The following is a 237,232-nucleotide window of genomic DNA, read 5'->3' on the forward strand; positions in this document are numbered from 1 at the left end:
CTGCCGCCTTCACCAGGTTTCCAATACCATTACTAGCCCAGCCCCACCTGGAACCCTTCCTGGCCTCGGAACCTTAACCTCCCGAGATACCAGGGAGCGCAGTGCGCTTCCCACTCCCACAGTCCCCCCCAACAAGGTGCTGAGACTGGAGGAGCTGCTCAGGGTCTTTATTGCTGCTCTGACACATTGCTTGCTCCAAACCACGGGGACATTGGCAACTCCAGAGCCCGGCAGAGAGGAGGGGACAGGGATGGGGATGGGAACGGGCAGGCGTCTTCTCCCCAAAGTCAATAAATAAAGCCCTATCACTACAGCAGCATCTGGAAGGGGAGTGCCCAACCACTGCCCCTGTCCACCTGCTCAGAGCACCCAGGCCATGCTGGAGCATCTTGCCACCAGCTGAGGAGGGGTGAGGAGGGGACACAGGGCTCGGCAAGGCACTCAGGATCAGATGGGAGGGGTGAAGAGTCTGGGGATAGGTGGGCAGGCTGGCAGTGGGGCACAGGGCAAGGTCTGGAGCTGGGCAGGCAGAGCACGAGCAGCATGGGCCTGAGCAGACACAGGAGGTGTGCGTGGCACCTGGGTGCCCCCCTGTGAAGAGGGGGTGCCTGCCAGTCCCCCGCCCTGGCATGGGGCACAGCTGACAGCCCCGGGGAAGGCACCGGCATCGGTCCTGGGGCCACAAACCTACTTGCCAGGACCAGCTGTAAGGACTGGAGCTGTGCAGGCTGGCAGGGAGGCGTGAGCAGGCCCCTCTCTGCAGGAACCACAGGAGCAATCTCAGTCCTTGGGTGCTGGTGTGCAAACCAGGGGGAGCACAGGGACCCGCACACCGTGGCCGGGGGCAGCTGCAGGCTGCGGTGTAAGGCACACGGCTGATGGGACCCGCATGGCCAGGGCTGGCCGACATGCTGGCAGCTCTCCCCCTCCCACCTGGGGCTTCCCTTGCCCCACTGTCTGCATCCCATTCTTCTCCCGACCCTCTGCCACATTCTCTGTTCCTTGCAGCAAGGCTTCCAACCACCTCTCCACTGCCGGACCCCACTGCTGGTCTGGCTGGGGCAGCACCTCCTCTCCATCGGCACTGCCAAAATGATGCTGGTCACCACTGTCCCTGGCAGCAGCACATGAGGTCCATGGACTCATCCCAGCGTGTCCTGGCTCCTCCTCAGCCGCCCTGTACTGCGGCCCATGGAATGTTCCTCTGGCTCCTCGGCCCCTCATGGCCGTGGCCGAGGCACCAGCTACTGTGGCCCTGGTGGCTGTCCGCCCTGGTAGGAGCGGAGTAAGACCTTGTGCTTGGTGACAGCCTCACCACGGCGCCGCTGGTGATCCACCAGAAATTCCTTGAGGCGGTTGGTGGTGAAGGTCAGGGTCTGGCGACGCAGCTTCATCAGGTAGGCATCCTGAAGCCAGGCATTGGCAAAGCAGTCCTTCACCGTGGGGCGGCTCCTGGGGCAGAGCCAGCTCTGCATCAGGAACTTCAAGGTGCCCACTGATGCTCCACCCCCCAAACCCAGCCACCGCCCCTGCCCTGCAAGACTCAGGGATCCCAGCAGGGACAGACATCCACTGCCAAGAGCAGGAATGGACTCCAGAGCCCTGGGCTTAGGAGATCCCAGATCTCTCCAGAAGCAGGGCTGGACCCCAGGGTCCCACTGATGATGTCTGGAGGGATCCCATGTGGCAGGGAGCTGGCTTGGTCAGAGGCACAGTGTGGGGCCACATATCCTCCCTGGCTGGGCCAGGCACTCACCAGGGGTGGACAGTGAGGACCTTGCGGATAAAGAGGGCAGCAGTCTGTGAGACATTTGGGTACAGCCTGAAGGCATCAAAGCGCCCTGCCAGTATGCGGTTCTCCGTCTCGATGGGGTCCAGTTCGAAGAATGGTGACCGCCCACTGAGCCTGTGATGGTGGAGGGGGTGGCATGGGCTGGGGAACAGTAGTGGGAGGTCCCCTTGCACATAACCCTCTCTTCCCCTTCCCTGGTTTGGGACAGCCACAGCTGCCCGGAGTGTCTCCATCCCCACGTCTAGCTGAGAAGGGTCTGTTGGGCTACAGCATCCCTCAGCCCACAATCAGCTTGGTGTCCCCCATGACACCAAGCCCTGAATGAGGCTGACTTACACTTCAAGGTGCTCATCCCCCGGCCCCTTCTCTTACATGATGTAAGTGAGGACTCCAACACCCCAGACGTCTGCTGCGGAGCCCACCGGGTCCCCCTTCACCACCTCTGGCGCTGTGGGCAGAGAAGCAGGTCTGTCATACACACTGAGACACCAGCCCCGGCATCCATACCACTCCCAGCACCTCCAGAACCTGCAGTAGCCCCAGCACCCACAGCATCCCCAGTATCCTCAGCACCTACAGAAGTTGCCATATCCCCAGCATCCACAGCACCCACACGCAGTATGCCCAACACCCACAGCAGCCAAGCAGCCACAGCAGCCACAGCACCCCACTACTGCACCCTCCAGCACCCCTCCCTGACACCCTACTCTGACATCCCAATACTCTAACAGAACCCAGCACCTCCAAAGGGACCCCAACTGCCCCACAGCTCCCAAACTCTTCCACTGACCCCAGCAGCTCTCACAGAGCCCCCAGCTCCCCCAAGAACACAGTTCCTCCCAATTCCCAAGCTCCCCAGTCCATGGGCATACATGCACACCTTTGGGAACAAGCATGCTCCAGTTCCTTCCCTCTCCTCATCCCCACCCCCCTGCCACCACACCCCTGGTACCCCACTCACACATGTACTCCAGGGTGCCAGCACGTCGCCCCAGCTGCCGCAGCACAAGAGGATTGTAGGTCTGGGCACTGCCAAAATCAATGATCTTGAGGGCATTCGTGCCCGAGACGATGATGTTGTCCGGCTTGATGTCAAGGTGCACGATGCGGCGGCCATGCAGGTACTCGAGACCCTGTAGGAGCTGCAGTATGTAGCTCACCACGTCATCCTCTGAGTAGCGAAACCTGGGGGCAAGTGGCATCAGTGGGCAGTCCTGTACTAGCAACTGTCCCCAGCAGGCCCGCGCCCACCTGTACCTGTCCACGATGCTGTAGAGGATCTCCTTGCCGGCACAGTTCTCACAGATGAGCACCAGGTAGCGAGGGGTGATGTATGCCTCGTGCAGGGCCATGATGCGCTCATGGTGCAGTGCCTTGAGGACTTCGTACTCCTGCAGCACACTCTGTTTCCGCTCTGCCTCATAGGGCACGATCTTGGCCATGAAGTGCTTCCCTGTGGCATTCTCCTTGCACAGCCGAATCACCCCGAAACGGCCCCTGCAGCATAAGGTAGCACTCAGCATCTCTGGTGTGGAGTGCTGGGGGCAGAACACTCCTGACAGAGCATCCCATTCCACGGCTACTCACCTTGCCTTCTCATCCAAGAAGGTGTATGGCTTCTGGGGGACACCCTGCCGCAGCGCCGAGCCATCTTTTGCCCCTGGGACCCCACTCTCAGCTGGGGGCTCCTTGGAGGATGGGGTGATGGTGGTGGTGGGCTCTGGCATAGGGGGTGATGAGGGGGGCATGGAGACAAAGGAGGTGACCATGTAGGGAGGCATCTTCCGTGCAGGTGCAGTGTTGGGCGTGGAAGATGGTGTAGGGGCTGGACTGGGGGTGGTTGACACTGGGGAAGCAGGGGGGGACTTGGAAGGTGACAGAGCCTGGGACAGGGGGGAAGTGTCCGTGGGGGGTTCAGGGGACCCCTGGATGGGGGTGTCTGTGTGGGGAGAGGCAACAGTCTGAGGAGGGGTGAACATCAGTTCAGGGGGAACACAGACAGTGATGTTAGGTGGAAGCTCAGGGTCTGGCGGATGACCCTCCTCATGGGGAGCAGAGGATGGGGAGACCCCTGGGGGGACACCCTCCTGTGCAGCCCCAGCTGCCTTCTGTACCACTCCCTTGTGCTTGCGTGGTGGTGTGGTGGGGGGAGCCCCTGCTGTCAGTGGCTCCAGCTGCTCCACAGGTGTCTGGATTGACCGGCTGGAAGCCACCTTCTCAGGAACAGGGACGGGGACAGGGACAGCAACATCCTTGACTGGAGCAGCTCGGGCATCTGAGGGAGCAAAGGGAGGTATGAGCCAGGTGGGGGTAAGCCAGGAGTGGGGTGTAAGAGGCGCCTAATTTTCTAAAGCACTGAGGGGGAAGATGCCCTGGGAGTCAAGGTACCCCCAAAGCATCCCAGAGGCCCACAGCTGCCCTGTGCCCCATGAGACAGGGTTCACTCACCTGCCACCTCGAGATGCACCTTTGCTGAGGGGGTGCTGTAGGGTCCCTGCCCGGCCTTGTTGACACAGGCCACCCGAAACCTGGCAGTGCTCCCAGGGGGCAGGTCTGTCACATTGAAGTAGCAGTCCACAATGCTGGTGCTGACAATCTTCCACACGTGCTCCCCTGCCAGAGCAGGAATAAGATGAGGCCAGAACAGACCAGGGACAGAGGCAGCCCACAGTCCCCCATCCTTGATGCCATCAAGCCACAGCGGACAGCCAAGACATTGGGCACTTTTGTCCTGTCTAGGTGTCCCCCTGTGAGCCCATCTTCCTGGCTGTGGCTCCTAGGAGATGAGAGGCGGTGAGTGCTGCGTACCATCCAGCCTGCGCTCCAGCGTGTAGGTGCAGGGGGCTTTGCTCTCCGCGGGCTTCCACAGCACCAACACTGTGTTCTTGTACTTCTGGGGAATCTCTGGAGTGCCTGGCCGCCCAGGGAGCCCTGCAAGGGGACAGACAGGGTGGGCTGGGTTCCTGGCCAGGGTAGGGCAGAAGCTGCTGTGATGTGAGGACAAACGGCACATGGGTTCAGAGATGCCAGAAGTGCTCATGCAAAACCAGCCTGTCCCCTCTCAAAAAGCCCCAGTCTCGTGCAGATGTGGAGAACAGAACTTAAGAGACCTGCTTTGACCGGTCCCCAGCCCTGAGGTGTCTGCCTGGCTTGTGCTCTTTCCCCATGGGGCAGCACCTGTCTCCCGAGGTCCCCCCAGCCTCCTTACGTGCCACAGCCACTGTGCAGGAGCTGATGGCCGTGCCCAATATGTTGGCGGCTGCACACTCATACAGCCCTGCGTCCTTCCTGGAGACCTTGGTGACGGTGAGCATCTGCCGTCCGTCCTTGCAGGAGACAACGTTCAGCGCACTGTCTGGCTGCAGGGACTTCTTGTCTGTGGGGAAGCAGACAAGAGAGATGATACAGTGCCCCCCTAGAGTCCACCCACTGAGACAATGCAGGCAGCCCCCACCTTTCATCCACAGGATCCGGGGGGTTGGGCTGCCAGCAGGCAGGCAGCAGAGGGTCAGTGCCTCGCCCTCCAGCAGCACCTGGTCCTTCAGTTTGATGTGGAAAATGGGGGGGAAGTCTGGAAAGCAGAGTGGTGGATTAGGCTGGGACAGGGATAGGCACCCACCATCCCATCCTGGGGCTCCACCTACCTGATTCACTGGGTACATGTGGCCGGCCAGCGGCAAGTGCCTCCTCCTGCAGAAGGCTGGAGGGGATGCTGGGCTGCGAGGCCATCTTCTCCTTCTTGCCCCGGGAGAGCCCCCACCGCTCCCAGCGGGACCTCTTCTGGCTGTCACCCCCACCTGTGGGCACCCAGGGCAGCTGAGACAGGGGCCAAGCCATGGCAGACATGACTGCCATGCCCACAGTGACTGGGCCATGGGTCACCAGCAGGAGCCTCCCATAGGATCCCCCCTCATCACTCACCTTTGGCAGAGGCAGAGGAGCCCGTGCTGCCCTCGGAGCGCAGGGACTCAGAGGAGGGTGCGGGTGCTGGGGGAGGCCCTGGTCTCAAGCTCTCACCCTCAGAGCTGGTTCGACGGAGCTCCTGGGGCCCCTCGCCCTCTGGCCGCTCATCTGACACGCTGCGCAGCCGCGCAGAGACCCGCTCCACTGTGGCACTGATCTTCCTCCGCACAGCCACCACTGGTGACTCACTCTCCCCACCACCCCCCAGCTCTGACTTGAGGCTCTCTGAGTCCCTCCGCTCCTTGGAGCTGGCCATGGCCATGCTCCAAGAGAAACGGCGCCCACTGGATGGGGTCTCACTGCCTCCGTCCTCCCCCACGCTCTTCTTCCTCTCAGCAGGTGGGGTCCGCTTGAGGAGAACGGACATCCTCCGGAAGAAGCCCCTATCCTTCTCCACCTCATGCAGGTCCTGCACTGACTTGGACTTGGCTGCCAGCCCGATAGGCCGGTCCCTCCGCAGTTCCAGGGGCACACCAGCTGGTGTGGGACGGTAGATGCCCTCATCAGAGACTGGGGGGCTGGCCAGGTGCCGGTCCTCAGAGCGGGAACGGGTGAGGAGCTTTAGACCCCGGGTGAGGGATGATTCTCGGCCCCTCTTGAACTTGGCCTCAAAGACCTCCTCCGAGTCGATGTCCTGGATGATCAGGGAGCTGGAGGAGCTGGTGGGCTTCACCTCCCTCCTCAATACCGGTGCTGGTGTAGGCGGCTTTGCAGGGCTGGCTGGTGGGGTCTCCTTGATGGTTGATGGAGTCTCCTTGATGGTTGGTGGGGGCTCCTTGGTGGTTGGTGGGGGCTCCTCAGTGGCCGGTTCCCCAATTTGCGTGGCTCCCATGGCTTGCATCATCTTGGCGTAGGAAGACTTTATATGGGTTTGGGGGCCAGGGGCAGGGGTCTGTGGTGGGATGGGTGCTCCCGTCTTGGCAGCCCCCTCCCCACTGGGTCCAACAGCCTTTGTGGATGACTTCTCCTGCTCCCTGTCCATGGGCTTCTTCCCCGTGGTGGTAGCAGCCATGCTGGCCCCAGGCTGGCTGTGTTCCTCAGGGATGTGTCTCCTTCCAGAGCCGGCCTTGGCAGGGGGAGCCTGGGGGACAGTGGTCTCTGCCGCAGGGGGTGTTGGTGGGCTTGGAGTGTCTGACGTCACTGTGGGCCGAGCATCAGAGAGGGCCGAGAGTGAGGGGGACTCCTTGAGCTGCTGGGCCTCTAGACAGGCCACTGGGATCTCCAGGGGTGCACCAGAGCGTCGGTGCCGGACGACAGGCTCGGCATCCCCGTGGCTGAAAGAGCTGCTCTTCTGCAGCCGGAACTCAGAGGGGAGGAGGCGCGGTGAGGTGGCCTCGCTGGAGGCTGCCCGCACCAGCCTTGGCACTGCTGGTGCCTCCAACCGGCCTGGCCGCGGGACTTTTTTGTCAGGGCCAACCCCCAGGGTCTCCAGGAGGGGACCCCGCAGGCCACTGACCTTGCTGTCCCCAGAGCTGCCCCGCAGCAGTCGCTGGCGCATCAGCTCTAGGCGCTGGGCATGATCGTCCTCCCCCCAGGTCACCTTCCGGCGAGGCAGCTCCATGGAGGCTGCCTTGGCCAGGGCCCGGCGGGAATCCCGCACCACTCCAGCCCCTTCCTCAGTCCCAGAGGACTGTTGGAGCAGTAGGGCGCTATCAGCAGATCCGCCTCTCTTCAGCTCTCCCCGACGGGCACTCCCTGGGGACTCCAGACTGGAACCCTTCCTCATGGCTTTGCGAGGGTACTCGGGCCTCTTCTGGGCTTCAGGGGCTTCTTCATCAGAGGAGCCAGGCGCCTCCACCTCTGCACACGGTCGCCGTGGCCCAGCACCCCTCGGCCGCTTCCCCAGGAACACTCCGGGCTTCCCTGTGCCCTGGCTCTGCCACTCCATGGCGGAGACCTCTCCCTCCGGTTGCAGCCCCTCAGATGGCCCAATGGTCTCATCATCCGTGGGTATCTCATTGAGCGACATGCGGGAGCCAGAGAATTCCACCTGGTGTGGCATGGGAATGAAGGGCAGCTCATCCAGGTCATCTGAGTCTGAGGAGGATGACAGTGCTGGTGACTCCTTGAGGTGCCGGGGCACAGCGATGGAGAGGTGGTTGGACGTGTCCTCGAGCAGCTCTGGGATCGGCCGCAGCACCATGTTGCACTTGTAGCTGATCTGTGAGCGCTGCAGCCAGCAGAGAGGGCTGGATCAAGCCCAGGTGCATGGCATGGCATGGCATGATCCTGCCGGTGCACATCACCCCATCCTGCCCAGCACACAGCCCTGCCCACTCCCTTGCTCCCCAGCCCCTGCCTTCACCTGCCATTTCCGACGGGAGAGGAAGAGCTTGAGGTGGTCGGTGCTGATGACCTTCCCCTTGGCCAGCGTCTGTGGGGTGAGAGGACAGCGGTGTCCCATGGAGCCTGCAGCAGGCTCAGGGAACCCCACGGCTGCTTGGCGCTAGTCCCTGCCCAAACTCACCTTAAACCAGGGATGCTCCAGGGTCTGCTCTGCATTGGGTCTCCTGTGAACCAACACCACTGGGTGAGAACCATCCAGGCTTAGGGGCTTTGGCCAGAGGGGTAAGGGCAAGAGGGTCTGGTTGCCCGTACTGCACCCAGGCAGGGCTGTGCAGCCAGCTTGCCCTTGGGCATCCCGATGCACAGGGATCCCCACCTTCCCTCGAGCACAAGGCTCATGCTGGAGAGGCAGGGGATGGGGAAAGAGGACCCTGCAGCACTCACAGCCTGTCGTTGACCAGCACTTTGATGACGAAGCCCTTGGCTTCCCGGGTGAGCCCCTGGAACATCCTCTCCTCAAAGGCCACATTGTAGTTGCGGATGTTCATCAGCGTTGTCTTGTCGTTCTCTCCCACAAAAGGGGAGATCCCTGTCAGGCTGCCGAGGAGGAGATACTGTCATTGGGCCGTGGGGACATGGGAAACAGCATGAGAAGTACAGGAGACTGAGGACAGGACCTCACACCCCAGCCCTGGTGCCAAGGGGAGAGCAGAGGCAGGAGCAGCTGGGGAGGAGGCTGAGTCTGCAAGGACTCATGTGCATGATCACATCCTCAGCTCTGGAACTGGTGAGGGTATGGGAAGGGTGTCCCTCCCATGAGGGCACACCAGGGCACTTACCAGAGGTATGCGATGACCCCCACAGGCCTGTGGAGAGAACAGTTATTGCACATCATGAGCCCTCTGGGGTGCAGCCCCTGCTGACATAGCAGAGAGCCTACCAACCACCCCAGGGCCACCCTTACCAGATGTCAGTGACGCTGGAGACAGGGGTCTGGTTGACGATCTCAGGACCCACAAACTCGGGGGTGCCATACTTGCAGTACTGTGGCTCCTCAGGCGTCAGTTCCTGTGCATTGCCGAAGTCGCAGATCCGGACCTGCTCGCTGCTCAAATCTGCCATCAGGAGGTTTTCTGGCTACAGGACAGTGCAGAGCAGAGTGGAGCTTGGCAGGATGCAGGGGCTTTCCCTGGTGCTCTTGGCACTGGGGGCAATGCCTCCCAACTATATACAGGAATGTTCCCTGTCAGCAGGACCAAGCCCCTGACAGTGCACCAGGAGCCCTTCCCTCAGGGCACGGGGCAGGAGGGGTCTGTAAAGGCCTAGACTCACTTTGATATCCAGGTGCAGGACGCTGTGCTGGTGCAGGTAGCAGATCCCTTCCAGGACCTGCCGCATGTAAGACCGAACCTGCAAGAGAAGGACTGGGGAGGATGAGCACTCTGAGCATGGGTCAGTCCCACACTAGCCCTGCGCAGAGGAGGGTGTGGGCTGTAGCCCCCTCAGTAGCCTGATACAATGAACATTGCATATCTCTAGGCTAGAACAGATCCCAGTGTCCCCAGAATCCCTCCTTTCTCCGTCACTTTGCCCCCACAGCATTTACTCACCTCTGACTCACAGACCGAGGGCTTCCTCACCATCCTGTCCAGCAGCTCTTCCTCAGCACAACTGGGTCCCAGTCAAGGAGCACAGAAATTCCATGCTCAATTGTGCCCTGCATCCAGTTCCTCTGCACCCATTCTGCCCACCCATTCCCCCAAAAGCCACCTCTCATCCCCTGTGCAGCGCACTCCTGGGGCAGTGCCTGGAGGATACAGCTCCATGACTATTATGACTGCATTCTTCTTCTCAAAGGCATCATGGAAGAAGACGATGCGCTCGTGGTCCAGCTGCGAGAGAATGTGCAGCTCCCGCCGCGCTGACTGCTTGGCCTTGGTCCTCCCAGGGATGAACTTGGCGGCAAAGTCCAGCCGGCTGCTCTTCTCTGTCACCCTCCGCAGATAGGAGAAAGCCCCCCTGCAATGCAGCAGTAGGGGCAAGGGAGGATAAGAAGGTGGGCGAGGGAGGATAAGAAGGTGGGCAAGTAAGAGACACCCCCCCTTCCCTGAGCAGCTGGTGCGGGCACTCACTCTGCAGGGAGCTGCCCACAGCTCTCCATGACCATCCATGGAGAGACCCCAAGCCTGGCTTTTTTCTGGCTACCTCAGCTCCCCACCCTAAGCTAGCACTGGAGTATCCATTGACACCTGAGAGCAGCCCCAGCACACCAGGATGTGGGGTACTATGGAGCTCAGTTCCCCATGTTGGAGCCCCAGGGTGCAGCCTGGCTTCAGCAACCCTGTCCCTGTGGTTTCTGGGGTGCCCCCTCATGCCAGCAGACACGTACCTTCCAATCTCCTCGTGCACATCGTAGTAGTCAGTCAGTCGTTGTGCCTTGTGCAGTGCATCCTCCTCCATGGCAGCATCAGTACTGGGCTGGACTGGGGGAAGGAAAGGCGCTGGCATGGGGCAAGCCAGGCACCCAGGCTCCATCCCCAAGGGCTGCAGGGCCAGTCAATCGTACCTGCCTGCACCACCAGCTCTGCCTTGCAGGAGACCTCCCCAGCCAGGTTCTTGGCCGTGCAGGTGTAGACACCACTGTCAGGTTCGGCAGCACCCAGCACCACCAGCGAGCACTCGTTGTCCTCATATACGAAGCTCAAGTGGCTGCTTTCCTCCAGCAGCTCCCCATCCTGAGGGTGGCAGGGGTGTTGGGGACATCCTGTCCCATCCCTGACCAGCTCCCACCACCCTTTCCCCATAGCTAGGGATGGGGCACACCCTGCATCACCAGGGTTGAACACAACCCTGAAGTCCCAGTGCAGCATCCCAGGTGAGGCAGCATGCAGGTCCAGTGGGTCTGTGGGTCAGGAAGTGGTTGGGAGCTCCCGGCCCACCTTGTACCACATGATGTCCGGCAGCGGTTTTCCCTCCACCACCACAGCGAAGCGCGGTGTCTCCCCTTCTTGGACATCGATGTCCTCCATGATGGTCTCAAAGCGTGGTGCCTCTGCCAAGAGACAGGGCATGGGGCACCACGGGACAGTGTCACTCCCCTACCACTGGCAGGGGGTGTATGGCTGTGGGGCACTGCAAGGAAGTGTCAGCTCATGGTGTAGGTGCATGGAGTAACATGGGGCTGTGCCACCCCAATGCACATGGGAGCAGGACATTACGGGGCAGGCCACCAAAGGCATGTGCCTGCAGCACCATGGGGCAGTTCCCCATTGCTGTGGGGCACTGTGAGGCAGTGCCACTGCCAGCACACAGGCATGGGGCACTGTGGTACTGCATCTTCCATTACATGTGGATGTGGGGTACTGTGGGGCAGAGCCGCCAATCGCAACTCTGTGGAACATTCCGGAGGGGTCCTCTATGGCTTTTGGCACTGGGGGCAGTGCGTCCCAACTATATACAGGGATGGGACACCCTGCAGCAGTGTTATCCGTGGCATATGGCTGAGGGACACCATGGGGCACTGCCTCTCCATGCACATGGTCATGGGGTACATGGGACACTTCTGCCCAGGTCAGATGGGTATGGGACATTAAGCAGCAGTGCATAGTTCATGGTCTCTCAACCCCATGGGTCATCACCATGCTATAGAGCAGCATCCCCATATGAGTGTGGAGCACTGAGGACCAGTGTCATGCTATGGAGCAGTGCTCTGATGGCATATGGGCATGTGGCACCATAGACCAGTGCCACCCTGCAGGGCAATGTCCCCGCCCATGGTATATGGGCTTGGAGTACTGTGGGGTGATGCACTGTAGGGTGGAGGGACACAGCCCCTCAGTGTGGGGGCACCTACCTGCAAGGTGGAGGCGGAGGGTGCAGCGGGCAGTGCCGTGACGGTTGCTCACCTCGCAGGTCAGCAGCCCTGCAGCCCCTCGGCCCACATGCAGCAGCCGCAGGCAGTGCTGGTCGTCATCCGGCATTGTCACTTCGCATGTGCCTTCCAGCTCTCCCAGCACCTGCCCACCCCTGTGGGCACACCAGCTGCCACATCACAGCTCCACAGGCAGCCCCAGACCCACTACCCCACTGATCCCACTCCAGAGCCCCATGACCACCTCCTGACCCACAGACAGCCCCAGTTCCCACCCTGCACCCCCACAAACTGCTCACACCCCATTGTTAGTTCTACCTTCTGAATGGCTCTTCCCCTTAAAACCCCACAGACAGCATCTTATCCCCCCCCTCCTCCCCAGCTCTGCACAGCCCTGAACATCACCGTTGTGTGCACCCCCTGCCCAGCCCCAGGGAAGGAGCCACACACACACACACATACACTGTGGGCTGTATAAGAAGCTGGTGGGGAAGCCCCTCTTTATGCATCCCGTGGAGTGATGCTGGGCCATCTCCTACCTCTTCCAGGTGGCAGTGGCCTCCACATGGTTGATGGTGATGGTAACAGAGGCTGGCTGGCCCTCCACTACATACACAACGTCAGGCTTGTCCAGGATGACCGGTGCCTCCTCCAGGTAGGGACCTGTCACATGCATTGTCACCACCCCGCCAGATCCCATGCCGCCCAGCCCTGGGCAGCTTACCACCTGACAAGGGACAGAGACTTCCACCACAACTACCCAACGCCTCCCCACTGCCCTTCTCACCCCGGTCCAGGAGCTGCACAGGCCCCACAGGCGGGGATGGCTTGCTGCTGGTCTTGGGGGTGGCGGTGATGACACGGAAGAGGTACTGGGCACCCTTGGTCAGCCCATGCACTGTGTAGGTGGTCTCCTGCACGCCGGTCACCAGCACCACCCACTGCATTGTGCCCAGCACTTGCATTTGCACTATGTAGGTCACTGAGTTGGGGTCTGCAGGGGAAGAGAGTCAGTGCAGAGGCCCCAGTATTGGGCTAGCCCATAGGCCCCATCATGGCATTACCCACCCCCTGCCCCCTCACCTATGGCAGTGTCCAGCCACTTGGGTTTGTTCCAGGTCAGAGTGATGACTCTACCAGTCACTGAGGCCAAGGTGGGGGGCCCATCTGGGGGGGTTGGCACCACATCTGCATGGGGAAGTGGACAGGGATGTGAGTATGGCCGCTGCCCACACTCCTCAGGGCATCTACCTTACACCCTGGGAGATGCTGGCTGAGGGGATGGATGAGGCCAATAATTCTCCCTGGTTCCCTGGTTGAGGGTCAGCCCGGCAGCCCTTGTGGAATTGGTGCTGCCAGCAAGCCTCATGTGGGACCTGAGGGTCCAGGGATGGGTCCTGACCCCACAAGATGAGAACTGTACTGCTGGCCCCACAGTCCCCTCCAACCTGAACCGCCCTGTGATCATAAGCCCCTAAGATCTCACGACAGCACCAGGGCACAGCCTGGCAGGGTGGCATAAAGTTGCTGCACATCCCCAGTGGTGCCCGCTCCTGCTTACCAGTGACATAGAGGTGTGCATAGCACGTGGCCTTCCCCACTTTGTTGGCGATGACGCTTTTATAGACACCAGCATGTGCATGGCTGACAGCTGTGAACACCAGGCGATGGATGTCCTTATCTGGTGGGGAACAGGAGGACACAGGTAAGACCTTACCAGCTAAGCGACACAGAGCTCCCCTCCCTGCCTCATGGGCCATAAATGTCTGGGGGTTGATGCCTTCTCCCAGGGTGTTCCCCCTTCTTCCACCCCAGGTGGAGGAACCCCAGTGGGCGAAGAGGGCAGTGGGGAGTCCTACACTGCATCATCTTGCGGTCATCGGTGCTGTCAATGCGGGAGCCATTGTGGTACCAGGTGATGGAGGGGTAGGGCATCCCGGCCACCTGGCACTCTAGCACAGCCTCCTTCGACTCCACCACATCCAGGTTGTGCAGTGGCTTCAGGAAATCAGGCATGGTGAAGCACTCTGTCTCTGTCTCCACCTGTTCTGGCTCCTCCGGGATGGATGGCATCTTCTCCAGCTTGGAGCTGCAAAAGCCCTCACATGCTCATGACAGAAGCATGCTGCCCACAGCCCAGCCCCGACCCCAGGCTTTGCATAAGCCTGTTTATCCCAAGTCCCAAAGGAGAGCAAGCAGGGGGAAGCAGATTCTGGAGACTGCCCAACTCTTACATCTGGGAGGCAGCAGATGGCCGTGGCTCCTCCACATAGAGCTCGGCAGAGCACTCCACATGGCCATGGATGTTCCTGGCAGTCGCCCTGTACTGCCCCTCATCTTCGCTGCCCACATGCACAATGACCAGTGAGTGCAGCCCTCCATCCTGCTGTATCCGCACGTTCTCCCCCTCCTGCACTGGCAGGCCTGCACAGAGACACACACCAGAATCAGCATCAGCACCCTGTCCAGCCCCAGCCAGGTGCCAGCCTTTAGGAGCAGCCCCAAAAGAGATGTCTTCCTGCGGGGCCCTTGGCAAGCTCTCTGGGTTTGGGGGTTACCAAAGTGGGTCCAAGTGACCGTCGGGGGGGGAGTCCCACTGATCATGCAGTCAAAACGAGCTGTCCTCCCTTCCACCACGTCCACGTTCTCCAGCTTGCGGGTGAAGAGTGGCTGCACAGAGGGCTGCACTGTCAGCCGGGCGCTGCAGGTCAGCTCATCTGCGAGGAGAGCGGGCAGAGGTGAGCCCCTGCAGCACGTGGCTGTGCAGGGTAGGAGGCAGACTGCGACCACATGGCTGCAACCCAGCAGCCAGCATGGCCCCCCCCGCCCCGTGCCTGGTGGGGGCTGAGCCCAGGTGTGCGGAGTGCCAGGCTCTGTCCCAGTGCAGGGCAGAGGTGTACAACTGTGTGCAAGGTCCCCATGCCCAGGGCTGGGGCTCTGCTGGTGGCAGGGGCCTCTTTCCTCCCTGCACAGCACTACAGGTGCCAGCAACAAGGTGAGGGCAGGAGATCACAGCTGACCTCACCTCTGGGGGACAGGGAAGTGACACTTAAGCAGGAAGTGCCACCACATGAAGTACCCAGGGGCAGCATGGGGACGGGTTCAGGCTGGATGCTCCAGGTGAGGGAGTTTGCAACAAGGACCACTTTGCAGTGATGGTATCATCACCCACCCTGGGCAGGAATGGGCAACACCATGCTCAGGCCCAGCCTCACTTCCCTGAGCCCAAAACTGTTGCTGCTCTAAAAACCTCAGAAGTATACACAGCCTCCTTCATGGAGGGGTGCACAGGCCCAGCCAGAGAGTACAGGGAATGCTGCTGCCCCCTGCACTCCCCACAATCCAGCTGTCCAGGTGAGCTGGAGAGTGGGCTCTATGGGAGACAGAGGCTCTGGCAGCATACACAGGTGCAAGGGGTGTTGGAGCCATGCGACAGAGGACCACACTGCTCTTCCTGAGCTGCCACTGGTGATGGCTTAGTGGGAGAGGGTGGGCAGCCTTGACTCCCTGCCCATTTCCCCACTATCTCCCAACCTTGCAGAGACAGGTCAATACTGGAGCTTGGCACTGAAGCCAGAGACTCTGGAGCCAAGGGACAGGGACAGCTGGACTCCAAGCCTGCATCCACCTAGTGCAGCCATGGTGCAAATGCATCTTCCCACATTTCAGGGAGCTGTGTGCATGCCAGCAGAGGAGCTGAGTGGGGTGGGACAGGGCTGCAGGGCTCAGAGTACTGGAGCCTGAGGACTGATGCACACCAGGTTTCCTTATTCCCTTGTCCCCCACCTCCAGCACTCACACTACATCCCAGAGAACCAGAGCCCTGAGCTGGGGGCAAGGCGGTCTATCCACCCCCTAGGGCCAAGCCCTAAGTGAGACCCTCTCTGGGGAGCTGCATACCCACCACTTACCTTTGGCAGTGCTGAGCTTGCAGGTGTAGATTCCACTGTCGTCCTCGTGCACGGAGGTGAGAAGCAGCTTGCACTTGTGCCCGTCAAAATGCATCTTGCATTTGAGCAGGGCAGGCTGGAGCAGCCGGCCCCGGGACAGCCAGTCCACATCCATGTCTGGTGGGCCGGCCACCAAGCACTCAAAGACCGCCATCTCCCCCGCCCCGACCACCAAGTCCTGCAGGGGAACCACGATGGCCAGGGACTGGCACTCGGGGCGAGCTGCCCGGGGAGAGGGGAGAGAGAGAAAGAAAGAGAGAGAGATGCATCTCAGCAACTGAAAAGCAACCATGAGAAGTGGCAGGGATGGACTGGGGGTACGTGCAGGGCAGGGGCTCATGCAGGGAGAGGGTCTGGTGCAGCGGGCAGAAAGTGCAGCAGGGAAGGGTGGGAGGGGAGGCGAGATGTGGAAAGCAGAGCTGAGCTGGGGAGGGGATTGGGGGTGAGGGGAGGTGTCCGTGCCAGGAACACACCACACAGCGCTTTACCAAACAGATTTTATTAGAGCTACAAAAGAAAAGGGTCATGGCCTCGCAGCCCGCCCCCCTGTCAAGCCCACTCCCTGGGGAGAAGAGACCCGGAGCGATGGGATGCTCCAGGCAGACCCAAGCCCTGGGGCTACACGAGACATCTCTTGGTGGCCAAGCTGGCACCTGTGTGGCAGCTGTGAAGCCAAAGGGGCTGATGCTTTCCCTCCCCCCCTGCAGCTCAGGCAGGGTGCTCCCTTGTGGGGTCCCTGGGGTCTCCTGTCTCCCACGCTCCAAGGTGACTGTCACAGAGCTGCCACTGCACTGTAGCCCCTTCCCTACAGCCCTGGCCAGCACGGCGGCAACCACAGGCTCAGCTCCCCACTCCCCTTCGCTGGGCACCAAGAGAGAGGCAGCAGGACACGCAGACAGGGACAAACGGATGGAGCAAGAGACAAGACAGCATCATACGGGCACCCTGGCCCGGCTGAGGGGGTGCCTGCCGCTCCCCTGCTGCTCCCCCCGCTCCGCCTCAGTTACGCCTGCCCCGGCCATCCAGTGAGCCCCTGCCCACAGTCGAGGGCCCGCGTGTCCCCGCGGTGCGTCCAGGACGAGGCGGCGGATGGAGAAGGAGGTAATAACACAAGGTGAGGTCCACTGCCTAAGAGGTGTCCAACTAAGAGCCCCGCAGCTGCGGCTCTGAGAGATGCACCCCCTTATCGTACTCCCCCTGCGTACAGACAAAAACGGCAGTCAGCAAGCAGAAGGGTTAGTGCAGCAGCGACGGGACCGGCACGCACACACATGCCAGCACCGGCACAAGGGGTGCAGGTGGGCAACAAGTCACAGAGCCATCTGCTGACCCTCTGAGAGGGGCCAGGGCTTGGGCCATCTCCCCTGAAGCCCAGCTCCTGCCAGCCATGGGACATGGGGACAGTTTCTGCTCCCACCCCCGTGCCACCGCGCTTTGCTATAGGCTGGGAGCATAATCCTGGCAGAGTACAAGCAGTGCAGCCGAGGCCGGGGTGGAATGGGCACAGCCCAGGGGGGCTCAGGCAGCCATCAGCAGGGAGGGCTGGGGGTAGCAGGGCACACACAGCAAAGGGCAAGAGGAGGGAGGCAGCATCACTCATCCCCAGAGGCTCCTTCCCTGGTCTTGGGGACACCAGTCTGGCTATCAGTCCTGACCCCCATCTCCCTCTCAAAATTGCACACATACTTTGGGGTCCTAGGAGGGCTGGGGAGAGACAGCAAGAAAAGGGGGCTGGACAGCCAAGTCCCATGCATATGGGACATTGCCGGAAACAGGCAGGAAGGGACCCCTGCAAGCTGCCCTGTGCCTGGCACACAGCTTGCAGGCAGCCTGGGGCAGGGAGGGAGTGAGCTGCAGGGCAGGGGTACATGTCCCCTACGGAGCCACCAAAGGTAAAAGCACTCCCTGCACAGCCAGGGGCAGCACCCAGCCCCAGCAGTGGGGGGATGTGGGGTGAAGCTGGGATGTGGGGAGCAGCAGGGTCTGGGTCAGATCAGCGGGGGATCTGGTACAGTGGGGCAGTGGGACAGGGAGCCTTGCAGCTGCACATTTGGATGGGGCAGCAGGACAGCCTCCCTTCTGCTACAGGCACGCAGCTCCACTTTCCTGTTCCCGCCTGTGCTGCCACAGGGCAGACTGGCTACTTATGTAGCACCACCAACAGGACTTTGCAGTGGCCCCTTCCGCACACAGTTCATGCAGGGCACTGGAGTCAGCTGGTCCCTTGGGTCAGTGGGGGACACGCTTAGGGAATTTTACCTCTGACCTCCAGCTTGGCCTCGCACTGCTTGGTGCCATACTCGTTGACAGCCTTGCAGGTGTAGAAGCCGGTGTCAGTATGCTCTGCTGCCAGGATGTGCAGCGTGAAGAGCCCCCGCACTCCCTCTGCCTCCTCCGCATGGTGCCGGCGGCCATACTTCACTGGCTGCCGGTTCCTCAGCCTGCTCGGGAGAGCAGCATGGTCACGCCTGGCCGTGCACACCCAGCTGTCCCCAAAAGCCCCTCTCCATGCCCAACTCTGCTCAGGATGAGAGCTCCAAGCTCTGAGATAATCATCCCCAAAAGTCACTGTGCCTGTCCACTCCTTCCCTGCCCACCTGTGACCCCAGAGAGCAGCAGGACTCACCAGTAAATGATTGGCTTGGGCTCCCCATGGACACGGACACTCATGCTGACATCCTGTCCCTCTAGCACTGACTGGTCTGACAGGGATACCTGGGGAAACAGGGGTCAGACAGCCCTGCACACAGGGCCATGCACCCCCACCACTGCACCCAGGTTTGTGTGTCCCTCCTCATAACAGGAGTACCAGGGGAGCTGGTGGGGTGGAGCCTGCCCAGGTGCTGTGAGCATCCCAGATCAGATCAAGGGGTAGGAAGACCTGACCCAGCAGCTCCTGGCACCGAGGACCTCAGGACTGCAGTCACAGGGCACTGCTCCCCCTCTGCCAGGTCCTGGGGGAGTTGTTGTCTCACCTCAAAGGAGGGTGCAGCCTTGTAGGTGGTCTCTGGGGAGGTGTGGGCAGCCCCATGCTCAGCTCTTGGCTGCAGCTTCATGGCTGGTTGGTGCTGGGGGGTTCCGGACTCGGGGAACTCTTCCAGGGGGCTCAGGTACTCCTCATCCGATGTAATGGGGCTGGCCTGGCCGAGGGTGGGGGGCAAGTTTCCATGCCGCTCCACGACGGGGGCTAGCACAGGAGAGGCTGGATAAGGAGCTGGCAGCAGCCGGAGCTCGGCAGGCGTGTCAGGGCACCCCTCCCCACTACCCTGCACCACGAGAGCGGACACCCACTCCGCGGCACATCCCGGCTCGGCTGCGGCCGGCAGCGAAAGGGTGCGGGGCCGCGCCGGGGGAGGGGGTGAGCAGCACTCCGCGGGACGATAAGGGGACGCGATATTCCGCAAGGCGACAGCAGGGCTCAAGTGGCTCTTACGCAGCAGCCCGCGCTTCCATCCTTAAGCCGCCTGGATTCCCGGGATGGCTGTCCCTGCCCGGGCCGGCACGGCTGAAGGTGACATTGGCAGCTGCGCTCCCCCCGCAGCCCGCCCGCCGGTCCGCTCCATGGGGGCCGGGATGGGGGACTCGCGGAGTGCGAGATACGTGCAGGGGCCGGGGTGGAGGGTGGGGAGCGGCGAGGAGCGAGCGGCTCGAGGGGCTGTCAGAGCTCAGCCGCGGCCATGGGGGTGCCGGCCCCATTGGCCTGGCCGCTGGAGCGCCCTCAGCCCCCCATCTCCCCGCGCTGGGGGAGGCGGGCGACCTGCCCGGTGCTGGGAGAGAGCGGTGCCCCCCGCGCCTCAGCCACGCCCGCGAGCAGCCCCCGAGCGGAAATTTGGGAAGTCCGACTCCGGCTCCCCCCCGTCCGCATCCCCGCACCCCCTTGCGAAGCAGCCCGCACTCACTGGGGTCCCGCCAGACCCGCGAGCCGATCCGCGCCACACTGCCAACCCGCCGCCGGTGCCAGTGCCACTGCTGGGGCCGGATACCTCCAGCCCGCAGCGCCGCCGGCCCGCTGAGCCCTCCCCGCCCCAGCGCTGGCCGGCCCCCGGGGCTGGGCCAGCAGCGCGGGGGAGGGCCCGCGGCGGGCCGGGGTCTGCCGCGGCCCTTCGCGGCCCCCCACGGCTGTGTCAGCCCGGTCCTGCTCGGCCGCGGCTGCCCCTGGGTGTGCAGAGCCGCCGCACCACGGAGCAGGGCGGGTTTGGGTGCTTCCAGCCCTCGGGGCAGCTCTGAGCCTATACCTGCTGCCCAGAGACACTCTCAGGATGGGGAGGCTTTGGGGCTGCAGCGGGATGGATATCTCCACAGCCAGTGGCATGGGCGGCAGGTGGGGTACCCCCTGGCTAACAGCTTGGTGGGCAGGCAGGGTATCCCCATAGCTAATATCTTGTGGGGCAGCGGTCTCCTCACGGCTATCAGAGTGGAAGGCAGAGATATCCCCAAAATTTGTGGGCTGGGGAGCAGGCTGGGGCATCCCCATGGTTCACATGCTGGAGGTAGGAGCATCCACATAGTTTGCAGATTGTAGGGCAGGCTGGACTACCCCCTCGGCTAGCGGGACACAGGGCAGGTGAGGGGGAGGCCGGACACTGGGCTGCTTGCTGGGCGCTGGGGGATGCTCACAGCCTGATCCCGCTCCCCCCACGGCAGTATCCTTCCATGGCTGCCGGGAGCACGTCAGCTGCTTTGGTTCAGACAGAGCCTTGTAGGGTAAGGAAGCCAGTTTCTTCCCAGTGACAGCAGCGGCCGAGCTGGCAGCCAGCCTGCCGCGGCGCCAGACCTTGCTCCACGCTTGCCTGCCGCCCTCCTTCCCTTCCTCCCTCCCTCCATCCGCCGGCCGCGGCACTCACCGGGCCGCACGCTGAGGATGGCACTGCAGCAGGTGGCCCCCACCTCGTTGGTCGCGGTGACAGTGTACAGCCCGGCGTCGGCCACCCGGGCGCTCCGCACCAGCAGCGTGTGGCGCTCGCCCTCCGCCTTGATGGGGCGCGTGGTGCTGCTTCGCAGCGGAACCCCGTCCTTCCTCCAGGACACTGCCGGCAGAGGCGGGGGTCACGAGTGGGCAGGACAGCTCGAGCTCCCCCGGGGGTCTGCGCAGGGTCCCGGAGAGACCAGGCGCTCCCCTGACTGGCCTGAGGACCCATTTGCCATAGGTAGCAGCCCCAGGATCCCACAGCCCCTGACAGAGAGACTGGGGCTGGTCCCTTTCTGCTTCCTGGCATCCGCCTGCCCTCCAGCGGAGGCTGAAAGAGGGAATCAAGGCGGCTTCGCATCTGACCGGCTTTGGCGACTGCTACCGGCTTTGGATGCCCAGCTGCCCGCGTCCTAGCTACGGCGTGCCCGGAGTCCATCAGCCCTGAGCTTCTGCCCCCAGGAAGACACCTGAGCTGTCCCGACAGCAGCCCAGAGTATCATGGAATCATAGAATGGTTTGGGTTGGAAGGCATCCTGTTGATCATCTAGTTCCAACACCCCCTCCCCCACCATGGGCAGGGCTGCCACCCACTGGATCAGGTTGCGTCACCCGTCCCTGCCCGCGCAGGGCTCAGCAGCCCTTCTCCCACTTTCCCAACAGCCCAGCCCAGCACAGGCAGACAGCAGGCATCCTGCCCTCTGCATACTGGCAGGCAGCGCCCAAGCACTTCGCTCCTGTCTGGGGGGAGGTAGAGCAGAAGGGGTGCTCCCAGGGTGGGCACATCACCTCCCCTGAGACACCCAGCTCAGGTTTGGGTGTCCCACTCACACAGCGCGGGTGGGACAGGGACATGCAGAAAGCCCCTCTGCCACAGTCGCACTCCTTACCCCCAGCCCCGGGGTCACTCACCTTCTGGCTGGGGGTTGGCCGTGACAATGCACTTGAGCAGCACCTCTGCCCCCACGACCACTGCCATGTCCTGGATGGGGATCTCAAAGATGGGGGCTTCCAGGGGGTCTTCACCCGCTGAGACGTAGGAGTCGTCTGAGGACTCTGCACAGGGAGAGATGAGCCCCGTGGCTGTCAGTGGGGTGGAGCAAATGGGTCCTGTGCCACGCTGGGCTGCATGCAGGCAGAGCAGGGGTCTCACAACCCTCTGCCCATCCCTGCTACCATGTGCTCCACACCCTTGCTGGGGCATTAGCAAGAACCCAGGCCACGCAGTGGAGGAAAAGGCCACATCAGGGGCCACCTCAGCACAGAGCAAGAAGCAGGACAGGGCAAGAGACAATAGGGTAGGAAGTGTACAGCCTATTTTACATCCCCATAGGACATATGAAGTGACAGTGGGATGTGAAAGGAGGGGCAGCTGCTGCCCCCACTCTGAGCTTCCCCCAACCCTGCATGGGATGCTGGCTGCTGTAATCCATCATATCAGCACCCACCTCCCAGTTCCTTCCCTCTCATGGACCTAGCACATGAGCAAAGGTCTTGGGGCTATGCCAGGAGCATCAGGCATGTGGACCTGCACTGCTCTGGCCAGAGCAGAGCCTAGAAGCTCCCAGCCCAGGTACAGTCTGGTCTCAGTGTTGCATGCTAGGATGGGCAGGACATCTTTCCCCCAGCCATGCCACCACAGCATCCCCTGGGGATGCTTGGACTTCATGCCCTCCCTGGAGCACCAAGCACAGTCTAAATGGCACAAGCTGCAATGGGTGCCCTGTGCCCCAGGGTGCTGAACCAGTACAGGGCTAGAAGTCAGCACCCTGCATCTTTGCTGTGCCAGGCAAGAGGTATGGAGAAGACAGCAAGCATCATGACCTCAAAGCCCAGAAAAACTGGTAGCCAGGCTGGTCTATCTTATGGCATTGGTTCGTGCCAACTATCCCAGCCTCCAGTCACGTCCCTCCACTCCACCCTTGTGCTCTCTGGCACAGCCTGGACTTCCCATGCCTCCCAGGGGCAGGCTGGAGGTCCCCCATCCCACTCAGGGGCTGGTCAGGCCAGCTCTGTGCCTGCAGGAGGACAGAAAGCTGTGCCCCTACCTAGCTCTGGAGAGGTGGGCCTGGCTCGGCGTCCCTTCCCCTTGCTCCGTGTGCTCCTGCCTTCTTGAGCCATCCGGCCACTCTCTTTCTTCTCTGACACTTTCATCTGCCTTCTCTCCACGTCCCTGCCCACACCATGCTGTCCTGCCAAGCTTCTCTCCAGACGAGCCTCCTGCTCCATCCCTGGTTTCGCCCAGGGCAGGAATCGCACCTCCGTGGGTGTCTCCGGCCGCCGATACAGTCCATGGGGCACAGCCAGTCGGGCAGCCAGAGCTTCGCTCACTGCCCTGGGGCCACGGGCTCCACTGGTGGGGCCTCCATCTGGGCATGGGCTGCCTTCAGTGGGACCTGCCTGCGAAAGGGACATCCTTCCCTGCGGGGTGGCTTGTGCTAATGGCCACTGCTCCTTCTTCTTCACTTCCCCAGTGCCTTCTTGCTGCAGACCCTTCCTGGCAGCCGCATCCTCCGCTGAGCTGGGCTGTCCAGCCACCCCACCACCCATCGCTGGGGCTCTCCTCCCCCGCTGTCCCCCTGTCTCTGGCTCCCCGTCGGGTCCCACCAGCACCACGCTGGAAAGTGCCAGGTGCTGGATGACGTGCGTGCTCTCTGCTGGTGGGCAGGTCTTTGGTGGCAGTGTCTTGCGTCCGCCAGCGCCCTGAGTGGAGGGGGTGCGAGGGGTACGGGGGCCAGGGGGCTCGCTGGCTGCTGGGGGTGAGGGTGCCGGGGGCAATCCGGCTTTGCACAGCTCCTGGGAGCGCCGCAGCTGCTGCTTGGAGACCGTCCGTTTGATGCGGGTCAGCTCCTCTGCAAACTTGTGCTCGATGGCATAGACACGGTTGGCGAACTTGCCCCGCTCGTCAAAGGATGCAGCTTTCTGCCGGAAGGCCAAACGCCGGCACGCTGCCGTGCTGCCCGGCTCCCAGTGGCCGCCTTCCCGCAGGTCCTCCCGTGAGCCACCCGGCGTGCTGGCACGGCGCAAACCAGAGCCAGGCTGGTCAAATGAGCGCGTCTTGCGCAAGGGCAGGCTGGAGTGTGGGGGGAAGGGGCTGTCAGCCTGCTCCAGGCTCCTCTGCCGCTCCTCAAAGTACTGCAGCCTCTCAAAGATCCTGGAGCCAGCACGCACCAGCTTGGGGGATGCCCGGACAGAGATGCGGCCAGATGTGTCACTCATTGGTGTCTGGGGACGGGACTCTTGTGTGCTGCCCTGTGAGTACCCAGAGGACTTGGGCCTCTTGATCTTCTCCTCGTACTCCTCAGGGACAACGTCCTGGTACTCAACTGGCACTGAGGACTTCTTCCGAGGGGTCACGGGTGTGAAGGAGGGGACGCCAGGGCCACGGGCAGCAGGCTGGGATGCTGCACCAGTGGGCGGTGGCAGGCACGTGCCAGCACGGGGAGATGGTGAGCGGACAATGGGTGGCTTGGCAGTCAGTGGCAGGGCAGCGGGGGATCTCGGGGGCTCTGCCCCAGGCTTCGGAGAGACGGGGCCTCTGTGGAAGTCATCCCTCCGGTAGCCCCCCTGGGGGATGCTGCTGCAAGGGCAGAGACAGAGGAGCATGGTTCAGAGCCCACCCTCACACCTGGCTGCATCCCAGCTCCCAGCCTGCACCACAGTGCCCAATGGGACATGGCAAGGGGGGCAGACAGTCAGAGCAGCTATGGAACATGGGAGCCTCAAGGAGCCCTGGTGAGGGCATCCGGTCATCCCAAGGCCACTGGGAGCTGGCTGAGTTATGTGAGAGTCCTGGGCTGCTGGAACACAGCCATGTCCCCTTGCCCAGGAATACTCACGTGGGGCAGCAGGGTGATGCTGGAATACCCAGTGAATGCCCTCCTCAGGGCCACCATGCAGACAGGACCCAGGGCTGGGGAGGTGCCCCAGTTTGCTGGAGTGTCTTGGTGTGCCGAGGCAGGGCAGCACAGGCCAACTTTTCCACAAGCCAGAGAGGGTCCCCAAGGCTACAAGCCCTGCCTGTGCACATGCTGCTGTGGGCCCATCCTCCCACCCCAGTGCCCACAGAGGGCCTCAGGAAATGCAGAGCAGAAATCATAAGGTGGAGATGAGGTTCTGGTGGAACAAGCAGCCTTGAACAAAAAAAGGGCGGGATGGAAGTCGAAGGAGCAGGCCTGTGGGGATGGGAGCCAAAGGTGGCAGGGAGGGACAGGGGCTCTGAGCATGTCAGCAGGACCTGCGGAAGCAGCATGTCCCTGGCCCCTACTGCCACCCCTATGTGGTGGAGGCTCTTGGTGATAGAGACTTGCCAGTAGGTGTCCCAGACTGCCATGCACCTCCAGTTCCTGACACCCTAGGCTGCACAGAGTGCCATGTCTCGGTTGGATGGGAAACATCCATGGCACAGTCTGTGGGTGGGATACTGTGGCTCACGCAGTCGTGCAGAGGACACCCCCAGCCTCAACCTGGCCACAGCAGAAAGGGATCCCACCCTACATCACCCCTAGCCTCGGTTGCTCCCACCTCCTCACTAGAAACAGGCTGCCTATTGCTCAGAGTCCCCACTCCTCATCCAGGATGGCAAAGGCAAAGAAAGCCCAGGCAGAGGGGAGGAGATGGCTGCAGTGATTGGAAGGAGATGGCCCCAGCATGATGTCCCCTCCATGTGCTTCCCCGGCTACTTACACGTGGAGCGAGAGCGCCCGTCCTCGGTACAGGCTGAAGGCGCTGCCGTAGGGGTCGCTGGCCACTGAAAGGCTATCCTCCGACCCCCAGCTTGTGCCCACCAGATTAGCCCGTGATGCCCGCACTAGCGGCTCCACGCCCAGGTGCCGGACCTCGGCGCCACGTGGGGCCGGTGTGTTTGCTTGCCTTGGGGTTCCCTGTGGCTGCGGCCAGGCAGCGGGGCGGAGGTAGGGTCCCCGTGAGGGGAGGCTGGCATCTGTCTCCTTCTCCACCACGGTCTGCTGGCTGCCGGACCAGCTGGAGCGCTCCTCTGCCTGTGACAGGGCCAGCACTGAGGTTGGCGTCGTGTTCATGGAGGCGTCCACGAGGGTGTCAGACCCACCTGAAAGGAGAAGGATGAGCCGACACCAGGTGCATGTGGAGACAAGCCCAGTACCCTACTTGAAGAGGGCTGAGCCACCATGGGGTGTCCCAACATGTCCTGAGCAGCACCCTACTGCCTCAAGCCCTCTCCCCTTTGCATGGGTGGATCACAGCTCCCCCTCCATGGAGACCCTCGAAGCTGGGCCAGCAGAGGCTTTGCAAGGAGTCATGTCCAGCAGCCAGTGCTGGGTCTCTATGCCAGCCAGGCATCCCTGCTCACCCGTGGGGGTGCTGAAGGCCGTCTCATCCTGGAGATTGCTGCGCTGCGTCACCTGGGGGTCGCTGGATTCATCCTCGCCTGTCTCCGAGTCTGGGATGGAAAGGGAAAGCAGGTGGTGAGGGAACACAGAGACAGCAGACCACACTGGCACTGCCCCTTGCAGACCCACTGCCTCCAGAAGCAGGATAGCAGTGCCCAGGCAGCTCCAGGGCAGGGGCCATGACTGTGACCTGCAGGGACAAGCTGCCAGGGAAAGGCAGGACTGAGAGTGGGAAAGTGCAGCAAGGCAAAGCAGGCAGGAGCAGTGTTAGATGATGGGAGAAAGGGAGACAGTGACAATGATGGGAATGCAGCTGGCAGAGGTGGCATGGGGATGAAAAGGCAGAGCAGGGGGATAATGGTGGTGATGGGGCAGGGTGGCAGGCTGGGGCACAGGGCCCACTCTGGGTACAGAGCTGGCATCAGGAAGGGGTCTTCCTACCGTAGCTTTGTTTCCTGCAGGAGCGGAAAACTTCGCTTCCATAGGGGCAGCAAGAGAGAGAGAGACATCAACACCCGGTTATCGGCCCGGCCTGCAGAGACGCGGGGGGCAGCAGGGAGGGCTCTTGTCCCCAGCATTTCCCCACCATGTCTCCAGTCTGCACCATATTCACTGCACGCCGCTCCAGCACTGCACAGAGACCCTCTTCGCACACGCCCTCCCACCTGTTCAGTGCACAGCACCATCCCCTCCCCACGCCACAGCCACATGCTGCCCAGCAGGACAGCCACCTCCTCTCCCTGGAGCTGCTGGCCTCACCACTGCAGTATCCATACATCGCTATGCTTCACAGGACACCGCAGCCTGGGACTGGACCTCCCAGTATGTGCCCCAGATGGGTGCTCTGAGGGTGCTGGAGTACACGGAGACACGTGTCCATGTGCAAGAAGCCTCCCTCTGGCATGTACATGTGCATCCCCTGCCCCACCAGTGCAAGTGCTGCACAATACAGCTGTGCTGTGGGGCACAGCTGCGGTTAAAAGCCAAGATGCTCAGGGCAGAGCATCAGTAAGAACCTCCTCATGGGCAGGATGTGGCAAGGCCAGATCAGTGTTATCCTAATGTCCCATTCCAGGAAAGCCAGTGCGATACTGCCTGGGAGAGACTGAGTTTCCTCCTTGCCACTGCTCAAGCTCTCGCAAGCTGCCACAACAGACACCTGCAGTAAGGAACATGTCCCCCGCCCTACAACTGCTCCCCTCCCCTGCACTGTCAAGGCATAAGGGGGAGCCACACTGCTTCCTCCATTCCAAGCCACCCCTCTGCAGCCCGGCACACCGCCAGCTGCCCCATGCACTGCCACTGCCATTGCATCAGGCTCCCCATCCTGGCCACAACAGCCTGGCAGCCCCTAAGGAAGTAGAGCTGCAGGGCCAGGAGCAGCCCAGCCTTGTGGGGAACACTATGAGTCCCTGGCTGACCAGGACCCTATTTTGGGGTTGGCAAGATGCAGCCCAGCCCTGCCTAGCCTCTGCTCGCTGCCCCATGCAGCATGGTGGAGGACCCCATCCTGGCACACTTGGGGTGGCGGGGGGAGTCGGGTCCTGGTAACTCAACGCACCATGCGTGAAGCGCCCGAAGCGCCGCGAGTGGCCTGTCTTCTGCAAAGGAAAAGAGAAGAGAGTGTTACCCATGGCAGGGCGATACGCACCTGCTCACACACGCACACTGCTGGCATGGCGCACCCGCACGCACACACCCCACCCTGACACACGCAGCGCTGCTCACACCCACAGCTGCTCACACACAGTCCGGCACAGCGCACGTGGTGCTGCTCACACCCTCCCACTGGCAGGGCACACCCGGCACCACACACACGCACACTCGCTGCACACCCGCAGGGTACCCACAGGCACACACCCCCACACGCACGCAGAGATGGATGGGTGTAGGTGGGCACGTGTAGCGCATGCCCAGCCATGCACACACACTCACATACACCTGTGCGCGCACGCACACACAGACAGAGTCCCCCTGGTGATGGCACTGTGCACCCCATCCTTGCGCCTCAGCCCATGCCCAGGAGTGACAGCCCTGGGCAGCACAGGTGCCCCAGAACCGCTGTCTGTAGCCAGCACCACCTGCAGCAAGGTCTTTGCCTGGGCTGCTGCCAAATGCCCCTTCAGAGCCACCCAGCCAGTGTGGAGACTGGGCCAGCAAAATGTCTTTCAAGCACTGGCCCAGGCACTGCCATGGGCACTGTCCCAGCCACTGTCCCCCATCCCCAGAGGAAGCTGTGCCAGTTGCAAGAGAGGCTGCCTGGCACATGCAGCACGGAACTGGCCCATCAGTGCAGGGCTGGAAGTGTAGGGGTTGTGCTCGCCCACGCTGTCTGGGCAGGCAGGTGGGACCTGAGCATGGTTTGGAGATGCCAAGAGCTCCCTGCCAACTTGGCTGCCCTCTGCGCCGCAGCCCAGGGCTGGGCACCTACTTGCCAAGGGAGGGACGGGCTAAGGGCAGCCTGTCTGCCAGGCTGTGCACCAGCATCATCTCCCAGGAAAGCAGAGGGATGGGGTGATCTCCAAGGTAGGCAGGAGCGGGAATGTGGAGTGCAGACAGGCAGGGTTGGGCTGCCAGGACTAAGCATCCTTCCCAGCCAGTCTGGGTGACAGGGTCTCCCCAGGACACTGACATCCCATGCCCTATCTCCCCAGTGTGGAGCCTAGGGCTGGACACTCAGCTGTCTTAAAGCCCTTTGTTCTGCCAGCCCCTCCTGCCCCCCATAGCTCCCAAGCAGGTCATGGACAGCTAGACCCCAGGGACAGCCAGCCACCAGGAACAGACAGCCAAGCATGGCCAGCAGTTAGTTGCCCTTGGAAGGGCAGCAGGCTCATTTTACATGTCCCAAAGCTGCTGCCACTGTAGCAGCAGCCCCTGCACATGGGCAGAATTTGGGGGCTCCCACCAGCCCCCTGCCTTCATGCAGTGCTGGCCAGAGGGCAGCGGCTGCACGAGACACATTTGTATTCAGGCTGAGCCAGGCTTCACCTCCCCTCCTCGGCTGACTGTGCTGGTTCTGGCTGGCAGCCCGTCTTCCAGGCCAGGGAAAGATAGATGAGTGATTAACTGCACCATCGGCGGATAATTCCCCCATTAAAAAATGAAAATGCAATTGAGTGCCATTATCGGGTACTCTTGTGGCTTCCCCAGGGACTGGCGCCATCGGCTCCCCATCAAATATGGTGACTGCACCCAGCAGGCCTGGGCTGGGCTCCGTTGCCCAGAGCTACGAGACCCCTCCCCTCTGCCCCACAACCGGTCCCTGCTGGATCAGGGCTCCCCACAGACTGGACCCGCCTCGGGCACACAGCACCCACCCACAGCCCATCAGGGAGCTAGCACTGGGTGATGCAGTGTCACCCCCAACCAGGAGGTGAAAAGGGGGCAGGAGCAGCTCGGGGCTTGCTGTGGGGCCGGGGTCTGCACAAAGGTGACAGACGGAGAGCAGAGGTGATCCTCCTACCTGAGATTTCATTTGCATTTGGGGTGGAGGAGCCCCAGGAGCATGCTCTGTGCCTACCCAGCCCAGGGTGGAGAGAAGAGCTGGCTGAGACCAGCACCCAGTTTCAGCCCTGCCCCACAGGGCAGCTAGGTGAGATCTTCTTCCCGTGTGCTAGACATGGATCCACCTGCTCAGGTTGGGGTCCTGCCCTGGCCCAGGTATGGGACATCCCTCACCATGGCCATAGGGCCAAGAGGAGTCAGGGGAGTGAAGAGCTCCTGGGACCATGGAGCCTGCCACCACCTTACATGTGGAGCCCAGCACCACACGGCACTGGTGCCACTTGTGACAGGCAGACAAGGAGCAGGGATGCAGCGAGGAGGAGAGGGAATGTGTGGCTTGCCTGGTGCAGAGACACAGCCACTGTGGGTGTTCTGATACTCCCCCATGCTCGGCCAGCGGTGCAGGACCCTGCCCCACCACACGGGCAAGTCCCTGGGCTTGCTGCCCCCAAGGGCGTATGGGGCAGCCAGGCTGTGCAAACCTCCCTGCCCCAGAGGGACGCCCAACACCTGGCTCCCAGAGCCCCTGCAGACCTGTATCCCCCCAGTGCATCCTGCACCCCTGGGAAGGAGCTGCGGGTGACAGCCGCTCCCTGGTCCCTTCTGGGCCACCAGGCAGGGTGACAGCGGGGAGGCTATGTGCCCGCATTGGGTCTATATGCCTCGGGGAACTGGGGCTTGGGGGCTTCCTGGAAGTATGCTCTCCATCCTCCACCCCCCGCCGAGGCCAAGTGACGTCCTTGTTCCTTGCTCGGCAGCGGAGCGTGCGGCGGGCCCGCGGAGGAGCCTTGCCTGTGCCAGGCATGCTCCTGACGCGGAGGGGATGACGCATGCAAAGCCTCGTCTCCAGCTCCGTGACCACCGGCAGCGGGGCTGGGGGGAGCCATGAAGCAGCCTCCATTTCCCCCCGACTCCAGAGGGCAGCGAGGGGAGAGAGCGGCGTGGGGGAAAGCCCCCGACGGGTGTCCCATCCTGGCTGCTGGCACAGGCGGTGCTGAGCCCCTGCCCCCTGCCCCTCCTGCCCGGGCTGGCGAGGCCAGGCAAGCAGCTGGCGGCTCTGCAAGCGGGGCTGGAGCCGGCGATGGGCAAAGCCCTGGGGAGCTCCGGCGGTAACGGCAGGGCTGGAGGAACATCCCCATCCCCATCTTTATCCCCATCTCCATCCCCGTCCCCACTAGCATCCATTCGCATCCCGATACGCTCCCGGCACTGCCCCCTCCTCCCGGCACCCGCCGGCGCGGCAGCCCAGAGCCCTTACCTGGAAACGCTTCTTCACCCAGATCTTCTTCATGCTTCTGCAGAGCCCTGCTGGCGCGGTGACGCCGGCTCAGGCCCGTCAGGACGGCAGCCCGCTCCCGGCGGGGTCCCCTCTGTCAGCACGCCGGGGGGGCAAGCGGTGCTCCGTGCATCCTCCACCGCCGGTAGCCGAGGACGGTGGAGGGAGAGGAAGGGGCTAGCCAGGTTGGGCTCTCAGAAGGGCTGGAGCATGAAGCATCACTGGAGCGCTCCTCCCTCCATCCTTCCCCCGCCTGCCTCCGCCTCCGCCTCCCCGCCAGCCCTGGCACACAGTGACAGCGGCGGGGGACAGGCAGGGCACAGGTGGTGCCGTCGTTGGGGGGGGGGGAGAGGTGCAGCTGGGGCGGGCACATGGCCTCCCCTCCTCTGGCTTTGTCTGTACAGCACCCAGGACTCCGAGTCCCTTGCCAGGCAATGTGGCTGTACCACTGTTCTCCATCCTGCCCCACAGCTTGGGACAGGGGTTCTTCTCTCCTAGGACACAGACCACCACTGCAACTCCCACATGAAGGCCAACTGGAATAGCAACAGCACAACACACCACGCCAGCACTCCATGTGCTACCTCCAAAGTGTCCCCAAACAGGGCAGTTTCACTGCCACAGCTGCCACAACCCTGCACCTATCAGCACAGCCACAATGTGCTATGGCACTGCCCAGCCAAGATCCAGGTTTGCCATCACTCTGCCAGCCTCCACGCAGTCCCCCACATCTTCCAGTCACTGGCAATGCAGAAAGATCCCCTTACCAAGACAGGTGTGGGTCACAGCGCTGCTGACCTGCTTGTATGTGACAGGAGCTAATATGGGCACAGTCTTTCACAGCAATCCCCCTGGCAAACCACATGGTCTCCAGCCCCAAGCACCCAGTGCTCTAGGGCAGACCTGCCCCCCAGGTGCCTCAGGGCCCACACAGGATGGCAGGGCTGGGCTGCTCAGCCCTGGGGTAGCATCACTGCTTCGTGGCTGGGGACACAATCTTGACCAGGGAAGGTAGGTTGTTCTCCCTGTCCATGTGGCATGACACACCCAAGACATCCCCTTGTGCTGGGGTGAGGACCCACAGCACAGCTCAGAGCCAAGAGTGGGTGCCCAGGACTGAGCTGTGATGGGGCTCCTAGGATGTGGGCAGAAGCTGTGGGTGGGAGTCCCCAGTGAGGCTGGTCAGGGCCATTAAGACCTATTAGTGCTCCTGGGGTGCTGGCACACCTTCCCTAGCTGACTGTCCCCACCCCTGCTGGCCTATCCCTATTCTCTGGGTGATGCTGCAAATAGGACAGAGGGGCAGTTTCAGCCCCACAGGGTCTGCCCTGCCTGCCATGCCACCCACAGCTCTTGGTGCCCCACGGCTCAGTGCCCTGCCTCACCAACTCACCAAACCCCACCATGCTCATCAGCCCCCTTCCCAGGCTCCTGGATAGGCTGCCAAGGTCCCAGCCCCATCAGCTGTTTGTGCTGCCTCCTCCCACTGCAGAGGATCCATGGGGACACTGCTGGAGGCCTCCCCACCCAGTGCTTGTCCCCATGCTGTTCACCTGTCCCCTGGGGAGGCAGCCACCCCACAAATGGCTGCACATAGGCATCACGCTCCCCGTGATCCTTGGCAGCGCTGGCAGATTTTTTTCTGCTTCCCCTCCCAGCTCATGACTCCAAACGTGAGGCTTTTCATGACTCCATAATAACTTGCAAATTACCCAGTACAAAAGTAGCTGTTTATACAACATTTCTGTCAGTCCCACAATTCGAGTGATGCTGCGGGGTTTCCGTGGAGACCCTGCACGTCAGACGAGTCCTACAAATGCCAGAACTGGCATTAAGGGAATCTCTTGTCAGAGCCAGAGGTCTCTGCTGGGCTCCCCAGCATTGGGGACAGAGATGGGTACCCCTGAGCCAGGGCCAGGTAAAGAGGTGAATTATGGGGCTCATGTCTGTCAGAGTACCTGCACCCAGGGTTTTCCTGCCAGGTGCTGTCACCCTGGCTGTGCATGCCTGTGATCCTGATGCATACCCACAGAGCCTGTGCCTTTTTTTCACACTCCAGTGGGATTAAAAGCCTCATCAGGGATGCTGGGAAGAAGCACCAAGGCTTGTATTTGGCACATGGTGGTGCCAGGGCAAGGGTGCTGTCACCACAGCACCCTCAGGTCCAGCCCCAGTGCTGGCCCCAGGGAGCGACCACCTGTATCCAGCCAAAATATGGTCACTCTTGTATCCTCCGACTGACAGATCTGCTGCCTCATTGGCCACGGCTCCTGGCTGGCTGGGCACAAAGCCCTTCCCTGCAACTGTGGCTCTGTAGCCATCCCTCAGCAAAAGCCTCAGGAGTGACTGGTCTGCCCCAGAGATGCTGCACTCCTGGGAATAACTGGGTCACCTCCAAGGGGCTGTGCCAGCTGCAGGGACCAAAAGTCCTTTCCAGAGGCAACAGTACCTGCAAATCCCTGCTCCAGGGCAAAGCCAGAGTCCGCAGAAGGGGTCTTTTATGGGAGGTGATGGCTGCCTGCACCCAGGGCAGCCCCTCTGCCCTGCCCCAGCCCGCGGGCAGCCCTGACACTGCCCTGCTCCTGTGCAGGTCAGGGACATAGGGCAGGGGATGGGAGCCAATGCAACCATAACATGGACAAGAGGCAGAGCTGAAGCAGGTCACCCGTTGCCACCCAGCTCCAGCTTCACCCACTGGACACGCATTGGCCCTGAGCAAGGCAGACAGCAAACATTTGCTCAAAATGCAGAATCAATTCCACTGTTCCAAGAACCGAAGCTCTCTATGCCTTGCTGGGCCTCTTTGGAGCCCTGCATGTATCCTGATCCAGCACCACATCTCCAGCCTGGCACCAGCGCCCGGCCCCAGCCAGCAGCCCACTTTTCTCCGTGCTTGAATAATTGATGTTGGTGTGTGCATGCAGCATCTTGGGTAGGAGGAGATCAGGGCATGAATCTTTCATGCATTTGCACCTTCCGGAGCTGCTGGGGATGGTCTGCAGGAGGAGGTGATGGGAGCCTGGGAAGGTGGGGACCATCCCCAGTCCTGTCCCCAGGGGAAATAAGTACAGCAGCAGGATGTCCCTTGTCAATGGGCAGGGCAGCACCACAGCAGTTTTTGGCCCTGGGCAAGAGCAGTACTGTGCTGTGACCCCTCTCCCAAGGGCTGGGACACCCCAGTGCCCTCCCCAGCATCACTTCCCCTTGCTGCCATGAGAATGGTTCCTGAGCACACAGTGCTTACTGCAGGCAGAGAGCACAAGGATGCAGGACAGCAACGTGACCTTGGCTTTGGGTGCCTGAACATAGAGCAGGACAGCAGAAGGCATTTCATCTCTGCCCTGCCAGCCCCACTCCCGGCATCCCCCTTGCCAGGACTGAAGGGCTGCATGCAGAGGATGGGGGAAAGCAGGCAAGAGTGCAGGCAGCAGGGTGGAAGTAACCAGCCCTTTCCCAGTGCTACCATGCCAGGGCAGTAACCTTTTGGTGTCAGGAGGCGGGAGGGGCACTGGGAGTGCTGGGAGGAGGAAAAGGCTGTCATCCCATCATGCAGTCCTGAACGTCGGTGCTATATTTACCCAACTGCAGGCCTGGGTTTCGGCCTCACGCCTGTAACACAAGCCCTGCAGCCCGCCAGAATCCGAGGGGACGGCACATTCCTCAGCAAAAATAACCCCCCAGCAGCAGGCGAGAGGGCAGGGGTGGAGGTGACTGACTGGACAGCTGCACCCACCGCCCTGCTCACCGGGGAGCAGCACTCTCACTCCACCAGACCTGGGATGGGGACCCAGCACATGTGGCCACCACATCAGCCCCCTGCCCAGGTGGCTGGGGGCAGAGCTGGGAGCTGCTCTGGGGCAGCTGGCATTCGACATGGGCATGGCACCACAAAGTATGGGACTAAAATTAGGCACTGAGATAAATGGCCAGAGATGCCGAGCCATCGGGGATACTCTTATCACAGCCATCCCCAGTGGGGTTCATTGTCATCGCCATGGACCACCAGCTGAAAAATAATGCCTACACTGTCCCACTGTAACTCCCTGCACAGGAAAGGGCTTTGCAGGGCCACCACACACAAGCAGCTCCTGCCCCCAAATCCAGGCGGGTGCAAGCTGTTCCTTGGGCAGAGGAAAGGTTCCAAGGCAGTTTGATTGCTGAGTCCAGGTGGAGGCAAACAGAGCAAGACTCTGCACTGGGAGCCCAAGATGGACACATCCAACCTTGAAACAAGAGGCAGCTTGGATGGGGAGGATCAGGCAGTGCTGGCACAGTGAGGGAGGGCTGGGCTCTAAAAGGATATTAGCTCAGGTTCTTAAGAGGTGATTTAATCCAATTTACAGGGAAAAAATTCAGAAGATACAGCTGAGAGGTGATAGAGGCTTTAACAAGCCTTGTGGCAGTGGAGCCATGGTGGGGACCAGGGCTAGCTGGAAGGGTGTGGAAGGAGGATCTCTGAATGGACCTGGGAAGCCCCTGGATCAGCCTGGTGCTGGTGTGAGAAGGGTCAATGCACCCTACCTGCACCCATGGAGCCAGGGCATGAGGGAGAACCTGCAGCAGGAGAAGGACAGAGCAATGGGACAAGGGGAAGACGGCATGGTACAGTGGGGATGGTATGCCCCTGGTAGCCCCTGCCCCTGGCTGTCTGGACAGCCCCACACATGTGCTCCCCACTCCCCTTGCCGAGCACTGACGCACTCAGGGAACCTGGGAGAAGAGCGGGAGAAAATCATTAGTGGGGTGGAGCGACAGATTCAGGGCAAGAGATTAGAAGAGCTAAATCGGGCTTGTGTGAGCAAGGGGGACTGCTGAGCTGGTGCAGGAGGAGCTGCCAGGGCTGAGTGCAGAGATGGGCAGCATGGAGCCCCCCTTAAGCCACCTGAGCCACCCTGGGGAGAGCTGATGCTGGCCCCAGAGAGAGCTGCAGCCTGGCCTGTGCACCACGGAGAAAAGGGGGAGGACTGGACTCTGTGCCCACCAGAGACCACAACCCATCAGAGGCAAATGGAGCAAGGGCATCCCAATACCTCTAGACACAGGGGATTGAGACTGCAAGTCCAGAGAAAGACTTCATCCTGCCTGGGGACCTTGCACACATTTCCCTTGCCCCACAGCTGGCTGATGACCTGGCTCACAGAGTGCCCCAGGGAGCAAGGATGCAGTGTCCCTTCCCAGTATAAGGATAGCGGAGCCATGAGTGGAACTTCCACAATCCCTGGAGAGCTAGGTCTTGGTGGGAAGTGTGTGTAGGCCCTAAGCAACCAGGGCCTCTATGCTAGAGGCCAGTGAGCCATGGCACATGTCCCAGCAACGTGTCAGGGCAGATGGGTGTAGAGCGGTGACACAGCTCCTCTCTTTTCACACAATGACCTGTCTCACTGCTCAGCTGGTGGCAGGGAGAAAGTGGCCACAGGAGGTGAACACGTTGAGTGCCAGAACCCCTCAATGGGGCCAGGTGATAGGGCTGGACCCCCACTGCATCCCATCCATCACCTCCACATCAGCATCCAGCAGGACATGGTGCTCCCTGGGCACTGCCACGTCACACCACAGAGACTGTTCTGCCCTGGTGTGGGGACAAACCCACATTGGGGGCTGCCCTGCTCCTCACCCATCCCTGTGCCCCAGATTGCGCATAGCACCAGAGGCATCTCTGCCACAGGGCTGGTTTTTTGGGTGCCTGTTTGCTCAACGGTGGTGCGTCCACGGCCAAGAGCCTGCTGGGAGGAGTGCCCATGGCAGGGTGACATTCACACTGCACGTTAGGCAATCCTGGCTGCTCGGTCCCTCCCTCAGCTGTCCCAGAAAGGCGGTGGTGAGGGCCAGCAGCTGGGAATTGGGAGCAGGGATGAGTGCGTCAGCACAACGGGAACGGGCACCTGGGGAAATCAGACTGGGCCATGCTGCTGGGCAGAGGCAGTGAGGCCCAGGCTGGTGTGCCCATGGTAAGGTGCAGCTGCACACCAGAGTGTGAGAACAGGGTGATGCCCTGCTGCCCCACCCCTGGGACAGTACCTGTCTCCCATTCTGCACACATCACACCACACATCCGACTGCACGGTGACACGATTCCCAAAGGTGTGATGTACAGTCACTCTCTGCAGATCCACTGCAGGGCAGGACCCCTCTTGCATGCTTCTCCAATCCTCCTGTTATCCCACCAGGCTCGTGAGCAGCACATACATCTTCTTCCATCCTCCAAACACCACTTTTCCAGACTCCTGGCTCTCAGAGCACAATACCTCCTATTCCTCCAGTGCTCCTCTTCAGCACTGCCAGCATTCCTTCTGACCTGCCACTGCCATCCAGTCCCCCCTCAAGGGGCAACATCTCTGGTGTGCCTCCTGTGCTGCAGCTCCTTCCCTGGAATCTCAGGGCTCAGCGTTGCTTTCCTCAATCCATGCCCTCATTGTCCCCGTGCAGGCAGCTCAGCTCACATTTCAGAGCAGTGCCACCAGCCTCCACATTTCCCAACACTTCAGTGTCTCAAGCAGGTTGCATCCATCCTCCATGGGGAAATGGCCTCCATTTGTGCCAGGGAAGATTTAGTACTGGAACAGGATGCCCAGGGAAGTGGTGGAGTCACCATCCCCAGAGGTATTTAGAAGACATGCAGTTGTGTCACTTGGGGACATGGTTTGATGATGGACTTGACAGTGATGGGTTAACAGTTGGACTCAATGATCTTAGAGGTCTTTTCTGACACAAATGATTCTATGACGTGATTCCATGATGATGGGGCAGAGTGGGCTGAGCCCCAAACTTGCCTGGCCCCTGTACAGGATGAGGCCCACTCCCTGTCTGGCTGCTGCACTCAGGGGTCATGGTTGATGAGCAGAGGGGCTGCCACAGGGACCAGCAAATGCTGTTTAATTTTCCTTGGCTAATTAACAACTAGGTCCCGCCCACTGCAGGGCACAGGCTCCACCTACTTGTCAGCCCTGCCTCTTACCATGTTACCTCCACCCAGCTCCACCGGGGTCCCTGTTTTCCCAGTGCAGCTCCAGTGCCTGGTAAAGCTGTGATGGTGATACCACAGAAGTTCTGCCCACGGACAGCTGGTGCTCAGGGTGTATTGGGGACCGTGTTGGTAGCTGTGGTGGGTGGTACCACCAATGCCGTGCGCCCGACCCCCATACCTATCTCTCTCTGTCTCTATCTCTCTCTCTCCTCCTGCCCTGAGCAGGCTTGGCATCACATGCTCCCGACAGCTCTGTGCCCAGCCCTGGCACCCAGCCTTGCCTGGCAGTGAGTACTGCAGCCACATGCTCGCTCCAGGCTGGAGAGCCACCCCGGTGCTGCCGGCACTGGGCACCCCAGCCTGCAGCAGGGTGAAAACAGCAAAGCTCAGCAGCCCTGTCTGGCCCCAGGGCACACACTGAATCAAGAGCTTGCAAAGCACCTCTGCCACCCTCGGCAAACCTGTGCCCCCATCTGTGCCAGCACACCCGTGCTGGCAGCCACGCCACCCTTACCTTCCATGTCAATGATGGCCAGCACAGCACTGGTCATGGCTTCTCCCCGCTCATTTTCAGCGACACATGTGTACACGCCGGCATCCTCCTTCTTGCTGTCTCGGATCCAGAGGGTGCCATACTCCTCCCCACCCTGGGGCAGCTGCTCTTGGTTTCGGTACCAGCGGAGGCTGGGCCGGGGGTTGCCCACCACCACCACCCGCAGCCGGATGTCACAGCCAGTGCCGATTGCAGCGTTCTTCAGTTTCCGCACAAAACACGGTGCCGCCAGGCGAACCGGGCCCTCCTCGGGCACTCCCGGTTCCACTGTGACCTTGGCACGCTTTGGGGGGATGCCGGGGCTCGGCGGGGCTGCACGGGGCTCTCCACCATCCCTACTCGTGCCACCACGTCCCTGTGCTCGGTGCATGGTCTGCAGCTCCCTCCCTCCCACCCGTGACTCCTGTCACCCCAAACCAGCACGTTGTGCCCCTCTTCTCCCCCTGCCTGCAGTCTGGGGGTGTTGGGTGCCTGCCAGGGGCACCGGGGCAGTAGCAGCCCCCCGGTCCTGATGCTGTCTAGTTCAGCGTCTCCCCCCACAGCCTGCAGCCCAGAAGGTCGAAGTGCTGTGGGCAAGCAAGGGGCTATATTTAGGCCGGGGGTCGGGTTCCTGCTTGCCCAGCCGCTGCTCACCGAGCGCCCAATGCAGCGTGGCACTCACACCCCATGCTCTGCTGCGACCCCAAGCCCGCCCAGCACCTCGGCACCTGCTCCTTGCCAGCCTGGGTATGAGTCCCACGGTGCCGGCCGCTCGCTGAGCCGTCCCAGTGCTGGGGCCGTGGCGTCCCCCCCCTCACCCGTCCCGTCCCGCACGGCCCCCGGCGAGCTGTGCTCTCTCTGCCCCCTCTCCTGAAGTGGCAGCTGCCTCTGATATGTCACATTCCTTGGCTAGGCTCCCCTTCTCCGCGCCTGCCGCCCTGGGCCTGCAGCTCAGCTCCACTTGCAAAGATAGAAAAGGGCCAGCACCTTTCCATATTAGCAGAGAGGCTCATGGGGAACCTAGCCGACCTCCCCCTCTTCCCCTTCTCTGGCAGTGTCATTGGATCAGGGCAGAGAGAGACCCTGGTGGCATGTGGAGGGAAAGGACACCATCATACTTCCTGCAACGCGAGACCCCAGGCAGGAGCCAGCCTGAGGGGCCCCTTCGTCCCATTCCCAGCAGGCAGTAGAGGTGTCCCAGCATCCCTGATGACCCCAAATCCATCCTCCCAGGGGGCTGCAAACACAACAAGACTGTATTTCCCTCACCAAGCCCCTGCCTCACTGCCTAAGGGTAACCAGAGTCCTGGCCAGCCCTGCTTGGAGCAGGAGCACCCCACCATTTGGTTTTTGGGGCACCCAATTGGAGCTCCCACATGCTGTGCTCCAGGCAGCAAGCAGCCAGGACTATCTGTAACAGATGCTGCCTGGCCACCCCCGGGCAAGGCAGGGCTTCCCCATCTCTGGTGTGATGGCACCTGGCCCCAGCCGCCCTCGCCAGGGGCTGTAAATCTGGGTGAACAGGATGCCAGCGACATGGCACGGTGCTTCCCAGCTGCAGGCCAGCCCTGATGTCTTTGGCACAGCCCACTGCCACCAGCCCAAAGGTGCCAGCATCAGTGGAGCATCACCAGTGAGAAGACCCCAGGATGTCCCAACTTGGATAGCTGGGGCACAACAGAGTGGGATGCCTTGCTAGACCCACATCCTCACTGCAGAGTGGCTGAGCCAGCCCCAGGGTCTTTGGGACTGGAGAAGAAGCCCGGGAGAGGCCTGGAGGAAGGAAAAGGAATGCTCTGTCTCCTGCCTGTCCCCAGGGGCTGAGCTCTGTCACAGCTAGTCTGGGCCAGCGGGGAGGGAGGTGTCATCCCTCCCCATCCAGCCTGGGGACTGTCCTCGATGTCACAGGGCCACCTGCTGGAGACAGACCTTGAAATCCAACACCCCCTAACTGGGGTTTGACACACTGGCCTCTCCATCAGGGACCCCTCAGCCCTGCTGGTAGTGGCACATGCCTTGTCCTAAAACATCACTCCCTGCCAGGCCCACTGCCCTCCCTGGTATCTGCTTCCTAGCAGAGGAGTGTGAACCCTTCAGCACCTCCTGGGGCAGAACAACCCTGAATTGCTCTCTCCCATGGGATACTTGACCCTGGGTTCCCCTGCAGCATCCCCCATCACTGAGGTGAAGGATGCAAAGCCTAAACCCCCACATTCTGACCACAGGGAGCACGGCACATACATTGGGAGGAAGGTACTGGCAGGTTGAGGCTGCAGGCTGAGCCTGGAATGCAAGCATAGGGTGGTGGGTCTGATGCTCACAGGGTACCAGGAAGGAGTTCGATTTGGGATGAGGGGGGCTTTGCTTGCAGGTCAGTAACAGTGGGCAGGGCTGTGAAATGCCCCAGGCAGGTGTGGATTTGGGCAGGGCTGTCCCAGATGAGGGCAAAAAAGAGGTGGCTGTAGAGCTAAGGGCCACCAGGACATGGTGTGTGGCCCTGGGTGTGTGTGGGGGACATGGCACCATCACCGAGAGCCCCTCTAAACCTGATCAGGGCTTGACTGTTACTGCTCCCTGTCCCAGCAGGGCTCCCCCACCCAGCGCAACTGAGAAATGCACCACCACAGGCAACAAAATGCTCTGGGACACCTTCAGCGTGAGGGCCCACAGCTTTTGGGGGACCCAGCAGCCAGGGAAGAGCAGCCCAGGGAATTGCTGGCCCCTCCATCCACCTGGCCCTTGTGATGGCCCCCCCCACAGGCTACCTCCCCCCCACCCACCCTATCTCTGCCCCAGAGATGCACTGAGAGGACAGGGTGATGCTCCGCTGTTTATTTTGGCCGCCTGAAGAGTCACATAGATGTGGTGGGGTGGGGGTGCATTGGGGCGAGGGGTGGGGATGCCTGCCCTGGCCCCCCGGGCCTCTCTCTGGCTCCTCCCATTCTCTCCCCCCTCTCTCCCATTCACTCACTCCTCGTCTCTCCTATGTCCACCTACGGGTACCCTCTCGGCTCACGAGCCCAGACCCGTGCAGCCTCCGGCTGCTGGGGGTCCCCGCCATGGTGGGGGGTGGGCACTGCCCTCCTCTGCCCCACAGGCCTTTATCTTGGCCGGGGGGAGCAAAGGGCCCCAGCCCCCCTGGGCTGGGGGGGACATGCAAGTTGGGAGCCCCCTTGCTCTGAGCCAGGCAGAGAACAAGGGGCTCAGCCCGGACCACCCCTAGCTTGTCCCCATCCCTGGCATCGCCACTATGCACCTGGAGAAGCGCCAGCTCCAGGAGGACGGCAGTGCTGACAGAGGGGGATGGGTCCCCAGTCCTATGGAATGAACCCCAAGCCTGTGCCCGGTGTGGGAGGGGCCTGTGGGGGGATCCAGAACCCGCTGCTGGGACCGTCCAGCTCTCCATGGAGCTGGTCCAGGCCACCACCTGCTCCCCCCAGCCCCTCCTGCCTGTCCCCTCCCTCCTGCCACCCCCCTTCGGCCCTGGCCTGATCCTGACACTGGTGTGGCTGCTGTGAAGCTGCGAAAGCAGACCAAGCCTTTTGAAGCCAAAGGAGAGAGCCCAGGGGGTGTGGGGGGCCCAGAGGCGGCTGCATGGGGAAACCCCTCAGGCAGTGCCAGGGGATCACTGAGGGGCGAGGCAGGGGGGCAGGAGGGAGGCATGGCGGCAGGACGGAGGCAGGGACAGAAGGTGCCAGTGGGCTGCTGGAGCAACGTCCTCTACAGCACTTCATGCTGCTGCTGGGTCGCCTCACTCACCACCTGTGGGAGAGAGGCACTGTGAGTTGCCGTGCCACAGTAGAGCCCAGAGTGCAGGAACAGGGGTCGTGCTTGGCCCCCTGTCTCCCCACCACCGTTGGCACCCTCGGGTGCCACCCTGTGCTCACCTCCCCATCACGGGTTTCGATGGTTTTGATCATCACGGTCTTTTTGGTGTGCACTTCAGAGCCCCGCTGCTCTGGGCTGGTCTCTGCAGGGAGAGGACACAGGATAGGACCACAGGATATGTGGCATGGGAGCACAGCAGTGGGGCTGGGGCTGCTGGGGGGGCTTCAGCAGCCCTGGCTCAACCCCTCTCTCAGCTCATGGCAACACCCAAACAAGTGCCCCCACATCAGGAACTCCATGTGGCAGCTGTGGGTCCCCAACTTGCCAGCTTGGCTGCAGCCCCCCAAGAGGGAGCTTTGCCCCCAAACTGGGGACCCTGGGGGACTCATGGGGTGATGCTCACCTCGGAAATTCAGTGCAGAGGCGAAGGTCTGGTGCATGGGGATGCTGATCCTGTGGGGACACAGAGGGGAAGCTTAGTGCCAGCTAGCTCTAGCCCTCAGGTGGCTGCTCACGAGGTTGGAGCCCCAAAAAACAGCTGACCCTGCTGGTCTCCCCAGCCCGTCCTGCACCCCTGCCACTCACCGGTTCTCCTCGCCCTCCAGCAGCTTGCGGTATGTGGCGATCTCTACATCCAAGGCCATCTTGACATTGAGCAGGTCCTGGTACTCACGCAGATGCCGGGCCATCTCATCCTTCAGGTGCCGGATCTCCTCCTCCAGGCGGGCAATGGTGTCCTGGTACCCACCGGCCTCCCCCGCAAAGCGCTCCTCCATCTCCCTCATCTGGCGCATCAGCGAGTCGTTCTGGAGAGACACAGGTCTCAATAAGGGACAGAACCCAGAGGAGCCAGGAGTCACCTGGGGTGGGAGCTGGAGATGACAGGGGGTCCTGGGGAGAGCTGTGGTCAGCCCTGGGCTGGATCCAGCTGATGTGGGACCATGATGAGTGACTGTCATCCTCCATCAGCCCAGCGCTGACCAGCAGGATCTGGCAGGGCAAGCTGGGCATATCCTGGGCAACCCTAGCACCCTGGTGTCCAGGCTCCTCAGCAAAGCCATCCTACCCCAGCAGGAGGGCAAGGAGAGCTGTAGGAGCACTGGATAGCTGCCTGGGGTTGGCACTGACACACTGGTGGCTGCTGGCTGGCTTCTTTGAGTATGACTGTGTCGGAATGGAACTGTTGTGTACTGTTTGTTTGCAACCACCTTCCCAGCCTGCAACCAGACACCCTGAGCCCTGCGCCCGCCTGCCTGGAGCCTCCCAGTCTGGATCACCTTTTACAATCTGTGCCTTGATCCCAGGACTCTGTCAAAACACCTCGCAGGAGCCAGGCCACTGTTGGGGGAGGCACAGCCCACATGTGGGGTACAAGTTCCCTCATGGCAGCAACTCAGAGAGCTGGAAAGAGCCCTCCACCCCAGAGATGTCCCAGAGGTCCCCGAGCAGCCCTGGAGCAGCAGGTCCCTGCAGGAAAGCTGGGGGTCTCCCAGTGCTGCCCTCAGCTCACCGTGCCCTTGAGGGCATCAATCTCGCAGGTGTAGGACTGGATCTGGTGCCGGTACTCCAGCATCTCCTGTTTTGCTTGCCGCAGTGCATCATTGTTCTTGTTGGCTGCCTGCGTCAGGTCGTTCACCTGAGGAGAGACCAGGGTCAGTGGGCATGGCCACCAAGATGGCCAAGACCCACTGCACTGGAGCTAGCCTGGAGCCCACCACCCCCTGTACCTTGGACTTGTACCACTCCTCGGCCTCAGCGATGTTCTTGGCAGCAATGCTCTCATACTGAGCACGGATGTCCCGCAGCGCAGCCGTCAAGTCGGGCTTGGAGATGTCCATCTCCACCTGAATGTGCTGCTCCTGCAGCTGTGCCTGCAGCTCCCGGATTTCCTGGGTGGGCAAGGTGACATCTCAGGGCACCCACTCCACCCTCCCTGCCCCACAGGTGCCACTGGGAAAGGGGGCACCCCAACCAACCTCTTCGTGCACCTTCTTGAGGAAGGCGATCTCCTCCTGTAGGGACTCGATACGTCTTTCCAGGTCGATGCGTGCCAGTGTGGCCGCGTCCACATCCTGGGGAGAACACAGAGTGAGGGGTATTGGGGGTTTGCTGGGAGAGCACCAGGGCTGGAAGGTGCAAAGCTGTGTCCAGGACCATGCCATGGTGCTGGGGCCAGGCTACCGGGGGGAGATGGAAGTGGGAAGGGAGGCAGGGGTCTCACACCACATGAAGGGGACAGGTACTCACAGCTCTGAATGCAGCGAGGTTGTTCTCTGCCTCCTCCTTCAGCTGGATCTCTTCTTGGAGCCTGTGGACAGAGAGGGGAGGCTAGGGGGTTCTGGAGAAAGCCCTGTCCCTCCATGGTGATGTCCCCCCAAGCTGTCCCTTAGTCCAGCATGGCCTGGTGGGAAGACGGCAGATTGTCCTGTGTTCCTGGCAGGCAGCAGAGGGCTGGCAGGGGGCCAGGGGCTCTTCCTCTCATTCCCTATTATAGTCAACACCGGAGAGATCACAAAGGCATGAGGTCAGCTCGGTGCCATGCGTGCTGCCCCAGCCCTTATAGGGGAGAGTGACCAGCAGCTGGGGGGGATCTGGCACTAGGGGTCCAAGAGATAGCCATCAGCTGAGCCATCCCAGGGAGAGCAGGAGGACAGACAGGTCTCAGCGATGCTGTAGGATGGGGTATGGAAAAGGGACTGCTGCTGGGGGTCCCAGCTCAGGGCTGGAGATCCGGGCTTGTGCCAGGGGACGGGACATTACTGAAGGCTGCAGGCCCATGGAAAGGCAGTGGGGAGGAGATGGAGGTGCCCAGGCGGTACTGGCACATGAGGTGACAGGAACCTGACACCTGTTTGTTCTGGGCCTTGCTCCTCCCCTGTCATTGAAAGTTCCTCCATGCCACCACTCCCAACGCCCCAGCACTGGGGCTTTGCCCCATTAGGAGCATCTATGTTGTGGCTGGGGTTACAGAGGGATGCAGCAGGCTGTGTCACCCCCAGGGGATGGGTACTGGTGTCCCCAGGGCACAGGGTCCAGGAGGGAAGGTGCAGGCCAGCATCAGAACATGCAGCTCCCCCTGATCATTCGCCCCTACTGCCAGGTGTCCCATGCTGTTCAGTCCCTGGGGGTTCCTTCAGCCTGGCCACCCTTGTGGCTAATCCCCACTGGCCCCAGCTCTCTTCCCCAGCACCAGCCAGGTCCGCAGCATCCTTGGGATCTCCTGCCACTCACAGGGCATTATGGACACCCACAGCAGGCCTGGAGCATCTCTGGCCTGCGGAAGTGCTGCTTCCTCCCCTCCCTCCTTCATGTCCGGAGCTGATGGAGCACCCTCCCCAGGTTATCCTCCCCCTCACTTCCGCCTGTCTGGCTGCCTCTGTCTGCTCATCTATCCCACAGAGCTCAGCTCACTCATGGGCTCGCCAGCCCTCCCTGGTGTGAGCAGAGATGGGGACCCCATGGTGAGGTGCACTTCGATCTCCCTTCTCTGGGTGTCCTGTGGCATCACAGCCCAGCCTCAGCTCCACCGTAAGGGAGGGCATAGGGACACCCCTACTACCAGAGCCGTCCTGCCCACTGGGTGCTGCCTGGGCATCGGGACAGGGGTCAAGGGGAACAGAGTAGTGGGGACATGATAGTCTATGAGCATGAGGCACAAGGATGACAGTAACCACCAAAGGGGCTGTCAGGGCGATCTCTGCCACCACCCATCCCTGGGGATAGAGATGCACAGATGGATGCCCGCAGGGACACTCCAAGGGCCCCCACTCACTTCTGCTTGAGCTTCTGCAGGTCATCGAGCAGGTTGTCGCGCTCGACCTCCACACGAGCTCGCTGGTTGGTGAGCAGGTCCACCTGGCGCCGGAGCTCCCGCAGCTCCTCCTCATACATCTCAGCCACGCGAGTGGGCTCCTTGCCCCGCAGGCGGTTCACCTCAGCCACCATGAGGGCATTCTGCTGCTCCAAGAACCTCACCTTTTCAATGTAGTTGGCAAAACGGTCATTGAGCTCCTGCAGCTCCACCTTCTCATTGGTGCGGGTCTGAAGGAACTCCTGGTTCATGGCATCGGCCAGGCTGAAGTCCAGCAGCTCGCCGGCACCTTGGTAGGCACTTTGGTAGGAGCGCAGGGGCGTCACGCGGGTGGTGCGGAAGCTGGACAGGCTGGGGACGGCCGAGGTGCGGGACACCTGGTAGACGCGGGAGGTGACGGAGCTCCCGCTGCTGCCCTTGCTCCCGAAGGAGGCACGGGGAAAGACCGGGGAGCCGCCGAAGGTGCGGCGGTAAGAAGAGACCCGCTGGCTGGAGGAGTAGGACTGGCTCATGGTGGTAGCGTGGGTCGGCGAGGCCGGAGCAGGGAGCAGGCGGCGGGGCTGGCGAGCGGCCGGCAGCTCGGAGAGGCGTCAGGAGGGGAGCTGCGCGCCGCTATTTGTATCCTGCTGACATCACCCGCCCCTCCTGCTGCCGGGCAGCTGGGGGATGCTGCTGCGGGGGGGATGGCCACCAGCCTCCGCCCACTGCCCCTCACCTGCCCGCACCCCCTGGCAGACAAGAATGATACAACGACACCCATGGACCCCTGAGCACCGCCAGAGTCCCCTGGAGCCTTGACTCCGGCCCCCAGAGCCTTGACACTCTGCCCTGTCCCTGGGGGTGTGAGGAGAGTTAACTGGGGCAGGCTGATTGTGACCCCCCTATCAGGGTGCAGTGCCACCCACGAGGGGCCCAGACAGACAGACAGCTTAGGTGGGTGCCACGAGGGAGAGAAGGGGACTCGGACCCTCACAACAAACCCTCACTTGACACTCTTAAGCCATTCCTCATGACTGCTAGCCATGGTCCCAAAATTGGTCTTGAGCACCCCAAAAGGCCTCTGATGATGCCCTGACCCACCCCCTGTCAAGAGTACCAGGGGTGCCCCCAGCTCTCCATGTGGGGCCAGACTCCAGCCCCCCAGAGAGTGAACAAGGAAGAGCCCAGGAGAGGGGTTGATGTGGGGGGACTCCTGCCCTGAGTGTGCTTGTACAGACTCACCACCCCAACTCCCTTTCTGACATGGGGGGCTGAGCACTGGCCAGGGTCTGGGCACTTTTGAGTGCTGCTGAGTGACCCCAAGCAGGTGCTGGGTCTGAGCCCCAGTGACGGTGACGTCAGCCCCCTGTCCTTGCTCAGGCACATTCCCAAAGCAGCAGGCACCCAACCAAAATAGCCTTCCGAGCTCATACTCATGGGGCGTGGGACATACATACATGGTATTTATAGCTGGGTGCCTCCCTGTTAACCCTTCTTGCTCCAGGCATGTGGAGAGCACAGCTGGATGGGGACCCTGCCTGGAGCAGCTCCAGGCCCTCTCTGGCCCCCATCACTCTGAGAGCAGAACAAGGTCCCCAGGTTATCCCGAGGCACTGCAGGCTCTGTCCTGTCTCCTCAGTCTTCCTCTTGGCCAGAAAGTACACTGAGGATCAGAAAGCCCAGCCTATCTCTGCAAAAATTCACAGAATGGGGAATTACCCTAGTCCTGTTTAGGCACCCCCACAGCTTCCCACTTCCTGGATAGATGGTAGGCCAGATCAGGGAACCCCAGGGCCATGCACAAACCTGTGCCAGCTAAAGAGGTCATCCTGAGGGACGGGAGCTGTGCTGGGGGAGGGTGCCCCTTGCCTGGGAAACACCCCCTCCTCTCAAGCCCCCCTGCACACTTGGTGACCCCCAGCTCTGTCCAAGCTGCACTGTTTTGGCTGACGTCAGCTGGCTCAGCTCCAGTGACTCTGTCCCTGGAGGCCCTGGTGTAGGGGACCATGGTGCCACTGGGCACGGGGTGACTCAGCAGCAGGAGCAGCGCTCAGCCCTCACTGGCCCCGCACCTCCTGGCCTTCTGTCCTGTCTGTAGCATAGACACCAAGCAGTGCCATGGCTCACCCGTGGCAGCATCAGGATGGCAAAAGGTTGGGCTTAATCATGGAATCATTCTCAACTGCCCTGGCTTTGGAGGCACTCCTGCCTGCTGCCTGCCTGCTCCATGCCATCTGAGGGCCAGAGAGGGTCTTGGTCCCATATCCATGCAGGTGGGCAGGGGCTCGATGCCCCACATCCCTTTAGCCCCTCCAAGCCCCCCATCCCTGGAGCCCCTCCCAGCCACCCAGTTGCAGCATGATGTGGCATCTTCCCAAGGGTGCAAGCTGCCTGGCGGAGCCTGCCTTTAAAAGGGAAGGTATTTCCAGATGGGGTTGTTTCATACCATCACAGGGGGAGGATGGAAGAAAGGGGGGCTTGTGGGGGGAGAGTAGATGGAAAAACAGACAGCATCCTTCCTCCTTCTGGCCCTGCGCCGAGCATGCCCTTCACATCCCTGAGCTCCGCACGTGTGCCCTGCAGGGTGGCAAGCCAGTCCTTAGCTGGTGTGCAGAGGGGCAGGCGGGTGCCCACACCAGTGAGGGAGACCCCAGGGATCTGGGACAGCACACCTCCAGCTGTGGAATTCAGCCATCCCTTCCCATGACCCTATCCTGCTGCCGTGCCAGCTGGGGTGCGGGGAGGAGGGACTCCCTAGGGGTGCTGTGTCCAGCAGTGCCTGGCACCCTACCCTGGTAGGGCAATGCAAACCCCATCCCAGTCCCAGGGAGCCCTTGTTTCCATCATCATCCCGCATAGCAGGGGTATGCAGGGTTGGGGTGCTCCAGGGAGGGGAAATGCACTCTTGGGCATTGGTGCTTGGAGGGGAAGTAGCTCAGAGTGGTTAACAAGGAGCATCCTCCTGGCCCTGTTCTAGGACAGAGTGCTTGAAGTGGCCTTTCCTCAGCTGCTGTGACAACCTTCCGGACTGGCTCTGTGCAGGCAGGGGGCCCCACGGCTTGCAGAGGGTGGACAAAAGCCTTGGACTTTCCACAGCCTCTTAGGAAAGCCCCTTCTGCTTGCCGGACCCAGCATGACGGGAAGAAGGGACAAAGTGCAGGACCCAGAAACCCTGCCCAAATCCCACGCCAGGGACATGATGCCAAATTCCATGACAACCAAAGACCCAGAGGGTGCGGAAAGTGAGGAGGCTGCAGAGAGCAACAGTGCAAGGCTGATTCCTGTCCCGTCCAGCCCCATTCTGCCTCCCCACAACTACATCCCAGGCCAGGCTGACCCAGACCAGCAGAGCCTGGGAAGTGGCTCCTGAACCCCCGCACTGGCCTGGTCCCAACTTCCACTGAGCTGTGGATGAGGCTGCTGTTGGAAAGGCATTTGGAGCTGGAATGTCAAACAACTCCCTCTGGTCATGACATCCCTGTGAGCAAAGCCAGCTGCATCCTGCAGCCACCCCTCCTCCCCAGCCCTCCCTCCCTCCCTCCCGCTCCCCCAGGATTTAAGCCCTTCACAGTCTCCCCAGGCTGTGGGCATCTCGGGGCTCAAAGGATGCAGGGACAGGGTGCTGACCCCTCCTTGGCCCTGGACCCTGCCACCAGACCCCAGTGCCCCACTCACGCCTGGCCCTGGCTCAGGGATGAGTGGAGGGATGGGAATGAAGCAGCGAGGGCATCCATCCCCTCACTCCTGACCCCTAGCTGTCTCCCTTCATCCCGCTCCTTTTACAGCCATGAGCCTCCCAGGCATCTTTACCCTAAGAGGGAAGGACTGTGTGGCCCATTCCTCGGTGCTGACGGACCCAGGGCACGATCTATTGTCTAAATAAGAGATGTTCTCCTTCCTTGCCTGGACCATGGCCCAGCCTGGCACGACAGGGTCCCAGAAGCTGGTGGGTGCCCTAAAGTCTTCAGCCCCCCACCCACTGTTCACCTCAGCTGTCCCCATGCCTTCGCCCACTCCAGAGCTCAGGACAGCACCAGTGGGCACACAGCCTGTCTGGCTGTTTCTGGTCCCCATCCCTGTGTCCCCAAGTGATGGGGATGCTGAGGACAATGTCCTGTCTCTGAGTGGCACGAGGATGCTGGGGGCGCCTGGATGCCCCATGGCATGAATGGATGCTGCCAGTGTCCAGCTGCAACCTGTGTGGATGCCGGGAGGTGTTCACTTGCCCCCCTTGGTCTTTGTATATCCTTGGGATGAGTTGTTGCCTCCATGTTTCACAAAGTTGCTGGGGGTGACCTGTTGCTCCCAGGGCCATGTAGCTGCTGGGGATGATCAGCTACCTCCATGTCCACGCAGATGCCTGAAGCATGCGTCTGCCCCTCCATCTAGAGCTAGCCCTGTCATCCGTGGGGATGCTGGGAGTGTTCACCCATCCCTGCAGCCCAGGGGCAGGCTTGGTGCCCTCATGGTCCATGGGGGTGTTCACCTGCCCCAGTGGTGTGGAGATACTAGGGATGCTCAGCTGCCCTCGTAGTCCACATGGATGTAGGGATGACTGGGTGGCCCACGAGGACGCTGGGGTGTCTGCCTGCCCTCCCACAGGCCTCGATGGTGTCACCCATGCCAGTGAGATGAGGTAGCATTAGCCACTGCATCGCTGGCAGCTCACGTAAGGCATGGTGGCCATTCACTCAGCCTCCAGCAATGCCTGGGCAGTGATTTCACTTTCCCATGCTCAGACACGTGGGCTGGGATGCGGGGGACCGCCTTGATGGATGCCATCCTTTTGCTCATCCTGGCAGGGCTGGCTAGGGGGGATCCAGGCAGCCTGGCAGGCAGTGGGAGAAGGGGGTGGCACTTCCTGGAGCTCTGGCTGTTTACAGGCTCTGTCCTGGGCCGTCTTTCCATTAACCCCTTCCAGCAGGGCTAAGCACTGTCTGCCAATTCCCAAAGAGTCCTGCCATCAGGGAACACTTCCCAGAATAAACCCTGCCCAGAATCCCACTCTGGGCTGCCAGGGGACATGGAAAGGGCCACAGTGCCCTGTCCCTACTGGTTCTGTCCCTGCCAGGCACCCCTGGGCACATGCATGAGCCCAGCACCAGGGTGCATGCACTCCAAGGATAAGCTGGTGCCTTTTTGGGAGGGCTGCCTCGGGCTCCCTGCTGCACTAGGTGGTCCATGCGGCAGTGTGGAATGCGGACAGGAGCAGTGTCTTCCCAGGAGCATGGTGATGGGGTGGGGGGCAGCCACGACAGGTGCTGCGCAGCCCTTGGCACCCAGCCAGGGGTGAGTCAGAGCCCACCCGGAAATAGCCATCGTGAGCTTTTTCTGGAAGCCTCTCTGTTCCGGGAATAGCTGCGGCATGCCAAGGCACTGCCCTTTGCCCGCTCCAGCAGGGCTGGACGAAGGCCACACCCGGCCCTGCCACTCACCCCTGTTCTGACACCCCAGATCCAGGCACCCCCTGCTCCTGCACACATCCCCACTGGGACCCATCTGCCCTGGGCACCTGGCTACTCACCCGCTCTGGGCATCTACCAGCTGGGGAGCCATGGGCTCCAAATGTCCCCAGGTGTCCTTCAGGCAGAGCCCGGAAACCACCCAACAGCATCTGACCCTGAGCTGGGTGCTGGCAGCAGCAGGGGGTGATGCTGGCAGGAGGAGCATGGGGACAGCCGCCTGGTACCCACTTCCCTTTGGCTGGGGTGTACTGGGCAGTGGCACGTGCATGCCAGCTCTGGGCAGGGGTGCTGGGTGCTCCCAGTCTGGTCCCGTTTCAGTGGGATGCTGGCCCTGTGTTTTGCTGTGGTTGACTTGGAGACCCTCCAGCTGTCTGTTTGCATGGTGCCAGGCAGTGGGAGTGCTTGTTCCCTTTTTCTGGGGAGGAGAGGCAGGTGCTGGGGGCTGGGAGCATAAATCCAGAGCTGTCAGGAGCTCTTGGCACGATAGGTCACAGGGTCAGGTGGAACAGGACCACCATTTTCCAGTCCCCAGGACACAGACAGCATTCTCCAACTAACAGAGTGTCCATGCTAGTGACTCAGGAGATGGGAATTCAACTGGCACCCAACACCTGGGCCCTGTGCAGCTCTCACAGGCTTCCACGTCCCTCTCCCAAGGCTGCACACCCATTGTCTAGAAGACAAAGGATCCTGCTGGGAAACGATACACATGGACTGATGGAAACCCAAAACCCCACTGCTGCACCCAGCCCATGCAGAGGACCCAGCCAAGAGTAAGAGGCACCCCAATCCATGCAAGTCCAAGGGCTCCTATCCCCTGGGAGTGCCCCAGCTGGGGTGCTGCCCTGCCACTGTGCCAACTCTCAGAACCCTGTGCATCACTGTCACTTGGAGACATTGGTCCTCAACATGGCACCAGGGGCTTGTGCCTTGTTTCCTGTGAGGGTTGAGCAGTACCAAGGCAGGGGAGCAGCAATGATGGGGGGCGACATCTTGCTTTACACCAGTGACCTACCCTAGAGATACTCAGCCTCTGGGAAGTGAGTGTGTTCCCCTGTGCACCTGTACCCCACTGTGCATGGGCCAAGCCCTGTTTTGGGGCAGCCCCTATTCACCCAGTGGCTGCAATTGGGGCACACCCCAGGGCAGGATGGGTGATCATCCCTGGAGAGCCTGTGTCAGCGCCTTCTGGCTGTGTCCCACTTCCACTCACCCAAAACCTAGCTCTGTCCTGGCTTTGGCAGGCACCGCGTTTGCCTGCCCTGGACCAGGGTGCAGGGTGAGTGGTGCATGGTGTGGATTGCAGGGTGCGAATTTTCAGGGGGCAGGGTGTGGGTTGTGGGATGCGGGGTGCAGGATGCAGGGTGAGGGGTGTGGGGTTAGGGTGTGCGGTGCAGGGTGCATAATGTAGATTGCATGACGTGGGGTGCAGGGTGAGGGTGCGACGTGCAAGGCATGGGGTGCATAGGGTGCAAGGTGCAGGGTGTGGGTTGCAGGGTTGCAGGTCGTGGAGTGCGGATTGCAGGGTGTGGATTGCAAGCTGTGGATTGCATGGTGCGGGGCGTACGGTGTGGATTGCGGGGTGCGGATTGCGGGGTGCGGATTGCGGGGTGCGGATTGCGGGGTGTGGATTGCGGGGTGCAGGGTTCGGGGTTCCGGGTGCGCGTTCCTCCGCGCCGGCAGGGGGCGCTGTGCGGGCGGGGCGCGGGGCGGTGGCGGCCATGCAGGTACCGGGCGGGCGGCGGGCGCGGGGCGGGAGGGGCACGCCCGGGCTGGGGGTCCCCGGTCCGGCGGGGATCCCCGGCCTGGGGCGGGGTGTTGCCGGTGCTGTGCGGTGACGGCGGTGCCAACAGGCGGCGGCGCAGGGCTCGAAGGCGGCGGCACAGGCGGCGGCGCAGGAGCTGGTGAAGTTCGTGAACCGCAGCCCCTCGCCGTACCACGGTGAGGAGCCGCCCGGGCCCCCGCCCTGCCCTCTTCCCCTCCCCGCAGGCGGCCCTGACGGCTCTTCCCCCCCGCAGTGGTGGCCGAGTGCCGCAGCCGGCTGCTGCAGGCCGGTTTCCAGGAGCTGAAGGAGACGGAGCACTGGGACGTGCGGCCGGCGCAGAAGGTGAGCCCGGCGGGGACGAGGCGGCGGGGGCTGGATGGGGCCGAGGGGCCCTCACCCCTCACCTCTGGCCCTCTTTCCCCAGTATTTCATCACTAGAAACTACTCCACCCTCATCGCCTTCGCCGTCGGCGGCCAGTTCCAGCCCGGGAATGGGTTCAGCCTTCTGGGGGCTCACACCGACAGCCCCTGCCTCAGGGTAAGGCCGCCCAGCCAAGTGCTGGGACCTTCTCTGGGGCCCTCCAGTTTCATGCCACAAGCAAAAACAACTCTTACTTCCCCTGTACAAAGGAGCACCATTGTTGGCTCCTTACACATCCCAGATCTTCCTCCCAGAGCAGCCCATGCTGACCCCCTGCATTGCTTTGCCTGCTGCTGTGTCCTCTGTGTCTCCTGTCCTGCAAAGCCCCTCGCAGCACCCTGTGCTGGCACCGTCAGCGATGAGGCTCTGGGCCTGCTGTGCCCAGTCCCCAGCATTTCGCAGTACCATTAGTGACACCTCTGCTGTCACTCAGGTGAAGCGTCGCTCTAAGCGGGGGCAGGTGGGCATAGTCCAAGTTGGTGTGGAGACCTATGGAGGTGGCATCTGGAACACCTGGTTTGACCGTGACCTCACCGTGGCTGGGAGGGTGATCATAAAGGTGAGTCTGATTTGGGGCAGGCACAGTGGGATAGCTGTGTGCCCCCAGCTCTGGGTCCTTGACTCCCACACAGAGTGGGACCTGCTGCAACCTCTCAGCCTTACAGGCGTGGCCCCAGCAGCCCTCCTTGTGTTTCAGGACCCGGCCACAGGGCGCCTGGAGCAGCGCCTGGTACGCGTGGAGCGGCCCATCCTCCGCATTCCTCACCTGGCCATCCATCTGCAGCGCAGCATCAATGAGAACTTTGGGCCCAACACCGAGCATCACCTGTAAGGCCTGGTTCGGCCCCAACCCCTGGCCAGCCCTTGGGAGGGATGGGACACAGCTCAGCAGTTGCCCACCCTCAGCTCGCCCTTTGCCAGCTGCTGATTGCAGTGAGGAGGTCTGCAGTGGCTTTTCTTAGCCCCACAGAGTCCTTTCAGGAGATGCTTCCAAACTTAGGACTTGGGAAGGACACTGGGGTGTCCTGAGGTGGCACAATAGATCTGTGCTTCAGGGGCTACCATGTTCAGCATGGTAGTTGCTCCCTGGAGGAGCAAGGCAGACACTTGGGAGGGATTTGTTGTGTGTGGCCCAAGCAGGTGAGGTGAGCAAAGCCCTGGGGGCTAACATCATTGTCTCCCACACAGGGTTCCCATTCTGGCCACTGCTGTGCAGGAGGAGCTGGAAAAGGAGGTGCTTATGGAGTCCACACCTTGCAGTGCTGTGGCCCAGGTGAGCTGGGTGCCAAGGATGAGTGGGGACTCTTGCTAGGACCTCACACTTGTCACCTTTGATCTCCATTCCTCAGGGACCTCCCACCAGGTTCCTCTTCCCCTTCTCCCCATGGACTGGTGGTAAGCTTCCACTCGGCCTCACAGCTGTGTACGTGGCACATCTGCTCAGCCATCTCTGTCTTCTCACCCTGCTCTGCAGCCACTGTGTAGAAGTGGGTGCACTTCCCCAAGGAGGCAGGGCGGGGGCCTTGCACAGGGGGCAGAGACCTGTCCTGGGTGAGGTGGGGGCTTGAGCACAGGACATGTTAGCAGGAGAGAGGACATAACAACATGAGTGGGGTGTGGGACAGCTCTGCAGGGTGAAACAGGGAGCTTCCCCTGCCATCCACAGCCTGCCCTGCCCACAGCTCTGCTTTCTTCCCAGGCAGAGCGCCACAGCCCTGTCCTGCTTTCCCTGATCTGCCCCCAGCTGGGGGTGAAACCGGAGCAGATTGTAGAGCTGGAACTATGCCTGGCAGATACACAGCCAGCGGTGAGTAAGGGCAGGAGCCTCCTTCTGCCGGCACACAGCCTGTGGGCTGGCACTACACAGGTGTTTCCTGGCACACGTCCTCGGCCTGGGGCATGCCAGGGCTGGAAGCTGAGTGGAACAAGAGGAGGCAGCTCCTTAGGGGCATAGATGAGGGGACTGGAATGGGGACCCAGTGCAGATACTTTTTGGTGTGCCAGAGGCTGTGCCCTACTCCTCCTGGCTCTCTAATTGCAGACACTGGGTGGTGCCTTCGATGAGTTCATCTTCTCCCCACGTCTGGACAACTTGCACAGCTGCTACTGCGCCCTGCAGGTGAGAGTGAAAAGAGCCTGGAGGCTGCAGCATGGTCCCAAGGCACCCTGGCTCAGCTTTGAGCTGGCCCAAGGCTTTGCAAGGATGTGTGTTCCCATGAGATGGCTCTGGCTTATAGGAGGATCTGGTTTTGGGAGCTGCCCACTTTGCTGAGTGTATGGGGTTCCCAGCAGCTCCCAGGGGTGTCTCCTGCTGTCACCGGGCCATGTGTGTGCCCACAGCTCCCTTCCTCCATGCTTTGGGCTCTCCTGGGAAAGTTCCTGATGGCTCGGTCCTGAGACTCCCAGGATGGCACTCAGGCTGATGTCCATTCCCCCCAATCCTGCAGGCCTTGATTGACTCGTGCGCGGCGCCCTCCTCACTCTCCCAGGAGCCCAATGTGCGTCTCATCGCACTCTATGACAACGAGGAGGTGAGCAAGGGCACAGTCTGGGATGGCTGGCACTGGGAGGGGCTCCATGTTCTTTGCTCTCCCCCAGCCATGCCTGGCAGGAGAGAGACATGCCATGCCCCAGTGGAGGAAGCTGGGATTTGCCTACACCTCCATGGAGTGTGGCCTGGTCAGGGGGTGGAAGGCACTCGTATGATAGGAAGCAACTCTGCTGGCTTTGGGGAGTCCCCTGTCACTCAGCTGGCCCCTGGAGTGTTGGAGGGTTGTGCTGATGGTGGTTCTTGGCAGGTAGGGTCAGAGAGTGCACAGGGCGCGGAGTCCTTGCTAACGGAGCTGGTGCTGCGTCGGATCTCAGCATCGCCACACAACCTGACAGCCTTTGAGGAGGCCGTGGCCAAGTCCTACATGATCAGCGCTGATATGGCCCACGCTGTGCACCCCAACTATGTGTGAGTAGCCTGAGCAGTGCCACAGGTCAGGACAGCTTCCCCTGCCACCTGAGGGGACATGTCCCCATCGTTCCCCAGGGAGTACAGACCATGCAGTCTTTGTTGTGGCAGGGAGGGAGGGCTGTAAATGAAACTCCTGCTTCTCTTTTGCAGGGACAAGCATGAGGAAAATCATCGTCCAGCCTTCCACAAGGTGAGGGCAGCCCTCTGCTTTGGGTTGGGACAGACACTTTGGGTCTGTCGTGCAGTGCTGTGGATTGTCCAGCTGCTCCCTGGAGCACAGTTTCAGGGTGCAACTCAGCAGCTCTCAAATGGGAAACATTTGTCCTGCAACAGGATTTGCCTGTGCCACATGTCTGATGTTGATCACTTGGGATCTCAGTCTTGTCCCTGGAGCCTTCCCTGCTCTGAGCTGGGCTGTCTCTGTCGCAGGGCTGTCTCCATCCCCATAGGCTCACCCAGGGAGGAGAGAATGGTCTGGTGTGATGTGTGATGGGGTGGGACAGCGTTGCCTGGGCATGAGTGTTTCCAGAGCCACTGACTATCCCTGGGTCCCATCATGGACCTGCGGCGCCTTTGCTTGTGCAGGGCCCTGTCATCAAAGTGAACAGCAACCAGCGCTACGCCTCCACAGCTGTCACCGAAGCCATAATCCGGGACATCGCCGCCCGCGTGGGTGTCCCTCTGCAGGTGAGCACGGCTGAGTGAGCCCTCCTGGAACACTGTGAGTTTGGGCTGCAGCCCTGCCCCTCAGTTCATGAGAGGGGGCCTGTGCCAGAGCCCCACTCCTGTTACCATATCTGTCCCCGCTGTGGTCTGTGCTGCCTGCTGCTCTGGGGCTCCAGCTCCACTGCTGCCTCAGGGAGCAGGCTGGGGAACAGGAAGGGAATCTGGCCTCAGTGTGTCCCATCTCTGGAGGATTTTGCACCCTGGCTTGGATCAGTGCTGCTTCCTTGTCCCAGGTTGTCTCCCTTCAGGGCTGAGGGCCCATGTGGGAGGCCGTGGGGCAGCATGGGGAGCTGCTGAGGCCTTGCCCCCCTGCAGGAGTTCATGGTGCGCAACGACACGCCCTGTGGCACCACCATTGGCCCCATCCTGGCCTCCCGCCTGGGGCTGCGTGTGCTGGACATCGGCTGCCCGCAGCTGGCCATGCATTCCATCCGGGAGATGTGCTGCACCTCAGGGGTGCTCCAGAGCATTACCCTCTTCAAGGTAAGCCCTATGGACCCCATCCTGTGCTGAATCCCCCTCCCTGCTCCTCTGCATTTCTTGCATCCCCATGTCCCTATCCAACCCCTGCCTTGGGACTGAGCTTTCCCACTCTCGAACCCTCTGGAGCAGCGCAGGTACCGGCTGCTTCCAGAGGTGCCCCCTTGCATACCAGCCTCCCCCAGTGACTGCCATCCCTAAATAGTTACTATGGCAACCAGTGCTAGCCTTGAGTCAGCGATGGGTTACTATGGCGACGTGGTCGTGCTCTCTGCGAGTAGCATGCCTGCTACAACGCTGCCTGCGTAACCCAACAGGGAGCTGCTGCCTGCCGCCGCTGCCTGTCCCCCCACCCCAAGTTGCCCTGCCCGGCCCACTCTGACAGCCTCTCTCCTTCCAGGGCTTCTTCGAACTCCTGCCGACAGTCAGCAGCAGCCTGGTGGTCGACTGAGCGCAGTGGGGAGGGAGCAGCAGTGGGTTCAGTGCTGGGGCCATTAAAGCATCTCTAGCTCACTGCCGAGTGTTCCATGACTGCGGCTGGGGTTGGGGGTAACATATGTAGCTACCGCTGGGGATTCCCATGGCTCCTAATCCATGCTCTCCTCCCCTGCGGCTGGGAGCGGAATCTATTCACCCACCCGCAGCGCTGGCGATCTCAGCTGAGGGGCAGAACACGGCTTTGCCTGCACCCAGGGAGAACTGGCTGGATGATGTCCCCTCTCTCTGCGGCGCTGGGGCCGCCCCTTTCCGCAGGGCTGAGCCTGCCGTGTGTGCAGCTGCTCTCCGGGGCCGGGCCGGGGGTCCCTGCGCGGGGGCTGCGCGCTCCCCTCGGCCGGTGCCGGGGCGCTGCCGCTGGGCGGGGCACGAGGGTGCGGCTCCGCGCTCGCCGCCCATTGGCCCCTTCTCAGGGGCGTGTCCCGCCCAGGAGCCAGTGGGATCGCAGAACTGGGCAGGGGCGGGCACTGATTGGCGGAGGCGCTCCTGGCGCGGTGACACACCCCCGGGGGCGTGGCTCACCCCAAGGAGGCCGCGATTGGCGCGCCGCTGGGCCGCCTCTTCCCCAGGCGTGACGTGATTGGCCGCGCTCGACAGCGAGGGGCGTGAGCGCGGCGCCGGGGGCAGCAGCACGGGTATCTGATTGGCTGCGGCGCGAGGGGGCGCGGCGCGGCGGCAGCGCGCCCGGTGCCATTGGCCGGGCGGTGGCGGTGGGCGGGGCGCGCGGCTCGGCGGGGCGCGGGTTGGCGGCGGCGGCGGGGGCGCGGCCGCGGGTGCGCCATGGTGCGACCGTGAGCGGAGCATGGGGCGGCGGCTCCTCCGGGCGCTCCTCTGCCTCCTCCTCCTGGCCGGCCGCGGGCAGCTGCGGGACGGCGCCTCCGCCGCCACCACCGCGCACGGTGAGACCGCGATCCCGCGCGGGGCGGCTTTGCGGGGGCCAGGGGGCACCTTCCGGGGAGCGGCGGGGCAGGGGGCTCCGCGGCCGGTGCGGTCGTCGCAGCCGTAGGTGCTGTCACGGCGCGCGGCGGTGGGCCCGACCGACCCCCGGCGGAGAACAGGGGACGGTGTCCCGGGACCGGCACCGCGGGTGCGTCACTGGCGCCGGGGGCGCCCCTCTCCCGGGGCTGCCGCGCCAGTGGGGGTGCTGGTCCCGGGGCCCCCCGTCGGCTGAGAGTTTCCGACCCGTCGGGGCCGGCGAGACAGGACGGGAGCAAAACGGTGCTTGCTCATGCCCGAGGCAAAGCCAGTGCCTGGGGCTGCCGCGAGAATGGGGAGCCCGGGGCAGCGGCCCTGAGCGCGGCTCCCTCCGGGACCCCGCCGCCCCTTGGCCACCTTCCTCTAGTGAGTGCGGCCCAGGCCGGGCCGGCGCACCCGCTCTTCTCCAGTTCGGCCCGTGTGGCCTCTGCCTGCGACTCTCGGAGACCCCAGTGTCGCTGCCGGTAGCAGGGCTAGAGCCCCTCGCACGGCACGGCACGGCCCCAGCCACCGCTGACTCACTACCGGGCGCCCGGGGCTGCTGCGCCCCTTGTCCTCCAGCGGCCCAGGAGCGCCGGGATGGGTCTGGCCAGCCCGCGGGGGCCCCGCTGTCCCCGGGAGCAGGCGGGGATGGCGCCGGGGCGGCTGTAGCCGAGCCCCGTCCTGGCCAGGGTAGCCCCCGTGGGCCGGGGCCACCGCCCCTCCCGGCGGAGCGGGGCGTCCCGGCGGGAGAGCGATACGTCGCTTCAGCACCGCGGACAGCGCCGGCCCGGCCCCGGCACCCCGGCCCGGTCTCCGCTCCCTCCGCCCCCGGGGTCTCCCCTGGCAGAGGGGTCCTGTGCCCCGCACCCGCGTGGCTCTCGCCCCGGGGGACGCTGGCCCGCGGGTGCCCGGGTTTCAGAGACCCCCATCCCCATTAGCCCCCTTCCCCCGCGGCGGGCTCGGCGGGCCCCTCCCTCCCCTCCCCCCGGTTGTTTTCTCGTTCCTTCCTTGCCATCCGGGGCTGAGTCATCGCCTGCTGCCGTCTCGCTGCTGACGGTCTTGGACCGAGAGGGGGGGGGGAGAGCAAGAGGGAAGCGGCCCCCTGCCCAAGTGCTGCCCCCCGAAGGGGATGGAGAGGCACACACCCCACCCCCCCACCTGCTACCGCTGCTGCATCCATGCTTTGGGGTCCCTCTTGCAGGGCGAGTGGGTCCCTGGTGTGACTGAGTTGCATCTCTGCCTCGTAGTACCACATGTAGGAGGGCAACAGATGTGGTTTTGCAGGTCTCTGCCCCCCCAGTCTTCCGTGCCTAACTGCCAGCACCCCAAAAAACTCCAGGCCTTCTCCACTCTCCCAAGCCAAGGGCATTCTGTGTACACATCCCCCTTCTTGGCTTTGAGGGGCAGAAAAGGCTGGCACTGAGGCTCTGCCCTTAGCTACAAAGCTCTGCCCCCTCCCACCATCACCACATTGCATCCCTGTGCCACTTTCCTGGAGAGTGGGGGTCCCCAAGCAGCTGGTGACAAGCAAACCCAATTGAAGCCCCCTTGGATGCTGTGCTGACTGGCCTGCCTGCCTGTCTTTCTGTCTGTCTGTCTGTCCGTCTCAGGCTGCCTGTTTGACCGGAGGTTGTGCTCCCCTCAGGAGGTGTGTGTGCAGGGTAAGTGTCTATCGGGGTGCAGGGATCCCCTCCCCCTTCCCAAGGAAGGGATGCAATACAGGGGAATATGGCAGAAGAAAGGTAGGGCTGTGCCTGAAGACCGTCACCCTCACCCCAGCGTGTTTGTTGTCTGGCCATGCTGCCTCCCCTCTCTTGCAGATGGGCTGTTTGGGCAGTGCCAGGTGGGCTCCGTGCAGGACAGACCCTACTTCCAGATCACCTCTCCTGTGCTCCAGCGCCTGCAGGATGTCTTACGGCATCTCATGGCACAAGGTGAAGGGGGGAGCGGGGGGGGAGTCTCTGAGGCCATGCAGGGCAAGGGTGTCAGGCAGCATTGCCTGGTGGCACTAGGGCTGTCTAAGGTCCTGCTGGCCCGGGGGCCAGAGTGCACTAAGGAGGGTGATCCTGGGAGGAGTGGGACCAAACCCAGGCCATAAGACCCAGGGTCAGGACATCAGGACAGCCTCCCGTGCACTCACACCATGGTTCTCAGGCTGCCCCCACATCTCACAGCCCTCTCCCATGGCAGGGCTCTCGTGGCAGGACAGCATCACGCAGTATGTGATTTCACAGGAGATGGAGCGCATCCCCCGCCTCCGCCTGCCGCCCTCGCTGGAGCCAGTGGCCAGGGACAGGTAGGGCAATGCCAGCTGCCAGCCTGTGAGGAGAACCCAGCAGAGCAGTGAGGGCTTTGCTCCCCTAATGGGGTTTAGGGGAGGGAATTCTCCCTTACCCAGGTGAGTCACCCCAGCACTGTTTGCCTTCAAGGTTCCTGCCCCTCCGTGTTGAGCCCCGGCGAGCCCCGCTTCCCCTAGACCGTGGCCTGCCAGCAGCTCAGCATCTGGGGCAGCCCCCACCACTATTACCTTCCCCACTGGTGCAAAGGTACCTGGAGCACCTCCTGCTGCCCTCCCCATCCCAGCTGGGCTATGAGGAGGCTCTACTCAACCCCTACTCCTACCACAAGGTAAGCTAGGGGTTGAGCCCTCTTCTCTCAAGCAGAAAGGTAGAGATTTGCAGGGGGCCTCTGCACTCCCAGCACCCTCCTGCTGGGGTACCCCCTGCTTCCACCATGGGGTGACAAGAGCCCTGTGGGTTTTGACCATGTGTTTTGGTTGCAGTTTGGCTACCAGGATGGTGCTCACCAGCATCCCAGCGGCTCAGCCAGGCAGAGCTCTGAGACCTCCTCGCTACTGGGCCGGGTCCCTGCCCAGGCCCTTTTTGGGGCTGGCCCTGTGCCCTCCTATGGTGCGCAGCCAGGAATGGATGGGGGGCATCTCTTCCAGGACTTGGGCATGCTTTCCCTGCCCAGAGAGAAAGCCAGCCGCCCAGACCCTGCCAGCACCAGGCTCCAGCACAGCTTGCGACTCCCCAGTGACTACAGAAGCACGGAGGAGAGGGAGCAGCCAGCACCGTTGGCTGCCCAGCCACCCTCTACACAGACAGGTACCTTGTTCTCCAGCCAGGCACCAACCCTTGTCTCTACCCTGTACTTACATCCATGTTCCTCATGTCTCACACTCTCCCTCCTCTTTGGCTTTATGCCCAGGGGCAGCATGTTCCCCCAACCCCACTTGCCTCATTTGCTACATCCTTAGCCCCTGGTCTCCATGCAGATGCAGAGCATTCAACCTTATGCTCCATCCTCTTGCAGATGCTGCCCTGAAGAGACTGGCCTCCCTCCTGGCCAGCTATGGCCTCGGGCTGCCAGAGCTGAGCCCCCAGCAATTGAGCAGCCTCTCCAGCCTCCTCCAACTGCTCCAGAGCTCTGGTGAGCTGGGTGAAGGGATGGGGTGGGCAGGTACTGGCCATGGTGGGTGCCAGCATGCCCTGTTTCAGAGTAGGGCATGTTGCCTTTTTGGGGTGGATGCTGCAAGATTTATCTCTCTCCTTTCCAGGTGTTGTTGGCCCTGAAGTGCCCACAGTCAAACGGGTGGGTTTGCAGCAGGGTGGTGCTGGAGGAGATGCCACACCACAGGTGGGATGGGGTGGAGGAGGCAGTCCCCCAGGGTTCTCCTCAGAGGTCCCAGTTTCTCCCTTTCCCTCCCTTCAGGTGACGGAGGGGGACATGCAGCACGGAGAGGAGCCAGTGCCCCCTTCCTCCACAATGCCGCCTCCTAAAATCCCAACCAGCAGCTCCCCAGGAGATGGGCCAAAGGGCAGAGTGGCATCCTCGTCAGCTCCCCAGGCCGAGCCACAGGGGGCACATGGTGGAGATGCAGTCAGCCCCAGGCAGCAGATTCTGGTGGAGAAGAAGAGCTACACGGAGACAAAGGATGGTGGGGCACAGCGGCACATGCATCCACCAGACGAGTATGGCTACATCATCACAGACCAGAAGTGAGAGCAGGGGGTCAGGCTGAGGGGGTCTGTGTGTGTGGAGGGTCTGTGTCTCCCCACCAACAGCTGTCACAGCTCCGCATGTTTGGCCAAGCCTGTTTGGGATGGGGTTGGTCAGCTTCTCCCTGTCCCCTCTCTATCCACACCCTTGTCCAACCCCAAAGCCTTCCTTTCTCAGCCCACACCAAGGCTAGAGCTTGCTGTTGCGGGATGGAAGGCTGGGAGTGTGTGTGCAAGGATGGGTGGGTCAGCTCACTCCCACCACCACACATCCCCACACTCTTACCTCCTGCCCATCCTGACACCTCTGCAGCTAGCACTGCTCTCACTGCATGCTTGGAACTCCCTGAGCCTGCCCATCCCTGTGCCCTGACTGTGGGGAGCGTGGACTGTCCCCTTGCCCTCGCTGCCTGCTCCTCACCCTGACCCTGTCCCCTCAGGCCCCTGGGGCTGGCTGCTGGTGTGCGGCTGCTGGAGCTCCTTGCCAAGCACCTCCACCTCTCCACCACCAGCTTCATCAACATCAGGTGAGAGGAGCAGGGCCATGGGTGCTGCTGTCTCAGCCTTGGCTGTGCTCAGCCCTCTCGGGCAGGAGTCCAGGAGGGACTGGTCTGTGGTGGGGATAGGAAGGGGGTCTGCACTTCCCAGTCTCACACTGTGTCCCCCTTCTCCCTGCAGCGTTGTGGGTCCTGCACTTACCTTCCGCATCCGACAGAACCCTCAAAACTTCTCCCTGACAGATGTGGCCAGCCAGACTGGTGAGTTGAGCACCTAGTCCTGTTCCTCTCTTCCCCCTGCACTGTGGGGTGCCCCTTCCCAGGGACTGGAAAGAGGGGAACTCCCACCATACATCCCAATATCTTTGGCTGAATGGGGGAGCTGATATGAGGTAAAGAGCTGCTGGGGCTATCCCTTGGCTCTATCTTTGTTGTGGGTGGATCTCTTGTGTGGAAAGCAAGCATCCCTCTGACCATCTCCTCTCCATCCACAGAGCAAGTGAAGACAGAGCTGGAGCATGAGCTGGGCCTGAAGATTGTGCAAACAGGAGTGGGAGAGGTAGGAGGGAGCAAGCATGCCTGTCCCTTGGGGCTAGGGTGGCCAGGGACAGGGCAGTGGGAGTGCTGCCACTGAGTATGAGCAGGAAGCATGCTGTTGCCCACCCCTGGGGCACAGGGGTCTTCATGACTGAGACATCCCTGTGGGTCTGTGGGGCAGTTTAGGAACAGAGGGCTCTGGGCAGTGTTTGGGATGCTGTGTTGGGGGCAGACTCAGGTTATCTGGGATGGCCCAGAGCAGAACTGCTCCAGTCCCATCCATCCATCATTTTTCCTGATGCCCAGCAGCACGATGTTGCTCTGTTGCTTGTACTCCCAGGGCTCTCGGCTCTTTGCAAAACAAAATCTCAATAAGGTTTCAAGATGATTTGCGAGGGACTCCCAGGGGCTTTTCTACCCCTCCAAGACTGGGGGGCTGTGGGCTGTACCCCACAGGGCTCATCCTCACCCTTCCCTCCCTCCAGCCTGCACACCCCATCTTAGCTGCGGTCTGGGCATTTGAGCACTGGGCTGTTTCCAAAGCACCCCAGAGATCACAGCTAGGCAGGCAAAATGCCATCATGTCCCCAGAGAATGGCAAAGCAGCTGACGACAAGGATGGAACAGGAACCATCTGTTTGGAGAGGGATACCCCCTCCCCTTGCTCCTCTAGGGATCCACAGGAAGAGTCTCCTGGGAGGGGAGCAGGGGTTGGAGATGGGGATGAAACCTGGCTCCTGTGTTTGCAGCCTGAGGAGGGGAAGTGGTGTAGCACATTCCCAGCCTGGGATCCCCATTTCCCACCCTCTTGCCCTGTGACCATATCTGTGGGCAAGGAGGAAGGAAGGGGGAACTTCGGAGGAGGAGGCCATGGAGAAGGGGTGGCCTGGCCACCTGTCTCCATCAGTAATGTGTAGAGTGTCGCTATGGCAATGCCTTTTGATGTGGCAAGTGGCAGGAACTGGGAGAGATGTCAGCGATGACAGAGATGGAGCTCAGAGGAGGCTGTGGCAGCTTTGCAAGCCCTCTTCTGCATCAACCTCTCCAGTCCTCACCAGCTTGTGCTTTTCCTTTATTCCCTGCTGGCTCTGAATTTGATGGGACTGGTGCATGATTTGGGGAAGGAGCGATGTAGAGAGTCAGGGAGACAGCAGGGCCTGGGCAGGCCTTGGGAGGGAAGTGCCTTCTGTCCCCCCTGGCTCTGCTGATACCTCCAGGGGCTACAGAGCTGTTCCTGCTCGGGTGCCTAGGAGAGCTGGGAGGTGCTGGCCCTGGTGGGTGCCCTGACTGCAGGACTGGCTGGACCCTGACGGGGGGCTGATGCAGCTGGGGGGCAAGTGGCAGCGGGAACACCTAGGCTGGGGACATCCCCAGGCGATGATGATGATGACGTAGATGATGATGGTGCAGTGTTCCCTCGGTAACCTCATCAGGCTCATAGCCAATGGGAGGCTGTGGCAATGAGGTAATGCTGGGCTCTGGCACCTCATTGGGCACAGGGTATTTGAAGTGCTGATGCCTCAACATCCCTGTGCTGCCCCATCAACATCCTGATCACAAGACACTCTGGGGCAAGGACCTGGGCATAGGCAGGAAGGTCTTGTCCAGCAAGGGCTGAGCAGCATCCTGTTCCAGCATGGCTTAGGGTGTCTTCCCCAGCCACACGAAAGGAGCCCTAGAGACACTACCTGCAAGATGGCAGGGGCTGCTCTGTGTCCTAGCTGAGGAGGGCAATGGGCAGGACCTGTCCCCCAGCCACTACAGCTGAGATGGCACCAGCCCTCTGGCAGTGCTGGCACATCTGGCCCCCCTGACTTCCCCCAATGTTCTGTTGTGGAGCAGTGACTGCAGAGGAGAGCAAGCCTCATTTGGGGAAGTCCCCTGAGAGCAGCACATCCAGCGCTGCAGTGGCCCATCCTTCACCATTAACCTCTTGGGCTGAATTCAGCCCTTTTTGACCTCCAGCTGGGCAGAAAGAGCGCATTGAACCAAAGTTCTGTGGGGCTACTGCCTGGTCTGAAAGGGAACAGCTCAGGCCAGGGCTGCCTTGGGCAGCAGCCGTGGGTGCTGGGAGCACGGAGGCAGGAAGTCACTGCTGCCTGGGCTTGGCCAGGCTCCTGCAGCCCCAGGGACACCACTGTGAGCAGTGCCCCATGTAACATGCAGGTGGGTGCACCCTGCCTCACCCCAATGACACCATCTTTGTCCCAGCTCAGGGTGCTGAGAGAATCAGCACCCTCAGGTAGAGGAAGAAAGAGCCCTTGTCCTGTTTGAACCCCCAGCAACCCCAAATGTAGAGCAGAATAGGGTCTCAGCCTGATGCAGATGTCCCCCACTAACCCTTGCTTGGCTCTGCCCCCAGCGAAACGAGGCTGCTGCCTATTCGCGCCCATCCCACTTCAGGGATGGCTTCCACTCGGTGCTGCTGACCTTCATAGCGCTGGCCTGCGTGGCGGGCATTGCCATCGCAGTTTCTGCAGCCTTCTGCCTCCGGCGCCATGCCAAGCAGCGGGAGAAGGAGCGCCTGGCCGCCCTGGGGCCAGAGGGTGCTGCTGACACCACCTTCGAGTACCAGGTAGGACCCTGTGGGATGCAGGATCCTGCAGGATGTGTCACTGCTGTGTCAGCATTGCTTGGGGTGCATGGGGCTGTCCTATGGCAGCCCTGTGGCCAGTGGATAGGGCTATTGCTGGTGTTCCCCAGGAGCTGTGCTGCCAGCACATGGCTGCCAAGTCTCTCTTTGGCCGCACTGAGACAGCGGCAGCACCAGCAGAGACCTCAAGGGTCAGCAGCATCTCATCCCAGTTCAGCGACGCCCCACAGCCCAGCCCCAGCTCTCACAGCAGCACACCCTCCTGGTGCGAGGAGCCCGTCCAGTCCAACATGGACATCTCCACTGGACACATGATCCTGGTGAGCCAGCCTGGCAGGGTGGCAGCACCCCTGCCCAGCACCCTTCCTCCCCCCTGCTGCTGGGCTGACCCCTGCCCCTCTACCCCAGGCCTATATGGAGGACCACCTCCGCAACCGGGACCGGCTGGCCAAGGAGTGGCAGGCACTCTGCGCCTACCAAGCTGAGCCCAGCATCTGCTCCATCGCCCAGAGCGAAGCCAACCTGAAGAAGAACCGCAACCCTGACTATGTGCCATGTGAGCATCCCAGTCACCCTGCCCCAGGGACCAGCTCCTGCCAAAGCCATGGCTGGAGCAGGGTGTGGGGCATGGGGATGCTTTGGGGCCACAGCTGGTTGCAGTATTGGTTTGCCCCCAGCTACCCTAGACACTCACAACTTTTCCTGGCCTGTGTTTCCCCAGATGATCACGTGAGGATCAAACTGAAAGCCGAGAGCAACCCCTCCCGCAGTGACTTCATCAACGCCAGTCCAATTGTGAGTGATCACCAGGGGCTCCTGCCCTGCCACCCTACTCTGTGATGTGCCCAGCTTGGGCAAGGCTCTCACTCTGGGATAGAGATAGACTGAGCTCACATTCCTGAAGGCTATGGATGTGAGCCTTGTGCCTGCCCCATTGCTCAGACATAGTTCAATCTCATTTTCCTCCTGGCTGTGGCACCTGAATCTCCCTCTCCAGCCCTCCCATCACCTCTGGAGTATCCCCCCACTCCTCTCAGTGTCACCAACCCCTGGCCAAAGAGCATGCAGTCTGACACCCCCTATTCTGCTCCAGATCGAGCATGACCCGCGGATGCCAGCGTACATTGCCACACAGGGGCCACTGTCCCACACTATTGCTGACTTCTGGCAGGTGAGTGTCACCTGCCTGTGCCAGCCCATTGGGGCCCCTTTGTGTGCTGCCCACAAGATGGGTCACAGTGGCTTGACTGCCCTCCTGTCTGTCCTGTTGCCCGGCGGCGACAACCCCCTTGCCTTGCCTGCAGATGGTGTGGGAACATGGCTGCACTGTCATTGTCATGCTGAGCCCTCTGGCTGAGGACAGTGTCAAGCAGTGTGACCGCTACTGGCCAGATGAAGGCTCCTCTCTCTACCACATCTATGAGGCAAGTGTGGCGAGTAGCCTTGGGCAAGGAGCATCCTCCAGCCCCTGCCCCCCTGAGTGCAGCGCCCTTGCCGGCACTGGCGCCCACGAGCTGCCTCTCTTGGGCAGGTGAACCTGGTGTCAGAGCACATCTGGTGCGAGGATTTCCTGGTGCGCAGCTTCTACCTGAAGAACGTGCAGTCGCAGGAGACCCGCACCCTGACGCAATTCCACTTCCTCAGCTGGCCAGCCGAGGGCATCCCCACCACCACCCGGCCCCTCCTCGACTTCCGCAGGTGAGTGCCCACCCAGCACCGTGCCAGCCCACGGGGAGCCAGCGGTGGTCCCAGATGCAGGTGACTGATGGGCGAGGAAATTGCTGCCAATGTGATGAGGGTTAGGGCCGTGGCATGGACTGGGTGCAGGGACACCGTGCATGGGAGAGAGCAGAAAATCCAGGTTCTGGCCAGCTTGGGATGAGGCTCAACAGAGCTTGGTGGGCAAGAAACCTCCAGCTGAGGTTGCCAGGGCTCTCCAGCCTTCACGGGGATGGTGGGAAAGTGCTCTTCCCTAGAGCTAGCATGGGAGACAGTGCTGCCTGGTACCCTCCCCACCCATGGGTGCACAAGGAGCCCCTAGACCCAGCCTTAAACAGCTGTGACCCATTGCTCCCAATGCATTGCAACCAGTGGTGGGTCCCCAGGTAGCCCAGGGCAAGGACTTCAAAGCTGGGACTGCTCCCAGGAGGTCAGCGCCTGCTCAGGTCTTTAGGTCCCTGGGTGGCAGTGGGCTCTTGCCAGGGGCAGGCTGCTTACTGTCCCTAGGCTGTGTGGGGCCAGGGACCCAGCTTAGGGCAGCAGGGGTTCTCTGAGCACTTTACCCTCCTCTCAGTCCCGCTCACGCTCTTTCTCTCTGTCTGTCTCTCTCTCGCAGCTGCCGGCGTCATTTTTGTGATTTGCAGCTAGTAATCTGGCTCCAGTTGCATAGTCACAAAAGTGATCGTTGGCAGCCGTGCCTGCTGCATGGAGCACACCGGGAGCCGAGCCGGCACCTGGCCCCAAGCTTCGTGCTCCACCGGACCAGAGTTACTCCCTTGGGGGTTTTGCCACTGCTCCCCTCTCCGGGCTGGGCACCCAAGGAACTGAGCTCCTCTCCCTGTCCCGGCCACTTTCCACACATGGTCCCCATCCCATGTCCAGCACCACTGTGGAGGCAGGAGGAGCCATGAGCTGGACCCCCAGGGCCACATCATGGTGTGCTGCTGCCCTGTCCTGCTCAGCACAGCAAGGGACACCTAGCACAGCCTTGTCGCTGGCACAGCAGGGCACTAACCTGTTCCCTCTTATCCTTGCAGGAAGGTGAATAAGTGCTACCGGGGTCGCTCCTGCCCTATTATTGTGCACTGCAGGTACTGCAGGGAATGGAGGAGCATAGGGGCTGGAGGGTGGCTGCAAAGCTGGGACTTGCTGCCCAGGACCAGTTCCTGGAGCCAGTCCCCCTGGGCCAAGCATCTGTGTCTTGCAGTGACGGTGCAGGCAGGACCGGGACGTATATCCTTGTCGACATGGTCCTGAACCGAATGGCCAAAGGTACGTGCAGAGAAGCACCATTTCTGCTCTGTCTGGGGGCTACGGGGCCATGAGCTTGGCCTGTGTCTCCCGTTCTAGCACCCCTCTCCCCCTCTTCCCCAGGGGTGAAGGAAATAGACATAGCTGCTACACTGGAGCACATCCGAGACCAGCGGCCTGGCATGGTGCAGACCAAGGTACTCCCCAAACTGGCGATCTCCTCCCTCCATAAGCCCCCTTGGGGCTGGGCTGGCAGGGACCCTCATGCCCCCTGCTGTGCTCCCACAGGACCAATTTGAGTTTGCGCTGACAGCCGTGGCCGAAGAAGTGAATGCCATTCTGAAGGCACTCCCGCAGTGATGGCGAGGAGTTCTCCTCTCATCTGTCTCCGTGCCCCCGCTTCATCCTCTCCTCATTCTGCCTTTGGGGCTGCTCTCCCTGTAAAATGCTGTCTGTGCTTCTGGCTCTGTTCCCCCTGCCCCCAGGCCCCCCTTTCCCTCTCCCCAAGAACACCAACCTCAGGCCCTCTGTGTGCAGGAACCCCATTGCACCTGCTGTCACCAGAGGGGACAGGGCTCGTGTCCCCTATGCCTGCAGAGGAGGGGAGCAGGTGGTGCTGCTGGGAACAGGCGGGAGGGGCCCCCCAGCTGGTCTCCTGCACCCCAACCTGTCAGTCCTGTGTTAGCTCTCTCCCTGTACCCACGTGAGGGGCAGAAGTGGGCAGGGGTCCCCTACAGCTGAGGGGAGCACAGGGTGCAGGGGGACCTGGCCCAGCCCCAGGTCCCCTTTGTGTGCTCCCTGCCCTGTCACTTGAGCAGAAGAGAAATTTCTAGAGAAATATAATTTTGTATCTTGATGTGAATAAAGTTCTCGTGTCACGTTCGTGCAGCTGCAGCCAGGCCTGGCCTCTGATTGTGTGTACTGGGAGATGTCATGTCTGTCCATCTCTATCCCTGCATTCCACAACTCCTGGACAAGAACAGCTCACCTGCAGGCAAAGATGGGAGGAACCCCAGCTCAGAGAGATCCCACAGGCAGAAGCTACTGCAAACAGGTTTATTGACAGCTGTCAGTAGAAGGGGGTTAGAGGGGGGGGGGCTACAGCAAGGAGGGGGGCAGAGCCCAGTCCTGCTGGCTGAGCCCAGCCATGCTGCCCCTCACTGCCTCCTCCCAGCACCCCCCAGCAGCCTAATCTACAGCAACCCCCATCACCACCCTCCCCACCACCTTGTGGTGCCCAGGGCATCTCCCCTCAGCTCCAGGTATTGCTCAGCCATAAGCCCTGTTGTGCCCCCCAAACTGCGTCCCACGGAGCCAGAGGGTGCTGGGGGAAGGGGGTGGCAGGGGATGGCCGTGCAGGGAAAAAGCGGAGTCCTGGCTGGGAGAGCCTCCATGGGCGAGTGGGTGTGTGCAGTCCCCGGGCGCAGCAGCCTCAGAACACACCTGGGGAGACAAGCGGAGGGGGGGACACAACAGCATCTGTGAAATCCTCCTCGGCCCAGGGCTGGGTAGGGGCAGGGATGGAGAAAGGTCCCAGGAAGAGGAGGAAGAAAGCCAAGGCAGAACCACAGACAACAGAGAGGTTGGAAACACTTGTGAGCATCACGGAGAGTCACTGCTGCTGCGGGAAGCAAGGATGAACAAAGCCCTGGAGGGTGTGCAAGGCACAGGGAAGGGGGTGACCAGGCTGGGTTTACAAAGAGACAGGAGGAGGGGATACAGGCAAGAGTGACAGCATCCAGAGGGGAGAGACAAACACGAGGCACCAAGCAGAGGCTGTGTGCGCACCCCTTCTTGCAAGGAGGAGGAGCCCAACCCAGTACTGCCCCCAGCCGGGGCAGGAGCAGGCAGCAGGCAGGGAGGCACCGGCTGGAGATCCTGCCCATCTGCAGGCAGGCAGGGAGAGAGCAGCAGGCAGAGCCAGGGCATGCCTGCCTGCGGGCACACCATGCTTCCAGGAGCCAGGGCAGGGAGTGCCCCTCTTCCTGGGACCCCACCAACAGAGCCCCTCTTTAAGCCACTATCTCCAAGTCTGGAAGCCCCCAACCTAGGGATGCCACCAGCTGCCCACTCACATGAACAATGATGCAGGGCAGGAGAGACCCCCTCCCTTGCTGGAGTAACCTGGAGCCGAGTTCCAGGCAGTGAGACTCCACCCCCCTTTTCTTCTCCCTACCCCATGGAGAGGGGCACGACCCCAACACCATGATCAGAGCAGGGGGCAGTGCCACAGCTTCACTTTGGGGGCAACTTCATGCCCTGCTGTAGCAGGGCTGCTGGCCCCCAGTGGCTCCTGCTCCGGCCTCCCCCGGGGGCCACGGGCTCTGCGGCTGGAGGATGGGGTGCTGTGGCTGCCCCCCGGTGCCGGCAGGGAGCTGTGCCCACCTGCTTGGTGGTGCCCTGCAGCTTCCATCTCAGAGAGGCTGTAGGCCATGGCCAGCTGCAAGTCCTCATCCTCATCCTCGCTGTCCGTGTAGAGGCAGACGGGTGAGGAGCTCGAGGGCTGGTGTGGGGCCGGTGGTGGGGGCGAGGAGGGCCGTGGCCTGGGGAAGGCTTGCTGCTCCCGCCGGCTCAGCTCCAGCCCCAGTGCCATGTCATCAGGAACGCCTGTGGGGACAGAGCTGGTATGGAGCCCCAGCAATTCCTACCCATCCCACTAATCCTTCACAGCAGAGCTCCAAATCAGGGCTGACCAGGGCTCAGTCCAAAACCAAGCCTGGATGTAGCACCTCCCAGATACCCCAAAGGAGGAGAGGGGTCCCCAAAGGGATAGGGTGTAGACCCCAACAAGTCAGTCTGCAGTGCTGCTTCTCACCATCGATGTGGATTGACTTTAGCTCCCCGTCCTCCTCCACTTCCACCCGCTCTCGCCCGTTCTCAATAATCCTGCAGACAAGACAGACAGATGGATGGACAGCCAAGGGCCACGCAGCCAGAGCACTGCAGCAGGAACCTGCAGGGTCTGGGGCCCACCAACAGAGACGGGTCAATGAGGGCAAGGTGGGCCAGCACCGCCCTCACCTCTTGGTGGTGATGCGCTTGCCATTAACGAAGGTGGTGGAGGTGGAGACAGAGCGGAAGCCCAGCCCTGCGTCCGCGCCAGAGCTGAAGGATGATGCGAAGAAATCTGGAGAAGGGAGCGACAAGGTCGGTGCCAGGGTGGGGGTCACAAGGAAAGTAGGGGACAGATCTTGGAGAGGGGGATATGATGTTCCAGGACTCCTCTGCTGGGAGGAATGGCAGCATCTCCTACCTGAGGATCCTGGGAAGGCAGAAAAGAAGTGGCCTCCCCCATGGTGCCGGGGGCCAGGTCCTCGCAGCTCAGAGAAGGGAAGCACATCATCTGAAAGGCAGGACCCCCTCAAAAGCATTACCCTTGCAGCATGGTAATCCAGGAGCAGGGCACGGATGTGGTGACCCCCTGCTGGGGCCAGCCTGAGCTCTGTCCCCAGGCCCAGTGGCTGCCCCAGGGCTAGAGAGATGCCCCAGAGCCAGCCCTCCTCGCCCTGCACATACCAAAGAATTCAGCAAAGGGGTCTCGCCCACCGAAGAACTCCCGGAAGACATCGTGAGCGCTGCGGAAGGTGAAGGTGAATTCGGGCGCCCCAGCATTGGCCCTGGAGCCCCCTGCTCCTGTAAGAGGGAAGAGGCTCAGAGTTAAGTGGAGCTGTGGGTGAGAACTCCCCTGAAGGATGGGGAGCCCTGGTGGCACCAACCCACACCAGGTCCTCAGACTTGGATGTATCCAGAGCTGCACTAACCTCCATGGCCCTGCTCACACACTCACCTGCTCCCATGAGTCCATCCTTGCCATAGCGGTCATAGACATCACGCTTCTGCTCTGGAAGAAGAAAGGAGGCTGCGGGGAAGCCAGCTGCCAGGCATTGGCAGGAGCACTGACAGTTCTCCCAACTAAGGGAAGTGCAAAACAGCAGGGAGCAAGAGGAAGCGCGTTGCACAAGCCCCTGCCACACCAGCATTGTACCCAAACCCAAGAAAGAGCAAGGGCACACAAGCCTCAGCTCTGTGGGGGAGATGACATCGTGGAGGCCAGCATCCCTCCCAAGAGCTCTTTCGGGGGATGTATGGGGAAGTAACCAAGCCCCACAAGCTGTGTGGTCCCCTTCAGGGACCCACTGCCTCCTGGGAACATCCAGGAATGCAACCTGGGTGAGCTCAGCAGCAGGACACCTATGGGCGAGCAGCCCCAAGGGCAGGGATGCACACACAAGACATCACCGTGGCCTCTTACTGTCCGACAGCACTTCATAGGCCTCAGCAATCTCCTTGAATCTCTGCTCAGCGTACTCCTTGTTGTCTGGGTTTTTATCTGGGTGCCATTTCAGCGCAGCCTTCCTGTACCTGCACAGAGGGACAGTGATGGGCATGCAGCAGCCCTCAGGCTCCTGGGACAGCAACCCCCATCTGAGCCAACACCCCCCACCCTGTGGGCAGGGGCACCCCAACCCATGTCACCCAGTGCCCTACAGCCTCAGGCACCAAACAGGACCTTCCTGGACTGGTTCTGCCTCCTGAGAAGAATATAAATTTTATATATCTCTCTATATATAATTTATATTTATACATACACACACCAATACACATAGAGTAAAAGAACAAACAAAACAGAAATGACCCCAGAATTGTGGTGTGAGCACAGCGGTGCAGCCTGTGCCCACCTCAGCTGCCCTTGGCGATGGCTCTGGACAATGCTCACAGGTTTGTTCTGGAGCCTTCCCAAGCTCCACCATGAGCATGAATGGACCAGGGGTTGCGGGGGGCCTCCTGGGGCCAGGAAAGCACCAGCAACCTTTTCCTCTCCCCTGCAGGTAACTAGGGTTATCCCAGGCTGCCCAGCTTCTTCCACCCACTCTTAGGAAGCCCCACAGCAGGCACTTCTGTCCCCTGATGGCAAGCTGACAATCTGCTGGCATTCCCCTCAGGTGATGCCTCACCCCAGTGAGAATAGGAGGATTTCAGCAGGGTGCTAAGGCAGGAGTTGCAGAGGCTCCCCAGCAATGCCTGGGGCACAATACCGACCTGCCCACAGGGCCCATGTCTCTATAAGGGGACAGGCTGCTCCTCACCCTGTGAGCTCCAGTCCCCTGATCCTGACAGCCAGCAGAGCCACTATGCCCCATCCCTCTGCCACCCCACACCCTCCAGCAGAGAGAGAGGGGAGCCTTGCCTCCAGCCCCAGCCCAGGGCTGACAGCAGGGACAAAGGGACCAAAACCCACCAAGAGATGTCTTTTGCAGCCCCACTCTGGTCTCTGTACAAAGGAAACAAAGGCTGAATTTTCACCTCTAGACCTGTGCCCTGTGCCCACCTGCCCCGCAAGGAGCCCCTGCCTAGCTGGCACCAAGTGAGGGGTGGCTTGTGGGCCTCTGCCCGGCGGGCCTGGACACCCTGCCATGCACTTACGCCTTCTTGATGTCATCGGCGGTGGCGTTGCGGCTCACCCCTAGGGCTTCGTAGTAGTCCACCATGACGTGAGCTGTCCCACGGGGTCACTGCAGGGGGGGGAAGGCAAAGTCAGGGGTCCACAAGCACAGCCTGGCAGTGCTGCGTGTGGGACAGTAAGGGCAGACTGTCTGCCCTCTCCAGCACCCCAGCCACCTCACAGCCATCCCAAGAGCAGCTCAGTGCAACCCCATGTCCAGCTGCCCAGCACCCTGCCTGCACCTCGGACACCTGGGAGCACCCACAGCCCCAGCCGGGGGCCCCCTTGCTGCTGCCGCACCGCCGTCCCACTGGCGTCACCCCAACTCGCCCAGGCAAGGGGTCAGGGTTTCCCGCTGCCAGCGCCCCTCCCCGCCCGCTTCCCGCGGGGGGTTCAGTCCCGGGGCGGTGGGGGGGGGCAGCGGAGGGCGCTGCCCGCTAAGGTGCTTAGCGGCTGGAGCGGATTAAGGGCTCAGGGGGGACCCTCCCCATCCCCGGGCACACCGGGACACTTCCAACGGCCGACCCGCTCCAGGTGGGGGACGGGAGCAGGATGCGGCCGCTCCAGCCCCCCTCCTCGACCCCGCGGTACCGTCCCGCCCCCGGTACTCGCTCCGGCCCGTGCGCCCCAGCTGCCGGGAGGGCGGCGCTGGCCCCGGTCCCGGCCCCAGCACGGCGGCGCTGGGACCGCCCCCCCGCCCGGCCGTAAACACGGCGCTCCCGGGGCCACCAGCTGCTGCTGGAAGTTTCCCCACCCCACCTCGCCGCCACCGGCGGGCGGCCCTGGGCTGCGGCCAGCGGATCTGGGGCACCGGGAGGGGCGGGGGCGGCAGCGCGGGAGGAACCGCACTGGCCCTGCTCCCCCCCGTGCGTCGCGTTCCGCCGGTGCCCCCGCTGCCCCCTTGCGCCCCGCTCCCCCCGTCACGGCACATCCTGCCCCGGTGCCCACCTGAGCGCCGCAGCCGAGCCCTCCCCGCCCGCCCCGGGCCGCCCGCGGCCGGTGTCGCGCGTCCCCGCGCCCGGGCCACCGCGGGCCTGGAGGCGGCTCCGCTGCGTGACGGGCGGTGGCGGCAGCCAACGACGGCCCCTGACGTCACGGCCCCGCCGTTGGGACGGGCGGCGTCACGGGGGGCGGGGGGGAGCGGGGGCCGCTCCGCCTGACGGGCACTGCTCGGCCCCGGCCCCTGCTCGGCCCCGGCCCCAGCACCGGGGGCTGCGGGTGCGCCCGGGGCAGGGTGCGGGGGGGTGGCACTGACCTGGGCCGCTGGTCCCTCTGTGCCCGCGATACCGGGGCACGGCCGCCGCCCCGGGACAGCCCCGGCGCCGCGTGCCCCTGGCGTCCCGCCAGGTCAGCTGCCCGGCCGGTCCCGCCGGGAAGGAAGAGCCGGCTGGGGGGACAGCTGGGGTGACTCAGCGCTTTGTCGGGGCGAGGGACGTGACGGGGCGCAGCCCTGCCAGACCGGCGGGCACAGGTCCCGGCCAGGAGCCTGAGCTGCCTGGCACCACTGTGGCACCGGCAGCCGGGACCGGCAGGCCACCCCGAGCACCAGGGTACCCAGGCATCCAGAGAACCGGAGACCTGCACTGGGAAGCTCGTTGTGGACTTCCCCTGCATGGCCCCTGCCCAGGCAGCTGCTGCAGAGGGGCTGTACTCACCCATCCTCAGCATCCTGGGTGGTCTCACCTAGGGACACTCACCTGCACCCGTGAATGTGTCCTGGCCACGGAGATCCATGATTCCCTCTTGCTGTCTGGATGGGAGGAGGGAGCTTGATCTTTCTGCAGGAAGGCCTCTTGGACCCTCTGCCACTCCAGCACCACAGTTAGGATATCTTCCTCACCTCCCATAAATCCCTAGCTGGGAAGCCTGGCTGGATGGAAAGGCCTGGATGTTGAGACAGGACATTCCCAGCACTCCTCAGAGACCAGTTTCAAGACAGTCATCCCTGAGAAGAGCCTTTCCCAGCCATAACCTGTGGGCCTGGGTGAGCACTAGGGTGTGTGAAATGCCAAGGGCATCATCTCCTTTGCCAAGGGCATTGCCCTCACCAAGGGATGGGAGATCTGTCTCCTGCCATCAGACAGCACTTGATAATTTCCTTGAGCAATGGCTTGGAGTATTCCCTTCCATTGGGGATTTTTTTCCTGGATGCCACTGCAGCACTGTCCCCCTGTACCTGCCTGCCCAGGAGCAGGAAGTGGGTTCCCTGGCAAGTTGCCTCTGACCAGAGTGTCCTCACCGGCTACCAGGGGCTCTGATTTGGCCCATCTGCCCAGCAATGAGTGCAGAGCTGGCATGGACACTAGATGGTGCCACAGGCTGTTTCACAGGGACCCCATCCTGCTGCTGGGAAGGTGTGGAGATGCCACCAGGACCCAGCCCTTGGCACCTTGTTTTCCTTTCCCTGGCTTTTGCAGCTGATGTGGGGACAAGGAAGCCCCAGAGTTTACAGGTCTCAGCCCACTCTGTGCCCACCAGCGGGGAGACCTTCATGCTGGGAAAGGAGAGGAATCCAGATGCTGGCTGGGACTTTGCAGCCAGGGGAACACATTGCTGATGCCTTCATGGCATCAACAAGTTTCCCCCACCCTTCAGATCAGGATATGGAGTGAGAAGGGCTAACAACTCCCTAATGTCCTTAGGAGATGTGGTGCAGAGTTGGGCAGTAGCTGGTGCTGGTAGGATAGAGGATGTGGTGCCAACCAAACCTCACCCCACAGCTGCCACAGTCACTCCCCTGCTCAAACCTGGCAGCAGCCACAGAGAAGCAGTCCATCACCCACCAGTGCCTCACACAGAGTGTACACCTTCAGCCACCTTGGCCTCTTTTCCCTTTCCTCCTAGGTCTGCCCGAAGTCCTGATGCACCAACCTGCCAGCCTGGCTCACACCAGCTTCAAACCCCGCACAGGCATCCTGAGTATGTCTCGAGAAGATCCTTATTTCTTTACAAATTCTGGAGGTCACTGTGTTGCAAGCTTGTTTTCACCTCTCCAGTCTCAAAAATGCTCATGAAATACTCTTGAGGTTTTCTGAGAAAAGAGGTTTCGGGTGAGCAAAGCAGGACCCCAAAGGACCAAATTTTTCTTATCCTGGTTTACCCAATCTCTCAGGAAGCCAGCAAAATTGCACCATAAACCTGTGCTATATTATTATGCAAACCACAAATTAAGAGATATATTTTTTTCAGCGCTGCACAACATTTCAGCTTTTGATTTCCACAGGAAAACATAAACCTTCTCACAGCCTCATCAAAACTGGCAGTTATGTACTGCAAAATTGTATTCTTGGCAATTTTTGAGCTATGGAGTGAAATGCTCAACAAGTAGTGTGGCCACTGCTCCCCTCATCACATGCAGCTGTTTTCCTTCCTCTTGTCCCTGGTCCCCAAGGGAAGGTGCCCATTCCTTGCAGTGGAGCTGCAGCAGAGAAGAAGCAGGAGCCAGAGCCAGTGGGATGGAGGGAGAAAGGGCTGAGTAGAGCAAGACAGACTCCTGTGTGCCATTTTTGTGTCACCTTCCTCTGTCTGCCCACTCCGAGGACAGTCAGCAGCATCCATGGCCATGGTCCCCATCGCTGGGCATGGCCACAGGGTCAGTGCAGCCCCCAGAAAGGGGGTCAGTGGGAGCTCCAGGGTTTGCTCACTCCAGAAAGGGCTGCGCCAGGGTGGGGATCCCCAAGTGCAGGGGACTGATGAGGACTTCACTTGAGCAGGGCACCCATTTTTAAAATCTACATTTTTTCTTTTGCCCTCAGTTCTGCTATCTCATCGAAAGAGCCCTGCTCAGCTTCCCTGACTTCCCTGCACAGTCAATTTCTTCACATCTTTGTGTTTTTGATGCTCCCAGTGTTTGTCTCAGTGGCCAAGCTCTCAGCCACCTGCCCATCTCTTTCTAATTCACTTCTTGTCCTAGCTGGCTGTTCTAGAATTTTACCTTCTAGACACCGGGGAGAATCCAGGGAGGCAAAGTCATGCAGCTGCTTTTAGTTTGCATAGCAGGACAGAGAAGTGAGAAACAGCAAAGTCAGGGTGACTTTCGTTCAAGCAGGGTGATGACATTGGGCCAGATTTAGCAATGTGACAGATCCAGGCTGTGCATCCCAGGCTCTGCCTTGCAGGAGTGCTCGCCTGTGCTTACAATGGGGCTGCTGCCCCAGCCAAAACCCAGGCAAAACCGAGGTGCTTGCAGATTTCAAATCAACAGAGGCTGGCAGAGGTGTCAGATGCCCGTGACTAAATAAGTTAGCCATGATAAGCAGGTTCACGGGCCCAGGAAGCAGCTGAGCCTCGTGGCAGCAGGGTTTCACCCCTATCCCTGGCACATGGTTGGTGACAGGGTGGGCTGGATAACCCTGTGGTTCACAGGAGCAGGACACCCCAAACCCACCCATGGTGGGGCTGGAGGCTGCATGGTGTGGATTGGATCTGAAGGTGATGAGAGAGGAAGGATAATGAAAAGACTGATACCACACTCCCCCTCCAAAGGCTGGAGAGCCCTTCAGCTGCAGAGGGGAGAAGAATCTGTGGCTGACACTGGACAGGAAGGGATTTTAGTGTGAACCAAAACCTGATTTCACTCATGCACACCAACATATCCATGCCCACACACTTCCAAGCACCAAGACCCTCCTGTCCATCTGGCTTGGCCATGATTTTCCACAGAGCCTGGTAGGACTGGGATCACAGGCTGTCTGGTCCTCACCATTCCCTCCAGCTACATGGCCAACCTTGGCTCATTGACTTCCTACTAGGCATGGCTCAAAGGCAAAAAACAAGCCAAGCAAGGGCAAACAAAAAAAGGAGATAAAGCTAACGCATTTGCATGAGAAGAAAGTAAGAAAAAGCAAAAAGAATGCCAGTAAACAGCCTTCTGCTCTTTTCCACAGCCCTTGGTGCCTAAATACCAGTGCAACAATGCAACAAGTGCTGTGGATGAAATGGAGAAGGCTGCAGTTTGGATGCCATCTGTAACAAATCAGCATGTAAAGTGTCATCTGTTAATATCAACATTTTCAATTCATCAGGCCCACACTGAAAGCATTAATGGGCTTAACTGAGGGTCTTATTGAGCTGCTGATGGCAATTTTTAATAGAGCTAGGAAAACTGGGGTAATTCCAAAGAACTGAGAACAGAAATCACCTTGATCATTAAGAAAATAAACTAGTTGTCCCAGAAAACCCTAGATTACTGATAATACCAGAAAAAAAAAAAATTAATTTTGATTCTATCAGGAGAGAATTAAATACTGAAAAATGTATTTAGTACTGATAGCCTTGTCTCAGGGAAGGCAGGTATTGCTATGCAAACTTATCAGCACCTGCAACACAATTACATGTCTGGCTGATTCAGATCAACACCACTGGTATGATATCCTCACTTGGAAGCTGGCAGGAGATAATGATAACAGCATTTGCATAAATCACAATATTGCTGCAAAGAGGGATAGAACAATTAGTGTTCCCTGTCCACAAAAGAAGGAAGTTCTTAGCTGCTGCTGATGGTCTTTCCCAGTCTACTTTTTGTGTTGCCCCTGAATATTTATCTCAGCATGCCAAGCCAGCCTGTTTGTATTCCTGCATTGCACCAGAGGGATCAATAGCAAAGGTGTGTTTGTTAGCCAAGAGCTATACTGCCAAGGACCTTTGCAGGGGGAGATCCCTAGGGGTGGGTGCAAGGCCCACACTGATAAGAAATGTTTACTGGGAAAAATTTGGGATAATGCTAAGCTTGGTGGGGTAGCAGCTAGTGAAAAGGATGATTAACGCTCAGGGATGGTTTAGAATTCCCTGATTAAAAGGCTACCTTGTGGCAAAATTTGTTTTACGTAATTCATTTGAGAATTGGTAGGAAGGGGCAGTCCTGTCATTTATTACTCTGCACACCCACTTGCCACCCTCACACTTTATCAGCAGCGGTCTGGGATTCATTTCAAGACCATTGATTAAACCATCAAAGCTGGTGCTGCTTGGCATGGATCCCTGCAGAAGTCCAGCAGCTCCTTGCCGATGATTCACTGTTGCCAACCAGCATTTTGTTCCCCAGGCTGCCTGCTAGGCACCACACTGACAGTGCTGCTCACTTCCTGGGACTCCCTCCTCACAGCAAGCCAGTTACATCCCTGCCTTTTCTCCTGAGCAGACCTGTCATCTCGAGAATTGAAACCAGGCTTGTTTGGCAGGAAGTTCTTCCGTGTTAATCAGCACCTGGTAAGGATGCTGAGGGTGCCCCAACATATGCAGGAGTCCTTGGTGCCCGGCTCTTGCCAGACTTTGCATCCTCCTGCCTGGGAGGTGGTAAAGCCCCTCCTGGCTGTGTCCAATGATGGGCTATTAAGTGGCAGAATGAGAACCACACTGTCCAAGCCATGCCATCTCAGGGAAGGGCACAGCAGCCCCGATGTGCACAGAGTGCCTGTAGATGCCTCGTCCTAATGAGGAGAGCCACGTTAGGCATGGAAACTCAGCAGACTGGGGCTCCTAAGATCTTGCAACAGAGAAATTCTGCCAAATAGCTGTTTTTTCACATGCACAGCTTCTCATCATCTGACTTAACTCTGCTGGGAAGCTCTCAGATATGTGTTTGAGCCAGGCATCCTCAAGATGCCCATTGAACACAAGCTCTCAGCCCAGTAACCTGAGGCCACTGACTCCCAGCACTCAGGCTCTGGGAGGAGCAGGGAGGACAGCCCTGGTTTTGCAATACTGCACTCTCTCTGCACACAAACAGCTCTGGGCAGGAGCACCCTGGGAGCCATTACCCAGCTGAGTTATTAAATGCATCTTTTATCACATTAACTGTTTCCCTCTGACATCCACCAGCACTTGGCCAAATGCCAGCACCTCCTTTCCACTTTTAACAACTCTACAGCAATCCCCTAGACTCCAGCCTAGTTTCTCCATGTGCAGCTCTGATCTTGGTGTGCCCTCAGGCCAACAAGCTGTTTGCATTCGATACCACCAACTTCCACGTGCAAAAAAAATGCTTGCAGGTATCTGTCCAACCATGGGATGCTCTCCAAAGGCCAGGGTAGAGCAGAGCCATTGGCAAGATGCTCCTGTACCAGGAATCGTTTGCTTTCCCAGTGGATGCTGGACTGCCCACCCGGCAGTGGTTTATCTACCTTGAAGGAGTGGGTGCACCTGCAGAGCTGCCCTGTGTGAATCCGCTGTGTCCCCTCCACTGCCCAGGGTGAGACGTGTGCTCCTGGGAGCGGGGGAAGCAATGGCTGCCTCTTGCCCCATCACTGCCAGCTCACACGGGCACGCTCTGTGGCATTGCAACAGAGCTGACCACAGCTTTGTTGCAATTCTGAGAACTTGTAAGACAGGAAGGCCTAAAGGGCTGGGGATGAAGACATCACCGTGCCTACATTTCTGTCTGGGGCATGCAGGGCCCTTCTGCCTCATGGGATAACCCATCTCCCTCCAGGAGCTCCTACCATTACACAACCTTGCAGAATACATTGCACTTCTGTTTCCAGCTATTCCTACACTGTCTGTGCCATTGCCAGCTCTGAGAGCTGCTGAAGAGGAGAAGCATCATTGGCCCCTCCACATGGCCCATCAGCGCTGAATACCAGCAGTTCCTGAGACCACGGGTTGCGGGGGGAACACCTCAGCAGGCTCAGCCCGTCATCACCTGCCTGGAGGCAGCTTGTTCACACCAGGCATGCTCAGAGCTCTGACATGAAGTCACTGCAATTAGACAGCTGCGGTTTTATTTTGCTCCCATGGGTGTGTAGCTGCCTTTCCCAGCACATGAGGAAAGGCAGGTGACACTGGCAGCCAGGGCAGCTGGCTCTGAGCCAGGGAGGCTGCTCACCCGGGACTTCTGTGCCCAAGAAAGAGCTAGTCACAGCTCGTCTAACAGCTCCTTTTAGCCTCCCAGGTTGGGGCTCGGCAAGCAGGACTGCCCATGTCCCTGGGAGTGCCTCCCTGCTCTTGCCCTGTGATTCAGGGCTTAGGACTGTAGCGAGATCTGGAATTAGCTTTATTGTTCCTGTACTGAGGCACACGCTCTGGGCAATGCAGCAGGCGTTGCACAATTGACTTCATTATATCTGAACCAGCAATTATGCTGCTGTTGCTCAGCTCCAGCAGAGAAAACTTCTGTCAGATCACTACTGTGCCCTACATCCCAGCAGATCTCTAGGAGTAAATGCCACACTTGGGTTATTGAAGATGTTCGGTGATGAAGATCCCTTGGCCCTAAGGCAATCATGCTTCACTACCCTTACTGCAGGCCTTAAACATGCGTCTTCTTTCCCTGAGCATGCAGAACAGTTAATCCTCTTTCTATCTGCATCTACCTTAAATATATTTTAAGACTTTTATTGAATCTCTGCTTGGTCTTCTTGTAGTCCCCATTCCTTCAGCCTTTCATTACAGCCCATGACATCTCGCCTTCCAGTCACCCTTGTTTCTCTTCTCTGGATCATCTCCACCTTCTCCAGATGAAGGATGAGGTACTACTCAGAGGGCCCTTTCTGACCTTGACAAGGCATGCATATCTTAAGGAATGGCAAAGGGAGCATTTTCTGCCCATCTCCATGCTGTGCTAGAACTTTTCAGGGCAGAAAAGTATGTCTCAAATGCTGCCATATTAGAACTGCAGCAGCACTCAGACGTACAATTCTGGGCCATCACTGAGAGCCAGCTGGGCTTTAGGGGCCCTGCACAATGGCTCAGTGGGATACTGCTGGAGCAGTTAGCATCACAAGGGCCTTCTTTGAATTCACAATATCTGCAATATGCAGTCAAGCCCCAAACTTTCAACAGACCTATTAGTTTCACCAACCAACGTTTGTCTGACTTGTACTAATGCAGAGCAGCCACTGCTGGAGAGCAAACTGCACAGGGCACTGATGGGCTGGAGGCGCATGCCGACTTCTCCAACTCCCTGCCTGACTACGCTGCTAAGAGGATTATGAGCAGAGCAACTGTGTGAGGATGGAGTGAGGGGTAAGCAGGGCAAGCACGGATGTAACATCTTTGTGAAGCTCCTGGCTGAGGTTAAAGATGCAGACAGGGGCTCTGTTCCTGAAACACCCCTCATAATCTTGTGTTTGCTGTAAAGGCTGGGCTTAAAGTGGAGGGCACTGGGCTTCTTTGCCAGACCCACAGCACAGCTGTGCTCTCTTCTACCTTCCCAAGAAAGCCATGTCCCCAAACTGCCTTGTGACACTGTTTGCTCTGCCTGGAACAGGCTGGGTGGAGCTGAGATCTGAAAAGCTGGAACAATAATTTGGGCTTTCCTCAGCAGAGAGTGCAGAGAACTGGGGTGTGGATGGGAGGTACCAGCCTGGACTCTGAACCCATCTCCTCCCCACTTTCAGCTCTGGGTGCTTTAGGTGTGGCAGTCTTTAACATACTTCTTGAAGACAGCTGTGTGAGAGGCTTTGTTTGGGTAACTGCAGGCTGTGCTGACAGGGGTTCCTGTACCAGCAGGTACCTGTCAAGATCTGGCTGTTTCCCGAGAGTGGCAAGTAGGGGCTTTCCCCTGAAGTGGGCAAGGCTCTGCCCCTCAGGTATCTTCAATCTGTTTTTCCCATCCTTCAATAAAGAGATAATTGAATTCTGACTCTATAGCCTAGAATTTGCCTTGCTTGCTTTTTATACCTCTCTGGTTGCTGATGCAGAGTCCAACCATGTTCTGCACGACGAAAATGTTTCCTGAGCAATTCTGGCAATCTTGTGATTTCTAATGTGGTCTGAAAACATTTGTAGGGTCTTCTTAGACATGTGGGTTACACCTCTGTAAGAGAGGGGTCGCCTCAGGACAAATCCAGTCAGAGTGAGCTCAGCCTCTGCTGTGTGCTTGCAGGCTGCTGCTACCAGCATCTGGCAGGCTGCTGAGCAGTTAGGCACTGACAAGATGCAGGCGATTGGTGCTCCCTGGATTTAGCCAGATGTTCTTAAGCATTTCAAAAAAGCTTAGACATCTGTTTGGACATTTCAGATCAGAGGCACATGGGGATGCACAGCTCCAAATGACTCATGGCTCTCTTGTCATTCGGTGCTGCTCTGATCGTCCAACAAAACAGCATCTGAGTGGGTATTTTCACTGTTGAACATGCATTTGCAGCAACGACAAATCAGGGATATTTCACCCTCAGCTCTCTACCGGAATGGTATGTAAACAGTTCCAGGCATTTCTTGGAGAAGTATAACATCATTTTACACCCCTACGTGCCCCAGATTGTCATACAAATGTTCAGAATTTGGGTGAAGTGTGCAAGCCTTCACGTACAAACTGTGGCCGCAAGCTGTGTGGCCACCTGAGATACTGCTTGCTGCTTAGCTCAACACTTGTGCTTCCAACCACTACTGCAAAGCATTGTGTTAAAAATGCCCCAGAATTAATTGGCACCGTGGAATTAAGAAGGGTGCTAGGACACACCCAGTCAGAAGTGATGCCTTGACATCCACCATGCATTTCAATGAACACCTTGGCAAAGATTTTCACAGGGAAAGATGATACCATTGCTCCTTTTCACTCCAATTAACTTCTGGGTTCAAATTTTGATGCCTCAGTGCTACCAATTACTCTCTCACTCTCATGGACTGTCTGCATCAGCATGGTCTGTGTTATCTAGTGATCTCTGAGGTCACTCAAAGGACATTTATACCGGGGGAGGCATTTCCAGAGTTATCTAGTCACCACAGCATCCTGTGCATGTTCAGCAGCACTCACAACCTGGGTCACCTCTGTAGAAAAAAACCTCGACATTTTCCCACCAGCTTGATTAAACCCATTTCTGATCCTTTGGCTCAGCCATTTCTGCAGGTCTCAAAAAATGCGTTGCTTAGACACTGGCACAGGCTTCTCAGCAGTACTCTTGCTTTCAGTCACTTTACACATGCACATCAGTGAAGGTGACACTTTTCAGGTGACTCAGGCACAAAGAAAGGCCATTGTGGGTGGATAATTTAGGTCCAGCTTTCAACTTTCAGATCAAGCTGAGAGATGACAGCAACTTTCAGTGAAAACTCATTAAATCACAGCGCTCAGGCAGAGGCGGGACTGGTTCTGCACCACAGTGGATGCTGCGAGCATTTTGGAGGGTGTAGGACATGTTATTCACTGTAGTAAAGCCAGACATCAGTGAAGTCACTGCAGACTTCAATAAACCCCGTCTGAAGTCCTTCATCCTCTCCCCATCCCCTCACCATTCCTTTCATAAAGCTTTGTGAAATCATATCAAAACTGTGGAGGCAGTGGAGAACCAGGCTGGAGAAGAAGCCCTCCAGCAGGCAGGGCTTTCAGACACAGCCCTGGGGTACAACAGTCCTTGATGCAAAGGACAGGACAGAATTCTCTTGCTTTTGTTTCCCACTGATCTCCAAAGAGGTCAGGAAAGCTTGTTCTCATCTCTAAAGAGTTTCCTCTGCCCATGTTTCCTCTAGAAATTCCCCCAGATGTTTTTTGGAGGCTTTGGGTGACTGGCAGAGACCTGGCTCTGTGCTTGTCCAGGGATCACATCAGCACTTAAACCCACCAGGAGGGAAGACCTGGGCCAGGTTCTTTCTTGGCTTTCCTGCCTCAGCCCCCAGAGTCTCTCTGGGTTAGTGCCTGGATAGTGGCCAGTAGAGCACTGAGGTGGAAGGTGCCATCTCTGCTCTTTAACAGAAGCCCCTCTGCCAAGACCGGCAAGCGTAGCAAGGCCAACCCTTATGGCCCTTTCCTCGAGGGGATCCCTGGGTCTCCCGTGCTCCTGTCAGGGGATGCTGCTTCCCGATGGCCCAACCCATGCACCCCGCCGGCTATCGGGCAGCACAGCCCCATCTATGCAAATCTATGCAAATATGAGCAATGCTCGCAAATCTATGCAAGCGTGTGGGGCCGTTTCGGGCGGGGCAGCCCGCCCCGGAGCGCCGGTGCCGCCCCCGGTATAAGGCGGCGGCAGCGCCGCCGTCCCAGGGTGCGGATCTGCGGCAGCCCGGGGACAGGCAGGTCGTGCAGCAGCGGCGGCATCATGGTGAGTGCCAGCCCCCGCTGCTCCTTCCCTCTGGTCCCATGAGTGCTCCCGGGAGTGGGGGAACCCCGTTGGGACCTTCCTCGGAGCGGGCTGCGATCCCCGTGGCTTCCCGGGAGGGCTCTGCCGGGAGCCCAGAGGTGCGGGCAGCTTGCCGGCAGGAGTGCCCGCCTGCTTGCCCTGCCTTTCCCTGGCTTCAGCCACTTTCTGAGCTGCTCCCTCTCCGGCTCTCAGCAGCCTCCCTCCTTTGAGCATCCCCTTGTACCCGCGGCAAGGAGGTCCCCTACGAGCCCCTCCGTCTTTGGAGACCGGCGCTCGGGCAGACTCTCTCACCACTCTTTCCGACTTTTGGTAGTGTCGATTCCTGCCTATGTCCCGCGGTACCATCCCCGTCTGCGCAGAGCCAGCCCACCACGCTGCCGACCCACAGCTGAGCCGTGGCAGGAAGCTGTGGCTTCCTCCACCCACTGCCCTGCTCCAAGGGTGGGCATCACTGTGGGTGGGCTTCCGGGCTGCCCTGCCGCCGTGGTCCTACGGCGAGCTCTTGTCTCTTGAGCTCTCCATATGCCCGGGAGAGTATCTCGGCCCCAAGGTTCCCTAGCCACCCTGCCTGCTGTCCTGCGGGCCCATGCTCCCAGCCCTTCCTGTGCCAGACCTTGCCGTGAAGAAGGCACTCTGCTGGCTGGTTACCAGCACTGCTTCTTGCTGGTGCTGCTGGGCTCTGCCCAGCCTGCTGTCAGTGCTGGGTCCCACAGAGCCAGTCCTGGCTGCTGCATGTTGGTGGGATGAAGTGCAGTGAGCAGCATAACCCTCTGCACCCCCACACTGATTTGCAAGGTCCTTGGCCATGAAGGAGTCCTTTCTCATCTCTTCTTTCTTGAGGTGCTTGCAGCTGTGCCAAGTGTTTTCTGTGTCCTTCTGTAGAGGATCTTGGAGGACTTACCTCAGGACTTAAGTCCTCAGGACTTACCCTTGGCTCCTTGTGTTACACAACCTTTATGGACCTGCTGGGAGGGATAAGCGGGGTATTGCTTTGCTGGTCCTTGAACCTCAGCTTTGGGAAAGGTGGGAAGATGGGCTTCTGTCTCTCACCATGGGTATCAAGGGCTTATTTTTCTGTCATTCCTTGCTGTCACTGCTGCCTCTGAAATGCAGTGACAGCACTGAAAGCACTCTAGATGCAGAGAGCCAGGACTTGCTGCATCCTGTGTAACTTTCTTGGATGGCAGTCACTGCCCTGCTCCTGAGTGCAAAATGGCTGGTTCCACCGGCTTCCTGCGAGCTGACTCACACTGGGGCACTCATGGCTCTGGAAATCCGGTTTGATTTCGATGCTTCTCTGCCTCAGTTGTGCCTGATGACGCATCCAAATCCTTGGCAACAGCAGGTCTAAGGCACTGAATATTTTGGTTCTTGTTCAAAGGACTGCAGGCTCTGGGGTGCCTCACCTGAAGGGAGTGAGGCTGCAGGGCCCTCCTCAGCCTGTCTTCTCCCGAGGAACCTGAGACTGCCCTCAAAGTTGTAATCTAGGTGACTCTCCCCGCTCAGCCTTTGGTTCAGTTAAGAAGTGCAGCTAATGCTTCCTCCTCCTCTGGAGCTAGTTTAGGGAAGCTGAGCCTCAGAACATGGCAACCATTCATGACTGCAAATCCCCGCCCTTGCCGGGCACCCATCCTCAGTGCCGTCACCTCCTCAGCTCCCAGCACCTGGGTGGTGCTCTGCCATCTCAGCCTCCAGCCCTGTTGTTGGAATAGCAACAGAGGCTGTGCCAGCTGATGCAGGGCCCCAGACCTTAAGCTGTGTGGGTGTTTGCAGAATGGAGAAGATGCTCACGGGATGCTTCCCAGGGCTGTGGATGGGGGCAGTCCAGGGAATCGGTGGCCTGGTATCCTGGGCTCCAGCAGATGGGTCTCCATCTCCTTGGTCCAGTGAGGTGGTCAGTGCAGTGATGAGAGGCAGAGCACCAGATCTGGGAGACCACAGTTGATTGGGATGGACACAGGACACCCAGGCACCAGAGCAGTGTGGCTTGCCCAAGATGACAAGGGCCCAGGCTGCCCTGTCTGGGCTGTGCAGCACCTGCAGTGATTGCATTTCTGGTCTCTGCTGGAATGTGACCCTGCCTCCCCCTCCCCAGCGCGAGTGCATCTCCGTCCACGTCGGCCAGGCCGGCGTCCAGATGGGCAACACCTGCTGGGAGCTGTACTGCCTGGAGCACGGCATCCAGCCCGATGGGCAGATGCCCAGTGACAAAACCATTGGCGGAGGGGATGACTCCTTCACCACCTTCTTCTGTGAGACCGGGGCTGGGAAGCATGTCCCACGAGCCATCTTTGTGGACCTGGAGCCCACTGTGATTGGTGAGTGTACCCTGTTGGACAGTGACAGTGGTCATTATTTCTGTGAACAACCAATTGCAGGACACTCCCTAGAGTGGCTCCTGCCACCTATCCCCAGGCCCAGTTAGAAAATCTCTGTCATTGTGCCAATGTTTCCTAGATGAGGTTCGAGGAGGAGTCTACCGCCAGCTCTTCCACCCTGAACAAATGATCACTGGCAAGGAAGATGCTGCCAACAACTATGCCCGTGGGCACTACACTATTGGCAAAGAGATCATTGACCAAGTGCTGGACAGGATCCGGAAGCTGGTAAGTGACTGCAGAGAGGGGACATGTCCCCCTGACTGGTGGGATCCAGCATCCTTTGGGGGGTGGGAGCAGAGAGTGAGCTCCTCTATATGCTGGGAGGAATCTGGAGCTACCCAAGCAAACTTTTGAAACTTCTCTTGAGCCAAGTCAGTGCTTGGAGGAACCTTACTTGTCTCTTTCTGCAGGCTGACCAGTGCACAGGACTCCAGGGATTCCTTGTGTTTCGTAGTTTTGGAGGTGGCACGGGCTCTGGGTTCACCTCCCTGTTGATGGAACGACTCTCTGTTGACTACGGCAAGAAGTCCAAGCTGGAGTTCTCCATCTACCCTGCACCACAAGTCTCCACTGCCGTGGTAGAGCCCTACAATTCCATCCTCACCACACACAGCACATTGGAGCACTCAGACTGTGCTTTCATGGTGGACAACGAGGCCATCTATGACATCTGCCGCAGGAACCTGGACATCGAGCGCCCAACCTACACCAACTTGAACAGACTCATCAGCCAGGTTGTCTCATCCATCACAGCATCACTGAGGTTCGATGGAGCCCTGAATGTTGATCTGACCGAGTTCCAGACCAACCTGGTGCCCTACCCTCGTATCCACTTCCCCCTGGCCACCTATGCCCCTGTGGTTTCAGCTGAGAGAGCTTATCATGAGCAGCTGTCAGTGGCCGAGATCACCAACTCCTGCTTTGAGCCAGCCAACCAGATGGTGAAGTGTGACCCTCGCCATGGCAAGTACATGGCCTGCTGCCTGCTGTACCGCGGGGACGTGGTGCCCAAGGACGTCAATGCCGCCATTGCCACCATCAAGACCAAGCGCAGCATCCAGTTTGTGGACTGGTGCCCCACGGGCTTCAAGGTGGGCATCAACTACCAGCCGCCCACGGTGGTGCCAGGGGGTGACCTGGCCAAGGTGCAGCGCGCCGTCTGCATGCTGAGCAACACCACAGCCATCGCTGAGGCCTGGGCTCGCCTGGACCACAAGTTCGACCTGATGTACGCCAAGCGCGCCTTTGTGCACTGGTACGTGGGCGAGGGCATGGAGGAAGGGGAGTTCTCTGAGGCACGGGAAGACATGGCTGCTCTGGAGAAGGATTATGAGGAGGTGGGCCTGGACTCCTACGAGGATGAAGAGGAGGGTGAGGAGTAGAGAAGCCTCAGCCAAAAAGGACCATACTCCTTCCCAGTGTTACCTGCAGAAACCCTTTGCAATAAACCGTTTCAGAGCCTCTGTGTCTCCCACTATCCCCCCAGCTGTATCGGTTTCTTGCCAGGTCAGGTGTGTGGTGAATGCTTCAGCCCTGGTACTGGTGCTGCTATGCTTCCTCCCAGTGCTCTGCTCCAGCTCTGCCTCCCCACATAAGGAAAAGCCCCATTCCAGAGGGATATAGCCAGGACACATGGCAGGCTCTGGGCCAGTGCCCAAGCATGTCCATCAAAGGGATCCAGAAGAGTGCTGTTGATGTGATAGGAGAAGCACCTAGCTCAGGCATGGGGTCTTCTGTCTGGGATTACCTCTATCTGCCCTGCTCTGCCTGTGGTCTGCCATCCTCCTGGGGCACGTGGCCCCACTCTACCTGCCCCAGATCATCTTCTGCATTGTCCCCATTCTGACTCTCACTGCCCTGCCTCTTGGTGAGTAGTCCCAGCATCAGCTCCTGGCTCCAGCTGCAAACTGGAGATTTCTGTTACCCATTATCCAGCATGCTGGTTCCAGAGATTAATTTTCCCTGCTTACCACTAATGCTACAGCTATATTGACCCACGGGGGCTGTCCTCCCCTGCCCTTCTCCTCCCGACATGCACCCGTGTCAGCTGGAGGGGGAGTGGGAGCCACCCCCAGCTGCTGGAGCGCAGCCAGGCACTCATCCCACTGTGCAGGGCTGCTGGCATTGCTCTGCACGTCTGTAACCAGAGCACTGGGCTCAGACTGAGTGGTGCCTGCTGCTGTGCCAGGGCAGGAGTTGCTGCCCCTCACACCAGGTGCTGCTCTGATCTACTCTTTACTGAGGTCTGAGTGTGGGGAAAGGAAGGAACCTGCTCCTCCAGGACTAATTCCACCACAGATACCTCCCTGGGTATTCACAGAGATCTGATTCTGCAACCAAAAGGATGAAGGAGTTGGAATTGCATCCTACTACTATTTTCTAAAAGTTATCCTGCACCTCTGATCTGGACCCTGAGGGACACAGCAGTGTCCCTGGTGTGCTACTCCTGGCATGCTGCTGAGCAGCAGAGCCCCAGCCATCCCCATGTCCAGGAAGGGGTAGCTGTGTGAGCCCAGGCCCTGGCAGACAGCATGCAAGGCTGGTGGTCCAGGCATTCTCAGCAGAAGGATCATCCCTGGCCCTGGCCAGGGCTCAAACAGAGCTGCTGCTCTGAATGTAGTCACAAGTTATTAACAGCAAGCGGTCTGCAATGACCCTTTTTTGGCAGCCCAGATTTGTCATGCAGATCTGCAGCCTCACAGGGTTGTGCAGAACTGACTGTTTGTCCCTACTGGGAGAGAAAGGCAAACCTTGGCTGGAGGCTTCCAGAGTATTGATGGCAAAGGGAGGTTTGGGGGTATCCTGGGCTCCAGAGTCTGATGTGTGTCTGTATGATGTTTCTCCTTATTTCTCCTGTTCTGGAGGCCCAAGCGGTCTCGGGGTGTCCCCATGTCCCAGGGGGAAGCTGGTGACAGAGCAGGTTAGGGGCTGCTCTACCTGCTCGGATTCCGGTGCAGGTGGTTGAGCACCGCCGGTCACCCCTGGGGGTTGGTGCCCAAGTCTTCTGCCCGCAGCCTGGCCAGGTGTCCCCGCTTCCCTCCCGGCAGAGAAGGGGGAGCAGCCCCGGTCCCCGCACCTCGGAGTTCCTCCACAGCTGGAAAGACCCCTCCAGGTTCCCACGGACCCCGAAGTGGGTACTCCCCCCTCACATGCAAGCGTACCCAAAATAAGGGGGCGTGGCGGCAGCAAGCCCCTCCCCCCTATAAGAGAGCGCTGCGGCGGGGATTGCAGCAGCCGCAGCTCAGCGCCGAGCCCCGCAGCACCGAGCAACCGGGACAGCCCGCACCCCCCGCCGCAACATGGTGAGTGTGGGCCGGCGGCGGGCACGGCGGCGGGCACGGCGGCGGGGAGGGCGCCCGGCAGCCCCCCGGCGATGCCCCTGCAGCCCCCCTGCGGCACCTTGCCCGGCGGAGCGGCCGCGACGCGCCCCCTCCTTCCCCGCCGTGACCTTGGGCAGCTCTACCGGCCCCTGCCCAGGGGCAGTCGTGCCCCCTCGCCCGCTCCCCCCGCCGCCGATGCCGGGGTGCCTGCCCTCACCCCGCTGCCGCAGCGGGGAGGGCCCTGGGGATGGAGGGGGGTGACCTCTCCGGTGGGGAGCGGTGGCGGGGGACGGACGGGGACAGCTGCTGGGGGCGGAGGCGCCAGCCAGGCTCCGGGGGCCGGAGCTGGGCGCTCGGCAGGGCTTCCCCCACGGCAGCAGACGCCCCGTCGGGGCTGGTGGCGGGGCGCGGTTGTGGGGGTCTCGTCCCTCCAGTCCCGTCCCGCGGGGGTATGGCAGCGGCAGAGCGGGCCGGGGCCGCTCTCCGAAGCGGGCAGTCGCCGCTGCCCTCGCCCGGGGCCGGGGCTGTCTATATTTAGCGGCTCAGGAGTGGGCCGGGGCCGTGCCAGGAGGCGCAGCGCTCTGCCCTCCCCGCCGCAGTGCTGACCGGGCTCTACCGGGGGCTCTACTGGGGACCCTCCCCAGGACTGCCCTCCCTTCCTCCCGGCGGCTGGCCCTCCCGCAGGAGGCAGGAGCCCTTGTCCTACTCTGGCGCTGAACGGAGGCACGGACCCCATCATAGCTCAGGGCACTGTGCAGCTGGGAAATGCAGGAGGAAAATCCTCCAGGACGCCCAGGCTGAGTCGGGGTGTCCTGCCAGGGGAAGCGGGGATGCTGGGAGTAATGAAACAGGGATGCTAGTACTAGCAGAGGCGGGTTGCCAGGGATAGAGGACCAAGGGTGCCAGGGGCAGCAGAGGAGGGATGCCGGGGTAGCAGAGCAGGCCTAAACTTAATGTATGGGGTTGCACAAGGTACATCTCCAGCTCACAGCCTGCTCCCCAGCACTTCTGCCGACACAGGTTTTGCAGCACAGCGTTGGGACTGTGTAGCCTAGGGAGTCTGTATGCTGCCTCAGAAACTGCTGGGCTTCACTACCAGCCCTCACCTGGCTGCCACCCACCACCCTTGCATCTCCAAGGCCACTCACCCCAGAAAACTGAGGGCTTATCTGGCTCTGGGGCAGCAGGCAGGACAGTTCCCCCATGCTAGTTGCCACTCGTGGGTTAAATGTGTGCCCCTGTCAACTCAGCCCCTCACTGGACTGCTATGGCAAGGGGAAGGAGCTGGGTCTGCCAGGGACCCTGGCAAAGTGGCTGGGGCAGGGAAGCTGGACCAGGCTCTGCTCCCCATGCTGCTGGAGGACAGGCCTGGCCAGAGTCTGTTGTGCTAGTGGCCGCCAGCAAGGGCAGGGCAAGAGGGATGCCAGAGCTGGCTCTTGACCCAGCAAGTGTTTGTGCATGGCTGAGGGCAATGACAGACATATGGGGCCCCTCAGGGGCACACAGGAGGTCACCCAAAGGAAAACATGCTCTTGAGGGTCGCTAACCAGAGCAAGTCATGTGTGGGTGACTCTGTGGCACTGGCACCAGGCAGAGCACTCCCTGGGACAGGCAGAACAGAGCTGTGCCAGGATCTGACCCTGCCTCCCCCTCCCCAGCGCGAGTGCATCTCCGTCCACGTCGGCCAGGCCGGCGTCCAGATGGGCAACACCTGCTGGGAGCTGTACTGCCTGGAGCACGGCATCCAGCCCGATGGGCAGATGCCCAGTGACAAAACCATTGGCGGAGGGGATGACTCCTTCACCACCTTCTTCTGTGAGACCGGGGCTGGGAAGCATGTCCCACGAGCCATCTTTGTGGACCTGGAGCCCACTGTGATTGGTGAGTACTGGAGATCACATGGCCTGGGGTGCCCCCATGGGTGGGTAGCAGGCAGCAGGTGTGTGGTGCTTGTGCTCTGCTGACAATATCCTGCACTGGGTTCAACCCGAGGGCCCTTCTTTTTCCCCAGGAGAAGCCACAAACCTGAGCACCTGCTTTTGTTCTTGAAGTGTCCTAGAGGCAGCGGTGCTTGTACCACATGTGCGCAGAGAGAAACCAGCCCAACCGGCAAGGCAGCTCCTGCTGTGCTTGTGGGCAGGGAGCTCCGGATGGGTGGGAGAAGCTGAGCTGCACAGGGAGGTGGCAGCCACCTCCTGCTGCCAGAGAAACCTGATGCTGGTGTTGGCCTTGCTGACGTGTGGGTCCTTGGCCATGGCAGTGGCAGGCGGAGCCAAGGTGAGGGATGGCTGCTGGCACCCACTCTGCTTGGCGGCCGGCTCAAACCAACTGCCTCCACCGGGCTCAACCTGCCCCTCTTCTCTCCTAGATGAGGTTCGGGGAGGAGTCTACCGCCAGCTCTTCCATCCTGAGCAGCTGATCACTGGCAAGGAGGATGCTGCCAACAACTATGCCCGTGGGCACTACACTATTGGCAAAGAGATCATTGACCAAGTGCTGGACAGGATCCGGAAGCTGGTAAGTGACTGCAGAGAGGGGACATGTCCCTCTGACTGGTGGGATCCAGCATCCTGCTGGGGCTCAGAGCACACTGCAAGCCCTGCTACACCCTGGGAGGAATCTGCAGCTGCCCAAGGCAGGGATGGACCAGGTCCTGAAGGGACTTCTGGATAGTCAGGCCTTCACAAAGAAATGTGTCTCAGAAAATCTTGTGCATCTCTCTCTGCAGGCTGACCAGTGCACAGGACTCCAGGGATTCCTTGTGTTTCACAGTTTTGGAGGTGGCACAGGCTCTGGGTTCACCTCCCTGTTGATGGAACGACTCTCTGTTGACTACGGCAAGAAGTCCAAGCTGGAGTTCTCCATCTACCCTGCACCACAAGTCTCCACTGCCGTGGTAGAGCCCTACAACTCCATCCTCACCACACACACTACCCTGGAGCACTCAGACTGTGCTTTCATGGTGGACAACGAGGCCATCTATGACATCTGCCGCAGGAACCTGGACATCGAGCGCCCAACCTACACCAACTTGAACAGACTCATCAGCCAGATTGTCTCATCCATCACAGCATCACTGAGGTTTGATGGAGCCCTGAATGTTGATCTGACCGAGTTCCAGACCAACCTGGTACCCTACCCTCGTATCCATTTCCCCCTGGCCACCTATGCCCCTGTCATCTCCGCAGAGAAGGCTTATCATGAGCAGCTGTCAGTGGCTGAGATCACCAACGCCTGCTTTGAGCCAGCCAACCAGATGGTGAAGTGTGACCCTCGCCATGGCAAGTACATGGCCTGCTGCCTGCTGTACCGCGGGGACGTGGTGCCCAAGGACGTCAATGCCGCCATTGCCACCATCAAGACCAAGCGCAGCATCCAGTTTGTGGACTGGTGCCCCACGGGCTTCAAGGTGGGCATCAACTACCAGCCGCCCACGGTGGTGCCAGGGGGTGACCTGGCCAAGGTGCAGCGCGCCGTCTGCATGCTGAGCAACACCACAGCCATCGCTGAGGCCTGGGCTCGCCTGGACCACAAGTTCGACCTGATGTACGCCAAGCGCGCCTTTGTGCACTGGTACGTGGGCGAGGGCATGGAGGAAGGGGAGTTCTCTGAGGCACGGGAAGACATGGCTGCTCTGGAGAAGGATTATGAGGAGGTGGGCCTGGACTCCTACGAGGATGAAGAGGAGGGTGAGGAGTAGAGAAGCCTCAGCCAAAAAGGACCATGCTCCTTCCCAGTGTTACCTGCAGAAACCCTTTGCAATAAACCGTTTCAGAGCCTCTGTGTCTCCCACTATCCCCCCAGCTGTATCGGTTTCTTGCCAGGTCAGGTGTGTGGTGAATGCTTCAGCCCTGGTACTGGTGCTGCTATGCTTCCTCCCAGTGCTCTGCTCCAGCTCCGGCTTGCTTCCCATGTAGGTAATAGCCCTGGGGTCCAGTCCCTGGGGCTGTGACACACATCCCACCCCCCTCACTGCTCCAGCCAGCGGTGAATACCACTTCCTCATGTGATGTATGGCCCCATGTTCTACCCTGGAGCTCAGGGGAGCAGATTTGGTCTGAGCAGGAAAAGATCGGCAGCTGCGGAGTCTTCTCCCCATGTGCAGCGTGAGGATAGGCAGGCTCATCTGGAAGGATAGTGGTTGAAGCAGTGGGAGCAGTCTGGCACCCCTGCCCCTGTGGCCACAATGCAGGGCAAAGGGTATGCACGGCTCTCTGGTGCAGTGGGTGCACCCCGCAAGGGCACCTGGCATGGCACAAACCCCCGCGGCTGCTGTACTGCTGTGTGTGGTGAGAGGATTAAAGGAGGGGAATGCTCCCTGTGAAACTGCTTGTCTGCATCTTTTTTTTTCTAGCACCCCTCTGTGGACAGCCCAGCTGCTGTGTGTCCCAGTGAGCCCCTCCAGCCAAGGCTGCCTGCTGGACTGGGAGTGTCCCCAGCACTGGGATGGTTGTGCTGTCCCCAGGCTCTGCTCATTCCCACTAGAGCAGAGCTCCTGCTCCTGCCTCCCAAGGTCTGGCAGCTTCCCAGTTTGGGCACCCACCTCCCTCTCCCTGGGCAGCAGAGAAGTCTGGCCTGTACCCCTGCCACCACCCTTCTGCCTGCGCTGAGCCCAGCCCCAGAGGCTCTAAACAGCAGTGCCTGGCTCCAGCTGTGGAGTTGTGTTAGCTTCTGTCAGGACAGTTCTGGGGCCAGGGATTAACTTTCCCTGCTTACTGCTAATGCTCTGTCTGTGCCTCCCCAGCTGGCCTCTGCTGCCCTTCCCCTCTAGTAACGCTTGGCTGCATAACCCAGACAGTGTGCCCTGCTCTCCTCATGACCCGCCAGGATCCCTCCCCACAGAGAGGGACACAGCCACAACTCCGCAAGAACGTATTTTACTTCAAACACAAGGCAACGTTGGTGCCAAGAGCAGTGGCAGAGTGGGCACTGGGGCCCTCTGCCTCCCTCCAGCACAGCACCGGGACCCAGCCTGCAGTGCTGCCCCGGGCAGGAGTGACCTTCCTGGGACACAGAGCTGCGGTACCGTGGCTCCTGCCCCCTGGGGTGTCCTACAACATCCTCTTCTGTCACCCCTGGGGGAGGCAGCAGCCAGCGAGGGCCCCATGTTTAGCAGCAGATCACACGTCCACAGCTCTGAGGCACAGACCAAGGCCCAGGTAGCAGCATCCAGGGCACAGAACACTCCAAATCCAACACACCTCCAGCATAGAGCAGCAGCTCTCCCCCAGGGCATTAATTCCCTCTGCAACAGGTCTGCAGGGGAGCAGGGATTAGGGCAGCTGCTTTTCTCCTGGCTCAGCCTTGGGGCACATCACTGCTGGAATGGGATGGGCTCAGATCTGTGTGGTGTCCTGTCCCGCCAGTGCTGGCTGCAGCCCCTCCAGCTGGCGGAGGATGTCATCTATGTTGGGTCGCTCCTGGGGGTTCACTGTCATCATGGAGGAGAGCAGGCGCTGCAAACCAGCTGAGTACCTGGAGGAAAGACAGCAACAGGAAGACCCATGTGGAGCACAGGACAGGGGGCTACCCAGGAGTGGGGTCACCCTCCCCAGCCCCTCACCTGGTTGTGGGGGGAAACGTGATCGGGTTCTGCACTGCCAGAGCCACACTGTCACCCTTCTGGAAAATGGCATCAAAGGGGCCCTCCCCAAACATCATGCAGTACAGCACACAGCCTAGGGACTGGAGCACAGTTGGGTCAGGGCAGCTTCGTGGCAGTGGGACAGGGTGGGCCAGAAGGCTGGATCCTTACCCAGATATCCGTGCGCTCATCTATGACGCACTGGCTCGGCACCGTGAAGAGCTCAGGAGCACGGTAGGAGATGGTGCAGCGCTGGGCAGCCCAGTCCTGCAGAGGGGAGAAACGGGGATAAAGGGCTTGGGGCAGGGAGAGGCTGGTGGGGTGATGTCCCAGGCCACTCACCTGCACAGCCATGGCCTCCCGAGAGCTGTTGACTTCGATGCGAGCTTGGTTCATGGAACCCAGATCCATCAGCACAGGCTGGTCATCCTCATCCAGCAGCACATTGGTGGGCTTGAGGTCTCTGTGGGGATAGACATCACCAAGCACCCACTGGGGCCCCTGCCAACCCCCCCAGCCAGCACTGCCAGCCCCTCACCTGTGTGCATAGCCCTTGCTGTGGATGGCTTGCAGCCCGCGGCAGATCCCATGGAGGATGAGGAGGATCCGCTGCTCTGGCATGAAGGTCCCTTTCTCTCGCAGTGCTTCCACCTCTCTCCAGAGGGTCCCGCCCTGGCAAACACAAGCAGCTGGTCACCACTGCTGCTCCTGGGGTGGTGAGGCAGCCAGGAAAGCCCCTCTCACCTTCACATAGGGCAGGAGAAGCCAGGCCTCGTGCTTGGCACCCTTCTCCACCATGGCGTGGGCCACCAGGCGCAGGATGTTCGGATGGTCGAAGAGGCCGTGCATCTCCACCTCGTGCAGGGCGGCCTGGCGGTCCTCCTTGTCGTGGCACAGGATGCGCTTCAGGGCGTAGAAGCGCCCATCCCGCAGCCCCTCCACCAGGTCCACATAGCTGAAGCCCCTGCAAGGAGTCAAGCATGGCGTGGGCTGAGCACTGTGGCATCCATGTCAGGGCCTTGAGCCCAGTCTAAACTATCAACACTCAGAGGAGAGGCCAGAGGGAATCCCTCAGCCATGCCAAAGCATCCCCTCTCTGCATGAAAAACCCCACTGGTCCAATCACCCCCACTCCCATGGCTCTGAGCACCCACTCCTTGGCATGACCAACCCCTGCCACCCAGCATGAGAATCCACTGCCATGCACAAGCATCCCTTATGCTGAAGCATCAACCCCCACCAAGCCCAAGTATTTCCCCCATGCCCCAACGTGACCTGAGCTCAAGCATCTCCCCACGCTGCCCGACCATTCCCTGTGCCAGAGCATCACCCCCCTGCCCAAGCATGTCCCTACGCACAAGCACCCCCCCTTACCTAAGCATCTCCTTATGCCTGAGCATCACCCCCACGCCTGAACATTCCCATGCCAAATCATCCCCTATGCACAAGCACACCCCTGCCCAAGCACGCCCCCCATACTCGAGCACTCCCCCTGCACAAGCGCCCCCAGGCCCGCGCGCCTCCTCATACCCGAGCATCCCCCAAGCCCGAGCATTCCCCATGCCCTAGCACATCGACCCCCGCCCGCAGACCCCCCTTGCCCGAGCATCCCTCGCAGACCCCGGGGACCCCCCGCCCGAGCCCCCCGCGCCCCAGCCAGCCGCGCACCCCTCTGCCAGGCGGTGGAGCAGGAGGTACCGCGCTCCCCCCAGGCTGACGGTGCCCCGGGAGCAGACGCACAGCGTCTGCCCCATCGCCCGCCCGCGTCATCGCCCGCCGCCGCGCGTCACCCCCGGCGTCACCCGCCGCGTCACCCACGGGGCGGGGCGCCGCCGCCTCCCGCTGTTCGGTGCCGCCGAGCTCCCGGGATCCCGGGCTCCCTCCTCCGTGCGAGCGGGGACCGCAGCACCCAGCGCCCGGCAGCCCCGCGCGGTGCCCCCGGCGCGGTGGCATCCCCCGGTGGCGATGGCGGCAGCAGCCCGCAGCCCCGCCGCTCCCGGGGCTGGCCCCGGTGAGCCAAACCCCTCGCACAGGCGAGCGGGTCGGCGCTGCAGGGGACAGAGATGACGGAGCCACCTCAGCGGAGCTCGTCCTTCCCTGCGGCATCTCCCGACACACTTGTCATCAGCTCTAGCCCCAGCTCTGACCCTCTGTTCGGGGATGTTTTCCTTTCCCTCAGCCAGCAGCAGCATCCCTCCTACTAGAGCTACAGCCGAGGTTTCCATCACCACGTCTCTGATGGAAGAAGCGGGCTGAGCTCACTGGAAGGGTTCTGCTTGGTGGTGATACTTTTATGAGGCTCCTTGTCCCCCCACATGTGTCACCCACTATCCCGGGGGGCACCGGGGATGTGCCCGCCGGCCGGAGCCTTCTTGGTGGTGTGCCGCCAGCATCCCCTGCTGGATGGGCTTTGGAGGGGCTGATGTGCGGCTGGCCAGGCGTGGAGAGTCGGAGCCGCCCATCCCCGTCCCATGATCCCGCCCCAGCCGTGCTGCAGTTCCAGCTGCTTGCACTGAATATCTAGAGGAAGCAGCACTCGGCGCTGGCTAAGATCCTTCTCGGATCATGTGATGGTGGTGTCCACGTCCAGCTTCGTCCTCTGCCCCGGGCCTGCCGAGCACCCGGCGAGGATGGGGCTGCCGGCCCTCGCCCTGCTGCTGGCGGTGAGGCTCCTGAGTACGCAGGTTAGCAAACACGGGTGGAAAAGTTTGGGAGAACCGTGTGGAGCTAGGCTATGAAGGATCCGGTGGGACGACACCGGAATCTGCCTTGCTTCCCTCTCCGTGTTCCTACTCTTCCTGCTATGGCTTCCTTGTGCTGCCGCCCACGTCCCGCTCCAATGTCCGGCTTGCATTTCCAGCTCCCTGCCTGTCCTTTCAGCACCCCTCCTAGCAGCAAAATGCCACTAGCTCAGCCGCTGGATGTTTGATTAGCAGGGAGGGTGTGAATGGTTGCTCTGCTTATCCCTTCTGCTCTCCCAGGGCAGTGTGGTACCCTCCTCGGGGGATAGCCCCCCCGGAAATAGCCCCCATCAGTCCCTGTCCCAGGGAGCATGGGAGGGGGCAGCTGGGCTTTCTGAGAGTCTTCTGCCCCCCCAAAACTGCCACTCTCCCGCAGGCCTCTCCCTCACCACGCTCCTTCCAGGTGGATTATGAGCACAACTGCTTCCTTAAGGATGGTGTCCCTTTCCGCTACATCTCAGGCAGCATCCACTACGCCCGTGTCCCGCGGCCTGCCTGGAGAGACCGGCTGCTCAAGATGCACATGAGTGGGCTCAGCACTGTGCAGGTGTAAGCCCCAACAGCGCACAGCCCACTGCCACCACAGCCACTTGGGGTTTCTGGGATCTCTGGAGTAGGAACAAAGACAAAGGTGTTGTCTGACCACAGGGAGAAAGATCCAACACTTGCACTGGGCTGTTGTTCCAGGACAACCCTGCCAGACACAAGCATGAACCTGGGCTAGTGCCAGTCCAACCCCAGTTGCCATAATCAGCTCAGGCTGGAGGCCAGTTCCCAGAAGCAGAGGGACCGGCTGGTGGGATGGTTCCCTGTTCTGCTGGAGTACCCTTAACCCCTGCATGCTGATCTCCCCTCTTGCCCCAGCTATGTCCCCTGGAACTACCATGAGACGCTGCCAGGGGTTTATGACTTTGCTGGGAACCGGGATGTGGAAGCCTTCCTGGACCTGACAGCTGAGCTGGGACTTCTGGTGATCCTGCGGCCAGGGCCCTACATCTGTGCAGAGTGGGAGATGGTGAGCCCTGGCCCCCAACATGGCAGAGGGGTGATGGGTGGTCTGGGAAGGGCTCACGGGGTTGGCCTTTCTGGCTGCCACAGTGACTCCAGTGTCATGCCAGCCAAAGTTGCTGCCCTGTGGGGCACATGCTGCACTGGTGCTGAGCATTAGCACTGTGCTGGCTGGTTTCAGCTGTGTGTCAGCGTGGGCTGCTGAGCAGTTTCTTTGCTTCCCTCTCTGCTGTGTGTTTCTCCAGGGTGGCCTACCTGCCTGGCTGCTGTGGAAACCAGACATCATCCTGCGCTCCTCTGACCCCGGTGAGGCTCAGCACAGGGCTCTGGCCACTGTGTTCTTACAGCCTGGTGCCAGCCCTGGCACACTGGTATCTCTCCACACACCTGCCAGCCCCACGTGTGTTGTCTTTCTTATAGTCTTCTCCATCTTTTGGGAGCCTCGTGGTTTTGTACTCCACCTCCGCTTCCCCATTGTGCTTGGCCCTTCCCTGTCTGTTCTGTCTTCCTTCTGGCAGGCTGACTGCAAGTGGGCTGGGGTGGATGCTGCAGCTAGGCTGAGCTGCCCTCTGTCACCCCAGCCTACTTGGCAGCTGTGGACTCCTGGCTCCATGTCCTGCTGCCCAAGATCAAGCCACACCTGTACCAGCATGGGGGGAACATCATCAGCGTGCAGGTAAGGTGCCGTGGGGCCCAGCTCCCTGCTCTGGGTCATCTTTGGATGTGCTCCAAAAAGGCACCTGTACACCCTAAACCATGACCTCACCCAGTACAGCTCAGATAAATCCCTCTCAACTTCTGGACCTGGGTCTAAATCCAAAGGGACTCTGAGGTACCTGTCATCACTCCAGTTGTGGTTTGAGGGACACTGGCAGAGATAGGGCTCATGGTGGGGCTGAAAGGTCATTTTCAGGACACCTGGGGGGTTTCACTACATCTAATGATGTCAGGAGGAAAGAGGGGAGCTGAGTGTTTATCCCAGTGGGTGGTGGGACCTGGCTGCAGCCCTGTCATATGCATCCTGGGTGCCAGCCCCTGCCTTGCTCACAGGTGGAGAATGAATATGGGAGCTACTATGCCTGTGACTATGGATACCTGCGGCACCTGCTGGGCTCCTTTCGGGCGCTGCTGGGGAGCGAGGTGCTGCTCTTCACCACCGACAGCACGCGAGCGGAGGAGCTGCGCTGTGGCACCCTGCAGGGGCTCTACGCCACCATCGACTTCGGGCCAGGTACCCCTACGGGGGAGGAGGAGGACAAGGAGAGAGAATGGGGATTCCTTCTCTGTCCTGCTCAAACCTCCTCTCTTCACCTCCACAGGATCCAATGTGACAGAGCTGTTTGATGCCCAGCGCCGTGTGGAACCGAAGGGCCCCCTGGTGAGCTTGGCATGGGCACTGTGGGGGAATGACCTGTGATGGCTTTGGGGAGGCAGAGGCAAAGAGGGGTGTTGGGGCCAGGCTGCAGGTGAGCAGGGGGAATGTGGATGACGAACGGGTGCCAGGAGCCCCAGGTCCAGGCGGGTGACAGTCCCTTTCTCCCCTAGGTAAACTCTGAGTACTACACAGGTTGGCTGGACTACTGGGGGGAGGTGCACGCCAGCACCGGTGCAGCGTGGGTGGCCCAGGGGCTGGAGGACATACTGCAGCTGGGAGCCAGTGTCAACATGCAAGTAGTCAGCTGGCAGGGGGCACAGCCAGCAGGGGAGGTGGCATCACCTCTACCTTCATCCCACGGGGTTTGGGCAGGCAGGGCTGGGACTGTGGGTGCAGCAGGGAGGGGCCAGTGCCTGGTGAGTCCCTGCCAAGTCTGTGTGGGTGCTGACTGGGTTCTCTGGGGTTATCACAGGTACATGTTTCATGGAGGGACAAACTTTGCCTACTGGAGTGGTGAGTAGGGCCTTGCCCTAGGGAGGGGGCACTGCGGGGCTTGGGGGGCTTTCCTTGGCCATCCCTGAGAAGCCTGCTTCAGGCTGTTGTTCTGTCTCATGGGGCAGGCTGACACATAGCCAAGGGCCCCTGAACCCAAGCTTGTCCTCGCCTGGGGACTCCTTTTGTCCCTAGGCAGGGGTCCCCAGTTGGGGATCATGCCCTCCAATTGCATTGCAGCCAGCCTGGGGCTGGCTTCCATGCCCTGGGCTGTGCCAGAGCCCCTTCCTCCTGCTCACATTGCTTCCCCGGCCAGGTGCTGACTACAAGGACCAGTACAAACCAGTGACCACCAGCTATGACTATGATGCCCCCCTGTCAGAGGCAGGAGACCCCACCGAGAAGCTGTTTGCCATCCGCACGGTCGTCAGCAAGGTATTGAACTTGGCAGGAAGGGGACAGTACTGGGTACTGCTGCCTGTGCCAGGACAGAGGGGAACATAGAGGGTCCCAGCAGGGCAAGGGACATCTCCCTGCTTGCCCCAGGGGGCAGCTGACAGTTTGCTGTTCAGTTTCAGCCCCTGCCAGTCGGTCCGATGCCACCTGCCACTCCCAAGTATGCCTATGGCTGGGTAGTCCTGCGGAAGGTGAGTGCCTGTCCTAAGGGCTGTGCTGCCCTGGCCTGGCACTGCTCAACTGCCCAGCACCCATCCCTCCTTTGCAGTATGCTGACCTCCTGGATGTCTTGGATGTGCTGTGCCCCTCTGGGCCCATCCAGAGCCAGTTCCCCCTCACCTTTGAGGCCATAAAGCAGGTGAAGGGCTGGGAATAGTGGGGGACACTTGGGGAGATGCCCCTGTCTGCCTGGCCCTGGCTCTGGGGCAGAGGAGCAGAGCTCGTCTCCAGCCCCATTTCTCCTCTGTGCTGCTGTGCTGTGTCCTGCAGGCCCATGGCTTTGTGCTGTACCGCACACAGCTGCCCTGGGACATCCCGGACCCAGCCACGCTCAGTGCTCCTCCCCACAGCATCTGTGACCGTGGCTACGTGATGCTGCACAAGGTGAGGCTGTGGGAGCACACCAGTCCCTGGGCCAGTGCTGAGGGCTGTGGGACAGCCAGCAGTGGAGCTGTGACATGCCAGGGCCTTGGGGACAGCCAGAGTGCTGAGAGCCACACCGAGCCCTTGTGGTGTGGCTCTCTAGCCTGAATCTGTCCCCTTTGGGGGCAGAGGGCAGCCCTGGGCTGGCTCTGCGAGGGCTGGCAGCACTGGGGGTGGTGGGATCTGAGCACAGACTGGCAGCACTGACCTTGCGGCTTTAGGAGTACCAGGGGATGCTGGAGAGGGATGGGCAGATGACACTGCGTGTGACAGGCAAGGCAGGGGACACCCTGGACATGCTCCTGGAGAACATGGGCAGGATCAGCTTCGGTGCCAATGTCAGTGACTTCAAGGTAAGAGGAGAGAGCCCTCCAGAGGGAATGGCCTGGCCACCCACGTGACCAAACACCTCCTCTACTGCCACCTGTGACAGACCCCAGCCTTCAGGGGGGCCACCCCAAGTCCTGTTCCTTGGTTCATCTCACATCATTCCCTGGCAAACCTGCCAGGACAGGACTGAGAGACTGGCACCCCTCTCCCACTTAAGGTGCCATGGCAGCCAGGGCCCTTCAGGCCCTCAGAGGGAATCCTATTCCACCTTCACTGCTGCTAGGGAAGCCAAGTATCCTTCTGCCTGTGGCAGACACTGCTACCTCATTTTCCCTCCTGTTCCATTTCAGGGCTTGTTGGGAAACATCTCCTTGGACTCTATCCCTCTCAACAACTGGCTGATCTATCCCCTGGCCATAGATACTGCAGTCCAGCAGGGCTGGCCCCACGCTGCCATGCCAAAATCAAGCAGCAGGGGCAGAGCAGGGCCAGCCTTCTACACCGGGACTTTTGAGACCCCTGGCATTGCCTGGGACACCTTCGTGAAGTTCCCAGGTTGGAGCAAGGTAAGGCAGTGCCAGGAAAGGGGGTGAGGGTAGAGCAGGAAATAGCTCAGTCCCATCTCCATCATCTTCTAGGGACAGCTGTGGATAAACGGCTTCAACCTGGGCCGGTACTGGACCCACCGTGGGCCCCAGCAGACCCTCTTCGTGCCCGGCTCGGTGCTGCACATCGGCTGTCCCAACAACATCACAGTGCTGGAGCTGGAAGGGGCACCCCTCACCCCCCACTTGCTCTTTCTCGACCGACCCCTTTTCAACAGGACCCTCAGCCACAGCATCTCGGCCGCAGAATAAACAGTGCTGCTGGGCACTGGCCTTGCTTCTTGCTGGGGCTGCGGAGATGGCAGGGGGCTGGTGAAGTACAGAGGCTGCAGGGTCCTAGAAAAGTGGCACAAATCCTGACATAGACATACAGAGCTTTCTGCCCTCCTCTCAGGCCAGGCAGGGCTTGTGCTAATGAGAAAGGGGCCCAGGATTGAGATTTATTTGCATGTTAATCCCACATTCATCCCAAATAGTTCCAGTACTCATGCTGACTCTGCCCCTGTCTAAGGGGTCAAGGCACCTTTTTATTGACAATGTAGGCAGAAGAGGTAGTTGCTAACATGACAGGGCTGAGATGCTGAGGGCAGCCAGGAGAGGAGAGGGCAAAGAACCACCTCAAAGGTGCCTACAAGTGTGGCTGCTGGTAGCTCAGGGCTGCAGGGTCTGTATGTGTCAGGATCTGTCCCTCCACCACAGACAGCAGCCTACAAGGTAGCCATGAGAAAAGCTGGCAGCAGGACCCCCAGCTGGAGCCGGGCCACCAAACAGTCCTGGCACCACACAGTAGCACAACCTCTCAGTTCTAACGTCCCCAGAGTCAGCACCCAGAGCGACATTCATGCCTAGAGCCTTGCCAGAGCTGCCCCAGAGTGACATGGTCCACAGGCTCTCCCTTGCTGCACAGCCAGTGCTCAGCTGTGTCCCCACATTGGTCCTTGGCAGGTGGCAGCAGTCCCCAGCCTTAGGTGTGTCTGGCCTGTGCCCGGCGGTGGGTTTGCAGGCAGGCCGTGGAGCAGAAGGAGAAGTCAAGGTAATGGAAAGGGATCCGTCCCAGCAGGGACTCTCCACAGTGCCAGCAGCGGCTGCAGGAAAGAACAGAGCTGGCCCTGAGTAAAGGGGACACTTGAAGAGAGTTAGAGGAGGAGAAGATTCACTGCCTGGGCTGTGACATGAGACACCAGCAGCATGAGGGAGCTGATCCTTGTCTGGTCCTGCAGGGCTGATGTGCTCACCCAGCAGCCTAGCCGAGACATGCTCCCTGGAGGAGATGCTGTGTGGGAGGATAGTGTGAGGACACTTCGAGGCAGAATAAACATGGAGGAATTTGGCCTCATATGTAGTTGTAAAGCCCCTGCCCAGATCAGCACAGGCTGTGCTGGCTGCCAATAAGCCTGTGGAATGGCAGAGGGAAGAGATGTGAAGTCAGGAACAGGGGCACAGGAGTGGCTGGGGAGTTGGCTTGCCATAGATCTGGCTGCAGGTGGACCGAGTCATCCTTTGCAAAATATTTCAGGGGAGCAGGGCAAGACAGAAAGCAATCTTTTATACAAGCACTGCAGGGAATTGAGTGGACAGGAATAGCTTTAGACTGGAAATGAGACCTGGAGCAAGAAGGGTAGGGAAGAGCTGTGCTGACATGGGAGAGTTTGTGTGCAGAGCCATGCTGCCGGGACCATTACCTGATGTTGGTAAGCGTTGTGCCGGTGTCCTGCAGCTGTGCAGCCAACCTCCGCTCGGCAGCCAGCGCCCTCTGGGGAGCAGAGAGACAGCTCAACCACCCCTAGCCCCTGGGAGCTGCTGTGCCCAGAGCCCACCACAGTAGCACTGCCTCAGCCGGGCTCAATCCCCTTCCCAATGCACAGCCTCACCTTCTCCCTGTCAGACAGAGCCGCAAACCTCTGCTTCTCTTCCTGCTCCTGCTCCCAGCGCTGCCGCTCCTCCCGCTGCACTTGCTCCCGTTGCTTCCGCTGGGCTTTCTGTGCCCGCTTCTTCTCCAGCTTTTTGGCTTCCATCTCCTGTGTCAGGGGCCCTGGTACCTGGGGGCAGAGGGCAGGCAGCATTTCTCACTGAGCCTGGGGCAACAGCACAAATGGAAGAGGGGCACTTTGCTCTGGGGTCCCCCAGCTTCCAGAAGGCAAGGGCAGAGGGCAGGCACCCACCTTGGCACGGCTGTAGTCGTACTTGTCTGGATGGTCCACCATGAACTTGCGGAAAGCGTTGCGGGTCGTTCTGTCAGCAGAGATGCAGTATGGGGTCCTTTCCTGCCTGTCCCTGCAAGACAAGGGAGACCAGCTCACCCTGCCACCTTACTGCCCATGTCCCACTGGACTGTGAGCCCAGTGACTCCCCAGAAATATGCAATGTGTACTGCAGGCCATGGTATCACAGCCAAGGAGGGGAAAGTTCCTTATTCCTACACTAGAATCCTCAGAATCCTCCCCTTCTTGCATCTCTTGCATGAGGCTTTGGTCTCATCCCTACCCTCAGAACTGCTCACCAATAAACCTGGGCGCACTTTGGGGCATTGCCTTGCCTGCTGCTGTGCCAGACCAGGCAGGCAGAGAAAAGGACAGTTCAGTGCTTAGGCCTCCCATAACAAACCCAGACATCTGGGGTGGTAGAGACCAATCCTGTCTGTCCCAGGACAAGGGTGGCACCAGTTTCCTGCAGCTGAGACAGGAACGAGTTGCTGGACTCCCACAGCAGAGCTGTGGTTGTCAACTGCTAGGGACTCTGCAGCCATACCTGAGGGCAGGGTCCGCCCCTGCCTCCAGCAGCAGGCACACGGCCTCCGCCTTGCCTGCCCGCGCTGCCACATGGAGCAGACTGCAGCCACGCTCATCCACAGGCTGATTGAGCAGGGAGTAGGCCATATCCAGACTCTGTGTGACCTCCCCATCCTTGCTGTCCCCTGGCAGGCCCTCGCTCTCTCGCACACCCAGGAGGTGCCGCAGTGTCTGCACATCCCCTGTTTTGCAGGCGGTGAATAAGGCATCACGGAGCTGGGTCTGAGGGTCTCCTGTGAGGGGAGAACAGGAGAGAGTCTGATGCCTCCCTGAGCAGAGCGGTGCTCTGGTTTGACTAGGAAACATGCATAATGCAGTTAAAGCATCATCCTGCTAGCTGGATTTCGGCACTGCAGGATCTCCAGCACCTTCAGAGTCTCTGACAATGTATCATGGCACTTGGTAGCAGACAAGTCCTGAGATTAAGACCCACTCCAATCCCCTCAAAACACCTGGCTTAGCCAGATGCTGCCTGGCCCTCCAGTTCAGAGCTACTGCTCCTACATACACACAGCTCACTCAAAGGCACATGGCTGCACTGCAGACATCCCACACCCAGCTGCTCTGGGCACCTGCATGACATGCTCTTCACCCCACTGCAAAGCCACGAGTAAATGGGGCAGGCATCCAGGTGACCCAGCTCCTGACCCCACTTACCTCCATCACCCCAGAGAAGGGGCCCAGCCTCAGTCTCCCCCTGCAGCTCCGTCACTGGTTCCCAGCCAGGCTGCACACACTGAGTACAATGGTATCCAGTCTCTTCAGCACAGGGCTCTGCACAAGGAACACACGGTAAGGAAGAGGGACAGGGTCAGCCTTCACCTCAGCTATGGCCTTCCTATACCGCCCCCAGACAGCTCTTCCCCCTCACCTTTCTTCACCTTCTTGTCCCTCTTCTTCTTCCTTTTGCGGTTTCGCTTGGGCATCACTTCGAACTCCCGGAGGTCCAAGGTCCCCAGTGTCACTTCGACAGTCTCCAGCTCCCCTGCAGGGCTTTCCTCCTCCTCTTCCTCCTCCACCTCTGCAGCTGAGTGAGTAATAAGACTGAGGCTGAGGCTCCTCACACAGGAGCAATCACTTAGGTCTCTCAGCTGAGCACACTCTATCTTTCTCCTGTCCAGAATGAGGCCACATTCCACAGATTCTCCTCTGGGCTACAAATCTGGTCCATGCCTCCTATCTGGTCAGACTCCTCCTGTTTGCTCAGTTATGTTTCCTTCCATGGCTCAACTCACCAGTTGTGTTCTCCTGTGGGGGATTAATCTCTGCTTTCCGCTGCCTTTTCTGCCAGACCTTTCTGGGGGACCCAGTGATATCCTCCAGTGGTGTATCCTTCCCTGGGCAGCAAGGGTGCTCCTGTTATTGCCTGGGGACAGGGAACACCCCGTGTCTCCAGAGATTGAGGGCTGGAGAGCTAGCACCTCCACCCCATAGGGCATCATCCCCTCCCGCACAAGAGATTACGTCACCCCATCTGCCCTGACCTACAGGAACAAGGGCTGGTCTGACCTACCATACACCTGCAGGCTGGCCAGCGTGGCATGGACTCGCAGCACCTCTCGCAGGGTGGCCCTGCGGGTGCTGAGGGGGATGTGGCAGATGCGAGGGTCCCCTCGGGTGAGGGGTGGGTTCCTGCCACCAAAGAGCAGCGCACGGTTGTGACGAGGGGCCCGGAGGAAGATGCGCTGAGCTTCATTCAGGTGCTGTGCCCAGGCTGCCAGGAGGTCCTGAATATCCTGGGGAGGAAGGGGAAGCACTATGGGATCCTGAGCACATTGCATGGGCAAAGGTATCTCTGGAGCAGGGACAGACCCAGGAGGGCCTCAGAGCAGCCTCGTTTATGCCCTGACCCTCTTGCAGAGCCCACACTCCTGCTATGCCCTCCAGCAGCAGTGTGGTACCACCTCACACAGCCAGATAAGACCACGTCTCCCTGACAAGAGCCCAGTGCTGTGGTGCATCCTCACCTTGAGCAGAGCAGCCTCATTGTAACGCCGCAAGGAAGCTCCGGCCGACCTGGGTGCTGACCCCTGGGCATCCCGCAGGCCCTGGGCTGTGCCACGCCGTGCTCGCACCGTGTAGCGGTGGAAGGTCTTGTGTTCCTGCACCTGAGGGCTGGGGAGAGGGGCAGGCATGAGCAACAGGGCTCAGTGCGCGTGGGATTAACATGCAAAAGTAGCTCCACTTGACCATGCAACCCCAGCCAAGGAATAAGCCCAGCTGTCGCTCTGTACTCACCCCCGGAACACAGCTCCTGCGAAGTGCCCGCCACCCATCATCAGCACAACCCAGCACGTGCTCATGCTGAGGCTCTGCAGTGACGCTGTCAGCTCTGCTGGCTCCTCGATGTCACCCTGATACACAGACACCCTTGCTAGCAGGGATCACCTCCTTAGCTCTTGCTGTTCCCCAGGGAAGAGATCAGCCCCTCTGCTGGCACCAGAAATAGGTTTCTGGGAGCACCCCAGAGCCAAAAAATAGGCCACCAGCAAGTCTGGTGCTCTGATCTGGCACCAGAGACCACCCTTCCCATCATGGGAAGTCAGGGACTGTCAGACAGATGTCTACCCCCCAGTGCCGCCCACCTTCTCTGAGGTCCCTCTCCCAAAAAGCTGGGCTGTGACTTGCCTTCCCTGTGACCAGCACGCAGCGATATGCAGAGATGAGCTGGCCCTTTGCGTTGCGGACCAGCACCTTGTGGGAGCGGGAAGTCTGTGGGGTCCCAGGGCTGTTACTGGCAGAGGGCAGCAACTCTGACTCACTGCTTGTATCAGAGCTCTCTGAATCGGATCCTGAGATGCTCGAAACATCACCTGCAAGGGAAAAAAAGGTGCAGTGAAACAGGGCAAAGATTAATGAAACAGCCTCCCCAAAACTCCACAGGGGACTCCAAGAGCAAGCCCACAACCCCAGTAATGTTCTGTCCAATACCCTACATATCACAAGGGGGCTGTGGGTTGAGGAGATAGGGGCTTGGGGTTCCGGATCTGCAGGTACACCTAGGCAGCAGCCCATTTATAATGCCTCCTTCGCCCTAAAAAAATCATCAAGGCTCAGGAGCAGTGCTGGAACTCGAGAAGACCCCACAGGGGCAGAATAAAGGAACCCTGAGCTAGCAGAGAGCTTCATCCTTGCACAGAACAGGCCCAGCAAGGTCGCTGACAGTCCCTGGGCTCCAATGCAGACAGCCCCCTTCCTCACCCGTGCGGGTCTTCTCCTCAAACACTTCCACAGGCACTGCCCGGCGCCCCCGGAGTCGCTGCTTCAGGTTGAAGCGGTGCCAGTCGAGACGGTAGTGCTCAGTCTGTGGAGCAAAGAGGTATGAGCCAGCAGGGTCTTAGTGGTCCATGGAAACCCCCACCACTAAAGGGCATGAGGTGACAGACCCTGAGGGCTAAACTTATGCTGGGACTCTTCAGTTATCCTGACTGGAAGACTGCAGTACATTAAGGAACAGTTAACCTAAAGAGGTACAGGCCTGTGCTATACTTACATTTACTTCCACTAAATGACACTTCTAATCAATAACATGCAAGGTTTAAATGCCAGATACCAACAGGATGTGAGGAGTACAGCTCCAGGAAACAGCCAGCATTGGGCTGCATCACACTGGGGCTGAGCTTGCACAGCAGGACCCCACCAGTCATGCCAGCCCCACGCCCACCTCATGGTGACTGCCTGGCCCTGCTCACCTGCTCCTCCCGGCTGCCGAACACCTGCCCACAGGTTGAGCAGCACATCCTCTCTGGCATCTCAGGGACCTCATGGACCTTCTCCTTGCAGCTGGCAGCTGCAGGCTTCTCTGTAGGAAGAAGGAAGCGCTCTGCACAGGCAGCTCCCCAGACTATGCCACAAGGAGCAGAGCCTCCTGGGTCCCTTCTCAGCCACCCAAAGAGTCCTATGGTTGTAGAAGAAGCTTCGGGGACTTTGGGGTGACACTGAGAAAAGCTCATTTATCTGCCCACAAGGCAGCTCCCATGGCCAAGCTCCAGCGTGGCCACCCATGCTCTATTAGGGACAGAGTTCCTAACCTGTGGCTTGGGGCTGGGGGGCAAGAGCTTAGACAAATACTTCCCTCATGCCGTCCCCACGGAGTCCCACGCACCGTGGCTCACTGGTGCCAACTCAGCAGCACCTGCATCTGCAGCAACTCCACTGACAAGGGTCAGACCGTGAAGAAGGACGGGGTCCTGGGCAGCCTCGAACACGGACCTGCTCTCTGGGGCCAACATTGCTCCTGCTCCTGGCGGATGGGACGGTGCCTGAGCGACAGGCCCGGCGGGAACCACCCGCGGGTGACCCACGGGCACACCGCTCTCTCTCCACCCGAGCCCTCCCTGCGGCCGGGACCTTCCCGCCGTCGCTGCCCCCGGAATCCTGCACCACCCAGGGACATTACCCCCGCGATCATCCCCCCCCAAGCTGCCATATCCCCATGAGCTGCCGTACCATCACTCCCCCAAACCTGCCGTGCCCCCATCATCCCCCCAAAGCTGCCGTATCCAAATGAACTCCCCAAGCTGCTGTACCCCCATCGCCCCCCCAAACCTGCTGTACCCCCACTGCCCCCCAAAAGCTGCCGTACCCCAATGACCTCCCCAAACCTGCCGTACCGCGATGACCCCCGCAAAGCCGCCATACCTCCACCGCCCCTCGAAAGCTGCCATACCCCCATCACCCCCCAAACCTGCCGTACCCCGATGACCCCCCGCGCCGCTCACCCGCGGCCGCCACCACTCGGCCCGGAAGCACCTTCCGTCACATCCCGCCGCCGCCGCGGGGCCCGCCCCCCCCGCCCATTGGCCACCGCGCCCGCCCCCCACCTGCCCATTGGCCGCCCGCGTCCCACCCCGCGGTCGCCATTGGGCGCCGCTGCCGCCAGTCGCGGGCGGGGCCGAGCGGGCCGCGCCGGGCCGGGCCGGGCCAGGCCGGGCCGGTGGCGGCGGGGGGCCCCGCCATGGCCCACTTCGAGACGCAGTACCAGCGCCTGGAGAGCTCCTCCACCGAGTCCCCCCCCGGCGGCGGCGACCTGCTTGTCCACGTCCCCGAGGGTGCCAAGTGTGAGCGGCGGCAGGGGAGGTTGGGGCCTGGCGGCGGCGGGGGGATGCAGGGAGAGGCCAGGGACGGAGGGGAGAGGCTAGACACCGAGAGAAGCCGGGAGTGGGGGCTGCGGGGCCGGTTTGGGACCTCGGGGGCCCGGGGCAGCGGGAGAGAAGTGTGTTGTGCCGATCACAACAGCAGGGGTGGGTGTGCTGAGAGCCCCTCACCCTGTGCTGCTTCTTCCTTCAGCTCCGTGGCATCACATCGAGAACCTGGACCTCTTCTTTTCTCGAATATCCTTTCGCAGGGCGGGGGTCAGGTGGGATGCAACTCCCGCATATCGGGCTCTCAGTGCGGGGAAAATATGGGGTTTGGTGTAACTTGGAGCTTGGGCAGTGTCTGCCCCTTCCAGTAGGACACCACACGGCTCCAGAGGGGCTGGCAGAAGCCCCAAATCTTGGGATGCTGTCACCCGACACTGAGGGTCAGACAGCTGCTTCCAGGGATTCTTGGCAGAGTGATGACGGTACTAAGTTGTAGTTACAATTAATGCTTTATTTTCTTAACAGATTTTATTGCTAGCATAGCATTTATAATCAGAGTAGTGAAGGGTTTCTGTAAGCAGAATCAGTGTAGGACAATTTTTTAAGCAGCACAGCACAGAATTTTATAGCATCTCTTAGCTTATGGTTTCTAATCACCTGGATTCTCTACAGATCAGGTCATATCTTAATACATGGTTTGCTATATCAGTATAACAGTCATAATGAGAATCAAAAATCCTATAAAAGAATACAAGTCACTCAGTTCTCAGAGGAAGCAGATGACAAGTGGAGGTGTCCCTGGCTACTGGGGGATCCTGGGTCTCATGTCCGGCAACAGTTCTGTTCCAAGTTCCCACTTAGGACTTGTAACTCCTTGATTTTGTGGGCAATGCTCTGGGTGGGGTTACACTTCCGTGTTCTCTGACTGGGTCATCACCTCTGTCAGGTTGGCCAGATGCCTGGGACCTTCAAGGACAGCATGGGAGAGAGTAATCAGCCTGGAGCCAAGGAATCTTGAGGCTGGTAGGGAGAGGAAAGAGAAATCTGTTTGATTTGTGTACTTGGTTCACAGGACCCTCAGGGCCTGATAACTGGGGAAAGGGTGACCCTCTCGGTCATGGAGAATGGCTGCTTGCCTTATAGAATGGTGTTAGTTATGCTGACCACATTGCCTGGGTCAGAAACAGGGACACCAGTCATAGGTGCTAGGTGCCACTGAATGCATTTTTGCCTGCCTCTGTGTTGTCCTGCCTTGCCCTACCCGTCCTTGTGCAACCTGAGGGCAGGCTGAGTTTCTTCTCTGTGCTGGGACAGACCCTGTTCTGGGTGTTGGGTGGGGGAAGAAAGGAGCATGGATGAAACCAAGTCCTCCAGTTGTGCTTTAGCTGGGCAGAGTATGTTTTCCTGCAGTGGGGAACCAGCTTGCTGATGAGGAGGGTTGGGAAGGATTTTCTGCTGGTGGTGGAGGGAGACTTGACTGGGGAGCTGTGGAATACCAGTGGGACAGAAACTTCTCCATCCTTCATCAGAGAGGAGTGTCCAAGCTGTTCTCCTTGACTAGCTTCCACGTCTATAACCTGCATCAGAAGAATGGCTTCACTTGCATGCTCATTGGAGAGATCTTTGAGCTCATGTAAGTGCAGATTCCCCTCTGTTGTGGCTGTGACACCTGCTGGGGAACAGTCATAGGCATTTGCCAAGCTCATGCATCTGGGAGTGTGGAAGGGCTCCTTTCATAGTTGTCCTGTCTCCCCCTCATTAGGGTTTTCCATGCCCCAAACCTACATTTCACTTTGAGGAACCATTGTCCATGAGCTTTCCTGCTCCAATGGCTGTGGGAATGCATCACCGTGACGTGTGACCCTGGCTGCTTCATGTTTTGGGGAGGGGAGCAGAAGGGTGATTCCCTCACACCTGCTCCTTTTTTTTTTCGCAGGCAGTTCATCTTTGTGGTGGCATTTACCACCTTTCTTATCAGCTGTGTTGATTATGACATCCTCTTTGCCAACAAAGCATTAAATCACAGCCAGCATCCCAGCGAGCCCATTAAGGTGACTTTGCCAGATGCCTTCCTGCCTCCAAATGTCTGCAGTGCAAGGTGGGTGCAGTGGAGGGCATGTTAGCCACTGCTCTTGCTTTCTCAGGTACTCAGGGCACCTGTCTGGGCCTGTCTCCCCCTACTTGCCTCTTCTTGCTTACAGAATCCAGGCAAACAGCTTCCTCATCTGCATCCTGGTGATAGCTGGGGTTTTCTGGATCCACCGACTTGTCAAATTTATCTACAACATTTGCTGCTACTGGGAGATTCACTCTTTCTACATCAATGCCCTGAAAATCCCTATGGTAAGTAGCCGAGCCAGGGGCTGTGTGTGAGGATGCTGAGGGTCATGGGAGGCATTTGCTGGGTGAAGCAACTTTCCTGCATGCCTCTCCGCTTCTCTTCAGACTTCTACAAAGCATTCTTCCCTCTGCTCCATAACCACATGGTCTCCCTTCAGCCTCTTCTCCAGCAGCCAGCTTATTCCATGTTAACCCCTCTCTGCCCAGCCTGCCTCTCTGCCTGCTGGCACGCGTCTCTGCCATCTGCCACTCAATATGTGTATTCTTCAGTGATGGCCTTTTCTGTGCTGCCTTCCACGGAGAAGGCATAAGCAAGGATATCCTCATACCCCTCTGGATTGTGGACAACCTCATCTTCCTTGTTTACTTTTGGGGGAACTGAGGTGTGGAACTACTTAGTTGCTGAAGGTCACACAGGAGATTGGCATGTCAAAGGTGGGGTTTGAGGCTTGCACATACATCCTAATCCAGAGTCCTTGCTCTGATGGACAACATGAAAAGGTGTGTGCGCATCCTGTGAAGGGAGAAAGTGTCTTGAGAGAGGTGGGGTGAGCCAAGAGGCCCGGTTTCTCACCACCTTTTCCATGGGCTCCCTCAGGGACACTGCTTAAGTCCCTTCCCCTGTTTGTGTCTCCCTGCTGACTCCAAATGGCAGCTCTGGGAGGACCCATGGGAGCCTGGAGCTGTGTTTGTGCCTCCAAGGCAGCTGGTATGTGAGTGGCTGGGAAACAGTCATCTGTGCTAATCTAGGGGTAAAGGGCACCAGGGCAAGGTATGGGGTTTGCCTGCTACAGGCTGAAGCGGTGCCAGGAGGTGCCTTGTGTCCTGGTGTTGCGTGGGTTTTGTCAGCACCCCAAGGTGTGCGCTGGGACCTGCTGCTTCAGTGAGCTCAGCCCAGCTTCTGACCCTGGATGCCTCCCTAATCTTGCTGCTTGTCCCCTTCCAGTCCACCTTGCCCTACTACACCTGGCAGGAGGTGCAGGCCCGCATAGTGCAGATCCAGAAGGAGCACCAGATCTGCATCCACAAGAAGGAGCTGACAGAGCTGGACATCTATCACCGCATCCTCCGCTTCAAGAACTACATGGTGGCCATGGTGAACAAGTCACTGCTGCCCATCCGCTTCCGCCTACCACTGCTGGGAGACACAGTCTTCTACACACGTGGGCTCAAGTACAACTTTGAGCTCATCTTCTTCTGGGGTCCTGGCTCCCTCTTTGAGAATGAGTGGAGCCTGAAGGCTGAGTACAAGCGGGCTGGGAACCGCCTAGAGCTGGCTGAGAAGCTTAGCACTCGCATCCTCTGGATTGGCATTGCTAACTTCCTCCTCTGCCCCCTCATCCTCATCTGGCAGATCCTCTATGCTTTCTTCAGCTACACGGAGATCCTGAAGCGGGAGCCGGGCAGCCTGGGCGCCCGCTGCTGGTCTCTCTATGGCCGCTGTTACCTCCGTCACTTCAATGAGCTGGATCATGAACTGCACTCGCGCCTCAGCAAGGGGTACAAGCCAGCTTCCAAGTACATGAACTGCTTTATCTCCCCGCTTCTCACCATCGTGGCCAAGAACGTGGCTTTCTTTGCTGGCTCCATCCTGGCCGTGCTCATCGCTCTCACCATCTATGATGAGGACGTGCTGGCAGTCGAGCATGTCCTGACCACGGTCACCCTGCTCGGGGTGGGCATCACAGTGTGCAGGTGAGGTTGGGTCTATGCTGCCCCCGTGGTCCTGGCAGCGCTGTGGGGAGCGGTGGGGCTGGTAATCCATGTAAACATGCTCTTTGCTTGCAAATGGATGTGAATCTGCCTGAGTGAGGGGCACGGCTGGGGAGAGGCAGGACCAAGCAGAAGAAAGGGGGTAGCAGTGATCCTGGGTGCAGTAATTGCATGATATGAAGGGCTGGGCTGGCAGGAAGGTTACAGGTGGAGCTGTGATATGGGGCAGTCACCCTGCCCTCCTAGGATGACGCCTCCCAGGAACTGAGGTGTGATGCTGTGATGTTTCCCTGTCCTGTCCTGCAGGTCTTTCATTCCTGACCAGCACCTGGTGTTTTGCCCAGAGCAGCTGCTGCGAGTCATCCTGGCACACATCCACTACATGCCTGACCACTGGCAGGGCAACGCCCACCGCTACGAGACCAGGGATGAGTTTGCCCAGCTCTTCCAGTACAAAGCGGTGAGCTTGGCTTGTGTGGGGCAGGGCTGTGGACTCTGCCCCATCCCTGCAGGAGGGAGAAGCTGCTGGAGAGCTGAGCAGCTCCTGGGCTGCTAGAGGAGCAGGGCAGCATTCTCAGAGACACCCTGTCCCAGGAGATGGAGGGCTGGAGCTGGGGGCTGGCTTTGGGATTGTGGGTTTTTTGACATCCTCAAGCTTGTGCTGAACCCATCTGTCTGTGCTCAGGTCTTCATCCTGGAGGAGCTCCTGAGTCCCATTATTACACCCCTGATCCTCATCATCTTCCTGCGGCCCAAGTCCTTGGACATTGTTGACTTCTTCCGCAACTTCACTGTGGAGGTGGTGGGTGTGGGTGACACCTGCTCCTTCGCCCAGATGGATGTGCGCCAGCATGGCCACCCGGCGGTAGGTGCCATGGGAGGTGGGAGAGCAGCCTGGGCTGCCCACCAGCATGTCTGGTCCTTTAGACCTATGAGAGGCCCTAACTCAGCCTGCAGCCCAGCCACTCACCTCCGGGTAGGGTGTCTGGGTTTGCCAACATAGATCACCAGCCCCAGAAGGCTCTTGTGGCCTGGCTGTGATTATTGACCAGATACTTTCTGAACCAGGCTCTATCATTTCTTTGACGCCGTTGCCTGTCTTCACAATCAAGAGTCTTGTGTCCTCAGGAGAGAGGAATGGGGATATTTGGACATTTAGAAAGTGTGACCACTAAGAACTGATGTAAAGAAGCTGGGTTGGTTGTGCTCAAGAGAGAGGCAGCCTTGAGGAAATGGGAAGCATTTTCCGTTACGTAAAATCTAGTACGGAGGGAAAAGGGATCCATCTGTTTCCTGTGCCTGGGAATTTAGGTTACTTGTCTAGGGAAAGACTCCCTAGTGACAGAGTCATGAACTAGGAAGGGGGTGAATTCAGTGGTGGGAAGCTTTTAAGAACAGTCATTTGTTGGCTGCAGTCACTCCTGCTGTGAGCTGTAGAGTGCAAGACAAGGCGTTCAGCTCCATATTTTGTGACTGTCCCCAGCTCCAGTTCCCTTGCAGTGATGCTTGTTCTGGGAGGTGGAAGACTCCATGCTTGTTGCTTCTTCTCCAGGCTGTGAGGGCTGAATGAATGTGGGACTTTTGGTGTAGCACCTGCTACATAGGGAGCTGCAGCCCAGCTTGTGCTGGGTGTTGCGTGCTTTGCCCAGTCTGATTGCAGGATTCCCAGGCCTGGCTGGGTTTCAAAGCAGACCCTGTCCCTCATTACTTTTCTGTTGTCTGCAGTGGATGTCGGCAGGAAAGACGGAGGCCTCCATTTACCAGCAGGCCGAGGACGGCAAGACGGAGTTGTCCCTCATGCACTTTGCCATCACCAACCCCAAGTGGCAGCCGCCCCGTGAGAGCACAGCTTTCATTGGCTTCCTGAAGGAACGGGTGCACCGAGATAGCAGCGTGGCACTGGCTCAGCAGGCTGTGCTCCCTGAAAATGCCCTCTTCAGCTCCATCCAGTCCCTGCAGTCAGAATCAGAGGTGCCTGGGCTCAGGGAATGCAGGGTGTTCTTGGGGTGCTTGCTCGATGCTGGCAGACTGATCCTCAGACCCTCTAGGCAATTTTGCCCTTGCCTGGGATGTATGTGGGGATGCAAATGTGATAGATTAGCACTAGCTTGGATACTTCAGGGTTTCAGGAGAAGACAGAAGGCTGTCCTGGAGCCCTGTGAGGTGGGAGAGGGGTTGGAATAGCTGAGGTGTCGTAGCTGTGTGCTGCTGGTGGGGATCAGTTCTCCAGCTCTGCACAGGACAGTGACTCTCTCTCCTTCAACTCTGCAGCCTCACAGCCTGATTGCCAATGTGATAGCAGGCTCCTCAGCACTGGGCTTCCACATGAGCCGGGACGGACAGGCATCCCGCCATCTCTCTGAAGTGGCCTCGGCCCTGCGTTCCTTCTCCCCACTCCAGTCTACCCAGCAGCCTCCCAGCAGCTTTCAGGCAGCAGGAAGGGATGGAGAGGGAGCCCAGCCTCGTGGCACCAGTGCCATGACAGCCTCTGGGTAAGCTGCCAGCTGGAGAGGGGCAGACCTTGCACATTCCTTTACCCCATGCCCAACTGCCATCCTGTTGTCCTAGGTGCATGGTGGCATTTTTCTCTGCAGCCCGGGACAGCAAGGGACATACTCACAAGTACAGTTAGACTGAGGTGCTTAGGCTGGCCCCAAAGTACAGGGTAGAGGTCCTGTTGTTCTGTAGGTATCACAGTGGTGAGAGACCCCCACAGGGAAGAGGCAGTGCCATAACAGGGCTGGTCACCTTGTGCATTTGGGGAGGTGCTGCGGAAGGAACTGGGTAGGAACTGTTCCTACCCAATTCAGGAGCAGATCTCTATGAGCCTGACATTAGAGTGTAGAGGGGCTGGGCAGTGTGGGGCTACCTGAGCACCAAACACCACTTGTGTGTCTCATGGCAGTGCCGATGCGAGGACCATGAGCTCGGGGAGCAGTGCCTGGGAGGGTCAGCTGCAGAGCATGATCCTGTCGGAGTATGCCTCCACTGAGATGAGTCTCCATGCACTCTACATGCACGAGGTGAGCAACCCAGAGCCGGGCTGGACAGAGGGGTGTGGAGCAAAGCAGGCTGCCTTGCTCCTGGGCTGCCCTGTCTGTTGTGACCAGGAGACCGAGTGTGTGCAGTGCTGCAGAGAGGGTGTGTTTGGGCGTATGGGCTCTCCCACGCAGCTGAGTCACTCGTGCTTTGTCATGCAGTTGCACAAGCAGCATGCCCAGCTGGAGCCTGAGCGGCACACTTGGCACCGACGAGAGAGCGACGAGAGCGGGGAGAGCGCCCACGAAGAGCTGGACACTCAGCGGGGTGGCCCCGTCCCCATTCCTCGCTCTGCCAGCTACCCCTTCTCCTCGCCGCGGCAGCCCACCGAGGAGACAGCCACGCTGCAGACTGGCTTCCAGCGGCGATACGGGGGCATCACAGGTATGGGAGCCAGGGCAGAGGTCTGAGCCCAATAACCCATGCCCTTATGGACTGGCACAAGCAATTTGCCTGCTGCTGAGCACTGGCAGTCCCCCAGGTAGCTAATCTTCCTTCTTGCCTCTCCTGCAGACCCAGGCACAGTGCACAGAGCTCCATCACACTTCTCCCGTCTCCCTCTGGGAGGCTGGGCCGAGGACGGGCAGTCAGCGAGGCACCCAGAGCCTGTGCCAGAGGAGAGCTCAGAGGATGAGCTTCCGCCACAGATCCACAAGGTAGGGGCTGTGGCTCAGAGGGCCACAGGGTACTCTGCATGTCAGGTTGGGGTGCTGGCAGCTGGTCCCAGTAGGTGTCACCTTCCCTCTCTGTCTTGCAGGTATAGCCTTGTAGACTGGGGAATCTCATGGGGCTTGCAGACTGGGAGCCACCTGGGCAGCAGGATGTGGCATAGGCCTGATTCTTCTCCTGTCCTGAGTGGACATTTTGTTGCCATCAATTGCCGAAGAGACAAAACTGCCAGGCCGGCGGCTTTGCTGTGGCACCTTGTGTCCAGCCATGTGTCAAGTCACTGACTTGTGGGGTGAATGCGTGTGTGAGTACATACATGTGTCCGTGTTCACATCTGTGTCGTCCATGTCGGAGGATCTCTGCAGAGGCTGTGGAAGCTGACGTGACAGGACTAGCATCGAGGAGCTGTGGACTGTCTTGGAGGTGGCAGCAGCAGCTGCTCTTTGAAGGGATGTGAGATGGCACCAGCTCTATCCAGATGTCCTTCCGGAGCTGGGACCTGCCTCCAAAATGAGGGCAGGAGTTGTTGAGGGTGATCTAGCTCAGTTTGTAGCACCACACTGCCCTGCCTGCAACCCTGAGGAGGTGCCCAGGACCACACTTGTCCTTCCAGAGGGGACCAGTGTTGTGCCTCTCAGCCCTGAGCAGGACAGCAGTGGGGCAGTAACCCACCCCTCTGTCTCAGCACCCAGCAGAGGGATGGGCCCTGGTAGCTGCTGCTGTGAGTACGGGTGGGATATAGAGCTGGTAGGAACAGCTCTGGCTCAATCCCAGGATACTGCAGCTCTTCCCTGACTCTCACAACAGCTGGTCCATTCCCTGCATGCAAGAAAGGGTCAGTGAGATGAAAGTCCTGGGTCCCTGATGTCCCTCCCATCTGGCAGCCTCCGTGCCATGCCTCTGGGCTGGGGCAGCAGCATCTTCCCCCTGTGCAGCACCCATGGGATGCAGGCTGCTAGTGGGCCCTCCTGCAGTGCCAAAGAGACCCCAGTGTGGAGCAGCTGGGCTCTCCGGGTAGTGCTCACAGCCCCTTCAGAGCCCATCCTGAAAGTCTTGTGCTCTGTGTGTTGGTTCCTTCTCTCCAGGCACAAAAAAGGCCTTTTTCTCCATGCCCAGGTGCTGTTGCATTGGGTCTGTCCTGATGCTCTTCCTGTGGAAGTGGGCCTTTCCTCTTCCCCAGGCAAAGGTTTTGGTGCATCTCGACCAGAGGCTCACAGCTCCTCCTTTCCTCCTGAAACCTTCCTTTTGCTTGCAACATGGTTTCAGCTGCTGTGGAGACCATGTACCAAGCAGCTGTGTCATGCCTGGATAGGAGTCCTGAAGGGAGCTCAGCCTGGGGATCATGGTGGGGAATCAGGATCCCAGCTGTGCCGTGTAGCCTCAGACAAGACCTTCCCACCATCCTTCTGGTTTCCCTCTCTTCTCTTTGCAGCTTCTGAGGATTTGCATCCCAGCTAACTCCTGCCAGGATTTGCTTTCCATTCTTCTTGCCTCTGGCAGGGGCTGCTTGCTTTTGCCATGCCCTCTGCAAGCACTGCACACTGCGAGCCCTCTGCTGTCCCTGGAGTCCAGGGCCACCCCTCTTCCCCTGCCAGGGTTATTGCCCTCTGCCCTTTGAGCATGGGACAGAACGTGTTGCCAAGCCACCTACTCCCAGGGGTACTACACCTATGTAGCCCAGGCATGAGCAGGGCTGAGGGGCTTGTGCAGGGTCAGGCTCTTTGAGGTAGCAGGCTCCCTGCTGCCATGGAAAGGGCTGGGCTGGGGCTACAGTTGCTCTGGGGTCTGTATGAGATCAAACAGAGCATGCTAAACCGTAGCTTGGGTGGAGTTCAGCTCTTCAGTGCTGGGGTCAGGGCTCCGTGGACCTGGATGTTGCTGGGGTCTTTCCATGGAGGAGTGGCTGCAACAGCCCCACAGCAGCTTTGGCTTGGGACTGTCATGGCTTGGTGAAAGGAAACTGAAAGCAAATCCCCAGGAACCCAAGCTTTCCAGTGGCTTCCCTGGTTGCCCAGGCTGCTGCCCTGCTCGAGGTGAGCCTCTCTGGGGCTGTGGGACACTGTGTTTGGGCTTCCCAGTACTGTTGCTGCTGGTCTGTAAGCTGAGTGGCTACAGGCAGTGCCCAAGGGGACAGCCTAGGCCTTTCCCTGGGCTGTCAGAAGGGAAAGGCTGGGCAGAGCAGGCCTGAGACTTTGCCGCATGTTGTGCTTGTGTCAGTGTCCCATGTGCATGGCGAGCCACTCTTCCTCATCTCCTCCGGGGCGTGCGGGGGTCCCTGAGGAGCGCAGTACCGCACCCTCGTGCCCTCGCTGTACAGCTGTATAGCCGTCTAATAAAGATGGGGTGTATCATCCCTTCCCGCGTCCGAGTCTCCCTTCGCTCTACGGCGCTGTGCAGCCCACCTGGGCCCAGCCACGGTACGGGGCACCGAGGAAACCGCTGAGCAGAATGCCTGCCATGGCAGATGGGAGCTGCGGGGAGCCCGGAGGAGGCTCCTGTGGCCAGGAGCACGGTCCCGGCCGCGGGGAGGGGCAAGGGCTATATTTATCCCCGGGAGGGCAGTGCCTCGTCCTGCCTGACCTCTGCGGCGGGAGGGCCCCGCTGGGGCTCCGGAGGCTATCGTGACACTGCAGGGCCGGGCTGGCGGCGGCGATAAGCGGGAACGGGGCGTCTCACCTCGGCTGCGGGGACCGCCCCCGGCCCAGTAGGGCGTCCCACTGCACTGGCACCTCCCCATGCCCGGCGCTGCGGGGGCAGGTCCATACTGCCGGGGCCGGGCAACGGAGCCCGGGAAAGGGACACACGCTGGGGTTGCAGTGCCGGCGCCGGGAAGGGAGGGCCGGCGGGCAGGATCCTGGCGGGGCGGGCGCGGCGCAGGGCAGGGCGCGGCGCGGGGCGGTGCGGGGCAGAGAGGCGCCGGGGCCCGGCTGGCAGCGGCGGCGCGGGGCCTGGAGCGGGCCGAGGCCGCGGGCGCGGGGCAGGTGAGCGGGGTCGGATGGGGCAGGCGTGGCGGCTGCACGGCTGAGCGGCCCCGACACTGCCGGGGCATTGGGCCGGCCCGGCCCCGCCCCTGCCTTGCTCTGCGCGAACGTTTCCCCGGTGTGTCCCCGGCTTTGCCCTTGCCTTTCCTCTGCTCGGCCTCGCGGTTCCCCGAGCATCCTCCGCGTGCCCGCCTCCCCCCCCGCCCCGCACTGCTGCTGCATCACCCCCGTTGTTCCCTCCCACTCAAGACTGGTCCCAGCACCCCTCTGCCTTCCTATTCCTTCGTCTCCCGCTGTCCCCCTGTCCGAGTGCTTCCCCAGGGGCCCGGGTGGCTCTGAGGGACCCAGTCCAGTGTTGCCCCCCCCGTCCAGGGCACACAGCGGGTCCTAGTGTGGTGCTCGGGGCCATCCTTATGCAAAGCTAGCCCTGCTTGCACATACAGCTCTCTGTGTGTTGCATGCAGCACATCCTGTGTGCCCATGTGCAGCAGTGCTTGCCCCTGCCCCATGAGGGCCCCTGCTGCTTGGCCATGCCGTCCCACCGTGGGTCCCTTTGTGTAGCCGTACTACAGCCCATCCTGAAACGTGTCCTCAGATCCTCTTCTCTCTACAGCTGGTGACCTGCCAGGATGGCCATGCTGGGGGGCTACTGTGAGGGCAACAGCTCCATTGCCCAGGCCTGGGTCCAGCAGGGCTTCCAGCCCTGCTTCTTCTTCACACTGGTGCCGGCCGTGCTGCTGAGCGTCTGCCTGTTGCTGGGCGCTCTGCAGTATGCCTGCTATGCCCGCTTCGGCCGTGCCATGGAGCCCAAGTACATTCTCCACTCCCGCCTCTACCGTGGCCAGGTCCTGCTGTCCGTGCTCCTGGCCCTGCAGCCCTTCGGTGGGCTACTGTGGCAAGGAGTGGGGCTGGGACGACTCTACGGGTACATGTTGCTGCACGCCTGCCTCTGGGCCCTCAGCTGGGGCTGCGCCATCGCCCTCCTGCAGCTGGAGCGTACGCGGGTGCTGGCGCATGACCGGACACGGGGCCATGGCACTGTCCTCCTCCTCTTCTGGGCGCTGGCCTTTGCTGCCGAGAACCTGACCCTGGTGTGCTGGAGGAGCCCGCTGTGGTGGTGGGCACTGGAGGACACTAACCAGAAGGTGAGCTGGTGGGCTCTGGGCAGGGATGGAACCTTTTCTGGGGCAGGGGGGTGACCTGCACCATCACAGTGCAGGAATGGGATGTGCATGCCATGATCTGCCATGCCCAGGGTGTTAACGCTCCTGGGTTGCACCCACACATCTTTCATGTGCCTTGGCCCCAAGCTTATCTATCACACATCTCTCCATTCCACCATTCAGCTCATCTCCTGCTTCTGCCTGGCCCAGACCCAAGTGCAGAGGTGGGGGTATCTGCCTGCTTCCCACATTCCTTTTACCCTCTGCTCCCCCCAGGGCTGGTGCACCCAGAGCCAGAGGGCACAGAACGAGATGTGGCAGGGAGGAAAAAAGGGGTCTGGGTGCTGCCTGAGGTGCTGTGCTCAAGCAGGGGCTCCCATTGAGCTGTGTGGGGTGTCCCCTCTCTCCTGGCTGCACTGCATCCCATCTCCATGCCCCAATCATTGTCTCTCTCAGCTCGTACCCGTTCCATGCCCAGGGTTGTGCTGAGGGCTGGTTGTGACACTGACCCCGCACTCTCCATCCAGGTGCAGTTTGGCTTCTGGCTACTGCGTTACATCTGCACATTCGTGCTCTTCATCCTGGGTATGAAAGCCCCAGGGCTGCCCCGCCAGCCATACATGCTGCTGATCAATGAGGAGGAACGGGATGTGGAGAACAGCCAGGTGAGTCCCGGGGCTGGAGCAGTTTTAGGACATCCTCCAGGGAGGAGCTGGGGATAAAATGGAAATACAGCTGTCCTAGAATCAGCATTTTCAGGAGATGTGGGAGGGGTGAGGTTTGGGGCTGCCCAAGCTCCCTGCCCACTGTCAGCAGGATGGGGCCCTCCTGTGAGGATGGAGTGGGCACTCTGGGAGGACAGGGATGGTTTCCTTGGTGAAGTGTTCCCCAGGGCCATTGCTACCTGGGTTGGGGTGCCAAGGCAGTGACTCTTGCTCTGCTCTCCTACAGCTGCTCCTGACCAATGCCAGCAGGACCACCTCCACCTGGAAGGATTTCCGGAGGAAGCTGCGGCTACTGGTGCCATACATGTGGCCCAGAGGCAACCACCTGCTGCAGGGGCTGGTGTTGTTCTGCATGGCGCTCATGGGACTGGAGCGGGCGATCAATGTCTTCGTCCCCATCTACTACAAGAACATTGGTGAGGCACTTGGAGCTCAGCATGTGAGGCTGCTCATGGCCTCACCGAGTGCTGGGAGGTGTGCTGCAGGGGGCTGGTAGGAGCAGAATCTAGGGTGTCAGGGACCAGCACTAAGTGCTGGGGCTTGTTCCCATGGGCACCCAATAATGCTTCCCCTCTATCCTGACCCTTGCCACCCTCTCCTCAGTGAATGAGCTGACGGTGGGCGCTCCCTGGCACACCCTGGCCTGGACTGTCTGCAGCTACGTGGGGCTGAAATTCCTGCAGGGTGGAGGTGCTGGTAAGGACCACTGGGAAGGACAGGGCACTGGGGAGAGACAGGGTGGGGAACATCTTGCCAGGGCTGGAGTGGCCAGGGATGCCCTTATCCCCCATAACTGCTGTTCTCTCTTGGAAGCAGCAACCAGTGCTGATCCTGGGCTGGGGATAGCAGGTGGACCTCATCCCAAATCCCCCTTTCCCAGCTGGGCTTTCTGAATCTTGCTTCATGCTCCAGGGGGGCTGATCTCGGTTGACCTTTTCATGTTGCCCTGCAGGCTCCACTGGCTTCGTGAGCAACCTGCGCACCTTCCTGTGGGTGTGGGTGCAGCAGTTCACCAACCGGCAGGTGCAGGTGCAGCTCTTTGCCCACCTGCATGGGCTGTCCCTGCGCTGGCACCTGGGGCGTCGCACTGGCGAGGTCCTGCGCAGCGTGGACCGGGGCACCAGCAGCATCGACAGCTTGCTCAGGTCAGAGCGTGCCTGTGGCAGGTGGGGGGTGGCCAAGCAGCCCCACCGGGCCAGGCTGATGTGCCATCCCCCTTCCCTCCCTCAGCTACATCGTGTTCAGCATTGTCCCCACCATTGCGGACATTGTCATCGGCATAGTTTACTTCACCTCGGTCTTCAGCGCCTGGTTTGGCCTCATCATCTTCGTGTGCATGAGCCTGTATCTGAGTGAGTGGAGGGTCAGGATGCAGGGCTTCCAGGCTGTGGGGTGACAGGAACTTGCCAATGCACCTCCCTCCTGCCCACAGCTCTGACCATCTTCATCACTGAGTGGAGGACCAAGTACCGGCGGGAGATGAACACGTGGGACAATGATGCCAAGTCCCGGGCTGTGGACTCGCTCCTCAATTTTGAGACGGTACTGTAGGCACTGGAGGAGTCACTGAGCACTGCTTGGTGCTGCAGGGGACCATTTGGGTGCTGACCCCTGGTCTGTGTCCTGCAGGTGAAGTACTACAATGCAGAGAGCTATGAGGTGAACCGCTTTAATGATGCCATCGTCAAGTACCAGGTATGGGGTGCTCAGCACCAGTGGGGGAGTTGAAAGGGAAGGAGCTGAGCCTCACAGTCACCTGCAGGGAAGATGAAGCTCACCACGGGGCTGCTTTGGACACAGCAGCATCCCACAGGACTTTGCCTCTTCCAGGTCTCGGAGTGGAAGGTCAGTGCCTCGCTGGGCCTCCTCAACCAGACCCAGAACATAGTCATTGGTCTGGGGCTGCTGGCAGGGTCCCTGCTCTGTGCCTACTTTGTCACCGAAAACAAGCTGCAGGTAAGGCTTGTGCCAGCCTGGGCAGCCTCCTGCTGAGTTGGGGCTCTGGGTCTGGTGGTGATGGACCCCTATACCGCGTCCTTTCCAGGTGGGGGACTTTGTCCTCTTTGGCACCTACATCATCCAGCTCTACACGCCACTCAACTGGTTTGGGACTTACTACAGGTAACACAGAGCTGTGGAGGTGCCTGGGGTCCTCCTTTCCATGGGTGACTGGTTCTAGATGTGCTCCTCCAAACCCTTCTCTCTGGTCTTTGCCCCCCTTCCAGGGTGATCCAGAAGTCCTTTGTGGACATGGAAAACATGTTTGAGCTCTTCTGCGAGGAGCAGGAGGTAGGTGCTGCCTTTCCTGGACCCCATTCCCTGGATTGCCCCGTGGTCCTGCCCTGGGGACAGGCTAGCTCTGAGGCCACATCTCTCCTCTGGCAGGTGAAGGATGTGGTGAATGCTGATGACCTGCACTTGGAGGCTGGGCAGATCGAGTTTGAGAATGTGCACTTCAGCTATATGGATGGGTATGGGTGGGTGCAGGGTGGAACAATGAGCTATGGGGCCTGACATATGGGGATAGGGGGTGGTGGGTGCAGGGTGGAAAAATGAGCTATGGGACCTGACATATGGGGATATGGGGACGTGGAGTGGCCCTGAGCCCCTCTCAATCTCCCTCTCCCAGGAGAGAAATCCTGCATGACATCTCCTTCTCTGTGATGCCTGGGCAGACTCTGGCTCTGGTAAGAGTAGGAGCTTGGGTGTGGGTTCACTGCGGGAGGGTGGGATGGAGGAAGAGGGGCTGGAAAATACGAGGGTGGGAAGGACAGACCCCCAACAGGGCCAACTCTTCCCTGCCCAGCTCTACTGGCAGCTGGGAGACTCTGGCATCTCCAAGTCCCTTTACCTTTGCCTGCAGGTGGGACCTTCGGGCTCAGGGAAGAGCACCATCATCCGCCTGCTCTTCCGCTTCTACGACGTGCAAGGTGGCTGCATCCGCATCGATGGGCAGGACATATCCCAGGTAAGGGCGGGAGGCCTGCAGGGACCAGAGGGGGGACACACCAGCTCCTCTGGGCCGCACAGCGCTGCTTGGTGCAGGCACTAGCACCCCCCAGGGGCAGGGATGAGCACACATGGCCCCTTTGCAGGCTGATGGCTATGCCAGGAGTCGGGTCAATGGCATGACTGCGGGACCCCTGGGCTGAAATGCTGGAGACTGGCCAGGGCTCCCTGGGAAGGGCCAGGCCACTGTCAGGGTGCTCCACCACAGGGTGGAGATTCAGCTGAGCCTGTGGTGCACAGAATCCTACAGCACACACCCTGCAAAGAGTGGGGGTCATAGCAGAGGGGTAGGATTGGGTTTTTTGGGGGGGGGTGGTGTCTTTGCAAGAGTTTTGCATCTGCCTGAGCCCTCTCCCCCTGCCTCCCCAGGTGAAGCAGGCATCGCTGCGTGCTCACATTGGGGTGGTGCCCCAGGACACAGTGCTCTTCAATGACACCATCGCCAACAACATCCGCTATGGACGGATCCTGGCCACTGACCAGGAGGTGCAGGAGGCAGCCCGGGCTGCTGATATCCACGACCGCATCCTTTCCTTTCCTGATGGTGAGACACTTGCAGTCCCCTTCTGATCTTCCCCTGTGATCCCAGGGTTCCTCATGACCTTCTAGCTGCGCTCACAAGTGTCCTTAGGTGACATGGCCCATGGGGACACTTGCGTGACCCTGTGCCTTGCTTTGCCTCGCCCTGCCTTCTCTCCAGGGCTAGATCAGCTCCTGGTTAGGGATGGGCAGAGGCTGTGCCAGGTGATTGTGTGGTCCCAGCAGGACCTCCCTGGGCAACACAGCCTGGTCCCCATCCCCATCTCGGAGGGCACCAGCACAGTATGTTCCCACCCTTGTGCCTGTAGGATACAACACGCAAGTCGGGGAGCGGGGGCTGAAGCTGAGTGGGGGTGAGAAGCAGCGTGTTGCCATCGCACGCACCATCCTGAAGGGCCCCCGCATCATCCTGCTGGATGAGGTAATGGCAAGGGCCTCCTCCCACTCTGCAGCAGCCCCACTCTCAGCGGCTGCCTGCACTGCCTCCATCCTTTCCCCACACCTTGCCTCTCCCACAGGCCACATCCGCACTCGACACAGAGACTGAGAGACACATCCAGGCCTCACTGGCCAAGGTCTGCACCCACCGCACCACCGTCGTTGTTGCACATAGGTAGGGATGAAAGGAAAGGGCTGATCCAGTGAGTGCTGAGCATTCTGAGCTGGCCAGCCCCTCCCAGAGGGGCACACAGACCTGTCCCCTGCTCAGGGGGTGACAGTTCCTGGGATTGCATCTCCTTACACTATCCAAACCCCACTCCCACACCTCTCCCCTCAGAGTCAGGATAACACCTGCCTTTCCTTGCAGGCTCTCCACTGTGGTAGGTGCAGACCAGATCCTGGTGCTCAAGGATGGGCGCATCGTGGAGCGAGGGAGGTGAGCATGGAGAGGGGCTGGGTACTGTCTGCCCACGGGGATCCACTCCCTGGTTCTGAGGCCAGCTCAGGACCTTGAACCCCTCTGCTCTCCCCACAGGCATGAGGAACTGCTGCAGAAGGGTGGCGTGTATGCTGGCATGTGGCTACAGCAGCAGGCTGGGGATGAGGAAGAGAACAAGGAACACCACACTGAGAAGCTCTAGGGCAGCAAGAAGGGGTCGTGAGCATGACTGGTGTCTCTGCTGTGACACTGACTCGGGGCCAGGCCCCCACACTGACAGGGAGCCCTTTGCTGGCTGTGGGCTGGAGCCCGGTCCGTCCTGGAGCTGCAGGGACTTGGTTGGACACTCCACTGTATTTCTACCTGTTTGTTTTGCTGTTGTATAATTTCTTAAACCAGGTCCTTCTCAGCTCCTCGCCTGTGTATTCTGAGCAGGGTACATGCTTCGGGGCAGGGGCAGGCAGGGTTAGTGCCTGTGCCCTTGGGTCAACCAGCAGCTCTGCCACAGGTTGAGCTCCATGGGCTTAGGCAGGCAAGGGGCCCCACACAAAGGGCTGAGCTTGGAAGGGGACTGCACCCCAACAGGAAAGGAAGAATCGGGGCAGTTGGTGCCCCCTCACCGCCATGTGCCCCCCCTTGCACTCCCATCTGCAGAGATGTGCCCCTCTGGGCCAGATACCAAGTGACCGCTCCCCCTAAGTGCCTCTGCATCTTGTGCTATGTTTTTATTTTCTCCCAAGCAGCACTTTGACAAGTCTCAATGTTCCCTCAGCCCAGCCAGATCCCCCCTCCCTCAGCTGGACGCGGCTCAGAGCAGGACAGCCCAGTCCTGTGCAGAACCAGGCATAGCCCCTGCAGGCCAGAATGGTTCCAGCAGCAAGAGGAAAAGCAGCACCACCCTGCACAGCAGCAGACCCCCTGCCAGATGCCAATGGGACAAATCCCCCCAACCCACCCATCAGCTCCAGCCTTCAAACACCAGCAAGGAAGAGCTGGCTCGAGGCTCAGGGCTCTGTTTCTAAGAAGGGGTTCTGCGCCACTGCTACCCCAAAGGGGATTCCCTGCAGCATGGCTGGAAAGAGGGAGGCATTCTTGCCCCAGCAGCATTAAAAAGGGGCCCTGGGGTAGGTTAGGGCAGCAGAGAGCAGCCAGCAGCAGGAAGGCAGCTGCAGCTCTCCCATGCGAGCCATGCTGGCACAGTCAAGTCACCGCCAAGGTTACGTTTCAGTTAATGGCCCTTGTTATATTAAACCAGAAAGGAAACAGCTCCATTCAGTCTCAGAGAGGTCCTGTGCCCCAGCCAAGCAGGGTAAGGCCCAACGTGCTCTTGTGCATGCAAACAGCAGGGAGGCACCGAGGGTGTGGGGAGCAGGGAAGGGGCTGTCTTCACACTGCCGGGAGGCTGCACATTCAGCTATGCTGTGTCCAGGCAAAAGACCATCCCAGCCACGGTTGTTCTTTGCTGAGGGGCTGGCAGGGCCCTCCCCAGAGCATGAAATCCAGCCCCCTCCTACTGCAATGGGCAGCTGCGTCCCAGCAGCTGTACGTCCAAGCATGCGGAGATGTCCCCATGTGGCTCTGCCCTCACGCCACAGTCCGACCAGTGTTGTGACATGGCTGTGGCAGCCGTGGGTAAGTGCAGGCCCTGGGCTGCTGCCTGCTTTGGTCAGTGTGTGCTCAGCCTCGTCCTGCACCGTCTTCATCTCCCCAGGAGCATCAGTGATTTGCTGCATTAATTTTATACAGGTGCTGGGCCGAAGTTCCAGTGTGTGTTCGGTGCCTTACATCTCCCAGAGAGACAAGGTGTCCCTGGTGAAGGGCTCTTGTCACCAGTGCCCAGGCCAGAAACCCACAGCATCCATGTGGGAGGCTAGAGCCGCTCCCTGGGTCACAAGCAGGATCTCATGTCTGCTGGCACACCCTGCCTCTGCTGCCTATGACATGCTGCAGTTCGATGGCTTTGAACTGTGTGCCTGGAATGGGAAGAAGCGCAGAGTGAGCAAGAGAAGACAGGCTTTCTCCTCTGTCCTACAATGGGGTACATCCAGTGCTCAAGTCCCCAGGGCTGTGTGCTCAGCAGTGATGCTGCCACTGCCCCAGGCCAGGCTGCCCTTCTGGTGAAGAAAGCCAGTCTAGACAGAGTGCAGAGGAAGCAGAACACAGGGAAGCTCCCTCTGTGACATAGCTAGGCAGGATCAACCCCACGACAGTGCAGAGCCTATAGCCAGCTTCACTCACCTGCCGCTGCGACTGCTGGTACTCAGCTTCACTCGCTGACAGTGCCTGGGCCAGTGCCAGATCCTCCTCCTCCTGCGTGCTGCTGGGACAACACTGCATTATGTGCCTCAGCCTCCCCAAGGCTCATGGGACCAATGCTCAGAGCCCTTTGGAGTGGCAGCATCTCACTGCAACTCTCCAGTACAGCTAAGGGTGGGGAGCAACTGAGGATCACCCTAAAGAAGCCAGGGGCTGGGGAAGGAGCAGAGGATCCAGCTGGGGCTGGCAGCCACCATTCTGGGCCAAGGAGAGCCATGTTAACTCCAGTCTGTAAGACAGTGCTTTCAGCACCACTGGGCGCTGTGCCTGAGGACGTGAGCTCCTGGATGTCCTCTGTGAGCAACCCTACTCTGCTTCTGTCATGGTCACCCTATTCTCTGTGTCAGTCACCATCCCCTCCCAGCTCCCCCAAGGGCTGAGGGCTTGCTTGCTGAACAGAGCTCCCTGATGGCTCGAGACTATTCCTTTTTTCCCCTGTCAGCCACAGAGAGGCATCATATGGAGACACGTGCTGAGAGAAATATCCCAGAGTCACATGATGCTTCCCCAGGCACCTCTCACACACAGGCTGGGCGCATGACACACCACGTGTTTTGGGGCTGTACCTGGGTGGCTGCACTGAGCTGTCTGCTGACTCTGCCAGGGACATCTCCAGAGCTCGCTGCAGTGCCTCTTCCTCGCTCTGAAACAAAACACCTTGTCACCAGCTTAGCCAGGGTGGGGGGCAGGAGGCAGCCCTAAGGGACATGTGGCAGGTACAGTCTTGACTTGCCAAGGGTAGGTGAATCTCCTCTCTCCAGGAGGCCAGACACAGCCAAGGTGAAGGTCTGGGGCTCAGGACAGACCTGCAGTGCTCTCCCCCTGTCCAAGGGAACACACCCCTGTCTGCTAATACAGGAGTATGCCAAGAATACCAGTGGGAAGCAGCTTCCAGTCTCCTCCTCCACCCTTGGTTTGCAGAACAGAAAGACAACACCTGGGGAAAACAGCTGGTGGGCTTTATCCCTTTGGAGAAAACTGAGCACCAAGTGCAGCATAGCTGCAAGCTCTGATTTCCCACAGAGCATCCAGGATCCCTGTTTGCCAGGGAAGGCCCAGCTAGGACCACATAGTCTCCTGCAGAATGTGGGTTAGAAAGCAGTTGTTGCAGTCACTTCCCAGGTCACAGGAACCACCCAAACCCACCCCAAATGCCCAGGCCAAGCCACTCACCAGCCCGTTCAGCAGCATGGCAGCTGGAGGGGAGGTGCTACGACTCTGCAACACAGCTGCTCTGCCTCCTCTGCAAACAGGAAATAAGCTGGGTTATTGTCAAGGCAGGGAGGCCTGGTACAAATACTGAGTTCTGCTGATGCACAAGAAACTGTCACTCCGGCGTTCCATGGGAAGCCAAGCAGAGCCTGGTCATCCCCACCTCAGAATTACAAGTTGGGCCATCACCTTACCTGGCAGAGGCTGGAGAAGAGGAGCTGTCTGCTGGCCGGGCAGCTCCGCTGCTCGATGCGGTGACTATTTTGGAGGAGGATGCCTGGGCTCTCGTAACTGCAGCGTGCCTAGGACAGACAGGATGCCTGTGAGCAACTGTTTTACCATCACAAGCTGTTACTGGGGACTGAACACCCCGGGAGATGAAGGTGGATAAGCAAGAGGCCTCCTTGGCTCCCCGCCCCCTTCATCCCAAGAGTACCCATGTTGTGGCTCAGTTATTCCCAAGAGTTTCAAGTGCCATTTCTCTACCTGAAACTGTGTACGAGGATAGGCAGAGGCCATCAGCTCCAGAATAATGAGATGGGCAAAGAAGCAAGTGCAAAGCAGTCAGTGGGCAGTATCAGCAGCTTTTGCTGCAGGAGACTGTGCACATATCTCTGCTTGGTGCTGCTGGAGGACACCCCAACACACCATGCAGGGAGTGTGAGAATGCAGCAGTCCCAGACAACAGGCCAGGAGGAGCGGGGCTCTTTCTTATCACCCATCTGGCAAGCACAGCCCCATCTGTGCCAGCCTGTCTGTCCCCAGGCCCTCACCCTGCTTTGGAGAGGGGACGCCCTGCCCCGCTGCAGTCATGGTCCAGGGGGTGCCGGTGCTTGAGGCAGTAATTCTTGTGGCACTGGTCACAGATCACCTTCATCATCTCCTTCTGCTTGCAGCCAGGCTTCAAACACTTGTTGGTGAAGATCTGAAAAATGACACAGCAGTGGTGAAAAGGAGCACAGCGCTGCAGGTCTAGGGTTGTCCCCTCCCTCCAAACCAGGCCCTGGGCATTGACCAGCTTTTCCCATCAGTGTGTTATCTGCAGGGCTCTAGAGTTTGTCTCTGAATACCAGCTTTCTTTAGATAGTTTATTAGTAATTCACTGGTGCTTTGGTCTCCATAGATGAGGATTTCCACAACCACACAATGCAGAGCGGGAGAAAGCACGCCACGCCCAGGGACTCCTGCCTTCCGTGCCAGTGCAGTGGGGACAGTCCAGAGCCTTCAGCTGTTGCTGGGCTGGATTCCTGCAAGGCCAGCTCCCTGCAGCAATTTCATCTCCTGGCAAGATGAGGCAGCTAATTGCTGACTGCATTCTCTTAATGGCAGCATGCAGTTTCCCATCCTCACATCCCAGGTGGCTGCCCAGCCCCACTCCGTCCCAGGCCTCAGACTGCATTCACACAGCCCCATGGATGCTCACACCTCCAGCTCACCAACTGTCCTTGCCTTCAGCTTGTGCCAACATGGAAAGCACTGGGCAGGGGCAAATCTGTGTTGTTTTCATCCTATTCCCAGGCTTTGTCAGGGACCCAGCAGAGCTCAGCAGCCACGCAGAGAGCATCAGGTTCATACCTTGCGCTTGCGCTGTGCGGGATCGGATTTGCAGTCACGGTCAATGTGCTCACCCACCACAACATCAGGCATCTCTCCCCGCCTCACTGGGACTGGGGTGTTGCAGAGCGGACACACTGGGACCTGCACATCCTGCAGAGATAACAAAAAGGGGCTGGGAGCAGGTAGCTGGGCAACCTTGAGTGCTGTGCAGCCATCTCCCTCCCTTTCTGGACCTGCCTATCACAGCTTCTACAGCATCAGCTGCAGTTTGAGATTCTGCTCACGACCCTCCAACCAGCTTGCACAGCTGGTGCACAGGCATGGATACACATTCCGGGAAGGGAAGACAGTATGGCTGGGAGATGCCCAAACCATTTCACCCAGTGGCAGAGGGAGGGTTGGATGTTTGAGGCATTGAGATGCACATCCTGCTTTCAGGGGCACCTTCAGACTCAGCACACATCCCAAGGGGGATTGCCCAAGTGATCAAAGAAATCACAGATTATTCTGACCCCTGGCTGGAAAAACTCAGCAGCTCCATGCAGGAGGGTGGATGAGGTCTTCTCTCTGCACTTACCTTCTTGTAGGCAGAGGTGCAGTCATGCTGGGCATAAGCAATGTGGTCGGTGCAGAAGATCTGCTCGCAGGCATCGCACTTCAGGGGGAGGAAGTCTGGGAGCGGGGAGATGCCGCGGGCAGAGAGCACGGAGGTCAGCACTGCCCACCTGCAGCCCGGGGGCCTCCCCCACTTCCCGAGGGCACAACCCTGACCCGCGGCAAAGCGAGGGCCGTACTTCTCATCCCCCAGTACGGAAGCAAAAGATCTGCAGCTCCATAGCCACGTCTTAGAATTACCCGGGGCTCCTCCTTAAAATGTGCCCTCCCCGGGATCAGGAGTAGCACCCGGAATCACACCGAGCTCCCCATGGGCTGCTGGCTCAAGCCGGCGGCGACCGATGCCGCCACAGCCACCACGGGATTCACCCATCGGGATAATCGGAAGACGAACAGGCCCCAGCGGCCCCTCGGCACCGCCGTCTCCGGCGTCCCCAGCCTGCGGCACCGAGGGCCCTTCCCTGCTGTCCCCGCCCAGAGCCGCTGCCCGCCGGGGCAGAGCCGTGTCCCCGGGCTACCGGCACCGGCAGGCAGCCCCGCCCTGGCAGCGGGAAGGACCAGTGAGCCCTCCGCCAAGGGCAAGCCGGGCGGCACGGCTCGCCCTTCACCCCGCCGCCTCCCCGCAGGCCGGACTGCCCAGTCCGCACCACCCAGGCCCGAGCCCGGGCCCGCGGCCGCGTCGCCCGGGCGGGAGCCCCGGCACCCCTGGTGCTCACCCAGGCGCTGGCAGGCGGGCCAGGAGCAGTGCGCGCCCAGGTCCGGGAACTCCATGGCGGCCCCGCCGCGCCCGCTTCCGGCGGGGCGTTACGGGCGGGCCCGAGCGCTGCCCCGCCCCGGCGGCATCGCCCCGCCCCGCAGCATCCCCTTCCTCCGGAAGCACCGCCGGGAGCCGGCGGCAGAACCACCTCCAGAGATCCGCTGCAGCGCTCGGGGCAAGGCGGAGCCCAGAAGGGCCAGCAAGACGTGTCTCTGCCCACATGGGACAGCTTGAACTCGGGGGAATTCCCTCTACCCTCCCCCTGCCCCAAGGGGACACAAACCATGGATATTCTGCTGTGTAACACAGCTTCTGGCTCTCTTCCAGCCACCTCGGAGTCCCCAGGTGCCACGCTACGATGCCCAGCTAAGCACAGAAGGGGTGCTTGTGGGGTCAGGGGTGCAGAAGGCATGAGATGCCACAACAGCAAGCAACTGGAGTACTGAACAGGGCTAGGAGTGAATTTCATTGATTGCAAAAAACTCAACTCCACACCCACCCAGCAGCAGAACTCAAACAAGACAGGGAAAACAATCACCCAATACCCTGTTACAACAGTGACACAAAAGATGGTATAGTCTGCAGAAGGGAGTCTCTTCACTGCATAGCACCCATCTGCTTTTGTCCCCGTAATGCTACCCTCTGTTCCAAAGACCCCTTTCCCTCCACTAGCCCCTAAGAGCCCCTTTTGACTATGCACCCCATCCCTTTCCCCCAAACAAAACCAAGGAAAGTTAAAATTATTTACACTTTTAGCCATTTAAAAACCCAATAAAATAAGATTGCATATGTCCTACTGGGGATGCGGGTATTAGCAGCAGCTACAGCTAGCTTGGTACTCTGCGTGCAAAACGAAAAGACAAACAGAAGACAGACCGAAATACTGCACCATTACTAGGAAGCGTTTGCTGGGGTTGGTGTTTCAGTTGTGGCATAAGGCTTCTAGGAGCCGGCTCCTCCCCAGCTGCAGGGCCTCCCGCTCAGCCAGTGAAGGCCGGGCTCGAGAAGGATGGAAAGGATTCATTATTCCAGACACAGCACATTAACACTGACGCATTTCCATCCCAGTCAACACAAACATTTAAAAACCCGCTGCACGTTCACCGTGTGAGTTTTTCCTTCTTTCCAGTGACGATGGAGGAAAAGGGGGTGCACGAAGAAGACCTAAGACATAGATGCTGCTGTCATCACTGCCTCCTCCTCATCTCCTTGCTTTGGCAGCTCAGCAAGCACAGCAGAGGAGGGAGATGGAGCGGCAGGAGACTCTTGTGCCTCCTGCTCCACTCCAAGCCCTAGCTCTACATCCATTTGCTCCAGCTCCCCCTGATCCAGTAGCTCAAAGTCATCTGCTTCCTCCTCATCCTCTGGTGAAGCTTCTGTTTCTGTCTCCACCACTTCACTCTCTGACAGCTGTGCTTGGAAACTCAGTTTCTCTTCAGGCTCGGTGGGAAGGAACTCAGAGAGGGAGGGCCCCTCGCTGGCCTCTGAGGACCGCAGCAGGGCAGAGAGGGTGTTCTGCACCGCCGTGGTGATGGCAGTGGTGACAATCTCCTCACTCAGCGTGTTAATGCAGATGCCCAGGCCCGGGGCAGGGGCAGTCTTTGGCTCTGTGCTGCCTCCTGCTGCTTGACCACTCCCATTGAAGTGCGTATTTACAAAATGGAGAGGAGACGCGAGGTGAAGGATGGAGAGGTCAGAGTCCACGGCCTCTTTCTCTGCTGAGTCCAGCTCACAGGCAGCGTGGGCAAGCTCAGGACCCAGAGGCACACCAAACGCATCTTCATCACTCTGTGGTCCCAGGTCTCTGGAATGATATTCTTCCACGGATGGAAACTCTGCCAGGTCCTTGGAAAATGACTCCTCTGGCTCACTGTGCAGGCTCTGTTGATCCAGGTCTGAAAGGCACCAACATTAAGGCACAGGTTCTCTCATCTCTACCTCCCACCCACCTTCTCCTAGATGACACACCATGGCTGACTTTTGGGCACCTTCCCCATCCTTGGAGCACAGCAGGAAGAGGTCTGTAGTTATCCCATTCTCTCAGTGGCATGACTCACACGGGAGTGTCCCTTTTGTCATCCTGTTCTATGTGCTCTGTGCTCAGAGTGGACTTCCTGCACCAGCTCATGCTCTCTGCATCTAGAGCCCCCCACGAAAACCCTCAGGGTCAGGGAAATGGTGCTTACAACGTGTCACCTGCATGCTCCTCCCCAGACACCGAAGTGACCACATCCGAGTGGGTACCTCCATGCTCCTCACCACTAACCAGACCTCCTCTGAGCTAGGAAGTCTGACAGGGTGGCATGTCAGACCTGTTTCAACCAGCACCATATATAGGTGTGTGACTATCTATGCAGTTATTTCTGTGGGACTCTGTGAGTGCCTTTGCTCCCTCGCTGGTGTCACAAGACAGCATTGCTTTGTGGGGCAGTAATTAGAGGCAGATGTCCACTGGGGACCAGCTTATGATCAGCCATGAAGTCACAGCATGCTGTGCTGCTTTTCCTCCTCCTTTCAATGCTTTTCCCACGCAAATAGCTGGGTTCCCTCCCCGTCCTCCTATTCATAAGGCTCACTGTTCTGGAATAAAACATCCAGGGTAAGGGGGGCAGCAAGGCATCACGTACCTTCAGAAACATCTGTCAGCTGTGGGGTGGTAGCCCTTGAGACAGAAAAGCCCCCACTTTCCAGGATAGAAGCCTCCTCATCAGAGAGCTCAGAATCTGTGATTGACAGTGCCAGGGCAGTTTTCTTCACATCCACCTGGACGGGATGAAGGCAGAGGGACAAATTCATGTGTGTCTGGCTAACAGTGCTGCCTACAGGTGCCTCTAGAGCTTCCAGGCAGAAGTCCTTGCTGGAGGGACAGTATGCTGGGCAAAGTGCTCACTGCACTACAGGGAAGGGTGGTCTCAGCTCACTGGCTTTCCTGCAATAAATCATTGCCTGAAGCTTTGCCTGCTCTCAGTGAAAAACCCAAAAGAGGCAGTACAAGATGGGATCAGACTGTGGGAGTCTGAGGAGGCTTTGATCCTTCTTCCTTTCCTGGGATGACCAAGAAACAGAACACCCCTTCCCTTTTGCATTCACACTGAGCCCAATGAAGCCTTCCACAAGAAGCAGTGGTTCGAGTATCCACATTCTTTTGGAAACTGAAGCTTCCCACCTCACAGCCCAGCTATATGCCCAGAGCTCCTGAAAAGAAAGACACCTGGTCTATTTCTGCAGTGCAAATATAGAAAGGTCACACACAGTCTGCCTGAGAGCAGGGAACAGCGTAAGAGACACTAGTGCTGCTCATCTCCCTTTTTCAGTGTTGAAGAACCCTCGTACATTACACCAGGAGGAGTTCATTTCTTCAAGAGACACTCATGTTCTCTGAGCATGAAGCATAACCACCAAAGTCATTCTGAGGTCAGGAGGAGGCTGGGGCATGTCCTCACCAGCATTGTGGCACTGAATTCTCAATACCCACATTGGAGACAATGGCCTTCATCAAACACATACCCTTCTCTCCTTTGAACTAAATCACTAAGAAATGACTTAGTGCTCTGCTGTTTGTTATCAATGCAGCTGTACTCAGACCACCCCTTGGCTCTCAAGCTGCTAGAGATCAGACAGGAGGGACTGGTTTCCGCTCAGATCTTTGTGCTCTTACCACTGGGGAGAAGCCCGACAGCTCTGCCTCACTCTCACTCTCTGTCTCTGCTGTTGGCTCATCACCTACTGCGGGCTCGCTCTTCGCTTGTCGCTCTATGAGAAAGAGAAGAAAGGCTTTACATGACACTGAAGGAATTTTCTGCCTTTATATATCACTTTCCCACTACTTCTACTACCATGTGAAAGTGTACAGGGTTCCCAGAGACAATCATAATCTGCTGCTCTTGTGTGCTGTTCTCAGGACCACCTGGGAGCACCTAATTGCTCTCCCCATAAACCTCAAGTTTCCACCTGCTTTCCTCTGCTCCTGTGCAGCTTTTCGCCACACAGTGTTGGCAGATGTGGCCTCTTATTGTCCCTTTGCTAGGGCTCCACCCTGGGAGTACAGCACCAAAAAAAACCAGACAGAAGGTGGGTCCTTACTCTTCTTCTCATGCTTGTGATGCAGTGTCTCTGCCTTCATACTGTAATCCAGTTTCATCAGGACAGGCTCCAAACGCGTGTACATCCTCTGGATCAGCTCGTGGTAGACCACCAGAGGCCAGAGCAGAATGCTGAGCACTGTGGACACAAGATGCAGTGAGTGTGAGAGACAGACCAAGCACAACCCAATCCTCCCTGAGGCGCCACCGAGAAAGACTGCATCAAGGGAAACGCAGTTGAATGGCATCTGCTTTCCCATCTGACTCTGCTTAAAAATCATTATCCATGGCTATTCTTATTCACTCCAAAGCTGCTTGATTAACTGGGCTTTACTGCCAGATCTGTTAGAATACAGATTTATGTTAAGATGAAGTGTAAGTCCTTTTGTTCAGCCACTACATCCCAGCCCCAACATGCAACACAAGCCCTGAAATGAGGTTATTAAAACTAAGTATCATCAAAACTTCTGTAAGGGCAGCAGCATAGAGCTCATATGTAGATGTGCTTGCAGCAGAGCACCAGAACAGTTATTAGGGCCTCATGATGCAGTGAAAAAGGTCTATTTACCAAACACACAGCTGCATTAACAACACTCTCGATACAGAAGCTTCCCACTTCCCTGGTGCCTCGGCAGCACAGCCTCAGCTGTGGGGAGCAGAGGGCAGCAATATTTTAGCCACAGCTCCCTCTCTTGCCTTTGCAGTTGTACTGCACGCATGCACACACAGAGACTTCCCGGAGCGCACTCCCTGTATTGATTCATCATTTAGCACAGATCCCCTTGAGAAAACCACAAATCTGCTTCTACCAGCGTATCAACAGCACAGTTAGGTCACGTTTCAGCTTTCAAGAGAGCTGCTTATACTCACAAATGATGTAGGAGATCATTATGCCTGGAACATAGTGTCCAACTACAGCCAGAATCAGGCAGCCTGAACAGACACTCATGCAGAACTGAAGGAAGAGAGAGGAACAAAGAGAAGTGACAAGAGGCAGAGATACATCTACGCAACCAGAGCCGGAAACCCAGTTAGCACAACACAAGGGATGCTCCTAACAGTCAGTCAGCCAGCTCTGCACCGAGTACATTCAGGTGCTGACAGTCACAACTCGGACAGCTTGGTTGGGTTAAGCTGTAAGCATTAGAGGTTCAAGCGCAGGACAACCAAAGTAACCCAACACCCCAGTAAAACATATCAAAAATTTATTGGACAGTTCTTTATGAAGTAAATTATGTTCCTTGAGGATAGGATTGGATATTGCAAATTGCCATTTTGGAGTTCATGAGGAACAGACAGGAACCTGTTACAGAGTCACCAGATGCTGTGCCACTGCTGTGCCATAAACCAGCTGGCAGAAGCATTAGCAGAACCCACGCTCCCACCAGACCAGGACCTTCCTCCTCCGGAAAAAGTAGAAGTATACTGGTGCAGCCCTAACAACTTGTCTTGCATTCTCCTGGGGAGGGGGAGAAGTGAGAACAGACACTCTGCAAGCCAGCGCATGGATTCAGATATGGACTAAATCCAGCAATGAAGAGTTTAACTCATAATGGAAAGGGTCTGCAAAAGCTAAGGGCTCTCTATAGGCTTTGTTCCCAATGAATTCATCCTTTAAGGGCATCCTGGGTCCTGGTCTTCTACTCCCTGTGGCTGGGACAGGATTTTAACAGAAAAGGAGTAACAAGCAGTGTTAGAAACCCACTCCTTTTGGCACACTGAGCCCCAGAAAGCCTGACACAATCCTAGTGGTTGGTTGGTCCTATTTTTTGTCATGCTAAGCCATCTCCTGTCTACAAACCCTTTCCAAACAACACGTCACAGCCATCATAACACATTTGATGACAAGTTTCCATTCACTCAGAAACATTGCTGCATTTGGACTTGGCTAGCTACAATCCTGACTAGCAAAAGAGGTAAGACCAGCTTAAGTATGGAGCCTGCGAAAGGGGCAGAAACTGTAGGCCTCCCTTTTTTCCTCTCCACTCCCAATCTAAGAGCTTCCTTTGCACACTGAGAAATAAAACTAAGTACAGCAAGGGGTTAAGGGAGGGGTTAAGTTCAGCTTCAGTTTACAAGTACTGGAAGTCAATTACTCATTATTTAAACTTCCCATGGCACAGAGTCTGAAAGGAATGAACAGCAAATATTGAACAGGGACAGCAATTGTAAAAATATTGAATTTACATTCTTCCATCTCCTAAGCCATACTAACGGAAAGAAAAGCCCTTGCACAGAAGAGTAGGTATCTCCAGCTTACCTTGGCAGGATTTTGCCTCTTGTACTGTAGCAGTTCCTGCAGGTACAGCCTGAAGGTGACCCAGCTCTCTGCCAGACAGTGGCACAGCTCAGGGACACTGAGCAGGTGAGGTTGTGCCCCTGAAGTCACCCCCTCACTAGAGACAGACAAGAGCAAGAAGACAATCTTTGAACATGGTCTGTTTTGCTGGAGGGGAGGAACAGCTGCACTGGGAAGCAGAGTTCTCTACCAAAGGCTTGACAATACTGACTGCATCTTCAACTGAACTACGGAAGATGCTTAATTTGGAGACAGTTTTTTTCTTTAATCAGGAAGAGTCAAGAGACACTTGAGCCAAGCAGCAGCAGCAGACATCATGCCACAGAATCCTCATGCCACAGGCCCAAGATGCAAAGTGGTTTACTCAAAGCCACGCAGACAAAAGTGCTGAAGGTGGAACTAGTTACATGGCCTTCCCTTGCACCAAGTCCAAGATAGCCAGAGTGTGGTGCTCAGACCTACAACCATGGCCAAGGATGCAAGCCACGCCACACAGAGAGCACATATGGCTTGCAAAAGTCAGTCTCTGTGATTTTCTTCTCTTTGGAGGATTCTTAAAATAGTTCAGGAGAGAGTCAGGGAAGAAACCCGAGAGTTCCTAACATCAGAAGTACTTGAGCTTTATTGCTACTGAAAGAACGCTAGCTTTCCCCAGAGTTTCAAAATGTGGCTCCTGAGCTGATAAGCAGCTCCCAGTGCAGGAGAAATGGCTAGCAATGTTTCACAGCAGGAGCCATGCAGTTTATCAACAACAGAAAAAAAAGGACAGGTGAGATCACCACAGTAAATTAAGGCTTCCCCGCTCTCCCCTCCCACCAAGGAGCACATCAGTGAGCTTACCTCTCCCCTCTCAGCTCCTCTGATGGTTGTGCTGTAGAGAGAACACAGCAGATTAGTCAGCCAAGTGAAAAATACAATCTGACATTTTTACCAGTTGGAACAGAGCAGAGCTGAAGATGTATCATACTTAGCTAGGGATGCACCCTGGGGATCTTCTTCATGCTCTCACGCAAGCAGAAATCACTGGCTTGGAGTCTGAGCTGCGCAGGCTGCAGTGAAGCATGCCTGGAGACTCGGAGAGACCGGAGCACTGGGCTCTGGGCACCCCAGTATACCCTGCAACCTGCATCGACACACATATGCCAGTACACTCATATCTGAGGTGCACCCTGGTGCTAACATTTGGGCTCTCTGCTGCAGGGATCACACAGCTTATCCCAGTGTCCCAAAAATCCGGGCAGTGCCATTCCCATGGCAGCTGCGAGCCCTTGTCATTCACAGGGGGCTGCCAGCACAATTTCTGAGCTAGGGAAAGCTTCAGTTTCCACCTCAGAGCTAAACATGGCACCAGGAGGTCTGAGCTGCATTTCCCACTGACCAGCCCAGTCCCTGGCAGGATGCTGTGTACAAATACCAGAGACATCTCCGTTGTCTCCATCTTATCCCATGGAATTGCATAAAAAATAGCAGTCTTGTGCATAATTTTCTAATTTTAGGTCTCTTTTATGTCCCCTGAGAGCCTTTTGTGCCAGGCACAGATAAAACTACACTCCTAGGGTCCATCAGTCTGGATACAAGCAAGGAAGGGAAAGGCTCTCCCATTTCTCTCTGCACTCAACTCGATGATCAAACAGGGACTCATGGAGTTTATGTAGTACTGAAGGGAGGAGTGGTGATTCAATGGCAGAGGTCACATATGATTATGTTCTGACTTTAAATACAGAGAGGAAAAAATACTTCTGTGACAACTGGAACTCACAAGCCTGGTTGCTCACGGATTTGGGTGTCCTGACTAGCTGACTAGTGTCTCAGGATGTACAGAGCTCAACCAAAGCTCTTCTATCAACACAGCCTTTATAAGTCTTCTGTGTTTAATGAGGCCCTGTTCACACTGCAATGGCTTATCAAGGTCTACCCTCCTCTACCAGTCCGCCCACTGTCCTTAAGCTGTCAGGGACAGATACATCTTTGATGCTGTCTGACCAGCAGCCAACTTGGTCCAAGAGACTCTAAAAGTCAGTGGGACCCTGTCCCTCACATGTGTGGCACCATGTAAACAGATCTAAAATAAAGGAAGAGAGTTTATGTTCAGAGACCAGGCTTATAATTAGAAATGGGCTAATAAAATGCAACATGCAAAAAAAGGGGGTTGAATCCTCCCTGGAGTCATCAGCCCATCACAAAGCCCAAGACTGGCAGTGACGCCCGCAGGGAAATGCACAGAAGAGGTGAGCAAACATCACTGCCATCACCCATCCAGACTTTAGACTCCATCCAGCTCAAGCCACAGAAGGGAGCAAATGCTTGTAGCCGCCCTGCCATTGTTCTCCCAAGACACAGGACATTGGGCCAAGTATGCCAGACTCCTCCTGCTCCTGCTGCAGGCACTGCACCAGCCTGCTCGTGCAGTGCAGCGGAGCAGGAGGCCATCCGCCCGGGGAGGAGGCGATTCTTTGAGAGCATGACCCAGATTTCCAGTAATCAGGCCTGACAAGAGGAGTCAACTGCTCGCACACTGGGCTACCCATCCGCTCCTCTGCCCACGAGTGTTTGGCACGGTGGCTGGGGAAGCTCACAGAGGGAGCTTGGGGTGCAAAGTGAATATTACGGATGCAGCTCCACCTTCACGGGGCAGCTGCTTCCCTCCTGTGACCGCCATTGCTGTTTTGTTACTGTGCTCAGGAATCTAAAGCTGCTTAATCACAGCACACAGAAATCCAGCTCTATCTCTAAGCCTCATCTATTACCTGCACTAAATCACCAAACACATTACATCTGGCACTGGCCAGGCTGTGAGGGCTGTCTACATGGGTCACACCAGCTACCAGATGAGGTGCTGGGACACTTGCCAACTCTGCTGGACAGATATGCCAGCAACACAGTAAGTGGGATGGCACAGGAACCCCACTCCTCTCCAACTGGCTGCAGTCATCCAAGCCATCCAAAATACACCAGCAGAGGGAGTGAAACAATTCTCCTCACTTGATCCTGAATGTTTCAGAGACACTTTGGGAAGCTGCAGAACATTTCAGCAGGCTGCTGGGCCTTCACGTGATTTCAACTATCTGGCAAAACACAAGTTGTCTTTAAGATCAACAGTATGTTGCTTCCTGTAGTAGAGTAGTCTGCCTGCTGGTCATCCCAAAGCGTTGAAGTCTTACACCAGTTGGAAGAACAGCCCAACCACAAACCTAGAGCATTTCCAACAGGATATGTTCACTTAGTTAAGGCTTAACTCCAGCCTGTGCTGCAATACTGTCTAGCACAAGTACAACTAAGCTGGCAAGCAGGACACCCAGGGCTGGCCTCAGATCATCAATAACTGGCTGAAATCTTCCTGTTAGCATTTCATACTGGATTGTGGATTAATACAAAACACTTGACATACACCAGACTCTTCTGGGAGACCAGTCAGCCATGCAGGAGTTTAGGTTACATGTTGGTACTGACAAATTATCGCTGATGGATTCCTTGGCTCTTACAGGTTTTCAACACTTCTCCAAGATGCATTCTTCATCTGTGTGTAAACTTTAGCTAGAAAGCAGGGGCCCTTTTCAAGGAGTACTAGCATTCAATTGCAATGCAACCTTTGCTAGAGCTCTTCCACACTGCACTCTCCTGCACTGACCAAAACACAGCTGCCAAACAACAACACTACCGAAAACATCCCTACTTGATACCCATTTCAGGAGAAAATGGAGGTGCTTCCCAAGTCCTTAAACAATATTTAAGTGGAACTCTATGTAGATATTGAGACTGCATGGGAGCTGAAAATACGCAGTCCCTTCTGACAGGGCCCAAAAAAGTTGCACATTTCAATGCTGTTAGTGTGTCCCTGATCACAGTGTGTGAGTAACTGCAAAATACATGCTGAGGTTTTAGCGTTCCTTCAGAAGTGATGTTATAAGCAGTCACCCAAGACATACACAACTGCCATAAGCCAAGGTTTGTGTACATACGTGCTGACTCTTGAAGGTATGGTACTGACCCACTTCCCAAAGCTCCAGGAAAGGCTTACAGGAAGCACTGAGAAGAAAAGCCACAAAGCTGCAGCTCTGTGTCAGTGGGAAGTGAGAGCCAAACAAGAGCCCCTAAGTATTCAGGAGTGTCAATTCAATGGGAGGTCCCTCAGGAATGCAGAGCACCACTCCGTCCTTGTGGCTGAGGAAACACGGTCCAGTGGACCATGTCAAAATCAGGGCTGTGACCTAACCAGGCACATCAAAGAGGTGTCCCTGTTCTCTGCTGTCAGCACCAGAAGAGCAGGAAGGAGTGAAATGTGTGAAGAACACTGAGGAGTGGCGCAGTAGGATGTGCACCAATTTCTCACAGAGCCTATGACACAGGACGAGCCTAACCCCCACTGGTGCTGGTTTGTTTGGTCTTCTTTTTTATTCCTCACTACTCTGCACCATATAAGTTGATTTCAGTATGGATTTCCTATTTCTTCTATGATAACACCACTTTTACAGGCCTAGTACTTGCTGGAACGATTCCACCCCCACCTGCCTCAATGACACCATTCTGTACTGGACCCCAGGATTTTGCATTTCTGGACACATTTCAAGCGAAATGGTTTGGGTTGGCTTTAAACTATTCCCTTAAAAAACTACTGCGAATAAGCAGGAAATTAAATTGGCCAGTGCAGTTTAGCTGCCTAGTTACCTGAACCACACAAAGCAAACAGTTTCACGACTACAGCTGAAATATATCTAATCTTATCAGGACTTCTGTGAAAGCAGCCTTTAAGTTAGAAGGCTTTTAGGTCAAATAAAGGGCACCTTACAAACACACATATAGAGGGGCTTTCATTCAGAAACCCTCCCTACAGTAGGGGGGCAGGGATGGAGGGCCCCAAGCTGCCTTTGAACAGCAGCAGTAAATGCAGTAGGCAGGTCTGGGTCCAGCCATTTAATAAACTTCAATGAAGGAGGCACTCAAAGCAGACATCAGCCAATCCATGTCTATCATCATTATGAGGCTATTCCTCTTGCTGCTTTTGTGGCTAACGTCAGCAAAGACCCTTCAATAAACAGGAAAGATAAGACAAGTGATCGGACTCACTGATTAGGTGGAGATCAGATGCTGTTCAGTAAAGGTACAATACATTAACTGTCCCTGCTGCCAGACCTCATCATCCACTCTGCTATCTGCCACAAAAAGTGGCTCTCATCTGCTCTGCCTCTTTCACGGCATAAGCCCACACTGAACCAAAACCAAAGCACTTCAACAGTCCCCATTTTCCTTCCCTCAGCTCGTCGGGCCATACATGCTCAGATTTGAAATTATCTTTTTGCCATGACATTTGCAGGAGAAAAAAAGACACACCAGAAACATCACATCATCCCTGTCACCAGCTTCCCTGGCAAGCTAGCTGGGCCCCTTCCCTTAATCACTCTCAAAATGAAACACTCCCAGAACTTTTCAGCACTGGAAGCAATTCTCCCCATACCTAGAGTATTAGGATACATCCTAATCCTCTGACACAAATAGGTAAGAAGCAGCACCAGTACCTGGGCCTGCAGTTACAGTTGGAAGGTGCTTGCATGACCTATGAGAGAGCCAGGGAAGGGCCAGCTGTAGCAATAGCCCAGCAGCTGGTAACACTAGAACTGTGTCACTAGGTACAGTGCTATATCACATACCTGAGAAATCAAACAGGAACCTGGGCTTCCACTTCTCCAACAAGAGGATGCCAAGAAGGGACATGCTGAGGAGAAAGAGGGGTCTCAGGGAAGTGGAGGAAAACAACCTAGAAATCAAAAAAGGAATTGTTAGGCAGGGGCAGGAAAAAGGCAGCAAATGACTGCTCTTGATAAGCAAACAGATACAGCTTAGAGCACAAATATCCAACTGCTATGGGCCACTGTAGCAAGCATTGTACTCTGCAGACACCCATCCTCGCCACAGCACATTCTCAAATGGTGCCTTTGGCTCCCCACCTAACAACTAACTCCCTGCCATCTCCCAGTGCTCTCCTCCCTTGCTTCTGAGCTCCTCCCTTGGTTGTAAAACAAGGCTAATGCTCCCTTGTACAAGGTGAAAGGCTCCAAAGCCTCAAGGTGAAGGCTCTAGATAACATAAATACAGATTGCTGTAGCAGAAAACTGGTTGCGACTCAGCCTGTACTCTGAAAACTTACATTTGTCATCACAAGATCCAGCACTACACACAGGTAATACATCTTGCCATTCTAGATGCCCATTCTCTTATTACCATTTCACCAGAGCCCAGCTAGCACTTAAATGGTTTAGTTGCTCACTTGACTTTATCATAAAACCTTTCATGTCCCTCATCCACACACTGGCTTGAACCACTTGCCAGCTCACACAATACTACTCACACACGGTTGCGCAATGCCACCATCAAAGAGTTTATCTCCCCACTCCACAGAGATTCAACAGCAAAGGTCCCAGGATGGCATGTGTGCCAGCAGCGGCTGTCTACATTCATCCTTTCCTCCAACCCAGAGGAGCTGTTTTTAAGTCACTCCAGAAACAAATGCCAGGGAAATGCGTTCACCTTCACCCCTTTAATGAACATTCCTTTCCAGAAAGAAAGAGCCGCTCTGCTGTTTTACCTTTCTCCTCTTCAGTGAATGTTTGCCAATATCTAATCTCAAATACACCAAACAATGACTGAAGTCAGGGAGCATCTCACAGTGCAGAGCAGGGAAGAGTTGTGCTTCCTACTAAGCCAGAGGCAGAGGACCTGGATGTAAGATCTGCCTTACTGGGCAGCACAGAACAGAAGCTGCACTTTCCATGGACTTACAGAACCTCTAATGACCTAAACAATGTTTGTATCCCTTCTCACAGGACAACAATTCTGTAGCTTCATACTATCTCTGAAAGACTTTCCTCATATTCTATCTCATTTATGGACTCCAGTTGAAGGATGCTGGGCTGAATCTTCCATGGGACCATAAATGATTCCTCCTCTCCCTCTGTGATATTTAAATCTCTCTCTGCTGTCCCATATTCTGGGCACTCTTTGCTCTTCTCAACCTTTTCGAGTACGGTAGATTGTCTATCTACAGGTGATAGACAATAGCCAGCATTGTCTATCACCCTTGACATCTCACCTGTGCTTCTCGCCCTCCTCCTCACTTCAAAGCTCTGCTCTGAGACCTTTCCAGCTGGCAGAGTAGTCCAAAACTGTTTAAGCACCTGTCTACCACAAATAGTATGGATGAAGGAACAGAATGTAAGCTGCCTCATCACAGTGACTTCAGAGGTTATTTGGTCACATACTTTCTCCTCCTCTGACTTCAGAATCTGTCCCTTCCTATGTCATCTATGACCAACGTTTAACCCTTTCCCTGGGCACTTTTGACCTTTTCTGCTGGGAAAGCCACTGGCTGAGAGCATTTTCATCAGTAAAACTGACTCACTGTTTATACAAACAAACAGGATGTTTTTCATTCCCATCCACAGCTGGGCTCTGCCACTCACACTCCCGGCTCCTCGTGCTGCTGCCCTGCCCGAGAGGCAGAGAAAGGAAAACAGGGAAGGGGGAACACTCCCATGCCAAAACCGACTGGCCTAGGCTTTGGTATGAAGAATCAGCATCTCCTGGGAAAGATTAACGAGCAGAAGGGCTTAAATAAAACGCCTCAGGGCAGCTGCCGCTGCAGGAGGCCGTGGGGCTCGCTGACCGCCGTAGTGGGGTGAAGTGAACCGATAAAAGCACGGATGCAAAAATTAACCAGAAACGTGCCTGGGCGAGGCTCCAGTTGGGCCCATCTGCATTTTATTATCGCGGGGCAAAGCAAATCCTCCTGGCACTTTCTCCCCTCAGGGAGGGGCCTGTTTATGCCTGTCAGAGGAAAACAGCGAGGCTACTCCCGGCTGTGCACATCCCACGGCGATGCGGGCTGCGGGAACACGAACAGCAGGCACCGGGGGGGCATTGCCCTGGGCCCCGAAACCGCCGCACGCCGCGGGCACCGGCACGGCCCGGACGGGCGGCACCGACAGCCCCGGTCCTCCCCCCAGCCCCAGCTCACCAGAGGGCCCCACCGAGCGCGGCCGCGGTGACCAGGCTGTGCAGCGGCCTCTCCCACACCAGCAGCCGCTGCGCCGCCGCCAGCGCCGCCTCCCAGCCCCGCAGCCGCTGCCGCAGCGCCGCCGCCAGACGCGCCGCTGCCGCCGCCGCCGCCTCCTCCTCCTCCTCCTCGGCCGCCGCCGCCGCCGCCGCCGCCTCCTCGGCGCGGCCGCTCGCCATGGCTGCGGGGGGGGAGGAGGTGCCGCTGTCACCGGCCCGGGCGGGCGGTACCGCCTGGGGGACCGGCGGCCGCTGCCGCCGCGCGCGTGCGCCCGGGGACGGAGCGGGGCGGGGGGGGGGACCGGGGGAAACCGGCGGCGCGTGCGCCCGGCGGCGGGAGGGGCGGGCGGCGGCCGCGCCCCCCGCGCCGGAACAGGAAGGGCGGGCAGGGGAGGCCGGCGGCGCTGCTCGGCCTGGGAGCGGCTCCGTGGGCCCCGCTCCCGACACCGCGCTCGGCCTCGGCGCGCACCGGTCCCCCGGAGGACACCGGCCCTGCGCCCTCGGAACGGCCCCAGAGCCGGCCCCGCACCGCCCGAGGGGACCTGTCAGCGCCTGCCCCGTGAGCGGGCAGGATGGAGCTGGACGAGCTGCTGCTGGACGAGGAGGGCGCCTTTTCCCTCAGCGGGTTCCAGGAGTTCACGGTGAGTGCCCCCGGCTCAGCCTGGCCCCAGCAGGACCCGAGGTGATCCCCCGATATCCCCCGCCCCCGGAGAGCCCTGTGTGGCCGCACGGCCGGGCCCCGGCCGAGCTCGTGGCCTTGTTGGGCTCGGTGTAACCATGAGCTGGGTTGGGGTGGAGAGAGAACCCGTCACGGGGAGTGCTCTGGGCGTTTCTCACATTCCGCCGTCTGCCTTCAGTTCCTGCCCAGGCACCAACAGCTGAGCGAGAGAGTGCGGAAGCGGCTCTACTATGGCTGGGACAAAGACTGCAGCCTGGATAATCTCTCCAGCCCCGTGGCAGGTGGGTTGCTGATTGTCCTCAGATGGGAATGCTGAGTCAAGGGGGTTGGAAGTAGCCCAAGGGGCCGAGACCAACAGGTCACCTGCTTCCTTCCCAGTGCCAAATCCCACCCCTGCCCAGCCTTTCCCGCTCAGTGCAGCACAGCAGGGCAGGGTGCCAGAGCCTCATGGCTCCTGTTCTCTGTTTTATTGCCCTGTCTGGCCCACTGCTGCGTTTTTGGCATCTCACTGGTGTGCAAAGTCCTTTAGGTTGCTTGTGGATTCTTAGGCAGTGAACATTGTGAACCTGTCCCTGATGAGAGTTGTCTTGGACAATTTCTTGTGCTCTGCAAAATACCAGGAAATTTCTTTAGCTTTTAGTTCTGAGCACTAATGGAACAAATTCCTGTGGTGTGTTTGTCTGGATCACATCCTTCTTGGTTTTTCCTGTTGATTCAGCAGTGTTTGGGGGAGCAGATGGACATGACTGGGTTGAGGCTGAGGAGGTGGTGCAGGTGATGGTGGAGAGGAGTGGACAAGGGCAAGCAGTGGTTTACTAGAGGGCCTTCATGGTGTATTTGTCTCAGTATTTGCATTAGCTGCTTGCTAGGAAGTTGAAGTTGCTGGGAGGCTGTGTGATCTGCCTCAGTGAGGAGGAGGATGCTGGGCAGATCCAGGCAGGATCTGCCTGGGTGCTGCTGGGAGTCACGAGTTCTGACACAAGCGGTGTGAGGGAGGCTCGGGGCTGGCATTACACCGGGCTGCGAGGTGGGACTGTTCCATGGGATGCTACTGGTGTTTAAAGTTCAAAGGACACAGTCATGGAAGAAGACTGTTGAGGGCTATTAGCTCTAAGGACTGCCTTGCACCCAGGAAATGCCTTAACTCTAGCAGCTGGGGGGTGAGAGCAGTGCACAGAGAATGTGTCTGTGGGCTGATCTGCTTTTACAGCCTTCCTTAACCAGCCACTGCCAAAAACAGAGCATAGGGCTATGGCATCTCTCATGGTACAGCTGTACCATTGCTGTATGGCAAGTTTTATGGCACTGCTCTTCAAACAAGTTAGAGACTTGTTGGGAGAGTTCAGAGGAGCAGGAGGAGCAGGAATAGGTCCTTGGTATTGGGGATAGTTGCAGGAGGCAGTATGTCACTGACTGAAGAAAGGAGTTGAAAAGTTAATTTGTTCCTTTGGGAAAGGAGGAACAGTAACCACCTTCAGCATGCTGTGGCTGTGAGATGGGGACAGGGCAGAGCACGCTGTTGTGAAGAATTTGATTTCATACTGGGACAGAGCCTAGAGGGACCTCCTGTCATTTCCATCACTGCAGACATTGCCACTGGTTCTGCAGCGGCACAAGGGTGGCCAGACAGGGCAACAGCAGTGGGAGAGGCTGGGAGCAGCCAACAGGTGGCTGGAGCTGTTTCTGCCTGGCTGTGCATTATATTGGTGGTGTGGCTTGAATGGTCTGGGAAGGTCCCTTAGAGGTGCTTCTGAGTTTGGTGGCTGCTGTTTGGGCAAATAACTCTTCTCTTAGTTGCTGGAGAGACATGGAAAGGAGGGGTGTGGAGAGGTTATGTGGTGATGCTTCCCCTGGGAGCTGAAAATGCAAGGCTGTTGAGATGAGCTCTGCTCTCGACTCGGTGGGACAAGGGCTCAGCAGCAAAATGGAGCTGGAGTTTCCTGTCTAAAGCACTTCTTGCCAAGCACCAGACTGTAGTGCTGCTTGGGATGCTCCCAGCTGGTTCTATCGTGTAGGGAAGTGAGATGGGAGCTGCTGAAGCCATCTGTCAGTATACGTCAGTCTCTGGCCTTTTGAGTGGGTGAATGCTGAGGCACATCTTGAGCACAGGAGAAGCAGGCTGAGATGAGCTGCAGTTACACTGTATCGCTGCTTTCATATTCTGTTGGTGCCTTTGGGCTCCTGCTCACATGGATATGTTGTACATCATAATTTCAGGAGCCCTAGAGTTGTGGTGCGGGGGAAGCTGGATCAATGCTGATGAGATCTGGAGGGGGAGGATGCTGCTGGTTGGAGAGGAGCAAAGGACTGGGAAATGTAGTGTGACCTCAGGTGCAAAAAAGCCTCCAGAAGGGCTGCCTGAGGTTCTGCAGGGTGAGTGGGAGGGTGTTAGCCTCTCTGCAGCTGACTGCTGGTGACCTCCCCGTGACACAGACCTGCTGATCTGGCACTGCCGCAGGGCCTTGGTCACTCACATCCTCTTCCTGCTGTGGTCTGCCTGTCCTGCATATTTGTTCCTCACTTGTCCCTGACCTCTGATAAGGCCTGTCCTGCCTTCATAGTTTAAATTAAACTTGAGGAGCTGAGCAAATGCCAAGAATTGATGGGCTTGGAGGGAGGGGGTGGACTGTGCCACATGGGGCTAACCCTTTTGCTGCTTTTCTGTCCTAGATATTGCTGTGGAGTTGCTGCAGAAAGTGGCTCCCAGTCCTATCCGCAGACTCCAGAAGAAGTATGTGTCTCATGTGTCTCGGTAAGAAGCAAAACCTGTTCCTTCATGTCCTGTGTCAGAACTTGGAGCTCTGGTCTTACCTGTGATTCACTTCTGTCCCTGGGCCAGCACTGGCTTTGTGCTTAGGCCTGATTAGTATCAAAAAGGAGCTGGGGGCAGATGTCAAGGACAGCAGGCACACTGACTTCCTGACACAGCCAGGCCTGCTTCAGGTTTGTCCTGCTCTCTGGGGTGCAGGAGTGCTCTTGTTACTGTAAGTCTGTACTGGCTGGACCTGAAGCTCACTGCATAACCAGGTTTGAACCCAGGGTCTGCCCTTGCAGCTGAACCCTCATAGTATGCCTGGCTGCAGGCAGGGCTGCTCAGTTTGGAGCTGGCTGTGCCTGGGAACGGAAGCCAGGGCTTTCTGCTCTCCACTTTGCATTTCCTGCACTTTCTCTTGCTGCAGCTCGGGACACCCAGCACAGAGCTCACGAGGCTGCGACCTATCTAGTGATTTACTAAACCTCCCGCTGCCTACATGGGGAGGGAGCAGCCAAGTTGTGCCATGGTGGCTGGCATGTCTGCAGCACATGGATAACCTTTGTGTTGGTTCTTGCCTGTGTCACAGGGAAGCTTGCATCTCTCCCTGCTCCATGATGTTGGCACTGGTTTACATTGAAAGACTCCGGCACCGGAACCCCGAATACCTTCAGCAAATCTCATCTTCTGACCTCTTCCTGATCTCCATGGTGAGTGGTGGGCTGGGGGATAACTGGGTTGGAGGGAAGCCTGGAGGAGTGCAGTGGAGGTTGAGATCCTGTCCTTTGTGCTGCTTTTAGATGGTTGCTAGTAAGTACCTGTATGATGAGGGTGAGGAGGAGGAGGTGTTTAACGACGAGTGGGGAGCAGCAGGGAAGGTGGACGTCCAGACCATGAACACACTGGAGATGAACTTCCTGAGCGCTATTGTAAGTGGAGCCATCACTGCTGCTGACTTTCACAGAGCGGGGGAAAAGAGGCATTGAGGGGAGTCTGGATGTCTGTTTTTTCCCCCACATGCTCCCATGAAGGAACAGAGAAAGATGTGTCTGGGTGCTGGGTGGCCTGTCCTGACTGCACTGACCTTTCACTGCTGTCTCCACAGGACTGGAGTCTCTACACAGACCCTCGGGAGCTGTTTGAAGTGCTGAGCTGGCTGGAAGGACGGTAGGTGTCTGGGGTGGGGGCAACCCCTTCATCCATGTTGCAGCCTCTGCTTGGAGGTAGCCCTGCTGCAGTGAAATAAGAGGTTGGGACACTTGTGAGCCTTTGCTAGGCTCTGCAGCTTCCTTCTACAGACCTTGAACGGGGTCTCCTCCAAGCCTGCCTGGGCTGAAGCTGCCTTGATGGGGAAGGTCCATGCCACATCCACCATTCCTTTTTTTTTTCCTTGCAGCGTGGCAGAAAAACAGGGTATGTGGCGTGGCTGGTTCACCTACACAGATCTGTGTGTCCTCATGGAACAGTCCGTGTGGCAGCATGTGCTGGGCCAGTTCTACCAGCAAGTGGTGAAGGTAAGGACATGGGAGAGCAGCTACTTGCAAGAACATGGGACCCAGCAGGCTGTGGATTTGGAGGGGGACCCTCTTTTCCCCTGGGAACAGCAGCTGTTGAAAAGGGAAGCTGTCAGAAGATGCTGATTTGCAGCTGCACTGCCTGAGGCACTGCAGCCTGGTGCTGGGTAGTGTGCCCTGTACTGGACTATAGCCCCACAAGTCATGGTGCAAAGACGTGGTGGTGGGATGGAGGGAACTGGATGCTGGCTGGGATTTTGAATAGGAACTGTTAGCTTTTAGCTGGAGCATTTTGGTTTGTGGTACTTAGGCCCTGCTTTGGGCAGGCTGTGTGCCACCCGCTGTTAGCAGCATGGCTGCCTGCTCCCTGGCACCCAACTCTAGAGCTGGTGATGCCTTTTACCATCATAGCTGCTGGATTGATCGTGGCCATGCAGGTCATGGCTGGCTGGGAGGTCCTGCTGGAGGGTCTGGGCTAACGGTTGGCTTCTCCACAGCTGGCCTGCCTCCTGGGCGTGGTGTACCTGACGGGCTTTGCTGCCGTCTTTGCCTCCGTCACCGTGGTGCACCGGTCCATGTGCATGAGGAGCGTCAGTCCTGCAGCCCCCCAGCCTGCGCTGTTCCCCGAGGAGAGGAGGTACCAGCTGAATGCCCAGCCAGCCCCAGGCCCTGGCCAGCCCCAGCCCAAGCTGCCTGATGTCTCCTCAGCCAGCAGCACCCATTGCCTGGGGGAGAATGAGACAACTGAGGAGCCACATCGTGGGAGTGTCACAGCAACTGCGCTCTACCTGTGGAGCAGTGTGATGACGGCTCTGTCCTACCCAAAGGCACCTGATCTAGCCCAACATAGGAGGCTCCCACAAAGTCCTTTCCGGAAAGTACCCACTGCCTGTGAGAGATCCAACCGTACCACCCCTGCTGCAGCCCCAGGCCAGCCTAGCCCCTTCGGACTCGCCGTGCTCCCGGCTCCTCCGGCGCTCCACTGCCATGCCTGCTCAGCTGATGCAGGCCCCACGTGGGATGCAGCCCCCAACCATGAGGACTGGCTGGACCCCCTGGGGCTGAAGCAGTGCTTCTTACACACTGCTATGGATCTCAGTAGAATCAAGAACTTCATTTTTCCCAGCTAGGAGTACAGGGCAGCAACTCCTTTCCCCTTCCTTTGTAGTGTGGCACAACTCACTTCCTTGCACTTCTGGAAACCCTAATCCCTGGGGCTGCATGGGGCTGGAGGCCCCTGCATTACTTCCAAACCAGCATTTGTGTCCCCCCACCCAGGGCAGGGGTATCCTTCACTTTGGGGGCTGCTGGGACAGACTGGGGCAGAGCTGACTTGCTGGGTGCTGGGGTGGGAACCTACTAGCTGAAGGATAGAAATGGATTGCCTTTAGGCTGGGATGCCAGTGCAAAGGGGGTGTTGTACCTCTTCCTATAGTGAGTGGGTGGCCCGTGGCGGTGTTGGACAGAGGTGGCATGTGGGATGTAGGATGCTGGGGATGTATGTGCAGGGTGGAGAGGCTGAGGCAGTGACCCCAGTCCGAGAGAAGGTTGAAGGAGGGGGGAGCGACTAGTTATAGCAGTAAAATTACACTTAGGGGCTGTTAAGCCACTTCTTGAGAGGTGCAAGGGTGACACCAAGGAGGGACCCCAATATGGCTGTGCCCCTGGGAAAGGTTGTGCCCCTCTGGGCTTGGTGGGGGTGAGGTGTGGTTAGGGCTGAGCTTCCTTATCCTGCCTGTGTTGGGTGTTTTGAATCTGGGGTGCTCTGTGACCCCATCCAAGACCCCAGCTGTTTGTGTCTGTGAGCAAACAGTGCCTGACTGCTCTCAGAGCGGGGAGAAGGCACCTTGTCTTGCTGACCAGTCGAGCTCATCATGCCCCTTCTTTTTACTGTGGATTTTACACCTGTTTTTCACTCTTTTGTAGATGCAAATCTCTTCCAATAAAAGTAATTCTTGCTGTGTGCCTGCCTTGTCCTGCTGAGCTGCTCTGTGCTGGCAGCATGTCTGCCCCAGAGCAGAGCCCCATCCATGCAGCTATGCCTGCTCCCTCAGCTGCTGTATGAGGAAGATATCCTGAGTGCTACTGGTGAGCTCAGGAGCACTGTGGAGCCTCTCCTGCAGGGCTCAAGAGGAACCAGGCTCTCTGGTGACAGGAGGAATATCACTTCTGCTGCCTGTGGAAGGCAGGAGAGAGGAGGTTCCGCATCCTTGGGAATGCAGGGAATGCACAGTCTCCAAAGTCTTACTTATTAATGAGTGAGCCCTGCACAGCAAGGGCTCAGCCAGGTCACTGGCACATCCACCTCTGCCCCATGACAAAAACATGAGCATCCCCTGCCTGTGCGCCCTTGGGATCCTTCCCAACCAAGCAGGTAGCTCTTGTCTCTGACATCCTTGTCCAGTGGTAGGATTCAGCAGAACGAGTAATGTGACAGATCCCCATCGGAGACCAGGCTGGACCAGGAGGGCAGGGGCTGCTGTGCTGAGGAGGAACAGGTATGGGCAGGGCATACTGGGACTGGAGGATGCTGCTCATGGAGATGCCCCAAGCACAAGGAGGAAGAGGTGTCTGTGCTGTGGCCCACCCAGCCCCTGCCCTGTGTATCACAAGAGGCCAGGATGGGATCCGGGCTGTGGCCAGTTGGCACTGCAGTAGTGTCTGGTGTCCTGGCTGTGGTTGGCTGTCATTTGGCCCTTGTAGTGACAACCCAGGGTGACACTTGCATTCCTGGCCACAAGGGCAAGTTACTCACCAACTCAAGTTAATGGCTAACCCTGGGGCAGCTCCTGCAGAAGGTGGAAGTTCAGCAGTGAGGAGCCCTGAGGGGGGTGGGATCCCACCCACCCTCTTTGAAACGCAAACTGGGAGCAGCGTGGCAAGGCAACAGCATGAATGGGGGCCATGGCAGAGTGCCTGGAGCTGGGAGCCCCATGCTCACATCCTGCTCCTCTCCAAAGATGTGCTCCTGGATGCTGACCTGTTGCTTAGCCCTTCAGGTGAGGGGGGACCATGGTGAGGAGCCAGAGAGACGGGATGATGAGGAGAGGGCTGGGATCCTCTCAAGTGGCAGGGCAGGGACTGCATCCTGTCAGAAAAAGGGTGTGTGGGACTCTGGCCAGTGGGTGCTGGGAGGGAAGTGGGCAGTGGTGAGTGCTGCCCAGGTGGTGTTAGTGGGCATCCACCCACTCAGGGTGCCTGGGCATGGGGAGCTGCAGCTTTGGGTACTGCAGGGGAATTGTGACTGCTCCATCTCTTCCCTGCACAGCACCTGGCCGTGCAGGCCTCCTTGCTCTGCATCTTCCACCTCCTCCTGCTGCCTACCCTGCCCAAGGAGCTGCTTCATGGCCAGGCCACCAGCGAGCTGCTGGCATGCAGCCTCTTTGCCTGTGGCATCTCCACAGTGCTGCAGACCACCCTGGGGAGCCGGTGAGCAAGGGGAATGAAGGGGGTGCAGCTGTCACCAGGAGGTGGGTGATGCCATGGCAGGGCATGTCTCTGCCCTCTCCTAGGCTGTGGGAAGACAGCCTTTGCTGGAGGTGGAAAGGGGCACAAGGAAACTGTCTTGCCCTGTATCTCTGCACAGCTGTCCCGTCCCTCTCACACATCCCTCTAGAAAAACCACTGTGCTTTCCCTCTAGCTCCTCCCTGCTTTGATCCAGCATCATACACAGCTCCTCCAGACCATCCAGTGCCTGCGCTGCACACACAAGGGCTGGGTATAGGATTTGGCAAAGCCTCTGACCTCTGCACACATCCCATGTGCTGGCACTTGGGATGTACTAGGACATCCCAAGAATGTACTAGGACATACTAGGACTGGATTATGTGATGACGTCCTGCCACTTTGAAGTTTCTAGCCGGTTCCCTTCCCACTCCTGCTCCTCTGGCAGCCTAGGCTTTTGGAGCAGCCTTCTCCCCTCCTTCCTCCCTAATGTGCCTTTGATGTCCCTTTCTTCAGGTTGCCGCTGGTTCAAATCCCATCCTTTGAGTACCTGGTCCCTGCCATGGTGCTGAGCTCCCACCTGTCTCCCAGTGCCAGCACAGACAAGAATGGTGAGCACAGCCCTGGAGCCTGTGTCCCTTGGGGCCCAGGCCATGCTGGTGCCAGGGGAATGGCAATGATGGGGTGCCTGGTACATAGGGTAGAGATGAGGGATAGCAAGGGATCCTGCCTGCTGGCCCCTCTGGTGATGGTACACAGCACCCTACTCACCCTGAGTGCACCTGCAATGCATCTGGTCACGTCCCCAGTGTCAGGGCTTGTGGGGATGGGGATACTGGCACATTGCTCCTTCTCTAGCCAGGAGCTTCCGTGCTGTGTGCTCTTGGACACGGCTCCAGGAGCCCAGCATCCATGTGCATCATATCCCTCCAAAATTCCCTTCCAGGAACAGCCATGGCCAGCACATGCCCTGCACCACATTGCACTGTCACAGGGAGCTGGGCTGCCTCGTTGCAAGAGGTGGGTGCTCCCTTGCTGAGATGGGGGTCCCTGTCCTGCTCTATCAGCTTCACAGTTTTCATCCATATACCTGCACCACTGGTCTCTTTTTCCATCCCTATGGGGGATTGCTATGAGTAGAGGGGACACAAGGGAATGCACAAACGCAATGGGGATCCTGATGCATGTGCATGTATATGTTCCTCTGGGCTTGGGGTGAGCAGAACATGTGGAACAAGTGATGCTACTGGGGCAGTGGGAGTGTGGCCAAGGGAAAGTATTGGACTGCTCTTCATGTATCCTGCCCCACTGGCCCCATCCTTTCCTCTTGCAGGTCTCTGGAGCAGTGCTGGTCTCTGGGCTGATTCAGTTGGTACTGGGAGTGTCTGGCATGTGCGGGTGGGCAGCTCGGCACTGTGGGCCCATGGTCCTGGCTCCCAGCCTCTCCATCATCGGGCTGTCTGCATACAAGGAAGCCGCTTTCTTCTGCTCCACTAACTGGGGTGTAGCGCTGCTGTATGTGAGCCTGGGGACCATAATGGTGTGCGGCTCCTGGGGCTTTCCTTCACCACTGGGACAGGGATGGGGCACCCCTGTGGTGCACAGCACATATTTGGGGCCCCACCACTGTGATGCTGTGTGGTGACCTATGCTCCCTTTCCTAGGCTCATGTTCCTTGCTGTCACCTTCTCCCAGCACCTGCAGTCCTGCCGCCTGCCCTTCTGCGCCTGGCCCCACACTCAGGAGGGCTCCACAGAGCCATCAGTTCCCACCCTGCGCACGTTCTCGGTACTGTGTCTGTGACCAGGCTTCTCTCCAAGCCTTGCTCTTTGGTGTGGGGTTAGGTGAAACCTGGAGCAGAGGCAGGGGTGAGAAGTTCTGGTGCAGCTCTGGGGAAGCGTTGGGAACCTAGGGTGTTGGGGCAGCAGAGCCTGGGATGCTCCCTGCAGAGGTAAGGGGAGATGTGGCATGGCTCCATGGAAGAGATGATAGGACAAGGACCTGCTGTCTGGGGCACAGCAGACAGTGCACTGGCCAAGGCAGGCAGGGGAGGAGGGTCCTGAGGGTCCCCTTTTGCCTTGCAGGTACTGCTCCCTTTTGCTGCTGTCTGCATTGTCTGTGCCATCCTCAGTTGCTTCCACATACCCTGGGAATCACTGGACCTGGCCATGGCACAGCTGTCCTGGGCCAACAGCACCTTCCATGCCCCTTGGGTCCGCATCCCCTATGCAGGTGGGGGGCAGCAGGGCTGAGTGCAGCCATTCACCTTTGGCTGGGGCCTCTATCATCCATCCCTCTTCCCTCTGCTGCAGGTGAGTGGGGGTGGCCGCTGCTCACCCCCCGGGCGCTGGCAGTGGGCGTTGCCATGGCCATCGGCTGCAGCATGAACTCAGTGGGCTGCTATGTGCTGTGTGGGAGGCTGCTGCGAGCCTCCCGGCTGCCCACTCACGCCTGCAACCGGGGCCTTTGCATGGAAGGGTTGGGCAGCCTCCTGGCAGGACTGCTGGGCACCCTGGGGGGCACGGCCTCCAGCATTGCCAACACCTGCGCCACTGGCCTCACTCAGGTATGCCAGGGTAGGGGGAAAAAGGTTGGCAAGGGACAGGGAGGTAATGGAGCAGGTGTGGGGGACCTGTAATGCCCAGGCTGTCACTGGGAAAGGCAGGTGCGCATGGCAGAATGGGGGCGGAGACAGAGTAGGGGGTAGTGCTACCCATCCTCACTTCCATTCTTCTCTCTGCCAGGCTGGCTCTCGCCTCTCGGTGCAAGTAAGCGCGCTGGCATGCGTGGTACTGGGCATGTCCCCGAGGCTGGCAGGGCTCCTCACCCGCATCCCGCTGGCAGTTCACGGTGGGTACCCTGCCCTGCCCTGCCCCTCATTGTGGCACCTGCAGCCTGCCTGGCGCTGCCTGACTCCCACCCCTCGCAGGAGGGGTGCTCTGTGTCACCTACGCCGTGGCTGTGGGCACGGGGATCTCCTACTTCCAGTATGCAGACATCGACTCAGGGAGGAACATCTTCATTGTCGGCTTTGCCATGTTCATGGCACTGCTGGTGCCGCGGTGGTTCAGTGCAGCTCTGACTCACCTGGCCACAGGTAGAAGGGACATTCCCCAGGCAAGGCAAAGCTTTGGGTCCCATGGCATGGTGACCACATATCTCTGGTGTCCTGGGAGGCTGGGTCAGCTCATGGTATCAGGCAGCTCCCTCTTCAATCCCTGGGTCTGCCATGGCTGCTCCAGCCCCTTTCACCCAGCTGAGCTGGGACCTCCAGACTGATTCTGGCACTGTCCCTGCAGGCTGGGTGCCACTGGACCTCCTCTTCCTCTCCTTGCTCATGGTGCCTGTCTTCTTAACTGGCTTCTTGTCATTTTTTCTGGAGAACACGGTCTCAGGTGAGGGGCTGTTCTAGGTACTCTGCATAGTTCCTGCTCTGAGGGCTGGATCCCGTCATTTCCCATACCACCAGCTCTGCCTCCAGGCAGTCCTGCTAGGGTCCTGAGGCTGGTGTGGGCTGGGAGCATGCACCTGGAGGATGGGGTTCCCATCTCACTGCCTACCTCCCAGGAACCCTGGAGGAACGAGGGCTGCTCTCTGATCTGGCACCTGGGAAAGCTGGGGCAGGTGATCGTCACCCCCGTGGAGAGAGGGGAGAAGTCAGCCAAGCATACGGGCTCCCCACTGGGCTGAGGAGGCTGCTGCCATCCTCCTGCAAAGCCTTCCCCTGCTGCTTCCTCTGCCCAAGAATTGAGGAAGAGGAGGAGGGCAGCTGTGCCACTGAGCAGGGGACTGCTGCTCCAGGGGAAGGGACACACCTGCTCCCCAAACCCAGCTCTGGGGAGCTGCAGCCAGCAATGAGGCCAAGCCAGACAGAGGTGCCTGCATGGCACGCTGTGGCCTGACCCTGTGGTGTGGGGATGTCTTGCGTGAAACAAGGGCTGTGTCCCCAAGGCAGCTTGTGAGCCACTTTGCTTCTCATTTCTGAAGCCCATGTGGACTGGAGGGATCTGAGATTCCACCCTCCCAGCACAAACCTGATTTCCCTGCTTGGAAGCAAGATATAAAAACCTTCAACAAACTTCACCCTTTCCAGGGGTTTCCTTTCCAGACAGGATTTGCCTGGGGAATCCCCTGCTGCCCTGAGGACTGTGACTGGAGGGCATGGCCACCTGGTGATTCTGCTGCTGAGGATGTGGGTGCCTCTAAAACCCACCATCACCCTGTGGACATGACTAGGGGAGGGCTCAGTGCTTTGGCCAGCCCCAAAGGACTGGCCTAACCCTAACCCTAGGCATGCTCACCTGCCGGCACTGTGCTGAGGATAGGCTGGCTCTCCACCTCCTCCCTGTTGTGTCCCAGTTGTGCCTATGGCTCCTTGATGGCAATAGCACCAGGTGCATAGTAATGCTCTGGCACTCCAGGATGCCCCAGGCTGGGGGTGCAACTCAGCTCAGAATCAAAACTCAGCTCAGCTCAAAACAATTAAGGCCCTTTCACCTACAGTAGGATGGTGCCAGCAGTGCTTACCACATAACTGCCCCCTAGGTATTGCTCTTGTGACTAAACCACCTAACAGCGGATTTCCCTGGAGAAGAAAACATGTCCTTTGACCTAAGGGGATAAGCTGAGCGCCTGGGTTGTCTCCCACTGCCATCTGCAGCAGTCTGCACCAGCCCTGCTCACTGCTCCAGCATTTACAGCAGATCAGAGTCCACAGAAAGGACTCTGTTGCCTCCCCTCCATGTCACCTCCACCAGTCTGAACTGCCCTGGGTGCAAATTCGAAGGGAGGATGGACTTTTGCTGGGAGGAAGCTAGAGCTGGTCCATGGGTGTGATGTGCTTGGGCTGGATCACAGCTCCAAGTTGTGGCTCCCCCCTCCACCTAGTCCCAAGGAGGCCCTCAACACCCAGAAACACCCAAAGGTGGATGCAAGGTGGAAGAGATGTGGTGGCACTGTGTGTGCAGCTGTGAGGCCTCTTTCCCCAGCTCTCTCCGATCCCCACAGCTGGGTCCTGTGCACCCGTGGGCACGGGGTGTAATGCACAGCTCATCTTCATCCAGCCAGCACCCCAACCTGGCCCTACGTTCCAGCTGTGCACTAGTTGGACTAGTCCAACTAGTCCTGCACACCAAACCCGCCTGCACTCTAACCTGGCCATGCAACCCAGTCTGTCCTGTGCCCCAAAGTCCCTACCTTCTCCGCTGTTCCCTGGCACCTCTTCAGGATGAAACCCCTCTGAGATGACCATCTGCCCTTGGCCCTGCTCTGAGGTGCAGCTCCAGCCTGCACACTAGGGAGAGGGGTGAGTGGAAGGGTGTGTGAATAGAGAGTAAACAGGGGGCTCAGGGGCAGCACGTGGGTGCACAGGAGGCATTTTGTGGGAGCCGGAGGGATGGCCTCAATGCACGGAGTGCACATTGGGGATTGCAGTCAGAGTGTGGGTGCTGGGGTTTCCAAGATCAGTGCCTGGGGTAAGGATAGGGCTGTGCTCAGCGTGGAGAGGACTGAAGGTGTGTGGTGTGCCAAGCTGGCACAGCCCTGCTCTGTGGTGTCTTGTGAGCCCAGTCCCCACACATGTGGGACAGAGGCACCTGCAGCCACAGCTATGGCTGTGGCGCAGCAGCCCAGTTCCCGCACAGCCGGCGAGAACAGCGGTGCAGGTGCCTGCCCTGTGCCGTGCCTGCGCCGGCACCCTGGGGCTGAGCAATAAACCCGGGGCCAAGGGACATGAGGAATCCCTCGCTACCGCTGCCTCTCCGGCTGTACCGTGCCCTGTCCCCAGCTGGGCACTTGTGCCAGGACATTTCATAACAGGCGCAAGCGCAAAACAAAGTCGTAAGGCATTTCGGTCCCCACCAGCCGTAGTACCTCCTGCGGCAACTGGGAATGCTCTAGAGGGACGCGCCAGCTCGGTTCGCTGTCCTTAGCAGCAGCGGAGAAGCAGCAGAAACAGTGACTCCCCACGCTCTAAGGAACATACGGCAGCGCCCGTGGCTCATCCAGCTGCACCTCCCGGCGTGCCCCGGCCCCGCTGGCCGCGGAAGAGAGCAGCATGCCGGGAGCCGTAGTCTGCCCTCGCCTCTCGCCCGCGGCCCGGCGCCGATCGCGGCTGCAAGCCCTCGCCTCGGCAGTCTCCGTCCGCCTCCCCCTCCTGCCTTCGGGTAACGCCGCGGCTTCGCACAGCCCCAGGCTTGCGGGTACCCCGCGGGTGCTGGGTCCCTGAACGTTTTGGGAGGCATGGAGTCCGTCCTAGGGAGGAGCGGGAAGCAGCAGTGGGCTGCCGGCACTCTGCCGGTGTCACTGCCGGCAGGGACGGCGCGGGCTCGCGTGGAGCGCGGGGACGGGATGCCCCAGCAGGAGGAGGGCTGCAGCGTCCTGCTGCCTGCGGGGCAGCTTGAATGTTAATTTGTGCATAGAGGTCTTGTCATGTTGCCGTCAGCAAGCACGAGGTAACCCGGGCGGCAGCAGTTACACTGCCGTGCATCTGCTGGTGCATCTGGGATGCTTATTGTGAACTGTGGTGGGAACTGCCCTGCACTGAGCTCCCCAAAACGGCCACCCCAGCTCTGCTGCATGCATGTGCAGAGATGTGAGTCACCAGAGCTGGCTGAGCATCCTCACCTCTGCCCTGTGGGGTGGGGCTGCATCGTGAAGGGGCCAGCAAGAACCAAGGTCTTCCTGGGTGGAGGCTGAGGCAGAGGCCTGATTGCTCTCTTGCAGATGGAGGTCTCCGAGGAGCTGGAGAGCGGTCTCCTGACCCAGCCCTGGGCTTCTGTTCACTTTGGCGAGTCTGCTTTTCTTGCAAAAGTGTGCTTCAGGGATACTGGCTATATCCTGCTGATCTCTGACCTCAGTAGTGTCTGGTACGAGAGTGCAGACACCAAGGCTGTGGGACAGAGGTCCAAGGTGAGTGCCTGAAAAGTCCAGGGACCTTCTTTTCTCCTTGCAGCAGCTGACATCCCAGCATAAACTGCTTGGGGACACAATGACTGTTGGATCTGACAAGGCTTGGGTGCAAACACCAAGCCCAGGAAGTCCCTGGGCAGCTTTGCCCAAGCACTGTCATCCCACTTGGCCAAACACTCTCCTCCTGTGAGAGTGGGCCAAGCTATTTAGCATGCCAAAGGCAAGTAGGTGTTCACTGAGTCTGTGTGCAGAGGATGGCACACTCCTTTCACTTGTGAGTCGGATGGGCAGCTGGTTTCCCCAGTAACAGTGTACTAAGGAGGAGCTTGAAACAGGGTTGCCAACCATCTGGTGACAGAGAGATTATGCTTACATTCATAGCTAGGAGAGTCTCTCATGGGGTATCCTGTCAGCCCAGCCCCCAGAAACACATGGAGCCATGCCTCAGCTCCTCATTCTAGTCCATGTGTCCAGGCCCCCACGTGCCACTGAAGTGGCATGTCTCTGTGTCACATAATGGCTGTGCTGAATGGCTGGTGCCAGGAAGAGTTGGCATATGGTGGCAGCCATCCCCCAACTCTGGCAGTTTGTCCTGCTGTCAGCTCTTGGCCAGCCTGTGACACTTGTGGTGGCGTGCAGATGTGCTAGTGGAAACCACTGCACTCTGCCCATCCTGGGCTGGCAGGACAGGGGAGCCTTCCCAGCTTGGCTGGCCTGGGAGAACCAGTGGGGAATGTCCTGTCATGAGGTTGAAGCTCAGGCCCAGGAATGGCTTTTTGCAGTGAGACATGGACTAGTTTGGCTCTTTCTGTGCTGTTTTTTCCCCTATGCTGAGCTCTCCGGGGCGTTGCTGTGCCCCCTAACCTTGCCTTTCCTTAGGAGCTGAACAAGCGGCTGACAGTCAATGTGTCCTCCTTCCTGAACCACTTGTGCAACCTGATGTGCCCCTTGATGGCAGGGCAGCCAGCACCTACCACCACCTTCTCCTGCAACCGCTCTGCCAGTGGCCTCATCCTGCATGTAAAGAGTGAGCTGTCAGGACTGCCCTTCTACTGGGACTTCCACTGCTGCCCTGCTCCCTTGGAAATGGTGAGTAAAGCTGCGGAGAGTTTGGGGAGGGAGTGGCCAAAGTTAGGGATTGTCTTCTAATGCTTGGAAGCTTTTGTATGATCTTGAGCCATGCTGGTGACTGTAGGTTGCTGACTCTGCCTGCTGCCCCTCCCAAGGTTTACTGTCCCTGTTTCTTCCCATTGAGACCCTGACACCTTGGTTTTGCCTTGTGGTGAGGCAGGGATGGCCCAGCACATGCTGCTGTCAGGGCAGGAGGGAGATGCCCTCATGAGAGCCCACCTGGAGTTCTGCATTCAGATCTGGGGTTCTCAGCACAAGAAAGACATGGATCTGTTAGAACAGATCCAGAGGAGAGCCACAAAGATGATGGGTGGACTGCAGCACCTCTCTTACAAAGACAGGCTGGGAGAGATGAGATTGTTCAGCATGGAGAAGTGAAGGCTCCAGGGACACCTCATTGCAGCCTTTCAGTACTTGAGGAGGATTTATAAAAAAAGCGAGAGAGCACCTTTTACATGGGCAAATAGTGATACGGTTTTTTAACTAAAAGAGGACACATTTAGATTAGCTGCTAGGAAGAAATTCTTCACTATGAGGGTGATGAGGCACTGGAACAGGTTGCCCAGAGACATTGTGGATGCTCTTTGAAGTGTTCAAGACCAGACTGGATGGAGCTTTGAGCAACCTGGTCTAGTGGGTGGCATCCTTGCCCATGGCAGGGGATTGGAACGAGATGATCTTGAAGGTCCCTTTCAACTCAAACCTTTCTATGATTCTGTGTCCACTGTGGGGTGATGCCTTGTCAGTGCCCTGTAGAGCAGAGTGATGCTATTCTCTTTTGGTGCACCTTGTGAAACGGGCCTCAGGGCAGCGGGTACCCCTGGAGGACCTGCAAGTGATCTGTCATGATGGAGGGAATTAAAGCAGGGTCTCCCTGGCTTTTAAGGGGACCTGTCCAGGGGGCTGCTCAGGATGTTGCATTTCTGGAGGCAGCCTCTCTGCTGGATCCCTGCAGGTGGGACAGGGCTGTGGACCGAGGCTCCTACAATATCCTTCTGGACAAAATGTGCAGCACGCAGCTGGACAGACACATCATGCAGTGGGTGAGCAATTGGCTTACGGGTCGAGCACAGACGGTAATAGTGAATGGGGTAACATCAGGCTGGTGACCTGTCACTAGTGGGGTTCCACAGGGCTCCATCTTAGGCCCTGTGCTCTTCAACATCTTTATAAATGACTTGGATGTAGGACTGGAAGGGATACTGAGCAAGTTTGCAGATGACACAAAACTGGGAGGAGCTGTTGACTCCCTCGAAAGCAGGGAGGCCCTGCAGAGAGAGCTCAACAAATTAAAGTGCTGGGGATTTACCAACCATATGAAGTTCAACAAGGAAAAGTGCCAGATTCTGCACCTTGGATGGTGCAACCTGGGGAATGAAATGCTGGAAGACAGTGCTGTGGAAAGGAACCCGGGGATCCTGGTCGATGGCAAGTTGAATATGAGTCAGCAGTGCCCTGGCAGCCAGGAGGGCCAACCGCGTTCTGGGGGCATCAGGCAAAGCATCGCCGGCCAGTCAAGGGAGGGGATTGTCCCACTCTGCTCTGTGCTGGTGCGGCCTCACCTTGAATATTGTGTGCAGTTTTGGGCACCACAATATAAGAAAGAAATAAAGCTATTAGAGAGTGTGCAGAGGAGGACAACAAAGATGGTGAAGGGCGTTGAGGGGAAGCCGTATGAGGAGCAGCTGGGGGCACTTGGTCTGTTCAGCCTGGAGGAGACTGAGGGGAGACCTCATTGAAGTTACAACTTCCTTGTGAGGGGAAGAGGGGGGGCAGGCACTAATCTCTTCTCTCTGGTGACCAGTGACAGAACCTAAGGGAATGGCCTGAAGTTGTGTCACAGGAGCTTTAGGTTGGATATTAGAAAAAGGTTCTTCACCCAGACGGTGGTTGGGTGCTGGAAGAGGCTCCCCAGGGAAGTGATCACAGCACCAAGCCTGACAGAGTTCAAGCATTTGGATGATATTCTCAAGCACATGGTGTGACTCCTGGGGATGGTCCTGTGCAGGGCTAAGTGTTGGAATCCATGATCCTCATGAGTCCCGTACAACAGCATTTCCTGTGATTCTGTGATCCCCCGGGGCCCTTCGTCCCTGCGCGCACAAGAGGGCGCCCGGCGCCCGCGAACCGGCCCGGCGGGAGCCTCCGGCGGAGCCCCGGCCCCGGGCCGGCCCTGCGGCTCCGCTGCCGGCGGGAGGCAGCGCCCTACAGCCCCGGCACTCCGCTCCCGGAGGGTCGCGCTGCAGAGCACGGTTCCCCTCCCCACAAACCGCTGTGCTTGAGCATCACCGGTGGAGAGCCGGGCTCCCCGGCTGCTGCGGGACCTGTCTTCACCGTCAAGGTCGGACTGGGGAGCAAATAATCGGGGTCTCGGCTTGGCTTGCCTCAGGGGTTTAATGTCCCTTCCCGGGCAAGGCTCGCGGAGGCTGAGCTGAGGAGGTGCAAAGCTTATGCTCTCAGCTGCTCCTCTCCTTTAGCTTGGACACACACTGGAGGTCTGCAAGGCACCGCAGAGGTGGGAAGCGGTTGGAGTCCTGAGCATGGTTGGTGTGGATGCTGCAATGAAACCGACTCTGCCCCAGCCAGGGGCTTGAGGTGGGCACAGAGGCCACCTGTCTTGCCCTGTCCCATCCCTGCTGTGGATGGTGCACTCTGAATGCATGGGTGGGTGATGGCCGCCACTTCTGTGGCTTGTGCCTGAGTGTGTGAGCAGAGCGTGGAGGTCACTTGTCACAGGAGCAAGAATGCTTTAGGAGCAATGCTGGGTTTGCTGTCCTCTCACCTGTGGGCTCAGCCTAGCCACAGAGACAAGGGGTATGATGGGTTGGGGAGATCTCAAATACCCTGCCAGAGACTGAAGAAGGTGATTTGAGGGAGGTTGCTTCATGTGCCTGCTGGGCCAGAGTGGCCAAGCCTGGCTCTGGGGCAGTGGACATGCCCAGGGCCCTGCATGGGGCTTGTGTGGGTGTAAGCTCGGGGTGGCACTAGTGGGCTGTGATGGGGAGCTGCAACCTCCGTGAGTCCTATATGTTGGGGTCTCTTCTGCTTGTGATCTTACCTCCCTGGGAGAGTCTCTCCTGTTCCTCAAGCTGCAGTTTGATACCTTGATATGTCTTTATGGTTTTTTGCCCAGCTGTGCCTGTTTCCTGCATAAGAACGTGCCATGAGGTATGCAGAGCCTTGGGGAGGGTCTGGGTGGCACATGGGGACTCTCTGCCTCCTGCTGCACCTCAAATGGTGGATGGAGCATTGCCTATCCCTGCACACTGTTCCCACTGGGCTCTCCCACCTAAGCTCTCCCCAGCTGTGAAAGGATGGAAGTCAGATAGAGGGATGAGTCCCACAGCATCTGGCCTACCTTCTTCCAGCTCACATCTTTTGACCACTTCCCACTGTGTTTGGGTGAGATGTGGGGTATTTTGGGGAGCCCTGTGTGACCTGGGCTTCAGCTCTTGCTAGGACCTTGCTGGCTGTCCTGCTTTGACCACTCTGTGTGCCGACCTGGACCTGGACCTTTCCTAGAGTGTCCCTCCTCCATCACAGGTGTCCCGTCACCTCGTGCGGCCCTTGATTCGGATGAACCTGGCGCTGCAGCACCAGGTGCAAGAGCTGATCTCCCTGGTGCTCCAGAAGGATGCTGAGATTGAAGATTACAGGGAGTGCGGGGCCACTCTCAGCAGAGGTGAGGAGGAATACCTGGGGCAGGGAGCGACTTTCCTCCTTAGCACAGGACTGGCGTGCTCTGCTCCCTCTGGCAATTACTCAGCCAGGCTTGTGTTTCCTGTTGAGCTGAGCCAGCAGCATGATGGTAGCCAGAAGGCTGGGGAAAAGCCTCTGGGGAGAGCTGGGGTAGGAACAGCCCTTGACCGATACCTGGAGGAGTTGGGGAGTTACCAAGGGGTTCTCCACTGCTCCGAGAGCACCTGGCTGGTCCCCAGGAGCTGGCGGGGATGCCAGCAAGGGCTGGTCCTGTAGAGGTGTCAGGCTCCCTTCCCGAGCACAGTAGCTCACTGACTGCTTGGAGAGCAAACAGGGGCTCCTGGCTCTCTCATACATGGAAAGTGCAGCCATGCTCAATGGTCCCCCTCCAGCGCCCAGCCCACTTTGCCATCAGGCAGAACAGGCAGGCAGTAGCCCTCTTAGGGGTAGGATGTGGGTCAGGACCTGCCGGGGGGAGCCACCTTAGAGGGCAGTTAGTTCTCCACCCATGGAGGTTGGCTGGATGCTCGTTTTTGGGTTGTCCCTTGCTAGTGCCGTGCTTTGTCCTGCCGCCACAGGTGATACCTGCCCTTCTGTGGAAACCTTGCCCCCTCGGATGTGGGGACTGATGGGGATCAGCCCTGGCTTGTATATCATGTCCAGGAAGGTGATGTGGTCTCATGACAGGTGCCCCACCACAGGAGCCTGGATCTGCCCCGCAGGTGCACTAGAGATGCATCAGCTGGCTGTGCTCCCCTCTCCCCTGCTGCGTGCCAGTTCTGCAGGACTCAGAGCAGCCAGGACAGCCTGGCTTGGGTCTAGGGATGGAAGCTTGTGAGCAGGTGACCCCTCTTGTCCCTTACTTGGTGCAGGGCAGGAGGCTGGGAGTAAGCTTTGCACCATAGCTGCTGAGGGAATCTGGCCAGGTGCTTCTCCAGACCACATCATTTTTCCCCCCGTCACATGGGGAAAAACTAGTGTTTTCAACAAGGTGCAGAGCAGAATATGACAGGGCTATGTCCCTGTCCCGCAAGAGGAGGACACAGGCTGGCTCACTCCTTCAGAAAAGCAGCTGGACAAGCAGTGCCCTGTCCTGTAGACTCAGGCAGCTCTTTCCAACTGTAAGATCTGGGAATAGTGCTGAGCATGTGCTGCCACTGCTCTACAGTGTAGGAGGGTGCTGGGACAAGGGCTCTTGGCTCTGCTACCTGGTTACTGTGTGCATCAGCAGGCTCAACCATGTTTCTCCCACTTCCTTGTGGTCCTTGAACCTTCTGTTAACTGGGTGATGTGTTCCTAGCCCAAGGGGCCTGCTTGGCTCTCCTGCTGGCTCTGATGAGTGTGCTAGAGCTTTTTCCCTGCAGCTTCCTTACCCCACAGGCAGGGGAAGGGGAAGGGAAGCTGGGGCAGGAGGATTGCCCAGACCTGCCCAGGCTGATCCCTCTCTCACTTGCAGACCGACTGCGGACAGAGCCCTTCCAGGAGGAGACATTTCAGCAGAACTTCATGACTGAGGTAAGAAGTGGTGCAAGTCCCCCATCCTTTGGCACAGGGGTGGTCAGGAGCTGGCATCAGCAGCCCCAGTGTGAGGTGGCCAGGCTGGATGGGAGCACTGATGGGACTGACTGGACTTATCTGAAGAGGAGTCAAGCCCTCTGGCTCTCCTATGGCCCTCTCTGTGTCCTTGCACCTCATCTGCAGGGTGAGCAGAGCTGGGGACATGCCTGGCATGGCTGCCCAGAGGTGCCAGCCAGGCTGGCTGCTTCACAGGAGTATGCTATTGCTGGGCCATCCTCACCTGCCTCCCACACTTGCTATGGACTTGAAACACTGATGCTGATGGCAGGCAGGTATTAGGTGAATGAGGAGAAGCCATCTGGTCCTTTTGGTTCACCTCTTGCTTTTAGAGGTGACTTTGCAGTGGCGAATTGTGGGGACAAGTGCTTTTCACCATGTTATCTGTGCTGTGCCCACCACTGTCCCCTTGGCACACTCGGCTCTAAAATCAGACATGTGCTTTGGAGAAACTGGGACTGGAAGAAGAGAGTCTTTCCTCTGATCCTTTTTCATGGCTGGAAATCATTACAGAAGCACTAAAATGATTCAAACTAATGTGTCAAGGTCAGAAATGATTGATGGTCATTGATACAAAAAGACTCAGGATGCTTCTGAGTGTTCCTGTGCTCACTGTAAAGGCACGGGAGTAGGGAGCAGTGGTGCCTGCTGGGGTCCAGGGAGTCAACCAGGGTGTCAGTGGTATCACACAGACTTTGTGAAGATATTGCTTTATGAGACAAGCTGATGCTCTTGTGCAGCCAGGAATAAATGATCTGCAGAGTTTCTAAAAACTAGAGATGATCCCTTTTTTATGTGCAAGGCGTTGCATCCAGTGCAGGCAACTTTCGTTTCCCCCTGCTTATGAAGGATAGAGATGAATTTACTGCTGGACTGTGACTTGGATGTTGCCTAGGCACTGATGATCATGACCAGATTACATTCACCCTGGGCAAAGAAAGAACATTCCTACACAGTAATTTATATCCTTCATGCTTTTGAAAGGGCTAATTTCCCAAAGCAGGGGGAAAATTATGAGTGAAATCAGCTCAGAGGAAACATTTAGATAGAAAAATGTGAATGAAAATGGTGAGCTCTTTCAGAAGAATCTCAGAAGCCACAAAAAGCCACAATTCCACAATCAAGAAAGAGGGCAGTGCTGGCCAAGAGCCTGTTCTGGTTCAGCGGCAAAGTGAAGGCAGCAATTAGAAATAAAAGAGCAGTTTATAACAAATGGGAGAGTGGGAGTAGATAGCAATCAATATAAATTAGAAATTATGAAGTGTAGAAAATGGATAACAGAAGCTAAAAACATCAGTGAAAAATCATGGTGAAGGACAGAAGGAAAGGCTTTTATTTAGTGTAGTAGGAGAAAACCCCAAGCTCCCAGCAGTGGGATAAGCTTATTAGTAGACAGAGGTGGTAAAATGATTGATACTGGAACAGACATGGCAGAAACAATTGGTAAATGTTTCAGTGCTGTCACTGGAAGGATGTAGGCAGATGTGCCAGGATCAGGGGATGATGAAGTGTGTCTTTGTCCAAGGGTAGGCTGAACAACATCTGCTAAAGATGAACATCAGGCTTGAAACTCAGCATCCTCCGAGAGCTGGTAGGGTGTCGGGTACAAGGGAAGGTGCAGGCTGGGTAGGAGGGGAGTGAGGCAGCCCTGCACAGAGCCTTGCAAAAGCAGCTGGTGGGGATCACATCTGCAGAGACTGAAAAGATGAGACAGCAGCTGGTGGTGTATCCCAAAAACAGTCCAGGAGCAGTGTCTTGGGGCCAGAGGGAATGAAAGGTTCTGGGAGATGCTCCCACTCTGCGTCCCCTGGTAGCCACGTCTGAGCACTGGCCACAGAGGAGAGGCTGAGGGTTGTGTGTTTGGTCTGCCGGGGCGATGTCTGTCCTCTCATCTGTCATCTCTGCATTTATCCCGTTCTTTGTAAACCCGCCAGTGATGCTTTTTAGCCCATGTGCCTTCCTGCAGCAGCGAGCTGTGAGATGTGAACAGCTGCTGCCTTTGGTTTAAATGTGGTACCCTATTATTCCTCCAGATGTCTTCTAGGTCTTGTGCTAGTGAGGAACACCAAACATGGGATTTCAGCTCTCTCCACCACCAAAACTGGCCCTTCACCCCAGTCTCTCCTATTTTCTTGCAGCAGAAGGGTGGGCTTCTCTGTGCAGGGATTTCAGAGCACCCAGGCAATTTAGTACTCCTTTTAGTACTCCTGAAAGGAGCAACAGAAGGAACTGGGGTCCCTTGGGGTGTGCTGTGGGGAGCTGGGAATGCTGTGACCAACTCCTGTGTCTAGGTTTTCAAAAAGACACCAGACAATCAAGCACAGAGTCAAGGAATGAATTGAGGGCTGGAGAGAGAGCCCGGCATTGAGAGACTTGGAAGGAAAGAGCTCTTCTAGCTTATCAGGGAGAAAATTGAGAGGTGCCTTGATTACAGTATGTGAGGGTCTTTACAAGGAGAAAATGCTGGTTAGTGAAGGGCTCTCTCTAATCTCACAGAGAGCAGTGGAGAACAAGCCAGGCACTGGGAGACACAGCCAGGCAATTTTGAGCTAGGATGGAGGCACTTGGGTTTGCTCCTGCAAGTGATTAACGATTGGGGCATTCTCCCAAGAGCAGTGGTTGATCCTCCATCTCTTGATGTCTCCAAAAGTTGGGCTGGGAGCCTGCCTGGAAGAAAACCAGGTTGCTGGGTTTGGTCTTGGGATGTGCATGGTTGAACATCTGCAGGCAGGAGGTCAGGAGGAGAAGTCTGATGGTCCTTCCAGCCTCTCCACTTGGAAAATGCAGCTTCAGGTTGTGAATGTTTGGTAGCAGTAAGCACATCCTGGCTGGAAAGGGATTGCGATGGTGTGGCACAGGGCTGGATGCGGGAAAGTGCTCCACAGCTTTGCTCATTTCCCAAACCTTTGTGGCATCCCCTATGAAGAGGAAAGGACCTGTCAGTCCCCGAAGGCAGATCTGCTCAGCTGCTCAGCTTAAACATGCCCTTTCCCTGGGTTTGTGTGGACTTGGCTGTCCAGGGCATTTTAACTAACCGTGGGGAGTTTTCCAGCAAATCCCTGGTAATATTTATACGTTTAGGAAACGATGCTTTCACACACACAGTTTTTGGCAAGGGTTCACTGCTGAGCAGCTGCCTAGGCTTGGGCAGAGCTGGAAGGAGACTGGTGGCTGTGCACAAGCTGAGGCAAAGCCGGTGGCTTTTATTGGCAAGCCCAGGGGTTCACACCATGAGAGGAAGGAGCAGGTGGCTGGAGAGGGCTCAGTGCCTTGGAGCTGCCCCGGCACTGTTCCCAGCAGCCTAGGACCTAGCAGGTTGGGGATATTTTGTCCCCAGGTGTCCCTTTGGGTTACAGAAATGACCCCACAGGGCAACGTGGGGTGCCCACCCATGGGTTTTGAGAGCTTGTCCTAGCTTGGCTACAGTCAAGACATAGCTTCTGCCAGAGTCAATGATCCGGCTCTGTGGAGGGGCAGGGGCAGGGGGTCCATGCAGTGCTGTGCCCCGTGCTCTGACAAGGGCAGGGACAGGTACACCGAGGACAAGCTCACCGATACCATCAGTGCAAATATAGCCCCCGCTCCCCAGGATGCTCTGCCCTGTGTATTTTTATCTGCTGCGGCCGGCGCGGGGGTGGCTGCTCCGCACCTCCGCAAGCGGGGCGCGGGACCTCGGCAAACAGGACGCGGCGGGTTCACGGCTCGACCCCGGGGCCCGGTGAGGAGGAGGAGGATGTGCCATCAAAACAAGCAATGCTGGAGAGGAAGATAAACAAACAGGCGGCTTCCAGTGCGGCCCCAGCCGAGGGCGAGTGGGAGCCCCGGGGCCAGAGCTGGCTGTGGTGCCGGCGGCGGTGCTGGCTGACGTCAGGGCGCCCGGGGGTCAGCATCCCTCTTATTGTTCCCCACCGGGGCTGGGACCAGGGCCAGGCGCCCGTCCCCCTCCTGTGAAGGGACACAGGCCAGCAGGGCAGGTGGAGGACGGCTGGGACGCACTCTGGAGCCACAGGCCATTACCACCCCGGGGCCAGCTGAGCACCTGCCTGCCTCCAGCACCCTGCCTCGCCTTTTTAACAGGCACTAAAATAAGCCCCAGGGAGTGGAGTGGCCACGGTCAGTGGGCGAAGGCGGTAGCGGCCTGCACATTTTGCAGGGTGGGGATGACATCCCTCAAACCCACGCCAGTGCAGTGGAGAGGAAGTGGCCCTTTGGCTCCTTCAAACGAGGGATGTTTTTAATTAGCGCAAGGTAGCTGTGGCTTTGCAGCTGCTGGTTAGCCAGAGTGGGACCGGCAGTGTGTGTGCGACATGGACTGCTTGCACACAGGGTGAACAGCTCACAGAGAAGATGGCATGGGCACTCGGCTGGGCTGAGGTCCCTTGGCAGGTTGGATCAGGGCAGAGGTGGCAGCATAGGGCTGGCTTATGAGGCTGCTCGATGAGCAGAGCAAGCTCTTGTGTGCAGCAAAGTATTCATGCTGTGCTTGCCCAGTGAGACGCATGGGTTGCTTGTGTCTTGTTCTGAATTGAGGCCACTTGGGCAGTCCTTGTTTCATTCCTGAGCAAGCTTTGTTCACACCATCCCATTGCTGCCCTGGGGTCCGAGTCCCACACTGGAAATGCAGTAGGCTGTGGCTGTGCTGGGGGGAGCAGGACGCTCCTTGCACACACTAAAGGAGCTGCCTTGCACACCCTCAAGGAGCTGCATGCTGCTGCAAGCAGGAGGGGAGGATCACTTGTGCTCAGTGTGAGTACAAGAGCAGGAGCGTGTGAACAAGACTGGGAGCGTGCATGCTGGCACTGATGGGAGCAAGGGGCAAAGTGCCACAACTGCTGGCTGAAGGAGACAGGGGCTAGCACTTGGTGCCCTCAGTGGGGCATTTGGGGGCACAGATGCTCACCACTGCTTGGGTGCTGACCACTGCGTGGGCACCGGCCCCCTGCAGTGTTTGCCGTGGAGGCGCGTGGCAGTCAGTGCTGTGGCATTATTTATTTATTTGCTGAGGCCTGATCAGGTGAGGGGCACCCAGCCAGTATGCACTTTCTGGGCCACTCCTGGCAGCCACAGGCTGCTTGCACAAGCAGTGAGTCAGTGGAGCTGCATGTTGCTAAAACCAGACTTGGCACAGGCACCCCAGAGCAGCAGCCTGCCCAAAAGTGCCCAGACCTCGGGCAAGCAGCAAGTCCCAAGCAGCTGGACCAGGGCTATGCTGTCCGTGATTACTCTAGACCTCGCATCTGCTGGGGATGTGGATGTTGTCCCAGGAGCCCTGAGGGAATGCTCCTGCTGGGGATGTGGGGACTTCACAGCCCAAACCCCTGCGACTGGCTGTGCCACTGCAGAAAGTGCATGGCATCTGGGCCAGGTACAGGGCTTGGTCCCAGCCCACTTCAGCCCAGCATCACCTAGTGTTTTGTTTGGGGGTGGAGGGATGGACAGGCACCAACACAGCCACCCTTCCTGGGGTACTGCACAGCCCTTGGCTCTGCAGTGGCATATGTGGTCTGGTACATGCAGGGAACCCTCCTTTGTAGCTGGAGTCTTCCTCATCCTCTCCATGCCGTGTCGTGCTGTGCCATACCCTGCAAAGCTGTGCTAGGCCATGCTGTGCTGTGATGTGCCAGGTTGTGCCATGCCAGGTGCCACTGCTCGCAGGAAGAGGGGCATCACAGGCCATCTGGCAGAAGGGGCCAGACCCTGCTTCTGCGGGAGAGGCCCCAGCCCATGCATGGGCACTGACTGCGCAGTGCTGCTGAGGAGCAACTCAGCTCAGGGAATGATTGATCTTGTGTCAGCAAGGCGGTGGTTTGAGCCAGTGCCAGGCCTCAGCTCAAATGGGAGCATTGAAGGGGGATAGCCCCCTCCTCCTCCTGGAAGCAGAGCAGCAATCCCCCTGCCACCACCCCTGGCCCTGCTCCCACATCTTGGCCATTACAGGCCCCGTGGCTGCAGGCAGCTGCCTGGCCCTGGGGAGCACGCAAGGGGCAGCAGGCAGCACAGAGGTGTCTGGGGTCCCAATCTTGTCAGGCTGTGTTTGGGTTAGAGGAGGGCGAATGGAGCATGCAGGGACAGTTGGTAGGGGAAAAGGTGTGGGACATGGTCTGTCCCTTGCCACTGTACCCCACAGCTGCCGGTCCAGCCCTTCAGCTCAGGATGTGGCAGTAACTCCTGCAAGCAAAGGACCTTTTGGGGAGTAAAACAAGGTAGACTAATGGCACTGCTCTGTGGTAACTTCTCTGTCCCCAGCTGATGGGGTTTGGACTGGGATGTTGCCATCCCCGCTGTCTCCACTGGCCTAGGGCAGGGCAGAGGAGCAGTGTTGCCTGCACCACTGGTGCTGCCTTCTGCAGCCCCCTGCACCCCTTCTGTGCCTGAAATAGGCTGTCAGGTTTTTTCACCGTGTCCCTGCATGTCCCAAGCCCTTTGCCAACTTCCCCCATACCCACAGCTACACCCCTTCTCCAGTGGTATCCACTGGCAGATTTTATTGGTGTTTCTGAGAGCTGATTCCTCCCTATCCCTTGGGGCAAAGCCCCTGTAGCCCCTTCCAGTTGTGCCAGCCCATGCAGAGGTGATACTGAACAGCTGAGCACATCTGGGCAGGCATCAGCACCTGGGGAGGGGTTGATCTGCACCCCAGGGGGTACAACCATCAGATTCTTGAGGCTGCCTGCTCCCACTCTGCTCCGACCTTCGTGCCCTATGTATCTGTGTAAGGAAACAGGGCCATTCATGTATTTCTCTCTCTATTTATACCTCTCCCTTTCTGTATTTAGTGTGTACGCAGGCAGAGGGGGCAGCAAATGCCGGGGCCACTGATGTTCTTGGCTCCAGTGCTGGCTGGAATTTCGTCCTGGAATGTATCCTGAACCGCTCTGAAAACACGAATAAATCTCTGTGTGTTTTGTGCGTGTGTGTACACAAATATATAGACAACATATAGACATGGAGCCATATAGGGCATTTGTGAGCTTTGCTATTTAAAGGAAAGAGTAGTTAGAGGGTTTTCAGCGAGGCAAACACCTCTGGATCAAAGGGCTGCAGGGTGCTCTGCTAGTGGCCAGGCATCTTGGGAGATAGGTGGCACCAGCTTTGTCTTCTCCAGGGACCTGAAGCCACCCTGTTGGTGACATACCTAAGGTAGCACACCCACTGAGCCCCGAGCAGTGCTCTGGTCCGTTGGTTCCTACATTTGGTGGAGGTCTCTGCTCCCTGGCCTCCAGCTTCCCAGTGAGAGCCCCAGAGAGCCAACTCCTGTGCTGATGACACAGGCTGCAAAACCTTATGTGCAGCTGGATGGAATAGGGCAAGGATATCAGCCCCTCTGTGGCACAGGGTGGTCCAGGGCTTCTGGAGTGTCACATCAACTAGTGCTCACAGCTCTTGAGAAAATATGTGGGAAGGGAAAAAATAGATGTTGGGTAGCAGGTTCCAGGTAGGTGCTGAGTTGGGCATCTCCTTGGGATGCTGCAGCACAGCTGGTGCTCACGGTTGTCTGGGAATGACAATGAAAAGGGGAAAATAGAAATTTGGTCCCAGATCCCAAACAGGATGCTTGGCCATGCCAGGAGGGCACTCTTCAGGAGCGGCTGGCAGCTGTCTTGCTGTGGATGGTGAATGAGGCCCCCTGGTGGGAGCACCACTGAGTGTCCCAGCACCCTTTGGCTGGGGAGTAGGCACCCTATTTAGCCCAGGTCAGGGTCATGGTGGCTTCTTGTCTTCTGGGTGCTAAAACCCCTGATATCTTGGGCTGAAAATGCCCACATTTGGTCTCTGGCCAAAGGCGATGTGTTTGTGGGTGGGGGAAATTGGAGCAAATTCCTCCTGTGAGTCCTGCACGTGTGCGCGGGCGTGTGGATAGGGGAAATATAGTTTTCCTTTTGAAAAAAAAGCCCTGCTTATTTTTATACAGAACTCCAGAAGGGCTGAAGGTGGAAACTTGGTCTGTCAGCAGCTGTCACGGGGGAGCAGGTCCCTGCCTGAGTTTGGGGGGAAACCACAGCTGGGTGTTAATGGGACTGTTAATGAATTAATGTTGGCTGCTAGGGGCCGGCAGGGAACCTGGCTAGGTGCAGCATGAGCACATGGAGCCCTGCCCAGCACACGGGCTCCGGCACAGCTGCAGAAAGCTCCAGCTCTGGGAGCCATGCACTTGGGGAGGTGTGAGTCTCTCCTCCTAGTCATGTCTCAATTTTTGGGTTGTGGAAACACTTGGTAATGTGTCCACGTTGCAGGGGGGGAGGGTCCCACACCAGAGAGCGTGGAAACACCCACTGTAGGTGTGCTGCCTTTCAACTCTGGGCATCTGCTGCCTGAGCTGATGATACCGCTTCATGCTGGGTCTACTCAGCTGCCGAAACCAAATCCTTAAAGCCATTTAAAGAAAACAGGCTGGAAGGGAAATCCCTCCAGGTTTATTTGTGGGTTGGAGAGCCTGTGCTGCTCGGTCAGTGCAATGCCTGCAGCATCAGTGGTCTCTGCATGGCACTGCCTGTCTGCAGCCCTTCTCGGGGTTATTCCTCTTTCTCCCCAAAATGTGGAGGAGCACCCATGGGAATGTGGTGAGCACAGCCCCATGCTGCAGGCTCAGCAGTATCTTTGCACATTTTTCACACCTGGTTTGCTGGGAACAGCTCTGGAGGAAGACGAGGAGGTTGTGCTAACATGCTGAACTGATGCCAAAATGGTAGGGGTGCAGTGGGGCTGAGGAATAGCACTGTATCCTTGTTGGACTGGAAATAAGAGGGAAAATGCAGAGAGGATCTGGGAAAGAGAGGACAAATTCTTCTCCGTAGACTACTCCTACTCTGTCCTTCAGGCTCTGCGTGAGAGATTGGAAATCTCAGCCATGGGCAAGTGTGTGGCATCTCCTGGGTTTTCTCCATCTGGTATCAGACAGCTGTTGAACCAAGAGGAAAGATTGACCATCCTGAGGGATGGATGACTGTGCAGAGAAAGAGATGACAATGTCAAAGAAGGGATGACCATGCTGAAGAAGGAAAGACCACACCAAGGAAGGGATAGATATACTGGAGAAGGGAAGACCATGCTGAAGTAGGGATGGCCATGCCCAGAATGGCACCGTGGATGGACTGGTTCCCCAGCAGAAGATGCTGTTATGAATGGAGGGAGGCAGAGCCTCCTCTGCTGAGAGGAAGGCTGGAATAGTGTGAGACTTTGGGATCTCTGCATTCTCCCCAGGGATGCTGTACTTGATGCAAAGACCACTCAGTCAGGCAGACCCTTACCTTACTAAGGAAACCTCTCTGGGCATTTCAACCCAATACCTTTCCTGGGACATTGTGCTGGTCTTTCGGAGTCAATCTCCAAGTATGTAGCCAACATCTGCCACCCAGTGCCAAAGCCAGCCAGTGGGAGTGAGGACGTGGAGAGGGCAGTGCCTGGGCCTCTCTTGCAATCCTTCTCCTAGCACGGGTGAGCTTTACACAACCTGCTCCCCAACACTAGAGAAGGTCCTTCAGAGGATCCCAAATTCCAGTTTGGAGGGACTCTGAGGCTCCTCTGTGCCCAGTTGCCCACACTTGCAGACTGACTCTGGCTCCACTGGGCCCAGAGCCTTTCCCAACCCTATCCCAGACAGACGGATATCCCAAAACCCACTGGTCCCAGAGGCTCCCACTCAGTGTCCCTCTGGCTGAATGAGGTGGTGTGCGTGTGCCCAGACTGTCCCCTCCTGTGACTGTACAGTACACACGGCTAAATATATGTCTGTGCAGATACAGGAACTCAGAGGGGCTGAGTGATGCTCCCTTTCTATACCTCTTTTCATGGAGAAAACTAATGAGATTCATGTCATTAAAGAGCTCATGTTTTGTGGGATGGGAACCTTTTAAACGGGATGTGTCCTGGCTTAGTCATGGCAAATATTTACCAAAAAAAAAAAAAAAAAAAAGAGAAAGAGGAAAAAAAAGGGACATACCATATAAAATTAGAATTCTGAAAATAGTATTTAAAGTAAGTGAGAGAGAGGAACCTAAAACAGAAAATACAGCTCGGTCTGTTCAAGAGTCAGGGGAAGAGAGAGTGGGGCGGGGGGGGAAAGCCAGAGATAAAACGAGAGAAACCTCGGCAGTAAAAACAGCATCTTGGTAAATAGACTATTAAAAAAATTCTGACTCGCTTTATGGCTTTCTTGGCTGCCGTTCAGCTGTCCTGCCCTGGCCGGCACGGAGGGAAGGTAGCAGGAGCTGGCGTCTGTGTGGATGCTCAGAGCCTCGGGACGCGGCTTCCCCCCACCCGCCCCGAGCAGCCGCGCAGGGCGTTAAATTTAGCCACATAATGATGGCCCTGAGGAGGCAGCCTTTTGTAGCCACACTGTAATTACTGCCTCGCTTATAAATTTTATTTTTCTTATTATGTTTCCTCCTCTGCTGGGGAAGGGGTGGGGAGGTCTCCCCCACCCTCATCAAACCTGCAGCTCTCCCGGGAGCAGGGGGTACCATGGGATGGAGGGGAAGGTGGGAATGGCTGCTCAAACCCTGTGCTGCCATCCTGTCCCAGTATAGGGCTGAGCCCCCCATTTGGGGATGGGGGAGGTGTTGAGCTAACCTTAGTGTGGTAGGGTCCCCAAAGCCCAAAGCATAGGTGTCTTGACCCCCCTGGTCCTTAGCCTTACCCTCTCAGGGTGCTTGGGAGATGTACTTGTGCCAGCAGGACCAGGGGATCTCCAGCAGGGCTGCAAGCCCACATCACAGCCAGGCTGAGGAGGCAGCCAGGACCCCCACCAGGGTGTGGGGGATGCAAGCAGCAGCTGTCTGGCCCCACTTGGCGAGTCACCGGCTTCAGCCCTGCTCCTCACAGAGGTGGGAAAGGCGAAAGGGCGAGGGGTGGCCCCAGCCACCTCCTCCTGCCAGGGGCGGGCAGAGGGTACGGCTCCTCTCTGAGCTGGTGCAAGTGGGGGACAGCTTCAGGCCAGGCAAGAACGTGCCAGAAAAGGCCTCGTTCCCCTCTTGTTTTCCCAAAACAAAGGAAACAGTCTTGCATTGCTGGAAGTCGCGTGCTTGGGCTGTGCTGGCTTGTTATCATCCGATAACCTGCCGACCTGGGAGCTGCCCTGCTCCTCACCCGTTGAGCCTGCACTACGGGATGCGAACAGCTTCCGCATAAGCTGCCCTTTGCAGAGATCCGTTTTCCGCTCCCTGGGCTGGGGGGAACAGTGGTGGGGGCTGTAACGATGGCCCCAGCTGGCCCCAGGCTCACCATGTGCTTGGTGAGACCTGCCCCTGCAGGTGATGGTGGATGATGAGGGAAGAGGAAAAGCAGAGGTGGCAGGTGCCTTGATGTGGCCCAGGTGCTACCATCCCATGTGCAGCTTGGAAGGTGATTTGGGGCTCTGCTATATCTTGCTTTGTCCCATGACACTTCCCTGAGAGCACCAGGGCCAGGCTCTGCCATGAAGCTGGGTGGGTAGTGTACAGGGCTGAAGGTGGCTGGGGTCCCTTGGGGCACATGGTGATTCCTTCAGGGAAAGGACCCTTGCAAACTGCCAAGGAAGGCTGTGTAGCACCAGGACTGCCTGCTTTCCCTTCCAGCTTTGTGCCTTCTCCCAGGCTCGTGCCCTGGGTAGGGTGCAGTGGCACCAAGGTGCTGGTGGGGCTGGTGGTCATGGTGATGTTCATACATCACTATGGGAATGTGTTTGGGGGAGCATGTCCTTGGTAGAGATGTGCATGGGGGACAGGCAGGACCACAGCAGTCTCACCCAGCTGTGCCCAGGGAGGTGAGCTTTTACCAAAGCATCCCCTTTCTCCAGCCCTGTGCTGTGAGGGCTCTGTTCAGCACAACGGTGACCCGAAGCAACCTCCATCCCATGCTCAAGTGTCCATTTCAGGGCAGGTAGGACAATACTAAATCAACTCCTTTAAAGCCTCCTGACCTGCAGCCCCACGGACGTGCCAGTCCCCATCCCTCCCTCATCTGTGGGCACGCTGGGGTCTGGTGCGCTGGCTGGCTGCCCAGGCATGGGGCTGCCTTGGCTGCTGGCCAGGAGGCTCCTGGCCTGGCTGGGTCCATGCCCTGACCCTCCATCCCACTGCAGGGTCCGTGGCTTGTGCCAGGCGCCAGGAATTCAGCACAGAGGTGGTCATAGGAACCCCTGGGGACAGTGGCCACCACCTCACCGGTGGGGCTTGGGAGCCCAGGTGTATAGAGCACCGTGGACCAAAAGACAAAGTGCCCTTTCAGCCTAAGCTCTGGAAAGATGTGTGTGTGTGCAGAGGTTAATGCCTTCGGCCCTGGGGAAAGGAGAGGAGAGAGCACAGGCTGGGTCCATCCCCACTGGGAGTTGGCCCCATCCCCACCGGGAGCTGGCCCCACACATGTGCCTCTGCATGTGCCTGCGTGTGCTTCTGTGTGCAGGAGGCTTATGCATTTCCGTCTCGGTGTATTTACATACGTCATGTGTGTATCTTACTCATCGCTGTGTTTTTCTTTCCTTGTTCTTAGGTCTTTCCCCCACCCCCGCTATGGATCTATAATTCTTATGACATTTTATTCTTCCCCCTTTTTTTTTTTTAAAAAAAAAACCCTCCAGTTTTAGAAGTTGCTGGCTTCTTAGGAAAATAAACTGTATTTTTAGTGCTTGTCTGCAAGGCAGGCTGCTGATCCCGCCTGCCCCTGCTCATCGCTTACTCACTACTTGTTTAAGCTTTTATTTTCTCCTTCACCCTGTGCCGGGTTGTGGGGGCAACCAGCGGCATTCTGGAGCTGAGCAGTACGGTGGGAGCGCACCAAAGTTGTCAATGAGGGAAAGGCAGCTCCAATCTGGCCTTTATTGAGGTCTGGGTTTGCGTAGCTCTGGAGCAGCCTGCCCTGTAATCAGCCAGCCACCAGAGTTGGCCAGCCTTGTAATAAAGTAGCTCTATATTTATTTGTTGTGCTTATACACCGCTCTGTAATAAGTTAGGAGCCTTCCCCACTCCCCTCATTTTCTTTGGGAAGTTCCTCTGGATCTCTGAAGGGAACTGCCATCCGATTCACAGTGGATGCCTGGGGCCCTGCATCCTGTGAGCTGCTCTGTCCACATCTGGGCCACATGCCTTTAGCTCTGTGTGCCCCAAACACCCCATGCCCAACTGTCCCCATGCTCTCCCCAGCATCCCAGCTCTTTTCCCCAATTCGGAGAGACCCAGTGGCTCTCCCAGTACCCCGCATTCCCCCCGTCCGCTTGTCCCCATCCCTGCTGCCCCCAGCACTGCCTCTGCGAGCCCCCCTCCCTCCCTCTCTATTTCAAGCTTGGGTCTTTTTAAAATACATTCATTAAAGGGAGCTCAGTTGCCCTTTCCCCGGCGAGGCTGGAACACTGACAGCCTGTTTGCCTGCATGTCTGTAATTAAACTCAATCTCTAGGTGAATACAACAATGTGACTGCACAGAATAATTCCTGGAGATCCTGACGCCGAGGAGGAGTGTGGCCTGTAAGCGGCCCATTCACGCCTGACTTTCTATAAATACTTTACTATGTGGCATTAAGAAAACTTCAAGCCCTTTCTCCCCCTCTCTTTTTTTTTTTTTTTTTATTAGTGCTACATAATATAGTAATTGTGTAACTAGAAGGTCCCCCCTGTGCCTGCCTGGGTTCACAGGCCTGGGTGTGACCTCGAGCTGCACTGGCTGAGATCAGGAGCCTGCTGCCATGCCCAGGGACTGCCGTGCCCAGGGACCTGCAGGGATGCCGGTGGCCTGCAGCACCCTTCATCCTGGAGCTGGGATGATGCCATGGGGATATTCTGCCAAGCCAAAAGGCTTATGCCCCTAAAACCCCTCCTAGTGGTGTCCCTGCTGGCAGCAGTGCTTGGCTGATACATCTCCTGTGGTCCTGGGAGCTGTGGCTGCTAGGGAAATACAGATGGATATTGGGGCAAAAGGAGGAAGGACAGGTATTTGGAAACATCCCTACATTCCCATAGCCATCAATGTGGCTGCTCCTCAGGTTTGAGCCCGGGAGCTTGGGAAGCCCCAGGGCAGGGCAGGTGCTCTACAGGTCCTGTCCTGCCCAAGGGCAGGGGTGAAGTGTGTGTCCCACCTGTTGTCCCTGTGCCTCCCTGGAGCCTTGCCTCCCCTCCCCTCCCCTGGAGCCTATTGGTGGCATGGCTGGAAGGGTGCTCAAACACCTCCAGCTCCCTGGGGAATCCTTCCTCTGGCTCTGGAACCTTCATCAATGATGCCTTCTAAAGCATGACTGGCCCATGCAGACCCTGCCAGCTTGGGCTGCCCCTTGCCCAGAGAGACTGGAGTCCGAGCCATTTTCCCCAGCCACGGGGCGTGCCAGCCCCACACACTGCCCAGCTCCCCAGGCAGCATCCCTTGCTGGCTCCTGGGGTACCACAACCACACGTGCCTGCCATGGTGCAGGTGCCATGGCCACGATCACAGTGCTGTCAGCTCCCTGCCTGCCTGGCTCTTGCTACCTATGTTTTAGGACCTCAGGGTTGCAGAGAGAGCACAGCTTCCATCCCACTCCTCTAGGCTGCTGGAGGGCTTGAGCAAAGAGCCTGGGTCCAGAGGATGGGCATCCCACCCTCACCCTGGGATGGTGCTGGCAGGCCTGACATGATGATGTTGCTGCATTTGCGTGGCCAGGAGTAATATTAGATCTTTGTGCTGTGGTGATGTTCCTGAAAGCTGAAATGTACATTAATATTCATGAACCCACTTGGCCTCATCCGTATTTGTGTAGCATCCCTCAACAGTGTGGCCCCTACATGTTTTCCACCTTCCACTGCTTGGCAGTGTGAGGCCCTGGAAGGTGGCACCATGCAGAGCCGGAGGTGCCAATTTGCCACCAGCCAAGGCTGAGCAAGGGCCACAGTTGCTGGTGCAGAATGAGCTGTGGGAATTTGGGGACCAGCTCGCCCTGAGTGCTGCCTTATTTCGTGGCTGCCTAGTTTGGCTTGGAGATGAGCAGACCCACGGGTAGTGCCTGGGAACAGGGATCTCCAGTGTCCCTGCTCTCCCCTGCAACCTGGCATTTCTCCAGCCCCTACAGCCATGTTCCTGCCAGGCACCTCTGCCTTGGTGGGGTAACCCGTAAACCTGTCCCTCAAAAGCTCCCCAGTGTCTCTGGAAGCCCTTGATTAGGGTCTGTTTCTGGTGATGCAGAGTAGAGTGCCACGAGAGTCTCGAGTGCCTCCCATCCCCTCCATCTCTTGCCCCCTCTCTGTCCCTCTCTGTCTGTTTTGCTGCTGATGTCCCCCTGCATGCTGCTTCCCAGATTTATTCTGTAGGACAACCCAAACTCCCCACCAGCCCCAGCACTACGGGCTTGGAGCCCAAAGGAGGACAGCCCAGAAGCATTTGCATCCTCATGACTGCCACACTGCTACAAGACGGATGCCCTGGGTGTCAAAGCCGCGGAGAAGGGGCTAAGGCAGGGTACGCAGGTGGCTCCGTGCTGGCACGTCTGGGGACATGCCACGCGCGCCGGCAGGTGACAGGGACGCGGCAGATGGCGCCCTGGCTCCGGCCAGCACCCGCCTGATGGCCCGCTGCGGCGGCGGGGGGGGGGCTGCAGATCCAGCACTGCACCTCTGCATCCCAAGCACTGCATCCTGTATCCCTGGCACTGCATCTCTGTGTCCCAGGCACTGCATCTCTGCGTGCCAGGCACTGTATCACTGCAGCCCTGGCCTTGCATCTCTGCATCGCCTTGGCTGCAGCCTCTGTGACAGGGCTGCTCCAAGGCAGCAGGGCTGGCATCTACATTGAGCCTTCACCCTGCTCAGCAATGCAGCAGAAGCCAAACAGGGGCTGTCAAGCAGCAGGGATGCAGCCAAGGAGCTTTCCCCCATCACCACAGCATCAGCCCTGTGTGGGTTAGGAGCAGAGGTGTGCCTGCAGCTGGATCCTGCCCTGGGTCTCCCTGCTGCAGAGACCCCTCCATGCTCACTGCTCTCAGGGCAAATGGATCAGGGCAGATGAGTGGGGTTAGGCCCCAAGTTTTGGGGGTGTGGGCCTGCGTTTTGCTTTAGGAAGGCTACAAGTAGTGAAAGGTTTTGGTGGGAGCAGCAAAGAGCTGGAGTCCCAGCTCCCCAGCCCCCCCTGGGGCAAGGCAAGAGGGACTGGAGCCAACTGGGTGCTCCCCAGCACAGTGCGGGGAACAAACAGCATCAGTGGTGACAGCAAACTGCCAAAGCTCACCTCCTCTCAACATTTATTGCTTACTCCTTGGCAAGGGCCCTCTGTTTGCCAATATGTTTATGATTTTGCTGCAAAATCTATTGATAGATTAGAAATTTTACTAAAATCTCAGCTCTTGCAGTGATGGGATAGTAGGAAAAGGGGGCTCTGCTGTATATGAGCACAGGGCCTCTCAGCTGGTTCATGGCAGGTATCTGTGATGGGACGCTGATGGCAGCAAGGCTCTGCTTGCTGCTCAGCGAGTTGTTTTGCCTCTGTCCATGCATCACTACTCCTGCAGAGAAGGGCAGCAGACGCACCCAGCAGGCAAGTAGAGCCCTTTCAAGAGCTCCTTGTGCTGTGGGCCCACCTCAGGAGCACTGCACATTTGGGGTTGTGCATATGCTTTGCATTTGGTGTGTCCCCTTGAAGCAGAAATAGAAATTGCTTGCTCTAGTCACTCACCCTTGGGGATGGGGCATTCCTAAAGGGACATTTAGACTGCTTGATCTCCAAGGCTGCCATTGGCTGCTTCACCATGCTCAGCCAGTGCTGGCCCTTTTTTTCCAGCTGGGGTCAGTGATTATTGTCTCAGACATCAATACCACTGTGGGCTGTTGTCATCCACAGCAGAGACCTTTGTGCATCTCCCCTCTCCAGCCTCTCACTTGTCACTTTGGCAGCTCATCTTCAAGCTGCTTCCAAGTTCAGGGGTACTGCTGGGGTCTACCCACATCCGGGCTTCCTGCCTCTACCCATAGTGAGGGTTTGGGCTGCTGAGAAGCCCTTGCGAGGCTTCCCCAAACCTACACAGGGATCTGTCCCATGCAGCTCCACAGAGGTCCCTCCATTCCAGAGGCTTCTTGTGGGCTCAGGTCTTGGCAGAGCTGCATAGTGCAGAGCCGGGGTGCCCTTCCCCTGGCTCCTGACCGTGCCAGCCTGTCTGTGCAGCTGCCGGCACTGCTGCTTCCCCTGCCTTTCACTTGTGTGTTTTTACGGCTCAGAGGGAGCCGTCCTGCCCCAATTCCCTGCGTGCTCCTAATTTCATAGTTCTCTCCATATATCCATATATATCCATATAGCATTTGATACAGGTTTTATGGGCATTTCCATACGTTTTACAGACACAGCCATTACAGAGCCAGGTTTCACCCGAGAAACCTCATGGGAGCAGAGCACTGAATCGCCTTAGTCTTGGCCCCAGAACAAGGCTCTCTTCTCTCCCTTGCCAGGGCTGCCGCTATCAGCACTGCAGAGGGCTGGGGGACGGCGGGGGGCTGGTGGTGCCAGCCCCAAGAGCCAGGATGCTGCCTGCAGCCTCATCCATCCTGCTTCTTGCAGCCTCATCCTGCAAACCCCAGGGCTGTCATTGCTGCCTCTTGCTCACTCCCCAGCTGGATGCCACTGGCAGAGGACTGCTTTGAGCAAGGCTGCTTGGTGCAGATCAGGACCATAATCTGTATGGCCAGGTTGCCAGGATCTGGCCTGTTTGCCTGCCTGTTGGGCTGTGCATCCAACTGATTGTGGGACTGGACAGCCTTGGTGGTGGTGCTGAGAGTGATGCCATCCCAGCTGTCAGGGCAGGGACACACAAGGCTCTGAGCATTGCAGCTGCTGCAGTGCACACACAGCATCTGAGCTCTGGCAAGGTGGCTTCTGGCTGGCAGAGGGGCAGGAAACAGATCCAGGTACATGCAGCTCTCTGCACATTTTCTAGCCTGTTGTGGAGGCTGCCAGCACTGCAGTAATGCCCAGAACTGCTCAGGGGCTGATCGTATTACCGGCACCGGGGAAGAAGCCTCAGATCTTGTTTAAAAAGAAGCCAAGTGATACATGCCTTCATCATCACCGTGGTCAGACCCTGGAGCAGCCTGATGTGCAAATCTAGGGCACCCCCATGACGTTGGATCTAGACGCTGGGCTGTCGAGCACCGTCTGCAGATTGGGACAAGTGGGTGCAGAGTTGGGTCCTCCCTTGGCGCCCTCCAACCATTGCTGCTTGACAGGGGCAAACATAGCAGCACCTAGCCTCACTTCAGGTCCCCAGTTCTCCTGGCCTCACACTGGACTGATGAGATGAGGAATTTTCCACTCTGTATGTGAATTCCCATTTGCAGGGCAAATGCCCACTCCCACCCAGCACAGCCTCAAGGACTGCTCCTTCCCACACGGCTGTGGCATCATCCAATCCAGCCCTGCATGTGAGCAATGCTCAGCTATTAATAGCAGCTCCCCTCTCCCTTTTTGAGGGCTGGTGGGAGCCCAGGGTACATCCCACTCTACTTTCTTGAACAGGTCCTGAAAGCAGGAACCATTTGTGGCTTCCCTGGCCAGCGTGTCTCTCCTTGGCCTCCATCATGTTCTATTTTCTGTGCTGTTTACTGTTCTTCTGCGGGCTGTCAGATTTCCGCGCTGAGGAAAGGCTTGTAAATGGGGGGGTGGGCAGTGAGTCTGCACAGAGTGGCTACGGGAAGGGGGGGATGGAGGAGCACAGACATGGCCTTTATCACAGCCTAGGGGATGTGTGGCTCATAAATCCGACCCAGGCAGATAGGGGATAAATCATCCCAGCTGGGACACTGGTGGTTACCCATGGTTAGAAATTAACTTTGTGTTGGATGGGTCCCAGGCTGTGGGATGGGAAGGGAAGGCTGTGCCGGGCAGTGTGCCTCCTGCTCAGCCGGCCCTGGAGCCAAGCTGCAGGCAGGCGAGCAGATGCCACTGCCTGGCCCAGGCAGGCAGGGATGGTGGGCACAATTAAAGCCAGAGTGATGAAGCAAACAACCTGGGGTGGATGCTGTGGCTGAACCTGTGCTGCGGGCAATGATGCTCTGGCACTCACTCCAACCTAGCTGGACTTTGGCATTTCGATGAATGACTGTAGCCACTGCACCACTCATCCTTGGGCTGCAGCACACTGGGCACTAGGAAACACTGGTCTGCATGGGAAGGGATAGGGACCCGAGATGCCAGGGAAGATGGCAAGGTGGGCAGGAGAAGGTATGTGGTCACAGCAGGACTGTCGTCTCTCCCACAGGGTTTGGCGGAGATGGGAACCCCATCCTGGTCTCACAGGGACACACAGGCTGGGGCAGTCTCTGGCCTGGCTCTGCACCTCTGAGTGTGGGAGGAGGCAGTGAAGCCTACAGACCCTGTTTCACTTCCCCTCTCCAGCTGCAGCATCCTTCTAGCCCCAATTCCCCTTTCTCCCATCCCCAGCGCTCCCTGCCCAGCTCCATAAGCATCCTCAAACTCTGCTCTGTGTAGGACCAAGACTTTCACAAGGGCTTTTAGGCATGTGACTAGAGCAACCTCTTCTCCATCTGCTCAGGCCACGTGCCCACAGTTGGAACCATGTCACTCTTGGGATCCCAGAGCACCCACTGAGGGGGGAGAGAGGAAGGGGCAGGAGTGATGGGGACACCCCTCCTGCAGTGGGTCTCCAGGCATCTGGCTCAGCTTACTCCTGGCCAGCTTTCTAATAGCTCCTCAGCTTTCCTTTCTAATGAGGCTCTAATTGGAAGCCGGTTGTGCTTCCCTTCCCCTCCTCTCAGAGCTCTCCAGTCCCAGTGCTGCAGGGTGATTAAGCTGAGGTTTTGGTTTTTTTTAATATGGCAGAATTATTTTGGAAGGGCCAGGATCGTTACATGACGGGCTTCTTGAAAAACCCCAGGCTTTGCCTTTCAGACGAGGCCTTTTCAAGTGGTTTTGCACAGTACACGTCTCTGGGCAGCGACCGTCTCGAACAGTTACTGTTAATTATAGATGCCTCTTTCCCGCTCGCCCATTACTCAAAGGATTTTTGTGTGTTTTAACAGTGTTTTACATCAGTCTGAATAAGACTCTATTCAGTCTTTCCGAGAGCTGGAACTTGGGCATCCCCTGCTGTATGTGTCGTACCCTCCTCCCTGCATCCCTGGGGCCAGGGACCAGGCAGCTGACTTGGGCACAAGCCTTCCTCTTGCTGCCCAGCTGGTACATGCACTGTTCTTGGTGCAGGAGTTGTGCCTGCTGCATGTACACCCTCTTTGCACCCCTCTCCTGGCATTGTATGGCCGTGGGTCTGCATGCCGAGCGCCTTGGGCCATCTGCTGAATTCACCCTCCATTATCCTTCTTGTATGCTGAGCTCTGCTGCCCACTGGTGCATGCTCAGCCAGACCATGTGCCCACTGCCATGTCATCCTCGTTGCCCAAGGATTCAGGATCAATGACAGCTCCAGACACAATGACCCCATCCTCGTCTCCTCAGGATGTGCAGGATCGTCTGCACCTCACGGAGTCCCAGGCCAGTGTGTTCCTCTTGCATAAACCCAGTAGCTGAGGCTGTTCCCCATGTCTTCCTTCATTGCCCACCTATTCAACAGTAACTTGTTGCGCTAATATCCTTGAAAAATGCTCGTCTCCCATGCCACTCCATTTACCCTCTGCCTTCAAAAGCCACTGTTTATTCCAGCTTGCCTCCTGTGTTTTACCATAGGTATAGGCTAGAAAAGAGCTTGCATCTTCTCCCATGACAGCCAAGCTGATGTATCCATCCCCAGGGAAACATCTTGTCCTAAGTATTTTCCCATTCCCACTGTAAACCCACTATGCTCAGCTGGGCATGCTGGCCCCTTCAGAGAGCTTTGGTGGGTTTGAGAGGGGGGATTTCCCTCTGCAGAGGGGTGCTGTGCCTTTTCTCCAGCTGCAGGCTACTGGTGTTTCTGCAGTTCCCAAAGCCTTCCCAGATGCAGGAATGAGCCCTGAGTGTGGGTCCCCCCTCAAAGATGGGAACCACCACCCAGGATGTGCTGAATGCTCTGCAGAGGGGGCATAGACTCATGGGTGGAGCCGCCTGCCCAAGTCCTGGGCAACCGGAGCTTGGCAGTGGGTGCCAGACAGTGAGGCTCTGGTCAATGCAAAGGTTTGGAAGGGTTGGAAGATAAGAAGCAGCTTCAGAACTGCTCTGCTGAACAATTTCACGAGGCCAGAGGTGACAAGAGCTTCCCCTGGGTGCTCCAGGGCTGTCTGTGAGCTGCTGGCTGCTCCCTCAAGAAACCACAAGTTAGGGGGAAAAAAAAGTGGATCCTCATGCCAACCATCCATCTTCCTTCAGGCTGGAGTGGGGACTTTGTGGAGAGTGGGGGGCATTGTTTGAGGAGAGTCCCATTTGGGGAAGGTGGGGATGCACTTTGTTTGGGCACCTCTGCAGCCCTCACCTCCTCCACCTCAGCGTATAGGGCACTGTGGTCAGGCCCATTTATAAAACTGGTAAATATATTGGCAGAGTTTGTGTCCCCTCCAAAGGTCAATATTTGTGCAGAGTTTAATTTTAACTTAACAAGCAGTTGTTTGCAGAGGCTGCCCTGTGTTTGTGTGTGCGTGCACGTGTGTGTGCTTCCCCATCGATCGATGCCTGTGGGGAGGTGTGTGAGTGGCTTGTGTGTGTGCACTGACTCACTGGGGTGCACAGGGGGTTGGTGATGCTTCCTGGCCCCCGAGATGCTCCAGATACAGGGGCAGCACTATGTGGTCCAGAGGCACAAGGACCATGGTCTGTGGACGAGTCTATAAATGCAACCCACAAACCTCTCTGGGAGGTGACAGCGGGCAACATGTGCCCCGTGAGGCTCCGAACAGCAGCCGATGGGGACAGTGGCTTTCCCAGCCTGTTCTGACCTGTGCTCTGGGCTTGTTGCAGGCAGCTCTGTGGCCACACAGCCCCCCCCAGTCTTGCCCCTCCTGAACTCGTGTGGCTTTTGTGGCTCTCACCCATGTCCTGACAACATGGGTCTCCAAGCTGAGCACATCGTTCAGGATGGTTTCAGGGCTCTTCCAGTATCACTGCCCATGGGGTTTCATACCCCACATCCATCCTACCACCCTGCCGTATAAGGCAAACCTGCATTCCACATGCACCTGCAACATCTGACTGAGGCTAGTGGCTCATCTCTGAGAGGTCTAGAGCTGAAGTGCCCTCGTGGTGTCAGGGAAGAGTGGGGAGGTGCTGGCAGGGAAGAGTGGGGAGGTGCTGGCCTTGTCTGTGCCCAGGCACCTGAGGCTTCTGTTTCTGCTACTCCCAAAGGTCTTCTAGCTGAAACTTTACCCAGGGGCTGTACTTTACCCACATGTTCCCAGCTGGGCTTGGGGACAGGCTGTGCCACTGACCCACCTGATAGTGTCTCACTGCTTGGAATAGAGGCTGTGATTTCTCAGGTACTTGCAGTGTATATCAACAGCCTAGGGTGGGACAGGACAACAAGTTGGATCCAATACCTTCCCCCAGCCCATCTTGGCAACAGTACAGAATGTGTTGTCTGTGGGAAAATGGGAGAATAACAGTGGGCATAGCCCTGGCTGCAGTAATTTTTCCAGCACCTTAGAGGCAGAAAGTGGGGGATGCAGCTGAAGGAGAAACAGGAGGGCTGGGACAGAGCCTGCCATCCCTGCAGCACGGCTGCTGGGGCTCCGTGTTTTGCAGCCCGCCTTGTGGACGCTGAGGTTTGGTTTCCTTCTCTCTGCTCTTTTCCTCTTCCTCGCCAGGCCCCGGGGCTGCTGACTGACCTCAAAGGGAAAAGCGGGCTGTGAGGGACAGCAGCAGGGATGGGCAGGGGTAAACACGGGGCTGGGGCTGGCCAGGCAGTGGAAGATGGACGTGAAGTCATGCTGTGACGTCAGTCCTGTGGCTTTGGGGACAGCCGTGGTTAGGCTGCTCAAGGAGAGGCGGCTGTTTTCCTGCAGCTCTGCCGCTTGCTCCTGGTGCCCGTCTAACTTATAAACTTTAATGGCCAGTTTAAAAGGTTCCTGCCATGGGCACCCTCTCACCAGTTTTAGGTTTTTAATTTGGAAACTTTCCTCTCTGTGGTCAGGGAAGGAAGGACTTGGGTCCGCTCAGGGCCAGTCATCAGGACACGTGGGTGCCAAAGACACGGTCCAGAAGGACTCTGCTGTCGTCACTGGTGTCGGGACAGGGTTGGCCATGCATGGGGCAGACAGGCTGGAGGAGCCCCCTGGTCCCCTCCCGCTGCCCACATATTGATGGAATAAATATAGCTCTTCCTCGGCCTCTGGCTGGGGGAGCACTGGGAGCTGCCACCTGCTCCCAATCATCACAGTCCTACCCCCCGGGGTCACCATTGCTCTGGGATGTGTAAGCAGCATCCTCACCCTGCAGCCCTTGGGAGACACTGGGAGCCCCTGAACCTCTGCTTACAGGGGTGAGGAGACCTGGGGCTACAGCCACGTTTGCTCTTCCAGGTATTGGCAGAGCTGGGGTTAGACACACACCTGGGGTCAGGTGCAGAGCTGGGATTATACACAGTCATGCCTGGATGTGCTGCTTGGCAGGAGAAGAGGATGTGGAGTCAGCACTGTGGGAGACAGTGAGGGCATATCACTGCCGCTCTTCATCCTCTTCCTCGCTTCCCACCTTTCCCAAAGCTTTGTCAGCCCACAGGAGGTGTGTGTTAGCAGAATCACATTTCACTAGTGTAAGCTCAGCTCTCCTCTGCCTTCAGAGACTCAAGAAGCCCTTGCAAATGCCCAGAAATTGCTGGGTGCTGGGGCACAGGGCCAGAGCCTGATCCCTCCCATGCAACAAGGAAACCAGCGTACAAGCTTGAGGGGAGCCTCCCCACAGCCTTTCCACTCAGCCCTGGAGAGAGCACGGACATCTTCCCCCACCCCAGCTGCAGCCACCTGGAGTTACTAACAGTGTGGCTCCAAGGAGTGATCATGGCTTGGCTGGGTCTCTCCTTGTCACCAGACAGGTGTGACAGGGTTTGTCCATATGTTCCTGCTATACATGCTGGTTGTCTGAGGGTGCTGCATGTGGGCTGGTCCTTCCAGAGCAGAATGATGCATCCATGCTGTGAATCCCTGTGATGGGCTGGGTCAAAGCCCACCCTAGAGCATCTTAGCTATCAGGAGGGTCCAGGACTTTGCTGGGGGCCTGGGGAGCTGCATGGCAGACATGGCGGGCTTGGCAAAAGTCTGCACCCTAGGGGTTGAACTCCCCCAGGGTGGGCACCCAGAGCACTATAAATAGCACATGAAGCCAGAGGAGCAGAGGAGTGGCCCTGGTTTACCAGCACTTTCATACCATGTCTTTCAAGTGGTTCCCCTGCCTCTTCCCCATGAGCCAGTGGCACATCTGCACCCAGCTGGCTGCCTCCAGTGCCATGCCACGTGCGCTGTGGCCACTGGAACTGATGCCACGTGCCAGCCCTGGAGCAGACCTGCCTTTGCCAGCCCTGTAATTGATTCCTGTTCTCCTGAACGGGTGGAGGCTGCAGATGTGCAGCCTAGTAGGAGGCAGTGGGCTGCAGATACCACCTCCAGGGGCCAGCCTGGGCAGAGCGAGGAGCAGCCCAGTCCTTGCCTTGCTTCTGATGTCTACTTGGAGAGCCAGATGTTTGGAGAGGTTCTCCCCAGCCTCAGCTCCTGGAGCATTCAAGCGAACCCTGCTCCCCAACTTTGGCACTACTGGCAGAGCTGGGGTTCTTGGGGACCAAAGAAACAGCTCCCTGAATATCGCTGTATGTCTGCTGATGACAAGCTCATGTTTTGAGATGATGGCAGCTGATGGCAGTGCAGGGATGGGTTCTAGAGGTCCCCTATTATTCCTCTGAAGCTGCAGAAAGACCTGGCCGTGGTGATGGCAGGAGTTTAAATTGATGAGAATTTTGTAGCCTAGTGCCATATATGAGACAATATATTGGAACACACTATTGTGGATAAGGTTAAAGATAAACCAGTTTTAGGCTGGAAGGTTATGGTGGTCCAGGAGAGAGGGCCTGCAAGCAGGTCAGTTTTGATATGAGCACAGGGCAGCTGGAAGCAGGGACCCTTGGTACCTTGTTTTCCAGTGCTGCTGATGACAGATAGTGCTGCATGGAAGAAGATGCCTAGAAAAAAAGGGAGGAAAATGGTGAAGCTTTTAAAAAACCCTGTATTTAGCCAAAGGGGATGGTTTTGCTGTCTGGAGATTGTAAGGAGTGGGTGAGCCCTTCAGAGCAAGGCAAGCATGAATGGAGAGAGTAGTGTGATGAGTGGGCAGGGGGCTGGAAAAAGCAGTGGTTACCAGAGCTGAGGAGGTCTTTGCCCACAGGGGAGTGGTGAGGCTCAGAGCATCTCTCCCAGCACAGGCTGGGATCCCTGCCCTTGAAAGTGAGGAGCAACTCAGGCTACAGTGGCTGAAAGTGGCAGGACAGAGATGAAAGGGGCTGCAGCAGCAAGGGGTAATCTACTTGCCCGGGTAGAGGGGAACAGCATGGGGCAGTGTTGGAGCCACGTCTCCCAGCTCCCCCAGGTGGAGGACTGCAGCATGGGGCAGGGTCAGGGCCATGGCTCCCAGCTCTCCCAGCCCTCTGTGTCCCCCCTAGGCAGCACCACAGGGACCCTGTCCCTTTCTCCAAAGGCTGAGAGGGCGAAGGTGCCCTGACAGAGTGTTTTATTAGCGGCAGGTGCCTGAAATCCAACCGTGGTGGAGCAGTAATCCCTCCGCTCACCTGGAGATGAACCCATCTTGAGGGACATGGCTGTGCAGGGTCAGGCCCCACTGGTGCTGGGATTGCCCCAGCCGTAACCAGAATGTCTCCCTGGCAGCCTGATGGGCTGGTCCTGCCGTGGGCGACAGGCGCGTAATGCCTGATTTCACAGCACTGGCGTTTTCTGTTTGCTTGTGGCAATGATCTCTCCTGCCCTTCCAGCTCCAGCCCTGGCCATGTGTGGCAGCTCCCAGACCTGCTTTCAGAGATGGGGCAGGAGCATCTCTGCTCTTGCCCTGCAGCCAGCACTGGAGCTTTGCAAATGCCATGGCAGTGCCATGGCTGGGAACATGTCCCACACAGAAGAGGAGGAGGAAGGCAGAGACTCCGCCATCTCTCAGATGCTGAGGTGGTCCATGAGATGGGCATAGGTCCCTGGGCTGTCTGCAACAAACCAAGGGGATGTATGTGAGGGAGAGGAACAGGAGCGGTCCATACAGGAAGGGTCTCCTCTCTGCCATCCAGAGCCCTGCTCCCAAAGTGCTCTTTGCTGTGTCCACCTTTTTCCATCAAAGCCATGTCCGGAAGGAGGAGCTATAGGCCAGATGCTCCCCAGCAGCCCCCTGCCCTCAGTGCCTCCATGCTCAGAACTGGGAGTGGTTTGGTAGCAGATGAGCAGTGATGTCCTCTAGGATGGCTAGTGCAGCTAGTGCCAGGGGGAGGCGGACCAGGATCTGTGGCACCCTGGCAAACACCAGCCTTGGACTTGCAGGAGCACTGTATCTGCATCTCACTATTGCATGGTGCTGTGCCCAAGCTGAGGATACTCATCACCTTGTCATTGGGTGCACAGCCCTGACCAGCCTTCTCTGTCCCCACAGTCTTACCCTCTCCCGAAGTGCTGCTTTCTGCTCATCTCACTGGACCCTGGCTTTGTTGGCTGAGCTCATTTAGCTTTGACAAAGTTTATAGCACTGGAATGCAGAATGGCTGCTGGCCTCCCTCCAGCCTAAACATCCCCACCCCACAGTGCGACAGGCGCTGATAAGGGTGAGTGCTGCAGCGGGCAGGTATCTCGTGCCCAGCCCGTGACCTTACAGCCACACGACCTTGAAGGTTGTCATTTATCTCACGCGTGTGAGTGTGTATGCACATGAGCTGTCTCCCATCCCCAAGAAATGTTCTCCTCATCTCTGGTTTTCTCTCTGGGCCAAACCCACATGCACGTTGCCCGAAACCGACTCCGAACAGAGTCCTTTGATGAGCAGGGCTTAAATATATATTTGGCATTCCAGCGGCAGCATGCCGAGCCTGGCCAAGGGTGTGAAAGTGTTTGCTTGACAAACTCCGGGGGCTCTCGCCTCTCTGCTGGCTCTGGGGATTCACAGGAGAGAAATATCAAGGAATTTTTCACCTCTCTGTTTTGTTTTGTGCTTTTATTTTGTTTTCCTTCTGTGAGTGCATTTTTAGCTCTGGTGAAAAGTCCCTGATTGACAGTCACAGAGACTGAGTCCCCTCTCTTCACTGAGACAGAGACAGCAGCAGCAAACATCCCACCAGGCCCAGGAGAGAGAGGGAACAGCCCTGAGAGAATTGTATTGACCCCGGAGGGCTCCTATCTCCTCTCCACTGTCCCTGTCCCTTCTGTGAGCCCAGCACTGTCATGGATGGATTTGGGTACCAGCAGGATGGAGGTGCCCCACATCCTAGATGTCCCAGGCTGTGGTCTGCTCAGAGCTGGCCCTTCTGCAAAGATCCTCTCTCTGCTGAGGTCAAGGGTTTTCAGTTACAGGGTCCTTTGTCACCACTCAGCTGGCCCCAAAGAGCCCCAGCACCACACTGTGAAGGCATCTATGCCCATTGCTCCACCATGGATTTCCCAGCCAGTGTCCCCATGTGCCATGGCACCAGCTTCGGGTATGCACTGGCCCCCAGGCACCTTTGGGATTGCAAAGAGGTCTTGTCACCTTGCGCCTGTGTGGGGAGAGATGGAGCAAGAGGAGGAGCAGAAGAGTGTCTCCATGGTAAGTTTCAGATGGATGGGCTGGTTGCTTGCAGCCTCCTAAAACGATGCATGGGAGGTGCTGGGGGCATGAAGTCAAAACCACCCTTGATCTTCACTTGCCACTCAGCTCCTTCTGGGCAGGAGAGGCAGCTCTGTCACCAATTTGCATGTGATGCAGGATCCATGGAGGGGCTGGGATGTGCAGGGCAGCCTGGTGTGCAGAGCTGGGACCCTGGGCTTGGATGGGATCCCAAGAGTGTCTCCTGTATGGGGAGGAGGAGGAAGGGAGATCTCCTCCATGACTCCAGCTGCTGCATCCTGCACCTATGGGAAATGGGGAGGGGAAGCCCAGGGCAGTGGATTTGGTTTCAGAGCCCATGTCTGCAATGCCTGCCAGAGCAGAGTGAGAACTTGGCTGGCTCTTGGGGAGGGGGCTGAGGGGGCTGCGTTTGTGTGTTCTCAGCTGTCCCCAGCGTAATCCCTCATGAAAGAGAACTCCCTGCCCTGCTGCATCCCCACTGTCTGGTGGCAGCGCTGCCTGGCCCTAAATCACCTGCCAGTCCCAACCTGATGGATCACCATGGAAATGGGGGTGCTGCCCCCCAGATCAGCAGAGAGAAAGGGTCTGGAGTCTGAGGGGTAGGAGTACAGACTGGAGGCTGCAGAGCAGGGATTAGGATGCTGGTAGTCTACAGGAAGAAGCTCGATGCCCAGGGACAGCAGGGCAGAGGTTGGTACCATCTTGCAGAGAAAGATTGAGCTGCTGTGAATTGCAGATGGTGAGAAAGGGATAGAGAGAGAGATTGTGGAGCCAGGTTGGAGATCCTGGAGGGCCATGAGGCTGGGGGCAGGCTTTATTCCCGGGGCAAGGGCAGGCTTGGCTTGGGCTCCCCGAGGTTTCCTTCCTGGCCCACTGAAGAATCGCTGGCTTGTCTGAAGATTGCTGACGGATCATGGACCTGTGGATTTACTGGGCAGTGAGTCCCTTTCATGTGGCCGCTTGAAAACTCTCATGACATCACCAGGGGCTGCTCCTCCTGGAGACAAACCTAGTGCTTTTTAGGGTTTTGCCTTCCCCCTCGCCCCAGCCTGTGTGTTTTGGCCAGGGGGGACCTGGGGAACCATGTCCAAGAACAGCCGCTCTGGCAGGGAGATGGTGCACGGGGCTGGGGAGCAGGGAGAGGGCAGTGTGTCCCCCCCATACTGAATAAACATGGGCTGGCCAGGGCTGGAGGGGGCTTTTCCAGGCGGGACCACACCCCGGGGGGCTATTTTTTGCCATGAATGAAGGGGCTGTGTGCTCTCAGGGCTGGCTGGCCTCCTGCTGCTGCTGCTGTGCACGGAGAGCTCGCCTGACACTCAATCCTGGTGCCTGGCTGGGGACCAACATCTGCACTTACCACAGCTGGGCACTGCCTGTGGGACACCTGGGTACCTGGAACAGCTTGGCACTGTCTAGGGGGACACCTGGGCACCTGGTACAGCTGGGCACTGCCCACAGGGACACCAGCAGGCTGCCATGCTTGGGAAACACAGTCTGTCACAGAGCATGGGGAAGTGATGGTGACTCAGTGGCTGCGCCAGGGGCAGTGCCAGGGCTGCTGGGGCATGTTGGACCCAACCCTGCTGGGACCATGTGCCTGGGGACCCGCCTGAGGCAGCCTAGTGGTGAGCCCTGCTGCCCCCCTGCCCCACATAGAAATGCTTCCTGTTGCAGTTTCGGGTGATGATGGGGCAGCATCTCCAGGGACTGCCCTTCCAGCTGTACCCATGCTTGGGAGAAACTGCAAAGCCGCAAGGGTGGAGCAGCTGCCTCCTGCTCAACCTGGTCCTGAACGCACCCAGATTCTCCCCAAAGCCCCTAATCCCACCTGGCTCAGCCCCAGCTTCCGCTCTGGGCCTTGTTAGCTCAGCTAATCCCTTGTGTGCCAGGTTTAGGGATGCGCTGGGTGCAGCATCTCCATGGTTGTCAGGCACATATCCCTCTATCACCCCCAGATTTTGTTTCTCAAGGGGCCCGAGGGCTGCTTTGCCAACCTCCAGCCCTGACCCATACTCCTGCTGCCTTCCAAGCCCCAGTGCCCCGTAGGTCCCAGGGGTTAGCTGCATGTGTTTGTGTCCTTGAATGAGTGACCTATCCTTGCCGGGTGGAGACGAAGTGCTGGATCCCACCCCTCACTGTTCCTTATCGCCACACAGCATCCTTATGATTCACCAGGTGTGGCTCCCTTTCCGTCACCCCACTTTGCAGGAAGTTTCCTGGCCAGCCCCCCATGAGCTCTGTGCAATAATAACAAACTGGGATGAGCTGGCTGGCCTTCCTGAGCAACCCTACAATAACAGACCAGTGCAATGTGTCCAGCTTTCCTGGGCAGACAATAATAAACCCACATGAGCTGGCACACTTTGCGGAGGAACCCTACAATAATAAGCCTGGATGATGTGTCCATATTCACCAAGTCAGACTAAAATAACAAGGCAGTATGAGCCACCCAACTTCATCACAGATAAGAGGGGTCCTGAGCTGTCCCCCTGGGACAGGAGGCACACTTGGCCACCAGGTCTCCACATCTTCTTCTCTTGACCGTGGAGAAGACAGCCGGTGTTGGTGATGGGCTGGGTTGGTTGAGGTGATGCCCGTAGGTGCCATCAGCCTGTGACTCTGCCTTCCTGGAAGCCAGCGGCAAGTCCTCACTAGTCCTGGTATGCTGCAACCTGCTGCTCTTCAGGGCATCCTCCTTGTCCAGCTCCCTTGCCAAACTGGTACCCAGTGCCAGCTTCCCCAGAGGCTCTCCTGCTGTTGCTCCATGGGCTGCTGGACAGGAGGACAGGTGCCCATGGTCAGGCTGGATGTGGGGGTGACACCAGCAGCTACCACCAGATGCTGAGCAGCACCCGGGTGGGGAGGCAAGGCTAGTGCTGGATGCTACTATTTTCAGGGAGTTTGTTGGCACTTGGGCAGTGGGAGGGCTTGGTTGTCCATGGATTTGCTGGGCATTGTGGCAGGATGGCCTCTTTCCAAATGGCATGGAGGAGGGACTGTGCCCACTGGGGGCTGGAACCCCTCGCTCCCCATCAGCGCTCTGCCAAGCCCTAGGGCCTGGAAGGCTGGTCCTCACATGACTGGGGAGAAGATGCTGCAACCTCCTGCCCTACCTCTGCACTGCTGCTGACTCTCCTTTCCCTGAGATTTGTCCCTGGAAGTTGGATGCAGGAGCGGGCAGGGCAGGGTCAGGACCCCCCCAGCATCCCTTCATAGGGGGGACCAGCATCACACCAGCGTGGTGGCAGCACAATGCAGAGCCTCGCTGCCACCACGCCCCTCTGCTCAGTGTCTGCGAGAAAGGCTGTAACCCAAGCCACAAAAACAGCACAAGGAGAAAGAAAAGGGTATTGAGCGGCAGGGCTGCTGCGGTCACCGGCCAGCATAGACTGCTGGTTGTTAAGCGTGTGCCTCGCTTGCAAAGGCTGCCTTGATGAAGTGTGAGACAGCACTTACGGAGGGACGCGGGCAGGCATTCTCGCTCCATCTTCCTCTCACAGTGCCGGCCTTTATGTGCCTGACATTTGCTTGCTGGAAAGGCCCCTAAAATCAGGGGGAAAGGAAAACATTGCTTGCAGCAGGGCCAGAGCGGTGCTGGGAGGAGTGCTGTGCTGTGCCGTGCTGGGCTGTGCTGGGCTGGGTCGAGCTGGGATGCTCGCCTGTCCTGGCCTCACCACTCGCTCTTCCCCGGGGTGACCCCTTCACCTCTCAGCAGCTCTCCGGTTGCCTTCCCCTGCCGGCACCGCCACTTCCTGTCAGGTGTGCTCAGCCTGGCTGCCTGCCTGTGAAGTCCTGGCCATCCTGCCCGTGCCTGCTTCAAGGGCGGGCTGGCAGCACTGCCAGCTCTCTTAGCTGCTGCTGGTGCGTGTCCCCTGGGGCTGTATGGTAGGGCACAGTGATAGTGCAAGGTCAGAGCTGGTCCTTTAGCCACCTGCTACTGGGGTGCCCCAAGGACTGCTGAAGGCTGGGGTGAGTATGTGCAAGCACATCTAAGAGCTGGATGAGCTGGGAAAGGGCATCAGTAGTCAATGTAAGGCATCTCGGGGGGCCTGGAGGGAGCTTGGCCCCAGGAAGAGGGGTCATTGCCCCACCAGGGAGCTGGGGCAAGAGACTAGGCTTATGTGGCCTGCATCATCCCAGGGAGTTAAGTCCCACCTTTCTCTGCCCTTGATCCCAGCTGGAATGGAACAGTTCAACCCTCTCCATCTATTTTCCTGCAGACAGATTCTACTGGGATCTCTTGGTCCAGTGCTACTAGCAGAGGCTGGTTGAGCATCTCTCTGGATCCCAGAGTGGATCCCTCCCCAGCCTAACTGACACTGGCACAACCATGGGCAGAGATGCCCAGCACAGATCCAGCAAGCCATCCACAGATCCAGCATCCCCATTCCCAGGAGCATGCACAAAACTCATGGCAGGGGAGAGCGCCAAGGGCAGCCTGGCCACAAGGCACAGGAACACTCCAGTCATGGAGCTCTTCCCCTGCCCTCCATGGATTGACACAGCATCAGCAGACTTTGCCCATGCCAGTGTGATGGCAGCCATTCCCATTGCTGGAGAGCCGGTCTGCCATTCCTGGGCTGCCACTCCACCACACCGCTTCCATGGAGCCTGCTGGCGGGGGCGGCCTGGGGAAGCCATGCCCCCCCTTGGCCCACAGCACTTGGCTCCTGCCCCCGGCAGGAATTATTAAGTGTGCCTCTGAGGAGCATGTGCTGAGGCTGGCCACGGGAATGTGGGCAGATCTGACATACAAGCCACAGCAGCCAGGCTGTAATTTCCAAACAGGGCCCATTCGCTCTGTTTTCCAGTTAAAAATATATTAAAAAATAGGAATGTGGGATTTGTAGTGAAGAATGTTGGTAACCGCTTTGAACGTCTGGTGTGATAATGAAAGGGTCAGTCCCCAGCTTTGAGCATGACCAATTTAGACTCTGGTGCTTGGCACTAGTTTGGGGGCCCAGCACAGTCCAGCCTGCCTGCGAACCCATCCTGGGCCAGGGAAAGGTGATGCTTCTGTGTTGGTGGTGTGGTGCTGGGCTTGGTGATGTGCCCCTTCTGCTCATGCTGTAAAGAGGACATCCAAATTGCCATCTCTTATGGCCTCTTGAGAAGGGAGTCTGGGCAGGGGTGGGTGAAGGCAGCATGCTTTGGAGATAGATGCCATACCCTGCCCACCATTGCCTCTCCACACTGGGGTGCAGCCTCATAGCAGAGCCCTCTTGGGATGGGGGTCACTGAGTGAGGCTGCAGCCCAGTTCCCCCTGAGCTGCCCCTCCACACTGCAGGGCTGTCAGTGAGCACAGCTTGCTCCCAGCATGAGGTCAGGCACCTGCCCCCCTTCACCGGGCACCCCTCCTGGCTGGGCTAATCGCAGTTCAGGGTGTGCCTCCTGTGCCACTACCGCAGCCTTGAGTCCCTCCTGATACTGGGGCATCCCACTTGGCCTTGTGGCCAGGTAGTCATAACAGGCGGGACAAGCCATGCCAGCTCCTCAGGCATCGCTTCCCGGTGCCTGGCAAGCCCCGTGAGCAACCCGGACAGCACTCCCCCAGCTGCCAGCTCTCTGCCCGTGCTGCTCCCCAGACCTCAGGCGTCATGTTTATCCTGGAGATGGGTAATCAGGGAAAAACAAGTCACCAGAGGCCAAGCCTGATGTTGCAGCGGGGACAAGTTGTCTGCAGCAGGGTTCAGCTTCGGGATGTGCTGGAGCAGTGGAGCAAGGAGGAAGGAGAAAATCACAAGTAGCCAGGGCTTGTCCCCCATCCAGCCCCTTCCAGGGACACCTCGCTGTCCCTCTCAGCCTCCGGGGCCATCAGGTGGCCGGTGGCTGGCACAACACGCTCCGCTCCCTGCTGAGTCACAGCTCTGCAGGGAAACGCTTCCAGCTCTGGTTATAACCCATTTCCCTTCGGGGCTGTGAAGCGCAGCCTCCCCGTCCCGCCGCGGGCCGGCTCCGGCCGCCCCATGGCCCTGAGCCCGCGGGCTCCAGCCGCCGGGAAGGGCAGCGGCAGGAAGTGGCCGCTGACTCCCAAATTCCACCCTGGGCTTGCTGGAGCTAAGCCTTTCCCACGGGCGTGGGCAGCAGGTGCCCTGCACCTGCAGAGCCCTGTGCCATCCCAGATGCCCATCTCTCCCAGGGGTGCTAGGTACCCTTCTCTCAGTGCCTTCCCAGGGTGCCACTTCAGTGTGTGCATGGGTGCTGATCTTGGGGACACTGGGTGGCTGCAAGGATGGTTTGTCCCATCCCTTTGGGCAGCTGGGACTGAGCACTGAGTGAGCAGCTGCCCTGCTCAGATCCTTGCCTGAATGCTGTGCAGAGGAGCAGACTGAGCAGCCCTGGAGCTCGAGGCACATCCCAGGTGCCATCCTGGATGGGTTGGAGCAGAGGGGGATGGGCAGCACCCTACACCTGGATGCATAGCCTGCCCCATTGCCCTGGCATTCCCCAAGGACCCGTTGATGGCAGGGAGAGGGGGTGGGCACCAGAATAGTGGCATCCAGGACTGTCTGGCTCTGCAGGGGACTCTCCTGCCCTCCTGGGGCACTGACCCACACAACACTATCTAGTACACTTTGCTCACTTCACTGCCATTCCTGGCTTTCCTGGGAGCTGCTGTTTGCTTTTCTCTGAATTATGACTCCAGCTTGCGCCTTTGATCTGGGCTGTGTCGGCCACCCGTTGTCAGCCCCTCTCCTGCCTTTGAAGTGCAGTTGCCTTCCCAACCTCGGATGCTGCTTTTGCAATCTTGGGTGCAACCCTGGCCCCATGGGGTGAGACACCAAGGGCAAGAGCATCCCCAGGGTGTCTGAGGTGCTCAGCATCCCTCCTCCTCCCTGAGACCTTGTGATGGGCCATCACAGCTCATGGCTTGGAGGCTGGGCAGTAAGGCACTGAGAGGTATGCTTGCCCAGTGGCAAGCAACCCTAGGGATGCTGACAGGTTGCTGGGACCAGAGTATCACTCCCTCCTGTGGCAGTGGGCAGGGACACAGGAGGTGACCTGTGTTTGCCTGGCCAGTGCCATGCATATCCTGCAGCTAAGGGGCCTTTCGTGCCCACAACTGCAGCAGAAGGGATGAGACCTGCATGGAAGGTGTCTTTCTGGGCACCAGCCAACTCATCCTGGCATCAGCCCTGTCCTCCCACCTGTCTGGCAGAGAGCAGCCGGAGGAGGGCTCAGCTTACCCAGTCTGCCACTGGGAAGCTGGGATCAGGCTTTGGACTTTGGCCTTGAGTGGGTCTGAGTGTCCCCATCCCCTCCCCACTCCTCTGGCCCAGAGAGGATCCTGTCTTATCTGTTACACTTTGTTCTCCTGCTGTCTGGGTGTGGAGCAGGGCAGAGATTAGTGTGCAGACCTTTGACACACACACACATACACAGCCACACAACCAGCCACGCGTGCATCCCCAGCCACGCTCATCTGCACACCACTGCACATACAGTCCCCATGCACGTCAGCATGCTCACACTTACCCGCACGTGTATGCCCACACTGTGCTCCACACACCCCCCACAGCCACCCCCTCCAGGGCACACACGCATTTCCCCATCCTTGTACATGTTTGTTTGCTCTCTGTGAGCTGTGTTATGTTCCCACTGGAGTGTGGCGCTTTCCCGGCCTGCCAGCTAAGGTCTGCCATGTGCATCGGCATGGCCCAGTGGGTAAAGGTGGCATCAGGCAGGCAGGGGGTGCAGGCAGGAGGAGAGGGGCTTCCCTATGTCAAGCCTGGAGGGAATAAAAATGTTTGCAGGAAGGTGGGAGCTGTTCTGGCAGACTGGGAGCAAACCTGGGCACCCCTCGTCCAACTTATTACATTGCCCTCACTTGCCATGGGGCTGCTGGAGATGTCTTATGCTGCACACATAGACATGCTGAAGGCTGTGGTGGCAGGCTGGGGCTCCCTGTTCCCACCTCTTGCTGAATTCCTGCCCCTGCCCAAGGCTTACTGTCCATGTCTGCAAGCTGCAGCCCCTGCTGCTCCAGCCAGGGAAGTCAGAGCACTTCCAGTGTGATCTTATCTCTGGCATTTCATGAAAGAGTCTGCAGTCTACCTCTAAATGGGAAGGCAGCCTACTGGTCAGAGCAGGTGTGCAGGTGTGTGCACGAACGTGTGTGTGCATGTGTGTGTGCACAACTAGGGAGCAGCCACATCCTATCCAGTGCCAGAGCTGGCTGTTCCTGCAAGCTGTGCTGCAGTCCCTGGGGTGAAACAAATGGAGCCTGACAGGCAGAGGGAGGCACAGCCTCTTCTTTGCCCCCCCAGCAGCACCGCGGCAGGGTGACCTGGCAGGTGATTTCCTGGCAGGGTGATGGTGCCTCTGCTCTCTCCTGCAGAGGCTGCCCCAGATCTTTGGTGCGGGAGAAGGGCAGGCGTTTGCCTCTGCTCTGCAGCAGCTCTACACGGCAGTGATGCAGCAGGAGGCCAAGCAGGCTCAGAAACGGCAGTGCTCAGGTGAGGAGCTCTTTGGCTGTGGGATGGGGAGTACATGAAGCAGTTGTCCCCCATACAGCTGAGCCCCATATCTCAGGGAAGGGGAGCGTGGCCTCAGGTGCAGCTCCCCCCATGCAACAGTCTCTCCTTTTGCTTTTCCCCCATGCAACCATAATTCCTGGAGTGGGTATCAGCAATGCCCCATGCTCCCTCATCTCAATCCAAAATTGCATCTTTTTCTACTGGTACCAGAGGACGATGCAGACCTGGTGTCCACTGCAGAAATCACAAGGGACCCCCATTCACCCCCTCCATCCCAGGAGGATGAAACAACATCTTACAGAGAGAGAACCACGGTAAGTGCAGCTCTAGAAACAGCCTCTCTGTACCAATGGCAGATGGGGCCCGCACATCCTTTCCCACCTCACATCCAAGCCCTGTGCCCCTTCAGGATGGCCCGGGGGTCTCAGCTTGGTTCTTAGCCCATCCTACCCCATGTGCCCTGACTGGGGAGCGTGTGATTGCACACGTGTGTGTGGTTTGCACTCCCACAACAGGGATGACAGGTGTGTCACTGCTTGCACACATGCACCCATCCTGCATGACCCCTGACATTGCCTTCTGAGGGGGCACTGACTCTACCTTCTCTTTGCTTGCAGCCAGCCTGCTCCCCAGCTCAGAAGCCTCGGCTGCCTGCAGCCAAGGCCAAGCCAAAGAAGGCAAAGGGGCTCTTCAGCTGAAAGGTTTCTGCCACCCCTCCCTGGTGGTCTCTGCTCCCCCCAGCATCCGAGAAAGGGAGTGCACGGCACCCATGCATCCTCTACCTCTTCTCCTGCATCTCCTGATGAACCCTGTGCAAGGTCATGGTCCCCTCCCAAGGTACCTCCAGCTGAGGAGATGGAACTCCTTTCTTCAAGAGTGCCTCTGAAAACAGCTTTTCTTCCCTGGTGCAGAGCTTGCCCAGGCTTCTTCTCATGGCAAAGCCAGTGCTGGACCTTGGGGAAGTGGGAGGGATGCTGCCAGTGGGTGTGGGACAGCCAGGGCTCTGGCAGAGCTGTAGGATTTGACTGCTGTCATGTGGGTTTTGAATAAAGGGCTGTGTCTGGCTGTGTCCCTCTCCTGCTCTGTCTCACCAGGCTATAGTGTCCAGGAAGGAGTGCAACCCCTAGTGCTGCTGGGTCCTCCTCAGTCTGGTCCTGCTGTCCCAGGGGCTTGCAGCAGCTCTGGACAGAGAGGAGGTGGCAGCAGCTCATTGCTGTGGCGTGTGACGGCAGCTCCCAGACCATGCTGTGCCTCGCCCTGAGCAGCAGTATGTGGATTGGGGCGTGCACAAGAGGACACTCAGATCATGGGGGCACAGTATGCTGAGAGGGCTGGAGCCCATGTTCTCCTTGTCCTACACCATGTGCTGGTGCCTGGAGACAAGTGAAGCCCTTGCAGCAGCAGGCTGGCAAAGGCAGCAGACACCTCCACCATGGTTACTGGGCAGATGATATGGGCCTCCAAAGAGCAGGAGACAACCAAAACACTAACACACTGAATGCTTCCAGGCCTGGGGGAACAGCTCTGGAGCAAATTACAGATGCTCCCTGGACACAAAGCACCACCTCTGCCCCTTCACAGCCAACCCATCCATCCATCCATCCATCCATTAACTCCTGCTCTCTTCTTCTTCTAGCCCTTGTGTCCACATGCTTCCTTTGGGACTGGGACCTCATTCCTGTGCCCAAGTTAGGTTCTAAAACAGCAGGCAGAAAGCCAGGCAACAGGCAGGTTGCAGCCCGTGGTGCTGCTCTCCTGGGGCAGGGACCTGTGCCCCCAGCTGCCCTGCTCCCTGGGGCTGGGCCAGCTGCAGTCATGCTGCCTGCTCTCCTGGTCAGCAAGGGGGAAACAAAAACATCCGGAGCAGCCCCTGTGTCTTATGGAAGGGGAATGAAAGGGCCTTTGCTGGACCACAGCCAATCAGCCACAGAGCAAGTGCAAATGGTTGCTTTTTATATTTCCTCTCTAAGGGAGCAGCATGCAGGGCAGAGTGGGTGGTGAGGAGAAGATATGGGATGGGGAGCTTGTACCAACAGCCGTAACTACATATCCTGCATTCTCCCATCTGCAAGCATCTTACCTTGGCAGCTTTAGGTCTGCCTCCTGGGCACTTTTCCTCAGGGAGAGTCCTGCTACTAGCTGAGGGGGTATGAGTGGGGCAGCAGGAGCTTAACTGCTCTCTGTTTCATGTCTGCTGTCACCAAGTTGTCCCCTGGTGCAACCTCTGATCCATTCATGTGGGCTCTGTCTCCTGGCCCAGGAGCTGCTCTGTTGCAAACCAGGTCCCTCGAGTCCCCGCTGGTTCTGGGATTCATGCTGTTCCCCCATGCATGCCGGCACATTCAGGAGGAGGATTTATTACCCCAGTAAGGGCATCTGGCTTGTCTGTCCTCTTTGGGCCTGAGGAGACATCATGGGAAGGGGCAGAGGGGACACATTCCCAACCCGGCTGTGCCAGTGACTGGTGGACTCTATAGAGGGGGAGCAGGTGGTGCAAACCATCACCTGCACCCCTGGGTCATCCCAGATACCAGCTGCACCCAGACTGTGTCTCTGCTTCTCCCTGGGGTGCTCAACTCAGGGGAGCCAGTGCCAGGGATGCTTCAGGAATGTTGCTCATGAGCCCTGTTCTGCTGCACAGTAAGTCTCTGTGGAGTGTCCTGCAGTCTGTGCTCATGGATGGCTGAGCACCCCAGTGGGCATCAGGTGGGGGTAAAGACCTGCTGCAGGGACAGATCCTGTTCCTTTTACCCTGCTCCCAAGGCAAGGGAAGGTGGGGATGGAGGAGAATGAATGGGGGATAAATAAAAACAGGAGATTGAAGATAGCAGGAAAAAGAGCTTTGCCAATGCCCCCCAGAGAACCACAGGGACCCTGGCCCCCAAGACTCCAGCATGGGGCCACTGGTGCCTCCCTGGCCCAGGTTGTCGCCAGCTCTGGGGAATGCCACTACTCATTGTCCCATCCTGTCCCGCTGGGGTCTCCTTCCCTGTCCCCAGCCCCTCCTCCCTGGAGCCGGCTGGATTTGAGCTCCCGACACACATTAAAGGCCACAAGTTCGGCCTTGGCCTCCATAAATTTGATTCCATAAATATTAGTTTTCGCAGGGTTTAATGAAGCCGTTATGCCGGGCACGGCCCAGCACCCCGACCCGTGCCCTTAATAAGGGCTCTGTGGCCTCGATTAAAGGGACCTTTCAATCGCTGTCAAGTATTTTTAGAAAAGGAAAAGAAAAAAAAAGGGAGAGAGAGAGGGAGAGAGAGAGGGAGAGAGAGAGAGAGAGAGAAGAAGACGACCAAGGCAGCAAATAGGGAGAGGAAAATCTCAAACCCATCCAGTGCAAAAATAGAGAAATAGCACCACCTAGACTGCTTGGCCCTGCTCCGCCACCCGTTCCTCCTGCGCAGTGCCCAGCTCCGGGCAGCCCTGGGAGCCCAGCAAGGGGTATGTGGGATGCTACACTCCTGCTTGGGGCAGGGACAGTGGGATGCAGTGCTGAAGAAAGCTGAGGTGCAGAGGAAAGAGCAACTGGTGCACAGTTGGAATGCAGGCAGAAGCAGCGTGTGATGGCCAGGCATCTCAGTGGTGCCTGAGAGTGGCTGAGTGTTGTGGGAGATGCTGTGCAATGCAGGGATGGATGTTGCATCTCTCCCCACCTCCACTAGAAGGTAATTCCTCCCTGTGACCTAGTGCTGCAGCAGCAAGTGTCCCTTCCCACTAGTTGCCTGAGCAGAAATCCCACTCCCCAAGCAAAATTCTCTCTTTACCCACTGGTTATCTGCCCCTGTTCCAGCCTGCAGCCACCTGCCCACCCATCCAGCTCTGGCTGCTCTGTCATGCCTGGGGCACCTATCCCGAGTGGCCCCATGTGCCAGTGGGCTTTGCCTGTCAGGGACACTGACTGACATTGGGAATGCTCCATGGAGAGATGATGAACTCTGCACCCTGCAACAGGGCACTGTCACTGCTTGGCCAGAACCAATGCAGGATGCCGGGGCCCCTGCATGGGTAGGAGTTGCTGGCAAACTCAACTCCCAGTCTTTCACCCTGGATCTCCATGGGATATAAATGCTGTTACCAGCAAGGGCAGGGCTAGGCTGCTTGCTGTGAGCTTGGATCTGCTGGGAGGGGGACAGAGGTGTGTGATATGCATGCTGCATGCTGGCAGGCTGCAGAGGTTATTTGGAGGTCTGGGTTTGTGTCATTGGCAACCCAATGAGGAACTTGCCCCTGGGAAGTGCCCCAGCCCCCAGATGCAGCACTATCCCAGATGATCCTGCTCCACAGTCCCTGGTGATGAGCAAAGTGAGAAGCTGAGCTTATTCCTTTCGCTGGAAGTACAAACAACTCTGGAGGATCCTGTGGACCTAGTCCAGGGTCCACAGGGTCTGATTTTCCTGTGCCAGTGATGCACAGAGAGTTGTGTCCCTTCTGCAGCCCTTAGAAGCCAAAGGCAGGGATGGAGAAAGGTGCTCTGGCATGTCTCCTCTGCTCTTTCTGCTAATGCCATTAGGATGCTCTACTGAAAGGATCAGCTGAAGAGATGTAGAAGTGGGGTGGCCTGAGGCTGCTGGCCAGACACTCTTGCTCCATCATGTGCAGGAGCAGTGGGACATCTGCACCCCACCATCCTGCACAGTGGCAGGAATTCACAGAGGCTCTGGGCACTGGTTTTGGGTACCTAGTATGAAAACCAGTATGAAAACCGGCTGGAATGTGGCTACTGATTATGAAAACCTGATGGAGACACCTCTGGACAGCTGCACTTTGCTGCAGCTCCTGCAGAGGAAATGGTCTACTGGGGCCACTGGACAGCAGCATCCCAAGCCTGTGGGTGCTGCTGGATCCCCAGCCTGCATCCCTCTTGCCCAAGTTGATTGGTCCTGCTAAGATGAGCAAAGCCCTGGAGCCGGAGCTGGATGTCTGGCTGGGCTACTCTAGCCTGATCACTGCATATCCCTATGAGTGACCTGTGCCCTGTGCCCCCTGAAGAGCTGGCGAGGGGACATCTCTGAGACAGTTGTGTGCACGGGGGCATCCCAAGGCACTGCTTCACCTGGGAAGATCCTAGAGAGCCAGAAGGGGTGCAAGCAGAGCTGTGCAGGACCCCTCCCCGGCATGCAGCTGGGGGAGAACCGGGGGGGCCCTGCAAACCCTCGCTCCTGAAATCAGGGTGTTATATTTACTTTCCCCTTTTGGCAGCTAGAAGGGGAAGCCCATCCCAGCCCCTCATTGTTGTCTCAGCGAGTTAATCAGATGCCATAATCCTGTTGTGGAAATATCGGGCCTCCCTGGAAACAATGGGGAGCGAGAATATTGTGGTTAAATTTCAACCAGCTGCCTCCCTGCTCTGTTTGATCCCCGCCCGCAGGCCCGGGCCCCTGGCGAGCAGGCGGCGCAGCGGGGCCCGGAGCCCCGGGGGTGCCACCCCGCGCCCACTCCACCGCGAGGGAGCCCCCGCGGGTCGTACCGCGAAGGGGGGTGAAGGGTGTGCAGCGGCCCGGGCACGTCTCCGGGTGGCAGCGGGGCTGCCCCGGGGGGCAGGTGTCGGCGGGCACTACCGACGGGGTGGGCTGCGGGGCTCGGCAGGGGGGAGGAGGCTGCGGGCGGCCCGGGGCAGGTTCCACGGGGAGGAGGAGAGAGAGGGAGGGCTCTGGGAGGCTGGGACACGGGCAGGGTGCGGTCCTGGCGGTTCCCGGTCCCGGATCTCTTCAATTTCCCCTCTCACTCCTGCCCGGGGAGCGGAGGCAGCGGCGGCTCCGGCTCCGGCTCCAGCCCCGCCGCGCTGACCGCCGAGGCGCAAACCGCGGAGGGCTCCGGCAGCGCCGAGCCCCGCGCCCCGCGCCCCGCAAGCGGCCGCTCGCCTGCCAAAACAAACGGCCCTTCGCTATTTATTGCCGCCGCCGAGCCACAGCAGCTCAGAGCGGGCCGACGCCAGCCCGCCGCACCGGGCAGCCGGAGCGCACCCGCGCCGGGCAGCCGCCGCGCCCCGCCGTCGCCGGCACCGGCACCTGCCCGCCGGCTGCGCGCCGCATGGGGAGCCCCGGGGCGGGCGGCGGGAGCGACGGCCGAGCCTAGCGGGGAACCCGGAGCCGCCGGTGCCCCGGGCCGCCCCGGGGCCGCCGGGCGCGCCATGAAGCCGGCGCGGCTGCTGCTGCTGCTGAGCGGGTGCGCGCTGCTACTGGCGCCGGCCGTGCGCGGCTGCGGGCCGGGCAGGGTGGTGGGCAGCCGCCGCCGCCCGCCCCGCAAGCTCATCCCGCTCGCCTACAAGCAGTTCAGCCCCAACGTCCCCGAGAAGACGCTGGGGGCCAGCGGCCGCTACGAGGGCAAGATCGCGCGTAACTCGGAGCGCTTCAAGGAGCTCACGCCCAACTACAACCCCGACATCATCTTCAAGGACGAGGAGAATACCGGCGCCGACCGGCTTATGACCCAGGTATGGCCCCACCGCCGCCCGCTTCTACCCCCGCGCCGGGCATCTGCGGGCACCGAGGCTGCTCTGGAGCGCCCTACTCCCCACTATCCGGGGACAGTGCGACCAGCAGCACCCGGCGCTGCGGCTTCCCCGTCCTGCCCTGGGTATCCCGATGCCCGGCCCGGGCTGCCGGCGGTGCAGCGAGTGCATCTTCCTTCGCCGGGCGCTGCAAAGCTCTGTCCCTTCGGTTGCGCTGTGCGCGTCGGACAGCACGCTGCGCCCTGGTACGGCAGCACCCTGCTCCCGGAGCCGGCAGCACCCTGTCCTCCCAGATGGCAGCAGCTTTCCCCACTGCCCCTCGGAGCCTGTGGCACCCGTGTCTGGCTGCACCCCGAGGTGTGCCCTTGTGCCTCCCGAGCTGGCAGCACCCTGCAATGGTGCCTCTTAACCCATGTCCCACTGGCCCCCGAACTAGCAGCACCCTGCCCTGGCATCAGCCTGTCCTGGTGCCCCATGCCACACTGCCCCAGATCCAGCAGCATCCTCCCACATCCCCCCGATCCAGCAGAGCTGTGCCGCACTGTTCCTTGGTTGGGCAGCGCCATGACCCGCTGCACCCATCCTGTCTTTGCCCCTCTGCTCTGCCTACCCACTGGCAGAGCAGGCAGTCTGCCTGTTGGATCTGAGGGACAGAGCAGAGCCTGGTGTGTTGGCAGGGAGGAGAGTAGGCTCCAGGAGTGCTCTTGCTGACCTTGTCCCCAATCTGACACTGATGCAGTGCCCCCTCTTTCTGCACGTCTCAGGTGGGATGGTGAAGGGTGCTCGATGGGGACTATTTGCTGCACTCAGGGATGGGGACAACCTGTTACTACAGTCAGCTTACAAGTGCCCTGGGCCAGCAGGAAGGAGGTGGGGGGGGATGACACAGAGGACGGCAGAGAAGGGAGGGTGATGCTGGACGAAGGTTACTCCATGTTTTAATATTGCCAAGAGAATGCCTGAGGGTTTCAGGAATGCAGATAAGGAGCTGCACGGCCTTGCTAAGAAACCTGGCCACCAGCTTCAGCACTGGGTTACAGCCCGAGTGAGCTCCTGATGAAAGTGGGGGGGAGCTGGTGCTGCCCCTCTGACCACTGCACTCTCCAGTCAGGGGCTGGTGGGTGAGCGTGGGTGGCTGTGATGGCAGGCACTGAGAAAGGCTCTGACCGGGGTTTCTGACTGAGGTGTTGATAACATTGGGAGGAGAAGCTGCTTGCATGCTGGCTTGACATCTCTGCAACTCTATGTGTCCTGGAAGCAGATCCCTTAGGGCAGGGACCATGGTCCAGGGTGGTTCTCAGGCTGGGGACTGTAGCAGAGGATCCCCTGCAAGGCATCACCAAGACTGGGGATTTGCACAAGTTGTGGTTGCTGGTGACTGGAGCCCTAGGTTTAGGCTGGAATCTGCCTCCTCTGGGGAACAGCTTTAAGGATACTCGAGGAAGCAGTGAGCTCCTCTGGTCCATGCACCGGGGAAGTAGGTGACATCATATTGCTTGAGTTGGAGGCAGGAGAGTGCTTCTGGCTCTGTTGTCCTGAGAGTGCTCCCACCACCTGCTCTAACCCAGCCAGTGCCTCTCGGTGCCCTTGGGAGAGGGAGAGTTCCATGTGCCACCTACCAGCCTAACATTTCCCACTCTACTGCTACATTGCTGGCAGAGTACCTGGAAGCTCCCTGGTCTTCTTGGAGTGCCCAAATGAGGGTTCTTATTTCATCAGGGTCCCTGACCACCACACATCCATGCCCAGATGGGTACCACTGTGCCTTGGGCAGCTCTGCAGGGAATTGTTCCCCTTGCTATGGAGGCAGCATGATTTCTAGTAGCTTGCTGCCATTCCCACAGCCCTTTGGGCTTGTCCTATGGCCCCTGACTGTGGGACATACCCCCAGACATGGGAACTCTGGCTCTGGCACCATGTCCTGTGTTGCTATGGGTTGGGAAAGGCCATTGACCCAACTCCTTGTCCCTTCCCCCAGTGCACTGGCTTTTACTGCTGTTGACTCACTTCAAACCTGTTTTCTTTCCCCAAGTCCAAGGGTCTGGGTGTCCCAGGCAGCCGGAAGATGCCGCCTGCTTAGAGGAGTGGGTAGTGCTGCTCTCTGCCCGCCTTTCCTTTATCGTTTCATCTTCCTCAAGAATTCCAGTGTGTTTGCTCTCACTGGTCCCACTCGGAGGTGCTGAGATAAGGCTGGAGGCAGAGCATGCCTCACCTCTCCCCAGCAGCCTGGCCCAGGAATGTCTTGGGTCCCCTGCCCCCATGGAGTCCCAACCCTAAGCCTCTCCCTACCCCAACCATCACTCCTTGCAGCCACTGTTTGCCCAACTGAATGGAGACCATGGTACCAGACCTTGCAGTGGCGAAGACTTTATCATGGAGACCTTGGAATAGGACTTTTGGCTTCCTTTGGGAGAAACCTCACTTGAGGAGGAGATGCTAGTAGGACCCCTCTTCTCCTGGCCAGGCTCTGGACATGGGGGAAGCTGTGACCAAGCACACTCCATTCACAACACCTCTGCTGAGACTGTGGTCACACCTGAGTGTCCTGCATACCTCCCCTGAGATGATCCTGAGGTCCCTTCTGGCTGCGCCCCATCTTGGAGCTCTGCTGTTCCTTCCAGACCTGCTGCCTTCTCTAAAGAGGTTTGGCTTGCCCCATAGGACATAGTTCTGTCCCCAGTCTGAACTCGAGAAGGGAGATGCAAAGGTTGGGCCATGGGTAGAACTTCTCTGCTCAGCCCAGCCCAACATCCCCAGGGTCTTCACCATGACATGTATGGGACAGCAGAACCACCAGCTCAGCGTGGTCATATGGGGCTCCGTTCTACATGTGACCTGGCGGTGCCCCGTCATCTGCACCACTGCAGGGACAAGCTGTGTTCTCCCTGCAGCCACCATCAAACACGGACCCTGTGGATGGCCCATGCTTATGGGTTTCTTGGTCCCTGCCTACCTGTCTATGCCAGCAGCAGAGCTTCTGGGTAGGCAGTGCCCATCCCTACCTGCTTCTTGCTGCCCATGCCTGCTCCCTGACCATTGCTGCCTGCTCCTTGCCCATCCCTGTACATCCCTATCCTTTGTTGTCTTCTCTCTGCCTCCTGTGCCTGCTCCCTGACCATCCCCACCTGCTCACCCTTGCCTATCATTGCTTGCTCCCTACTTATTTTTGCTCATCCCTGCCTGGTCCCTCCTTATAGTTGCTTCTTCCCTACCCATCGATGACCCTTCCTTGTCCACTGCTGCCCTGCCAACCCGTGCCTGTTCCCCACCCCTTACTACCTGCTCCCTCCCCGACCTGCCTGTGCCTGCCTGGTCCTTGTCCATTGGTTCTTGTTCCCTGCCCGTCCCTGCCGGTCCCTGCCCGCGCTCTGACACCTGCTGGCCACCAATGGCACCGGCAGAGCCGGGGACAGGGTGCTCCGGGGCTCTACCTGACGCTGTCCCTGCTTAGGGGAAAAGGCTTGGAGGGTCTCCGTGTTTCTTTGAGGGCAGAGTGCCCCTCGAGGACAGAAGGGCTGTCAATGAGGGCAGGAGGGGTGCCCAGAGCGGGGTGCTGGCGCGGGAGTGGCAAGGGGATGCCTGAGTGATGGCTGGAGGATGCAGGGGGGCATTGCATTGCCTCCAATGCTGAACTCCCTTACTGCGGGGTCTCGGTGGGGGTGGGGGCTTTGGGAGCAGCTTGTGCCATGTGCCAAGTGTCACCACGGTGGTGCTGGATGGGGACAAAAGTCACTCCCTCCCTCTTCCTCCTCCCCTCACCTAGCAAACTGTTTGTCCAGCACCTTCCTGGCTTATCTCCCCACACCCAGGGAGCTGTGGGATGACGGCAGATCTCATGTGGGGCAAAGGCCTGCCTGGCACTGCCCTTCCCAGGGCCCAGACCCTGCCAAGTGCAAACGGGTTTCCCCAAGAGCAGCAGCACCCACCTTCCTGGGATGAGAGCAGGTGCTTGGGGATAGGCACTCCCTACATTTTTGGGAGTGCAGCTCCCTGCAGAAGCAGTGCTGGGCCATTTTTGAGCCCAGGGATGTAGCCTGCATCAAGTTTTAAAGCTCTGGCTCATGCTTGCTGTGGCTGTCTCAATGACCCATGACATACTGTGGTGGGGAGTCCCAGTACTGAGCTGGACATCATGCAAAAATGTCCCCAGGTGTGGCTGTTTTTTAAGCTGCTGTCCAGTCATTTCATTTAATGCTTCCCAGAACTGGCCTTGTGCATGATAATGAATGCTCTGTCCTTTGCCTTGATTTTATGGGACTCTTCAGGACCTCACAACATCTCCTTTCCGGGCTGCGCAGCCCTAGTCTGTTCAGCTGGGTTTCTGTAGAAGCTCCCATATTGCTTTTCCTACACTTTTTCTATGTCTCCTCCATCCCTTTAGCAGCAGGACAAGGGACCAGAAGTGGGAGCTGTACTTATGCAAGTCAAGCAGACAGTTTTGGACCCTCCCTGAACTTCGGGTGCAGCTGGGGGATGTGGAGCAGTGCAGAATGAGGCTGGGAGGACTGCAGGACAGGCATTTGGGACTGGCATCCCTCTGCTTGCTGGGGAGCATCACCACAGGGGGATGAGGCAGGGCATTTATCTTGCTTGTGTGGCCACTCTGAGCACCAGGTCTGGTGCTTTTAAGATCTGCTACTGTTCCTCAGCCCAGGCTTTTCACTCCTCTTGTGGTGGGCAGAGGTGAAGGGGGCTTCACATCCTTTCTATTCCAGCACAACAGAGCTCTTGAGCAGTTATGGCACTACCCATGTGAGCAGAGGACGAAGCTGTGAGGCTGCCCAGTGCTGTGTCCTTGTTACTCAGTACTTGAGGAGTCATACCAAGCAGAGCTGTTCTGAGGACTGGGCAAGTTGTTTTATTTGTGCCTGGGGATAGTGCTAGGGACCCTGGGCCATCTTCCCAGCCAGGAGGCAACAGAACTGAAGCTCCTGCATCCTCCTCCTTTCCCAGATGGGAACCCCTGGTGTGGTGCACACCTCTGCCAAACAGTGGTATCAGGCACTGCAGGGAGTCTGGAGGGCATGGGATAGACAAGGCACCTCATGTTCTCAGATCTTACTCTGCTGGACCAGCCCCCAATAGGCCTGAGGGCCCAAAGAGGCTTAATGGAAGCATGGCGGGATACAACCTGCCAACCAGGCAGCTAACCCCTCTCTCCAAAAAGCTTTTACTGACTCTGTCCCTCTGCCCTGCAGCGCTGCAAGGACCGCTTGAACTCCCTGGCCATCTCTGTCATGAATCAGTGGCCAGGGGTGAAGCTGAGGGTGACAGAAGGCTGGGATGAGGATGGGCACCACTCAGAGGAGTCACTGCATTACGAGGGCCGAGCTGTGGACATCACAACCTCAGACAGGGACCGCAACAAGTACGGCATGCTGGCTCGCCTGGCTGTGGAGGCTGGTTTTGACTGGGTCTACTACGAGTCCAAAGCACACATCCACTGCTCTGTCAAGTCAGGTAAGACAGGGGTAGGGGACAGTGAGCAGGGCCAGGGGCCAGACCCCCTCTTGCAGCATGCCTGGGGATCTTGGCTGGCTGGGTGAGGTGCTCCTGCAGGGGGTGCTGGCTCTTGCAACCTGATTTCCCTATCTAGGCCAGACAGTCAGGTGGGGAGTGAGTCACACACCTGTGGCCAGCAGTGCCATAGGGCAAATTCCCCATCTGGCTCCCATAGACCTACATCCTGACCCACTCTCTCTACTCCCCTCCTTTTCTTAGCCCACATCCCCTTCTCCCCAGCTTGTCTGCCCAGTCTGCCCATCGCATTTGTCTCCATGCCTCTGCCCTTGCAGTCCCTTAGTGCCCATACTCAGCCTTATTCAGCCCTGCCCTCCTCCACTGCTGCCTGCTCTCGAGCATCCGCTGTCCAGCAGCATCTCTCCAGCCTTGCCTAGCCAGGGATGGGGTCAGAGACACCCAGACAGGAATAGGCCAGAGTGCCTTGGGATCAGCTTTTCACTGTGCAGCACCATCTGCGGAGGGGAGCAGAGCTGGGTGGTGCTGTGAGGGGCGCTATCGTCGCTGGTGGCGTTTGCTTCCCTCCGTGCGGTGCATGGGGGGCAAGGAGGGAGCTGCTCTCAGCTGCCCGTGGCCAGGAGGGGATTGCGTAGGGTGCAAGGTCCCCCCAGCCCGGGCAGAAGCAGCCCTGCCCGGGATGCTGCGCTCGCCGGAGCGGCCTCGCTGGCTGCGGGCTGCAGAGGGCAGCAGCGCCCCGCGCACGGCACCGGCCACCGCCGAGAGGGGACCGTGCTATTGCCCGTGTCTCGACAAGCTGGGGAGGGCTCTGCCTGTGCGTGGGCTTACGTGGACACAGAGGCAGCCTCGGCGGCTGCATGCACAGCCCCCCGTGCCGCAGAGCCGTGCCTGCACGCGGAGCCCTTGCACACGCAGGCACAGAGGGCTGTGCCAGCACACGCACGCCCACACCCCTGCCCGCGTTCCCGTGTGCCACACGCCGTACCGCGGCGGTGCCGGGGCTGGTGCGCCGATGCTGCTCTGCGCCTCTTGTCCCCGGGCTCGGCTCCCACCGCGCTCTGCCTATCCTACTGCCCTAGCCCGCAGCCAGCGGCTCGACACCCCCAGACGCCAGCCTGGCCCCCCGCGCTGACCCGCTCCCCCGTGCTGATGCCAGGACGGGCACAACACCACCCGGCGATGGAAGTGGGGCGGCCGCGCCATGGAGAGGGAGTGATGCGCCCCCGAAGAAGAGGGACAAAACGTGGGAGAAGGACCAGGGCTCCTGTGCCCCGTGGCTCCCTGTGGGGCTGACCGGAGGAGTGGGGCCAGGCTCTGAAGCAAAGACAATGACCCCGGAGCCTTGGGGCTGGCCAGAGGAGTGTGGCTGTGCCCCTGGAGAAGGACAGAGGCTCTTGAATCCTGGGATGTCCCCCCGGACCAACCAAAGAGGGATGCCATGACCCAAGCAGCAGACTGGGGCCCTGAGGCCCTGAAGGGCTTCTAGAGGCTGGTCATATTCCCCTTGCTCTGCAGCAGCTCCTCAGGGCTCTGGGTCCCCCATATTTATCCCCAAGGTCTGGGGAAACCAAGGGTGCATTGCGGAGGCTGTGGGGTACACATCCTGATCCCCGCAGAACTGTGTACAGAGGGCAGCTGGGCTGCCCCTGCCTCTAAGTAAATGGCTTTTATTTTTGTATGGATGGCCACACGACCTGTTGTATTGTATTGTGTCTCCTCGGGTCCTCCTCTGCACCTGCATACCCCTCCATGCCCAGCATCTATGCCTTCCACTTTCTGCCAGATGCCCCTCTCACCCTTCTGCAACCCCTCCCCACAGCTCTGCTGCCTGCCACAGGATGCAGGGTGCATGATTTGGGACCTGGCCTTCCAGGGCAAGGACAGGGCAGACACTGCACCTCATCTGAGCAATAAAAGGATTCTGTCCCAGAGATGGATGCCTCTCTTCATGGGCCTGGGGGCTGGGATGTGGCTCTGCCCAAAGCTGGGGAGTGATGGGAGCTGTGCCACTGGGGTCGGAACACTCAGGGATTAGATGAGGGTGTTGGGAGAGGGTCCTGAGAAGGGCTTAGAACTCAAGGATGGAACTGTGCAAGGCTAGAGCAGGACCTTAAGGTGAGATGCCACTGACAGATGGTGGGAGGGCATAATATAGACACTAAGATGGGGGTTGCTGGGACTTGAGGGAACAGGGCAGCTGGGGTAGATAATCACCATTTCTTGGGAAGCCAGGGTTACCCTGCTAAGTGCCAGGATGGACCCCTTGTGACACTTGGTGACTTGCTGCATCTTTTCATCTGGGGAAGGGTAGGACCTCTGTGACACCATCTCAGAAGATAAGCCCCAGAGAGTTTGGGTCCTTTACCCTGTGGCAGGGAAGCCCTGCCCAGGAGGCTGGTGACTTTTGCCTGATAATGGCCACAGGTTGTGACAACTCCCTGCAATCTAGAGAAGGGGGGTTGGCTAGCATAAGTGGTGCAGGGTTGAGCAGGTGGTAGAAGGAGCAGTGCTGGGGAAGGACACTGCATCCTGCACTGTTCTTGTAGCAGCCTCCCAGGTGGTACTCAGGACCAGCACTGCAAGGAACAGAGATGCTGTGTGTATGCAGACTGAGACCAGGCACTTTGCTCCTCAGCCTGCCACTGCTCAGGACTCTGCCACTGCTTTTTCAAGCTTCAGGTGCCCCCTGGCACTGACTGTCTTGCACATTTGGAGCTGTGGTTGTGTCCCGTTCCCCCTGCTAGGTTGGTTTTGTGACCTGGCTCTTTAGAGCAGACCCAATGCCCTGATACCATGCTGGAGCCCCCAAGTGTCACCTCAAGTGACATGGTGGCTGGGGACTAGGTGCCTAGGGGGGCTAGATTGGTGGCTGGGAGTGTGTAGGGAACACACTTATATTTGTGATGCCAGGACCGGGTTATCCCTGGGTGGGCAAAGCTGGGCAGCCAGGGAAGGTGTCCATGCCTTGTGGAAGGGTGATGCTGAGGCTCTGGCTAATGGGTAACCCTCCTGTCCTCTCTCTCCCTGCGCAGAGCACTCGGCCGCTGCGAAGACAGGGGGCTGCTTTCCTGGGAGGGCACTGGCAACGCTGGAGGACGGTGCCCAGACACCACTGTGGGCACTGCGGCCGGGCCAGCGAGTGCTGGCAATGGACGGGGCGGGCAGGCCCACCTACAGTGACTTCTTGGCTTTCCTGGACAAGGAGCCCCGTGCCCTCACCACCTTCCATGTCATCGAGACGCAGGAGCCGCCCCGGCGCCTGGTCCTGACGCCCACCCACCTGCTCTTTGTGGCAGAGAACGCTTCAGCACCCACCGCCCACTTCCGCCCCATCTTTGCCAGCCTTGTGCGCCCTGGACATTTCGTGCTGGTGGCCGCAGGGGGAGGCAGCTTGCAGCCTGCCAAAGTGGTGGGGGTGCGGGACCGGAGGGACGTGGGAGCTTATGCCCCGCTGACACGCCATGGGACACTGGTGGTGGATGGTGTGGTGGCCTCCTGCTTCGCCCTGGTGCAGGAGCAACAGCTGGCACAGCTGGCCTTCTGGCCACTCCGGCTCTACCACAGCCTGGTGGGGTGTCCAGAGGCACAGGGTGATGGTGTGCACTGGTACTCAGGGCTGCTCTACCGCCTGGGCAGGCTGCTCCTGCCCCCCGACAGCTTCCACCCACTGGGGGTACCCCGGGCGGAGAGCTGAGGGTGCACCACAGCTGCGGCCAGCACTGCTGGTGGAGGTGGTGGCTGCAGGGTGACTCACTGGGGGCCAGCATCCCCTCCCAAACCTGGATGCCCATGGGGAGCTGCCTCCAGCCCTGCCTGCTTGGGGTACAGCCACCTCCTGGTCAGGGGGCACTGAGGCTCCCCGGCTTGCCTACTCCATGCCCAACCCCCCTCCCCTCCTGTTTCTGGGGGCAGGGGGGAGGCAGGAAGGGCTTCCCCTGGGACAGGGGGATGCCCCAGCTGGATCCACATGCTGCTATGTGTGTGTGTGTGTGTGTGTGTGTGTGTGAGATGTGTGTGTGCATGGGCTGAATTAGCTAATGATGGAGGTCTGATCAAGGAGTGGGGCCTGCAAGAGAGAGCCGTGGCTGCTACTCCAGGACTCCCAGACCATCTGCACCCAGGGGGGAGGCTTTGGGAGAGGGGCCTTGGGCCCCTTTCCTAGGCAACCTGGGTGGGAGGGCAGGCAATGCTGTTTCCACCTCTGGGACATGGTAGATAGCAAGACGGTGGTCCAGGTACTGGGACAGCTCTGGCGTGAGAGCTCTGTCTTGGTGACACAAGTGCCACTGGAGTGATAGACTGGGGAGTGGGATGTCAAACTCTGCAAAGCGAGCACTGTAGCCACCCAGTTGGTCATGCCCATGGGGCTCCTGTGACAGCATGGAGGGCTTTGGCTGCAAAGATGGGTCTGTGGAGGCAAGCACATGGGCAGGAGGCTGCAAGTGTCAGCCAGATATGGGCACACACTAGTAGGAGTAGGGGTGGGGAGAGCAAGGGCTGCAGCCCCAGTCTGCTGGAGCCTGGGGAAAGAAAGCGGCAGGGAAGACAGCAGTCCCTCCCTTGCCTTCCCAGCATCCTGCCCTGAGCTGGCTTAGCCCAAAAGCCTGTCCCACGGCAAAGCTAAAAAAACTCCTCAAGCTTCAGACCCTGCCTGGCCTGACCTCCACAACCCACCAGTACCCCAAAGCCTCAGGGTAACTCATTGCTGCTCACCCACTCCTGGGACCTGCAGGGAGTTAGAGCTGCGGCCACAGTTCCCCCCCTCCAAATCCTAGCTGGAGCCTCAGCCTCCCCTAGCTCCACATTAGCAAAGGTGAGAGGGCTGAGGGGGACTCTGACCCACATTCCCCCTGCAGCATCACGCGTCTTTATTTATTTATCTGCTCTTTGTATGTACCATAGAGGCAGCGTGGGCGCATGCAGGCTGAGATGGGAGTGGTGGGGGGAAAGCTGTTTGGTTGGGGGGTAATTTTTTTTTAAACAAAAAGCAGAAATTATTTAAAGATTATTTTAAAGCACAGCTTTTTTGGTGATTGTTGTCCAAGACGAAGTGAGGGAGTGTGAGCATGGCCGACAGCAGGTGTATTTTTGTCTCTTCACTGGATGTACCTTTCCTTATTAGGGACACGGCCCAATAAATCCATCATCTCCCAGGAGGGAGCTCTGAGCTCTGGTGTGGAGAGGGCAGGCAGAGATCGGGGATGCTTAATGTGCCCATCATAGCTGGAGGCTGTGGGTTTGACCAAACTGTTATTGAGGCCACCTGGAAACTAGAGCAAGAGGAGTAGGATGTAATAGGTATGGCCAATGCAGGACTACCAGGACACCTCTCTATCCCAGTTTGGACCCATCACCCCAGCATCCATCCGTGCTGGGACACCTTTCCCCACCATTCCTATCACCGCTACACCCACCAACCCAGTCCTACCAGAGAAGATGCACCCCATACCCTGTAGACAGGGTTTCCGATGTCACTAGTGCTAGTCACTGCTGACTGTCCCCTCACCCTCTGCCAGCCCTCTCGCCCCTCTACCACATCCCCATGCCAGCAGAAGGGAAGATCACCAGCCAGCACCCCACAGTGTATCCCCATACCTGTCCCACCCACACACCCTTCTGTGCACCCCCTGCCCCATCTCCAAGCTGCCCTGCCTTGGTATCTTGGGTGGGGCTGGGAGCGAAGTCCCCTCAGGGCTTTCCCTGGACCCCACAGCATGGTAAGTGCTAAGCAATTCCACAGCAGGCTGTCAGTGAGGGCCCTCATCACCATGGCTAATTTAAGGGCACTGCGAGGCGGCTTAGCTAATTTAATTAGGTTCTTATTACAAAGAAGGACAAATTGGTCCCTGTGGGGGCCATGGGGTCAGGCTTTTGAGAGGCACTTTATGGAGTGAAATTTCAATCAAGTTGTCGTCGCAGACAGGGGGAACTGGAGGCAGAGGATTCATAGGGAGACGATATGCTCTTTGGGGGGCCTGGTGGTGGTGTGGGGCAATCATCTCCATGCTCCAGTGAGCACGTCAGAAGAACTCTGCTGCATTAGGAGGATGCTGCAGGGTATATGGGGGCTCCTTTGGGGTGGAGGCAGGAAAAGTGGGGCAGGAAAAGCTCCTGGCTCTCAGCTGGCCCCAGGGCAGCGAGAGGAAGAGTGGGACATCCTTAAGTAAGATTCTGCAGTCTTTCTGAGGCTCCATTAACTCCTCCATAGCCCCATAACCCCCCATGGTGAGGATGTTGAGGGCAAAATGATGTCCAGCTGATAGATGAGACATATGGGGGTCTCTTCCTTGCCTGGATGTCCTCCCCTCTCTTGTCAGTCAGCCCCAGGAGAGCCAGGACAGCCTGGGGGCTGCCCCACTGCCCGTGGGCACCTGAAGCAGCCCCATCTCCCAGCATGCCAGTTCTGGGCGGGTCCCAGCACCACCAACCATCCCAGCTGGGCAGTGATGGATGGGGATGCTGGTGGGTGGCCGGCAGAAGGGCCGGGCTGGAGAGTCCAACAATGGATGTCTCTCCATCAATTTGTCCTCATTTCCATGTGAATGGTGGGCGGGATGGAGAGGAAGGGCATGTGGCCCAGGAGAAACCCCCCACATGCTCCCATCTGGGGTAGCATGTTCCCCCTTCCCATCCCTCCAACCCTGTCTGAGCATGTTAAACCATCTTCGACACCCCTCGGGCCTCTAATTCAGGAGAAGAGAGGTACCACCCTCTATTCAGAGCCTTGAAAAGGCTACAGGGTCTGGCGCTGTTAACAAGGGGGGACATGGTCCCTGTCCCCGCCTCTCCCGTCTGTCCCTTGCCCCATGGCCTTCTGCTGTGGCAGCACAAGCCAAACCTGCTCCCAGCTCCAGGCTGGCATGCTAAGCGCCAGGATCCCGGCAAAGGAGCAGCAGGGAGGCACTGGGGCTTGAAGAGAGGGAGCAGAGCGCCCTAAGTGCCACTGTTTGTGGCAGTTTTGGGCAGCACAGGCAGGGAGAGAGCAGAGTGGGATCCTGTGGGTCTTCAAGGCCAAACCTGCCCCTCCGGGCATGGCAGTGGTATGTCTCCAACGTCCCTGAGCTCTGGGTCCAACCAGGTCCCCATGGCCTGGGCAGTGATGATGATGGGAGGTGGGGGGTCACCCTGAAATATTTGTACCTGCAGGCATCAGTACAGCAGGTTGCAGAGATCCTTCTTCCGGCGAGGCCACACCAACCCAAACTGCTCCCCTAAAAGCCCAGAAGAAGCTGCTTAGCCCTGCACACTGCCCGCCAGCAGGTGTCCACAGAGGGAGCTGGTACCAGCTTCCCACTCTCACTTGCATTAGCGTAATTAAACTTAATGGCTTTTTGGAGTGCTTCTGCTCCAGGAGCAGAGGCAGGACCCTGTTCTCTGCAGCTTTGTTGTGGGTGGTGTCCCAGTGCCCTGTTCTCGAGCCCACAGAAGCCCCAGGAAGGTGTGTAGCGTGTGCTCTGGAACCCATCCTGCACAGCAAACTCCTCCCCCACATATTGCCCCTCTGCTCTGAGCCCCCCAGCTTCTGCCCCTCTGTCAACTTCTGTCCCCCAGCTTCTGCCCCTCTGCCCTGAGCCCCCCCCCCCTTCTGCCCCTTGTGGCACCCATGCAGGGACAATCCTGGGGACATCCCCACATTGCAAGTCTGCAGAACCCCTCTGCCTCTGTGTGGCAGCTCCTCACGGGCAGGGATTAAGGTGTTTTAGCCTCTGGGAGTCAACCACAGCCAGCTGTGCCTGTATGGACACCTTGGACAAACGGACACATGCATCCATCCCCTACACATACCTTTATCCCCTGAACAGACACCTGCCCATGACCTCACTAGTTGAGCCTGAACACCTACCAGCTCTCAGAATCACCATGCAGTCCCCCAAATTACTCCCTTTCCACTCTATATCCTTTATATCCCAGCAGCACCCAGGTGTCCCTGTGTCCCTGATCTCTGTTCCCTCCAGGGACAGTCAGGGGGACATGTACATGCCCCATTGTGACAGCACAGACACAAAGATGGAAGGACATGGGCAACCTGTGGCAGTGCCCATCTCTCCAGCCATACCCACCCCACATCTCCGGGGTGCAGAGAGCACCCTGGACCCACGGAGTGGGCTGACATCTCCCCTCATCCAGGGTGAGCCCTGTTGACCCTCCTGCTGGAGAGGCACCCTTAGCTCCCTCTCCCACAATGTAGGGTACAGAGCTAACACACCAAAGCCCACCTTTCCCTTCCCATACGCCCTCCCCAGTCATCAGGACCCACTCAGCACCCACTGTGGGTCCCCACTACAGGGTAGGCAGAGATGGGCATGATGCAAGTAGTCCCCCACCTTCCAAACAAGTGAGGGGCAGGCAGAGGCAGCTGGGGACCATGCAGGGGGCCTGGCACCAGGCATCAGTCGTTACCTCATACACTATCCCAGTATGAGACGGGGGGCTCCCAGCACCACAAGAGCAGCCAGCAGGATACACTCCCAGGAGAAACCCCACAGCCATCCGGCACTGACTGACACTGGCTGTGTGGTGCCCCAGGGGGAGTCAGGATGGGGGGTGTATGAGTATGCATCCACACGCAGGGAATGAGTAAGAATCTAATCAGAGTCCTTTTCCTTAATAAATCATTCGTCTTAATCCAACGCCCTCCCTCCTGCTCTAATAACTCCCAGCGCTGGGCCCCACAGCCACAACAATGCAGCTAATGGAACGATTTATTTTCATAATGGTGCTAGTGGGGAGAAGGGGTGGCCGGGGTGGGGGCAGCATGCTCTGGGGCAGGAGTTTCTAATTAGTGAATGAAACTTGATGTAAGGCTGGAGGAAGATGGATGCGCTTCCTGACAAGGGGCCTTTCAGCTCATCAAAGCACCCGATCAGGGAGGTAAATTAAATTATTTCTAATTCTTCACTAACCTCCAGGGAGTCACTCTTCCACCAGCAAAGGTGGGTCCATTCCTGAAATGAAGAGGCACTTGAAGGACTGAGGTTAGGTAGAAGGGACTGGTGGAAGGGATGGGGAAGACAAGATGGGATGGAGTGGGACAGTGGAGCAGGACATGCCATTGACTTTGCTGGAAGACCAGGGAGAGAACAAGTGGTGATGGAGGGGAGAGTTGCAAATGGTCAATAAACAAACAACTCCAGGGACTAATGACTAATTTGTTGCAAGTTATCCATCCATGCCTGTCACATAACTAGACCCAGAGCAGGGCTGAAACTCAGCCAGTGCTGGGATGGAGCAGAGCAGCCCAACAACAAGGAAATGGCATTCCAGCCCTCAGGGAATTTGATGAGGGACAGCACTTGGTTTTGAAGGAGCGGCTAATTCTGAAGTAGGCAAAGGATCCAGCACAGAGGCATGCTTCAGCAAAGGCCCTTGTTCTCATGACTTTGTATGATTTAAGGTCAACACCAGTGATGTTAATGCTTGTGGCATAAAGCTGTTCTTGAGAAGCCCAGCGATTTTTTTAAGCACCTAGCTCCTGGAATCCTGTGATGGAGACTTGTTTTACAGAGAACAAATGCACTCTCTCGTAGCTCTCCCTCTTTCAGAGGAACTTTCAAATGTCAACGCGCCACTAGCCCAGATGTCCCCAGTACGAGAAGTGCAAAGAGGAAGGCTCAGTGCTGCGGCTGAAATCAGCCCCTGACTCTACCTGGAGCAGGAAGCTACCCTGAAAGCACCCAGGGCTGCCCCACAGCTCCACTCCCTGCAGTGCCAAGGAAGCACATTCACGGACAGCAGGCAGGTTCCTGAGGGTCTTTCCATATGAAATCATGGACTGCATTTCCTGCAAGATCTGCCCTCCAAACCATCCTCAGCACTGCCAAGCAGTTGTGATTGGAGCACAGCCCAGGAAGGGAAATAGGGGGATTAGGGGGGCTGTGTCTTACTGCAAGAGGTTGGGGAGGCATGACGGGACCAGGGCTCTGCAGCAGTGCGTGGTTTGCTGCAGGCTGGGGAGCACAGTCCCCTCCCCACAGCTGAGCTAGGGAGAGCTGGGACAGGCGCAGAGCTGGCTGTGCTGACCCAACACTCCAGGAATTTAATTTGTTTAATATATTCCCTGGGAAAGAAGAAAATAAATAAGTGGCACCTTGCGTGCCCCCATGTCTCACTCTCGCAACGGAGGTGTCAGCTTAACGAGCCGAAGCCCTCAGCCTGATTAACCAGCCGCTGCTCCCGCTAATAGGGAGCCGCCGAGCAGCGTGATTGATGTACACAGAGCATTAGCCCCCCCAGCCTGGTGCTGGACTGCCGAGCGGGGGCACTGTATCCACCCCAGACCCCTTGCTCCTGCCCTCCATACACAGGCCCAGGTCAAGGGCATGTCAAAGGCTTTCTCTTTCTCTGGGGCAGACCATCATGCCCCACTGCTCTAGAGCATAGACAGTGCCTGGGGAGATGGAGCTGGGGCTGCTTTTGCCTCTGGAGACAGGGGCACACACTGGCGACTTCCCACGAGCTGCGGGTCTGTGTGGCACCTTCTCAAACTAGGGGCTGAGGACCAAAGTTGTGCAGGGGTTCTGTGCTGAGCTCTAGGTCTCAGCCACATTGCCACACTATCCCGCATGGGCTGGGGCAGGGACACTTGGGGACACTGAGGCACAGGGATGTGCTAGTTGTGATGGTGACAATCCAGGGGGAGCCCACGAGTCTTGGTAGCTCCTTCAAGGCTTCAATCCAGCAAGCCCTTACCACACTACCAGGAAAAGATACTTCACCTTGTCCCATCCACTCCTCACTCAGGCTCACTCTTCTGCAGTCCTGCTTGCCTGTCCCTTCATCTGCCCCCTCTCCTTACTGAAATGTCCCTGGGTCTCACTGCAGAGACGTCACTGGCTCCCACCATTCCTGTCCCATGGTATCACTACCCCCTGCCCCCACCCTGGGAAAGGGTTAATCAGCAGCCAGGGAGACAGGGTAATAAATAGCCGTTATCTTGGTAATGAGCGGACATTAATTAGAGCCCAAGGTCTTGGGAGGAGCAGCTGATTTATCCTGTCACCCTGGGAGCAGGTTAGGAGCTGACTCCATGGAAAGGCCATTACCAGGGAAGAGGTGAGGCTGTGTTGCTGGGGCGGAGTGCGTGTGTCCCACCCTTTCACCCCCAGAGCCCAGATCTGACTCTATTCCCTCACAGGGAGGAACTCTGGCCTTGGGACAAGACCTGGTAAAGCCAAAACAGAAGGTCCTGGAGTTGACAGGAAAAAGCAGGGCTGGGAAATCCCCCTGTGTGCCCAGCGATAGCGGTGCCAGGGAGAAGGCGAGCCTGGCTGTGCCAGAGATGTGTGGCACAGGACACAATGTGCTGGAGTGGTGTGCTGAGCAAGGGCTGGGGGAGTGGGGGCATGAGAAAGCAGCAGGAGGGATAGTGCGCATTCGGTCACTTCCCTGCTTTCCTGGATGACTCCTGTGCTGAGCTATAGGAGATGCCGGCTGTTTAGCCTCTCTCCACAAAAGCCAAGGCCTGGGGTGAGGACACGACAGATACTGATGATGAGCTAAGGTGCTCCCTCATTTGGGGGCAGTAGGATGAAGAAGATCTCTGTGTGGGTCCTGTGGGATCATGGTGTTTCAGGATCAGGTATTTCAGACTGGTCAGGGACTAACAGGACTGGAAATGAAGCAGTCATACCCTGAGTTCTTCTGAGAAATAGATCTGAGTGACTGGGTGTCTCTGTTCCTCCAGTGCATATGTTTACAAGGGAACAAGCCCTCTGTCTCCACACCCGAGCACCTCTGCAGTGCATCGCTGAATCCCAGGAAGACAACAGCTAACAGAAGGCATCCCTTGCCTGTCCACTGCAGCCCTACTATGGCTGATCCTACACGATGCTGGTACCCAGCCCTCAGCAGTGTGCTGGGATCTGGTGTGATATGCCAGAGCTGCCCTGGCTGTTTCTGCCGGGGGAGGCACCCTCCCTTCCCTGCCAGCCTTCCCGTCCTGGTTAACTATCCCCCTGCTCCAGGGTGGGAGCTGTTAACACATTTTTCTGCTCAGCCTTGCCATGTCCCATCAGAGATGAAGCTGCTTATTTGAGAAATTGCTTGGCTAAATAAACAGCTGCCCAGAAATCCCTGCAGGAGGCTGTCTGGGAGGGACTGAGCCATGTTTGCTTTGCCTGTTAACCCCTTCAGTGGGGGCAAGTACCTGGGGCTCCACGCAGAGGGAAGGGTGACAGTTGGGTAAGGTAAGAAGGGGCCGTGGGATTTCTGCCTTCCAGGACAGATCCCTGCCTGTTGGACCAAGCAGCTGATGTGCCAGGATGAAGAAGGTCTCAAAAGCCTGTGGCTGGGTCAGAAGTCTCCACAGTGGGCAGGAGCAGGCCGACCCATGTGAGAGGGGATGCAGGCAGGGACACAGCATGGCAGTGACTGAGCACAGCACCCTGGAAGCAGGCGGGAGGTTGCTTCATTGACTTGTCTGCTGTCACCATCAGAGCAGGGGGAGTCCCCTAAAGACAGATGAGGAGCCCCTATGAGCATTTTTGCAGACAGCTGCTCTGTGTAGATGCCTCTGCCAATGTTTCTGTAGAGGGCACAGCCACCAAGCAACCTGGGACCTCAGGGCTGGCTGTGCCAGGTCTGACACAGGCTGGGCTCAGCTCCCATCGCTACGGGGCTGATTAAGACCTATTATCTGGTTGGTTAACAGCCACAGGCCATGCACAGGTGACTTCAACTGTTCATTTCGCCACAAATCATCACTGGGCTGGCAGTTTATTTACCTTCCCCACCAGCCTCCTGTGGCTTCCCAGACTCCAGAGATAGTGGATGGCCTGGCTGTGAGGGGCAGGGGAAGGGCAACATCCTCCCGTGGGCAATAGTCAGGGCTCCCGCAAAACCTGGGACAGCCCAAACTGGAGTAGACCAGCTGTAACACCCAGCACTTCTTACCAGGGGCTTAGCCTGCTCTGGGATAAGAGAGGGATGCTTCTACAGCCCCTCTCATGGGCAAAGAGCTGGGAAAACACTTGTGAGCAGGCTTATATCCTGTATCTCCAGCATCCATGGTGCCTCCAGGCTGTATTTCTCCACTAGCTGGCTACAGACTTTGGAGTGGTGCAAGATGACTTGAGGCACCAGGGCCACAGCAGCAAGATCTCTGTCTCCTCAGACATGCTTTAAACAAGGTTGTTGCACTGTAGGTTTCTTACAGAGAAGTAATTTCTAAACATGGAAAGCTCTGGGGACTGTGACCTGGTGAGTAGTTAATGCTTAGAAAATGGGTACAGCCGTCCTGGGGAGAGGGAGATCTTTCAAGGCTTAAAAGCTTAAATGGCCTGGGTAGAAATTAGGGTGCCTGTCACCTCTCTGTGACAGGCTATGCGTTGGTTCCTGCACAGTGTCTATGTCAAAGGTAACTTCTATTGACTCAGGGCAGGGGGTGACCCAAAGCCGCCAGAAGGACCTGGTGCTAAATTGTGCATCTAGGAACAGCCAAAATGAGAGGTTAGGTGAAAATCAAGACACCCCAGCACGGGTCATGTCATATCTGATATCTGGAAGGAAGACTCGATTCTGGGAAAATGGAAGTCTGGTCCCAGTCGGAAATTTTTTTTATTAGGGTATGGATTTTCCTCGGCACCCTTGGCTTTGATCTTGGGGCAGTTTGGTTTGCTGAGGGACATTACGTTGCTTCCCAAGGTGATACCGAGGAAGTAGTGAGGCTGTAAAACTGAACTGTGCTCCCAAATACTACTTGTGACCCCCATGGCTTGTTTTTGAGGGCTCAGATACTGCTGGCGACAGATTGGGGAAGTATGTGAAGTGATGTAAGTAGTGTTGTGGGGCTCTAAAGCTGCTGAAAACTTACGTGCGCCAGAGCTGGGTGTCTTTGGTGGCCATGTGAGTGTTAGCTCTTCTAATTTTACTCTGCTGTTTGACCTCACATGGATGGGAGTCTCAATGGAAACAATCCATATGAGGCTATGGACAGAGCAAAGAGCTCCAGTTGTCTATACAGGCACCTTCCCATCAGCAACAAAAGGCTTTGCAGGGCTTACGTGTACCTGTGTGGATGCTGCTGTGACTGCTGCTTTCAGGTGACTGAAGGAAGACTGAGCTCTGAATGCCCACAAAATCCAGAAAATTCCCCCCAAATACCTGGGCGAATTAAAGACTCCCAGGAAGCTCTGAGCTGTGTGAACACTCACAGTGCTGCCCATTGTCCAGCAAGGGATGCTATGATCAGTCCCCCCAGAGAGGTGAGGGAGCTGAGGAACCTTGCTGCTCTCTGGGCAGCAAGGACCTGTTGCTGGTTTGTGCTTGTTGGACTGAATAGTTTAAGTGGTTAAAAGCAGAGGCATCTTTAGAGCACACTGAACATGAGGTGCATCAGGCAGGGGACAAATGGAGATGTTGACAGGATGGGCTTGAGCCAGTAAAGGACGAGGAGATGAGAAAAGCACCCTGACTGGTTCAGAGCTTTGATCCGGTCCATCTAGCTGCATATGGGGCTCAGAAGATCTGTCCTGGATGTGCTCAAGATCTCCCACAGCAGCAAGGTAGCGTGCGCTGGCCAGTTTCACAGACCTTGGGAGGGCTCTGCTACCATGGGGTGAGCAGAGGAGGCCATGGGGTAACAGCATAGGGTGAGCTGTGGTGGAACTGGGAGAAATATGGTGCTGACTGGGAACATCCTGCCTTAAACTCCACCTCATCCTGAACTGGGATTGTTTCTTAGAACAGCTTCCCTCCATAGTGCTCTGAACCCTCAGGTTGGGGGAATGATCTGTATCTCTGGCTGGTATCTTGGGGTCTGCCACTCGTGGCTGATGTTCAAGGTTGCCTTAGACCTTCCTATGAAGGAAGGATGCTGGGCAGAGGTAAGGAGCCAGGCCATAGTCATGTTCACTTACTACAGTCCTCAGATCTAGTTAGCAAACAGGTGAGCTGTCACCAGAGGATCTGATGGATGGCAAAGAGAGTTCCCTCCTTCCTGAGGCGGGAAATGAAGCTAATCAGACCTTGGACACCTTAATCCAGCTCTGATCTGATTAATGACCCTGAAGACTGTGAACTCATCAGCACCCTGGCATCTATCACTGCCTTGCATCCTGCCCCTTCTGCTGTCCACCACCCAGCCCGGCTCTCCTGTTCACAACCCTGGACTCTGCCCTGCATGGCATGGGCTGTGTGCCACCTGCTCCAGTCCTGGACAATCCTCTTGCAGGGTTCCAGTGTCTAGTCCAAGTGTTTTCACTTGGAGGAGGGAATTCCTTCCATCATTTTCCTACATTTCTTTATTGGGATTTTTCTTTATTTCCACCCAGGTTTTATGGCTGTGTCAGCAAAGATTTCTTGCTTGTGCAATTCAAAGGCTGCAGCTTTGTTGGTTGTACTTGCATAGCCCCAGGA

General features: G+C 58.3%; 17 protein-coding genes across 43 annotated transcripts; 11 read left to right on the plus strand and 6 right to left on the minus strand.

Annotated features, from left to right (window-relative positions):
• Positions 1 to 151: 151 nt before the first annotated feature.
• SPEG (striated muscle enriched protein kinase) lies at positions 152 to 39,245 on the minus strand. 7 transcript variants are annotated; one of them, XM_064661110.1, is made up of 43 exons: positions 30,900 to 31,148; positions 27,699 to 27,738; positions 26,579 to 26,613; positions 26,098 to 26,187; positions 25,455 to 25,836; positions 22,817 to 24,348; positions 21,681 to 21,824; positions 20,707 to 20,889; positions 18,838 to 19,049; positions 18,489 to 18,577; positions 18,122 to 18,303; positions 15,824 to 16,084; positions 14,471 to 14,629; positions 14,147 to 14,336; positions 13,772 to 14,001; positions 13,474 to 13,593; positions 12,996 to 13,100; positions 12,700 to 12,906; positions 12,452 to 12,575; positions 11,895 to 12,067; positions 10,981 to 11,093; positions 10,608 to 10,776; positions 10,431 to 10,524; positions 9,860 to 10,060; positions 9,652 to 9,712; positions 9,374 to 9,451; positions 9,006 to 9,178; positions 8,881 to 8,907; positions 8,486 to 8,638; positions 8,223 to 8,265; positions 8,061 to 8,129; positions 5,714 to 7,925; positions 5,437 to 5,589; positions 5,247 to 5,363; positions 5,001 to 5,168; positions 4,601 to 4,723; positions 4,241 to 4,405; positions 3,380 to 4,067; positions 3,050 to 3,289; positions 2,754 to 2,977; positions 2,165 to 2,240; positions 1,757 to 1,906; positions 152 to 1,452 (listed from the first exon to the last, which is right to left on the minus strand). In XM_064661110.1, exons 5-43 carry the CDS (start codon positions 25,805 to 25,807, stop codon positions 1,245 to 1,247), a joined length of 9,969 nt encoding a protein of 3,322 aa, XP_064517180.1. In that variant the 5' UTR covers positions 25,808 to 25,836; positions 26,098 to 26,187; positions 26,579 to 26,613; positions 27,699 to 27,738; positions 30,900 to 31,148; the 3' UTR covers positions 152 to 1,244. The 7 variants fall into 7 exon arrangements, with proteins under 7 accessions (XP_064517180.1, XP_064517179.1, XP_064517174.1 ...); XM_064661109.1 differs by having other exon boundaries at positions 26,579 to 26,608; positions 30,900 to 31,130; XM_064661104.1 differs by lacking the exons at positions 26,579 to 26,613; positions 27,699 to 27,738; positions 30,900 to 31,148 and adding exons at positions 38,396 to 39,000; positions 39,142 to 39,238.
• A 1,985-nt stretch (positions 39,246 to 41,230) lies between these two features.
• On the minus strand, positions 41,231 to 46,655 carry DES (desmin). Its single transcript, XM_064661127.1, has 9 exons — positions 46,014 to 46,655; positions 44,489 to 44,549; positions 44,218 to 44,313; positions 43,969 to 44,130; positions 43,752 to 43,877; positions 42,827 to 43,047; positions 42,645 to 42,694; positions 42,301 to 42,383; positions 41,231 to 42,175 (listed from the first exon to the last, which is right to left on the minus strand). Exons 1-9 carry the CDS (start codon positions 46,562 to 46,564, stop codon positions 42,134 to 42,136), a joined length of 1,392 nt encoding a protein of 463 aa, XP_064517197.1. The 5' UTR covers positions 46,565 to 46,655; the 3' UTR covers positions 41,231 to 42,133.
• A 6,543-nt stretch (positions 46,656 to 53,198) lies between these two features.
• On the plus strand, positions 53,199 to 58,363 carry DNPEP (aspartyl aminopeptidase). The gene is made up of 15 exons (XM_064661128.1): positions 53,199 to 53,223; positions 53,350 to 53,437; positions 53,515 to 53,603; positions 53,686 to 53,799; positions 54,116 to 54,241; positions 54,380 to 54,510; positions 54,871 to 54,955; positions 55,382 to 55,489; positions 55,724 to 55,801; positions 56,130 to 56,213; positions 56,481 to 56,641; positions 56,795 to 56,834; positions 57,230 to 57,331; positions 57,686 to 57,853; positions 58,251 to 58,363. Exons 1-15 carry the CDS (start codon positions 53,218 to 53,220, stop codon positions 58,299 to 58,301), a joined length of 1,431 nt encoding a protein of 476 aa, XP_064517198.1. The 5' UTR covers positions 53,199 to 53,217; the 3' UTR covers positions 58,302 to 58,363.
• Positions 58,364 to 59,094: 731 nt separating this feature from the next.
• Positions 59,095 to 70,794, plus strand: PTPRN (protein tyrosine phosphatase receptor type N). Of its 2 annotated transcripts, none has more exons than XM_064661129.1 (23): positions 59,095 to 59,244; positions 60,913 to 60,963; positions 61,123 to 61,236; positions 61,493 to 61,598; positions 61,732 to 61,930; positions 62,085 to 62,409; positions 62,618 to 62,734; positions 62,862 to 62,941; positions 63,017 to 63,303; positions 63,744 to 63,830; positions 63,982 to 64,061; positions 64,295 to 64,359; positions 66,700 to 66,912; positions 67,041 to 67,250; positions 67,339 to 67,486; positions 67,652 to 67,725; positions 68,024 to 68,101; positions 68,235 to 68,354; positions 68,462 to 68,628; positions 69,687 to 69,740; positions 69,857 to 69,921; positions 70,024 to 70,097; positions 70,189 to 70,794. In XM_064661129.1, exons 1-23 carry the CDS (start codon positions 59,148 to 59,150, stop codon positions 70,258 to 70,260), a joined length of 2,883 nt encoding a protein of 960 aa, XP_064517199.1. In that variant the 5' UTR covers positions 59,095 to 59,147; the 3' UTR covers positions 70,261 to 70,794. The 2 variants fall into 2 exon arrangements, with proteins under 2 accessions (XP_064517199.1, XP_064517200.1); XM_064661130.1 differs by having other exon boundaries at positions 62,862 to 62,896.
• On the minus strand, positions 70,723 to 76,706 carry DNAJB2 (DnaJ heat shock protein family (Hsp40) member B2). Of its 4 annotated transcripts, none has more exons than XM_064661160.1 (10): positions 76,292 to 76,401; positions 75,325 to 75,413; positions 74,153 to 74,262; positions 73,688 to 73,741; positions 73,417 to 73,533; positions 73,154 to 73,243; positions 72,922 to 73,027; positions 72,716 to 72,786; positions 72,286 to 72,507; positions 70,723 to 70,888 (listed from the first exon to the last, which is right to left on the minus strand). In XM_064661160.1, exons 2-10 carry the CDS (start codon positions 75,387 to 75,389, stop codon positions 70,848 to 70,850), a joined length of 876 nt encoding a protein of 291 aa, XP_064517230.1. In that variant the 5' UTR covers positions 75,390 to 75,413; positions 76,292 to 76,401; the 3' UTR covers positions 70,723 to 70,847. The 4 variants fall into 4 exon arrangements, with proteins under 4 accessions (XP_064517230.1, XP_064517231.1, XP_064517228.1 ...); XM_064661161.1 differs by lacking the exon at positions 70,723 to 70,888 and adding an exon at positions 70,943 to 71,343 and having other exon boundaries at positions 76,292 to 76,400; XM_064661158.1 differs by lacking the exons at positions 70,723 to 70,888; positions 76,292 to 76,401 and adding an exon at positions 76,599 to 76,706 and having other exon boundaries at positions 71,350 to 72,507.
• A 10,561-nt stretch (positions 76,707 to 87,267) lies between these two features.
• On the plus strand, positions 87,268 to 91,218 carry LOC135417273 (tubulin alpha-5 chain-like). The gene is made up of 4 exons (XM_064661147.1): positions 87,268 to 87,321; positions 89,456 to 89,678; positions 89,818 to 89,966; positions 90,152 to 91,218. Exons 1-4 carry the CDS (start codon positions 87,319 to 87,321, stop codon positions 91,121 to 91,123), a joined length of 1,347 nt encoding a protein of 448 aa, XP_064517217.1. The 5' UTR covers positions 87,268 to 87,318; the 3' UTR covers positions 91,124 to 91,218.
• Positions 91,219 to 92,918: 1,700 nt separating this feature from the next.
• LOC135417272 (tubulin alpha-4A chain) lies at positions 92,919 to 97,387 on the plus strand. Its single transcript, XM_064661146.1, has 4 exons — positions 92,919 to 93,043; positions 94,720 to 94,942; positions 95,430 to 95,578; positions 95,790 to 97,387. The coding sequence occupies exons 1-4, from the start codon at positions 93,041 to 93,043 to the stop codon at positions 96,759 to 96,761; spliced, it is 1,347 nt and encodes a 448-aa protein (XP_064517216.1). The 5' UTR covers positions 92,919 to 93,040; the 3' UTR covers positions 96,762 to 97,387.
• A 535-nt stretch (positions 97,388 to 97,922) lies between these two features.
• Positions 97,923 to 113,837, minus strand: LOC135417279 (serine/threonine-protein kinase 16-like). Of its 2 annotated transcripts, XM_064661163.1 has the most exons (21): positions 113,780 to 113,837; positions 113,189 to 113,326; positions 112,776 to 112,885; positions 112,285 to 112,387; positions 111,712 to 111,896; positions 111,322 to 111,437; positions 111,051 to 111,198; positions 110,597 to 110,819; positions 110,319 to 110,420; positions 109,955 to 110,110; positions 109,741 to 109,857; positions 109,043 to 109,316; positions 108,457 to 108,568; positions 108,166 to 108,333; positions 107,977 to 108,047; positions 99,390 to 99,609; positions 99,184 to 99,317; positions 98,988 to 99,108; positions 98,817 to 98,912; positions 98,625 to 98,746; positions 97,923 to 98,536 (listed from the first exon to the last, which is right to left on the minus strand). In XM_064661163.1, exons 2-21 carry the CDS (start codon positions 113,313 to 113,315, stop codon positions 98,398 to 98,400), a joined length of 2,844 nt encoding a protein of 947 aa, XP_064517233.1. In that variant the 5' UTR covers positions 113,316 to 113,326; positions 113,780 to 113,837; the 3' UTR covers positions 97,923 to 98,397. The 2 variants fall into 2 exon arrangements, with proteins under 2 accessions (XP_064517233.1, XP_064517232.1); XM_064661162.1 differs by lacking the exons at positions 107,977 to 108,047; positions 108,166 to 108,333; positions 108,457 to 108,568; ... (10 more) ...; positions 113,189 to 113,326; positions 113,780 to 113,837 and adding an exon at positions 100,314 to 100,444.
• On the plus strand, positions 101,134 to 106,561 carry GLB1L (galactosidase beta 1 like). Of its 3 annotated transcripts, XM_064661140.1 has the most exons (17): positions 101,134 to 101,329; positions 101,763 to 101,935; positions 102,251 to 102,401; positions 102,640 to 102,700; positions 102,976 to 103,070; positions 103,445 to 103,625; positions 103,714 to 103,772; positions 103,940 to 104,061; positions 104,242 to 104,282; positions 104,578 to 104,696; positions 104,834 to 104,908; positions 104,986 to 105,075; positions 105,207 to 105,320; positions 105,581 to 105,712; positions 106,040 to 106,117; positions 106,176 to 106,255; positions 106,328 to 106,453. In XM_064661140.1, exons 1-16 carry the CDS (start codon positions 101,216 to 101,218, stop codon positions 106,233 to 106,235), a joined length of 1,665 nt encoding a protein of 554 aa, XP_064517210.1. In that variant the 5' UTR covers positions 101,134 to 101,215; the 3' UTR covers positions 106,236 to 106,255; positions 106,328 to 106,453. The 3 variants fall into 3 exon arrangements, with proteins under 3 accessions (XP_064517210.1, XP_064517209.1, XP_064517208.1); XM_064661138.1 differs by having other exon boundaries at positions 101,171 to 101,329; positions 106,040 to 106,255; positions 106,328 to 106,561; XM_064661139.1 differs by lacking the exons at positions 104,834 to 104,908; positions 104,986 to 105,075 and having other exon boundaries at positions 101,170 to 101,329; positions 106,040 to 106,255; positions 106,328 to 106,561.
• Positions 113,838 to 113,970: 133 nt separating the features above from the next.
• Positions 113,971 to 124,281, plus strand: ATG9A (autophagy related 9A). 4 transcript variants are annotated; one of them, XM_064661132.1, is made up of 14 exons: positions 113,971 to 114,162; positions 114,373 to 114,442; positions 115,697 to 115,800; positions 116,104 to 116,265; positions 116,369 to 116,510; positions 117,454 to 118,202; positions 118,527 to 118,680; positions 118,906 to 119,085; positions 119,946 to 120,191; positions 120,492 to 120,712; positions 121,126 to 121,243; positions 121,421 to 121,643; positions 121,773 to 121,915; positions 122,017 to 124,281. In XM_064661132.1, exons 1-14 carry the CDS (start codon positions 114,041 to 114,043, stop codon positions 122,020 to 122,022), a joined length of 2,640 nt encoding a protein of 879 aa, XP_064517202.1. In that variant the 5' UTR covers positions 113,971 to 114,040; the 3' UTR covers positions 122,023 to 124,281. The 4 variants fall into 4 exon arrangements, with proteins under 4 accessions (XP_064517202.1, XP_064517203.1, XP_064517204.1 ...); XM_064661133.1 differs by having other exon boundaries at positions 113,971 to 114,141; XM_064661134.1 differs by having other exon boundaries at positions 113,972 to 114,143; positions 114,373 to 114,416; positions 115,736 to 115,800.
• Positions 124,282 to 124,509: 228 nt separating this feature from the next.
• ABCB6 (ATP binding cassette subfamily B member 6 (LAN blood group)) lies at positions 124,510 to 131,635 on the plus strand. 2 transcript variants are annotated; one of them, XM_064661136.1, is made up of 20 exons: positions 124,510 to 124,909; positions 125,523 to 126,054; positions 126,600 to 126,737; positions 127,024 to 127,213; positions 127,401 to 127,493; positions 127,750 to 127,942; positions 128,028 to 128,149; positions 128,230 to 128,339; positions 128,427 to 128,492; positions 128,628 to 128,753; positions 128,842 to 128,918; positions 129,023 to 129,086; positions 129,183 to 129,268; positions 129,427 to 129,484; positions 129,661 to 129,765; positions 130,176 to 130,350; positions 130,655 to 130,767; positions 130,865 to 130,959; positions 131,155 to 131,223; positions 131,323 to 131,635. In XM_064661136.1, the coding sequence occupies exons 2-20, from the start codon at positions 125,539 to 125,541 to the stop codon at positions 131,426 to 131,428; spliced, it is 2,502 nt and encodes an 833-aa protein (XP_064517206.1). In that variant the 5' UTR covers positions 124,510 to 124,909; positions 125,523 to 125,538; the 3' UTR covers positions 131,429 to 131,635. The 2 variants fall into 2 exon arrangements, with proteins under 2 accessions (XP_064517206.1, XP_064517207.1); XM_064661137.1 differs by having other exon boundaries at positions 124,510 to 124,685.
• A 291-nt stretch (positions 131,636 to 131,926) lies between these two features.
• ZFAND2B (zinc finger AN1-type containing 2B) lies at positions 131,927 to 137,756 on the minus strand. Of its 3 annotated transcripts, none has more exons than XM_064661166.1 (9): positions 137,643 to 137,756; positions 136,889 to 136,983; positions 136,330 to 136,461; positions 135,528 to 135,679; positions 134,949 to 135,056; positions 134,716 to 134,785; positions 134,109 to 134,185; positions 133,465 to 133,543; positions 131,927 to 133,199 (listed from the first exon to the last, which is right to left on the minus strand). In XM_064661166.1, the coding sequence occupies exons 1-9, from the start codon at positions 137,695 to 137,697 to the stop codon at positions 133,161 to 133,163; spliced, it is 807 nt and encodes a 268-aa protein (XP_064517236.1). In that variant the 5' UTR covers positions 137,698 to 137,756; the 3' UTR covers positions 131,927 to 133,160. The 3 variants fall into 3 exon arrangements, with proteins under 3 accessions (XP_064517236.1, XP_064517235.1, XP_064517237.1); XM_064661165.1 differs by having other exon boundaries at positions 133,465 to 133,546; positions 137,643 to 137,745; XM_064661167.1 differs by lacking the exon at positions 133,465 to 133,543 and having other exon boundaries at positions 137,643 to 137,745.
• A 374-nt stretch (positions 137,757 to 138,130) lies between these two features.
• RETREG2 (reticulophagy regulator family member 2) lies at positions 138,131 to 152,385 on the minus strand. The gene is made up of 9 exons (XM_064661145.1): positions 152,073 to 152,385; positions 149,710 to 149,816; positions 144,905 to 144,935; positions 144,026 to 144,161; positions 142,636 to 142,720; positions 141,767 to 141,904; positions 141,342 to 141,436; positions 140,311 to 140,446; positions 138,131 to 139,578 (listed from the first exon to the last, which is right to left on the minus strand). The coding sequence occupies exons 1-9, from the start codon at positions 152,288 to 152,290 to the stop codon at positions 138,848 to 138,850; spliced, it is 1,677 nt and encodes a 558-aa protein (XP_064517215.1). The 5' UTR covers positions 152,291 to 152,385; the 3' UTR covers positions 138,131 to 138,847.
• Positions 152,386 to 152,479: 94 nt separating this feature from the next.
• On the plus strand, positions 152,480 to 159,020 carry CNPPD1 (cyclin Pas1/PHO80 domain containing 1). The gene is made up of 8 exons (XM_064661148.1): positions 152,480 to 152,751; positions 152,968 to 153,070; positions 155,460 to 155,541; positions 156,131 to 156,251; positions 156,342 to 156,470; positions 156,647 to 156,708; positions 156,938 to 157,055; positions 157,553 to 159,020. The coding sequence occupies exons 1-8, from the start codon at positions 152,683 to 152,685 to the stop codon at positions 158,183 to 158,185; spliced, it is 1,317 nt and encodes a 438-aa protein (XP_064517218.1). The 5' UTR covers positions 152,480 to 152,682; the 3' UTR covers positions 158,186 to 159,020.
• An 822-nt stretch (positions 159,021 to 159,842) lies between these two features.
• Positions 159,843 to 164,578, plus strand: SLC23A3 (solute carrier family 23 member 3). Of its 3 annotated transcripts, none has more exons than XM_064661142.1 (12): positions 159,843 to 160,054; positions 160,324 to 160,484; positions 161,017 to 161,111; positions 161,447 to 161,520; positions 161,834 to 162,015; positions 162,165 to 162,288; positions 162,585 to 162,732; positions 162,813 to 163,066; positions 163,245 to 163,350; positions 163,430 to 163,597; positions 163,800 to 163,895; positions 164,068 to 164,578. In XM_064661142.1, exons 1-12 carry the CDS (start codon positions 159,947 to 159,949, stop codon positions 164,400 to 164,402), a joined length of 1,851 nt encoding a protein of 616 aa, XP_064517212.1. In that variant the 5' UTR covers positions 159,843 to 159,946; the 3' UTR covers positions 164,403 to 164,578. The 3 variants fall into 3 exon arrangements, with proteins under 3 accessions (XP_064517212.1, XP_064517213.1, XP_064517214.1); XM_064661143.1 differs by having other exon boundaries at positions 162,978 to 163,066; XM_064661144.1 differs by lacking the exons at positions 161,834 to 162,015; positions 162,165 to 162,288.
• Positions 164,579 to 165,917: 1,339 nt separating this feature from the next.
• NHEJ1 (non-homologous end joining factor 1) lies at positions 165,918 to 211,011 on the plus strand. Of its 6 annotated transcripts, XM_064661154.1 has the most exons (8): positions 165,947 to 166,664; positions 167,224 to 167,409; positions 168,289 to 168,498; positions 172,084 to 172,222; positions 173,696 to 173,754; positions 209,808 to 209,925; positions 210,157 to 210,260; positions 210,564 to 210,769. In XM_064661154.1, exons 2-8 carry the CDS (start codon positions 167,224 to 167,226, stop codon positions 210,642 to 210,644), a joined length of 897 nt encoding a protein of 298 aa, XP_064517224.1. In that variant the 5' UTR covers positions 165,947 to 166,664; the 3' UTR covers positions 210,645 to 210,769. The 6 variants fall into 6 exon arrangements, with proteins under 6 accessions (XP_064517225.1, XP_064517226.1, XP_064517223.1 ...); XM_064661153.1 differs by lacking the exon at positions 210,157 to 210,260 and having other exon boundaries at positions 165,934 to 166,664; positions 210,564 to 211,011; XM_064661151.1 differs by lacking the exon at positions 209,808 to 209,925 and having other exon boundaries at positions 165,934 to 166,664; positions 210,564 to 211,011.
• A 4,544-nt stretch (positions 211,012 to 215,555) lies between these two features.
• IHH (Indian hedgehog signaling molecule) lies at positions 215,556 to 230,508 on the plus strand. The gene is made up of 3 exons (XM_064661150.1): positions 215,556 to 216,382; positions 221,599 to 221,860; positions 224,911 to 230,508. The coding sequence occupies exons 1-3, from the start codon at positions 216,080 to 216,082 to the stop codon at positions 225,570 to 225,572; spliced, it is 1,227 nt and encodes a 408-aa protein (XP_064517220.1). The 5' UTR covers positions 215,556 to 216,079; the 3' UTR covers positions 225,573 to 230,508.
• Positions 230,509 to 237,232: the final 6,724 nt, after the last annotated feature.

Source organism: Pseudopipra pipra, chromosome 7 (genome assembly GCF_036250125.1).
Source record: "Pseudopipra pipra isolate bDixPip1 chromosome 7, bDixPip1.hap1, whole genome shotgun sequence".
Lineage (NCBI taxonomy): Eukaryota > Metazoa > Chordata > Aves > Passeriformes > Pipridae > Pseudopipra > Pseudopipra pipra.

What these genes read in the sequence shown, in the direction of transcription:
- SPEG (XM_064661103.1), bottom strand. Translation starts at nt 38,804, where the DNA reads ATGCACCGAGCACAGGGACGTGGTGGCACGAGTAGGGATGGTGGAGAG. An exon ending in GCCACTGCCACCTGGAAGAG is followed by an intron (nt 12,068 to 12,451) that starts GTAGGAGATGGC and finishes GTGTGCCCACAG; the next exon opens with GGGTGGGCAGGTGCTGGGAG. An exon ending in GGGGTCATCGCATACCTCTG is followed by an intron (nt 8,639 to 8,880) that starts GTAAGTGCCCTG and finishes CCTCCTCGGCAG; the next exon opens with CCTGACAGGGATCTCCCCTT.
- DES (XM_064661127.1), bottom strand. Translation starts at nt 46,564, where the DNA reads ATGAGCCAGTCCTACTCCTCCAGCCAGCGGGTCTCTTCTTACCGCCGC. An exon ending in ACCTCGCTGCATTCAGAGCT is followed by an intron (nt 44,314 to 44,488) that starts GTGAGTACCTGT and finishes TGTTCTCCCCAG; the next exon opens with GATGTGGACGCGGCCACACT. An exon ending in AGGAGTGGTACAAGTCCAAG is followed by an intron (nt 43,878 to 43,968) that starts GTACAGGGGGTG and finishes GTCTCTCCTCAG; the next exon opens with GTGAACGACCTGACGCAGGC.
- DNPEP (XM_064661128.1), top strand. An exon ending in TGGCAGATACACAGCCAGCG is followed by an intron (nt 55,490 to 55,723) that starts GTGAGTAAGGGC and finishes CTCTAATTGCAG; the next exon opens with ACACTGGGTGGTGCCTTCGA. An exon ending in ATCGTCCAGCCTTCCACAAG is followed by an intron (nt 56,835 to 57,229) that starts GTGAGGGCAGCC and finishes TTGCTTGTGCAG; the next exon opens with GGCCCTGTCATCAAAGTGAA.
- PTPRN (XM_064661129.1), top strand. Translation starts at nt 59,148, where the DNA reads ATGGGGCGGCGGCTCCTCCGGGCGCTCCTCTGCCTCCTCCTCCTGGCC. An exon ending in GAGGAGATGCCACACCACAG is followed by an intron (nt 62,942 to 63,016) that starts GTGGGATGGGGT and finishes CCCTCCCTTCAG; the next exon opens with GTGACGGAGGGGGACATGCA. An exon ending in TACATCATCACAGACCAGAA is followed by an intron (nt 63,304 to 63,743) that starts GTGAGAGCAGGG and finishes CTGTCCCCTCAG; the next exon opens with GCCCCTGGGGCTGGCTGCTG.
- DNAJB2 (XM_064661158.1), bottom strand. Translation starts at nt 75,389, where the DNA reads ATGGTGGACTACTACGAAGCCCTAGGGGTGAGCCGCAACGCCACCGCC. An exon ending in TGCCTTCCCAGGATCCTCAG is followed by an intron (nt 73,028 to 73,153) that starts GTAGGAGATGCT and finishes TCCCTTCTCCAG; the next exon opens with ATTTCTTCGCATCATCCTTC. An exon ending in AAGCGCATCACCACCAAGAG is followed by an intron (nt 72,787 to 72,921) that starts GTGAGGGCGGTG and finishes TCTTGTCTGCAG; the next exon opens with GATTATTGAGAACGGGCGAG.
- LOC135417273 (XM_064661147.1), top strand. An exon ending in CCTGGAGCCCACTGTGATTG is followed by an intron (nt 89,679 to 89,817) that starts GTGAGTGTACCC and finishes AATGTTTCCTAG; the next exon opens with ATGAGGTTCGAGGAGGAGTC. An exon ending in TGGACAGGATCCGGAAGCTG is followed by an intron (nt 89,967 to 90,151) that starts GTAAGTGACTGC and finishes CTCTTTCTGCAG; the next exon opens with GCTGACCAGTGCACAGGACT.
- LOC135417272 (XM_064661146.1), top strand. An exon ending in CCTGGAGCCCACTGTGATTG is followed by an intron (nt 94,943 to 95,429) that starts GTGAGTACTGGA and finishes CTTCTCTCCTAG; the next exon opens with ATGAGGTTCGGGGAGGAGTC. An exon ending in TGGACAGGATCCGGAAGCTG is followed by an intron (nt 95,579 to 95,789) that starts GTAAGTGACTGC and finishes CTCTCTCTGCAG; the next exon opens with GCTGACCAGTGCACAGGACT.
- GLB1L (XM_064661138.1), top strand. Translation starts at nt 101,216, where the DNA reads ATGGTGGTGTCCACGTCCAGCTTCGTCCTCTGCCCCGGGCCTGCCGAG. An exon ending in TCTGTGCAGAGTGGGAGATG is followed by an intron (nt 102,402 to 102,639) that starts GTGAGCCCTGGC and finishes GTGTTTCTCCAG; the next exon opens with GGTGGCCTACCTGCCTGGCT. An exon ending in CTGGGAGCCAGTGTCAACAT is followed by an intron (nt 104,062 to 104,241) that starts GCAAGTAGTCAG and finishes GGGTTATCACAG; the next exon opens with GTACATGTTTCATGGAGGGA.
- LOC135417279 (XM_064661163.1), bottom strand. Translation starts at nt 113,315, where the DNA reads ATGTTGGCCCCAGAGAGCAGGTCCGTGTTCGAGGCTGCCCAGGACCCC. An exon ending in GTTGGCACCAGTGAGCCACG is followed by an intron (nt 112,886 to 113,188) that starts GTGCGTGGGACT and finishes TTCTTCCTACAG; the next exon opens with AGAAGCCTGCAGCTGCCAGC. An exon ending in TTCTCCTGCCCTATGTGAAG is followed by an intron (nt 99,318 to 99,389) that starts GTGAGAGGGGCT and finishes TGTGTTTGCCAG; the next exon opens with GGCGGGACCCTCTGGAGAGA.
- ATG9A (XM_064661132.1), top strand. Translation starts at nt 114,041, where the DNA reads ATGGCCCACTTCGAGACGCAGTACCAGCGCCTGGAGAGCTCCTCCACC. An exon ending in TGTGAGCGGCGGCAGGGGAG is followed by an intron (nt 114,163 to 114,372) that starts GTTGGGGCCTGG and finishes TTCTTCCTTCAG; the next exon opens with CTCCGTGGCATCACATCGAG. An exon ending in AGCTCTTCCAGTACAAAGCG is followed by an intron (nt 118,681 to 118,905) that starts GTGAGCTTGGCT and finishes GTCTGTGCTCAG; the next exon opens with GTCTTCATCCTGGAGGAGCT.
- ABCB6 (XM_064661136.1), top strand. Translation starts at nt 125,539, where the DNA reads ATGGCCATGCTGGGGGGCTACTGTGAGGGCAACAGCTCCATTGCCCAG. An exon ending in CCTGCAGGGTGGAGGTGCTG is followed by an intron (nt 127,494 to 127,749) that starts GTAAGGACCACT and finishes GTTGCCCTGCAG; the next exon opens with GCTCCACTGGCTTCGTGAGC. An exon ending in CATCCTTTCCTTTCCTGATG is followed by an intron (nt 130,351 to 130,654) that starts GTGAGACACTTG and finishes TTGTGCCTGTAG; the next exon opens with GATACAACACGCAAGTCGGG.
- ZFAND2B (XM_064661165.1), bottom strand. Translation starts at nt 137,697, where the DNA reads ATGGAGTTCCCGGACCTGGGCGCGCACTGCTCCTGGCCCGCCTGCCAG. An exon ending in GCCCGCCTGCCAGCGCCTGG is followed by an intron (nt 136,984 to 137,642) that starts GTGAGCACCAGG and finishes CCCCGCTCCCAG; the next exon opens with ACTTCCTCCCCCTGAAGTGC. An exon ending in AGCTCAGTGCAGCCACCCAG is followed by an intron (nt 133,547 to 134,108) that starts GTACAGCCCCAA and finishes GTGTTGTCCCAG; the next exon opens with CAGCACGCAGGAGGAGGAGG.
- RETREG2 (XM_064661145.1), bottom strand. Translation starts at nt 152,290, where the DNA reads ATGGCGAGCGGCCGCGCCGAGGAGGCGGCGGCGGCGGCGGCGGCGGCC. An exon ending in GAGGAGCTGAGAGGGGAGAG is followed by an intron (nt 144,162 to 144,904) that starts GTAAGCTCACTG and finishes GTCTGTCTCTAG; the next exon opens with TGAGGGGGTGACTTCAGGGG. An exon ending in TGTCGGGCTTCTCCCCAGTG is followed by an intron (nt 140,447 to 141,341) that starts GTAAGAGCACAA and finishes CATCCCGTCCAG; the next exon opens with GTGGATGTGAAGAAAACTGC.
- CNPPD1 (XM_064661148.1), top strand. Translation starts at nt 152,683, where the DNA reads ATGGAGCTGGACGAGCTGCTGCTGGACGAGGAGGGCGCCTTTTCCCTC. An exon ending in TCTCTCCAGCCCCGTGGCAG is followed by an intron (nt 153,071 to 155,459) that starts GTGGGTTGCTGA and finishes TTTCTGTCCTAG; the next exon opens with ATATTGCTGTGGAGTTGCTG. An exon ending in CTGAGCTGGCTGGAAGGACG is followed by an intron (nt 156,709 to 156,937) that starts GTAGGTGTCTGG and finishes TTTTCCTTGCAG; the next exon opens with CGTGGCAGAAAAACAGGGTA.
- SLC23A3 (XM_064661142.1), top strand. Translation starts at nt 159,947, where the DNA reads ATGAATGGGGGCCATGGCAGAGTGCCTGGAGCTGGGAGCCCCATGCTC. An exon ending in AACTGGGGTGTAGCGCTGCT is followed by an intron (nt 162,016 to 162,164) that starts GTATGTGAGCCT and finishes TCCCTTTCCTAG; the next exon opens with GCTCATGTTCCTTGCTGTCA. An exon ending in TCTGGAGAACACGGTCTCAG is followed by an intron (nt 163,896 to 164,067) that starts GTGAGGGGCTGT and finishes CCTACCTCCCAG; the next exon opens with GAACCCTGGAGGAACGAGGG.
- NHEJ1 (XM_064661151.1), top strand. Translation starts at nt 167,224, where the DNA reads ATGGAGGTCTCCGAGGAGCTGGAGAGCGGTCTCCTGACCCAGCCCTGG. An exon ending in CGGGGCCACTCTCAGCAGAG is followed by an intron (nt 172,223 to 173,695) that starts GTGAGGAGGAAT and finishes TCTCACTTGCAG; the next exon opens with ACCGACTGCGGACAGAGCCC. An exon ending in CTTACAGAGAGAGAACCACG is followed by an intron (nt 210,261 to 210,563) that starts GTAAGTGCAGCT and finishes CTTTGCTTGCAG; the next exon opens with CCAGCCTGCTCCCCAGCTCA.
- IHH (XM_064661150.1), top strand. Translation starts at nt 216,080, where the DNA reads ATGAAGCCGGCGCGGCTGCTGCTGCTGCTGAGCGGGTGCGCGCTGCTA. An exon ending in CCGACCGGCTTATGACCCAG is followed by an intron (nt 216,383 to 221,598) that starts GTATGGCCCCAC and finishes TCTGCCCTGCAG; the next exon opens with CGCTGCAAGGACCGCTTGAA. An exon ending in CCACTGCTCTGTCAAGTCAG is followed by an intron (nt 221,861 to 224,910) that starts GTAAGACAGGGG and finishes CTCCCTGCGCAG; the next exon opens with AGCACTCGGCCGCTGCGAAG.